We start from the raw sequence: 249345 nt of genomic DNA, 5'->3' as shown, positions 1-249345 counted from the left end.
CTCTCTCTCTCTCTCTCTCTCTCTCTCTCTCTCTCTCTCTCTCTCTCGGCTTCCTAAGTTTCTATGAATATTCGTTCCTCTGGCACTGAACCAGCACCATAGGAATGGAACAAAGACGGAGCCCTCCTTCTCAAAGACCGAGCTGTAAAATTAGCAAAGGAATAAAAAACAGCTGGCGAAACATGATAGCTGTTATTCCGAGCCCATGAACCTGAAAAGATAGTTTATTTTAGAAGACAAACAAAATCTGCCTTCTGTTTGATCTGGGGCAGCATCCGCCGTCAGAAGCAGTCCGTTCACATTTAGTGACTCGGGAGGTTTGGGACAAGCAGTACAGGCGCAGTAAACAAAGCACAGAAAGGATCGGTTTCCATCTTAATTTGACAGTAAACAGTACTAATTTGACTCTGCAGCTGTTTATCAATACCCAGGGAAAAAAAAAAGTTGCAATTCAATAGAGAGAACAGTAGCCAGTGTGTTGAGGCAGAATTGTTCATGAGATGGCAGGAGCCAGGCTGTCTTGAATCTCCTGATGTTAGAAGAACACAATGTAAATTGCCACACGATGTGGTTTGCGTCTGGCAGTGCGGCCGCCAGTTGAGCCCTATAGTTCTCAGCCTTCATAGAGGGCTCTCTGTAGTGGCTTCATCTTGACTTTCCAAAGGATTCTCTGTCAATCATGAAATATATTACAGAAAACGGGTCCAGCCCCAGGCAAAATTCTTTATTTGCTCACTCACTCATTTTATAGCTGTTTATTAAGGGCTTGCTATGTGCCAATGCTGAGCTGAATGTTGGAGATAAAAAGATGAATATCATTCATGCCTGCTTGACCTTTACTTTCTAGCTATGGAGAAATCTGCAAACAAATAATTATGAAGCGAAAAGGTAGGCACAATATAGAAGCATACCTTGGCTAATCAAAGAATCTGGTTAGGTGAGTTCCCGTGTGTATCATCCATGACTTGGTCATACAGAACTTGGCTATAGTATTATAGATTGGATTTGAAAGCTATCACCTACATAGCTCATTCATTCATTCATTCATTCATTCTCATTCATTATATTTTGGGTGATTCTGACAAGCATTAATACGCCAGGCACCTTAGTGAGTACTTTTCATGCATTATCTTAATCAGCCCTCACAACCACATTCTAAGATAGGCATGATGGTCATCATCCTTTAGGTCAAGAAAGAAGCTATGGTACAGAGGTTGAATTGCTTGCCTGGGGCTATACAACTACTCCAGGCACAGGATCCCAGTTTGGTGGACTCCAAATTTCATGCTCTTTATAATAATGCTTCCTTTTAAGGTGCTTCGAGTTTGTGAATCTCAGTGGCTCATCATGGACATCAATGATCATTGCCATATATTTTTGAAAAAGCATGGGTATTCCAATGAACATAACATTTGCTCTAATAATTTATTACAATTTATATCTCAAACCTGTTCATATAATCTTAAGCTGCCACCTTAAGATGATGCTCAGAGTCTTCTGCTTAGAATAAACAGGATATTATGCTTCAGTTCTTTAAAACATATTTGTTGAGCACTTACCAGTTACCAGGACTCAATGCGGGCTTTGTCATTACCGAGAGCTATAATTCCCATCAAGACATTGTCTCTGACATTATCCTGATTCTTTACCAGGAACGGTTGCCTGCCTGCCCAACACAAAATTTAAAACAAATACAATTCCACAGCATTTTAGACAATTTTGAAGACATTTGCCATTTGTCATCAAACGAGAGAGAATAGTCAGAATGAACAGCTATTAGAAGAAAAAAAAATCCTGTCACATGTTCAGTTTAGTAAGAATATGCAATTTTACTACTTATATTTTAATTTATCTTCCTTTCAGATGCAATTAAATCTCTGTCATTAGGTCATATCTGGCCTGGCCAAATAAAGCATTCTATTTAGAAAATGGAACACTGGTGCTGCCAGCATCTCTCCATTTCACTTAAAATAAAATAGAAGCGTGGACTTGTGACTTGCAGACTATTTGCCCCAGTTGGTTTGCCTGTGTTCTGATGTGCAGTGGATGTAAGCTTTGGAAATGTGGATGACAAAGGAAAGTCCACAAGGATTTGGTGAAGGGGCACGATTTGCTCCATTATTACATGTTATTTTCTTTAGGACGCTTATCATTTGTTGAACAGGAGAAACATGGGTGAGGCACGGTTCTGAGCATCATTCAAGGGGAATAAAGTGTGAAACTCAGTTAGACTCAGTTTTGCACTGAGATTCTATTTCTTGTCACTGACCTAGGCCTTGTCATCCGAGTGCGACAACCCACTGGGGCTTTTCTGGGAACTTTGTTATTATTCTCCTACTTACGCAGAGAATTTGGAGCTTTCACTACAAGTAATGGTTCTATAGATGCATCAAACTGTGCTTTATGGCGCTCCGCCACCTGGGGAATATTAGGGGCCCTCAGGGGCAAGCGGCGCAGTACCCCGATCCTACTGCCTTAAGCAAATAATACGTTTGTTATTTCACATGCAATTTCAGAGACCGAGCATCTTCGGATTGGTTAATTAAGAGGCTCAGTGACATTATCAAAGACCCAGATGCTTCTATCCCATTCCTCTGCCATCCTCAGAGAGCTGGTCTCACACTCAGTCGTGTCCCGTTGTGGTAGCAAGACACCGGCAGCAGGATCGTCATATCCAGATGTGGCCACATTCGGGGGGAGGAGGTACCACTTCTTCCTTATGTCTCTTTTTAAAATCAGGGAATCCTTTCCCCCCACACTCCCAGAGGACCTTGCCTCACTTCTCTTTGGTCAGAATTGCTTTACAAGCCCTGACTTCCATCAGTCACCACGGGAATGGAGCCACCTGGCGAGCTTAGGCCAATCAGAGCACCTGCCCTCAACTGCACTGCGGACTGGAAGAGGTAGACTCCCGTACGAAGTTGAGGCTGTGTTATCCAGAAGTTGGGTGAGTGACGTTTCAGCAGGCAGCCCACAGTGTCCGCACAAGTGGTCGGGCCCGGCCTGTCTAACCTTCAAACAACCTTGTGTGGAAAGCAAGTCAGGTCTTACAACCTCCTCCAAACAGAAGACAAAACCAAGCATTTTCATTTTTGCTCAAGGCCACCTGGAATTAAATGGCAGAGTGAAGATGCCAACCACAGTCTTCAGTCTTGAGTGCATTGTGTTTGGCGTTATTTCTGTCCTTGGTCTTGGCATAATTGGTGACTTTCCATCCCTCTGGTGCCTCCTGTCTGACTTCAGCTGAGATCTGTCTTCTTACAATGATCGAAGTGTAGCCAATACTCACAGAACGCTTACTATGCCAGGCACTATGCGCTACCATTTCGTCCCGCAAAACCCCAAATCGCATACGGAGTGTGAGAAGTTGGGGTTCAATCTCAAACAATTGATTTTAGCATCATGTTCTTAACCATTACACTCCTCCTGTCTGGTGTCAGGGCTACCATGGGCTGGCCTGAGGTTAATTCAACATTACACAAACCAGTGGGGGCTTTTGGACGGAAATTGATTTAGAAGAGCAGACTATGTGCCCTTGGAGTCCACTCTCATGTGGGATGGTAGAAGAGCCCTAGTATCTAATCCAGTTACTCCTAGTTATAGGCTATTAGATCCTGGAAAAAAAAAAAAATCCCGACTGAGCCTCAGTTTTCTTATCTGTACAATGGAGATTAAAGTAATTCCTACTTCACAGCTTTGTTGTTGCCAAGATTAAGGAAGAATCTACACAGAAATGCTCTGTAAGTTGCAGAACATTCTAACGATTATTAGTTAGTAATCATTATTGACATCACCCGCTTTCAGAGATGAGGGTGTTCCATGCACATAACTCGATTTCTCTGCCCTCTGAGATAGTCAGGGAGTCAAGAAATGAGAAGCTATGAAGTGATATCGACAGTCTTGCAGATGGCTGGGGACCGTCATCAGCTTCCTCCTGCCTGGGGCTCCTAGTCTCTGTAGGAGCTTCACTCTGCACCGCTCCGCCCCTCCTCCCAGGCCGCCTTCCTCACCTCTCGGGCTGGCCTCCCCTCTTGCCCTCAAAGCTGCTTAATGCTCTCTGTGTCTTGTGATTTTTTTCTCTACGTGGCAGAGAAGGGTAAGGTGGTACATGACGCTAACACAAGCAGTGAATGCACATCAATCCTAATACAGACAAACGTTAGTACAGGGCACAGCCCTGTGTAGGCTGAGCCTTTGCTCCTTGGAACTGACTTTATATGGGCTGCAGGAGACACGGGCCAGAGAGGACAGAGCCAGCCTCCCAGGGGCAGCACGAGATGGGCCCAAGGGATATTACAGGTTGGAAGAGATCCCAGTGACCACCTAAACCCTCCCTGTTCCAGGTGTTAGTGGATGTGACCCAGAAGGAGAATCCATACTCAAATATGTTTCCCAAGCAGAGTTAAACACAGTTAAATAGGCTTCTTGATCCATGGTTGAATTTTGGTCTTTGATAGGCTAATATATGTCATAGTTACCTAAGAAGGGATTTCCCAGAATGATCTGGCCTTAAGATATCTTTTCACAGAGAATTGGATTAAACCAGTTTTCCATAGGACACTAATTAATCCCATATTATTTTATATTTGGGGAAACTGAGGTTCACAGAAGTTAAATGACTTGCTCCAGGTTTCAAGCTGGCAGGAGGAAAGGGGAGGCTCCGAGCTCACCATGCTCTCTATAAGGTAGCTCTCAATCTTGAGGTACATCAGCATTGCCTGGAGGGCTCGTTGGGTCCCACTCCTTGAGTTTCTGCATCAGTCGGTCTAGGGAGGGGCCCAAGAATTTGCATTTCTTGTGCGCTCCCAGGTGAGACTCATGCGGCTGCCCCAGGGCTCACACTTTGAGAACCCCTGCCTTGCATCACTTGACTCTCCTGTTAGGTGCTCTGGCAGAAAGCAGATGTGTCAGGTTTCTAATCTAAGGAGAGGGGTGACTTCCTAGACACGGAAGCAGCTTTAGCCCTAGATAGAATAAGCAGTTGCCCCCATGACGTGATTCACGGGGCACTGGGAGACCAGCTCGTCCTTCCATGAAGGCTCTCACCCTCACTGAAATTCCTCCCTCCCCTTTGCCCCCCTACCTGGAACCCTACCAATTAGAGATTCATTTGTTGTTTGTTTGTCTTTGTCTTAGGTTGGTCTTTTACAATATAAATGCTCCTGGAAGAGTCGAGAAAGATTGTCAGTCACTTACACGTGAGTAAGATTTAGTCAAATCAGATCCCCCTTTGTACTCAGCTGAGAATACTCTCATGGGAGAAGGGGAGTTTTGACAGGGTTGGAGAAACTTCAGGGGGAGCCCCTATTTTGGGAGGTTGGAGGGGAACTTTAAAATGGGTTGCACGATGCCCGGTGAGTGAGTGTACCCAGGAGCTGACATGCCACTTGAGGTTACTGCTCCTTCTTGCTGTGTCGCATTATCCTAAATCTCACTAGCTACTGAACCAGGGTGGGGCGGAGGAGGGGAAAGAGAATGCAGATTTTCCTTTTGGATCACAAAGGCTTGTCCTCATTCAAATATGGGAATCTAAGGCGGTGGCATAGACCCGAATGACTCCCAGGGCCCCTGTTGACTCAGAGGGCTCCCTCTGGTGACAAAACGCCAGATCTGGTAAAGGAGTCTGCGCGCTGGGTGGTCTGTGCCCTGCTGTGCCCTGCTGTGCCCTGTGTTCGTGGGAACATCTGCTGGCTTCTTTGCCGAGTTCGATTTACCAAAGAGCTTTGGTTTATTCTCTTGCACTGTAACAAAGACCCTGCAGCCTGTCTCCAGCTTCCTCATTGTGTCTCCCCCTGGATTGTTCTCTCTTCTTCCTCTGGCCAGCTTCTCCGTCTCCATCTCTCTTTCCGTGGAAGGAGATGTGAAGAAACCTTTCTGGAGAGATTTAAATGGCCAGCACCTGGACTACAGCTTTGCCCATTTTCAGGGGACACCATTTGCAGAGAATTCCACCAAAATGTCACCTCTCAAAGTCACGACTCTTGGGTGACTCTGGCTGGTGCCTTCCATAGTTCCTGCTCCTGACTAGTAAGGAAGAATCAGGGTGGGGAAGAGTAGAGCCCCCTTCAGCTGGCCCAATACTGGGGAAAATTATAATTCCCTTCCAACTTCTCCTCTGCCACTCCAGCAAGCAGGCAGCAGCTCGTAGGGTCAACCCTAAGTAGCAGATGGATGGGGATTTCAGACCCCAGAACGCTGGTTGGGGTAATTGTCTAGGTCAGAGATTTGTGGCTGCCCGTCTTTTTCAGAGTACCTGTCTCACACTTTGTCTCGGACAGAGATCTCTGGAGACCAACTGACCTGCTACCCTAGTCACTGAGCCTTCTGGATCCCCTCAAGGACCGTCTCAAAGCCATCTTCTCCCTGAATTCCTGATTTTTGTTCCCGAGTCTCAGGGCTGTGCACAGTAAGGACCAACAGCCATGGAGAAGTGTGGAAATCATTTACTACAAGTCCCCCAGAGGAATGCAGAATTTCGGATCAAAGTTAGAATGGACCCGTCAGGCAGTATTTATCCCGCCCCTTTCTGAGTTCTGATGACTGACATTGTTCTGTTTTTATTACTGGCCCTTGGAAGCAATTGTTTTAGAAAAATATTGTCTAGACCTGAAATTGAGTGAATATGACATGAATTACAGAGGCTTTCCTCTGAGTGTCTCTTTGCCAGCTGTGTTCTCTGCGCGGGAGCTGCTGGGGGCCCGCAGGGGATGCGGATGGTGAAGGGCAGGAACCACCAGCATGGAAGGCCTGCTGGAGGCCAGGTTCTGGACTTTGCCTTTAACCCAAGGTCCTTCATTTCGCCCTCTCAACAACCCAGTGAAGTTGGTACCATTTACCCTATTTGACAGATATAGAAACTGAGGCACGGGAAAGTCAAATATTATGTTCAGGGACACACCAGGCAAAAAAAGGTGCTGTCAGGAATCATATCCAGGTCACCTGAGCTCTGAAATGTATGCTCTTTCCATCCCATCCTGTTCATTGTAGCTAGGTAGCTTGGAAGGTAACATGCTCCATGCAGTAATAGAGTCACTTAAAATAATAATCCCTTTGTATGGAACTCAACTGGGGCTAGAACTCACGACTGTGAGATCAAGACCTGAGCCAAGACCAAGAGTTGGACACTTAACCAATTGAGCCACCCAGGCACCCTGCCTTTGTGTGGATTTTTAAGGGAGGGGTCTTCACCTGCAAATCTTACTCCGTTAGTAGGCTATAGCATCGATGTAGTGGGTTATGATGGCCAGCATTAAAAAAGAAAAGAAAATTTGTTTTTTAATAATATACGAGTGCGTGCAAGTATGTCAGTAGGCCAGGTGTTGCAGGCCTAAAGCTTATATGATTTGGGGGGCCCTGATTATGAAAAAGGATACAGCATGTTTTTAAAATAAAAATAAAACCACAAGACATTGCTACTTTTAAACAGCTGACCCCAAACATCACAAAATCCAGAAAACAACATGATATTTGTACTAATTAATAGCTTGACACGCTGGTTTCCCATCTTTGCTGGCTGCATACTTTTTGATCTTCTTAAATAATTGCAATGTCGTTATATAATTGTCCATCAAAAGAAATAGATCATTTGACCCCTTTTTTAGTGTGATTGATGGAAAACAAATTTTATTATTGATAGAAAAGTTTTCTTCAGCATCACTCCTTGTGACCGATAGTGTCATTCAACATGTTAAGACTGTTACCAGGTTTGGGAAGATCTGTCAAGTTTCTGTCATATACAAACTGTAAGACAGGGTAGGATTTTCTGTAGACTAGTTTCTGGCTTCACACGTTTCAAAGCTTTTTCTCCCCCACAACTACGCACTCTCAGAGATGGGTGCCATCGGACACGCTCACATAGCGCTAGGACGGCTCTGCCTGACCTTTGTGTCATGGCACTAGTGGGTGGTAGGACGATTCCTGCATGTCATTCCCATCCTGGGAGGACTGGCAATCACTTGACCACGAAGAGGAGTGGCCATGGTAGCTTCTGTCTATCTCTACCTATGTCCCACTAAACTCAAACTAGATACATCCCCAACTCCCCAACTCAACTTGTGTTTAATTGGATTCACAAAATTCCCACATCCCTTCTAGCACCATCCAACACATGCAAAACAATGATGGAGGGAAAGCTGGAATGGAAAGAGACAACGGTCTCTACATCTTCTTTGTGCAAACATTGCAAAATCATACAACCATGTGACCACATGACTGGGGCTCCTTCCAAGGCCTTGTGCAGGTGAGAGATCTTGAAGTTTAAATTTCACTAGCTTCATGGAAAATCTTTTTCTCACGTGTGTGTGTACCAGAAGCATCTCCACTACAAGAATTAGGATGGGATTACTGATGGGAATATGTCTTTTCCCCTCTCTGTGCTGGGGTTATGGGAGGGTTGAGAACCAGAACTTGGGAGTTGATGAAATGCCAACCTTGGTGCTCTGTGGCTGGTGCTCTTTCTAGTACAAGTGTCGGTAAACTTTTTCTACGAAGGATGAGAAAGTAAACATTTTACCCTTTGTGGGCCCTGTGGTCTCCATTGTAGCTAGAAAACTGCCTTGTAGGGTCATAGCAGGCCTGGACATTGCATAAATAAAGAGCATGGCCATGTTCCCATATAATTGTATTTAGAAAACAGGGATGGTTTGCTGATCCCTGTTCTAGCCCATCTCGCTTGAGCTGGTCATTTGCTGTATTGAAGACGGGGATGCCCTCAAGGAGGGGGTGTGGCTTACATGACTGCTCGGTGGGGCAGAGTCACTTCCAGTGGCCACCATCTTTTGGTGACTTTGGGGCAGGAGGGATTTGAAGGAAGAAAGAGAGATGGCTTGTGAGAGGGACAAGATCAAGAACTTTTTAGGTATGCAGATTTTATTTGCTGCTTTCTCCTCCCATTTTTAAGTCAAACATACCCTAACATGTAGAAGCAGACACTTGGCTCTTTTAATCTAACTTGGGTCACCTCACTGGATATAATTGAAACACTAGGTCCGTCGAATCTATTTTGTTTATAAGTTTTTGGGAGCTCCAGTAATCCTTCTGGTGCTGACCCTTGTCATTCAGATCCGCCACCGTGGGTCCGTGTCTATTTTGACAGCCTACGTGCTGACATTACCAACATCTTAATTTTTCCTGGGTTGGAATATTAGGATGATTAAGGTAAGGTTTCTGTATTTATCTTTTTGAAGAGAGGCCTTACAGGAAAAACACAGAAACTATTCTTTTTTTTGCTTTGGAAACTTCAAACTATTTCACCAAATCACTATGATTATTGTATACTTCAGAGTTAAAATTAGGAATAAATTTTAGTATTACTTTCCCTCTCTCTCTTCTCGTCCCTCTCATTTTAACTGAGTTATAAGAAAGGACTTGATTAAATAAAGTGGAAGGCATCATGTTGTAATTTAAAGCATTTTGGACTTCAGTTTTCCTCATATATACATGTCTTTATTATATTATATTTCCACTCCCCCAATTAGATGTTTAACATCAGTAACAGATGCATATATTATGTCTAATGCACACTGAAGGGATAATGTCCAATATCTGTCCAGGGAGCTAGCTAATGTTCAACATAAATAGTATAAAAATATTTTATTTAACCCTTCAAGTATGAACAGTTCCATTTACCAACACTACCAAGAAAAATAAATGACACTGCATTTTATTTCAGTTTTGGCACAAAGAGCAAGTCTTGGCCAATGGTGAGTTAGTTCATTAGAGAAAGTGATTATAATTTTTAGAAATGTAAAGTATTTTGGTTTTGGTTTTGATTGTAATCACTTCCCTGGAAATTACTTGAGAAGATATTATATTTCTTCTAGGAACTCTACACGACCTTTGAGAAAGGATAGGTCCAGAGTTGCACTTTTGCTAAGTAGTAAAGTTGGGACAGTCTGACCTTTGGTACATTATCCCAAGGATTTCCCCCCTTGGTGAGTGAGTTGGGATTCAGTGTTGGTTCTCCAATAGCATGGACTAGTGAAGGATAAAGAGCAGAGCTTTTGAGTCAGCCTGAATGAGGTTAGCATCCTGTCCCTGGCAGCAGATGAGAGGCCAGATGCCACTCTGATGATGTGAATTTGGGCAGTAATTAATCTCTAGAATCTCTGTTTTTTTCATGTGAGATTGGGAGCAGTAATACTCAATTCTTTTTTTGAGCTAAATGAGATTATGATGTCAGAGCATTTGATAAGCTGTAACTTACCTAATTAGGTTAGATATGTTTTCCGTACCTCACCTTCTGTAAGAGTGGTTACTGACTTTGGATACACATTTGAATTACCTGGCTAGCTCTTGATGTCCTAACAGAACCCAGATCAATAAAATTTAATAAATAATTGGGAAAATATCAGACTGCTTGTGTCTGAGATCATTTAACTGTTCCCACACCAAAAGTGGGCACAAGTGAGCCAGAGGTCTTAGCTACCCACCCAACACTGTTTCATTTGTGTGTGGAAATTTGGTAGGAGGGAAGGAGGGAGGGTTGTGTAACAATAGATTGTATTTTCACAGCTCTTTCATATTACATTTTATAGAGCTCTTCATATATGTTACTGATTTTATTCTCTTGGCAACTCTGAAAGATTTTTCAGCTTCCAAAAGATTCTCCCACTTGCAAAAGTTCACACAGTTTTGAAGTGGCAGAACCAAGGCTTGCTCCCAGATCTTCAGACTCCAACTCCTTCCCAGTCTCTAAACTTGGTGTTAATCCACTGCCAGAAAATGCTCTGTTACCCGTTCTGTCTGGTGTTGCTTCCCTCTGAGCAGACTGGTGAGGGCACGAGGAGAGGGACTCCCCTGCGTCCGGGAGGAAGTTACCTGCCCCCCACACCGCCGGTCCTGGGTGCCCTGGTGCTGTAGACAACTGAGAGGGGGACGCAAGCACTACGCCGCCTCTCATCTGCTGCCAGAAAACCAGAAGTGGTTCTTGGGGGGCGTGCCTTTCCAGAGAAGAACAATTCTGCCCCCCCCCCCAAACTGGAGGACTGACTAACATGGGATGGCCAATTTCTTGTTTTACTGAATGAGGGCATTAAAAAAAAAAGCAAAAACAAGAACAAAACGTCAGTCATCTACAACCAATAGCATCTCAATGAAAACATTTAATACCACCTCCAAAAAGGCAGAACATTGTCTCAGAAAAAAAGGTCAGCTCTTTCATGGACAATCCCCTCCCCTACCCCATCTGCCTTCCCTTCCTCCTTCCACCCCCTCTCTCCTTTCCTCTCTCTTGCGCTTGTCCTCTTTTTCCTTCCCATCTCAGTGCTGCCCAGTCCACAAGCAGACCCCAGCCCTCCCTGGTCCCTGGGAACACACCCCTCTTCGTTTTGGTAGAGGCCCCTGGATAGGCGTGAACTCAACCAACTGTGTGTTTCTTGGAGTCTCTGAGATCTGTGCATTTCCAAGAAATGTGGAGGATTAAAAATACTAGTGCACCATGATATAAGAGAGCACGCTGCAGAGCAGAGTCAGGCCACCAAAGTATTGAAATGTGCCCACAGAAAACAAAAGGGACCCACCTCTCCTCTTCCCAAAGGAGGTGCAAACAGCCCAACTGCCATAGAAAACACGAAGTCTGAGAACTGCGCATGTGTTTGACAGCCCTGAAGCGTTCCCTGAGGCACAGTCTGGGTGGGTCCTGTCAGGAGAGGGTGGAGGCTGTATTGCTTGGAGAGGGCGCTCTGAGTTGGACGTTCCCCTCTGCAGTGGGGAGATTGGGTTTCTCTCTTGCGATCACAGTTGAGCATGAATCACTTCATTTCCTTTATGTTGCCCCACCCTCCTACCCACACCCCTCGACACACACTTCAACCTCCCCCAAAGTTCCCAGAAATGCCCCACCAAGCCCAGTTCTTTGTAGTCTGGACTATCTCTTGAGGGTGGTTCCTCTGCCCATACGGGGAGCGGGGGACACAAGTTCACAGATTCATTCAGTCTTCTATGAAGACTGTATCCTACAGACTCACTAACATGCTGTCCAGGGACCAGCGTAGTCAGCTTTATCTGAGGGCTCATGAGAAGTGCCCTAACCCAGAACTACTGAATCAGGATATGCATTTTAACAAGATCCCCAGATGATTCACACATATACTAGAGTCTGAGAAGTGCCACTCTAGCACTCTGGGGTTGACATGCTTCTGACGCTGGCCTCTGCCCATAGCTGAGATGTAGCTGATAGATTTCAAAAAATGAGAGTCATAATTCCCATACCACTGTGGAGTGAGCGCGAGTCAAGGATTCATTGAACTCAACCAGGAAAACTGCAAGATGCTAAAATTAGTTTCAAAGAGTCAGTGCAAGAAAGATCGCTGAAAACAGAAACTTTAAATATAACATGAGTTAATGTTCTACGGGACAACAAAACTTTTGAAGTCATGTTTTCTATCAGGCAGACAGTGCTTGCATTTCTATCAGGTAAAAATTACACGTGATATATCAATCTTCTGTAAATTAACATCCAACTTTACAATGGCTGGGCTCTTAATATTAAATAATAAGTCAAAAAGGCTATGTCCTCAAGGACAAAATCAGATGTCTCTTGGGAAGCCTTGTGAGACATGCTTTAGTATAACTCTGAAAGGGAACTGGCTAATCTTTTGTGTCATTTCCAAATTTTGGATACTCTTTCTTAACATGGAGTTTGATCTGAGGGGTGCTGCCAACTTCTCTCTGCAACAGAACATCTCCAATTGCCCAGCACACACATCCCATTCTACCAGGCTTCAATTCCCCCTCATTGGAGATACTTTGGGATCAGAAAATAAGACTGAGGGCTTGCCTCCAGAAACAAGCATGAAGAACATGGGGTCTATCTCGGACAGAAATGGGAGGAATGAGAGGCTTCTGTACTGATCTGCCTTTAGCATGCTGGCATGGAGTTCTTTAATTGGTTGACCACCACCTTAGATGCCAGACAGAGCCCAACCCTAGGAGATAAGATGCAAAATGGGCAAATACAGAAGGTGGATTCAAGGAAAGAACGAGTTCTTGGATACCAGGATAAGGGAGAAGCCACAGTAAGCAGGTCTATGAGAGTCTTCCACACAAGCACCGGGATCAGTAGGTCACTTGAGTTGGTCGCCCAAGGAGGGCAGACTGATGAAAGTCTCTAGGGGCCAAAAAGTAAGGGAGACACGGAATTCATTTTTATACAGTTCACTTGGCCTTTGTTGACCAACTGCTGTGTTCTGGGTATTGGGCAATACTGGGATGAATAAAAATCAGTCTATACCTCAGGGATGGTTCAGTCAAGGTGTTTTAACTTGGGTTTCATGAAGAGGCTTTGGGGGTCCCCTAAAGTTACAAGCATAATTTCATGTTTAGGTCAGTTTTTCTGGGGAGACAGTTCCCAACTTTTGTCAGATTCCCAAAGTGTCTATGTCCCCACACAGAATCCAATGACCAAGTAGAAACAAAATTTTAAGAAGAGGGCTCAGACTCACAAAATCTGCATTATTAGCCCCAGAGGCCAACAAAGTGGGAAAAATAGTCAATATAGAATAAAAGTAGTGCCTATTTAGAAAGCTTCCTTAGGGAGAGTCCCACAGGCCTCCCAGTGTGAAACGGACCCACAGAACAATGGCGGCTTTCCTGACCCATCTTTCCAGTTTATTGCTCCTTCTCCCTGCTCACTTCTCTCTGCTTCTCTGGGGACCCAGGCATCCTTCAGGGCCCAGATCCTCCAGAGAAACTTCTAGAATTCTTTAACTTTCAGAGGGCCCTTTCTCCTCTGAACTTCTGTGGCCCTTGCTCTGTCTTGCCTTATTAATGGCTCATGTCTTACCTTTCTGTGTGTTGTAAGCATTTTTAGCACAGCGAATGGAATGGAGAAGGGGGCTATTCCTTTGTGCCCCAGCAGCATTTGGGGCAGTGATGTGCAGTACTGTCCTTGAATAGTGTTGTGATTTTGTTTTTTGGGTTTGTTGTTTTGTTTTGTTTTGTTAATGTTTTTGGTCTCAGGCTCTCTGTATAGGAAAGGGGGCCCTCTTCCTGGGAGTCTCCTGACAGGCATGGAAAATAGAGAAGGACACAGATACAAACCAAACAGCACGAGGTGGTAACAACTAGAAATCAATCCCACATTGTGTGTACAGCCCCCATTTTACTCCATTTCTAACTTGAACCATTTCCTTTGGAAATTATTTGGCGCAGAAACATTTCAGTGCTGCTCGAGGGAGTGGAAAAGAAGATACGTTCAAGAAAAAATGGAGTTTGGTAGGGCCAAAACTGTAAAAAGAAATACAAACCGTGGATTCCAGAGAAATAAACAAAGACAAGGAGCGACTTCTCCAGACAACACGGGCTCATCACCGCGCATGCATTGCCCACAACTATGTTTGCACAAATATATCAGGGGTATCAAGAATGTTATAATGATACTCCATCACCCATGGTTCTCGTTTTAACCACTGTAATAAGCAAAACATACAGAGCACATTGCTGGCTTTAAAGACTATAATTTTCTCTGAGGAGAAATATTGCAAAAAGGGAAAAAGGAGAGAGAGAGAGAAGAAAACATGATACTTTGTTCTGTTCCTAAAAAAAGCATTTTTTCCCTTTCTCTGCTGCTCTTTCCTTTCATTAAACTGTCTTTAAGTGCTTTTAGAGAAAACTAAGTAGGCCACAATTCTGGGCTGCTGACTACATAATTATAAGTCTGGGAGGCTGTAGGGACAGCCAGAGAGAGGCCCGGTCCCCTTCCTGAAATCCGGAGACCCGTGGGGATGGTGCCAGTTGGGGCTGGACTCCTCACGTTGAAATGATTTCTCATTTTGAAGGAAAATCAGGGACATTCTTATCCTTATTAGTCCTCTGAGAACTTGGGCCACTGCCAGGTTTTATTGGAAAATTGCAACAAAAGAAATTAGAGATAGTGAGTTCTGCAGGGGTCTTACATTTGAAGGGTTACACTAGAGGCATATCGAAACCAGATTATTTCCAGATCAGTTCTGCTCCGTGAACTAAAATATATTTTTTGCCTTTTAAATATTCACATTTCCTTCAATTGAGATTCATATTGTTCATTTCTGTGTGTGTACAATGCGCGCGCGCGCGTGTGTGTGTGTGTGTGTGTAAGAACTGGTTATAAGATTATAAGAGAAAGTTACGATAGAGAAACGGGTGGGTACTCTGCCACCAAGGGGTTCGCTTCAACTGGACAAGCATCTTCTTGTCTGCTGGGGCCCAGGAGACGGCTGGGAGGACCCCCGAAAAAAGACACAACAGGAGTCGGGGCGTACTACCCCCTGGAGGAAAGCACAGAGATTTACAGACTCAAGTAGAAAGTGGTCATGGCAAAGGCCTCAGAGCAAATGTGTCTGATGCTTGAATCTCTCCATGGGGTCAGTTTCGGAGCTTCCCAGGGGCGGCCCAGCATGGGGAAGGAATCTAGGCTTGGAGGCGGACGCACCTGGCATTGTGTTTTAGATGGGTCCCTTGTTTGTTGTCACCTGGACAAATTGCTTATCTGGTTTCCAAGATGAAAGGATTATAGCAGAGGATCTCCTAATCACTTCTTATTCTGAAACCCAGAGATTTCTCATTTTCTAGGAACATCCAGATAGCAGGGAGGACTTAAAGTAGATGTGTGTCCTCTCTCCATCCTAGTCCTCCCCCCCAACTCCGATTACTCATGTATCACAGCATGCAACCCTGACAGTTCTTAATGGGGTACCCTCATGTTCCAGAAGAAAAATCACTGGGGGGAGGTAAATGTTAGAAATGTGAAATAAAACAAATCATAACCTTGCATAAACTCAACACAGTGATGTCATGTGCTATGTATGTCTTTATCCTCTGACAGTGTAAAGATCACAAGTATTAAAATCAGGAAGAGAAACTAAAAGGAAAAGAAAATCATGCACACAATCTCAGGAAAAGACCCACCACCAAGTTGTGTCTATCTTCCAGCCCCCACCCCCCACCCCATTTTGTCACTCAGCATCTCTGTAAGATGGGAGCATTCATCCCAAGAGAGACCATCTTATTCTTCCCGTCATCGAGAAACATCTTCCCACCTCATTTGGTCCTGAGTTTTGCATTGTGATTAGAGTCTTGAGGTTTCTAAACTCTGTTGGAAGTTTCAAATTCTTCCATCCAGAGCCCTTGGGGTTGGATGCACATTCTATGCAATTCTCATGAGACTCTGAATACCAGAGGTCCAGCCTCTGTCTTGAAGCATTTCCACCATGTTGGCTCCACAGCATGGGCTGAATTTTAAGAGCCTTTGCACCCAAGGACCATGGCCCAGGGCTTGGGAGCCTGATTTAGGTCAAAGACACTGGTTTGGGCACTCTTCTTTTGCATATGGGGTTTCCATGAGCTGTTGGGAATTTGAGGGACCAGTATTAGCGAAGTTAAAAAATGTTCAGATGTGGGCTAGATAAGTCGTAGTGTTAATAAAGAAGTGTAGGTGCTTAAAATAGAGCAAGAATGAGGGAGATCAGGGCAAACATTCTCTCCCCTTTTCCTCCAACTGTGATTTTTAGAGAGCACAAAGCAGTTGATTCTGCTCAGGAGCCTCAGCTAGAGACCTATGCCTTTCATCTCCCTGGTCCAGAGCGAGCCTGGCATCCTGCGGCAGGCCTGGCGCTGGGAAGCAAGCATCATGCCTCCTTTCAAATAGATGGTTTGCTCATCTCTATGTCCCAGTTTCTCCCACACCAATTAGAGTTCGGGGAACACATTAAAATCCTTCAGAAAAGCAGTCCCTTCAGCATTGTTATCAAATGCTTTGTCCAAACCTTGGCCCCTGTCTTCTAGCTCTCTTTCCAAGAAGCGCTTTGCACCTGAGGCTCCCACTTTATAAATGTCAGGCTGGCTTCTCTCATTGTTCTCTCACAGAATGCTCCGTGCAAGGAGGATTGGAGCCATATTTTATTCTGCTTGGCAGCGTTCCCATGTGAGCTGTGGAATGATTCTCCCTGTGGATTACAAGGGGGGTGTGGAGTTATCTTGTTTGTGGTCATTACAAGCTGCACAGAAGCGGAGACAGAGCCTGCATGCTTTGCACAGAGAAAGTATTCAGTAAATACTTATCGGATGCATAAAGTCAATTAATGACCCCCCCTCTTATACTCTTTTGCATTAGCAACATTGAGATGTGGGAGATGTGGCTAAAGGGGTCCATATTTTATCACACACCTTTCTTTGCTAACTTTTTGTTGGCTGGAACTGGAGTCCACCCCCAACAGAATTATTGGTAAAGGATGTCTCTTTGGTATTGCCTGCCTATGCCTTTCTAGCACTTTCTGCCACAGCCTTCTCCCCAGGCATGGAGGGGCCCCTCTGGAACCTTCCAAGGCTGGACAGGGTCACACCACTAGTCTGCCACCATGTCTGACTTTGTGTTTCTACTTAAAACTGTTCTGTGACCATCAGCCAAATCTTGCTGAAATATATCACTTGGGTCCTCCCTCCTGGGATAATATATTTGCATTTAATAGGAGCTCTTAGGAGATCCTGTGCTCTCACTTCTAGAGGTGTTTTCAGAGTGAGGATTTTGGCAGTGGGAATTTAACAGCGGGTATTATAATAATTTCTCTCTCCTTTTGGACTAAAATCCTCTTGAGGGCAGTCCTCTGTTTTATTCATTTAGTATGCCTGGAAACACCTACCCCTAGCCAGTCATCAGTAATATTTCATGAATAAATATTTCATGAATAAATAACATTTCACGCCTACCTAATATAATAACTTGAGAGATGATATATGTGGATTAATATATATTAATATATCTTGCCCATATGACATATTTGCATCTTCTACAGTTCTGTTCAATGGTTTTAATCACTTTGTTGACAGAGAAAATTTTTAATATAGAAGTTCCCAGTGATTCCCACCTCCTAATATTCATGTCCTTGTATAATCCCCTACTCTTGAGTAACTTGCTTCTGGCCAATAGAATATAGCAACATTGATTAGGTTATATGACCAGGCTCTACTTCTGTGAGTATGGGACAAAAGACTGTCACTTCCCTTATGGTAGCCGACACCTTTGCTGGCTTTGATGAAGTAAGTCACCGTGTTGGAGAGGCCCATATGGCTAGGCAGTGAGAGCAGCCTTTGGCTGATAGTCAACAAGGAACTGAGATCCTCAATCCAACAACTCGTAAGGAACTGAATGCTGCCAACAACCAAATAGGCTCAAGGCAGATTCTTCCCTGGTGGAACTTTTAGATTAGACCTCAGTTCCAGAGGACACCTTGATTGTAACCTTGGGAGAGATTCTGAAGCAGAGGATCCAGCTGAGCTCTGCTCTCACTCTTGACCTACAGGAGCTGTGAGATGATAAATGTGTGCTGTTTTTTAGCTGCTAAATTTGTGGTAATCTGTTATGCAGCAACAGAAAACTCATATAGGGATCTTTTATCCCATTTATCCTCCAACTTGTCACACATCTCCAGTGACATTTTAAATGAAATCAGCCCTGGGGAAAACGCCCAAGACTGAGAGTGATAGGTGGGTCTTGGAAAGTTGCCCTTCCCGTTTTGTCTCTTCCTTCAGCAGGAACCCTTCAAGAAAATTTATAGCATTGGCCAAACTTCTCAGTCTCTAAAATCCTATATGGTTCTGATTGACAGTGGCTGAGCTACAGCCAAGAGATCCTTCCCTTGTGCCTCCCTGTCTAAGTCAAACTTCATGTCCCCCTGGAAGGCTGCCTTGGTCCTTAGAGGCATGCTTCTCCCTGTTCTAGGCCTTGTGCCTTATGCCTGAAGGAAATGCCAAGCCCTGCAGCAGTGGGTACCAATCCATTTTCTTTCATAAATCACTTGCGAAGTGGGTGGAAGTGGGAAGCAGATTTGAGGCTTACAGATAGAGAACCTGATTCAAGGAGTCTCAAGTGAGGTCGAGGAATCCTAATTTTTAATATGCTCCCATGGGATTTGATGGTCGTAGTGAAGTCCCTTGAGAAATTCTGATCCAGAGGCTCAGACACATTTCCCAAAGTTTCCCAAAAGATCAACCTTGACATCAAAATGCCCATATTTTAATGACCTGCCAACAGTATTAGATCGTCTTTGTGACCTTGAAAAGGTCAGTTTTAAACTCCCTAGACCTCAGTTTCCATAACGGTCATATGATTGACTGATCTAGATAAATCCCTGTTAGTCCTGTAATCTGGGATCTAGGTAATGAAAGGGATCGTTTAATAATAAAATAAGAGCACACAAATGGCGTTTACTATGCATCAGACACTAAAGTCATTCCACACGAACACTCTTAGCTCTTAAAATAATCCTATGAGGTAGGTACTGCTATTATCTCATTTTACAGATGAGGAGACTGAGGCCCAGAAAGACCAAGTGATGTACCCAAGGTCATAAACCTAGTGGATATTGTGTGCAGGAATCAAATCCTTTCGGTGTGGCTCCAGAGTCCATGCTTTCAGCTGCCATGCTAGACCACCTCTCTTTCACAGTGTAAGTGTTCATGGGTTTACAAAATGGCGATATTAGGGTGGAATGCACTTTTTGGGGATGAGTATGAGTTATGATTATCCTTTATTGTGGAATAGGATTGTCATTGGCAAAAGGTATGGGAGAAAGCAATTGTAAAGAGAGGGAACACCCAGAGAAGAATTGTGGAAGTAGGCCTGAGCATGGTGTACAGGTAAATTTAGGGGACACCTACTGCCCAGAGCAGGGCCCAATGGCAGAAGAGTGAAAGGTAGGGCTGCAGAAGGTAAGCAGGTTAGGGGGTGGGGCCTGAATACTCCGCAGTGGAACTGTGGAGTACAGAGGAGCCTTTGTCCCTTCCCCTTGCTAAGCAGAATTCCAGTTTTCTTCTGGCAGTCCCAGAGGATGGATACGATCGTTCTCATTCAATTGTAGCCCCTCTCTTCCCCTTTGCCAGTGACTGGCCTTGGGATGGGATGTGGCTCAATTCAGCCAATAAAACATGAGTAGAACTCTGCACGAGGCCTCTGAAAAAATTTTTTTCTTTAAGATAAAAAAGGGAGATGCATGAGAATAAGCCTTTCGACCCCTCCTTGTCTTCCTCATTGGGATGCTGTGGTGCAAAGAAATCATGTTTGGGACTCTGGCAGCCATCTTGAAACGATGAGGGGAAAGGCAGAGAACCATGGCAGTGCTGATCCAGCTCCTTGGTGTTCTCACTACTTGGTGTTTCCAAAGTTGCTGAACTGATCCTAGAACCTCCTCCCTCCATTCTTGAGTATATGTCAAATGATGTAATGCTTTTCTCAGCTGGGCCACTGATAGCTGGGGATCCCGTTGCGTGCGGCCAAATGTATCCTAACTGATCGAGATTATACCAAGAAGCCAGGGTCTTTAGTGAAATAATACCAATAGGAGTTATCTACAGCACGGTGCTTCCGCACACATTATTTCATTGCATTAGAAATGAAAAGACACCAGCTTGGGATTTGGAGAAACTATCCTCTCCAGCCTCTGTTTCCCCATCTGTAAAATTTGCAAAATACCATCACCTCCCTCAAGTTGTGAGGATTAAACGAGATCATATTTTCATGCCATCCAGCTCAGCATCCAGCACTGACCACCTCTAGAAGGTAGATAGGCAGACAGCGATCATGATAGCAAGTAATTATTGAGCTCCTACTGCATGCCTGCCTCCGTATCAAGAACTTTCGGTGTATAGGTATTGTTAAAAGCCCCACTTATGATTCTGAGTCAGCAGAGCCCTTGGGGAGCAGGCAGGGCAGGTGGAATCATCATTCTTCCCGGTCTACAATTCAGGAGGTGGTACAGGAAACAGAAGTCGTTTGTTGATGGCAGAACTGGGAAGTTCAGGTTTTCTCAATCTAAAATCCCGAGTCTGGGCCATGGCATGTCAGTGGCCTGTCCCAGTGTCTTGGTGTCTCATTTCCAAGGGTGATCATTTGCCTTCTGCTGGCCTTTCTTGTTAACAAACGCAGTAGCCTCTGTGATTGTTATTAACAATATTCACAGCCACAAACTCTGAAGGAGGAGAAGCTGTAATGCCTTGCATGCCTCGGGAGAGGTCTGTGGCTCCCACCAGATGTGCCCAGAGCACCCATCCAAAGGCCTGGACTGACCTGATTTAATGAGGTTGTTAGCTAGCTCCCCATGGTAGTAAGAAGGAGCCTTGCTGGGAGAAGCTTCGCATCCCCCAGGAGGTCTTTGCAGGTTGATGGACCAAACTGTGGGAAGTGGGAGGTCTGGAGAAAGAGCTGGGAGTCTTCTTATGTGGAAAAATCCTCTGAGCAGGTACACGATCTTTTCCACGTCCCTGTGGGGACCACCCACACGCTGTATACCCTGGAATGGGGAGGGGAAGTGAGCATGTGTTTTTACTTAGGTGTGGGTCGCTCAATCGTGTAAGTGTCACTGCCTACATTGTTTCAGCGGCCCCTGGGTCCTGAACAGTGGCTCTGACTCCTTCGCTCTGGTTTTGATCATGCAAGTTGAAAACGAATCCACAGAAGTTGGAGGAGGACTGAGTCATCAGCGCACCTTCCTTACTCGCCCAAGGGTCGAGCATGTGTCTCAAGCTCACACAGCCAGTTGGTGGCACCGCCAGCCCTAGGACCAGGAGCAGCCTAGGAGTAGCCTCAGGCCAGGGCAGAAAGAGCCAGCAATTGCCAAAGAGCACCCAGCCCGGATTCTGCTTTCTCTAGAAAACGCAGTGGCAGGGTGAGCTCCTACATTCAGGAGTATATTCAGCATCGTTATTTGTGTCATCCCGTGGGTCCCCACATCAGCCTACAGGGTTCATGCTACTTTTCTATCCACTGTACAGATGACTGTGGCCCAAGGTCATAGAGCAAATAGGGGGCAGAGCTGTGGGTGTTTTTTCTTCTCACACTGCTCAAGGCTAGCCTGATGCTTGAACAGATCCTTGCCGCGGCGGGAACCCTCCCTGCTTAGCTTTATTTTCAAAGACCTGAGGGACTCTGGAGCTACATTGCAGGTGTCCCATTATCACTCATTTTTTGCCCGTGCCCCTCTCCTGACACCCGTGTCCATTATTTGGAGACAGCTGTGTGCGGTGGTGTGGTGTGAGCGTTGCTTCCCCGGCTGGAGTCTGCTGTTGATGATAGCTAAAATTTGAAGCCTGGCTCTTGATTCCAGTCCCCTTTAAATGCAGACCTTCTTTACGGAGACGGTGCACCCCATAATTCTTGGTTCAACTTCTGTAATTTGTATCTGGAGCTTTCCCAGCTCCTGGCCTGGAAGACGAACAATAGGAGAACAATCGGGTCGCAGGCGGTGAGGGAGGAACTGAACTGTGGGGAGAACGAGGGATAACCGGGGAAGCCGAAGGGCTGAACTTGGACTTCAACCACAGCCCCACTGGGGGCCATTTCAGCTCAACATGAGTCTGCATTCAGAGCCTCTCGGCATCCAGTGTGGCCGAGGCCAAGGCAGGACCCTCAGCCAGCCACACAGGGAGGAGCGACACGGCAGAGCAGGGGGACCTGGCGTGCGGTGGGTATTGGCACAGGGCACCTGGGAAGGTGTCTGTGGGTGGCACGAGGCCCCGTCTCTGGTATTTCCATTCCTGCCTGATGAGGCCAAGTGAGCCCAGTCCTCCCAGGGCAATTCCAGCACAGCTCATTTGTGCCTGTTCTACAATGGTGTTGATAAAATCCCCACGGAGTCCTGGAGCATGTGTGAGGAGTTCCCACCAGAAATCTAAACAACGCCCTGGCGTTGCTGACAGCTTAATAATGTGACAAAGTTCAACTCGTTCAATGACAGGGACAAGAATGCAGCTGGGCTGGTGTGACCTAGAGCTTTACACATACCCCCCCCACCCCCCAATGCTGACCTAGCATTTGACAAATAACCTTTTCTTAGCCTCCTCGAAGGCACCAGACAGAACCAAGTGCCACGAAGGGGCCACATGCCACCGTTAAAATGTTAAATGGAGTGGCAAGGGCCACCAGAGTCCCCAGGGGCTGACATTTATCTTTATTATTATTATTAATAATAATGCATGTATTGCTTTTTGGTGCATTCCAGGGTTTTTTGCACTCCTAAATCACGCGGCGATACATCAGCAGGCCCGATAAATCACCCAATGAACCCAAATTCAATGCAGCTGTCAGGCCAGATCCGAGGGAAGCGGAGTTAGCTTAATTGAGCTACAGCAGGGAACCAACGGGCGTTGCCCAGAAAATCAGAATAATAGCAGTGTTGCTGGTGACATTTCAAGAGCTAGACATGAACTGCTAGCTTCAGCTTTAATTTTATAAGAGGGAATGGGGGGGACGGGTGCAGGGAGAAATCCAGACTTCAACAAATATTTAAGCTCTTATTTTTTTTTTTTTTTTCTGCCTCAAAGCCAGTACAGACAATGAGTTCCATATTTCGAAATTTCAGTAGAAGGAATTCCACTTTTTCTTCTTTCTCTAGCTTCTCCTCATTTCTTCTGCCTGCTAACCTCCTCCACTCCATGCCCCTTCCCTACAAAAAGAAAGCTGAAAGCAAAGGAACAATGGGATTTGAGTTGGAGCCAACTGAATGGGCCAAGAGGTTACATATGGAGCCAACAAATCATGGAACCATGAAGGATATTACTGATTTAAGGTTATGTATGTTAAAGCCCGAATCTTAACAGCATTCATAAAGGTAAAGGTAAGTAATGGAGAGGCTTAACCGACAGAAAATAAGCTTTTCCCCTGCTGCCCTGCCTCTCCCGTCAGACTTGCAATGTGTCTCAGCCGGAGAAGGACGGCCAGCCACAGCTTCTCCCTGTTAGCTGACAAAAGGAAAGGTCTCGGCCTTACACACTGAGGAAGGACAAGTTCAGCTGGATCCTGCATTTATACGAGGCCTCAGATACCATGGTTTTATTTATTTTTGTGTGCACGAGTGTGTGTATTTCTTCTTCAGATGTTTTGGGGTTACCAGAAAAACCATTCCCTTTCCCCCTTTAGTTTCTAAAACTGTGTGTAATTTCAGGGAAATTTGATCCATGTATTTCAGATTCATTTGCACATAATCATGAAAAATCTTTCTGGAAAGAGCTATTTTCTCTCCCAAGAGACTTTGGTGCCCTTTTTTAATAAGCCCCAGGAGTGCCCTTCTACCCCAGATCACCCTCTCCCAGTGCAGAAGGTTGTGTTTGGCCAAAGGAAAACCAGCCTGACCACCGAGGGCATGGGGTCTGGTTTGAAATGTCGAACACGTGAATTTGGACTGGGTTTTGGCAGAGGGAAAATGACTTCCCCTGGCCCCAGTGTTTACACAGAGAAAAAAGTCTTCCTTACAAAAAAAAAAAAAAAAGAAAGAAAGAAAGAGAAGAAAGGAAGGAAGGAAGGAAGAAAGAAAGAAAAAAAGATGTGAAGATGTACAGATCCACTCTGGAGCCCTCGGCGTATGAGTGTTAGCCTCTGGTTCACAGGTTCAGAAAAGAGCAATTGCTGCTTTACTTTGAGGTTCTTTGAGAAAATGCTGTCGCCCAGAGCCTCCCAATTACCAAAACCACCCCGGAACCCTCTTGGATGGGTTTCCAGGGCCATAGCATGTCCGTGTCCAGGACACGCATTTCCCCACCCTCCATCCACAGCAACCCAACCACTGCATTGAAGCCACAGTGGCATTCCTTCAATCCAAAACAAACATGTCATTACCAATCTCAGATTAATTGATGCCATTTGTGTGCCCTGCCTGTTGGGTTTCAACTGGAACCCGCCCAACAGCAATGGCCACCACCCTTGCAAACCTCAAGGCGCTCACAACTCTGGCCCTTGGCAGAATTCCCTTAGCTGTTCCTCATCACCCCTGAGACTCCAAGCCTTCTCTCCTTCCCACTCCCTTCCCACTCTGAGGCTTTGGGTAATTTTGAAATGAGTTTCTAGTAGAATGAGGTTATCTGTAAAGTGGAGTTTTGCTTTGAGTAAATGTCTCTGCTGTATTTCATGAATTTTAAGATACACATTTGTTTTTGTTTTAACACCCCTGAAATTAGGATTTTCCTTACAATTGATGATGAGAAAGCATTATGGTGAAGTCATGGAAAGCATTTCCCTTTTTAGGCGTACATGTGGTAATGGTGCATCTGGTCTGGGCCTCAAAGAGATATATGATCGCTTTTCAAAACACAGATAAACTTTTACCTCTCTCGCTCGTTCTTTCTCCATTCATTCTTCGGTAAGCGTATACCAACCACACGCCTGACTGCGCAGCAAGGGGATCGGAACAGTGTTGAAATGGCCTCTCCCTTTCAGAAAGTTATAATTTAGTTCTAGACATAAGTGAATACATGACCAACCTCTGCAAAGTGCTAAATTAGTGGTGTGGCCAGAAAGTGGCGGAGAAGAGCACGATGGAGCCACAGGGTGGGATGGAGAGACTGAGCCAGGGGCCAGGCAGCCCCATTGCTGGCTTGGCTCTGTGCTCCCACCTGTCAAATGAAGGACTTGAGGCAGATCAGAGCATCCCAGTGTGTGTCCATAGAACAGAGTCCGTGGGAATGCTTTGGGAGAAGAGGGTTCCACAGTGGGGGGTGGGGCATTGAGAGATGTCGCCATGTTCCTTTTTCAGGGACTCCCAACACACATTAGCCTTATTATGGGCTCTGAGAAGTTGTACCATGAAGGACGTGTTTAAATTTTGTTTAACTCAGTGTTTCCCAAATATATTTGTCCCTGGAATCCTTTCTTTCACTCAATACAGCTAGCGCTGTAATAAACCTTAGGAAAACTGCAAGTCTATTCCAACTCCAACATTCCAGGAATTCATGAGACAATGTGGAGCTGTGGTGCATGGGGAGAAGCAAGTCTGAGAGAAGGGGCGTGAGCTGTGCTCGTAGTGTGATGGGCTCCTGGCACGGTGGCATAGTGTACTTAATAGAGTTTAATAAATATAGTATAATTTAATCATAACAGTATATAGTATAATAAAAACAGCATACAGTGCTGGGTACCAGGAACTCAGAAATAAGTAAAACACTGCCTCTGACCTCAAGTGGCTCCTAATGGGGGAGAAGACTGGATGTTACCAAATGGTCACAAGAAAATGGATACCTGGCTTGTCGGTTGTCATTGGAGGTCGAAAGAAAGGGCCTTGAGGAGACGAAGCATGCCTGGAGGAAAGCAGTGAAGGCTCCCTGCAGGACGAACCATCAGAACTGGATCTCGAAGAAGGGGTTGAATACCCAGGTGCCTGAAACAGGAGCAAAAGGAGAGCATTCTAGGCAGGAAGAGGAACACGAATAGAAAAAAAGGCAGCAGAATGCTTACGTAGCTTGTGGTAGCTGGAGGGCAAGATACATGGTGATGAAGGGTGACTAGTTAGGTTGGGAACAGACCATGAAGTGTCCAACTCAGCAAGTAACAACAACAAAAGAGGAGACTTAATTATCCCCCATAATAAGGAGTCTGGAGGTCCATAATGAGAGGGTCTAGGACTGGCTCAGTAGCACGGTGAGGCCTCCAGGGGCCTGCGCTCCTTCCATCCCTCCCCTTGGCCATTCCTCACCATGTTGGCCTTTCATCCACATGCTTGTTGCCTCATGTCAACAGACGCCGCCACAGAACCAGGCATATTTCTGGTGGATGATACGCCTTATCCTTAAACATGGGCATTCGGAGATATCTTTTAGGCAAGGGAAGCGGGCTTTTTTGCTAAGAGAAGTGATATGATCAGTCAGACAGGTGTTTGATGTGTAAAGTGTAAGATGACTTGGTCACAGTGTAAAGGCAAGAGGGGAAGAAGAGGGACTGGAGGCAGGAGACAGTATAGAATTGAAATTATCCAGGCAGAAAAGTCTTGCATGTCAACACCAAATCCCTAGCAGGACTCGGAAGAAGGAGGCAATAGGAAAAAAATGCTTCTCTTTTGCTGCATAAGGCAGCTCTAGGCAGCCCCGAGGACTCGCCTTCTCTCCCATTGGCTAGAACTTGGTCACATGACCACCCGTAGCACGACGGAGGCCGAGCAGTCCAGTTCAGGCAAAGGCAAACGCAGTCGGCGTGAGACCACTCAGGAGTCAGTCACTGCAGCTGGGCTGTGGCCCGGATTTCATGAAGCGCTAAGATTTGGCAGTTACTGGTTACAGCCGTAAGACTACCTTTTGTAAGTCATGAGAATCCCAATGCTTGGTAACTATGGCTTGATGTACGGGGAAATGAACTATGGCAACTGCGATTTTGGGGAGTGGGGGCATGTTGGGGATGGTACCCTTCACCGTTTCATCTCTTCAGAGGTTGATAATGATTTGTAACTACCCAAAATGTGACAAGCTGTCAAAAATACATGAAAAGTGCTGTGTATCTCATGAAATAAGTTTTCAGTAATTCCAACTATCTCATTAAGGGTTAAAAATAAAAAGACAATTCAGTTGAGAAATCTAATTGAGAGACTCCCCATCCCACCCCTGCCCCACTATCTAACTCAAGTGTAAGCCTCCCCTAAATATTTTAATCATGTCGCACCCATGACGTCAACAGAAAATCACTTTTTTCCCCAAAGAAGCCGGTCTGATGGAGAGGGTGGGATCTGGTCAGTCCCTTAAAGTGGAAGCGTATGGAAAATGCTTCCCCGTTGTGGATACAAATCTGACAGAGGAAAGATGAAAAGATGGGAGGGACCTGCAACTCTCTGGTCGCCTCCTCTGAATCTAATTTCAAACAAAAACAAGGCTGATGAAACGAAGTCATAGAAACCCAGGGAGAAAGGGGTCCTCTCATTCTAGAGCTCTTAAAAGCTAAGGGTGCACTCCGTTTTTAGGATATCTACAGCAGACTTTCCAGAAGATATATTCAATAGGGTCCAAGAAAAATAAATATGATGGCATGTCAAGGAGCTTCAAATGTGATGGCCCAAACAAATGGGAGGCCCTCAAAATTCTGAAAACATGAGCTTTGTGAGGAAGCAGAGCTCCCCATCCAAAGTAACTAATATGGCACAGGAACTCCTTTCACAGATTTCCACGGGATGAAAACAGGGGGACATAAGTGAAGATTGATGCTAAAGAGTGGGATCAGTTGGCCAGAATAGAATCTGGAAGATTAGCTCGCAATGAATTCAGCCTTTTAACCTGACTACCACAGCAGCTTTCCTGGGTCTCTTCAGAGTAGGTCCTGAAATGGGTTGGTCTTCCCCACAGGATGGGGAAGTCAGAGCTTCAACACCCTACCCAGGTGCAGCCCTCAGTCCTGACGCTGCCCATGCTTTCACCTCCGCATCTGGGTCAGTAACGGAAGGTGAACCCCAGGGAAGACACTTGCCTAACCCTCCACACTTGGGTGTGCTCTGAGCCACCCCCACCCCATCCTTGTCCGTGTAAGTCACACCTGCACAGACCCCTTTCATCAGCCCAGCTTCAAGTGGCAATTTAAACCTTTTAAGGCCACCTGTCGAGCACCCACTCACTGGATTTCCTTTTATCACCAGCTCGAGGGGAGTAACTGGATAACATAATTATGAGGCAGGAGAATGGGGTGTTTTGATTTGTGTTCTTTGAGGATTAGCCAAGTGCCCCACTGCCAAATCCGTGATCACCTGAAAGGAAATCTGAAGGGAGAACCTGGCAAATAAGTCTTCCAGGTGCTCTTCAGGCAAAGGGCTTTGAAAATGGCCTTTTCTGCCTTTTTCTCGTCACTGCAGAGCTCAAAGGCATTTGGGGTGGACAAAGCTGGTGGGTGCCTCCTTGCACAATGAGGTGGAGGTAAGCAAAGAAAGACGTTTTCCAAATGCCCGGAGCCAGGGCAAGACAGTGGGAAGCCCTTTGGATGTGGGATTATGTGCAAAGTAATGATATGGAGCCAGACCTCTGATCTCCTGAGCATTCTCGAGACATTACCTGGGCCTCCTTCCGTGTGGAGGCTCTTGAATGCTTACAGGGAATGCCAGGGAGGTGGCAGGAAGAGGCAACTTTGTCTCAGACTTTAGGGTGCGTAATGCGGAAATCCCATCTTTGGTGCAGGAGACAGACTCCCTGAAGATGCTTGAGTGACAGCCCAATTTGGGGTGGGAATATGTGGAAACGTATCAAGAAGGGGCACATGTAAGGACATTTTTAGAAATGAACAAATACACAGTATATTAGTTTCCAGGGCTTCCGTAATAAGGTATACCATATCCTGGGTGGCTTAAAACAATAGAAATCTATCTCTCCTGGTTCTGGAGACCAGAAGTCCACAATCAAAGTGTCGGCATGGCCATGCTTTTCCAATGCCTCTAGAGGAGAATCTTTCCTTGTGTTTTTCAGCTTCCGGTAGCTCCAGCTATGGCAACATAATCTCTAGTCTCTGCTTCTGTCTTCACATGGTCCTGTTCCTTTGGCGTCTATCTGCATCCAAATTTTCATGTTCTTATAATGATGCCCGTCATGTTGGATTTAGGGCCCAACCTAATCAGGTAGGACCTCATCTTAACCTGATTGCATCTGCAAAAACCCTATTTCCAGATAAGGTTACATTCACAGGTACTGTGGGTCAGGACTCCAACATTTCTTTTGGGGGGACATAATTCAACCCATAACACATGAATAGATAAAAAAGCAAAGTTACAATTGATATAACTTACCCCATGAGTAGCTGGAAAGCTGTGGAATCTTGGACCCATTGTCACTTCAACTTTGGGTTCACCCTCTAAAGGAGGCAATGACTTTTTAATATTTTGCTCTAATTCTAAAGAGAGATAATCTGTAATGTGTAATATAATGTATAATAAACTCACATGTAATAAAATTATAATACAAATTTAGAAGGCGGATCTAAGCCTGAGGGGAAGGGAAGCCACTGGGGACCTACTTGTCACAGGAAGACTTTAGGAGAGAGGGGTGAAAAATATTGGGAGGGGGGAGGAAAATGATCCGCTGGTTAATAAATAGAATCCCCCCAGTACCTCCTGCTGATTATAGCATGAGTTGTTGAAGGTTGTGGTCAAAGATGAACTAACAAAGCAGCGCCTGAATATAGTATGTAGTCCTAAAATTCCCAGAAGGTCCAAGGGGTGGGTGGTGATGGGTGAAATTGCTGGGTGTTCCCAGAAGTAGCAGTTCAGAGAAGAGGACTGAAGTGAGAGTAGCTCCAGAGGGTTCACCCTTGGGGGACCCACAGGGCTTGAAGCTCAAGGCAGTGTGTGGCTCCATCTCACCTGTGGGCCCTCACCTGGGCTTGGCAAACCCAGGCTGCTGGGGATTCTCCACAGCTATGCGTTGTCCCTTCACCCAACGCTGGATCTGTGTGTCATATGGGCATTTTCTATCAATTACATTTCTTAATTTAATTCTGTAGGAAGGATCTGTTAACTGGCATTTCTAATATTCCTAGGATTTCGGGAAAATGATGATGCTGGCAATATTAAATTAACCAACTGGGGATGAAAATTCATGAAAAATGATACTGAGGATTGTGCCACAAGCCGGGTGGGACACGGAAGGGATGAGTTCAGAAGAGAAGCATTATGGACATTTATAACTTTATTTCAAGAGCCTATGGATGCCCCGAATGGCCTTTAAAAAAAAAAATCACCCTGTAAGTTCACCAGAACCTGTCATGAACAGATTTTGATACATATTACATACTTTCCAAAATAGGGATGGAATATAGCACTATAGCATCTTTACATGACTTGAATAATAAAACATATAAAAAGGTGTACAGAGAAAAATCTTTTTCCTACCTTGCTCCCTTCCATTCAGTTCCCATCCTTCCTGGCAAGGAACATTATTATTAGTTTTTTGTTTATCCTTTCAAGGACTCGTCAAAAACTTGCTAGCCAGGGGCGCCTGGGGGGCTCAGTCGGTTAAGCGTCTGCCTTCGGCTCAGGTCATGATCTTGGGGTCCTGGGATCAAGCCCCGCATTGGGCTCTCTGCTTATCGGTGAGTCTGTTTCTCCCACTCCCTCTGTGCTCTCTCTTTCTCAAATAAATAAATAAATAATCTTAAAAAAAAAAAAAAACAACTTGCCAGCCAATACAGATATATAATTCTGTCTTCCCTTATTTATGTATTTATGTATTTATGTATTTATTTATCTATTTATTTATAGAGAGAGCACGAGCAGGGGGAGGGGCAGAGGGAGAGGGAGAGAGATAATCTTAAGCAGGCTCCACACCCAGGGCAGAGCCCAATGCGGGACTCAATCTCTCAAACCCTGAAGGTCATGATCTGAGCTGAAATCAAAAGTCCATCACTTAACCAAATGAGCCACTCAGGCATCCCTCCTTTGTTCTTTTTACCCAACTGGTAACACACTTTATGCGTGTTTCTGTGTTTATTCATATGAGTGTAAAATGAGGTATGTGCATATTTATTCATTACAGCATTGTTTGCAGTAGGCAAAATTTAGAAATAATTTCGGTGTCCATCAAAAGGGGATTGATTAAGTTATGGAATATCTACATTACAGAATAGTATGCAGCTGTAAAAAATGAGGATAAGCATTTTGTGCTTATATGGAAAGATCTGGAGGGTATATTAAGTAAGTAAGTAAGTAAGTATATTAAGTAAGATACAGGACAATGTATGCAGTATGTGCTCTTGAGGTAAGAATGGAGGCGATAAGAATATATATTTGCATTTTCTTGCAACTGAATAAAGAACAATCCAGAAGGATGCACAAGAAGCTAATAAAGTCTTTACTTACAGATGATGAAAGAAGTGTAACGATGAGGGATGGAGTGGTGAGATTTTCCAATATTAATTTTGTTATACTACTTAAAGTGTTGAACCACACAAATGCATTTTCTATTTAAAATACAAATGAAAATGAGACTAAATTAATTAAATGCATATTCCTGGGATCTGCTAATCATACCACCAGGAACTTATCCTACAAGTGTTTTCTCATGTATGTTCAAAAATACCACCAAGAATGTTCACGGCAGCATTATTTCAATGGCAAAAGACTGGAAATGACCTTATTGTCTATTAAATGTAGACTGGTTAAATGAATTAAGTTACACTCATACAGTGAAACACTATGCAGATGTTAGGGAAAATGTGAAATATATTAATACAGGAAGCTCTTTAAGAGATATTTAGTTAAAAAAATGCAGGATAAAAAAATCAACCTCCTGTTTTTTGATAAAATAAATCTGATGCATGTACAGGCATGACCATATCCTATACTCTTCCAAAAAAGAACATGATATGCAACGTAATGTGTGTGTGTGTGTGTGTGTGTGTGCGCGTGCATTGAAAATCTCTGGAAGTTAATATAAGAAATTGTTAATACTGTTGTCCTCTGGGACTCAGGCGAGCATATTTGCAATAGGAGGGTCACCTTCTTCTCATTGTAATGCCTTGAAACTGCATGACTTTTCTTTTACTGTGCATGTTTTTTTCCAATTCAAAAATATTTACAAATACATCAATAAATAAACGTGCATCCATACAATGAAAATTGTACACCTCTAAAACAAACAACTGAGGAAGCCCTTTATGCACTTATACACAACAGTCTCCAAGAGGCATTGTTAAGGAATTTGTATTTTTAATTTTAGATGTTCCAAGGATTCCCATACTAAGTGTACTCGGTTCACACTTTGACCTGGTGATCAGGTCACAAAGGTTTTCGTTACTTTGGGTTTGATCGTATTACAGCTCTGCCTTTCAGACTAAGGAAGACTATTTTTTTGTTTCAGTTCATCTTCCTCACCTCTAAGACCAGCTGTTGGTCTTTTGGGTTGAAATCCTAGCTCCTACTGGCTTGTGAACATTAGCCACTTGCTCAATGGCTGTGGGCCTCCGATTCCCTTTCTGTAAATAAAAAAAATGGGATACATTATGGGACTATTATAAGAATTTGAGGTAATTGCAATACACACTATTTAACACGTGAGGTCCCAAGGATAGGCATTCAACATGGTGACTGTTGCCGCCATTAATATTCCTTGGGATACGTCCATTGAGAAACTGCAAACAGGAGTGACCACACCCTGGTTTTGCACTAGGAAGTACAAAGCTTTGTGTGTCATGGCCAGCGCTGTTCTAGAGGAGCCCAGCATTTGGCTGGCCTTTTTGCCCACAGTAGCCTTGGGCTGGTACCCCAGAGAATCAATACTCTGTGGATGCAATTGGGGCTGTATTCTTACCTATATGGGGCATTTCACAGCCCCTGGTAAGGAAGCTTATTCCCACTTTTTAGACATAAATTGTACCCAGTGGCTTCCCCCTCAGGATACCTCTTGTTGTCATCTGCTACCCCCAGTCCTATTTGTGTTCAAGCCCATATTTATGAGAATATCTTTGAAAAGATGAAGTGAAGATGTCCTTGTAGTCTTTCTTTATTTTTAGAGAGTTAAAAACAACTGCCTCTCCATGTTCTCTCTCAGTGCAGCTCTGGGTCAAGTGGTCTCACTGATTATCCAGTTGGCTTTCTGCCTTGATGCAGTTATAGAATCTTTTATTATTGACTTTGGAGCTCCTTGCAAGGTACTCCAAAAAAGCATTTTAAAATAGTCTCTGGTGGGCAATTTACATTTTAACTGCTCCTTTCATTACCCCCCTCAACACCCTCATATAGTTCCCCTTTCTAGAATTAAATAACCACATGATAGCTTTTGGGCCCCATGTCTCTCTTGGTTATTGAACTTGGCCCTGTTGTGGTCTTAACTGTGCAACGGTTCAGTTAGAGTCTCGTGATCTTTTACATTCATCACCTTTCTTCAAGATTTGTTTTCAGGTTCTATGGCATCTTGATAAATCAAGAGCAGGATAATTAGCGCCATCTTGGTTTGGTTTTTTGAGAATCTCTCTGAGAATCCCTGGCGCTGTGACAAGAGATGGTGCTCGAGGAGTTGTGTGAGGCATGAGAATGGGGTGGGGGCAACAGGAAAGAATGAAGACAACCATTTTCCAAAAGTCCTTTGGTTCCAGATAAATGTAAGTTTATTTTTTTTCCCATTAATTAATCCAGGATTTAAGACTGAAGATCTACGTGTCTCTTGGGTATTACTTTAGAGGCAGTAGTACTCTAGAGACCATCACCTTAGAAATACAGACTTGGATTTCAGGTTTTCTGGCTTCACTTTTCTATCACACTTCCATAAATTCCATAGCAGGGCCTGCCAACTCACCATTTATCTCTCTCTTTTCACTTTATCCACACTCATCTTCCTTAAGGACAGGCTTGACCTTACTCTGAAGGCCGAAGTTCAATGAATTTCTGGTAAAAATTTCTGGCAGAAAATAGCTCTTCACAAGCCTACTGCTAATGTTTCCAAAGCTGTAAGTCAGAGAAGACCCATGCCCCTCTCGTGCACACACGTACGCTGCTTGCCATAGTGTTCCTAACACCTTTGAGGCTAAACTGGCCTTGGTCTAGGGTGGCAATCCTTATGTTGCCAAAAGTAAGGACTTTTCTTTTCTTTTTAAATTTTCTCATGTTTTATTTAAAGAAGGAATTCTACATATGCCACGGAGTCCTTGGGGTGCCTGGGTGTTGCAGTCATTTAAGTGTCCGACTCTTGGTTTTGGCTCAGGTCGTGGTTTCACAGTCACGGGATCGAGCCCTGCATCGGGCTCCATGCTCAGCAGGGAGTCTGCTTGAGTTTCTCTCTCTCTCTCTCGCCCTCTGCCCCTACCCCTACATCCTCTCTCTCTCTCTCAAATAAATAAATGAATCTTTAAAAAATATATATATATATATTTCCACCAAGGAGTCCAAAAGAGAGCAACAGCTACCACAAGAACCAGTGTATACTCAACTCATTCAATGATGTGGCAGCTTCATGAAGATGTAGTAGCTAAATTGCAGAGGAGGAAACCAGCCCACTCCCTTCTGAGACAGAAAACCTAAAGACAGTAAAGACGGTGGAATTGTGCACTTAGGAGAGATCCTCAACAAGTGGATAAATAGGTAACCATCAGGAATATTTCACTTCTCAAATTGGGAAGAAATGAAAAATGAAGAAACCCGATACTGGCAATGATGTAAGAAAATAAGTATTCGCATTCTTCTGAGAAGAGAGTGATTTTGGAACAATCTGGAGGCAAATTTAGTAATATATATTAGGTGCCTTAAAATACGCATGCCTTTTAATCTAGCAATTTCACCTCCAGAGGGGGAAAATAGAGGTAATGAAGAATCTAGCTTATTAGAACTTCATTATAATATTAATTATGAGTAAAAACTTAGAAATAGCCTAAAGACCAAATAATAGGCAGCTGGTTTAATGGATTATGATACATAGGAATGATGTAGGAGATGAAAAGGGACATGGAAAGATGTTCATGATCTATGAGTAAAAAAAACAAAATTGAAAAATAGTATGCAGTGTTAGTTGACAATTGCTAAAAAAAAAAAAAAAAAACCCGAGAAAAAAATCACCAGAAAAACTTGGTTTAAAAAAGCTACATTTATTAGTTTGATTTCAATAAAAAAGAACACCTCTTTGATAGAGTCTTAGCAATATTTCAGAAGAAGGGAGTTGGGAGAGGATATTTACACGGTTTTAGAGCCAGAGTCCAGTGATAATAAGGGGGGGCTCTCACCAGGCAGGGAACTGGTTGGAATTGGGCAGTTTTGGACATAAAATTTTGGATTGATGGGCATAGCAAGGTAAGGTCCTGAAGCAAATATTGTTGAGCAAGCTGCTGGTCCTAGTAAGTAAGCAAGTAGCAAGTTTGTTACTATTTGTATCTAGTCCCAGTATTATGTGGCAGAGCAACAGGAAAAAGTGCTTTGGCCATACCTATTTATCACCGAGACAGAAAAGTTTATTGGTTTCGGTTCTCAATGGCAGCTTTCTTTTTGTTAAAGAAATTATTCATGTTGACATTTCTATCTCACTAGAAAAAGTCTGGGAAGATAATTATTTACACATTAAAGGTGCTTATCTCTGCATGGAAGGATTACAGGTGCTCTTTCATTTCTTCTCTTTCACTTCTTCGCATTTTCTAAATTTTCTCTAGTGAACATATATACAGAAAAAAAGATGTATTTGTTTAACTAATATTTAGCCAGATAGTATCCAGAACGATAGTATCCAGAGTCATCCTCACCTCAAAGCTTCTAGACCATTTCTAAAAAGAACACCCCATCTACACAGAATTTTGTGGCCAACTTGGGAACCTGGCTAAATCATGACCTAATCACAACCGTGCAGTCCAGTAAGCATCAGGCAGCTTTTCATCTTTTCAGACAGACGATGAAATGCTGTGTAGACTGTTTAGAAGGACCCATTGTTCAGAAGTCTATTAGAAGCATTTTTAACTGACACAGATGCCTGTTTCTCTCCTTGACTCACTATTATCACTCCATTTCCAGAATTCTGGTGCAGTGGGAGCCTGGGACTGCAGGGACATGAAGAGTGAGATACGAGGTGAACCCAGAAGCCTAGAATACTGTCTCGTGATCTCTCCAGTCAACCACTAATAACTATTTTTCAGCACATAATATTTGCTGAGTGCTAGACAAGGTGAGGTGTGGTACACAAATTGGATAATCTACACTCCATCCCTTAAAGGAGCTTGGTTTTTAATTGGGGAAAGAAAGGGTCATGAGGAGTGACTAACACACAGGCACAATTCTGGACACACAAAATGGCATGCAACCAAGCACAGCTCCATAGGTGGATGCTATGCTGGCCTCCGTTACAGTATTTGTATCCCGGATCTTGTGTGGTCTAGACTCTGAGTCCTATATACGTTTAGAGATAAGAAGTTTCGGGGGCATCGAGATATCCTAGTTAAAGGGAGGTTAAACTCAAACTTTTTTTAATTTCCATACTTCTTATTGACAACTTTTCCAAAATTTGATCTGCTTTATTTTCTGCAGTTTATAACTGCAGCTTAATGAACCTACTTGCAGGCCCCAAGGTCGTTTTCATTGCACATAGATGTTGATTTCATTGAATAGAGACTAAAAAGATAGGAAAAAAGATGTGAATTGATTCCAAGATCAACTAAAGTTTACTTTAAAAGAAGAAAGAAAAAAAAAAGCCCACCAGTTCCTAATACCTATGTATTTTCAGCTTCTTTCCATTAAGGAGGACCACAGTGAGACCTTCCAATAGATTGATGGTTCCAATTGGCTGAAATGTCATTTCCCTTTATAAAACACTTTATTACTTATAAGTGCGCTTTTTTTCTTTAAAGATTTTATTTATTTATTTGACAGAGAGATAGAGAGCACAAGTAGGCAGAGCGGCAGGCAGAGGGAGAGGGAGAAGCAGGCTCTCCACTAAGCAGGTAGCTGGACGTGGGGCTCGATCCCAAGACTCTGGGATCATGACCTGAGCTGAAGGCAGCTGCTTAACCAACTGAGCCACCCAGGCGCCCCATCTATAAGTACTCTTTATCAGGGAACTCATTATCCTAGACAAGGGGCCTTAGTAACCTTGGAGAAATGGCCCAGAAAGGGGCTTTACTCAAGTTCATATAGTAACATAGTGACGGATTTAGGATTAGAAGTCCAATCTCCTGTTTTCAACCCTGAGCTTCCCCACGTCTGATACCCCAGGTGTTTTCCCACGAGGTAAAACTTACTGGGGATTCTGGGGATCGTAGCTACTAGACATAAAAATGAAAGAGACACAGCTCACAACACTTGTAAGTATAATGAGACGCTCTTGTTTCGGAGTTCAATTCTTGGCAGGTTTTCTGGAACAGGACTCCGTTCTCAATGCAAGACGCCAGCACGGCCACCCGCGCGCCCCTTGGTTTCATTACAGCACAGCTGCAGAGAGAGGAGGTCTCCCGTGTCCCCAGCCGTTGGTCAGCCCGCAGAGCCAACCAGGGAAACATGGAACACGTCTTGCCTGAGCAATCTGATGACCAAACGGGCTATTAAAAACAACAGCAATAATGACAACAAACTTGGCTCATCCACCACTTGAATACCTTCGGCTGCTCGTAATAACAAACAAACAAACCCCCTCCAACAACCCAGGATATATTATGGAACAGGAAATGCACCGTTAGAGCCAGGAATACAGTGGGCTGATTCCGCAGCTCGGTGGTCCCATCAGGTGGTGGACTCTCTCCATTCTTGGCGCCTTTTGCAGTGCATTGCCTGACGCTTGCCCCTCCTCGTGGTCTCCAGTGGGGGGCAGTATTTCCAGGCCTCAAACCCACATCCGGAGGCAGGGATTTAAGGAGTCACTTCTTCAGAAGAAGATCTTTCTCAGAAGTTCCTAAACAAATCTCTTCTCCCAATACTGGGTGGAACGTGGTCAAGAACCCACTCTGAAACCAACTACAGCCAGGAGGACAGGCTCAGACCATTCATGCTTCACCCCCTGGAACTGGGTCCTGTGAGGGTGGGGACTAGAAAGGGGTGGAGAGGAAGACCTCTGACCCAATCAGAGCTCTGCCAGGGGAACACAGGTGTGGTCGTGATGGAGGGAAACCATTGACAGCATCTGCCGCACCAGCTCTGAGCTACAGGCCACCTCTCCTGCCAGGACTTGTTCCCTGAATCAGGTGTTTCATCCTTTCTAAGGTGAGGAGAGGCTGTTCCGACAGAGCTGGGAGGACCTAGGGATCTGTGAATGCTCATAGACGGCTTCATCGGGTGTCAATGTTGGCTTCAGGTAAAACTTGTGAAGACTTTGGAGACCTTAATGTAGAGTCAGTGATGTTCTAGGGGTGGGAATTTAGGCCAGGAACACTGATAGGGCCAGGCCACTGTGGGCAAAGAGAGAGCTTTGGGGGCAAGTAGACCAGTATTTTAAAGTACTCCTTAAATCATACCTAGACAGTCACTATTGACTTACCCCCAGGTATAATGATATAGATAGGAAAGTGAGAACCATGAATGAACATCAGTGTATTTTTTTTTTTTTTTTTTTACCCAGCCCATGTTTTATAATAGGATTCACCCCTGCTAAAATAAAATGGATTTTTGGATGACTAGGTCACAAGCTTCTTGCTTTTCCTTTTCTTCTTCCTCTTTTTCTTTTTACTTGCTTTTGATTTTTAAGAACAATGAACATATTCTCTTTTATAATGGGAAAACAGAGTAACTTTTATTTGGAAAAAAAAAAAAAAGGTAGTTCACACTTGTCATTTAAAACAGCATAGGAAATCCCCACCTCAAATAAGCAGTCTGATGATAGCTTTTGTAATAGCTGAAAATAAACCAACTTTATTTGAATCAGTCAATACCAATCAAGACTGGAAAACAAATTTATTACTCGTTCAGATTCATGAAGAAAACAGTCAGCAATATCTTCATTAAAAGGCAATTTAGATTTATTAAGGCTTGAAAGCAAGTCCTGCTATTTTGTCACCACAGTTAAAGGTCTTAAGAAAAACAAGTAACCATCATTTGGAGTGTCTTTATAAAATGTAATGTTTGTTCTTTTATAAAAGCTAGGCATCTTTTGCTAAATTAGTTAACCCCTAGCTTTTAGGATGGGACAAACACGAGGTCAGGAAAGTAAGACAAAGTTCAAACAGCAGCTGGGTATTTTATATTTTAAGTATATGCATAATCATTATTGTGAAACTTCTAACTAGGCATAACATATCTTAGATAACTGGATCCTTTAAACTATGTTCTCTCCCCCACCCAAAAAAAAACCAGATTGCTTTTATAGAAACACATATTAGCCCAAACCCTGTAATGAAGCAATCTTTCATTTTATTTTTTGGTTGGTGAGGGGAGCATTGGATCTAACTCCTCAAGTAACATTAAATAAAATGATGCACACTTTGGATCATAACCTCATGATGAAAGGAAAGCATCCTGCAACTAAACCGGGAGAAGAATATTGGCAAAGGTAGAGGAATACGCATTCATGAAGGGGGCACATGTTACTTGATTTGAATGCTAAAAAGCACTGGATAGAAGACACTGGGTCTTGTTTGCAGAAAGGGCTCCAAGGCCAAAGATGTGACAACATCTGTTCTCCTAACTTTAGAACGAGGATGCTTCACATGCACACCTCTCTCTCGAATGCTTAGGATTCTTTTTAATGGCATGTGAAAAAATAAGGAAGTGATCCCTTAGGAATCATTGAACTTAGTTTTAATAATGAGGTGATACTTCATCTTTCCAAGGAGAGAGAGAACGGCATCTTGCTTCACTCGGCTACATAAATGGCTCCTGGCCACTGGGAAGAGTGGCTGCTCACAGAGGTACCTACTGGATTCCTGCTGCCTCTAGACCAATTTAATTTAGATACAGATTCTTCACTGGTTTTTCAAGATGGAAAACTCTTCCTAGAAGGACCTGTACCTTCCTGACTCTGCCCCTCTTTTAATTCTATTTGTCTAGGCCTTACTGATTCCTGAGATTCTTAGACCTTCAGGATCCATCCTGCAACAGTTCAAAGATGCTTGGTGTTGTCTTTGTGCAGAATGGCCAGTGGGCACAGGTGCTGCGAAGAGCTTCTGTGGTTTCATTCAACAAATGCTGAAAAATGCAGCTTAGGAAACTTCCCTCGTGGTGAAGGCTTTTTCTAATGAAAAGACCAAGATCGTTGCTGGCCCCCCCCAGCAGATGTGAACACCGGAGACTGGCATTTCCTGGGAAGCTGGAACCAGTCTGAGATTGTGTGGTCAAATAACAGTGTGTTTTGCTTTTCGTAGCATGTGATTCTGAGCTGTCAGGCATTTGACTTCCTTTATCAGGAGATAAAGACACACAATAGAGGGAACCATGCCAGTCTAGAACACTCAAGCTTTTATTACCCAGCTCATCATATCAGGTTATTAAAATCTTACCCAATACCTTCTTTCTGGGCCAACCTGAGAGGTGGCCCAATCTGGATAGATGGGTAAATTCAACACTGTTATTCTGAGTTTGATTCTTCTTTCTGACTCCGCCTCCCACTATGCTATCCCACAAAAATAAAATAGGACATGAAAGTCAAAGGGGAAAAATAAATCCGAAATAAAATAGGATCTCAACCCAAACTCTTTCTAATGCCACTGAAATGCTTTTTGAGGGATCAATACTCATTCAAGACCAATGATAGGGTGACCTCCTGTCTTATAACTCTGGAGTTCAAACTGCAAACCTTCAGGACTCCCTGAGTGGGTTCTGGAGACACCTAAGGACCTCATCATACCGATGCTTGAAGATGATTTGCTGTGTATGTGACAGGGTTGTGGCCAAAGCCCAGGGAGGCTGAAGGATCTGGAGAAAAATCTCTCTTGGAAAAAATAATCAGAAGGTAATATTATTGTTATTTTAAAATATTCTGCTAAATCTGGTCGTAAGACATTAAAGCTCTTAGTCAAGACTCAGTTATATTATATAATAATCCACTATTGAAATAAAAAGATATTCCTGAATTACTCAGAAGTGCTTTCCATCTCTAAACTCCATCCTGTTTTCAATGGTTATAACTGATCACGTAATGGCTCCCCCACCCCCCACTGGTGCCTTAATATTATTATTTATGTAAAACTAAGTCAACCACAGAAGGACCATCTAGAAACAACAATATTGATTTGGTTTGGCTTCTTTGTTTTTAAAGACTCGCCAATGGCTGAATTCTGACTCTCAAATCAGTCATTAGGATCAGACAACCCCTAGCCAGGAGCTGTGCCACCTGGGGGCCTGTTTTCTTTGTCCCGCTCCCTTTGCTACATCGACTTGCTTCTAGAACAGCACCACTGTGGGTCTCTGGAAAGTAAACTGCTTCTTAGGTCATCGTGCCTGTGTTGCTAAACTCAGGGAAGGGTTTCTGAGGACAACAGGATTTACACTAATTCTAAGTCTTCTGGGATCATTCAAGACTTCATCTCCCAAGAGGCCAGTTCAGGGCTTACCCCTATAGTCACAAGAACTGTTCCCTCTCCATGCTCCGTTCTAAACATGTCTCGGGACTAAGTTCCCAGGGAGTCCCTGGGAAGGTTCCTTTAGGGGTGGGAATGAATCAATGCCTCCTTGCCCTTGCAAAGCTCTCAGGCTAATAAAACGTCCTACTGAGAAATTTCCTCTTCCTCAGTGGGCTCAAGGGGCTCCTGTTTCCTCCCTTCTGCTCAGATCAGAAGGCCACGTGATTTCTTCAGAGATCCCAGGAGGCAGGCCGGTCTGGGGGTGGCCGGGGTGAGGATATGCGGATGTTTCTATGGAAAGGACCGTGCTGCCCTGAGCTTCCTGAGCAACGAGCCAGGTTCAGGGGCTTTCTGGCACTCGGGACCTCACTCTACCCACAGGCAGCCCGGATGGGAGGACTGCTGAAGGTGACCGTCTATGGCGGTCTCACAGCGCATCACTAGGACAGAGAGCTGATGATTAGCTCATTTTTCTTAGTTTCCTCTGCACAGGTCCCCAGGCTTGAGCCGGGTGAGCTTTGAAGGAGGTGAAACTCAAGGAGAACGACTGAGGAGTGAAATACTGGCTAAAACACGTTCCTTTTTCATCTGGCAGGTGAGTCAGATGGCAGGAAAATTAACCCAGATGGGGCATCTACTTTTCCTCAAGTTCAAACCACATGGTTTCCCAGTCAGAAAGGCCCATGGACTTTCTTCCTAAGGTGTTCCATGATCATGCCATCTCTCACCCGTCAGAGATTGCAGCCAACTCAGCCAGGAGTCACACCCGGCTGGCAGACCCACATTCAGGAACCACTTGAAGAGACTGGGAAGTCAGTTTTGGCCAATTCTTGGTTGGTAGTGACATGACATCAGCAGTTCAAGACTTAGATCATGAGAGAGAAGACCTGTGTGAAGGATTCCCAGGGAACATCAAGCCTCATAAAGAACTTCTCTATCTTCACCCCCACCCCCACAATCTGCTTTCTCACAGACCAAAATTGACTCGTGGATCAGTCAAACCCAGGCATGGCATCTCCAACAAAACTACCCCTAAGCAAGCAAACCCCATGGCTGGTAGACCCCGTGGGCCTTTTGGCATCGACACTGCTCCCCCTCCCCTTTGCAGTCACCTCGGTCTGCGACTGCATGCCAGTGTCCCTTCCTCAAAAGGCCTGGACAGCCGAGAACCAGAGGCTCCTGTCAGCCAGATACACAAAAGCATGGCGACCTTCTCAGCACTGCAGCCGACAGAGACTGTCTGAAGTGGTGCCCCCGTCTGGTCTTCAGTGCCCCGTGTGACCGGAGCGTCAGAAAGCAGACAGGGACTGAAGGTGTATGTGCCAGTGGCCCAATCCACAGCCTGGCGGCTCTCCATTCACTCTGTCTCCCCACAACGCGGTGGCTCTCTTTCTAGCAAGAACTACGATGGCATCTGTCCTCGGCCGCGGAGTTACCAACAAAGAGGAGAGGGGGAGGGGACACGGTGTTGCATGTTCCTAATACAGCCGAGCAGCGATTCTGATATTGGCGGCGGGGCCAGGGACAGTCCCCTAGGTGGGCTCTCCAGCACTGGCCCCAAACGCACCGAAACCCGGACCAGGCCCAAAGGCTGAGCGCTTGAGTGTTTCTACCATTTCTGCTTGCAGATGCCCGCGTGATCAGATGGGGTCGGCTGGGACCTTCCTAAGAGGCAGCAGGCTGGGGTCCCACGAGGCCAGCGAGATGTGGAGGGCAACCAAACGCTGTTTCCCGACGCGGTGCGGAAGGGGAGTCTGCGAGGCCCGAGTTCTTTTGGGAGAAGCCAAGTCCTTCTGCTGCCGGGGGGTGGGGGGGGGGCAAGGCGGCCGAGCTCAGGACCGGCTGAGGCGCTTGGCCACATCGGCGTAGGCCGACTCGATCTCCTGGTCTGCCGCACACGTGTTGGTGAACTCATCCCGCGCGTAGGCGTTCTTCAGGTACCGCCACAGGCCCGTCATCTCAGCCGGGAAATCGTAGTTGCGGTACTTCTTGGCCACAATCTACAACACAGACGGCAGGACAGAAAAGGGCGTGAATGCACGAGACAAACCAGTGGGACGGAGTTAGTGCCGGACCCGGTGTGCGTGTGGTGGTGGGGGGGGGAACCCGGGTGCACGCGCGCATCACTCACCGCGAGCCCGCCCGCAGCAAGAATGTTTGTCATGCAAGGTGGGGGTGCTGCCTTCTTTCCATCTTCTCTAATCTTATTTATTTTGTAAGTCAATATAATTTGCCCTTTGACCTAGGCATTCTGCTTCGGGGAATTCTCCTTAGGAAATGATCACAAAGTTTGAGCTACCTATCTGTGATCACGGGACGAATAGTAAAAAATGCAATAGTGAAAAAATGGCAGAGGAAAGAAATGTCCTGCAATAGGTACGTGGATAAATGCATTATCATAGGTAAATACAATGCCATCCTGGAGAGCCTTTAGAAATGATGCTGCAGAAGAAGTTCCAGGCATCTGGAAAACTCTTTTAGATCATTAAGTGGGTGCCTGGGTGGCTCAGTTGGTTCAAGTGTCTGCCTTCGGCTCAGGTCATGATCCCAGGGTCCTGGGATTGAGCCCCGCATCGGGCTCCCCACTCAGTGGAGAGTCTGTTTCTCCCTCTGCCCCCGGCTCATGCTCTCTCTCGTGCTCTTTCTCTCTATCTCAAATCAATAAGTAAAATCTTTAAAAAAAAAGATTGCTAAGTTTCAAGTGCCGTGCAAAAAAATTAATAAATAAAGAATTTTTTAAAGTGCAGTATAATGCAATTTGGAGAAATATGTGAGGTGACTAGAAGTACATATACCAATATGTTACTAATGGTTATGTCTGACTGATAGAATTATAAATTTTTCCCGTCATCCACTTTTTTTTTACATAAACACCCTTATTTATGGGGAGAACAAAAAGCATAAAAAGTAAGTTAGATGTTGGACTGTACATGCAGGTTCAATGTATGATGTGGGAGTGAACAAATCGTAATTTCTATTCTCTTCTAGTTTGCCACATGTGGGGGCTGCGGATGGGCGTTCTGGGGAGGTGCTGTTTGCGTTGAAACAGTAGCATAGTGGTTAAGAACATGGGCTCTGGATCCCCACTGACTGGATCTGCAATTTTACTCCACTACCTAATAGCTGTGTGACCTTGGACTAGTTACTTAGCCTCCCTGAACCCCAATTTATCTCTAAAATGAAGGTAAATAGGACTTACCTTGGAGTAACAGATTAGTTAATACACATAAAATGCTTAGAGGGGTGGCTGGCTCATACCGAGTGCTCAAGAAACATTATCTCCTATTATAATTCACTGAGACCCATCTTCTGCCCATTTGCATGCAGAGAGGGTGACCTGTGTAGTTACATGGGGCCTCAAACTCAGAAGGGCTTGCTTTTGGTTCAATGCTCTGCTGTCACCATCTGGAAATTCTGAGTACTTTTTAACAGGGGCCACTTATTGTCACTGTACGCTGGGGTCTGCGCATTAGCTGGTCTTGCTTCTAGCCCTCTGGGGTCGGGGTGGGAATAGCAAAGAGTAGCCTTTCTCCTAAGCCACTGACTTCTGCCTCTTTTCCTTGCTTTCTTTTTAGAGAGGTCTTCAGACTGCTGGCCCTGGGATCCTCCCACTCAGAGAACCCCTGAGTTCAGCTACTCTGGGCTTTCATTTTCATTTTGGTGCCAGTGATGTTCAGGGTTCCCTGGAAAGCTACGCTGAGTGAACGCAATGATGACCTATTACATGAAAAGCTCAGCCTCATGGGTTTGACCGCATTCCCAAGGAGCATGCATTTTCCTCCTCCGTCCTCCTGCATCAGTTTGGACATTGTGTTACAATAGTAAGCTCTATTCTATTCTGAATTGCAGTTACTGTTTTAGTATCCTCTCTCTCTTCCCTAGCTTGTGAGCAGTGTAAGCAGAAGGACAGGAACCCCAGCTTCATTCTTATACTGCCTGATAATAACACTAGGATTTTTTTTTATTTTTTTAAGATTTTATTTATTTGAGAGAGAGAGAGAGAAAGTACAAGCGGGGGTGGGTAACAGAGGGAGGGAAGAGCAGGCTTCCTGCTGAGCAGGGAGCCCCAAAGACAATGGGGGGCTCAATTCCAGGACCCTGGGATCATGACCTGAGCCGAAGGCAGATGTTTAACCGACTGAGCCACCCAGGTGCCCCTCAGTAACACTGTTTATAAGCGTAGTGACACTAACAAGCGTTTATTTACTATGTGCTCTGCTCCAGGCTGTTTTAAGCACTGTGCAAGCCTCTTAAACCTCTAAGTAACTCTATAAGGAAGAGTGCATTATATTCCCATTTTACAGATGAGGGAAGTAAGGCAAAGAGAAGTTAAATAAGTAAGGATTCAATAAACAGCTGTATTGCATCTTTACTATCTTCAGGTATCCCAAATCAAAGTGCATCTAGAGTCAAATGGAAGAAACTCACTTAATTTTAGAGACTGCAGATCCTTAGCAATGAGCAGACTGAAGCCACAAGAGCGTAAATAGGTTACACCATGTGACACAGGAAATTAATTCAACCAGTATCTTTTGAGTAATCACTAATGTTTATATTATAGTCCTTGCTTTTCTTTTTTTATTCGGGTATAGTTGACACACAGTGTCGCATTAGTTTCAGGTGCACAACACAGTGATTGGACAAGTCTATATGCTCTGCTGTGTGCACCAGCAGGGAAGCTCCCATCCGTCACCATAGGACGCTATTACAGTATCATTGACTCTATTCCTTCTGCTGGGCCCGGTATTCCCATGACAGTCCTTCCCTTCTCTCCACGTGGCCACCCAGCTGTCTGCAAACGAGAAAGGTAGGGCTGTACTCAGAATCCCTTGTGTGCCAGTTATCCTGCTATTGCTGCTTATCTCCAAACCACCCTGGTGTTTGTTTCTTTGGGACGCTGGGGACGCTAGGACGCATGGGTGGGGACTCTGCAAATCACATCTGTTCTGCCAGGGACTCCCTGTTAGGCTCTTCCAAGAGGGGGCGCTAGAGAGGGTCTGCAAGGCTGGAGGAGGGAGAGGGGCCGCCCCTTTCTGCGGCGGACATCCATATCCCCTGCCCGTCAGACTCTCCTTTGCTCCAGCAGCAGCAGCTGAGTCCAGTTTTCTTGTTTTGCCACCACTGGTGGAACTAGGTCTTCACCCTGGCTGAGAGAGGCCAGCACACAGCAGTGACCCCCTGCAGGGGTTGGGAGCCAGCCCCCTGGGCCATGCCCTGAACTCAGCCCCCAGCGGCAGCTCAGCATGCCCCACCTTGGAGGTCCAAGGTTGGGCTCTGCAGGGGCCCCTCATCTAAGTTGCCAAGTTTTAGATCCTTCTGACCTCTTCCGTTGGCCTCCCCTGCCCTAGGGGGTCGTGGCCGCCCTATTAAGGTAGAACCTCGTGGTACACTTTGCCTTCCTGGTACTTTAGTACTTACTGCTTCTTTCTATTAAATTCTGTTGGTTAAGAGAACTGGTTTGGGGTAGTCACCAAGGAAGCCACATCCCCACAATGCTCTGTCCAGCTTAGGTGCAACTAAGAAGCAAAGGGGATGGCATCTGAGTCCCCTGGCAGAGCACTCGCAACAAGCAAATGCTGGGGCCAACACCCATTGCCAGTTCTCCTTGACCTCCCCCTGTTCACTGCAGGGTGAGGGTCCCCTGGGTTTTCCCAGGAGCCTTTGAGAAGCAGCTGTCCTGGCTAAGGAGCAAGACCAGGCAGGAGGGACGGGTCACAAACTGACAGATGGAGTGGCCTCAAGTCTCTCCATGCTGGGATTTGTTTTCATTTCTAAAGGATGCGCTATGAGATTTAAGACAGCAGAAGGGCGGCTTATGGATATATACTTGAGCTTATGTCTCCTTTGCTGTTTGCTTCAGGGGCTGAAGCAGGTCACTGTGCTAGGCAGGGGTCCCAGGGGCTGCTCTAGAAGGCCCACCATGCCCCTCCCTGCCCGGATCTGCACGCTCGGAGCCTTGGCCACATCGCTGGTTCTTTCCTCACATGTTGGCTTGCCTTGAGGATGAGGACTAGAAGGGAGCCAGACAGCAAGAGTTTAAACCAGGCTCTCAGGGAGAATGAAGATGAACCTGAACGAGAGCCAGGTAAGAGAGGGAGAGAGCGCGAGAGAGCGCGGGCGAGGATGTGCACACGGAGCTCTGACGTTCACAGGAACTTCCATGCTCATGGTCTGAATTTGCTCTTTCATATGAAAACAGTTAGCTCCCACAGCCCAGATTAGGTTTTGGCATCAGGAGCCAAACTGGAGGCCTGACTTGGCTCCCCCTTCACTCTTTCTGCAGGACGGGGCTTTGCCAGGTCTCTGGGATCTGATAAGCTGGATCAGCAGAAATCCAAGGAGACAGAAGGCAAGGCCCAGCCTTTGTCCCCTCGAAGGCCGTCCTCCCTCTGATCCCCAGCTTCTCCAAGTGAACAGCTCACTGAACTCCATCCAAGGACACGGGCGGAGCATCACCCTTTAGGGCTGCGAGGAGCGGGAGGAGTCAGAAGATGAAGCACAGGGCCTTGGGGGATCCATTTGTTTACCTTATTCGACAGGAAATTCTTGAGCAGGTAGTCAATACATGTTTGAGTATGACAGAAGAAGGAAGGAGTAAAGGAAGAGAGAAGAAAGAGGCAAGAAGGAATATACTTCATAATCTCTTCATTTAGGCATGAGAAAAATGAATTCCAGAAAGATTCAGTGACTTTCCCCAGCTCATGCTGTTAGTAGGACTAGGATGTGGGTCTCGTGACTTTCTGAATGGGGGGTCTTTCCATTACATCACGCTGACACACTGGGACTGAACTAGAATCATACCATCCCTAATGGTGCCACTTGTTCCTCAGGAAAAGAGAATAAAAGATGTTTCCGTGGGTGTGGTGGGGCATGCGGTCATTAAGAACTTAAAAGACATGGAGCTTGGCTGGACTTACAAGTAACCATTGGCTTGGCCCCGAACCCAAAGCGTCTTCATATTAATAGATTGCATTTTCCCGGCCCATCAGGAATGGCACACGTGATTCCAGCCCAGTCCCCAGCTTGGACCAAGTCCGATGGGAACACTAGTGCTTGCACAGCTCAGATTTCAGTTCAAGCTGGTTGTGCTCTGACTGGAAGGAAGCCCACATCTCTAGCTCAGGACTTCAGCTGGAAAACGATAGGCAGCTATCCAGCTGATAAATGATTGAATCTGATTCTTCTTAGTGAAGGGCAGAAGGAAAATGGTATGATAAAGACACAAGCGAGGTGATCAAATGGTCAATCAATGAGTATTTATGAAAGGGCCACCATGTACCCACCATCGTGCTTGGAGAAGCCACTCTCCCGATAGAGCCTATTGTCTGACTGAGACATATGATATAAATGTGTATAAAAGTAGAGAACAGTCTAGCGGTATGGTCCCACTGTGTGTTTCGCTCGGCTGTTGAAGGCCGGGAAAGGATGTGAGAAGAAGCATTAGTTTAGAGAACAAACATCGGGGCACACAACTATCGTCTTCAAAGAAGGTGAAACAGAGCAGCCCTGATCCATGCTGCTCCAGAGAACAAAGGGGAGCGGGGAGGCTGTTTGTGCTCAACATAGGGTGTTTTTAGGGGTGTCTGTGTGGCTCAGTCGGTTAAGCGTCCGACTCTTGATTTCGACTCAGGTCATGACCTCCAGGTTGTAAGATGTAAGATGGAGCCCCACATCAGGCTGTGTGCTGGGCGTGGAGCCTGCTTGAGATTCTCTCTCTCCCTCTGCCCACCCCCTTTTTTTTTTAAAAAAAAAAAAAAAGGAAAGATGTTTTAATGATCAGAGTCATCCAAAATGATAGGGCTGACTCGTTAGGCAGGGAGCTCTTCATCATCAGAAGTGTGCGGCGACAGCTGCATGGAAGCCTGTCACAGACACGCGGAAAGTGGTCCAGTGCGGGGGGCGGTGGGAGACAGTTTGGGATGACCTTGGAATTCCCTTCTTTCCAACTCTCGGATCCTGGAATTCTTATAGGACAGGATTACACTGCATTTGATCAGTGTAGGACAACCGTGGCAAGAAAATGCTGTCACTTCTTACAGCCTCCAGCCCTTGAGCTGATAGATGAGGAAGAGGATACACACCTGCCCTAGGGAGTTACTGGAGCGAAGGAGAAGGCCTGCATATGAAGCAGCTTCATAGAGATGTGGGGGTGTGGCCAGTGAAAACCTGGGAGGCAGAGGCAAGGAAGAAGCTCTCTCTCTCTTTATATATATACGTATAAATGTATGCATATACATATATATGTATGTATAACCACACATATTATAACAATAGCAGCTACTATGTATTGAGCCTTTATAATATGCCAGGCACTGTTGCTCCATATTTACTCTCCCAGCCAAGAAGTAAAAATAAGAATAAGAAGTAAGTAATATATGCCTGTTTTACTGAAGCTGAGAGTCTATACAGCCAGCAAGCAGTGGAGGCTGATTTTGGGTTCATATTCCTGTGACTTCAGAGCCCAGGCTCTGGACCAGCAGGTGGCCCTGTCCTTGACTCATCCATGCAGGTGACGCGGGCCTATGATGGAGTTGGATAAGGCAAGCGACCTGCAGGTAGAGCTGTCTTACCTTGACCACATGGAGTTTGGGCAACAGATTGCAGTCGGCCAGGGTCAGCTCGTCCCCATCTAAGAATTTGCGCCGGGACCTCTTGTCTTCATCCCCGCAAGTGTTGGCATCGATCTCCTCTGGGAGAGGGTTGTTCAGGTAGTCATCCAGTTTCTTCAGTGCCCTGGTCAGGCCTCTCTCAAGGGCTGGCATGAAACAGCAGAAGAATCTTCAGTCAACCTTCCTGCCACTGGAAACAACCAGGGGTCTTCAGAGTAAAGGAGCCTATCCTGAATTCTGTGCCCCTCCCATCACACCCTCAGCTCCCACACACTACAGAATACCTGCAAGCCATTAATACAACGCAGCAGGAGAGTGTTAAGTGGTCTGAAAAAGCAAACCTTAACCAAACAATAAACCCTGGTTAATCCTTTAAAAAAAAAACATAAATATACAAATGCAACCATTAGGATATATATCAAAGTTTTTAAAGTGCTCATCTCCAGTAGATAACAGTAATAATAGTCAACTTTCATTTTCTGTTTTGCTTCTCTATATTTTTCCAATATTCCACAATTAACCCGCATAAGAATTTTGTAGAAAGAAAGGGCTATCCACTAAGTAAACAACTGCTTAGAAAGTCTAGGACAGAGATACGCGTCAGACTTTGTGGAAGCATTAACTAAGGAGGCACCAACTGAGCCAACCTGAGAAGGGGGGTGGGGGGGACAAGGCTTCCAGGAAGACACGACATAGGAAAGTAAGCCACCCTGCTTGGTGTTGCCCCTACAGGACCAATGGATACCAGAAGGGCAATACTTCAGTTTAATCTAGAGAAGGTTGTTCTAAAAATCAGAGATGTCCAGAATGGAAGGGCCGGCGCACTAGGCAGAGGGCTCCACCAGACACAGCTGCATGGAAACCTGTCAAGGACACACCTCAGAGAATGAACATCCAAAGGACGACAATGTGGCAGAAGACTTTCAGTCTTGCCCCAATAATTTCCTATCCAGTAATTCATTTAGACACAAGAGTAGAACAAAATATTCAAAAGAGCAACAGCTAGAAGCCACTGTCACTCGGAACCAATCCATCCGAGAGTCTCACAGTCAATTCCAGGCACAGAACACTGGCCACCCGAGCTCCGAGGACAGGGGTGGAGGAGATGGCTGACTGGGCCCCCAGCCACTGCACCTATGTCATCACCCCATCCCCAAGGCTGTTTTTTCCCAGACTCCAGTGTAGAGTGTGATGCCGAGGTAATAGGAATCAGTCCTGATGTTAATTCTGGCAGATGAAAGAGGGATGCTGCCCCTGGGGGAAGAGCCCAGAGGACCGGGACTCTTACTTACTTTTTCCCAAATGTGCCTTCTGTTAGCCACTCCTCCATAACCCAAGTTTGTCTTTTCATAGAAGGCCTTTGTTTGAGACAATGAAACACCACCAGCCCAAGATAAATCAATTGAACACTTACTGGAATGTTTGAAAACAGGCTGGAGGTTGGACGTAGTTTCTCAATACTTCCTTCTCCCTGGTGTGGCATCTGAACTTGTACTTCATCATCTGCTTTGTGTTTCCAGTTTGGGAGAATAGAGTGAGCAGGGCTGGGAAAAAATGCTTGTATTCCCCTTAGTAATTGTCTAGACTAGGATGGGATTGCAAGCCTATTCAAGGACAATAGCAGAGGGTGGGGACCGAACAATAGTCATTATGGGCCCCACCCCCACCCCCGCCGAAGCACTTGTGATCTATATTGGGTTTGTTTGCTTCCTTAAAGCCCTCCACCCCTTTCAGTTATGGCGATTATGACAAAATCTTGATTCTAATGGAGAAAGGAAAAATCAAATAGAGTGTCTGCTGAAATCGGCCCAACGGGTATCAATCCAAGCGACAGAGATGGATGAAAGGAAATGAAATGTTGCAGACTGTAATTCCAAAATGCCCGCTGGAGACCCGAGCAGGCCATTGCATGAGTCTGTGCCCAAGTCCCCCAGTGTGGGAACGATCATGGCATTTGGTAAAAGAGGCCTAGAAGAGCAACTGGAGTTCCTTGGGAGGACAATTCTGGATACATCTCAACTATGTCTCCATGAGCTCTTGAGGTGGAAGGATTAAGTGTGGCAGTGGGCATGGCTGTCACCTTATGCCATAGCTGCGACATCTATGTGACATCCCGAGGGGGCGTGTGCTGAGGATGTCCTCCGCTGGTCAATGTCATTGCTCGAGTCTGTGTATTTTTGATCAGGAATGTGAAGGGCGCAGTTGGTGGTAATCATGGTAGAGAGAAGAGGAGGCGAGGCAGCAGGGGAGGGACTGCGTGGCCTGGAGCTAAGCCTGTGTTTAAATTTCAACCCTGCCCAGGGTGGATTTATTATGACGCTGCTCAAGTTTGAGCTTCGGTTCCCTTCATCCCATGGGCCCCTTCCAAAGCCTTGAACTTGATTTTTTTTAAAATTCCTTATTTGTATTTATTCTATTGGCTTCAGACCCCACAAATCTTGGGAATGTCTCTGATCCTGGAACTCACGACCAAGTGTGACCTTGGGCAAGCTCCTCGATGTCGCTGAGTTTCAGTTTTCTCATCTCAACTGTGAGATGAAGATCCCCAATCTTCCTAAGGCCTGACTCGGATTATGCAGGGAAAAGTGCCTCATACAATGCCTGCCCCGTGCTAGGACATCTCTATGATTTGCTCTTGCTAGTGCAGGACCAAATGTGACAGCTATCTGCTCTCTGTCCCTGACCCCATACTCTCCATCAGTTATATTCCTAAAAACTCCAAGGTGCGGCAGAGAAAGAGAGATTCTCAGAAGCTCCAGTTCCGAGGCCCAGGCCCCAGAGATGACAATCAACAGCCCAGAGCTTTGCATCCCATCCTGATGTAATCATGTACAGCCACAGCCCTGTCCCGGACGCTCCGTCAGGATCCTTCTTGGTGATCCGCTGTGTGAGAGACATGGCCGGGGGGAAGCAGACACAACACGTCTGTGCTGACACACAGCCATTCTTCTCGACTAACAGATACCAGCACTGATACAGCTTCTGCCAGTTCTTTTCCCTCCTACCTGCCAACTTATTCCTCTGACCCTGGCTCGATCTGGCATCCACAGAATTCAATTATCTCTTTTGGCCCACGGCACCCAGGTCAGAAAACCACTGGTGAACTTTCTGCTCAGATAAGAGTGAGGGGGATTATAAAAGAAACCAGAGTGACAAGGAGATGTTAATCCCGTCAGTGTTCCCATTTGAAACCCTCCTCTGAGTAGCAGGATAGGGTAACCCTCAGACCACAGCAAGCCTGAGGCCAGGGGACCCTGAGACCCGAGACCAATAGAGGCCCAGGCACTTGACGGGTCCCCCATCCTTTAACTGCTGTCTGCCCCTCTCCACCCGCCCTTCCCGTAAAGATTTATTCGCTACCACCCGCAAATGCGCTGGGTAAAATATGTGACGAGGAAACAAGGGGAATAGTTCATAAATATTCTCAGCCATATGCAAACAATCTCAAATTTATTTTTCTCCTTTTTAAGGAGGAAAAAAAAATCCACCCATTCCATGATCACTTCCAGATTCATTGAGGTTGATATTACATAAGAACCAATATTGTTTTCTCGTCGTAGAGAAATAATGACTTGGAAACGGCAATTTGAGCTAAGAAAATAATATACTCTTACCAGGGCATGGAGGCTGAATGAGGACCCGGGAGCCAAGACTGTAGCTCAGCCTCCAACCAGCTCTTGCAAGCACGGCTCAACCCTGCTTTGCTGGCATGCTTTGTGCAACAGGGGTATCCGCAAGCACCACACAGACTCTTTGGGGCTCAGAACTCACGTAGAGCAGAACGGATGTCAAAGGTGCTCTTTGAAAGGACAGGAGCAGCTCTGTGGGTCCAGGGTCCTGTACCCTCAGCTCCTCACGTGTGTTTTCTCTCTGGCACGTGAAACTTGCAGAGAGGTAAGAACAGGGGGCCACCTCTGACCACCAGCTGCAGCCTGGACGGGCATCTGTTCAATTCTCCCATGGAGAAGACAATCATGGCTATTGGGAGCTGGCCCCGGGCCAAGGACCCTCCGTCCCGCTGTGCCTCTCACATGGCTCTGATCCAGCACCAGCAAGAATTACAGTAAGTGAATGTCTGAAATAGACTGGGGATGTTTACACAACCTATCATTTAAACACACAGTGAAGCTATTGAGATGGGAATTATTATTCATACCCATTTAAGAGATAAAGAAATTGAGTCTTAGACTTTCCCAAGGCACACACGCATGTGCAAGCCAACTGTTCCCGGGATGCACACTGAAATTGTACCTTGTTTGGTTTTTAACTGCTTTTGTCTTCCTTACGAGCACCAACCCCTGGGTAATGGGAGAATGACAACTTTATTTTAGTCTGTTCTGGATTACAACCTAGTCTGATGTAATAAACAGTCCCTCTAGAGAATTCTCAGTCTCTTTTGCATAAAAATGCTCAGTTTCTCAGAAAGTCTCCATCTCCTCTGCTCTTCTCGCTGGATAAATGGGGGGGGGAGGTTGCTGTGACCTTCTGGCCTTGGGGAGATAGGGGCCCTGGGATGAAGCGGGTGGAAGGCTTTGGGAAGCTTCCACAGGTCCTGTGTCTCTTCTCAGTTCCCTCTTCTCAGCAAAACCTCCACTTCCTTCCAGATGTTGAAACTAGGGTGGTGGTCAGAGGTAGGCTGTCCAGCTCCCTCCAAAGCCCTGGAAGGATACCTAAGCAAAATGCCACATGGCGCTTCCTGGATGCATCTCTGGTTCCCTGACCCTTCTATCTGTCTCTTCTCCTTCATCCCCAAATCCCCTGGGCCAGAAAGGGTATGCTTTCCTTTATATTTTCCTATGTCATATAATCCATCAACCACAGAACAGCAAGTCTCCCTGGCCCACTGCACGGACCTAAGGGCCATTTCTTCTCTATGAGCTGAGTCCTCTAGGCATGGCTCTTAATGTGCTAAAACTGAGAGATAAAGGAATTTAGAACATTTTAAGACAATAGCTTGGCTTGTAAGGCTACTGTCTTGTTGAAAATGCTATTTTGACTCAGCAGCTAAATATTGAATGCTCTTTTTTCTTTCTTAGAATCCCTTCTACAGAATTCTTATCTGTCATGGGGCCGATGGATGCTCAGGACAGGTTAGAATCATGTGTTCAAGAAAGACAAAGAGAAAAGTATTTTCAAATGTTAGCCCTATTCAAGTAAGGAACAAAATCAGGATTTAAAAACAGGATTGTTGGATTCCAAAACTTAAATTTCTTTTACTCTGCAAAGCCATCTCTGGGTGCCAAGGACTGACCATGGCTCTTTGGGAGTCCACTCAGCCTTCCGTCTTCCTTTCATGCTGTAGACCTTTCTCACAAGCCCTTATTTACCTAACAAGAGTGTGGCTATTAGGACACCACTCCTCATGCCTTACCTTCCAGCTAATTTGATAAAATATCTGTGTTCTTCTATTAATGGCTTGATTTTAGCTGGAATTCCTGGTGCTCTCAGTGACCATCATTGGGTCTAGAAGGAGTTATCTCTGAGGAGAAAGCCTACCAGGACCCTTCACACCATTTCTTAGCAACAAATACTAACTTTGCCCCTACTCAAGGCCAATGCTGTCACATTGTCCATGCGACAGCAGAACGTCTCGGTGAAAAGAGAGAAATTCATTTGAGTTTTTCCTATGATGAAAGAAATATCTAGATATTGAGAAATACCTGGAGGACTGGATGAAGTTTTTCCTTTTCATCTCTTTCGATATCATGTCAATATAACAACAACAACAACAACAAAAAGCATAGCTGTGGTTTGAGGGAGGCCACAAAGGAGATTTCTCTGGCCATCACCGTATTCTTGGAGAGAAAATACAAAGATGGCCACACCTTGTTGGCATCTGATCGTTTTAAACATGAATGATAATGTGACAGGAACAACAACAACAAAAAAATCAAATAGTAAGAATGTAATATCATCTCTCCCTCACCTTTCTGGAGGAAGAAGCCTTTCCTCCAAAACAGAGAGGTCATATTGCTTTACACAGATGCCCAAGGGCCAAAGATCCAGGAGAGAGGAAGAGGCTATGCAGACGGAGAGTTATGGGGGTGGGAGAAGAGGGGGTGCAGGTCAGGTGGGCAGGAACATAAATATTGTCATAAAGAGGGCAATTTTAACAGAGACAAAGATGTTCTAAGGCAGGGGGTGGGGGTTGGGACATTTGGCTCTGTGCTGGGCAGTGTAATTCCCTCCCCTGTAAGAAACCTTCCGTAAAGATCGACATTCATCTTTCAAGTTTAGGGAATTGGAGTCATGTGGCTTTTCTCTGTTGCAGAAGTCCTTAAAGAGAGAAAATGTAGCCCAGCTATAGTTGAGTTACATAAGTATGAATGACCACATAAGGGCAAAATTATAAGCAGGTGGGAACTAGGGTTCATACCCTCTGACCCACAGTGACCCTTCTGGAACACACAGCAGGTAAGGGGTAGCTGATCTGCGTGGTCCTTTTGTCTCTCAAAGCATTATCTATGCCCAGTTCTTCAACCACAGAGGCAGAAATGGTAGCAGGGTTGTAGAAGATGGGAATGAAGCTTTGTTTCAGGTGTGGTGAGCCCTACTCTCCTGTGCCTGGGCCCTTTGGGTATGTTAACACATCATGGATATCAGCAGGGAAGGGGACAGAGAGATTCTGGGTTGGGTGTCACGTAGCCCTGCACTAGGCTTCTCCAAGAGGTCTCATGATCTTAGACACAGTCACAGAGCGGCACATCCACTCTGTTTTTGAAGAGATCTGAGTTCGAATCCTGCACTCGTTATGGTTGTTCACGGGTTGCTGTTAAAGCATCTTCTACAGACTCTGGTGCACAGAGGGACTTAACAAAAATGAGCTATGATGATTACAGCTGTCGAACTTCAGTTTATAAGAGGATGTGAGGGAAGGACAGACTGAGTGCCCCTCCAGGCAGAAGCCAGGTGTCTGAAGTGAGGCTTCTCTGAGCATCCAGGAGCCTCCCAGGTGCAAGGGGAAATCCTGGACAGCTCAGAGCATGGAGTGTACTCTTGCATTTCCAACATGTCCGCGATCCCAAGTTGCCTGGAATCATCATCTCTTTTGGGTTTGGCATTGCTCTCTCCAGGCTATGGGACTGTGTCAGACTTTCTTGGTCTGATAGTTTGGAGAATTCATGTCCACCTTAGGCATGAGACCAAGAACATTAGACTTGGCCTCACAGCCAGAGAGGAGGATGTTGTCAAATGGGCTCTAGCTGTGAAAGACCCAGGGGCTCCCATGTGGGAAGCAATCCCCAGGCCTCCGTTTCTAGGCACTGGTGAAAACAGGAGAGGTGGGAAGACAAACAGTGGTTTATGAGAAAGCAAAACGCAATGGCAATTTCAACAGATTCCCTCCCGTTCCCTCTTGCAGCATCAGCTGAGTTTGAGAGGAGTCTGTAGTTCCTGCTGCCATGGGTATTGTTTGTTTGTTCTAGAAAAGATTTCAGCCTTGAATGGGAGGGCGAATTAAATGACAAACTCCCAAGGTCCTTTCCAGTAAGAGGTCAGCAAATGATTCTTTAGTCCCAAGGCAGGATTCAGGTCTTACAACTATGGAGGACTGGAATATAGGACACTGTTGAAAACCCCCTAGCCCCCTTTGGTGGAGAGACTCACCAAGAGAATGGGTCTATATTTCTTTGAGATATTTCTAAGTAGTCAGGGATTTTTCCTTGAAGAAGAGACAGATCCTCTGTATAGCTTCTTCCCCAAGCCGTAGAGGGGATCATTGTGAAGAATCAACACAAATCAACCCGATATTTGCCTCATGTTGAAAAGTATGACTCCCAATAACAAATAAACTATATATATACACGTATATACATATATGTATATGCATTTGGCTATGTTTAGCATACCAGCATGGTAAAGAATTTAGGACAACCTTGGCATGCCTTTCACAAAATATTTTTTTTAAGTATGAAGGGAGGTATGCATAATATAGACACTTCCAGATTCTGATAATTTTCTAAATCTAAAAGCCACAGTGAATTCGAGAAGAAAGATGATCATGTATGTCTTCAAATTTAGGTTTCCTTTTGTAGACACACCCTGTACTCTGTAAGCTCCCCCAGTGATAACTTATCAACTGGAAGAGAGAGAGAGACAGAGAAAGACTGACTCCAACTGGGGCCAGCCAGTGGAAAGAGGAAGCGGCAGAAACCGGCCGGGGAGGGTGTGAGCTGGCTGGGGCTACCCGCAGAGAATGTGTTCCCCGGTTAGGGAGCCCTGCCCAGACTTCAGCCACGGGGTGGTGGCGACCCCTCCTGGCCTGTCCTCACCCAACAAAAACTGCATTTTCCACGGCCAACGTGTAAAACATGTATGTGTGTTTTCTATTAGCCTTTCCAGAAACTCATAAATGGTTGTAAAAACCATTGTGCTAATAGAAAGAACGACATAAATGCTGACTGGAGCTATTAATGCTGGTTGTAGTTTATGTAGCCGACTGAATCAGGCTGAAAACTGAGATTTTTATGGTTACTTTGTAACAGGTTATTTTTAAGTATCAGGCCATAGATTAGGCTCAGTCGTCATATTCAAACACTCGGAATGAACTAGTCAAGGGAGATCCTTTCTCGGTCCTCTGTCCGGCGTTTGGACCCGGAGACCTTCTTTCTCAACACTCCCTCCCTCCAAACACTCAGACTGAAGTGATTTAGCCACATTTTGTCCTGTTCATCCTCAAATGCCCACATCTTTTATATAAGAGCCATTAACAAATTTAGAACCCGGCCACCACAGCTCTAAATTTAAATAATTACCGGTTTCCATTATTCTGTGACTATCCTGTAAACTCTCCCCTGGCTGCCCGTTCTGTCCTTTGTTAACGCATCTCTGCCCAGCACCCATGGTGGGTGGGCCACTTTCGGTGCCCCTTGCCTCCCATGGATGCCGAGTCAGGACTCCCCGGGTGAAGCTGAGATTGTGTGGTATATTTGGGAAACACACATTGTGTAGTATATTTGGGAAATATACAAACTATATGTAGTATATTTGGGAAACACAATACTCCCGACCACACACGGGCAGTTGTTCCATGGTTTATGGACTGATTGGATCACAGTTTCCTAAATGACCTGCCTACTCTTGTTTAAAAACTCAGCACCACATGCCTTTTAAATAATGGATTATTTAAATGTATCATGTATACAGGTCAGGTGCACAGACTATGGGACGAGCTGCCGGTGTGCGGATCCTGGCTCGGCCACCTACTAGCTTGGGCAGGCTGTTTAACCTCTTGTGCCTCAGTTTCCTCCTCTGGCGAAACAGAGATCATAACAATGCACACCTCATAGGGTTGCCATGAGTGACACCCATTGCAGGCTTCGAACTACGTCCACCATGCAGTGAGCAGTTCTTATGTGCAAGGTGGGATGCTGCTTGATGTAGAAAAAGCAGAGCATACAAAAGAGGTAGTAAGTTCTTAGAGTTGCAAGAAAAAAGTCTGCCTGATAAATATTGTGCTTGACTTGTCCTCTACCCTGAGGAAGTCACCCCAGATGAGTTATGCAGTGTTTTCTTGAGTATTCAGCTGGTCCTTTCACTCTGACTCTGCTGTCGTAACCACAGTCCCACCTGAGCGAGCCTTGTTCCTCATAGTCATGCAACAGGGCAACCTTAGAGGGTAAGTTTTGCAGGGGTAGGGGCGAGGGATACTTTTGCAGAATTCCCCAGACACGCCACAATTATATCCTCCACCTCCCTTGCTCAGAGCAGCCCTCTGGGTGCCCGCACTTGCCTCCACATGGATTACGGTCTCGGGGGAGAAGCTATCCGCTGGGTGTCTTAATTGCACAGCTTGCATCTTCTAAAGTTTGTGAGTCTTGCATCTTCTAAAGTTTGAAGTCAGGGGGTTGCAGATTAAGGGTACGATTTTATACTTCTATTTATTTATTTTTTTTAAGATTTATTTATTTGAGAAAGATAGACAAAGAGAGAGCAAGTGGGGGGAGGGGCAGAGGGAGAGAATCTCAAGCAGACTCCCCCGTGAGCGCAAAGCCTTACATGGGGCTCCATCCCAGGACCCTGAGATCATAACTTCAACTGAAACCAAGAGTCGGATGCTCAACCAATTGAGTCACCCAGGCGCCCCTATACTTCTATTTCTTAAAATCTAGGTGGGGTAATGATTCAGAGTTGGTCAACCCCAAAGGAGAATTTGAAATGCTATGTCTTTTTTTGGCATGGCTAGATCAGATATTTTCACTGTAGTTTTTTTTTTTTTTTAATCACCTTAAGCTGAAAGTGAGTTATATGCAAATATTCACTCTCACCTTCTTTGTTACTAAAAGAACCCAGGTTTCCTCAGAGTGGTAATGTGCCCAGTTAAAAATACTTATCTTCCCAAACTTTTACTAGAGAAGGCCAAATGCCCAAATTATGACCAATGAGATATAAGTGGAAATTCATGGATTGGCTTCTGGGAGAGAAAAGACAGATACAGCTGCCCTTGCCTGGAACTCAGACGCAATGTCTGGGAGTAGAGTATCTATCTTGTGACATGAGGATGAAAGTCACACATAAAAGACAGAGGATTCGTGCTCTAAGGATCTAGACCCATGAAAATAAAATCAATATTTGCTTTAGCATCTGTAATCAGGTTTCTATGATATGGAGCCCAACACAACCTTTGCCAATTCACATAGATATTATCAATATTTCTTTATTACATTATTATTCTAGCACCTTGCACAGTGCCTGGTACTGAATAAGTTTTTGTTGAAAGAATGAGCTATTCAGTGGGGTTTGGGGAAAGGTGAGGGCCCCTAAAATGTAACTCTGTATGTCTCCATATGCTTATGCCATGGCTTTATCTCATTAAAGGGTCTATAATGGTTCCCTTTCTTTGTGTAATGATAGCGTTTGGTCTCTCAGGGATGGATGAAGGGAATTCATTAGTTTGTCCTGGCATGCCCTCCTGGGGTTCATCAGAGCCAAACGAGTATAGGTCATCAGCAACCTGCACCTCTCTGCCAGGTGACACAGGTGAGACCAAGGCCAGGGTCAGATGCAGGCAAAGTGTTGAATAAAACCTGACTTTGAGGTCCCCCAAACAGAAGCAAAATGTGGGTGATTGTCATTGCAAACATCAATGGGCACGTGATCATCAGAGTCAGCCCTCAATACAGAGGAATCACGTGGTTCAACCCCCTTCTCTAGAATATTCAGGAATGGAAGGGGTTCTGGACAGAGGCACAGAGAAACATATTTCTTACTATGACCCAGATCATTAAATGAGTCTTCGACCAGGGGTTTCTAGAAAAATAGTCTGACCTCTGACTTCTGGCTGGAAGAACACAAGAATTTAGTCTTCTGTGTTTTCTCCTCTGACTCTTGGTGAAATTGCACCTTTAACACCAAGTACAATGTTCCTTGACTGCATTTTATAAAAATAAGGATGACAAGAAACATACCACTTAAGCAAACACCGCTACCACCACCACACTGACGGTCTTCATGAGGGAACAGCTCAGATTGTTCTTATTGATTGGTTTTAAATGCGGTACTTCCTCTTCCCACCCCCCACCCCCCAATGAGGCTCCATTTAATACAACAGAGGTTAAGAAAGCATTATAGTTCTCAGCTGAGAGACGGTTCCAGTCATAGAACATAATGAAGTGGAGACTGGGAAGTTTCAAAGGTGGTCAAGAGAATGGAGGGCGGGTGATGTGGGACAAGCTTTAAGGTAAGGCTGGAACAGGAAGCAGATGGAGGAAACGGCCCTAACACTGATGAGGCAGGACAGGCCCTTTTACCAACCACCTCTTTGGTAAATGAGCAGACAATTCTGGCTTGTCGCGAAGTGTTTGGGAAATGGTTCATTCATTCAGTTCACAAACGTTTCGTGTACCTGCTCTGGACCAGATGCGGAGCTGGGGTCTTGAGAGTGTCCTCGTGGAGACTGCTGCCCAGAACCCTACTTCCCAAAGCTCCCCGCTTTATCAGCAGCATCATCGAATCATCTGGTTGCCCTCAGGCCCCACCCCGGACCCACTCGCATGGATATCTGCATTTTAACAAAACCCTGGAAGATGCAAATGCGCATTCAAGTTAGAAAACGATCTGAATAACATGGCAAACCAGATGATGTGCTACTTGACACATTTAAGTCTTACACGGCTGCTGGGGCTAATGGGGCTGCTCAGGCTAAACTCATGAGTGGGCTTGAAGTGGCTGCGGGCCCCTCCAGAAAGATAGCTCTAGCACAGATTTTTAAAGAAGGTTAGGAGTTTTAAAGTCAAAGTTCTGTGTAGCAACCTTTTATTCCGCCAACAAATTACCCTAAATAGCCGATACCTTCAGAATACAGACTGGATTTAGTCCACGGTTTCAATGCCCCCGTTTCAGCATTCCTTAGTCTGTAGCAAAAGAGTTTAAAAGCTGAGAAATGCCTGGTTTGTCCTGTGACCATCCTTGGAACAACTGTTCCACACCCTAGCTTTTCCTGTGCGACGTGGAGAGAACGTGGTCCATCCTGCCTGGACGAGACAGTGACGAATTTGACAAGGAGAGTTTATAATTGAGGTGTCTGAAGTTTTCGATAGAAGGTTCAAGACACCACCTGGATTTCGTATCTTGTCAGTCCCCAAGATGGGGAAACCCATTCTACATGCGAATTTGCCCAGAGCCACTCTCCACTGAGAGTCAACAGAGAAGAGAGGATTTTCCCTCGGAGCTATGTGCTAATCACAGATGAGAGGTTCTAAGGGCAGACAAGGCGTCACCAACTACAATACTCCCGACCCACACACGGGCAATGAAGTGTAGACACACTCACGCACACACGACAGCACTTCTGTGGGCTAAACACCATCATGCTTAAGAGGGAAGCTTCGAGACCCATGTCGTGTCTCTTCACTAATACAACTTCGTGTGCAAGTGCATGTTTCAGATGAACTGATACATGCCATTTACTTAAGGAGCTATTTAATGGCTTCTGTGAGTACCTAGAAATATCAGAACACACAAGAGCTGTGTGTGTGTGTGTATGTGTGCGCACACGTGCGTGTGTGCGTGTGTGTGTGTGTGTGTGGAGAGAGAGAAACGTATTTAGCTCCCGCGTGTAGACTGCACAAAGACAAGAGGTGTCGGTTGCACAGGATGAGGTAACGGTAGCCAGAGGTGAAAGAGCATTTAACTAGTGTTCAAATTAGTCATTTAATGTTCCTTTATTCCCCAGGCCTTGATCTGAAGCCAGGCCAGGCCAGGCGGACTCGTTCTGGTCAGACGGCGGGAAATTCCACCACATGGAATGGTGTTGGTGGTCTCCGCTCTACTCCAGCCGGGGAGCCCACACAGCTAACACCGGCTCCTTCCACTAATGAATGCGCCCACCCACGCAGGACCTTCCCCCCATCCCCTCCCCCCTGCCCCCCCTCCCTCCCCACCCCGCCCCCCCATCAAGGTGCCATGCCACCACCAACCGCCCTCCAAAGTTTCGGTTCAGAAGCAAAATTTGTTAAATTAGAACTTGCCAGCATCCGCCTCAATAATGAACCAAATCAAAGGCCCTCTGGAGGAATCCCCTGGGCAACTCCGGGGAGGTGCCAGAAGGAAATGCTCAGCCCTTCCCCTGCCTCTTGCTCCCAGCCTCGAGGACCTGCCGTCTGGGAGGGGGCACACTGATGCAGGACGAGCCAAGCCTCGGGGGTAGGTCCCACCGAGCCCAGGTTATTTGTTTTTCCTTGTAAGAATGCTAATCAAAGCAAAACTTTAACCCAACAAACAAACAAACAAAATATCCTGAGTTGGCTATTTGCACGCAGGGGTGGCCAAGGAAGGCAGCCTGAAGGCTTCCTTTATGACCAGAGGCGTTTTTGAAACAAGACAGCAATGGCTGCTTTATGAGGAAGTGGCAAGACAGTCACCTCGTTATCCTCACCACTGTGGTGGGCCGGGGACCACCCGGGAGCCTCCACCATGATAACAGCCTGGGCTGAGGACTTTGTCCAGGGAACCAGTTGTCCTGAGTTGGGACACAGCGGTCTTTCTCCAAAACAGGTCGGTGTTTCTGACGGGACAGACCTGGAACCCCACTGCCACCTCGCTGGCTTCTGTGTCTCAGCGGAGTCATTATAACTCACATCCCTACCTTTTTCATATGGCTTTAGCTCTCCCCTCAGAACCTGAGGCTGAATGAGAGGCGGGGCGGTGCCCGTCCCCCTGGGAAGGCCACCGTGGCCTCCAGACTGGGCCCACCCCCAGGGCATGGGGCTGAGGGCTGGGAGGGAGGAAGAAGAGGAGGAAATAATCGCCTCCAGACTGGGCCCACCCCCAGGGCATGGGGCTGAGGGCTGGGAGGGAGGAAGAAGAGGAGGAAATAATCACCTCGTGATTGAAGTGGCTGGGAAATAATAAATATACACTCTCTTTTAAACATGCCTCGCCACATCCTGGGGAATCTGGAAAAACACTCCACCTCGCGCCTCCCCACCCTCACCCCCAACAGCAGTTGGCTTTCAGGACGCTTTGGGAGAAAGCACAGGACCTTTGATAGTAAGGGGCTTGTTGGTTCTGGGCTAACAGCCCTCCCAGGCCGCTTTGAATCCTTTCGAACACTTTCCTATTTTAGGTCAAGGAAGTTCATAAAAGTAAAGACTGGGGGTGGTTGGAAGGGGAGGAGGGAAGGCAGAGAGAAGCAACCAGGGCAGTTAGTTAGTTAGCAGGTGGCCAACGGCCACTCTGGAGGATCCATCGGGACTGCTGGACATGCCGCACCCTGGGAGTGGGGAACAGATAATGGAAGACGGCTTCAAGTCCCCAAGAGAGACCTGGCCTCTTCTTGAACCCCCAGCCAAAGCTTGGGTATAACCGTGTTCTCCTATGCAGAGGAGGCTTGAAAATCCACAGGCCTCTCCCTGTTAAACAGCATCAGCCCCTCTAGCGCTGATTCCTCCAGCTGCCAGAAGAGGGCAGCACATGCTGCTAGATTACAGTGAGAACTGGGCCACCCAGTCCCCAGGGCGGACATCAGGGAATGTGGGGGAGGATTTGTGAGATGAGCAGCAGCAAAGCAGCAAAACCTATCCCATATTGGTGCCTACGGTGAGCCAGGAACTGTCCTCAGGGCTTTACTGCATTCATTCATTTCATTAACATGACAAGGCTCCAAGAAAGATCACTGTTACAATCTCCCTGTTACAGAGGAGGAGGCTGAGAGGTATAGAAATTAAGAGAACTTGCTAGTGTAGTCGAAGAGATCAGCAAATTATTGTCCAAGGGCCAAATGCAGCCCACTGTGTCGTTTTGCACTGCCCTCAAGCTAAGAATGGTTTTTACATTTGGGGATGGTTGGAAAATTTCAGAAGAAGAAGACAATTCCATGACCCCTGGAAATGATGAGGAATTCAAATGTCAGGGATCCCTAAGTGAAGCTGTAGAGGAACACAGCCACGCTCCCTTGTTGGCATGTTGTCTGTGGCTGCCACATCTTTCCAACAGCGAGCTGAGCCGCTGGGACAGCTTATGTAGTCTGCAAAGTCTGAAATATTTATCATCTGACCCTTCACAGAAAACATTTGTGGGGGGGTGCCTGGGTGGCTCAATGGATTAAGCATCTGCCTTAGGCTCAGGTCATGATCTCAGGGTCCTGGGATCGAGTCCCACATCAAGCCCTGCATGGAGCCCTCATTGGGCTCTTAGGCTGCTCATGGGGGAGTCTGCTTGTCCCTCTCCCTCTGCCCCTCCCCCACTCATGCTTACACTCTTTCTCAAATAAATTAATAAAATCTTAAAAAAAAGGAAGGAAGGAAGGAAGGAAGAAAGAAAGAGAGAAAAGAAAGAAAGAAAGAAAGAAAGAAAGAAAGAAAGAAAGAAAGAAAGAAAGAAAGAAAGAAAGAAAGAAAAAGAATGTTTGCCAATCCCTAACCTAAGAGGCAGGTGCTACTGTGTTTCCAGGCACCAGAGACAGGGGCACAGCTGGCCTTTCAGTGGATAAGGAGTCAGGACAGACAGCCTAAAGGGATCTGGAAGTAATGCTGACCTCAATTCTCTTTCTTTCCAAAGGCGTCACTCAAGGTCAAGCGTCAGGAGGATCTGATGCACCACAGTAGAGCCTCTAGCAAGTTATAGAATGTTCCATTTGGGAAAGTTTATGGGAATCATCTACCTGTTATGTTTCATCTTTTCACACTTGACATGTCTGGAATCAGACTGTTTCTTACAACCAACATGTTATAGTTGAAATGAAAGGATTTTTGTTTATTTGAAAGCATATTTTGTTTCTTACTGGTAATTAAAATAAGGCGGTCTTACACTAGATGACACCTTAGACCAGGCAGTTCCTACCTCCATAGGTAGGAACCTCTTTCTGTGTCCTTTCTGTGTCCTTTCAGGGATGGGACACTCACATCTTTTGTTGGCAGCCCATTGTACAGATTTAACTAAACTTCTCAATACTGGGATGAAGCCTATGAGCCTCAATTTCCATATATCAAATGTGGATGGCCTTGTTTAATCACAGATTTTACTAGAAGGGAGTGAGGGGTATTGCCAGGAAGCAGGTCCTTGATCACCAGGACAGGGAGGTGCACACAGAGCAGGCTGCCAGAGGAGCCGGTCTGCTGGTGTGGTCAGTCAGGCAGGCAGGCTGGAATGAGCTTGTGTGGACTGAAACCACTGGGGATGAAGCAGGGAAAGAAAGATTGCCAGGGATACAGACAGATTCTTTTCCCATCAGCATCAGCCAGGAGCATGGCCCACTGCAGGGGGTACCTTTTAGAAGAGAGAAGACAGGGCAATGTGAAGATTCAGTCCTGAGAGGAGCAAGGAGCCAGGAAAGCAGGTGCATATGGCTTGGTCATGCTACCATACGTGAGGGCTCTGGGGAAAGATGAAGGGAAGAGAGAGAAGCAGGATGGGAGTAACTGATACTGTGATAATATGTGCAGTGTCATCCTTCAATCACATTTCCATCACGTGGGAATGATCATGCCAATAACAAGATGAGCTCACCGAGGTTTCTAGAACGTTCCAAGAGTCCTCTTCCTGATATGTGGCTGTGATCGCCAATTTTCTCAGAATAAGCCCAGAGAGCCCAGTCCTTGCTTCCGGGTCCCAGGAAGTGAAGCCGCTGATGCGAGTCTCAGGAAGGAGGAAAGCCTGGCCCTTATTCGTAAACACAATCAGGACAGCTCAGAAACCTTCGTGGCTACCAAGCATGTGTTTCAGCAAAGGATCTGGGCCTGGGAGGTCGTAGGAGCCATGATATACTCTCCATCCCTCTGTGGTGGCAGCCAGGTTTGGATTTGGGTTGGGAAGAAGGGGGAACAGAGGGCTAAGCCCCAACCAGGTGCTTTTCATTTGGGGACATGTGTCCTGGATTTTCTGGGACAGTACCAATTTCTTATAACTGGATTATTTTCAATGAAAGCAATTTGTTAAACATCTGATCTTCAGTTCAGAAAATATGGCCAGGATACTTCTAACTAATGAAGGGCAAAAGCTAGAGAGACAACTCAGTGTCTGGTGTGGGACTTTACTCCAAACACATAGCACTGTGTCCAGCACACCACAGGTACCCAAGGAAGGCTTTTAGGACTTTATTTAGGAAGGTAGAAGTATTTTATTAGGACAAATACTTTAGGAAAGGTATGGTAGGAGCACAGTGTCTTCCATACATAGAAAGGGACACATCTTTGCAAACACAGCACACACAGGGGCCTGAGCCTCATGATAAAAACAGACATGCGTGGGCGGGCTGATGCGAGTCTTGGAAATGACAAAAAGCAACAGGAAAGTTGGTGACATAGGCCTGAAGCTGCAGGGGGCTCTCAGGGCCCTTAAGATACATGGGGAGAAAAAAGAAGAACATGCATTTTAGGGGGAAAGAGGGCACAAGTCAAGACCAGCAGGGTGGGGGGAGGGGCAGGGTGAACCGTGGGCGCCTGCGGGGGAAAGAGGACAGAAGTCACAAGAGCATGAAGTCAGTGGCCCGGAGTCTACAGACAAAAGGAAGGGAAATCACACAAGGCAAAGGCCAAAGCAAATGAAAATCGCAGGTCCTCCATGCCAGGACTCGAGCCCCCAGATCAGTAATACTGGTTATTCTTCTGGCAGGATTTTTTTGTCTACGAGGAGAACCAAACTGTAGCTAACCAGGGGGTCCCTTTGGCTTCGTGTGCTAGAAGGTCTAGTGCCAAATTTGTGGTCTGCGTCTGTGTGTGGCATCGGGGCGCTGGGAGCGGCTTTTGCCATTTGAGCGCACCCCGAGTTCTGTTTTAGGGTTCCGCCTTGTTTTCCCTTCGCACCTCGTTCTCGTGTATGCTGCGTTGCCATACATTATGCGTCCCTACGAGCAGTTATCGAGTCTTTCTGGCCCAAGCGGAGTGAGGATACATTTGAAAATAAAAAGGCCCATCAGACAGAAGAACACAGAGGCAAAAATACAGGAGAATGCTACACTTGAAGGAGGAAGAGAGAAGGGGCTTCCAAGGAAGCCTCGAAAGACCAAAATCATCCAAATTGGGAAAAAAAACCATTCAGCTCAGAAATATGGGGTACCAGCAGCCTGACATGTATGTGTGGCTAGGGAAAGCCATAAGGCTTCACATGATGTATGGATGAGATAAAAGAGACTGGGGGTGGGACTTTTTACCCATCTCAGTAGGTAGAGAAAGAGAGTCCCGCGGAGGCGGGCATGCGCACGAGGATGCAGATGGCAGGTGCGGGTGTGAACGGAACAGGAGAAATAGAGGACTTTTGCCTTCGTCTACATGCATATATATGTCCACTCCCTCTCCAAGCAGAAAGAAACTGGGAAAAGTAGATAAGAATACAACGCCAGCCAGCAACGACACGGAAATGATACTGGGCAGGAATATAACTGTATCTGGGGAAACGTGATAGGGCTGAAAGAAATGTAAAAGGGACTTGAAACATAGTGAGTAACAGAGAACTAAAGATGCACATTAGACCTCTTTGTTAATCACCCGGAACATGCAATGTGTTCAAAAACTGAAAGAAACTTGTAGACCTAATAGGACTGAAGCATAAGGAAAAAGAGAGATTGTGAAAGAGGAAGTAAAATATAGTATTTTACAGCCAGACTAGAGTAAGTAGCAAAAATGAATTTCTCGAAAGCCAAGGGGTTTGGCAGAGATTTTTAGAGTCTGTTCAAATGGCATTTTGAGGGTTAGAAATGCACGATGTAACAGGGAGAAAAGCCCGGGTCATCTTCTCGAGGACGGAGTGGGGAAGACGTGTTTCCGGAGGGGTGGAAGCAAGTCCCCAAGCGAAGGGGTAGAGCCAGGAGCAGTGATGTCCCGTCGGGGCCACTGCCCGGGCTCGGGCCCTGGGTGCCTCGATGGCATCTCAGAGGAGGATGAAAGCAGCAGGGCCTGCCGGTGATACTTGCGGAGAGAGACGGAGGATGTGATGTGAGAGCTGGACGCCCAAGCGCTGCTGAGGGTGGAGGCCAGGCCCCCACCATTGGACTCCGCCTCTGGGCCAAGCAGCAGGGCAGACCCGGGGCTGGGGTGGGGACAGAGCTGAGTGCTCCTTGCTGCCCTCTGTGTTACCAGGTGCACCGAAGGCGGGATGGACCAAGCTGGTGCCTTCCCCCGAGCCCTCTGCCGCAAACCTTCACTACTGAACCAGTGGCGCTACTTGGGTCTGCCAGACTGAAAGAGTACCATGCAGGGGCTCAGAGCAGGGACTCCTACAGCCAAATCCACACCCACCCAGCCAAATCTGCTCCCTCCACGCTCAGAGATGTCCTTTCTCGGGGCCACCAGCACTCCCTCCGGGTGGTCTCCTCCTGCGCCTATCCCCCCTGTCCCCGCCAAGGGAGAAGGGCCCTGCTTGTCCGGCCAGCCTGGAGTCCCTCTTGCTGTGTAGGATCTGAGTAATGGGCTGCTGCAGGCGAGGGGGGTGCGGTCAGAGAAGGACGCCCGGGGACTCTTCCAGGGAGCTGTGCGCAACACGAAGATTCCCATGATCCTCTGCACAGCATTTTGTACCACAGATCACTCTTAAAAAAACAAAAAAAAAAAACAACAACTTTCCTTCCTCAGCTTCAGGATCTTCCCTGTCTTCTGCCTTTCCCAGCTTTCTTCTTTACTCCCTGGCCGATCCTTCCTAACCTTCCTCCCAGACTTCTCTCTCGCTGCCTTCCCGTAAGGGTAGGTGATCCTTCATGTTGTCCCTAGTGCTCCCTTCTCCTCACTCATGGACTATATCATATATATAGCCCCTCAAGCTACACTTTTATCGCAGACCTCTCCGCTGAGGTGTACCTGTTTGCCCCTGGATAACAGCCCAGAACAAGGGCTGACATTTGAACCCAGCAGTGGGGCGTTGTTCCCAGCACACCTATGAGGTATGGACAGTTACTGCCCCCACTTTACAGATGAAGAAACTGAGGCACACTGAGAGTTGATGTAACTTGCCCAGTGTCCCAAGGCCAGCAAGAAGAGAGGGAAGCTGGGGTCTGAACCCAGGCAGTGGATTTCAGAGTCTGCAAGTTGAACCACCACCCAGTTGCTGGTCTCTGAGCTTTGGGAATGCAGCCCGTCCAGAAACAAAGTCCTTGTGTCCCCCACAAACCAGGGTGGTGGTAGGGGATCCCAAGTGACAAGAAAGTAAGCCCATGTAACATCTTACTAAATTTGGGATCTTGAGACATTCATTTTATTTATTTATTTATTTATTTATTTATTTATTTATTTATTTGAGAGTGCACAAGCAGGAAGAGGGAGAGAGAGAGAGACTCAAGAGAAAGTCCGTGCTATCTTTAGGTGAAGTGAAGAGCAAGTTTGAGAAGGGGCCTGGTGGGGCCTGGAGGTGGGATCTGCTCTCAAGGGGACCCGGATAGGGTGGTTACAGAGGGAGGAAGCCGTACAGTGATAGACACCAAACCAGAGCACAAAACCCTGACTGCGGGGTCGAATGCAACAACCCTGAAGGTGTGACAGGCAGGGCCAGGGCACGGACGCTCTTCCACGTATCCTTGGAGAGGAGTAGAAGGCACCAAGAAAGTGGGAAACAAAGTTAAACATGTAGAAATGAGATGACATGAGCGGGAGATTGGGAAGTGCTGGCTGGGGGTGGTGGGGATAAGAGCTGAAGCAGTAGTTTCTGATGCCAGTATTCATGTTTGCCTCGTTTTTTTCAGGAGCAACTATAATCAGAGTTAACAGTAAATGAATATTTCCCACGTGTCAGGATTTGTAGGCCCTGACTTATAAAGTCAATGAATCTGCATTACAACCTGGCTATGCTATTAATTGCCTTATTTGGCAGATCCAGAAATTGAGTCTTACTAAGTATATTTTATAGATGCAGAAACAGAGGCTCAGAGAGAAGTCTCTCTAGTAAAGTTGTACAGCTAGAAACAGCAGATGTGGAGTCCCAACCCAGGCCAGTAATCGCCTGTTTATATGTTTTACAGTCCCCCAGTTAGCTCACTGAGAGCAACCACTTGGTCTCATTTGTCTTGACAACTCTAGAACCTAGCACGGTGCCTGGTACACAAGAAATGCCCTTTAAACATTAGCTTGGACTTGTAGCCACTCCATGCAACCTGTGTTTGCTGAGTGAATAAACGAACAGCCGAATGTACAAACTAAAGGACAGTTCTCTTGGGTGCTAGCTGTGGTTGGCTTCCCTGGATAGGGTCTGGGTCTCAGTAGCTGGGGACCTTTGAGGTTTTGTGAAACAGGAACATTTGGAATGGCAGTCCCTGCATCCACCACGGGAGTGGAGAGATGACCCACCGGGCAGGACCATGTCACCGGGTTGGGTTTTCTCACACTTTGATGTCAAGAGGGCAAGAAAGGCACACCGCCATGGCCAGTGTATATATGGGGTCTGGGAGGCCTTGGGTGGCAAGGTGGGAGGGAGGGCTCTTTTCAAGAGAAAAGAAAGTTGAAAACACAAAAGGGACAATCTGAAGAAGGGACACTGAAGAAATAGATGCAGAGCTGAAGATCCAGAGAGAGAAACAGGAAAGTCGTGTAGGGAGGGGTGTCAAAGGAAGCCTGGGGTCTCTTGCTGCAGCCTCAGGAGGGGCTGCCTGCTACCGGGCTGGCACGAAGCAGAGCGGGGTGTGGACCGTCTCCAGGGCAAGCGGCCGAGTGGGGTGGGCCATGGTGCTACTCTCTGTCTTGGCTTCTGGTTCGCTGAGCCTAAGAACTTCTGGACCCAGCAGACCTGAACTGGGGGGGTATGGGTGGAATGAAGGGAAAGTGGAGGAGGGCAGTGGGAGGGTGGGCAGGCTATGGTTAACAGGGAAGGAACAAATGCACGGAGTCCAGTTAAAGGCAGGATGGAAGAACCCCCATGCCAAGGGCTGTGATGGGGATAGGCTCTCTGAGACAGCAGAAAGGCCGGGGCAGATGAGTTCAGGGGAAAAGGAGTCACAAGGGCAGAACCCATCCCAGAGAAAAACAGGGGGAAAGAGAAGAAGAGGAAACAATGGAAATTGGAGAGCGTTGAGTTTATAAGAAACCGATATGGGATGTTCAGTGGAAACTGCTGCTTTGGGGTTGGGGGTAGGAGAACTGTAAATATGGATACTACGTAAATACCACTTGTAACTTGAAAACTCTGGAAGGCTCCCATAAGATAATCCTTCTGAGGGTGCTTCGACAAGTCTGAAGGAAGGTATTTGTGGCTGAGAGGAAAGGGCCTTGGATGTGGAATCTGCAAACCAGAGCTGAATGCCCTGTGCACGCGGCCCAGAGGGGCTGCCTTTGCGTCCCAGCCCCTCCACAACAAAGCACCACAAACTGGGTGGCTCAACACACCAGAAATCTGTTCTCCCGGTTTGAGAGGCCAGAAGTCCAAAATCAAGCTGTCAGCAGGGCCACACTCCCTCCCAAGGCTCTACAGGGGAGTCCTCCCTCACCTTTTTCAGCTTCTGGTGGCCCTCCAATCTGGTTGTCGCACCCCAATCTCCATTCCACCTTCACACGAACCTCTCCTCGGGTCTCTGTGTGCCCACTCCCCTTCTTACAAGGACACCAGTGGTGGGATTTAGGGACCACACTAAATCCAGGACCATCTCATCTCGAGACCCTTAACTAATTACATCTGCAAAGACCCTATTTCCAGATAAGACCTCACTCTCAAGTCCCGGGAGGACATGGCTTTGTTGGGGACACTCTTCCGCCCACCAAGGTCCAAACAGCACGGAAGCTAGAGCACTATCCATGTTTACAACCTCTCCACATCCCTTCTTCTTCTCCTTCTCTTTGTTCCTGAAGGCCAGTCTCCTTCTCGTGCCTCCTCACAGGCCTCTAATGGCTGCGATGGCTCCCAAGATAAAGCCCAGCCTTCCAGGCTGGTGCTGCAGGCTCTGGCCACTCTCCTCAGTCTCTGCCACGGGCATTTTCCCACCTCCCGCCATGACCTCCTCCCTTTATGCGAAGCCAACTGACTCTCCCTTAACCTTCATAAGCCAGTTGAAACCCCCTCAGAGCAGCTTTCTCAAAGGCCCTGAGGTAAATTCTTCCTGCTCTGAACATCTCTGAACACCTTTTGCTTCCCCTTTCACACGGCAGCGCATCAGCTCCTCAGACTCCCTTGACGAAGCCATCATTTATCTCTTTTCTTGCTGTTTGACTTTTTGCCAATTTAAGCCTTTTCTCCTGTACCAGCCAGATCTTCAAGACTGGGGAAGTATCTTTCTCTAGTTATTGTAGAATCTAGTCTGTGCCCCTTATAATCCAGGCCCCCAATAACTGTTACCAAAATATTTACCTTCCACTGCACCAACTCTGTTCCTGCCAAAACATCTTCCCTTTCGCTTCACGATGGCTGCCCTTCCCGGTCACCTTGTCCAAACAGATGCCCTTCTCCTCTGAGCTCCTGGAGCGTCTAACATATCCCACCTTGTGTGGGTCCATTGTGTGTTCATCTGATGGTCATTTGTTCACTCATTTATTCACAAAGATTTGTGAAGTCCTTGCTCTGCTTGGCTCTGTGCTGGGCTCCAGGCTCCTGCCCATAAGGCTGTCTCACTCTCCCACTGGGAGGCAAGCAAACTTGCTCATCCTTCTTCTTTTTCCTCCTAGGGCCTAACACAGTTCTTCAAGTGTTACACATACTCAATTGGATGGTTCTATTCGAATTGCTTTGTCTAATTCTTAAAGGAAAGGCCAAATGAGGTACTTAAAGTGCTAGGAGCTTAAATGAGGCGCTGAGACCCCTCTGAAAAGGCCTCACAGGAGAACTAGTCTTGGGCTCTGTAGCCACGGCCAGAGGGAGGAGGAGACAGGTTTTGAGCCGTGGCTTCCCCAGTGCCCTCTGCACCTGCAGTAGGGGGAGGAAGCAGAGGGCTGGGTTCCACCTGCCGCATTCACCAGCATGGTGACTGTGCCGTCCCCCCATGACCTCTGCACGACTCCTTGAGAAGGCTTGCAGGGACCAGAAGGAAGCTGGAATATGTGGTTCCAGGCAGGGCCTCCCAAGAACCCAGGCAGGGTTGTGAATTTGGGACAAATGGCCAGCGGTATGGCCGAGGCAGGAAACTTCTGGGCAGACCATCACACAGTGCAGTGAGGCAGGCTCAGAACACAAAGTGTCTCCCTCCCTCCAAATTCAGCACAAAGGCCCACTGGCTTCTTCTCTTGCGCTGGACAAAAAGAAGGATCAACACGCCCTCCCTGTGTCACGGGGGACATGGATGTGGGCAAACAGTGAACAGCACTGGCTCCAGACGCTTCTCGGACCCGAGTACCTGAGACGTCCTGGGTAGTGGGCGCAACTGCCAAGAGCTGTGGGTGCAAGTGGGTCACTCACCAGCATTGTTCTGCGGCTTTGTGTTTTTGATGTAGGCCGAGAACTTGGAGAAGATGTCGATGCCGGCGGCGTTGGATTCCCGGTGTTTCGCAGCCAGTTTGGGGTACCTGGAATGGAAGGCGTGGTGTTCTCGAATCAGTGAGAACGTGGAGTTCCTTTAAGGGAGAGACTATGTCCAACACGATGTGCAACATCCCCCTTTCTAGTTTGATCTGCAAATCTTTTGGGGGGGGATCTTACACCCAGCCTATAGGGAGAGTGGGCACTCTCTGTCCCAGTTCACTGACAGAGAAAACAGAGGTCAGGGAGGTGAGGAGAGCTGCCTGTGGGGGACACAATCTGTGGGCGGGGAACCAGAAGGCCCCTCAGAGGGCCCGAGTCTCATCCGAGACCACCATACAGTGCTGCACCAAAGAAAGGGCTAATCAAAATTCTGGAGGAGCTTGCCTCTACATCGAGTGTGGTCCCTGACAGTTCCCCAACCGATATTAAAATAACTATCCACTGCCAGGTCTGTGATGATAATCCTCACTGTATAGAACTAATTCTAGAAGCCAGGAGATAGTAGGCATCTTGCCATTGAGGCTATCAAGCCTTTTCTCAAAAGAAAGGGTACCCTTGGTCCTCTTCTGAAATATCCTTCACACGCTTCTTATTCATGTGCAGTAATAGTGGAATCTACCGGGCTCTAACAGCAGGACGAGTGTTTCTGATTACTTTATTTCCAGGCATGGAGCTAGATTTGCAATGATCCAGCCTCTCACCTTGGCACAGTCTTTCATTTGAAGCCAGAAGAATATAAGAGGCAGACCGGAGTTAGGACTAGTTTCTATTGGCTCTAAAACTGAATGAGATAAGCTTGCTTGTGTGGGAATCCATGGCTTGGACCCCCTTAGCACGATCAAATTTTCTAGAAATGTTATTTCACAAATATTTTATGTGTATGGCCAGGCAGGGTGGAATGAGACAGAGGACAGTTGCTTACTTATCATCATTATCAATTATGTGGACCTTTGTGATCTCTGGGTGAATAGTTGTCTACTGCCCATTGTTTGATTGCTTTATGTTAAAAAGAAAAATACTTTTAAAATTTCCTTTAATGTTGTAAATAATGTGAACCAAAAAGTCTTTAAAAATTATTTGTTTTCTTTCTTCCCTTCCCTTCCTTCCTTCTTTCTTTCCTTCTCTCCTTCTCTCTTTCTCTTGCTGCTCCTTGATTGGCCCATTAGCTAGCTGGTACTGTCCACTCTTGAGCCATGCTAAGTGACTGTTTAATTTCAGATATTGCCATCGGAAGAGTCCTCAGAAAGTCGTGGGGTCCAGCCCTCTGCCATCAGGCAGATACAGAAGGCATTCTGGTCCTCACTCTACAGGGAAGACAGCTAGAGACCAGAAAGGTAGAAGGGTTCTTTAAGGACCCACGGCTAATAAATCGTTGGGGGACTGTGAGAACCCGGCCCTCAGTGTTCTTCCTGTTCCATCACGCCACTTCTCTGATATCTGCAAAAGCTAACTTGCACTGAGTGCCTGCTACGGGCCAGGCACTGTGCTAGCCCCTTTATACGTATCCATCATTTATTCTTCACAGTTCTATTGGTACTCTGATTGGGCATTTCCCACGTGAGAAAAAGGAGGCCCAGAGAAGTTAAGCAATTTGCCTAAGGTCACATGGATAGGGGGCAAAGCCAGGACTCCAACCTAGGCAGCTTCACTCTGGAAGCCCAGCTCTCCAGTTCGGTGTCTTCTGGCCTCTCCTGGACTCTGCTATTTACCCTTAAAGCCCCAAAGCCCTCCCTCCAGCTCAGCTGAACACCATGAATGCACTTTCTCCATCCGCCTGCAGAGGGCGCTCTGCACAGGTTCAGCACACACATCTTCTTGAGTATACTGGGAATTATCAGATTCATCTGCCGTCAGCGGGGCACCAGGCAAGTTCCTGCAGGATGCTAGGTAATCCAAGACCATGGCAATTTAGGATCATCCTTCCTTATTTTGGCCTTTGCACACAGAATCTGGCAGGCTCTCAGAACTGATTGCCTTAAATTATTATTAATAAATACCAAGTGCTCTTTGTTCTTGCTTGATAAGGTAAAAAGAGAGGGCCTAGAAAATGCATTTTCAGTAGACTATTTGTTTGGGTTTGTTGTTTTGTTTTGCTTTATGCCATCATTTGACCAGACTTGCAATAATCTGACCATTTCTTCACCATCAGTGTGGGCCCATCATGAGTAGGTAGAACCAAATCTAAAATGGACAACACAGGGCCATGTGTTCAGGGAAACCAGGCTAGTGCTGGCCTGTTTTCTAAGCACTATGATTTCCTGAGACTTTACTGTACAGCTTAATGTCCCATTTGAAGTTTGTCTTTGTGGGAAATGTGTATCCAAGTATTAATCTCACTGATTTCGGTAACTAGACTTGAGGAGGCTATTATACTGGGATGTTAAGGGCATTCATGTTCACTCCATATTTATACCATATTTTGTATATGCAAATAAGTGGGCTACAGAGTACATTCTGTTTCTCTAGAAGGCTAAGAAATAGTGTCTCATTCATAGAAACATCTTTGAAGTAAGACGGTGATGTGGTCTGATGAGAATCAAAGAGATGGTGAATTTTTCGAACTCAGGAGTTAGTGAACTACAGCCCATGGGCCAAGTTCAGCCCAATATCTGTTTATATACCTCCCATGAACTAAGAATAGTTTTTATAACATTTTTAAATGACTGAAAAAATCAAAAGGAGGGTAGTATTTTGGGATCTGTGAAAATAATATGAAATTCCTATTTCAGTATTCATACATTTAATTAGAACACAGCCATGTCCATTCATGTACATGTTGTATATGGCTGCTTGCACTCTCACGGCAGCAGAGCCGTGGCACAGACTCTACAGCCCCCAAAGCCGAAAAGACTTACTATCTAGCCCCTTGCAGAGAAGTTTGTCGACCCCTGCTCTACCTGATGACAATTTCTCTCCGTTCTATTTTTAAGATATCTTATTTCAAAAGCATTCAGCTTAAACATGCACTTAAGCTTCACTCTGAGATGCAAAACAGTTGGCCTCTCATAAAAAAAATTTTTTGTAAATAGTAGTGAAATTATATATATATATATATGCAGATGGAAGTGCTCTGACTGGCTCAGGGCCCCCACTGACTTCTCACTGATTAGCCACAGGCCACCATGCCACTGAACACAAGGGGCCCATGCAATAAAACCAGCATGCATTAAGCATCCACCATGGCCAGGTCTTGTCCCTGGGGTTGGGGATACACTGGAGAAAGAGACACAATTCTCCTGCCCTGATGGAGGGGCCTTTGCCGATCCTAGGGGCTCCCTGGCAGCTTGAGTGTTGACCCTCCTTTTTCTAATGAGCTGAAAAGTTCTCTCCCTTTTCCTTTATTCCTGCTTCTTCATCTCACCAAACCCTCACTTGAAAAGCAGGTTAATGCTTCTGACTCTTCTGATCCTTGGCTGTGTGCTTGCTTGTCTTGTCTCTGCTAATTAAGCAAATGATCCTTAGAGGTAGACAGGGTCTGGATTAGTCATTAAGAGACATCCCTTGGGATCTGCGGTTTTAAGATGAAGGTCCTTATGATTAAATCTGGAAGACAGTCACAAAAAAGGTAGTGACTTCTCTTTCTAATGCTTCAAGGTGCCACTTCATGAGCTTTTGACTTGATGTTCGGCACTAGGCTAAGTAGTATTATCTTCTATGATAGTCCCACGAGATCAACATTACAATCATTATTTTACAGATGTGAGAATTAAAGATTAAATATCCATGTACTTCTCTGCATTTCCCAGCTTCTGCTTCTCAGTTAGATTGGGGTCATGCGGCTGGATTTTGGCCAATAGGATGAGAGGGGACATGATGTAACCACTCACAGCCCCGGCCCTTAAAAACATTTGGCACGAACCTTCTTACTTTTTCTCTGCTGAAGGAGCCTTGGGGGTCGCATATTCCAAAGGCTACAATACGGAAGAGGGCCATACTGCCCACTTAGACTTTGCCAGAGTGAGGAATAAACTGTATTCTGCTAAGCTACTGAGATTCTGTGGCTAATTTATGTGGCACAACCTCGTGGTGTGGATTAGAATGCAAGCCATTCTGACCCTAAAGTCCATCTTCTCAGCCACCACTCGATCCTGTCCTTGGTACCAAGGCTACTTCTCTACTTCCCGGAGGATGAGAAGAATTCCTGTTTTTCTCTATTGTGAGATATCTATAAACACTTCTCAAAATAATGAATTCAAAGCATCTTCCAATTCTGGCAATGTTCAGGACCCCGTTTGTCCTCAGTACGTACTTGCTAGTTGACTGACTACTTGCTGGGCTGTGATCCATTATCAGTTTGCCCTCCTGACTTCTTCTCACACCATCTATGCACAAGGGGTATTTTAAATAATAACCAGCTCTGGGAAAGGGCTTTGAGACCCTCATGGGATCACAGAGCTTCTGCTGAAAAGCATCTTCGGGACTACACAGTTCTACCCCCTCATGAGGAAATGGGAGAGAGGCTGGCCCAAGGCCATCCTGCAAACACGATAGAAAGGTGGCCAGAGTCTGCTCTCCTGCCTCTCAGTTCTGGATCCTCTGAACTCTGGCCACTCTGTGGAGGTGAAAGGTGAGGCCCGGCGTGCCTCGACAGTAATCACCAGGCTATCCCAGTGCTTCCCTGTTGAGTGTTAACCGGGCCAGTCTCAGGAAAGAAATGGAAGTTAGTCTCATTTAGAAACTACTTTAGACTTCCTGAATTTCTTTTGACACCAAATGCTTTGTGGGACCAAATGTGATTAAAAAAAAAAAAAATGGTTGGAGTGTTTGCATGTGGTTTTTTTTCTTTTAAAAAGTAAAGCTAAGGGGAAAAAGGCTACCACAATTTCTTGGCTCTCTGGCAGCTTTTACAAACAGTGGTGTAATGAGAAACACGTGGCAGAACAGCGTTCGGTGAACAGTTCTGGGGGGTTTGCTGCCCCCTAGAGAACCAGAAGGTCAAGCTGGGCTCCTCCAGGGGCCTCAGCTTTGGGCCACAGAGGCCTCGCTGCTCGAATCAGTGGGCAGCTAGCCGGGGCTGGTGGCTTATTGTGGGCAGAATAGCGGGTCTCCCTTTGTGGGGCCAAGACACTGGCTTGGGGGCATTTACTAGAAGGTAATGATGGCCTCCGCCCCAGTGTGACCCATACAAAGTCATCTAAAGGGCATTCTTGAGGACTCTAGGCTGGCTGCCCGCCTCATCACTAGGGCCGCCATCTTGGTGGCACTCCCGAGACATGCATTTTAACAGTTTTGAGGTTCTGCTACTTGGGTGTGGTGGATCGTTGCATCACTGATACGCTAGGAGTGCATGGAGGAAAACCTCCCCCACACAACTGCAGTCCAGAAAAGGACGCGGACCCGAGGAAGCAGAACTTAGGACAGGTAATGTGCGAGGACAGGGAAGTCCGACACTGGGTAGCTCTATTTGGATCATGGCCATTTTTTGGAATCTGATGAAATGATGATGAATCTGATGATGGTCCTCCTCTGGAAGAATGTACACATGCACTAGGGGCGTGTAACTCTCGGGGTCTCCAGGGCCCCTTTGGTCCCCTGTGGATGTAGGACTGGAGAGTGCTAAGGAAAAGAAAACAGCCTGGGAAAGGCACAGCCGGTCGGGGTGCAGGGAGCCTGGCTAGAGTGAAGAACAGGAGGGGCTCTCGGTCATCCTTTTACACAGGAGGGGACGGAGGCTGAGAGCAGAGAAGGAATATTCGAGGGGTCACAGCACACAGCTGGCAGAACTAGGAGAGAAGGCCTCAGGCCCCGGGGGGCTCAGCCCAGCCCTGCATACCTCCACCTACTGGCCTGGCAAAGGACCGGGTGGGTGTGCTCCCCACCACTCCCGTTTCGTGTTCCCCACTGGCCTAGACAGAAGTGGTCACTCCTGAGCTCGAGTATTGCTTCTCAAAGGAAAACAGCTTTCCCCTGGACAGTCCCTTCTGGGGCTCCCACGCACAGGTCTAAACTCTGTTCAGTTATTGCAAACAGCATTTATTTTCTCGTGTGGGATCTCAACCCAGCACCAGCAATGAGGCTGAGTCCCAGGGTGGGGGGATGGCACCGGAGCCCTCTCAGGACCCTTTCAGCAAAGTGGCTGGCTGGTGTCCTGTTTGGAGATGCTGTGGCTCCTGGTGGTAGCTGAGATGGGGGTTATGGCTGATTTAACCAATACACTCATTTAAAGTCTATACTCAGCTGCTTCTAATGGGCTCGAGGCAGCTTTCCACTCTCAGTGTGAAAATAAACTGTCCTAAGGTGGATGACCAAGAATAGTTTTTAGGAAGAATGTATAGATATTAAGGCTTAATCAGAGCACCAATTGGGAATTTTAACTTAACAGTCACTTGTTAGATGTGTAACCTTGAGCAAGTGACTCAACCTCTCGATACCTCAGTTTCCCCAGCTGCAAAATGAGGCTAGGTAACATCTATCTCCTAGGGCACTTGGTGAAGGCTATAAAATTATTGATAAATAAATACAACTTCAAAGTAAATGCAAGATGGTGGTTTCCAGTGGTCCAATCCCACTTATTTTAGGTGCTGGGTAGATACTAAGTCCTTCTTACCTCTCTGCCCACAGTTCACTGTCATTGCCTTAAATCAGCCACCTTGCCTGTCTTCCATGGACCATCATCAAGTGGCTCCTCCTAATTGATTTCTCCACCTCTGGCTTTTCCATCCTCTGCCCTCCTCATCTTCCCACCCCCCGAAGTAAGCCTGAAAACTGACTCTAAATACTTTTACTTCAAACTTTTCAGTGGCTGTCCTACAGGATGGAGTCCGTGTGAGCCTTACCTATATGAAATCTTTTTCTAGTTAAAACAAAACAGTGTGGTTGTTTTAGTCCCTGATTACAATAGAATATAAGGAACAAGTCTAGTTTCCAGTAACTTTCAGAATTCACCTTCCTTCCCTTTACTCCGGTTTTCCTTCAGGAGCAGCTGGTCTACCCGAGAGCCTACAGCCCTCTAGTCTCTTCCCCATCCCCAACCCCCCCAGGGCCCAATTTAGAAAAGGAGTCAGTCTTCACATCTTTGATTATGGGCTTTGACCAGACGTGGTCAGATTTGTGACTCCTGTTTATACTTGGGTGTGGTTTTAAGTCATGGAGTTACCTCTCTCCTGGCTTACTCTCATTTTGTCAGCCTTCCAGTTCTCGTTCTAAAATGGGGGAGCCTTTGCCCTCGTTTAGGGGTCTTTCAGGCAAAGTGACCTGGGGAGGACTCATGGAGGGGGATGGAGGGGTGGCACACTTCCCGGTGTTCTGTTGAGGAGGCAGATCCTGTTCATAGGGGTGTCCACTCTTGGAGTTGGACTTGGTGGAGTGGTTTTGAGATTGGCAACTCTCTGGGCTTGAGAAGAGGGCCCTACGCTCTGGATTGATGAGGTTCCTTTGGAAATCTGCCTCCTCGAAGCTAACGGCGCTTCTCTAATTCCAACACGGACCCACCCCTGCCATTAGCTTCAGAAATAAGCAGCTCATTACTTTTCAGGAGCCAAAGTCTCCTCCAGGAATTCCTCGATCTTATTGACGTCCGTCTTCACATCCCCGTTGAAGGTCAAGAAGGGCGGATGGGTGCCTGGGGCAAGGTTGTGCAGGTCAGCCGGCTTTCTGTAGAGAGATCGAGATTCAGGAGGTGGCTTACACCAGGACACCTCAACTTCAGGGGAATCTGCAACTTGTGAATTAGACGCCCTGGGCTGTCCAGCACTCCTGTCCATCAAACAGACTTATGGTGGGGGCACCTAGAACAGGGGAGGTTGGAGAAAGTTCTGAAGGGATGTGGTGTGACACAGGAAGTCTGTCCTGTGGAAGTCATGAGAACAAGTCAAGATGAAGGAGTTGAGTCCTAGTGAAAAAGCAGAGTATGGCAGGTGGCTGTCGAAATGAGCACCAAGATTTTAATACCCAGGGCAGAGGTTGGGCTTTGTTTTCAAAAGGTCCTTCGCCACTTAGCTTAACAAAAATGCATTCTACAGGATGCCAACCTTTAAAAAGTCAGAATTCAATCATACATTTATACTAAGAGATACCTTCTGCGTTGTTGAGAGAATGCACAGCAGGAGAGAGAGTGGCCTTGTGCTCGCCACGGCCCCAATCATACCCAAGGGCGTGCTTCCATGTTTCCACCAGCTGGTGGAAATGCAAGAGCACAGTTGGAGCAAAGTGAGAGAAGGAAGGTTGGCGGATGGGGGGCATGAGGGGTGAGGGGCAGTGCCAAAGGAAACAGTAAGGAAGAGGAAGAATAAGAATGCACACGTCCCTGAGCCAGGCTGGAACAGCAGATTCACCCCAAATGCTCTCGCAGAGAATGCAACACTTGTGGGAGTTGGGAGCGGAAAACACTGGATGGAGCAACCGAAGAAAAAGTAAACAAGGGGTAGAGGAGTCTGTAAATGAAACAAATTCCTGGCATAATCAGTTTGGGAGGGGAAGGGAAGAATTTCAATCACGGTGCTCACTCCCATATCGCTCCCCAAACACACATTCTCTCCAGCTACATTGTGTGGTACTTGGAACTCCTGAGACAGCTGGGACCGAGAGTGGTTTTAAGATCTCATCTACTTGGTCCCTTTGTTGACTTGGTGTGCGTTCCCTCCTTTGGACAATTAGAGGACATTCTTTACCTTCTCCTCCTGTTTTTCAGAGCTGACACAAGGCAGAAATACGTGGGTTCTCATCAGGGAGGGGAAATCTATACTCATTGTATTTTTCAGCCATTACCTCTCTGTGGCTTAAAGAAACAGAAATTATTTTTTTTCCCTCCGTGACTCGAGAGAACAATGGCCTTTGGAGTCTGCTGGCATCCCTGGGGGGTACCGCCTACGGCTGGTGCTCCGCTGGACTCGGCCAACGGGACACTGGTCAGCTGTGGGCCTCTCTCTTTATGGACCCTCTTCGGCATTTATGGCTGAAATTACACAATTCGCATTTAATTCCATATTGCCAGGTCTAATTTATGGACTATTTCATCTCTGTCGGTCCTCTTTCCCTGACTGCATCACCAGCTCCGTGAGGGAAGGGATGAAGCTACAAATAGTCAGCATGTTGTGCTGGCTGTGAGCCAGGCACAGTCCTGAACGTAAATGCCTCCCGTGGCCTGCCTCGCGGCATCCTCACAGTTCCTCTGCGAACGAGGCAGTGCTTGTGTCCCCATCGTACAGACGAGGGAACCGAGGCTCGGACAAACGAACGACCTCGTTCAAGGTCACTCGGCCAACAAATGGTGGTGCCAGGATAAGAAATTAATATTCTTAGAAATTGCTAAACTTCATCGTATCATATGTTTGTTTTTTTTAAAGATTTTTACTTACTTATTTGTCAGCGAGAGAGAGAGAGAGAGCACAGGCAGAGGGAATGGTAGGCAGAGGGAGAAGCAGGCTCCCTGCTGAGCAGGGAGCCCGATGCGGGGCTCGATCCCAAGACCCCATGATCATGACCTGAGCTGAAGGCAGACGTTTAACTGACTGAGCCACCCAGGCGTCCCCATATCATATGTTTTAAAAAAGTCCTTAACTCTTTATTATATATATATATGTTTTCTTTCTTTGTTTTTGTTTCTTTCCTTTTCTGTCCTTTTTAAAAATTTATTTATTTATTTATTTATTTATTTATTTATTTATTTATTGCAGTAAGAAAGTTTCCTTATCTATTGAACTGGAGTTGGGATATTGCCCGGCCTGGCTCAACGGGCATCAGTAGGGTCAGATAACAGATATAAAGTAGCAATATAAGCATCTGAGGAATGCTGAGGTGGCTTCCCTTCCCATTCTGACCCCCAGGCAAACGTGCTTGCAGATGATAATCCAGGGGAGGGAGGCTGAAGCTGCTGCGCCTGGGGACTGGGCACAGTCTGTCCATTCAGGAAGGCAGGAGAGCGTCTGTGAGGCAGAGGAAGCATCCTAGCCAGGGGCTGGCAGCTAAAGGGGATGGGGCGAGAGGTAGTCCAGCCAGAGAGAGGCGGCTAGGTCAGGGCGAGAAGCATTGGGAGACAACGTTGGGAAAGCTGAAGATCTGGCAAAGAGCTACAGACGGGTTTATTCCATAGGCAACGGGAAGTATCAGAAAGTTTTTTGAGTGGGGGAGCCACATGATTAAAGAACTATTTTAGGAAGAGTAACCTTAGGATAATATAGAGGATGGATCAGAGAGAGAGAGAGCACCTGGAAGGAAGATGTCCAGTTGGAAGAACAAAGAGACAGTCTGAGGGCAGTGGTGGGACCCAAACCCAGTGTGGGCTTTGGGAACGGAGGAGAGGGCTCGGAGGTGAGCCGTAGCACAGTGGGACAATGCCCTGCCTTTGGCAACTGGTTGACAAGGGGGATGGCAAGAAAAGGGAGCTGGAAATTCTCCAGTGCTTAGAAAATGGAAGAACCCAGGATCCAGGAGGGGAGCCCAACTCAAAGGAGAAATGACAGATATAATTTTTGACATAGAGATTTTAAAGTGATAATAGAAAACGCAAGTGGAAATCTCTCTAGAGATTTCTAGATGGTAGAGTCCCGGGTATAGAATAATTTACATAAAGGCGATGTGAAGAATATGCTAAACTCACCAGGGAAGAAGCTACAGGCAGATGATAGAGGCTCAGGGAGTAAGCCTTGAGCTACTCTGCATTGAAAGGACAGACAGAAGACAGGAGGCAGGATACGAGCCTGAAATGAGTGGCTCTTGATAGTGAATGATGCCTGGTATTTTTAACAACCATTAAAAGTGCACGAGGAACTCTCCATCCCCAGCCTATAATCCAGAACTCTCACACTAAGGAATTCTAAAAATGAGAGCAATGCAAGGGGAAATGGTCAGATGCCAACGCCCTGGAAACTCAGACTTTTACACCTGAAGTCCTGGTAGGGTCCCCCAGGATGGGGCGCTAGTACTGCTAAGTCCTGGTAGAGTCCCCCAGGATGGTACCGCTGGAATGGCTGACTCCTGGATTTTAAGACATGCATGTCCACCTCTGGGCCACTCTCAGTTGCATATCCAATATCCACTCCTTCCCCCTTTCTTGCTACTCAAACCTTGTTAATCTGGGCAGAGAAATGCTCAGTCCCAGGTGCCTCTCTTGTAATCAGGGATGGGCCCTGAGACACCGTCTGGCCAATGTGGTAAGAGCAGGAGGCTGCTGGAAGCCACAGGCAGGCTTCCGCCCTCCCTCCTGGAAAGTTCTCTGTTCGTGCAGCCAAACACATCCCTCCTTAATACAGCATTGTTTACCTTTTCAGATCCACAGTGGTGACATTGAACACAACACCTTTCAGCCAGAGGATCATAAAGAGACGCTGAGAGAAGGGGCAGTTGCCAATGCTTTCCCCATCGATTCCAGCCTAAAAGGAAGAGAAAGAACCAGAGTCCTAAATCAGCATGTGCATATTGCCAAGGAATATACGCCCAATGAAGAACTGACTAAAGCCATGACCCAGCCTAACTCCAAAGGCAGCTGCCCTATCTTATTGTCGTCTTCCTCATGTCTATGCAGGGCAATGCTTGGCACACGGTAAGGACTCAATAAATAGGTGCTGGACTGAATCTGGGTTCCCAGCATGACGATTATGTAGTCATAAGTTTCCGAAACCAGAGGACCCTAGCATCTCAGGGTAAAGGGAGACTTTCAACATCACACAGTCTAACATAAATGATGTTGGACCACCAACTTCTATACCCCCAAGTAATCACCTAGTTTATGCTTAAATATCTTCACGAACCAGTAACTTATATCTCTGGAAGTAGTCCATTCTGAGGGTAGTTCTAACAATTAGAAATGCTTTTCTTTGGCTATACCCAGGCAAACTACATTCCTCTCTAGTTAACTCTGTTCTACCCTTTTGTCTTTGCTCCATGATATATCATGAGTACAAATACCTCAGACTTTGACCCCATCTCTCTATAGCTAGACAGCAGACTCAAGATTTTAATCAACAGTCCCCTTAGTTCTGACCAGTACTTGACCTTCAATGTCAATAAGCCATCATTTGTTAAACTATCCTTTTACTCGATAAATGCAAATTCACTCAATTATGTACAAGGCACTAGAGAAAATCACACAGGGGATTCAAAAGTGCATTTAGTCAAGGAGCTTGTGGCCTGTGGGGTTGGCTGGCAGGTAGGGCAGGGACACATATATAACAATAACAGATAGCCCTATTGAGTGCTTGCATACTTCTGTTCACTAGATTTCCCTTTCTCGGGACCGTTCTCAAAATAGTGTGGCATTTTTGTTTTTGTTTTTGTTTTATCATCTGAAAGGCAAGTCTAGCTTTACTTCTGAGTGGGCTGCAGAGACATGAATTTTATAAGGAATTCATTCTCAGCAAATGCATGAACAAACAAAAATGTTGGGAAACTGATCTCTGTATACTTATTTCCACGGAGTGGTTTGTGGGCCCCTGACATGGTACTTAGAGGGAGAAATCACCCATTCACTCTAGTTCGCTGGTGGCTCCCCTGGAAACCGTGGCCCCATCAGGTGGCTGGAGTGCCTTCCTCCAACGGACAGGGGGGCCAGGGGAGTGAAGGCTCCCGGGCTTCCTGGCAAAGCTGCAAACAACCCAAACAACATCCTGGAATGGGGGCTTATTAAGATTTTTTTTAAAAGAAGGAGAAAAAAAATGCACTCCCAAAATGCAACACAGTATTTTCCCCTTTGAGGTTTGTTTTGCTGTGGCATTTGGATGGGGAGGGGCAGATGCCTCCTTTCATACATGAGAGCCTAATTGTGTGCTTATTTCTACCTTGCAAATTGCTCCCAGCAGAGGCTCAGGTTTATCACGGAAAACTGGCGCCTTTGACGGTGTTGGTTGTAGGTAATTGCTATGAAATTACAGTTATTTTACCTCTCTCCTAACTACGCCAAAAGCCCCATCCTTATTCAGGTCTCGCTTTTCCTCGGTGCTGGAGACAGACGCACTCCTGAGTAGCAGAGACACCATGGGCTCCGTTATACAAAATCTGAAATGTGGAGGCCACGTCGTGGGCGCCACACCTACCCACAGAGCTAGTTACCGATAAAGCCACACTCAGACGGGCAACTATTAATTAAATAATAGCTTGGTGCTCACTGGAGTTCATGATGTTGGCTCCCTAAGAGCTTCCCAAGAAGCACTCACTCCACAGGCACCTGGTTCCTGATCCTTTAAGACATCCTGACAAAGGAACTGTTCCCCAGGGCCCATTATAAGTGACATGGAAAGAATTAAAAAACAACCAAAAGCCACATCCACATACTGTCCCCTATTTTACCTCCGGTAGGGGCGGTGGGAGGGTGATGATAAGGGAATTGAAGGAGGAACCAGTAACATATTGGAATTCTTATTAACTGGATAGAAAATTCATATAATAACAACAACTAAAGTCTACATTGTCAGGCACTGTTTAAAATACTTCACATATATTAACTCATTTATTCCGCATGTAGTGGGATGGTATCACCCTTTTGCAAGATGTGGAAACTGAGGCACAGAGAGAGGAGATAAGCAGCCTAAGGGTCCCTGGCTTGAACACAGGTGATCTGGCTCCAGATCCTGCCGTCATGCCCAGAGTCCACCTGAAGCTCCAAACAGGTAACCTGGGGCCACAGGTCGCAGAGCTGAAGGTGACAGTGCTGGGATTGTATGCACACATCGCACCCGTCTGTCCGTGTGCACAAGGTGCAGAGGATGCTGACTTTCACAGCTCCCCACATTTTCCCTATTGCCATAAATCATGCTAGGCCCAGTAAACTATGCTCTGTCGTAAATCATGATGCTACCCAGTAAAAAAAATTGCCAAAGGAGCCATAGAATTAACATGTAAGGATTCTCAGCTTCCTCTTTCTTTTTCCTTCTTTTTTTTTTTCTCTCTTTTCTCTTTTCTTCTCCTTTCTTGTGGTAAGAACATTTAACATGAGACCTTCCCCCTTAGACATCCTGAGCGGACCCTATGTTGCTATTGACCACAGGCACGGTTGGTACGGCAGAGCTCTAGAGCTGATTCTCCTGGCTTACCTGAAACTCCATTCCCACTGAATAGCAGCTCCTCGTTGCCCCTCCCCCCAGCCCTGGAAACCACTATTCTACTCTTTGATTCTTTGAGGTTGACAATTTTAGTGACCTCATATGAATGAAATCGGGCAATATTTGTCTTTCTGTGATTGACTGAACTCATCTAGCATCATGTCCTCGAGGTTTACCCATGGTGTGGCATTTTCGGAACTTCCTTCCATGTTAAGGCTGAAGAGTATTCCACTGTGTGTATACACCACAGTTAGCTTCTTTATCCATTCACCTGTCCCTGGACACCTCTTGCCTTTCACGAACAGTGCTGCACTGAAGGGGAAAGTGCCAATATCTCTTCAAGATCCTGATTTCAGTTATTTTGGATAAATACTCAGAAGTGAGATTGCTGGATCATAAGGTAGTTCTATTTTTAGGTTTTTGAGGAACCTCCACACTGTTCTCCCCAGCGTCTACTCCAATTGCCTTCCCACCAACAGTGCACACAGGTCCCAATTTCTCTGCATCCCCAGCAATGCTTGTTGACCTTGGGCTTTATGATGATAGCCATCCTGACAGGTGTGAGGTGGTATCTCATTGTGGTTTTGATCTGCATTTCCCTGATGGTGAGTGACATTGAGATTTTTTCATAAACCTGTTGGCTGTTTACGTCTCCTTTGGAGAAATGTCTATTCAAGTCCTTGGCCCATTTTTTAATCAGGGTATTCATTTTTTTTTTTTTTTAACTATTGAGTTGTTCAGCTTCTTTCTTTCCTCCTTCACAACTCACCAGTTATGTGGCCCCAAGAAGCCCTTTGTTAAACTCATGGATTAAATGAAGAGAGCTTGTGGCAACCACTCAAAACCCCAACAGAGGTTGGCCAGGTGAGGCTCGACGGGACCCCAGGTCCTGAAAAGTGTGAGAGAAAATGTGAGGGATGGTGAAGAGGCTGGGAACAGTGAGGATTGAGGGTAAGCACACAAGCAGTGTACTAGGTTAAATAATGCCTCCCACATACACCGAATTCATGTCTTTCCAGAACCTGTAAGGGTGCCCTCATCTGGGTCTCTGCAGAGGTAATCAAGTTAAGATGAGGTCATACTGGATTAAGGTAGGTCCTAAATATGACTGATGTCCTCATAAGTAGGGAGCAATTTGGACACAGACCTCAGGAGAGAAGCTCATGTGAAGACAGAGGTAGAAACTGGAGTCCTCCCTCTACAAGCCCAGGAACACCAATGATCGCCAGAAACACCAGAAGCTAGAAGAGATGAGGAAGAGAAGCCTTCCCTAGAGCCTCTGGAGAGAGCATGGCCTTGCTGACACCTTGATGTCCAACTTCTAACCTCCAGAATAAATTTCTGCGTGTGGGAAAAACCACCCGGTTTAGGGTGATTTGTTATGCCAGCCCTCGGAAACGAATGCGAGCCAGAAAGCGTCCGAAGGAGCACGCTGGCAAACTTCCCAAGTTCACAGTCCTGCTTTGCCACAGCGCCCATGCACAAAATTGCCAGCCAGCTGTGACCCCAAAGTACTTCCCCTTTCCTAGATACAGTAAATGTATTTACTCTAAGTTATACTCTACCATACTATATCATATGCTATCGATATGATACAACTTATATAACATACAATATTGTGTATGATAGTAATAGCATAAGAGAATTATATAGGTTGTATGAATATACCTTACATTACATGCCAGGTAAGTCATATCCTATGCTATGACATACTGTCTTTCATGTAGTCTCTCCTTCTAAATGGTAAGCTTGGGTACCCCCTACACACAGGCCGCTTTTTATTTACTTTGCCCTCAGCATCAACAAGCACAGGTGCCTGAAACCTAGTTGGTACCCGTTCCTGTTTGAGCAGATGCATGTTGAGGGGAGGATGGCTATCGCTCCCTATCTACGGTTTGAGTATCTCAAAACTGTGATGTTGGCACTCTGAAGAGTGTCCTGGGGAAGAAGTTTGGGTTGTATAACACCCTATAGCTGGAGATCATGGATCTAGACCCATCTCTGCCTCTGACTCACTATGTGACCTTGAGTAGTATTGAAGTCACCTTCCTCTTTTGGCCTCTACCACCGCACTTATAAATTCCCACAATTTTGTGAGTTCAAGTGACTAATGGAGATTTAAGACAGCAATCCTCAAACATTCTGGTCTCAGAACTCTTATGTACTTTTAAAGATCGTTGAGAATCCCAAAGAACTTTTTGTATCTACTGTATTATAAATGAAAGCTAAAAAATATTTTAAATCTTTATTTACTTATTCATTTAAATACAATAATAGCAATGATAATAAATATATTGTATGTTAACATAAATAACACTCTAAAATAAAGGAAGTATATTTTTTTAAGAAAAGAAATTGAGTGAGAAGAGTGGCATTGTTTTATATTTTTGCAAAACCTTTAATGTCCGACTTAATAAAAGCTGGCTTCTGCATTCAATCTTTTGCTTTTTGGTTGAAGTATAAAAAGAAAATCTGGCCTCACTCAGATATGTAGTTGGAAAAGGGAGGAGTAATTTAATAGCTTTTTCAGGTAATCGTGGGTATTTTTCTTTAATACCGTACTGAAACTCAAGTGGTAGTTTCTTAAAACCTAGTTGGTAGGTGGAATTTGAAACCCTGTCAGCAAAGTTCTTCTGTTCCCCTAAAACCCATTCATCTATCTCACACTATGAATGGGTAATTCACCCGTGAATGATTTTTTAACATCACAAATTCGTCGTTTGGAAAACAGCATTTCACTGAGTTATGCAGCTCTCCCAAATGCTGATACATGTCATCGTACAATGTCAAAATACTTCATTCAGTAACATCACCACTGAGCTCATCAGAGAAGTTGAAGAGATGCTGTCAAGTGCATAGGGGCGGGTATCTCTTTCCCAATATCCTAATTTTCTCTTGAAAGCTTGTATTTGATCATAGGCAATAAATACTGTCCATGGTTAGCCTTGAGATGACAAGCTCATTTCATGGATTTTCCGGAAAATGTCTGGCAAATACCAAGCCTGAGAAGCCATAGTTGGTCTGCCACCTGCTCTTTCAAGTTAACAACCCTGCTTGGGCTCACCACTCAGACAGCCGTTGTACTTCGGAATGCGGCCCCACAGCTTTACGTGCACTTCCCATTTCATCAGCCAGGATGTTTAAAAGACATGTACCCAAGGGTTGAGGTTTTATTACATTATATACTTTTTTACTGCTTCATCAAGGACATTCAGAAACGAGACTGGCTTCTTTTTTTTTCTGCACGCACGTGACTCCTAGTCCTGTTTGTACACAACACTGCCTTGATTTGTGCTAAAACACCGGCAGCCTTACTCATGAAATTTCAACCCCAGGGAGAAATTACATTCCTTTGAAAAGAGTTGTGACCTCCCAGAATTCCTGAAAGGGTCTCGGGGACCCCAAGAGGTCATGAACGACATTTGAGAACTGCTGATTTAAGACACCCCGCGAAAGGACCAGGTACATAGAGCTTGGCCTCCAGACAAGAAGCAGCTGATTGACTGGCCAAGAGTGGCTTGCAGGCACCAACGTCTGGAAGAGGGAAGAATTTTTCAGAGAGGAACCAAGAAAGAATGGCGGGAAATGGACAGATGACATTTAAGCTTGACAGATCCGTGTCGTTTATCAATTTATTGCCTCTCAGCTCCGAATGCACGCTGTAGGAAATGTTCTGAGAGAATAGGGGGAAGTTCCTTTCAGCATTTCTAAAGTGAGCGTGAAGGTGTCTTTCTCAGGAGAGAGCACTGGAGGGACCCTGCAGGAGGAAGAGTCTCTTCTGCTGTCCCTGGTGTGGGCTGGGGGTCAGCCGTTTGGGTGTGAAGACAGCCAGCAGAGCCTGCCCCAGCCCCAGCCCAGAATGTGACCCCTCTCGCACCTGGCAGCCACAGCCTGGTGAGAACCATTCTGTAGCCCTCTTTTTTTTTTTTTCTTTTAAAGATTTTATTTATTTATTTGACAGAAAGAGAGACACAGCGAGAGAGGGAACACAAGCAGGGGGAGTGGGAGAGGGAGAAGCAGGCTTCCCGCCGAGCAGGGAGCCCGATGCGGGGCTCGATCCCAGGACCCCGGGATCATGACCTGAGCAGAAGGCAGACGCTTAACGACTGAGCCACCCAGGCACCCCTTTTCTGTAGCCCTCTTGACACAGAAGCCAAAGCCCCCATGTAGCCCGCACACAGCATGCCTCTGGTCAGGGTGTCCACACAGATGTGATGCCTACTTTGCAAGCCTCACGCGGCCTGAAGGCCTCCTGCTTCCGCTAACAGCTGGTTCCCTCTTATGCCTATGACACCATTGCTGACCACCTGCTCCACACCTGAGCTCTGGACAGTAGCCTATTGCTTGCCCAAACAACTCCAGACCAGCTCTGGCCTGGCCAAACCAGCGAGCTTCTCTGCTTTTTGCTGGGCTGACCGTAACTTCTCCGGTGAGATCTGAACCCCTCCATTGGCCATTCTCCTACAGCTCCAGAATTCTCATATAGGTTATGGTCACTCTTCTATCATGGTTAATACTTTATGTTAAACTTCCCCTGTTTAAACCACTGTGTGGTTTCTCTCTTGATTGGGCCCCAGAGTACTACAGATGTTTAAAATGTTTAAAATGATATTTCAAAATGCAAGATTTTTAGGCTCTTTGATTCATTTATTTTTTTTTAAAGATTTTATTCATTTATTTGACAGATAGGGAGAGAGAGAGAGACCACAAGCAGGGGGAGTGGCAGGCAGAGGGAGAAGCAGGCTCCCCACTGAGCAGGGAGCCCAACACGGGGTTCGTTCCCAGGACCCTGGGATTATGACCTGAGCCGAAGGCAGACGCCCAACCGACTGAGCCACCCAGGCGCCCCTGTTTGATTCATTTAACAACCTAGCAAGGATAAATTCTAGATGAAGTACTAGAAGACAGAAACTCCAGTTCTCTCCAGAAAGTTAATTTATGGCACATTTCAACTTTTTGTCGCTTTGGTCCATGAAAACTCTCCCCAAAGACTCAAGTGATCAGGCAATTTTTTCAAGTTTAGAAATAAAAATTCTACAATAATGGAGCTAGGACTGAACTCAAGGATGATATGGTCTAGCGCTTTCATTTTACTCGTCAGAAAACAAGCCCGGACAGGTTAAACAACTTGCCTATGTTTGCACAGCCTGGTCCCATGCCAGAATCGGGGATATAGTTCTGATTTCTGATTTGTAGCTTTCTGCCATGCTAGGCTGGTTGTTATCTTATGGGAAAGAGTGTCAAGGTGACAAAGGTCATGGGAAGAGAACTTTCTTTGGATATAAAATGACACATCTATAGAGCACGAAACTGATTCCCATTATATGAAAAAGAAAGAATTTTTCTTTATAATGACAATATTTGGATGGAGCTGCCCATTTTTTCCTTATTAGTGCGTCTTCCTTATTATGACTATTTTTTAAATACCAAATGGTCTGTAATAATTTGGTTGGTAAGCCTTCTGTTAGCATGGATAGGACTTGGTGGTTTGTGGTCCACTTGAGGTCAGGGAGCTCTACGCTTGAAGAAACAACAGCTCTTCTCTCAGCGGCCACATAAGGCTTCACTCACTGGGGTCACTCAGGCATTTTTCATTCAATGAACAGGTAACGAGTATACATTTGAGGCTGGAGACACTGTCAGCATTTATGTAAAGTAGATTATAAAGGCTGAATCAGCACTCTGTGGGTGGCTGCTTGCGCAGTGTAACATGAAGAATTCCAAGTGTAACAGGAAGAATTCCAAGGCAGGGTTCTCTAGAAATAGGACCAACAGGATGTGGGGTGCCTGGGTGGCAGAGTCGTCAGTTAAGCATCTGCCTTCGGCTCAGGTCATGATCCCGGGGTCCTGGGATCGAGACCCACATTGGGCTCCTGGCTCAGCGGGGAGTCTGCTTCCTCCTCTCTCTCTACCTCTCCCCCCACTCAAGCTCTCTCACTCGCTCTCTCTCTCTCTAAAAAGAAAAAAAGAACCAACAGGATGTGTGTATGTGGGAGTGGGTATGTGCAAAGATAGATAAATAGATAGATAGATAGATATAGATAATTATTTTAAGGGATTGGCTCACATGACTGTAGAGGCTTGGTAAGTCCATAGTAGGACATTAGGTTGGAGACTCAGGGAAGAACTGCGGGTCAAGTCCAAAGGAAGTCTGCTGATAGAATTCCCTCTTCCTCACAGGGGGTCAGTCTTTCTATTATGGCATTCATCTAATTGAATGAAGCCCACACACATTATAGAAGGTAATCTGCTTTACTCAAAGTCTACTAATTTAAATGTTAGTCTCACCCAAGAAAAAAAAACCTGTAGCGCGGCAATATCTAGAACAATGTTTGACTAAATATCTGACCACCAGAGCCCAGCCAAGTTAACACAAAAAATTAAACATCACACCAGGTAAACTTAAAAGTATTAGCTGAGACACATAACCCATCAATGCTGTGTCTGTCAACACCTTAGCTCACCAGGTGGTTTTATAAACACCTCAATATAGTTATGTAAATATCCCCTCCCAAAGGCACCTGTGGCGCCATACCCAGAAGTCTACTGTGGTCAGCGTCTGACTAAGAGAGCAGGGTCCAGTGGTGCCTTTGACCCTGAGTACTTAGGGCTCTGGTCTGATAGTGGCTTTGGACCCAAGGACGCCTACAACTTGCTGTGTTGCGTATACGGCTGTGCTTGAGGCCTCTTGGGAGTGTCCTTCAGCCTCCCCTGAGCTCTCTGTCAATCCGCACTGAGCCTGTCTTCACCTCCTGTTCCTCCACACACTCTCTAAGAGCTGCCCTTTCCCACCCAACACCAATGCTCCTTCTCCCAACCCTTCTTTCCACTCCTACGTGGCTTTTTATTTCTATTCTTTCATGTCCACACTGTTTGAATAAATGAATGGGTCTCTTTTAAACCTCTTGCCAGTCCGGCTTCTACCTCATGCTTCTTTTAAAATCATTCTCTTTCAATCACTTTCTGGGCCTAAGCAATTCTTTTTTTTTTTTTTTTTTCCTTTCTTTGTAACTTACTCCTACTTGACTTTTCTCTTGCAGTTAGAACTTTCAATTATCCTTTCTTCTTAAAACTCAGGTTTCTGCAGCCTCCCTGTCACCTGGTCCCTCTCGGCTGCTGGGCTGGCTTCATGGGCCGACTATCTGTGTGGATGCATGAGGCCCGGGGCTCAGAAGGGCCCACACTTGCCTTAATGCTCTGCTGTTGCTGTTGGCCCTGCATTTGACCCTTGTGTTCCTTGGCTGACATCCTCCTCTGCCTGACCTTTACCCCCTCAGCTAGCCGCTCTCCCCCTCCATGCTTGATGCCCTCTGGAGCACTCCTCTACTCCCAAGAACATGATTATCTTCCCTAAGTCAGCAGTAACACTGGCTCTTAGACCTAGAACATGCTATTCAACACCTGAGCTTAAAACAATAAAAGAAGGAAAAGGAAAGAGAAAGAAAGAAGAAAAGAGAACATGTGGAAATGCTAAGGAGTTGCTTGTCTCCATTCTTCCTGGTGAGTTCTGCCTCCCAGCCTCTCTCACGTCCTTCTACATTATTCTAGACTTTGCCTCATTTCAATCGAATAGTTTGCCAGTTATTAGACACCTGAGGTTTCCTTATTAGTAAAAGTCAGATAGTATTCTTTGTTATTAGTATTTTCAATACCAAATGATCTCCCTTTCTAATAAGATAGTTGAGAAGTCTTCCATTAGCATGAGTGCGACTTGGTGATTTGTTTTATTTATTTATGTATTTTATTTTATGAAACCCTGGGAACCCAAGAGGTGTTCAAGAAATATAGAGTTGATGATCCTGGTATGTCTTGCATGTTACTCTACAGTGCTTCGGGAGGCAGAATGACTCTCCTATCACAAACCTGCACCAAGCCCTGGGAGGCCCTAACCTCCAAACCTCTGCCTCTAAGTTAGGCTCTTCCTGATCCACTGGCCCCAGGTATAATAGTTAACAACTAAATTCCATTGCACTAGAAGCAGGCTTGTGTTCTTGACTTCACAGAGTTCTGTAGTACAGTATAAAGGGCAGGGTGTAGAGTCAGGCAGACGTGGGTTCAAATTCCAGCCTTGATATCAAGCAGCTGTATGTGGCAGTTTTTATTTCCCAAAGTGATTACAGCCTTATTTCCAGTTCCATATACGCTCTAGACGTGGAGTCTACATTTGTCTTCTTCTTGAAAATGGGTGGGCCTTTATGGCTGTCTCGATGAGTAGTAGAATGTCGAGTGTATGACTTCTGAGACCAGGTCATAAACAGTGATACAGATTGGGCCTGGCACGCTCTCTCTCCTTTGGGATGCCTGTCATGAGGAATCCACAGCACAAGCAGCGCCATTGTGCAGTGTTGCAATTGACAGTCCCAGATGAGTGCTCGGCTGACAGGTGGCATCATCCACCAGACGCGTGAATGAGTGCAACTTCAGATGATGCCAGCCCCCAGCCGTCGAGCTGTCCCAGATAACACCTAGTGAAGTAAAATGAGTTATCCCCACAAAGCCCTGACCAAAGTGTAAGTTCATGAGCAAAATTAATGTCTTCATCATTTAAAGCCACTAAGTTTTGGGGTGGTATGTTACCCTGCAGGTCACACACACACACACACACACACACACACAGACACACACACTTAACCTTACATTCTTTATCTGCAAATTGGGGGCAGAAATATTCACCTCACAGGGTTGTTACACAACTGAGTGGTAGTAGGTATAAAACACATGATGTTCACTTTATAAACTTACAGCTGTAGTCATTATGACCATAGAAGACAAAAATTTAGGAAGAGCTAATTAAACATCCCTGTTTGTGAAATGCTATGCCTTGGTAAAGAGTCAGTAGACCTCTCTTCGATGGCACAAAAATTCAACAATACCTTGGTGCTCAGGGCTTTGTGTGCGAAGCAATCCATTCAGTAGAGAAAGCAAACACAGGAAGAATGATGGGCGCTGTCCACTGGCTGAAAAACATCCCTAAATGAGGGCAGTGTCACACTGACTATGAGGGAGACAGGGAAAGGGATGCATTTTGGGTGAGCTGTAGGTACAATCAGAGGCGCATGCACGTCTGCTCTCTATAAGGGCACCGAGTCTCTGTGCCGAGCTATATTCTTCAACCACTGTTTTCAAGTGGCTCAGGTGCCAAAGACAAGAACTCAAGGAAGATAGATGGATGAAGGTAAGGGTCAGGTTGTGGCAGATTCCTGGCGATTTTCTACTGAAGCCCAGTAGAAACCTGTTGTGTTCTCTCGTTATCCGGAAACCTTTGCTACAAATATTTATGGGATCATCATGCTGTTCTTTTAGGCATGACTGTGGCTCTCAGTGCTTGAATCAGGAAAGCTAGAAGCTGGAATTCTCCCACATCAGAAATGTACCAAAGCATAGGAAACCAAAGAGCGATACAAATCTACAGCCTCAAATAAACAGAACTCCTTGGGGCGCCTGAGTGGCTCAGTCAGTTAAGCGTCTGCCTTTGGCTCAGGTCATGATCCCGGGGTCCTGGGATGGAGCCCCACGTCAGGCTCCCCACTCAGCAGTGAGTCTGCTTCTCCCTCTGTGCTCTCTGTCTCTCTCATTCTCTCTCTCAAGTAAATAAATAAAATCTTAAAAAAAAAAATAAACAGAACTCCTTCCCACATGGGTTTCATTTGAAGAAGATGTCTTCTCACTTAAGCCTGCCCCAGAGAATACCAGTCCTAATGGAGAAAACATGCTTTCCACTTAATTAGGCAACTGTCAAAAGTGTTGCTTTCCTCCCTTGAACTATTTTATTATTATTATTATTATTTGAGATGCTAGAGAAACTAGTTCCAGCTTTCAATCATGAATCCATTTTCCCTACATTCACAGAATGAACCTGCAAATCCTGTAATCTTCATTATCAGACAAGGGCATCTTGACATTGAACTCTGCTTCTCCCACAAACATTGGTGTTTGGGATCCTGTGATAGCAAAGATCCCTCAATTACTACTCGTCCCACCCTCTGCTTTTGTTGTCTGAATGTGGAGTTTGAGATATAGCATCTTAACATCACAAGCTGGTCTGGAAAGACTTTAGAGAACTGACAAAATCTACCATCTAGCCTCTCACTTGGGCTCAGTCACTCTCATCTACCCCAAACTCCCAAATATGACAAATGAAAAGCTTATGCCACTAACATCAAATCTGAGTCATGAGATTTATTAAATAGGTTCACTTAAACTGGGACCCTCGGGAAAATTTTTTTGCAAAATTAGTATTTTATGATATATCAGTGAAGTAGGTTTATAGAACTTGAGAAGTCTAATATTCATTTAAAAATGCCATGCCCAGGGCCTGCTCTCAGATATTCTGACTTAATTAACCTGGAGTAGGGCTCAGACCTTTTTTTTTTTTTTCCCCTCAAAACTCTCAAAAGGATTCCAATGTTCGACCGGGCCTGGCCACCTCTTGACCTAGTGGTGCTCATGGTTAGGGATATATAACAGAATCACCCAAGGGTTGTGTTAAACAAGAAAATGGACAAAAGAGGTCCCCAGGCCCACTCCAAACACACAGAGTCAGAGTCTCAGGGAGATTTCAGGTGCCCTCCTTACTCGTTTTATTCCCTATTTCCTGGTACTCCTGTCCTGGAGACACCTTCAGATCATGGCCCGCCTTCTCCCACCCCACTTCTACCACTGTTCCCCCCACTGTCAGTCCTTGCATAGGCCCTGAAAGAAGGGCACCATTTTGAGCTGTTCCGGGAATGGAGAGCACATGTTGGGTGGAAGATGTCTGGAGAACCTCAAGTCAGTGCAGAAGCAATGCCAGGAGCCTCACTTGCCAGCTAATGTCTTCAGGGCTGCACCTCTGCAGGCGGGTCCTCCCTGAAGGTGACAGGCAGCACTGTGACCAGGCCCAAGCTCTCACATGGTCATATGGGCTCAACCGTATTTCCTCTTCCCAGGCACAGTCCTCTAGCCAGCAGTGGCTAGACACTCCACAGGTCTTGGGGTAGATTCATGATATGAGTGTAAAGGCAAGAGGATTTATTCAAGCAAAACAGTGGGTGAGGACCTCAGAGCAGAAGTGACTATAGAGGCACATGTCTTGAGGCTTGATTACACAGTGTGGGGTGTTTAGGGGACCATAAGCAGGTGGTCTTGTCCTTTGCGTTGTATCAGGGAAACCCACCCAGGAATTCTCCAGTTCCCTTTCTTCCTCCAGTCTGAGGATGCCAGCTCAATCACAGACAAGGCCACAAAGCAGTCAAAAGCCTATCTTCTGGGAGTCCCTCTGTCCTCTAGGTCTGCTTTTCCTGCCATCACTAGTCCCTGACCCCTTTGGCCCCCCCTTGGCCAACATGGCGTCTTCCCCACTTCCATTTCTCAAAGCCAACTCTGAAAGCATTCGAATTTAAGGATGAATTCTGGATAATTGTTTGGCATTGATTGTGGACCAGATATAAACGGAAGGGATAGACCTCTGGTGGTAGGGGTTCAGGCATCTGCCAGGTGAGTGAGGAACTGGGAGAGAAGGAAGAATGGTAACAGTAGCCTCCCAACTTCCAACAGGAGTCTGGAAACCAGACACATGGGCTTTTCCCTATTAAATCCTATGTGAGATCCAGTCAATTCTTACCTCCGCAACTTACAGGGACGAAGCTTCTATAATGGGTGCCCAGGCCAAAGGGAAGCACTTCTTGTCACAGAGCTGCTTTAATTTCCATTTAAAATACTTTATTTAAGGGGTGCCTTGGTGGCTTAGTCGTTAAGCATCTGCCTTCTGCTCAGGTCATGATCCCAGGGTCCTGGGATCGAGCCCCGCATCGGGCTCCCTGCTCAGCCAGGAGCCTGCTTCTCCCTCTCCCACTCCCCCTGCTTGTGTTCCCTCTCTCGTTGTCTCTCTCTGTCAAATAAACAAATAAATAAATCTTTAAAAAAAAGAAAAACTCTATTTAAAATTACTTCAGGGCAGGTTGGAAAGGCAAGATTTATAAACAAAACACAGTCCTTTTTAATTAATCTGGAGGTGGGAGACTACAGGAATGTTTAACTTTGCCTTTGATATGAACGCCATGAATTTGGGACAGTTGCTTGAGGTAAGACCCTAGCCAGAATGTTTGGAGGATGTGTGGGTGAATTGAGTTCCCTGGGTAGCCCTTTAATCAAAAGAGGGGAGTGTAATAATAAGCAGAGGATTAAAAGTCCTGTGTTCCAGACCTAGTTTGGGCTCAAATAACTGTGTGATCCTGTGTAAGTAATTCTCCCCCTCCCTGAGCCTTAGTTTTGTTATTTATAAAGTGGATAAAGTAAAAAAGATATCTTGAAAGACACTCTAAAATAGAGCCAAAATGTGGCTCGGAAAAGGTAAAGTATCACTGAATCTTGTATCTGCAGCTAAGAATTCTACTGGCTGAATAGAAATCCTGTGAGCCAGCACGGATTCCAGAACCACAGATGCCAGAACCACACTGGCTCCTGGCACAGGCTCTGTGAAGGTTCCTGAGAGGGCGGGCTGGCCCTCCAACCCTGAAAGGCAGGCAGGTTTAGCTCTCCGGCAGTGGCCTTCACAGGCTCCTCCAAGGCGTTGCCTTCCCAAGATTTTCCTTTAACACTCTTCCATAGTATTCTCAGCACGTTACCTCAGAAAGCCATTGAAGAAGCTTTCCTGTTGGAAGGTTGCCCCACCCTCAGCCCAACCCAGATCGCTCAAGCCTCATCCAACTCCTTCATTTCTCAGATGAGGCCAATCAAGGTCCAGAAAATGCAGGGGACTTGTCACCTGTGGGGTAGAGTTAGCAGGAGAGTGGAGACGGTTGAAATCTCAGTCAAAATCATCCATGTAAGTAACTCAGACATAATCACTGGAGCTGTGAGCACTGAATCCTGCCAAAATTCCTCTCTGGAGGGGTTCCTACTAGCCCTGGCTTACCTGTCATTTGACTTTCTTAAAAGAGTAAAATACTGAAGTCGGAGGAGGAAAAATTCTGATTATTGTAGGATACAGAGTCTAACCAAGGTTTATTCCACTTTAATGTGGAGGATTCACTCAGGGTAAAGACAAGAAGCCAGACTCACACCAAAGGTCCTGAGGCCCCAGGGGATGTGTAGGGGGGAAGCTCCATGCTAAATCTCCACCTTCGCATGCCTCTTCTCCCCCCAGGGGATGACTGGGAGGACCCAGGGAGATCACACAGGTGACATGGGAGCACAGAACCTGGTGGAGAGCAAGCCCTCAACACACCAGGTGCCTTCACTGTGACTCTGCCCTCTGGGCCCATCCCTCTTTCCTCCTGCTCACTGCCCCCCACCACTACACTAAAAGACACAGTCTGGAGAAAGTCTTGGTTCCCACCAGCCGGTGCCTCCTATCCCACAAGCCCATCCAACTAATCCCTTTCAAGATCCCACAGAATGTCCCGTGAAGACTGGAGTCCTGGATGATTATATCTTCTGCTTTTTAAAAACAACCTCACAGCTACAGACATAGAAGCTGAGCCAGGTTTGGTGTCAAGGAGACCCTATTTCGTTTTCTCTGCCTTGAAAAAAAACTCACTTTGAGCTCGCTCCTCCCTGAGTTGTATGCTCACGCTCAGCCTGAGCTATCATTGAAAAGGAGTCTGTCTTTTGTAATCCCCGAGACCCACAGGGGAAATGAAAAGCTTTTCCAAATGGCAGACTAAGGCAGGAAATGTTCTATTTATCGTACTTCCATAAAAAAAATAAACTCACCCCAGTAATTACACCACACACGCAACAGTCCAGGCCATCACCCAGGAAGCCATAACCTGAGCTGAAGTCTGTGTTTCTATTCAGGGAGGGAATTTTTCCAAGGCCTACAATATTTTCTTTCACAAGTTCTACCATTACAGAAGACAGATTGCCCACCCTGCTTTCTGTCTGGCCAGTGGCGGTCAGGAGACGTGTGTGCTGGTCCCAGATGTCCTGCAAGATAAATATGCCCTTGAGCAAGTGACTGCCTCAGTGCGGACTTCTGCATCCTTGCCTGGGAAATGAAGGGATGACTGCATGATGTCCAACTCTGCTCCTGCTCGCTCACTCAGCAATATTATTTGGGCTCAAAAAAAGTTGGAAATGGCCTTTGCTTGTGAAGAACGGTCTATAAATTCCCCACTTCATGCCTTGGAGGAAAACCTCAAAGTGGCCATTATAAAGATACAAAACTACCCCCGAGCGACTCCAAAATAAGTGAGGTGCAAGAATTTCTCTCCTCCACGGGATCCTTTCTGTAAGTCTCAGAATTTAGCATGATGCTCTTGGGCTACTCAAATTTACAAGCACCCAAAAACCCTATTTTTGCTCCTGCATTCTAATAGTGGGATCCACAGAAAGGACCCCTCAAATTAGTCACTTGGCATATCACATGCTGTGAAGGCGTGATTCCAGCTCTAACAGAATTGCCCCATCCATAGGTTTGGAGTAGAAGTTTATGTAATGTAAGTTTATGTCATCAGTCACCAAAGCATATCATTTGTATCTCCGTTTAGTTTGAAGGCACCAAATAAAGTAGCTGCTCGTGCTTGTTAAAAATTGTACTATGGTCCTGCCCTCTAGGCCAACCCTCATCCGTGTCTACTGTTTTAAGCCCCCTTAAATAGTCACAATAGCTTCGCTTGTAAGCTCTTCCTAAGGAAGGAAGCTCGCTATTATTGGGCTACGTTTAGAATGGTTGATGCCAAACGTTGGCCTTCAAGAATAGCAGATAGATTTCTGAACTCTGTCAAATATTTAGGATCATTCCCCTTCAAATTATCTTTTGACGGAGGCTCAGGAATGGCAAAGGCGTTTCAACCTGGGCTTCATCTCTCAAGTATTGGAAGAGGATGCCAGAAGCATGACATAGAAAATTCTGAAGCCTCAACTAGGATCAGTGGGACAGAAGATCAGCGTCATTTGGTGATTACATGTATTATTTATAATGCCGACCTTAGATGGGACTCTGCAACCACTTCTCCACAGAGAACAGAGGACTGCTAAAGAGGCAGAAGAAATAGGACACAGCTAAAATGAGAAGTTAATTTCCCCATGTTCTCCCAATTAGCTCTTATCAGATCTTTTTTTTAATGGGATTCTTTCTACTAAGTCATAAAACAGATGCTGTTCTATTGTTCTCTTCCCAGTCTTGTGATAAGTTCAGGGCCAAACAAATTCATTCTAATTGTTCAAAATGTAGTTTGCATGCAAATACCACAGCCTCAGGGAAAGACCTTGGGGTTGAAGAGAAACAAGTCCTTGGAAACAAATTACTAGAAGTGGAGTGTTGAGCATCTGGGATTTTAGAGCGTCTGCAGTTATGTAACTAGCTGTGAGCAAGGCGTTTCTTCTCTCAGTCCAGTCTCCCATGGGGGGATGGTGGAGAGAGAGGTGCTTGCACTGGTCTCAAAGCTCTGTCCCTCATCTGTAACTGGGAATAACAACAGCTGCCCAGGTGCTTCCCAAATTCTCTGTGAGGCTCAAATGGGGGTAATGCACGTGCCCATGCTTTGGAAGCCTGGGGCCCACTAATACCACTGCCTGCCCAGATCCCTTCTTTCTTCATCAGTAGACTGACATTATAGCTAGAATACCACAGCTTAGGAAAATGAACATAAGCCCATTCCTCAATCAAGTCCCACCGAGAGTGTTTTCTCTCTCCAGGGTGCCTGGGTGGCTTAGTCTGTTGAGAGTCCGACTCTTGGTTTCTGCTCAGGTTATGATCTCAGGGTCGTGAGATCAAGCCCCCTGTGGGGCTCCATGCTCAGCGCAGAGTCTGCCTGAGATTCTCTCTCTCTTTCTGCCCCTCCCCCCCAATAAATAAATCTTTAAAAAAAAAAAAAAAAAGAGTGTTTTACCTCTCCCTGAGAATTCCCAGCAATGGCCCTAAGAGAAACAATTTTCTTGTTAACAGCAAATTCTAGGTCGTCTATAGCCTTGCTACTCAAAGCAGGTCCACAGCCCAGCAATATCAGCACTCCTCAGGAATGTAATCCTTGATAGAAATGGAGATTCTCAGGCCCTACCCCAGACCTACTGAATCACAGTCCGCATTTTTAACAAGATCTCTAGGTGATTTATCCCTATTGGTATTTGAGAAGGCTGGTATTCATTCAGCACCCTTGGAAGACAAAGGCCTCGTAGGGCAACAAGGCAAACACACTAGGTCACTGATAACCAGCTTTTGTTTTTTATTTAAAAAAAGTCCATCCTTGCACATCTGGATTTCACATTGCTCTTATTTAGAAAAAAAAAAAAAATCTCTACTCCTGCACACAGTAATCTGGCCCTCCCATGTTCTCAAAATGTCAGTGAATCTCAGCCAAATTTCCATACCTCATGCAGAGGAGGGGCCTGCTTGCAAATAACAATGGCAGCCTGGTGCTGAAAGTGAACACCGAGGCTGAAACCAGAGCCAGGGTTACATTATTTATTGAAATTCCATGATGTGGCTTGTCCGTGAGGAGCCCGCAGAGCCTAGAATCATCGAACGGAGCCATCCTATGCAAGCCCCATCCTCTGCCCCCTGAAGTCATCTGCCTCTTTGCCTGTGGAACCAGTCAGATGTTGGACCCTCGCCTGAGAGGTTAAGTTATGGAAACCTGACATGTTGTGGTCAATGAATGGGGCTTCCTGAAAGTTCCACACTGTGTGCTCCCAGCACCCATCATGGTGCAACGCACTGGCCCGGGCAGGCGACCTGCCTGCAACCCCCAGTGCATAGAAAATTTGCATAGAAAGTGGCAAAAACACGGAGGCCTGGGTGGTGCCATCCGTTAAAGCTTCAGACTCTTGGTTTTGGCTCAGGTCTGATCTATGGGTCATGAGATCGAGCCCTGCATTGGGCTCTGTGCTCAGTGCAGAGTCTGCTTGAGTTTCTCTCTCTCCCTCTGCCCCTTCCCACCCCCCACTCTCTTTCTCTCTCTCTCTCTCAAATAAATAAATTGATCTTTTTTAAAAAAGTTGCAAAAATATAAGAAAGTCAGTCTGTTGTTGCTAACTCTTAAAAAAAAAAAAAACAACAACAAACAGAAACATTATCTGCCTCACGGTTTCTGCCTATATAATGCAAAGAAAAGGTTTCTTTACCAACCACCATGCCAATATATATAAAGTGAACTAAACTCTATAGATAAGTTGTCCTTTCATAATCACTAATATTTGATACTCAAAAGCAAAATACTGTAAACATATGTCCACCAATAGCAGACTGGTTGATTACTGAATAATGTGGCCAGGTTATGGAATGGTATGCAGCTATTTTAAAAGAATGAGTTGTTGGATTCTTATGTATTATTCTGGAAGGAGTGGGTGATCCCTTTTTTACTTAAAAACACTACAACTGTATCCTTCATTGAATCGAATCCAGCGGTTCTCAGTATTAATAATCACTCCAGACTGTTGAAATGGGGGATGGACATTGTAATGGCTCAGACATATGAGTTTTCCTAAAATAATTAGAACAGGTAACAGGCATCTAGTCGGGAAAACAACAATAACAAAGGGGTATTGTTGATTCTCTCTAGGGGCGGATCTCATGTGCGCTGTGTACCTGCAAGGTGCATATTGTTATTGCCATATTTGCCTGACTTTTCACTGTTGAATGGCAGTGTAGTTCGAACAGACCTGCCCACATATCAAAAGAGGAAATTACTACTTTTAGGGCTTTGTCTTTTGCAAAGAAGCCCTGTTGAAGCTCTATGAGGACTTATAATAAATATTTGTGATAAATATTTATTTCAAATAAATAGATTGGGTAATTGCTTTCATTCTGTCCTGGAATAACAGAGATCACAGCAACTTCTCCATTCTTCATTTTTGGCCCTGTGGTCTTTTGGATTTTGCCTCCCTCTTTGCTAGGACAGTATGTCAGGCTTCTTACAGTAAACTATATAACCTCATTTTTATCAAATGCCACCGCAAGCTTTAGTGACAGGCATATTGCAGTTACTGGGACTGCGTGCAACCGGTAAAGAATCAAACCGGGGAAAGTTGATTTTCTTGTTGCCATCCTGTAAACTCCCCCAGATCTACTGTTCAGCCAACTTTCCTCTATCATACGTAAAATTAAAAATAATAAACAGATATGCTAGAACACCCTAAATTATTTCTTTGGCCCTTTGGAGCCCATCCTGAGAACACTCCAACGACCTTTCACTGATAACAGAATAAACTTCAACCTCCATGGGCTGCCCTCAAAGCTCCCACCCACCCTCTCTTCCCTGCTTTATCAATAGCTCCCTGTCAGGACCCCTTCCTTTCCCTCCCCACGCCTCCAAGGCAAAGGCCTGCTCACCACATCTGTTGGAGTTCCATTTGCTGCATTTATACTTTGTACCCTTCCTCTCTTCTGGATCGCCTTTTCCCTACACCTCTGTTTTCCAGTGACAACTCAGATCCTTTCCTGCCCACTCCTGTTAGAATAATTTTGTGGATAGTTCACTTCATTATTTGCTACACCAATATTAGGCATCAACAATGTGCTAAGTTCTGGGGCAAGGGACATCCACTGAGTCTCTAGGGGCAAGGGACATCCACTGAGTCTCCACTCAACATTTTTCCCTGTGGCTTGCTTGATGCTCATGCTCCTTTCTGGAAGATGCAGAGCATGAGAAGCAGAATACAAGAGCAGGTAACCCCTGGGCTTTGGAATCTTACCAGGCTATAGCACTTACTCGCTTTATCATCCTGGGCAATGTTCCTGGCCTTGGTTTTGCTCATCTGTGAAGTAGGCATGCAATGTGATACATACCTTCTCTAGTTGTGATGAGGATTAAATAAGATAGTTTACGTAAAGTACTTAAGGGGTAGCCTGTGGTCCAAAATGAGAGCTCAATTAACATCCCTTACATTATCATCTTATATCTGGGCTACTGTTTCTATCCCTGGTGCCTTCTTTTCTCTCTATGTTTTCCATGTACAGAACACCATATTGGGGCCCCTCGTCACTGTGTGAAAAATACTCCTTTCTGACTGGGGATTGGTTAATATGGAGTGGTTCCTGAGAAGTCACTGGAATGTTTCAAATAAAAATATAAATGGGAGCTCTAGAACATTTAAAATATGTTAATGAAAGTCTGTGGGAATTCTAGGAAATATTCGACAGTATTTATTGAAAACTTCTAGAACGGTGGTTTTCAAACTTTAGCATGCCTCAGAGCCATCTCAAAGACTTGTTCAAACACAACAGGTCTATTAGAACCCAAAAACTTGTATTTCTAACCCAAGAGCTAGCAGGTGATGATTCTGGTCTAGCAGCCACACTTTAAGAACCTCTGTACTGGGTGCCTGGGATAGAGAATAATTATAACAGGGGTGTGGGTTGGCCTTCCAAAAAAGCCAAGCACTGGGGTCTGAAGAAAACACACAGCAGAGTGGGATGAACCCTGGGTCTGGTTAGACTACCCAAATTCTAGCCCTGGTTCCATCCTTCACTGGAATATGAACTTGGATGAGTCATTCACTTCCTCTGAGCCTTGGCTTCCTTATTCATAAAATTAGGATAGAACATTCCCTTCATATCTCACAGTGCTGTGTGGACCAGGGACAAAGGTAAAGTATTATATGTACTGATTGGAAACCAAACTTGAGAGTCAGGGGAAGGGACATACCCTCCCTTTCTCCAGTCCAAAGTGCCCCTTTGAATGGAAGAGAGACCTTCTAAACAAGTTGCATTCTTTCCCAGCTCACTGAAGTACTATTTATTATCCTAAAGACCCAAGTACCTAAATAGATTCCTCAAAACCTTAAAGAAGCTTTGAATCCAGAGCCCATCTCTGGAAAGTGACATGAGGGAGGCTGCACTAAGGGCTACGGGCACTCTCTACCCTTTGGCCTTTTGCTTTGTCTTGAATCATTCTGGGCTGCCAACAGTGAAATACTCCTACCACTTAAGATTAGCATCTGTGAAAATCACCTCACTAAATTACGTTGTAGTGTCCTGGCCTCAGTATGCACCAACGGTCACTAGAACAAATCATCATACAAAGTTTTCTACTGCATTGGCTATTAAAAAAAAAAGTCAAAGACATTGTTCCTTATATTTCTCAGTGTATCCTATACTCTCCACACAAAGCACTATGTGAGAAATGATCTTAGAACGCAGTGACATATGTAAAAGGATTACTTAACCTTAAGAGTAAATACTAGTGAGGGGCACCTGGTTAAGCACTCAGTCGGTTAAGTATCCGACTTCAGCTCGGGTGGTGATCCGGGGGTCGGGCTCCATACTCAGCGGGGAGTCTGCTTCTCCCTCTCCCTCTGCCCCACTCATGCTCTCTCTCTCTCTCTCTCAAATGAAAAAAAAAAAAAAGAAAGAGTAAATTCTAGTGACAACTGTTGTGAACAGAACACACTGCAAAATGCATAGGCTATATGATCCCAATATTAAGAAACAAACAAAAGACTGGAAAGAAAGATACCAAAATGCTACCAGAAGTTATCTTTGGGAAATGGGTTATGGTTGATATTCATTATACTTATCTGTTCCAAATTTTCTACAAACAGCATGAATTCCTTTTATAAATAGAAAACAAATGTCATTTTTCAAAGTAATTCAGTGGTGGGGAATTTTATTTTCTCCCAAAATTAGATGGCTTCTTCCACTCTCAAAAAGAGAATTCTAGAACTAATTGTGTTTTCTCTTTCTCCCCTGGCCTTCCAAGAAGCTCAAAATCCTGTCTGAGGCATACTCACAATAGCTTATGTTGACTCTCATCACAGGTTCCAAGGGCTTACTTTCCTTTTGTATTTTATTGCAATTCCTATTACATGCTTTTACTTATTAGGCAAGTAGACACTCCTTGTGCTATGTAATTTCTGAAATTTCTAAACACTCTGAACTTTCTAGAAACTCGTTAGGGGCCCACACATAAGTTAAACATTTAATTTAACAAATTAAATAATGCAGCTTCTAAACACCTGAAAAATGGACATCATTTCTCAAAGGCTCATGATTTATAAACAGGGAGAAGTTGAAGCAGTGGGCAAATCTGATTCATGGTTTGCCAAAGACCACAATGTACACGGTGTTCCTTTGGTGTGAGCAGTTGAGACTCAGACTAGATCTGTGAGGGCTTCCCCTGGCTGTGGTTTCTGCGGGTGTTGGGCCAGGGTGGGAGCACTACCCTGCCCCTTCCCCATCACTGGTCAGCTTCGGTGGGCATCTGCCAGGCGGACCACTCTGCAGGAAGCCCAGTATCTGATGGAACATGGGGAATAGTCCAGGGTACCTCCGAGGCTATGATCTCAGGACACTGGGAAAGGCAAAGTGGACGTGAGAAAGGAGAAATATGAGGGGATCCGACTTTGAGGGGAAAGTTTTGATGTCAAGGGAGGAGGCTGTGGAACCAGCAGAGGAATAGTGAAGGAACCACTGGACCACAAACCATGCAGGGGCTTTTGGTCTGGCCCCAGCCCCTCCCTATCAGTTGGGGCGACTTGGGGTAAGCCCCTCCTGCCTCTCCCTGAGGCACAGCTTTCTCATGAGTTGAGCTAGTTCATCTGTAAGGCTCTTCCAGTTCTTTTGGTGGATGAGCCTATGACTATATATATATATATATATATATAGTCATACATTCATTCATCATATATATATATATATATATATATATATATATATATATATAGGCTCTGCAACTCACGGGAGATTTTGCACACAGAGATAAACGCGACAGCTCTGTTCGTCTCAGATTGCATGACTGCATAGGTAGTGGTTTTAATAAGAGACATTTAAAAAGTCAATGATTAGCTTTTAGTACTGACTGCCATTTCTCTCTGGACTGGGAGTCTGTCTAAATGACATGCAATTGGAGTGTGTGAGAACCAAAAAGGACAACCATGAATCCAGGAACGGACTAAGCCTTGGTAAAAGGGGGAGAAATGATTCAGGCGCAAGATGAGTGACTGAGGCTGGTTGCCTAATTTTATGGGCTGCTCAGGGAAAAGCATGCATGTTCAGGGAAATGAACAGTCATAAAACAGGAGCTGAGCACCCCCATGGCATATACTCAGAGCTGGTAATGCCCCCATAAATCCGTTAGATCCTCAGACATCCAGCCAGGGGCTGCTTCTTCACAGGCTGATCCCACCAGATTAGGAGGTGAGGCAGCAGTGCAGGAAGAGAAGAGTGGGATGGATGGCTCGGTAGGGCTTTGTTAGTCTTCTTTCTGGGAAGCTATAGAAGTCCATAGTTCTGGGAAGTCATGCACAGAGCTAGCAAAGTGCCATGGAAAGTAATGTCGCTGCACTCCTGAGTGGGGGCTGTGGTTGGGTGAGTGAAGTCAGCACAGGAAGAGGAGTGCCTGACACCACATGCTGTTGTGGGCAGGTGTCATCACACCTGCTGGAATGGTGAAGGTGGCATTCTGCAGAACTCAGCTCGAGCCTACACTCCTCCCCTACGTCAGGCTTACCTCAGGGAGTAGCAGGTGTATCGGGAGGAGGGAGAATGAAGAGTCACATGGAGTTAGGGATGGACCAGCTGGTACAAGGGAGGGACAGGCAGGTCAGGGTAGATTGTGGGGGATGGGGGGGATGTCTGGTTAAAAAAAAGAGTAAAAGTAATCATTCATTCATTCACTCATTCGTTTTAACTTGTGCTCATATACATTCGTTCATCAAATATTTCCTCAGTACCTACTTAGGGGCTAAAATACAGTGCCTTTCTCAGATAGATAGGTCTTTTATTTCCCTCTTCCATGTAAATTAGCCCCTTACTTATTTCCTTAATAACACTCTGTATAATCTGAAATTACATTACTTAGCTCTGTACGTCCTATCTATCTCATCCATTAGAATATAAGCCTCGTGAAGGCAGGGATCATGTCTACTTCTTTCACTGCTATACTCTAGCACCTAGAATAATACCCGGCATATAATAGGCCCTCAAAAAACGGTTTTGTTTTTTTATTGAATAACTTACAGAGATGAACAGAACCTGGGTCCTTGGAGAAGATATTCTAAGAGAGTGTGGAAAAGCACCTACTGGGACAGGAAGGGAAGGGAGAAACCATGCAAAGATTGAATTGCCCACCCCCTAACATTTAACAAGATACTTGGCATCAAAAACCAAAACATCGGAGGAACCATCAATGTACTGGCTCCCTGTGTTCAAGATGAGAGGGTTGAGCAGTATTAATTCTTAAGTATTTTCCAGGCCGCCTGGTCTGTGATCTACTGTCTTCAGCTAGACGATGCCAATGCTCTTTCGTGTTGCTGGTGCTCCTGAGACGCGCTGTGCTAGAGTGGAAAGGTCACCCGGCAGAAGGTCGGAAGGCCCAGCCCCACACTGACTTATATGTGGCTGTGTGACTTTGAGACAAGTCATCTGACTTTGGGACAAGACACGTGACTTTGGGACAAGACACGTGACTTTGGGAGCCACGAGTTTCTTCTGTCAGTAAAATGGGGATAATGACATTTGAGGTAACGGCGCTCATTTCCACAGCTTTGTTTTGAGGTCCAAGCTGAAAATGTAGTGCATGGACTCTGTAAACCGTGAAACCACAGACAGACGTTTGCTATTTGGCTGTCACCAGGAGGCCTCCTTCTGTGACTCACCACAGGGGAGGCCTTCATGGACTTGTTCCCTTCCCCGGAACTGGTTACTCACAAAATGGAGTTCTAAGAATGGACTTTAAAGGAAAAGTAGAAATCATGAGGTGAGTGCCTTTGTTTACAGCTATTGATCAAAATCACTCATGAAGAATTCACTGAGTTTTCCATGATACTTTGTTTTCCAAAGATGAGCAGACTGGTGGGCAGGAAATCCTTCTTTCCCTCAACAAGCATCCCATTGAGCAGCTCCATACCAAAGAGGTAAGGTCAACAATGGCCATCCTTGACCCCATGGCTGCCTCAAGGGCAGGCACAGAGCATTCAGCATGCTCTTAGAAGGCAATGGGATGGGAGCAGTGACAAAACCATGCACACCATGTTGGAGGGACACCCAAGAGGCTTAAACCAGGATGGGCAGGAGGGAGAGGCTGAAAAGGCTTCCAAGGGCTCAGTCCAGGCAAAAAGGATGAAAAGGAACCTCCAAGGTAGAGAGAGAAGCATGTGCAGGGACTGGGAGCCCAGATAGTCGGGCCCCTCTGGGAACCTTGAGTTGTTTGTTCAGTACGGTTGTTGCTTGGGCAGGGCATGGTGAGAGACGGATCCCGAGAGATATACAGGAAGCAGATCCTAAAGCAATCCATTCTACCTAGAGCAGAAACGTGAGGATTTAGTCTTGCATATTAATTTGAAGCAAAGAATCTAAAAGTTATTGTACCATTTTAGTACAGCAGAACAGGAAATATGCATATTTAGCCTCCTCATAAACTTCCTCCCATCATTACCTTTCTGTAAAAAGCAAGCTCATCTCAAAACAATGTTTGACCAGGAAGTGCAACAGTGAAGTGACAACTTCTTCACCAGTTGGAAATCTCTGTTTGTCCCTCCATACCACCTCTTCACCTGTTCCACCTGGCCTGCACCCTGGGAGGCTGAGACGGGGGAAACCATCAAGGGCTTCCTTGCCCTCTGACTGCTGAGAATGTGGTTGACCAGGGAGGAACCAGAGGAAGACAGGAGGTCTGAAGGAACATAAAGTCAGGGTCTTTACTGCCCTGGCTCCACCCTTATTGGGCTGCTTCCAGTTGGCCACATCTCTTTACTGAGGGGCACACACCTTCTACTGACTGTCTCTGTGTTTAGGTAAAGGTTCAGGCCTAAGAGTGGTAAAGGGCCCTTGCTGTTGCTCTCCCAGATATATTTCTCCACTATATCCTTATGGTGCCTCTAAACCCTGGCCATACCCTTGTAAATAGCCTCTTTCCTAAACTCTCTTCCAAGTGCCAATTCCAAGGATTGCCAATAATTTCCATTGAGTTCCTGACTGACATACCATCGTTGTCTTCTGGTATTACTGGGTTCTTTGGTGTATCAAGAATGGAGAGTTGTCACAATCCTTAGTGTAATTGGACAAGGCCACCCAGAGGGTAAGAAGCACTGGCTGGAGTCAGAAAACCCAGGTTCCAGTCCCATCTTGGTCCATGAGTAGCTATGTGACCTCAGGCAAGTAAAAATCCTTCCGGGCATTAATTTGGATGAGAGAACTTTGTTGCCTAAGAATAGGGGTCAGTGGTAAGCATGATCTGAGGTTTGGGGACCATGATCCCTGGAGCTCCAGGGTTCTTCAGAGGTGCCTCAGGGCCACCTTAGGGTAAGGGAGGTGGACCAGAGTAGCCCCTCTTCTATCTTTCTTCATATAGTAAGGTTCTATATATGATTTAGCTTATGACAAAAATTCCTTGGAAATACTTGGAAATTATTGAGCTCGAGGAAGCATGAGGTCTTTTCCTGATTTTTAGAGCTGAGATTTCCCATCTGCCCATTCATGGGGTAGAGAACCTGGTAAGGATGTAATCTCCACTACAATCCACAAGTATGGCGGCCAGGAGCATAAGCATTCATGGCATCATAAATGCTTGGATTACAAAGAGGCAGTAATTGTGGCTTTGCCCACCAGAAAAGGGCTTATTCAGGGGACAGACGACCTGGAGCCATATTTCTTGTGCACATTTCCAGAACAGCATCTACCTGAGTCATCTTCCATGAACTATTCATATGTATCAGTGGCGGTGTGTCTCACTTGAAAGTCGGTGTGGCTCCTGTGCTTCTCATGGAACAGAGACCTGATACCCTTCCATTTGCAGTCAGTGGAAGATGCTGAGAATAGCAACATGAGTGGTACTGTGGACTGAACCCAAGCATCTGACCCCATTAACTTAGCTGGTATGTGGGAAGCTCTGCAAGTGTTTGCTTCCTACAGACATGTATGAACATCATGTCTCACTCTACCAAGCCTTTCTTGATAACTCCCTGGCCAGCAGTCATTGCTCTTTTTCCAAACTCAGCATTCAGCACTATCTTCCGCTGACCTTTGAAGTTAGATACTTGTTGGTGTGGAAGTCCAAGCTTTCTCTCTTCTGCTAAACTGTGGTCTCCACTGGAGAAAGAAACATGTGATATACTCCTAAAGTCACTGGCAGGGCGGCAATGTCCTGGGAAGAAAACTGAAGGCCAGTCTGAGTCTAAGGGATCCTGGTTATGAGTATAGCGGGTCAGTACTGAGGGCCAAGGCTCTCCGCATCCCAGGGAGCAGCATGAATCTCCTGCCCAAGTGTGGGATAGAACTGCTCTGGAGCCTGAAGGGGCTGACATGCGGGACTTGGTCTGCCCTTCCAGGCTGTACTTGATGTCCATTCAAATCCTATTTCACTCCCGTCAAAATGTTGAGGGGAGGAGGGAACACATAGCATGATTTGCTCTAACTGAAGACTCTCATGGTCCCCAGGGATACTTTCCAGGTGTCATTCTATATGAACGATGTCTCCTTTCCTGATTGTGATCACTGGGACCTCAGAGACCGCCCCCCCATTCCCACTTCTCCTACAAGTAGCCCCAGCATTCCATTGAGGTGGTATTGTTCTGTAAATATCCTTATTCCCGCTACTACCTCTGTAAAAAAGAAATCATTTTGGCTGGCAAGAGTCAGGGCTGCTTTGAAACTTTGGAAAAAGCATTGAGGAAAATCCCCAGACTAAAATTAAGATTGATGGAAGTGGTTTTCTAGATCCACCACCTTTCTGTGCAGAATATCACTGTGTAACCGGGATCTTGGGTGCTGCTTTCACAGCCTCAGGTAACATGTAAACACGTAAACCAGGCAGTACAGTGTAGTCTAAATGGGAAAACGGAAAAGGCCCATCTTGCTCTTTACCAGGATTCTCAGCCTGGTTCTGTTTCATAAATATTTAAGGACACCAAAAATGAGCTTGAAAAAGCGAGGCATCCCATTAAAGTTACCAAAATCCCCCAAGGGGCAGAGGGCAGGGCAAGTCACATCGCCCTCCAGGATGGGAGCCGACAGTAAAGTACCAGCCCTGAGCTAGTGGTTTGAGTTTTACCCATAAGCTGTGGCTGGTTAAGTTTGGGGGTCAACTCTGTGGGTCCATAATCGAATTGCTCTCCCAGCCGTAAGCTCGCCTCAGTGACAGCCCCACGCATATATCACCTTTGCTCATGAGAGGGGAGGACAGATGGAGAGCTTCGTGGTAAAACCTGTGCGGTAGACCCAGCTCTTCATCGTATGCACCGTGTGGACCTTGGGCAAGACACCAAGTATCTCTCTGAAACTTTCCGTTGTGTGTAAAGTAGGGACACACGAGCGGAGTTGTTAGGATGATGCGACTATATAATTATACAAATATGCTTTAGGCTGCAGTCTGTTTTACAAAGGAAAGGTATTATAAAGATCAAGCAAAACAAAGTAGACTGTCTGCCCTCCTCTGAAAGCCTCACCCTCTGTCTCCCTGTAGACAGCACCAGCCTGGTGCTATTATTTTTTAAAGTGGTTTCCATTACTAATTTCCATTCCAGCAACAGGCCAGCAGGTTAAAGAGGCAGCAAAACAAGTCCCTGCCTACTAAAGCAAACAAACGAACGAAAAAACCCTCCATCTTGACTTTTATTTTTGTCGTCTTTTTGTTTTAGAAAATGATTTGGGTTGGCCCATGGGTGCCAGATGGAATAGAGCGTGGTAGAAAGATGCTGGGTTTAACATCTGACTCCCGACATCTATAACCACTACAATGTCACATATAACCTCTCTGAGCCTGCAAGTGAGTTGCCTCGTAGTAAAAATTTGGATAATGGCATTCACACTGCAGAATGGTTATAAGGGAATATACGCAAAAACCCGTTACATAGTAGGAGTGTCCTTCCTCCCTCAGAATACCCAATGATGCCAAGTCCAAGGTCATAGATGTGCTCTTGATCTAAGCGTGGGAAGAAATATAAAGTGGGTAAGCATCCAGGAAGGTCGGAGTAAAACTTTAGTTCCCAATATAGTGGTGTCCTCGGAGGACTTAAGACTGTCAACTCACTTACGTGGCACACAGACTTTTGGTTGACTGGTTTGATATCAGACACACCCGAATTCAAGATCAAGTTCTGCCCCTACAAGCTGTGGGAACCTGAGAAAGGGACTGGGTCTCAAACCACAGCTTCCTTTACTGTGAAATGGGCCCATATCAATTCCTTCCCCATGAAGTCTCGGGGATCTGAGAAGCTGGTGTATATGAAGTGCTTGGCTAATGTTATTATGTGTAGAGGAAAGTTAGCTCAACCTACCTATGACAGATAGACCCTAAGGTGACCGCCCCCCACACACTAACAATGACTCCTGTCTGCTGAGGCATTTATGCTCTTGCAAAATCCCCTCCCTTGAGTGTGGATGGGATCTATGACTTGTTTCTAGCCAACAGAATATAGTAAAGGTGCAAGAATTTTGCAGATATAATCGCAGCCCCGAATCAGTTGATCTTAAATTAATCAAAAGGAGACTGTCCTGAGTGGGCCTGACTTAATCAGGAGAAAGCATGGGAAAAACTTCCTGCTGGCCTTAAAGAAGCAAGTTGCTATGGGGCCCCTGGGTGGCTCAGTCAGTTAAGCATCTGCCTTCGGCTCAAGTTATGATCTCAGGTCCTAGGATCGAGTCCCGCATCGGGCTCCCTGCTCAGAGGGGAGCCTGCTTCTCTCTCTGCCCACCACTTCCCCTGCTTGTACTCTCTCTCTCTCTCTCTCTGACAAATAAATAAATAAATAAAATATTTTTAAAAAAGAAGAAGAAGAAGAAGAAGAAGAAGAAGAAGAAGAAGAAGAAGAAGAAGAAGAAGAAGAAACAAGCTGCCATGATGTGAAGTACCCGTGTCGAGGGCCCTGTGGCAGGCCACTGTGAGGGGACTCAGGGACTCAGGGCCCCAGTCCCACTTCTGCCAACAACCACGAGGACTTGGAAAGGACACTCAGCTCTAGAGGAGGTGTTGAGAAGACAGGGATGTCAGACTCCCGACCCATAGAAACTCTGTGATAATAAGTGCATTGGGGTTTTTAATTTATTTATTTATTTTATTATGTTCAGTTAACCACTGTACAGTACCTAATAAAATAAATAAATAAATAAATAAATAAATAAATGCATTGGTTTTAAACCATTACATCGGTAGCAAGTGTTACGCAGCAAAGGGAAGCAAATGAACCACTGCTTTGGGAAGTCCTCTCCTACAGATAGGGCTGGATGGAGGGAAGGCAGGGTCTACATTTACCCCATCTGTTGAACTCTTGGATGTAGGAATGAGGGAAAGAAAAAGAAGCTTCCCTAGACACATCTGGTCCTTGTTCTGATGCAGCACCTGGGAAGACCTTTCATGGAGCATGCTGGACCCTCCCCTGAGCCTCGCCACGCTGGTCACAACCAGGTCTCCATGAGGCTGTGCGAGGGCCACCTGACTCTGGGGCTCTGGCTTGTTGACCCACCCTGTAAAGTTGGGCTAATCTCTTATTTTCATCTCTGTGTGTGTTGGGGGGGGGGGTCTTAGTTTCCATATCTGCAAAAAAGGTATAATTATATGAGTTTTACTCAGCTCAGAAGGATGTTGTGAAGACAACAAAATAATCACAGTGGAAATAGGCTTTTTAAAAGTTAAAATAAAAAAACGTAAGTGGCTCTTCTACTGAAGAGTGGGGTTGGGGGGGACGACCTCTGGCCCCTTAAAGAAAGGCTTCAAATGCCATCTGGAAGCAGCAGCTGCTCTCACACGTAGGAGAGCATCAGGGGCACTAGCTTCTAGGTCTCAGTAGCTCAAAGCTAAATAGAGAGAGCAGCCATACATTTTTTTAAGGAATTTTTTGAAAATTCGTCTTTAAGGTCATGTTATTGATTTCATATACTCCACCAGCTCCCCCTAAAAAGTTTCAAAATCAAAACCAGCTATGATCGTAACAACAATAATTAACAATAAGCATAATTCAACTTACTTAGTTTAATAACTAATTAATAACTCTTGCCCCTCGCTACCACCCCGGCCACCACTCCTGGGTCCTTCTGGATTGCCCCAGCATCCAGCATTAATGGATCGATGGCAGGCACAGTGGGGGCTTCCAGACCTTGCCCCAGCATCATGACGGGTGCCAAACGTCAGATCATGTGATTATCATCTGGACAACCAATGTAATTCTTGGTCCTCCTCTGGGCATGGCCAAAGTAGGTTTGTCACTGGACCCACCCCCACCCCCACCCCACGCCCTAAACTCTCATGCTCTGTCTCACTTTCCACTGCTCCCTCCACTTGGAATGTCTTCTCCACTCCCCGCTGCTCTCTGCCTGACCATATTCCCTCTAGCTCCGAGATACTGAGAGTTGGCGACCACCTTTCTAAGCCTCAGTTTCCCCATCCTTGAAGTGGGAATCCTAAGAGGACCGACTTCATGAGGTAAGGATGAAATGGCAGCACAGGTGATGCCCGAGTATAGGGCTAGGTGCCAAGAGACAAAGGGTGGCCCATTTGCATTACCGGTCCTGCTCTTTTCCAGGCTCCTCCTCAAATGCCAGGCATCTATGAAGCCTTCCTCCGCCCCTTAGCTTAAAATGGCAGCCCCCTCTGAATCCTTGCAGGGGCTCCACGGGCCTTCCTCCTGGCTCCAGCTCTCTCTCAGGGGTAAGCATGCGTCGAAGTGGTACCTCCCCCTCTCCAGCCCGATCAAAGACACCCTGACTCGTTCTTGTCATTTCTGAGCCCAGCCTGGCCACCACATGGGATACTTAACAGCATTCCGTGAACCTTTGTTGATAGAAGATGAAATACCAAGGTAAGTGTTTGTTGAAGGTATAAAGGCCAGAAGCTTTAAATGAGAAATGCCGAGAGAGTAAGTCTTAGAAGTTCTCATCACAAGAAAAAAAGACAAAAGTATAACTATGTATGGTGATGGATGTTTACTAGACTTGTATGCAAACACCGAATCATTATTTCATAACTTGAAACTAACATAATGTTGTATGTCAATTATACCTCAATAAGAAAAAAATTTTCGATGCCATAGAGCATGAGGAGGGCAGCACAGCCATGTGCAAAGCCAAATAATAATAGTCAACATCTGGGGCGCCTGGGGGGCTCAGTCATTAAACGTCTGCCTTCGGCTCAGGTCATGATCCCAGGGTCCTGGGATCGAGCCCCACATCGGGCGCCCTGCTCAGCGGGAAGCCTGCTTCTCCCTCTCCCACTCCCTCCTCTGTGCTCCCCCTGCTTGTGCTCTCTCTTTCTCTGTCAAATAAATAAATAAAGTCTTTAAAAAAAATAATAGTCAACATCTACAGAGCACTTACTACATGGCAGGCACTATTTTAAGCACTTTGCAGACATTAAGTCATGAAATCCTCCCAACAACCCTGTGAAGGAGGTGTAGAAATTGCTGAGCGACTGTACATCTAACAGGGAGCAAGCTCACTGTGGGCTGGGAACGTGTCCCTCATCTCCTGTCCTGCGCCTGACGCAGGGTAGCTGCTCACCAGACAGGGAGGGCTCACGGACGTTCAGTTCTACAATTCTGTATACGCTCCTCACCCCACCTTCACCTGTCCTGTCCCCCTTATCATCCCACCCCATATCTGACCTCGGATGCTTCACTTACGCAAAATGGGAATAACCATTTCAGTCTCCAAGGGGTAGCTGCACTATTTGGGAGTTTTTCTTTGTGTGCCTAAAATCACACCTATTTTTTTAAAGATTTTATTTATTTATTTGACAGAGAGAGAGAACACAGCAGGGGGAGTGTGAGAGGGAGAAGCAGACTCCCCGTGGAGCAGGTAGCCCCACTGGGGGCTCCATCCCAGGATCCTGGGATCGTGACCTGAGCCGAAAGCAGACACTTAACCAACTGAGCCACCCAGGCGCCCCAAATCACACCTATTTTAATCATATGCAAAGCTGGTATTGCAAATCCATATTCTGTGAACTGAGACAGAGGGCACAAGACCCCAGGGGATGCAGGAGAGGGTGCATGTCAATCAGAAAGGGGTTTCTTCAAAATGGCAAAATCCTGAGCTGGTTTCCAAGAAGGGAAAGAGAAAAAGAAAGAGAGAAGAACTTTCCAAGTAAAGAAAATGGTGTGTCTAGAAGCCAGAAGCTGCAACATGAAAGTCTGGCATTAAGGCAACAGAAAAGACAGATTTCTCTTTCCACACCCGAGTCCCCTGGTGGAGTCTAGGGTCTTGTCCTTTTCAGAAGTTCCCTGGAAGGTTCTAACGTGTAGTCATTTGAGGGACCAAATGGATTAAACAAGCAATGCCCAGTTTGGCTGCAATTAGAATCACGAGGGGAGTTTTAAGATATGCAGATATTTGGGTCCCACTCCCAGAGACTCTGATTGAATTGGTCCAGAGTAGGGCCAAGTGTTGGCATTTCTTGAAACTCCCCGGGTGCATTCCTAGGAGGGTCAGGAATATATCACGGAAGTAACCAGAGGAGTAAGTGTGGGCAGAGGGTCAGTATGATGGCAAAGGAGATCACTGAGATGGGGTGCAAGGAATTCAACACTGATTCTTGACAGCCTGGTCGAATACAGTTATTAGCTGTACAAATGTGTAACAAGACTTTTTCTAAAAATTAGACTTCAATTTTATGTTATATATATTTTATATAGACCACCTACTTCCAAAAAGGTTTGCAATCATTCTAAACCAAAACATGGTCTGATCACAGCAAAAATACTTAACAAGAGGAAAGACGAAGATCAGGATAAGGTTGATAAAGGGTAGTGAGAGAAGAGAAAATTGGATCAGGAGTTCCAAAGGACGTGAGGCAAGCCCCCGCCCCTGTCTTGGGCTATTTCGGTCACCTCCCGTCCTTCAATAACATCAGGGGTGCTCATGCTTGTAAGTTCCATCCTTAACCCTGACTCTGCCTTGGGGGTCCCCAGATCCGGGGGCCGAGTGCTCTACCTCTGCATCCCCCATGGGATACCCTGCAACACCCCCGACCAGGGAGGGACTCGACAGATGTCTGGGGGAGTCAACTGGTGATCCAGCTCATTTCTAACAAGCAGCCTTTCCACTGAATGACAGCAAATGTGGATTATCTGTGTTTGAAGACTGCACAATGCTAACCGAAGTGTCTGCAAGTTAAAATGAGAATGGCAGGGGCACCTGGGTGGCGCAGTCGGTTAAGTGTCTGCCTCCGGCTCAGGTCATGATCCTAGGGGTCCTGGGATCGAGTCCCGCATCGGGCTCCCTGCTCAGCAAGGAGTCTGCTTCTCCTTCTCCCTCTCCCTCTGTGTGCTTGTGCTCTCTCTGGTTCATTCTCTCTCAAATAAATAAATAAAATCTTAAAAAAAAAAGAAAGTTTCACAAAGAACACAGAATTCAGTCCTGTCCCTGTCACCAATTCAAATTTGGGGTGAATCTACTGTAGTATACATATGTGTGTGTCTCTATGCCTAATAGACGTATGTGCATGTATGTGTGGTGTACATGCGGGCACACAAATGCGTGGGTATTTTTATATGTCAGAGTATCTGCTCTAAGTCTGTATCAGTGTTTTTCAACTCTTTTCTCATTATCGTCTCCCCTAAGAAGCCTTTTCAGACATTTTTTCTCTCATCACCCCAATGAAAATGTAATACCACAGATACACTGTACATCTGTGGATGTGCTATACATGTATTTGTGCTTTCTCTATAAAAAAGAGTAAGATTTTTCACCCCACACGAGCCAATTTTACTCCCTTGCGGAGATATCGTTCTTCTTGAGAATGCATGCTCTCTACGTGCATCTGTGCACGCACGAGCACGGATGCCCACACACATACACGTACCATCCATGCAAGCCAGCTGGCTCCTGGGAAAGAGACCTACAGAGCATTTTGGGCTCCCGCAGGAGAGGCTCCCCATCCATCACAGCCAACCAGGAGAGCAACTCTGGCCCAGCGATCCTTGTAGGAAATAGATGACAGCAATCAGAAAGCTGGGGAACTCTAGCCAGTCTAAGCTCACCGGGCATGACCTCATTTCCCAATTTTCAGAGTCAGGAGAGATTTTAAAAAGCCATATAAGCAGAAAATATCTAATTGTATATAAAAGGTACTTTCCTGAAATTCTTTTTTTTTTTTTTTTTAAAGATTATTTATTTATTTATCTATTTGAGAGAGAGAGAATGAGAGACAGAGAGCACGAGAGGGAAGAGGATCAGAGGGAGAAGCAGACTCCCCGCTGAGCAGGGAGCCCGATGTGGGACTCGATCCCGGGACTCCAGGATCATGACCTGAGCCGAAGGCAGTCGCTTAACCAACTGAGCCACCCAGGCGCCCGGTACTTTCCTGAAATTCTGATTTTTACATTGCCATTGCAAACTATTAAGTTCCCATATCTAAGTGAGCGAACAGGACACATTTTGGACAAAAGAGAACCATCGGCATATTTAACACTTTCTAGATCTGGTCACCAGGATTGGCAAGATTTTATTAAACAAGCACTCAGTCAGTCTCTGAGAAACTCCCCGAGGACCTGACCAATGTTTCGCTCTTGCGAAGACTCGTGGGGGATGAGGAGGTAAAGGCTGGTGTTGCTGCCTTCAAACGCCTCACAGCCCAGTTTTGTTGTTAAGTTCAACCAGATATAATGCCCGAGCACGTGAACTCCTGTGTGAGCTACAGCAACCCCAGGACACAGGAGAGATAACCCCTCCCTTGCTACTCTGAGTCACTCCAGCACTGCAAAAGCACAGCATCATTTTAACACATTTCTAACCTTAACAAACTTTTCATGTAATAAGTACTGACCCCTTTCACGCTTGCCATGAAATAATCTTTGCACAAGAAGATTAAAAGAACAGGCCACTAGAGTGCAAACAGATTTGCTAACAAGGGCTACCGTCTAATGAACACCTACTATGTGCCCCAGACTACGTGCTAGGTCTAAATACACAGATTCTTTCTACACCTAGCCCTGTGGAAGTCATCCAACGTCTGTTTAAATACATCCTTAAGGGGCGTGTGGGTGGCTAGGTCAGTGAAGTGCCGGCTCTTGGTTTCAGCTCAGGTCATGAGCTCATGGGTGGCGGGATCCATCCCTGCTTCAGGCTCTGCGCTCAGCGGGGAGTCTGCCTGAAGATTCTCTCCCTCTGCCCCTCCCCCCACTCATGCACATGTGTGCGTGCGCTCTCTCTCTCTCTCTCTCAAATAAATAAATACATCTTTAAATAAACCTTAAATAAATACATACATCCTTCATGGGTAGTTCACCACCTCTCTCAAGGTATCATTGTTCTGTTTGACAACTCTCAATGCAAAGAAGTTCTTCCGGTATGTTAAATGACAATCAGCCCCTTTCCTACTTAAAATTTCAAATCAGCCCTCAGCACTCACCCTCGGGATTGACCCAGGAAGTCTGCTTCCTTCTCCATGTGGTTGACTGAAAGCAGGGCACATGCTCAGCAGACGTCCTCACCAGGGTCCCAGCTTCAGGACAGGCTGAGAGGGGAACCAGTAGGCTGAGGGTAAGGCTGTTGGGTGACTGTTTTACTGAGTTCCTCAGTTACTGAGTGGCATTACTCGTATTTCATTGGGCCCATATTATCCAACTCCACGTCTAGTGAGAGGTGAAAGAAGCAGATGAATCTGGGCGAGCGAGAGAAGGTAACCATGTTGGGTGCCATAAGAAGCACCCCACACCTCCCTGAGGGCGCAGCTCATTCCCCTTGACCCTCTGTCATGACCATGTCTGCTCTTGGCATCCATCCACTCACTCACTCACTCAGGAGATGATCACAGGATACTGCCATGTATATCGAGTCCAGCCACTTGCCTTTTTAATTTGTTTGTATGAACTTGGGATATGGATAGTGAACAACATCCAAGTCTGCCATGGTATTGAGGAAGGGGAAGAGGAGGAGGTCGTAGGAAACACTGTCCCTTCACCCCCATACACCACACAGCCTGCCTTGGCCTCTGGTCACTGCTTTGGGGAGGCGGTAGGTTAGGAACACTTAGGAGCTGTGGGACTTCGGATAAGCCACTTAACCCCTGGTGCCTCAGTTTCCTCGTCTACATAATAGGGCTACTAGTCATAGTATTATTACGCAATGTAAAGCAGTTAGGAAGCATGAAGTAAGCACTCAATAAGTGTTAGTTAATATTACTATTACTCTTCACTCTCTAAAGAGGCTCTCGGATTATTGTAACTTGTTTTCACTCGGTGAACAAGCTGCATTTTGGCGACACTAAAGGGGAGGAGGAGGGTGGAGAATGAACTCCGTGTGATTGGCTCTACCCCAGCCTGCCCCAGGCTGGCCCGGTGAGTCAGATAATTCCACATCCCTGGATCTACGTTTGGAACAGCCTTTGTTAAAATCACCCCCAAAGAATTTGCTGGAGTTATAAAATAAATATTCAGTGTTAAATATCCTAATAGGACATTCTAAGGTTTTATCACTGATGTCCTAGGATCTGTAAGACTTCAGAGAAGACTCTATTGTACAATTTTTTCTAAGGGAATACTGATAAGGATTTGTTGTTGCGAACCACAGAACCCACTCTAGCTAATTTAAGCAGGACAGGAATCGGTCCAGAAAGTCAGCTCCTGGCTTCCGCTATGAAGAAGCAGGGTCCACATGGAGCGTGTTCAAACGGTGCGGGGCTGCAGTGGAGAAGGACAAATGTGGGCTCTGCATGTCAGTATTGAAATCAGCTGAAAGTATTCTCCGATACATGCACATATGAATAATGAGTCACAGTGCCCTTTATCGAGACTTGTTGGCATAGGAAAGAACCAATTTTCTGCCAGATCCCAGTATCTGAGGCTGCTGAGAAAGAAGCCCTGAATATGAGGAAACCAGGCACACACACACACTTACACTCATGCACACACCCACACACGCGCACGTGCACACCCACACACACGAAGACGCACACGCACAATGCAACTGGCTAATGTGAAAGTTAGTCAAAATAAGTAAACAATAGCCAGAGACCATAAGTGGATTCCATGAATTTACACAATTTGAGTTGAGGCCAGGATCCAGCGGGCCTAGGAATGCAGTCCCATCTATGTCATGGTTGAAAAATTCCCCAGAGAGGCCAAGTGTCTCAGTCAAGGGCACAGGGGAGTCAAGGGCATAAAGTGCCCGAAGTGTTTACCGTTAGGAGTGTTCGCCTCAGAAGACAACATTGTCCTTTCTCAGGAAATCAGCCTCTGGAGCAGTTGTCTGAGGCCTCGCAGACTGGCTTGCCCATTTGAACCGCTTACCTATGCCCCTCGGTGTGGAAAACTGGCTTGGCGGTGAGGTCATCATTGTATTTTCACACGGTGACACCCGAGGCAGAGACCCTGTTGTACCCCCGCGCTGCCAGGTGGCTGCCTCCCAGCGCACAGGTGTCCGAGCCCTGCCCAGAGACGCCGCACGTGTGAGTTAGCCAGGGAGGGAGCCAGGCCAGGCGTGAACATCGGGGGGATCGTTTGACAGAACCACTCCCCAAGTATGGGGGAAGTGAGAAAAAGCACTCCTTTGCCTATCTTCTACGGCTGCCTTCATGCTACAATAGCGGGGCTGGGTCACTGTGACAGACGCTGCGTGGGCCACAAAGCCAAAATTACTTACTGCATGACCCTTTACAGAAGCAGTTTGCTGGCCCCAACCTAGCTTTGGGAGCTCCAAGAGCCTGCAGCTGTTTGAGAACCAAGTCCTTTTGGAATCTCCCTCGGGGCCTCACACAGTGCTCAGTAAACAGTAAAAGCAAAGAACCCATTTTAAAGCTGACAGGGACCTCAGCTCGCATTTCATCCAATCCCCATGTTTTAGAGATGAAGAAACCCAAACAACCAGTCCAAAATAAGAGGCTGGCAGGAAGCAGAAACAAAAACCAAGTTCCCTGAATTCCACTGTTTTGCTCTGTTACTCAACGAATATTTGGTGAATATGGAATAAATGTAGATATGTATGTATTATTTAGCAATAGCATTATTTGAGCATACGGTGTATGCCAAACACTATATACTTAACATATGTTTATAATATAGAGTACGTATAATACATGTGATCTTTAGACATAGCAATAAGAAGATGGTGGCACACAAACTCCCTTGTAGGAAACAGCCAGCCATGAGGAGAGGATCCATCTCATCTTGACTTCAAGCTAACAATTGTCAGTTGTTTACTGTTCCTATTTGCTTGGACCCAACTAAAGGAAATCAGCACCAAGCCCAGCGAGCAGAGCCATGGCAAGAGTGACATTTATCTTCCATCCCTGGCCTCTTTTTCCAGCTCCTCGTAGACTCTCCTTTCCCTGTGTCACAAACCCTTCATCAACTAAGTGCACCTGACAACCCCTTTTCTCCCCTCCTTGACTGATGTCTGGTTACACACTGGGAGATACTCCTTCACTCCAAAGTGTTAGCCAGCCACGCATTCCCACCAAGGGCCATTTATCTCCCACTCTGGAATGAAAGGTGCCTCTCCCTTGATGGTGTAATTCTTGGCACACAGGTAGAAGAATGTTTTCTGAACAGCATCAGGCTGAGATAAGCTTCAAATAGCCCTTTAAGGTGACCTAAAGTGGGAGAGGGGCCAGAAGAGATCCTCCACGGTTGTTCTCACTGAGTCAAGAGAAGCTCCAGCAGTTCTGATAGGGGTGGAGAACCTGGGGTCCCTTCATCACATGCTCCTTCCAGAATCTTTCCTGGCAGCAGGCCCGTTAGGGGAAGAGGTAGATGGCATCCTCTCCCTTCTCTGTCTCAGCTTAGCTGGGACTCTTCTCTCATGCCTGACCCCTGAATTGAGTGCCAAGTCCTTCCCTGCGTGTGCTGTAAAATGCTGTTTAGTGCCTTCCCGATACCCGGTCCCCTTGCTTGGAGTTGCCATAGTCTTGTGACTTGCCCTTGGGTCACAGTCCTCCTGCATGTGGATTCCATGAATTTACACAATTTGAGTTGAGGCCAGGATCTTGCCCCCTCCATTCCCAGGCTGCAACTTCTGCCAGGGCCCAACTGCGCCTGCCTTGTGCAGCTTATTCCCTAGCGGAGCCACAGCCCGGCATCTGGTTGACCTCGTTATAAAGAGCTGCCACATGGAAAAGGGTATTTCAAGCAACTTTGACTTGAATTTCGTTATTTTTACTTATTAATGTACATTGAAAGATAAGGTTGGAATCCCAGCTCTACCACTTTCCGTGGGACCCCAAGTAAAATGTTAACCTTTCAAGCCCCAGATTTCCCAATATGGGCACTGTGGCAGCAGGGATACTGAATTAAACAGAGTGGCTAGCACCATGTGTAGAGCATAGCAGATGCTCAAAAAATTGTATTTCTCATAACATCTCTTACATTTTGCTCTTTGCCACCTTCGACCATGTCGTGTGTCTCAAAATGATTCAGAAAGACCCTAGCATCAGTGGGGCTGGGCTGTCATGTGGGGAACCGCAGCTAACAGCTCTATTCTCCACCCTGACTTGAGTCTGCTGTGTGGCATTATAAAAGCCTAACCTCTCCGGACCTCAGTGTCCCATAGCATGCTCCTTGGAAGCCTCTGGAATCCCATGAAGACTCCATGGAATTCACTGAATTCCACAAATAACATGGTTCATTTTCTTTCGCTCAATTATTTTTTTATCTTTATAGTGCCCTGGAATGTTGTAATTTTTTTTTTAAATTGTAGAACTCTAGCATCTATCTGTAAATGAGTCTGGTTCTTAGTAGTGGAGTAAGGGCTGACTGGAATACACTCAAGGTTTCTTTCAAGTCAAGGCCTTCAGCCTTGCCAAGATGAGTTTCAAAGCTTACCCTAGAATCCTAAGGCACTTTGGCCAGTGCCCAGCTCTTGGATAAACTGGCAAGGGGACAAAGTCTGCCTCTGGTAGCCAGGCCACATCACACAGCAGGCAGCATTCACTCCTTGCCCTGACAGACACTTAGCATGCAGTGCCCAGGACACGCAGAGAGACTCCTGGTTTCTCTCTAGCCTTTCTCCTGATCCTCTTCTTCCTGCCACCTGACCTGATAAAACAATCCTAGCTAACGTAGCATCTGGCGAACCAGTGTCCACGTGGAGCCCATTCAGGGTAACACCTATATTTGATAAAGGGCCTTTGGGGGCCATGCCTTAAACCAAGGGGTCAACGCTACCATGGCAGAGAAGTTGAGAGGAGCCTTGAGAACAGGTGGGTCTTTAGGTGGCTCTAATGCCCTTACCTGGTAACTGCCTAAGGGTAGAGACCTGCCTTGACCTTGGATTGTTCATGTGACCCACAGAGAATTTAGGAAAAACACAGCCTTACATATCCTACTCTAGGTTTAGTACACTTTGTCTTCACACAGCTGGGAGGTGGTGGGTGAAATGAGGCAACAGAGAGAACATAGATCCTGACGCCCAGGGGTGGGGTTTGCAGCCAGTCCCACCATGTCCTAGTTCTGTGGCCTTGGCCGGGGGACGCATTTTCTCTGAGTTGCAGTTTCCTTATCTGCAAACTGGGAGTAATAAGAGGACGTAGCCAAGGTAAGCAAGGTATCCAGACCAGCACACAGCCATGGCTATTGTCACGCACCTTCTAAACTATCTGATTTCCAAAAATGCAGAGAGACCCAGTGTACCCAAGAGGACTGAAGAGGGAGGGCTTGGTTCTCTACCTCAAAGTCAAGTCCGTTTCCCTCTGACTTCCCCACCCGTTGGCCCGCTGCCATCCTCCCAATCTCTTCCCCAACATCTTCTATTTCAAGCACCTTATGATCTGGGGATGGGGATAAGCAGCTGGGAAAAAAAAACAAAAACAAAAACCAGAAACGCACCCATGACTGTTTTTATAATTGCATAGGGTACGGAGTGGATTCTAAAGGCATGGGCCAATATTTAAGGTGACTGAGATACTATGTTCATTGGGGTGACCTGAGAGCAGCTGGAAGGCCCACTGGCCCCTCAAATTTCTCTCCCACATTTGCATGTCACAGGGCCTTAAATTCCCATGAGTCGACGCACTTCTCTGGGTTCTGGATATTCACATAGGCCCTTGTAATGTTACAGGCAATGTTCCCATAATGGATTGTGCATCAGAATCACGGGGCACTAGTGAATTACAGACATCTGAGACCTCATCCCCTGAAGACTCTGACTCATGAGTTCATGCTGGAGTTTGGAAAGTGTCCCTGGTGGTTCTTAGGACCATGTAGGGCTGAGCAACCCTGTTCTGGTGGGGACAGCCCAGCTCTGGAGTTAGGATCTCCAGGTTTCTCCCTCCACTTGTGCGGAACAACACAGTACGCAGAGCCCAGCAAGCACCTTGTCCGTGATGAAGATGAAATCTCTTTCTTCCTCCAAGGGGCTGGGTGTGAGGATAAAATCTGGGAAGAGACTCACCAGTGCATCACAAACTGTAAGGACACATAAGGAACCATTTTCAGGGAGCAGGGGAAAGAAGGTCAGGAAAGGGAACGCTGGCCTGGTTGGAGTGTCTTCAATGTCAGGCCGAAGCAATTGAACTTGATCTAGCAGATAGAGGAGTGGATGTGATAAAGTACTGGAGGAATATTAAGCTAATGGCATCAAACCTGGTGGACAGGAGGGGAGAGAGGCTGCGGGCAGGATGCCGTGATAGGGGGTGATGAGGTAACGTGGTGGTAAGAAACAAGGAAGTAAATCATTTCTGTGGCAGAGAATGATTCGTTGTTCACCAACCTGCTCCCCCTTTTCCTGGGAACACAGCTAGATGATATTGAGTTCTGGTCTATGGAAAGCAGGAGAAAATGATTTGGCCACTCGCCGTCAGAAACCATGCAGACCTTCCAGATGATCCTCCACCTTCCATCTCCCCCTGTGCTGGCAAACGTAGAGTCCCGCAGAGGAGCTGGCAGCCCTAGGGGGCGGCAGGACTAGAGCGGAAGGAGCCTGAGCAGGGCAAACCATTCACTCAACACGGAGCTGAGCTATTAGGTGAACAAGCTGATGGGCTGTGGTTTCAGCAGTGGACACACACTGACCAATGAAATGCCTCAGTGAAAACTTCGGCTTTCAAAAGAGATTCATGCTTCTTACCTTATTTGTCCCTTATAATATCCTGCCACGCAGATCAGATCTCTGTGATGCTCCTGAAGTACCCAACTGAGGAGAGGCCACATAACTTTGCCCACATGGCTCCCCTCTCCCAGAGTCCTGTGGTCAAGCCCTGCCCAGAACTCTTTATCCCCACAGGAAAAATCTGAGGCAGTTGTGATCAGTGACCACAGACAAATGGCTCCTTTTAGTTTCTAAGGCAAATTACACCGTGGATCCTAGATTTGATGATGTGACTACAGAATGCTTACAGCACCCAAATGAGAAAATGAAGAAGCAGGTGAGAGAGCCTTCCGCCCACATGCTGTGTGTACTCCCGGGGCCTCTGCTCCCTGTCAGCACCGGGTAGCAGAGGAGAGAGGAGCCTTGAGCTGAATCAAGAAAACTCTATCTGTTGCCATGACAACCTCCCCAGTTGGATCTTTAAGAGATAGTAACCGGGGCATGGTTTTCATTTCCTCTTCATTCGAGGTAATGGGTTCCCAGTTGCATTCCATTCACTATACATCCTTCCTTCACCTTTTGTGTCATTTCTCCAGCCTGATACTTGTTGCTTTCCTCCTTGCCATAGAATAACGATAAACAGAAGTGGGAAACACCATCTTAAGGTCCGTAGAGGTTGGTGCAGAGGGTAGAGTAACCAGCACTGAACTTCTACACACACATCCCGTGGGTGGCCCGAGACACACTGTGAAGACCTCCCATTTCAAATCTCCTCAGATGCAACATGGGCAGGCAGACCAGCTTCAGATAACGAAGCACTTTCCTCTCTCTGAAAATATAATTGCCCCACAAGCAGGTGGTATACATACAACCCTCGACATTGTAAATAAGTGTCCAAATCTCTTGACCTGCCCTCGGAAGTGCCTCCTGATCCAACCCTAACTTATATTTCTGTCACTGTCCTGCTTCTCTTCACGCTCTCTCTGTCACAGCCACACAGAACTCAGTCCTTCTGGGACACCCTGACATCTCCTGCCTCTGAGCCATTGTTCCCGTAGTTCCCTTCGTCCAGGACATTACATTTATTTCCCTCAGTCTCTGTGTCTTCATCAGCTTTGCCAGATTCTCTGATGCCTCATTCCTCCCCCTCAAATGGGCATTTCCTGAGCACGGTCCTTATCGCTGACTCCTTCACACACCCTCCGCCTCCGGGAACTTATTCCTTCAACTGCAACTCTGAACAGAACTTCGAACCCACACTCTGTGCCGTGGCCTTCCTGTCATTCTGACTGTGGGTTTGCTAGCACTCTGGTGGACATCTGCACTTGACTGACTTGCCGCCACCTCAAACAAAACACTTGTAACACCAGAAGATTATTCTCATTAACAACCACTCCTGTCCTCCCCGCTCCAGCAGAGATTCATAGGGTTTCAGGGTTAAAAGGAACTGTAAAGCTCAAGCCCAATTAGTTTACCTGCACTCAGTCCATTCACAACATCTTAGACAATCATGGTCAAGCCCAACCTTGGTGTCATCATCCCAAATATGGAAACCAGTCTCTTGGGAGGTGAATTTACCACGAGGCCACTGAATCTCAAGCTTCAGCATCCCTCACATATCTGCACGCTTTTCTCTCAAGGCCTGTGCCCTATTTTGTATTCACATCACTCTTCCACAGCATACCCTCCTTTTAACCCTACTTTGAGCTCATGACGGCCACCTCACAAGGAACACTGGAGAATCCTCCTCATGGCCTCTGCCCCAAGCCTGTCCTTCTGACATGGTCACAGCGGGAGAGCAAGAGCAAACACAGAGCAGCTCACATTTTAACTCACTTCTCTTCCTGAAAGCCATGCAGCATCTACCGTAAAAGTTCGACTGTGAATTTTATTTGCTAAGAGGGGGTCAAACTAAATGACTTCTAAGAGGTTTCTCCAAGGTAGAAATTCTACCATTTTACGACTTTTTTTTAGTCCCATTTTACAGAAGAGGAAATTTGGCCTTAAAGACAGTCACACACCCAATACTGTGGCAGTGCTGGACGTGGAGTCTGGGGCTTCTTACTTCAAGTTCATGAATCTGCCCACCACATCATTTAATACAGCATATGAACCTTTCCAAACAGGGGCCAAATCAAGGTCCTACCCTGTGTAGAAACTTCTGGTTGCTTCCCAGTTACTTACGAGGGAGCAAAAACCATTTACCTGCCATTCACAACCTTTCCCATTATTGTTTCTTTCTTCTAACTTCTTTCCAACTGCCCCCCTCCATACGCCATTCTCTCCAGCCAACCTTATATACGCCCTGGGCCCTGAACAGCCTCATCTCATACTGTTGCTGAACCTGACATGGCTGCCACTCTCTGAATCCTAATCATTTTTCCAAGCACAACTCAGGTCCCACCTCCCCTCGAAGTACGCTTGGAAACTTCCTTCGGGCCATACTGGTCCCTATACTTACACCCCTCATTTCATTTCCTATCACTCGTGAGGCACTGATGCTGGCTTGAAGTTTTACTCCTTAGCTGCAAGCTCGGGGACTGCAGGTACCCTGCCCCCCTTGCTCTCCAGGCCCCCTCATCAGGTTCCACAGAGCCTGGCACAAAGTAGGTAGCCTCACAAACATGGTTGGTAATTGATGGATTGGTTGATTGACTGACTGATTGTTTTCAATCCCTTAACACTCAAGTTCTTTATCTTACTAATACCTCCTTCATGCCTAGCTTCTAAAATTATTTGTCACTCCAATGTCCTAGCGCAATATCACAAAGGAATAAAAGCAAGTTATGAAAGAAAGGTCCAATGCATTCCTTTCCTCCTTTTTCTAGTTTATTTGTGGTCAATTCGGCATGATTCATGCTAAGAAGCTTTCTTGCCTCATCCTCATCCACCCTATGAAATGCATGTTTCAAGGAGGGGCTGGACTTCATGGTGCCCTTTGGATGCCCCACTATTTGTTTAGCTCTATTTACCCAGTCTGGGGCTAGTGGTTCTCAGTCTTTAATGAATCCCAGAATCACCCAGGGGTGGCCTTCATAAGGATACAGATGCCCAGGCCTTACCCAAATCCTCCTAACTATGAATATCTGGAGAAAGGGCCTGAGCAAGCCCATATAAAGAAGTTTTGCAGTGACTTTTTCACACCCCAAAGCTGAGAACCATTGGCCTAGCCACTGTTCCCCATGGGCACTACAACAAATTTAATTCAAAGAATTTTCCCACGCTAGCAGAGCTTTAGAGGGTGCTTCTAGAAGCTAAACCTCCATTTCTTTTTCCTAGGAAGGATTCATTTAATTTCTGACAACAGGCTATCTATCTTATTTATCCTTAAAGAACTTCACATCTCAGAACTAAGATACCCCTTGACTACATATATGTGTTTCCAAAGTAGATTCTCACTCAAGGAGCTGGTAGACAAATTGCCTGGTAGTTGGAGCTGACCCCTCAGAATGCAAGCAGAATCAGATCTAGGATGCCCTGGGTAGAAAGAACCTTCTTATCACTGACCCACATCTTCCGGAAAGCCACACTTACCCACTTTGCTCCTTCACTATTACCAGTCCTCCAGCCCGGATGACAAAGACCAATGAGGATGTCTCCTATATAACAGTTTTTAAAAATACCAGCTACTGAGAGTCTATTATGTTGTTTGCATAGACCAACTAGACAATACATGTAAACACATGTATATATTTTCTATAAGAGCAACTATGGCTATGCAGAGCTAGAAGGTTGTTGGGAGGAATGGGTCCTCCTGGAACCAAAGGATGTAGACTCTGGAGCCTTCTTTCTCATCTACAGGTTAGAGTTATAACCATCTTTCTGGTGAGCCTGCGAAGCCCTGCCCAGAGCCCAGTGACAGAAAAGGGAATGAAGCCCCTGGAATAACATCTCCGTGGGGTGCAAGGTCAGGGCCAGTGCAGGCCCCCAGTGGTTGGACGCATCCTGGCCCAGCCCCCAAAGCTATGAGAGAGCTCCCCGGCATGAAGAACCAACTGACAGGAGGAATCAACCTCCTTGGAGGTCGAGGAGCCCAACCCCTGGTCAGGGATCTGCACACCCCCTGCGGCCAGGCCAACCACATCATTCAGACAGTGACCTCTGGGGGTCTCCAGCTTCCTCCAGCAGCTCTGCACATGCAGTCAGACCCAGTGATATTCACACGCTGCTCCCGCTCCCAAGGGTCTGTGTCCTGCCCCAGCGACAAGGCAGGCACAGACAGGCCTGAGTCTGTGACTTCTTGGACACGTCAAGGTAGGGGAGCTCACTGGCTTGGCTTCTCCCTGATTAGGCTGGGCCTGCAGAAGAAGCTACATTTTTGCCCCCAGTTCATACAGAACTTATTCCAGTGCTCACACCAACTCCACGAAACGTGGCCTACCATCATCAGCACAGCACTGGTAAGAAAACTGTGGCACAGAGAGCCACGGCAGCCTGTTCTAGCCCTCCCAGCTGGAAACCCACAGCCTGCCGCCCAAAGCCGGCACTCTTCCGCTGGGCCTCCTGCCACCACTAACAGGGGTCCAGCACGTGGCAACTGAGAAGGAATCCGGATGAGAAGGTGCTTACCTGACTGTCTAAATGGATGGAGTCTTTGCCCTGGGTGGAGAAAGGCAAGCTGGGGCCACAACAGCAGTGGGCAGGAAGGCAGTGGCTGAGCGCACCAACAGTGGGCTTCAGCATCTGCAGGCCCACCACGCTCACTGCCACCATCTGCCACGGGACCTGACGCATACAGGAAACGTCACACTCACAGACATAGCAGGGCAGGTGAATTGTGTATCAGTTCCTGACCACAGACCCAAACCCGGACTCGTGGAAAAGAAATGTGCTGAAGGGAACAGCAAAACCTAATGCTCCCACGCTTAGGCCAGGTGCCCCAGGGAACCAGGGAGCCAGCAGGCAGCGGGGATCTGAGAGAGAATGCCGCAAGATTTGATCCTGTCTGTTCTGGAAGTCAGATGCCTATACTATGGGTCACCATGACTTGACTTGTGCTCTGCACCACTCTCAGAGCCTTCCAGATCACTCAATAAACAAAACCACTAGTCATTTCCATCTGACAATCAGCAGGACTCATGTTTTATTTCCCCCACGCTGAATTGAGGGTTATTTGACTAGACCGACCCCATGCACAGATTGTTCTGGAGTCCTGTGGAGAGGGCTTTATAGTCTGTCAGCATCTGTTAACTGAGCACAGATTGGGTGCAAGCTCTCTATCCACAACACTCCTGATCATGATGCCCTGAAGCCGTTAGAAATTCTGGACACTAATTGCCCCTAGTAAGGCTACTGATCTCAGCCGTGGCAGTCACTGCCTGCAGTCAGACTTGCCTCTGATCATGATTCAGTGGCTCTCCACCAGAGCTGCTCCCTGGAGTCACCTGGGGGTGGGGGTAAGAAGACTGGTTCTGGGTCTCCCCACCGCCCCCAAGAGATTTCCATGTAATGGACCAGGGAGTAGCCTGGCATGAGGAGTTCTTAAACCTCCCCAAACAATTTGAGTATGTAGCCAAAGTGGAGAACCACAGCTTTCTATTGAAATTCACACCCCTGGCACAGCTTTCTATTGAAATTCACACCCATGACCCAGCATGTCAAAAAAGAGGGGAAAATTGTTACATTTGTAACAATTTGGTCTAACCACTTTGGGGGTGTTCTACTTCTTGGGTCCAAGGATGGGCCTGGGAGACCGAGGAGTCAGTACAGATGGGAGGAATGTCTTGATCTTAACCTACTCAGCACATCCTGTATTTGTTTTTCCAAATCACTTTCTGTTTTGCTTTTACTTCCTTGCTCTTTCTTCTTTCTATAAACCACACTGGCTGTCACTGTCAACTCTCTAACCTGTTGTCTTCCCCTTATGATCAAAGTCCAAGCTATGTATGATCTCATTTATTCTTGAAATAGCCCTGCAAGTGAGGAAGGAGTCAGGCTTTTGTTCCCTAAGGCAAATCGAGGCCTGCAGATCAGGAAAGGTTTTATCTGCCATGGAATTCATATCATCATTTTACTCGTATGTGTTTATACCAATTTTCATTTACAAAATGCTTTCACCTATTTGCTCCTGTGGAATCCTCACTGCAAGTCTGTGGTGAGAGTATTCTCATAATCAGGGTGACCACATATCCTGATTTGCCCCGGAACAATTCTTGGTGACACCTGTTGTCCCAGCCTAATTATTCGTAGCACCCCCTTTCACTCTCAAACCAAATGTTTTGGTCTGAGCCATAAATTATAAGATCACCATCATAAAATTATGGTTATTTATAACCATATAACCAACCTCTTGTTTTCAAGAGGAGGCTATTGAGGCTCATAGACATTAAGTAATTTGTTCAGTCATGAGCTAATTAGAAGCAGGGACAAGACTTGAACTCACGTCCTGTGTCTCCAAACCTCTGCCCCATCCATGGGACATCTATGAAACATTAGATCAGAGCTGATTTACTCAAGCCTTTCTTATTGGTGATGAAGAAACTAAAAACGTGGGGGGGGACAATCTCCTAAAAACCACTACTGGAATGCTCCCTGGAAGGAGTGCAGAGCGGAGTGGGCAGCAGTCTGTGACATTAGGATGGATCAGTGAGGTATCAATGAATTGCCATCTGGGTTGGCACTCGACAGCCTAACTCAGCCAAAAAAGGTCTAAGGCCTGACATAGGGTATTTGGAAAAGAAAGAGTAAGAAATTCAGAGTCCAAACTGCAACATTTGAGGAGTGGATCTGAATACTATGTACAGCGTACTTCTGAGCACAGGTCGTTCAACCATCAAACAGGTGGAATCATCATTCTTACTTCCTTGGGTTGCGACACAGAGAGCAAGCTGTGGCTCACTGAACGTTCTGACAACAGGAACTCGCACAAGCTCCCTGTGACTCACATTTCTTTGTTTCCTTCATTTTTCACATGAGTGAACCGAGGCTCATAAACAGGGATGCGGGGGATCCAACAAGGTAAGGTATTTGAATGGGTTTCAGAATCCCAAAATGTTGCTATTTAGTATTATCATCATCATCATCATCATCATCATCATCATCATCAACAGCAGGAGATGCTGATAATCAGTTGATGTGGGATAGAATCGTGTATCCTTGAAACTCCCTGGGTGACCCAGGCTTTGAAGGACACACCCAGCATACCGACTGGGTGGAGAGAAGGTGCCCTGAAGGATGTGTTGAAATGACACATCGGACTCTGGGTGGGGTTCCACCTGCCCTGGAGGCTTCCTGGAAACCAATCCACCCTGCCCTGCAGAAGGCACCTCAGGCCCCAGACACCTTCAACAGAAGGCCTTTCTCAGGGAAATCACATAGCTGAGAGAAATGTCCAACTTCGGAAGTGCCCGATTCTGTAGATCAGGACCTTGTTTCCCTAAAATAAAACCATTCATACCCTGGGCAGGATCTTTACTTCACAATCATTTTCAGCCTTTGCCGGTCCCTGGAAGTGATAACTATGACCCAGCATGTCAAAAAAGAGGGGAAAAAAATCAAGAGCCTTCCTATCTGATTTTTTGTCCCACCCTCACTCTGGTTTTTGAGCTAATCATGAAGGCCTGCCTGGTTCTCATGGATCGCTTTCCTTGAGGGACAAAACAACAACACAGGCATTTTAGAATTCTTTTGGGGGCCCTGGGGGCTGTGCAGGGAGCTTTTTATATAAATGGAGAAAACCTTCAAAGCTGCCAACATGAGGTTCCGAAGGTGCAGGCAGAATTGGTCTCCATGCCTAGTAGTGGGGCAAAGGGCTCCTTTGGCTCTAAAGAGTCAATTTGTGTTTCAAATAGCTTTCAGGAACTTGACACTATGAAACCACCGGCTCCCAGGAAATCTGAGAAAGTCCTAGAATAGCTTTCTTCAAGGAGAGCAGGGAGACTCATCGCTTTGTTAAAGCTCTCCCTGCTGATTCCCTAGGCCACCGACCTGGACGCCAAGGTTCAAGCACCCATTCCTGGCCCTTGGTCCAACGCTGCCCAACTTTGAAGAGGACATGACCTCTTTCGTTACCTGGGTCTGCCAAAGGACCTGGTAATCCTGCCTAGAGGGGTCCCCAAAACCAAATGAGACAGAGGCCACCTTTGAGGGGAGAGAAATAAGCTTAGCAAAGCAAATGTCACTAAATGACAGGTGTAATTCCTATGGATAATTTTGAAAAATAAACCCAAAGAAGGTAACACCTAGGACAGACCACTTACCAAATGTAAATTAAGTCACAGCCTGATGGATTTATTTTTTTAGGCATCAAAAGATACCAAAGACCAAAAGGTGCTTATCAAGGTTTATGTAGATCTTACACTTTTTTGTGACAATCTCTCTGTTTAATTAGCTTGGAAATCAGGGTAATTTGCCCCAAATAACATCTTTCCCATTGCAGGGAATACATATGCCTTTTAAATGCAGCCGGGAGACCTCTGAAATGTACCAAGGTCTCCCCTTCTCAGTTACCTGCACATTTCAGGGAAACTGCTGTCAAAGAGTATTTTCCCCATTTGTGCAAAGTCCTGGCTCTCAGGCAGCGGGCGGACTCCCCTCCCCCAAGTCCTGGCGAGGCTTTCTGCACCGCCCAGGAGGCGACTCTCCTGCCGCCTCAGGTTTCCCAGCTTCTGCGGTGTGTCAGCCACAGCGAGGACTGATCAAATGTTTCTTTCTTACACCACACCACCAGCCTACCGACCGGGAAACGCCGCTGCCTCCCTGGCCTCCATCCTTTTCCCTCCTACAGGTTGCAAATGGAGTGCAGCAGTTTTGATGGTAGATTGTTTCACCCAGGGAGCAAGGCGCTTAATTTAGTTTGTTCGCTGTGCTCCTCATCCCATTCTGCCCCAGGGGTTGACCTGGGTTTTCCCCATGGCCAAACCCTTAGCATTTCCTGATACTACCCTGTGGAATCACGAGTATGCCAATAATAGTAATGTTGGGCGAAAGGGGTGCTTGTTTTCTGCTTTGCCGGTCACAAAGCAAGAAACACCTTTGTTTCCTTCTGCTTTTCTTTGAAGTAGCTCTGAGCAGAAGAGAGAAAGGACGTTTGAAGAAATGTTATTTTTATTTTGCCAAAGAGAATTGTATCTGTAAGGTTTCCTTTTCTTCCCTCCCCTCTCTTAGCCCCTGCCCCCCAGTTTTAGAAGAAAGGTTCACGGGTCCTGCCATCTCCTTATACCTCAAGATGTCCTTTTGGACTAGCCAAAATCGCACCGGGCAGGGCTCAGGACTAATCCGCCTGGTCTGCAGCTGGTTTAACAAACTGCCGGCCAACTCTCCAAGAAGACGGCCACCTGCCAGATTGCACCTGACTCCGCGACACCCGGGAGCCCCGAAGCGAGGCTGTCTGGAGTGCAGAAAGGCCACCCAAGGGAGCGCTAGGGCCGAGCTGTCCTCCCTGGGGAGGGTCCAGAGTCCCGGCTCTGTCTGCCCAGGCACGTGAGCCCGCGCCGCGGGGAGCCCGAGGGCAGGCGCGACAGGTGCAACCAACGGGCGCCGGGACGCCGACCTACCTTCACGAAGAGTTCGATCTCGGGGTCCCTGTCGTCCCCGTTAGCTGTTGCCGGGTCCATCATGCCGTCGGCGCCCGGGGCCAGCGTCCCGGGCCGGGGAGAGGCCACCTCAGCGGTGCCCGGGGCCAGTGGTTCTGCGCTCCTGCCCTGCGGGGCCCTTCTTGAGAGCGGCGCTTGTTATTATTCTTATTATTTTCACATCTATTTCCCAAGCCGGGAACAGCGGTGTCTGAGAGATCAGTGTCCGGAGAGATCACATGCAAAGGAGGGAAGCCAGAGGCGACAGGGGGCAAGGGGGAAAGGTGGGTTCAGGGATGGCAGCAGGTCCCCCGGAGCAACAAGTGCCGGGCTGCAGGGAGGTGTCACAGGATCCGCGCTTGTCAGCTATCCCCGCGTCGCCGCCAACGAGCCCAAAATAGCCTGAGGCCGCGGGGCGGGGTCAGCCCGGGCGGGGCGGGGCGGGAGGGGCACCCCGCGAGCGAGGCCTCTGCCCTGGCCCCTGCCCCCTGCTCCGCCCCGCCGCAGCAGCCCCGCAGGACCCGAGGCGTGGCCCAGCCGGGCTGACACCGCCACCGGGCCCGGGGAACCTTCTGGGAAAGGTCCAGCGAGGGAGAGGGAGTCCAGGCGAAGAGGAAGAGAGGAGAGGAAAGATAGCTTTAAGTATTAGGTTTCATTAATGATGCTTTAGCTCCTCCAAGTTACTCCACTACCAGTGTTATGCCCACCAGGAAAGCCCCTTCCTCCCTTAGCAGTGTTCAGGGTGGGGAGGAGCTGTGAAGAGGGGGCAGGGAAGGAGAGGACCCCTCTAAATACAAGCCATCCTCATGCTGGGCGAATGAGGTAGAGCACGGGATGGGGATGGGCAGGGCTGGTGTGTAAGGTAGAGGGGTGAGCCAACCTGGTCAGGTGCAGCCAGAGCGAGGACCGGAGTCTTTCTCGTCTTCTGGGCTTGTTTTTTCTTCCCTTTCTTTTCCTTTTCTTTCCTTTCCTTTCCTTTCCTTGCTTTCCTATTCTTATTTCTGTTCTCTGTTTTGCAGTAAAGTATGATACACATGTGGAAAAATGCACATACCGTAAGTGTCCAGTTCAATGAACTGAAGCCCCATATGGAGCACCAGATGAGGAAATAAAATGTTAGTCTGGAAGCTCCTCCTGGTCTCTCTTCTCTTCCTTTCCTCCCCTTCTACTCCCCTCTTCCTCCAGAGTAACCATTATCCTGACTTGTAACAACACAGGTGAGTTTTGCCTGGAATCTTATAGTAGAGGCCGAATATACTCCTTGATGTCTGGCTTCCTTTGCTCACCATGACATTTGTGAGATTCATCCATTGTGTTGTGTGTAGTTGTAAATCATCCATTTTCATGGCCACAATTTATGTATCCATTTTTCAGTTGAAGGACATGGGCATAGTTTCCAGTTAAGGACTACCAAGGATACTGCTGCTATGAACATTCTATCAAGCATCCTTTGGTGATACATGGACACTTTTCTGTTGGGTATATACTTACAAGTGGAATTTATAAGTTATAGAGCATGAGAATGTTCTTCTTGAATAAACACTGCCAGATGGTTTTCCAGAGTGGTTGTACCGATTTGCATTCCCACCTTTCATTTCTTTTAAAAATAGGTACTAAATCTTTCGCATCTGAAATCTGGTCAATTTTTGTTTGTTTTCTCTGCCTTCTCTTTGCTAGTCCTGTTTGTGCTCTGGCTTGCCTTGCTCACAAATATGTGTGTATTTCACTGCTTTGTAAGAAAAAAAAGTAATCACTTAATAATAAAAATAGGTAATAGTACGTATTATGTACCAGACAAAAATGCTCAGCACTCTACATCTTCACTTGTTGAGTCTTTACAAGTAGTGTTATTATCTCAGTGTTCAAGGTGGGGAAATAGAGGTTTAAAGTATTTAAGTAACTTATCCCTAGACATCCAGCTAGAAAATGGTGGATTTGACCACAGAAAGACCGAGCGGGGGCTTTGAACTGCTCTCTCCAACTTAGTGCACACTGGGTAAGTCACTTTGAAGAAACAAAGACACCGTCCTGGTCTGAATGGAGATTAAGATCCATTTCTGGATAGCAGTCACATGGAAGGAAGACAACGCCTGTCACATGAATTGGGCAGACGCAAGAGCTCTATCAATCAGCATGTAGACAGATCATTCACCGCAGTTGGGGTGGTAGAGGGAAAGGCCTCATAAAGCAGAAGGCACTTCGGCTGAACCTTCCTGACTGGTGGGGCATCTGACGGGCAAAGAAGATGGCTAGGTATCCTGACCACCCTTGATGGCAGGCTGGTTCCCCATAAAGTCCAAGTACAAATGCTTCCTTCTCACTGAAGAAACAGTCATCAAGCCCAAGTTTGCAACCCTCACAGAACACTACAGCTCAGTCAAGGTGAGGTTTCATTGCCCTCTCCTCCTCCTTGGCTTCAGGCTTACATCACCAAAGCCTTTAGAGATACAGTCACCTTCACAGCTGTACCTTCTGAGCCAATGACTGCATACTCTGGGAAGGACAAGGCACAGAGGGAGACTGGTACCTTCACTGCGTGCCCTACAGACTCATCACTTCCCTGCTCTGGACTCTGGACAGTATTGACAATAGCAAATGTGGCAGAGGTAAATAAAATTATATGCATAAAATGCCTTTGAGGGTTATTTATTTTTAGATGAAAGATGCTTTACATGTGCGATCACTTTCTTGGCTATGATCTAAACAATGTCCGATATGACCTCCGCTCTTCTTAATTCCAAACCTAGCAGACTTGTCTTCTATTTCATCTTCTCCACATATCTACTGCTTATTGGAAAATGGACCAGCTCTCTTTTAATTTCTAGATAATACCATCCCTTTGGATATCCCTCCAGACAACTGGTAGTTTTGATATTATAAACATTCATGTTGCAAAACAAACAAACAAAAAAAAGGTCAGCTTTGGTGATAAAATATTTTTGTGCATATTTCTAGTTTTCAGTTCCACAGTCTGCTTTGGTTCAGGATAAAAAGTTTTCATTTTGTACCCTTTAATGTCAAATCATAACTGGTTAGAGTCAATTACAGCTTTGTCCAGAGAAAAACACCTTCTTGATCATAGACTGTGCTTTAATAATCATAGTTTCACAAAGTTGGTGCAAGTTTTAGATAAATATTTACCAGCAAAGGACTTCAAAAACATCTTCAGTGCTCACTTCAGCTGCACCTATACTAAAATTGGAACAATACAGAGAAGATAGGCATGGCCCCAGTGAAAGGGTGACATGCAAATCTGTGTAATATCCATACTTTTGTATGGTTGTTGAAAGCAAAAATTATAACATGTCTTATGGGGTTTTCGATATATTCAGATTCAATACGACACAAAGGGTGAAGGTAAAGGGATTTATATAGTGGTAAGCTTTCTATACTTCACTTGAAGTGGCAAACTGTGAACTCTAAGCAGATTAAGAAAAGTGAGGTATGTATGTTGTGACCACTCTGAAAGCAACAACTAGAAAAGTTATACAAAGAGATATAGTAAAAAGCCAATAGATAAATTAAAATGTAATGGGAGGAAATCTTCAAATAATCTAATAGATTTGACAGGGGAAAAAAGAGAGCAAACACAAAACTTACTATAAAATGGTACATTTTCCCCCTTCTGGCCTTCTCTCTGCTCATGCTCTCTCTCTCTTTTTCTCTCTGACTCTCTCAAATAAATAAATAAAATCTTAAAAAAAAAGATATGACAACTCTAAATGTGTACATACCTAATACCAGAGTTTCAAAATACATGAAGCAAAGCTGATAGAACTGAAAGTAGAAAGAGACAAATCACAATTGCAGTTAGATACTACAAAAATTTTCTCTTAGTAATTGACAGAACAAATAGACGACAACAACAACAACAACAACAAATCAGTACGAATATAGAAGACTTAAACAATAACTATCAACCAATTTGGCCTAAATGAATTTTATAGAATATCCCATCTAAATAACAACAGAATACACACTATTTTTAAGTGCATATGGAATATTCACCAAAACAAACCATATTCTGGGTCACAAAGCAAGCACTATATTTGAAAGAATGAAACAGAGATGCCTGGGTGGCTCAGTCGATTAAGCATCTGCCTTCAGCTCAGGTCATGATCCCAGGGTCCTGGGATGGAGTCCTGCATGGGGCTTCCTGCTCAGCGGGGAGTCTGCTTTTCCTTCTGCCTGCCACTCCCCCTGCTTGTGCTTGCTCTCTCTCGCTCTCTCTCTGATAAATAAATAAATAAATAAATAAAATCTTTTTAAAAATTAAAAAAAATAAAAGAATGAAACAATACAAAATATGTTCTCTGACCATAATAGAATCAATTACATCAATAAAAAATGCTTCTGGAAAACCTCCAAATATTTGGAAATTAAGCAATTCACTTTAAGAAATTCATTGGTCAATAAAGAAGTCTCAAAGATAATTAGAAAATATTTTGGCCTGAATGTAAATGAGCATACAATGTATCAGAATTTGTGGGATGCGGCTAAAGTAGTCTTAGAAAGAAATTTATGTTTGAAATGTTGTTTAGAAGGAAATCAAAGTCTCAAATCTAAGATTGTACCTTAGGAAACCTGCAAAACCTAAAGCAAGAAGGAATAAAATAATAAATACAAGAAAAAGAACTAATGCAACTGAAAGAAGACAAAACAATGGAGAAAATCAATGAAACCAAAAGCTAATTCTTGTAAAAGATCAATAAAATTGATAAACTTCTAGCTAGATTTGCGAAGAGAAAAAGAGAGAAGCTATATATTATCAGTATCAGGTATGAAAGATGGGATAGCACTACAAACTTCACAGCCATAAAAGGATAATAAAGGAAGGTTATAGGCAACTCTCTGCATATAAATTGGAGACTTAACAGAACCAAATCTTCAAAGACACAACTAACAAAATTCATTCAAGAAGGAGGAGATAACCTGAACAGTCCCATATGCGCTAAAGATATTGAATTCATAGTTGAAAATCCACTCTCCCCCCAAAAAACCTCCAAGCCCAGATGTCTTCATTAATGAATTCAACCAAACCTTTAAGAAAGAAATAATACCAATTCTATACAATCTCTTCCAGAAATAAGAAGAGGAGGAAATAAATAACTTGTATCCAGAGTTTATAAAGAATTTTTACACCTCAAAAATAAGAAAACAAACAACCCAATTAAAAATTAGCAAAAAAAATCTGAACAGACATTTCACCAAAGGAGACACGCAGTGGCAAATCACATGAAAAGATGATCAACATCGTCACTGAGTAGAGAAATACAAATAACGTGATACCACAATATACCTATTAGAATGGTGAAAATAATACACACATGATAACCCCCTGTGGTAGGAAGAATGCAGAGTAGCGGGAACTCCCATACATTGTCAGGGAGAATGCGGAACTATACATCATTCTGACAAAACAGTTTGGTAATTCCATATAAAGTCAAATATAAGCTAACCATAAGACACACTTGTCATCTCCCAGGTGTTATCCTAGAGCAATGAAAACTTAGGTTCTCACAAAAACCTGTACATGAATGTTCATAGCAGCATAATTCATAATTAACACAAACTAGAAACAACCAAAATGTCCCTCAATAGCTAAACGAATTAAAGAAATATAGTACATCCATGCAACGATAGAGCACTTCTCAATAAAAAAGAATGAGCACATGGGCGCCTGGGTGGCTCAGTTGGTTAAGCGACTGCCTTCGGCTCAGGTCATGATCCTGGAGTCCCGGGATCGAGTTCCGTGTCGGGCTCCCTGCTCAGTGGGGAGTCTGCTTCTCCCTCTCCCGCTCTCCCCCTCTTGTGCTCTCTCTCTCTCTCTCATTCTGTCTCTCAAATAAATAAATAAAATCTTTAAAAAAAAAAAAAAAGAATGAGCACATACAAAACATGGATGAATCTCAGCTGCACTATATAAGTGAAAGGAACCAGTCTCAAAAGATTGCATCTTGAATGGTTCCATTTATATGATATTCTGGGAAGGCAGAATTATAGCGATGGAGAGCTCAGCAGTGACCACCAGGTGTTGGGACTGGTGGGGAGAGGGGGGACTTACAAAGGGGTAGCAGAAGGGAATTTTTTCTGGTGATCAAACTATTCTGTATCCTGTTTGTGGTGGTGGTTATAGAGGTTTCTGCATGCATTAAAACATACAGAACTCTATACCCAAAATGAGAATTTTCTGTATATCAATTTTTCAAACGATCAAGGTTCTTAAACACTCCAAAAAAAAAAGTAAAGCCACTAGATTTTGATTTTTTACATCCCCTTTTCACACATTCTTTGTTTCAAATCCTTAGTATCAGATCCCATCTTACCATTGACTTCAGATATATAAAGCAAGTCTCTGTTCCATGAGACCTAGTGTTCCTAATTATAGTCAATCAATAAAGTAGAACAAGCCTTCTCTGAAATAAAAAAATAAAACAACAAAATAAACATATTTAGACTGAGAGAGTGTGTGTGTGTGTGTGTGTGATAAAAGGACATTTATTATGAAAGAACGATAATCCTTTTGGGGAGGTTTTTTAAGAAATGTTTGTCTTGCCCAGTACCAGAGTATAAGAACACTATTAGGTACAAGCTCCAACTTTTATGTACCTAATGATATTTAGTTGAACCTACTCATTCTGCCCAGGGTAGCGGCTATTTCTAAGAGAATTAGATTGCCCCTCTCTGACATTCTTTACAAAGGATCTCTCGGAAAATCCCAAGGGTTTAAGGTTCAAGCTGAAGGGACCAGCAGGGTTTGATGACAGTTGCAGAAACACCAGGTACACAGTTTCTCTGTGGGAGGACCAGGTGGGTGTAGACGAGGGGAGGTGAGTCCTGGGAGCAATTACACCCGCATGAAGTCACAGGTGGGGCTGTGAGGAGGATTAGGGTGGGTTTCTAGCTCTATCTATTCCTTTATAAACTAATGTGCCCTTGGGCATGCCAAACATGACCAGTAATCTTGGTCCCCACAGCAGTCTGCCTACAGTCTCCCAGGGAGGGGCCTGGGAGCACATTGGACTGAAGCCAAGTGTCCTTGTCAACAACCATCACTCAACCACTGATTCACTCATTACTCATTCTCTCCACCAGTGTTTTCGGGCCGTACTACTCGTGCTCATTCTCGAACCCTCCGAGAACGGCATTGGGCCTATTGCCTCCTGCTGATGAGCAATCTTTGCTCCTGCATTATGCCTTCATGGATTGCCTTATGTCTTTTCCACAAGAGTAAAAGCTCCTTGAGGACAAGAATCCAGTTTCTTGTCTCTTTCGCATGACCCTCAGAGCATAATGGCTCCCTGCTAGAGACTTGTAAACAACAACAACCCAAAAAAACCACTTGTAAACAAACTGTTAATAATCCAAGTACAATGTACATGCTGGAAAAGTAATTGTTGGTGGAATGAATTAATGAGTATCTGGCAGCTCTTTTATTCACAGCGTCGTCCCCGACGAAGGATTCTGCCCTGATTTTACTCCAAGGCTGACATAGGTGAAATGGACATTACAGTGTGGGGTTTTTATAAAGATTCTAATTCTGAAGTAAAACATGGGAAAGAGTTATGTAAGAATAATAAGAGTTAACATTTACTAAGAGCCCACCATGTGCTGGAAACTCTGAATGGCTCCTAAGCTCGCTTCATCTCTATAATAACCCCTACAACAGGTGCTATCAGTCCCATTTCACAAATGAGGAAGCAAAGATTTAAGAAGGTTAAGGAACTTGTCCAAGATCACACAGATCATTATAAACAACACAGCCGGAATTCTGACCCCAGTCTCTCCACCTTGAAAGCCTGTCCTATTAACCCCCGTGCTTTCCAGTGTGTGAAAAGTAGAATGCGTTCAGAGGAGGCTGGGATGATGATAGAGACTTAGCAATTGCTTATTGAATTGGAATCAGTGAATGACTGGTCTTGGATAAGGAATGGCTGGATCTGGGGATTCTGGAATTCTCCTTCACTCCGCTTAACCTCAGAGACACCAAGAGACAGAGCTGAAAAAAGAAGTAGGCACCAAAATGTGGCACATGAAAAATAAACAAATACCGAGCCCCTAGAGAAAGGAAAATCGTGGGAGACAAGAGGCCAGAGAAAAGTGATCTGAGGTCATGTTCTGTTGCAGCACCATGAACTTTTGGCAGGATTTACTGCTCTTGTAATTGTCTCACTTAGTGGCAAAGTTCATACTTTAGTCACAGCAAGATCACATTAAAATACAACTATTACACAAATGTATTTTTAATAGCCTTGGACGGGATCCCAGATAAACACATGTGTAACAGAATTCCAAAAAAAAAAAATTGTTGATCCGTATTACTTTTATGCACACATCTAATTTTCTTTTGGACAACAGGCCCATCTTGCCAATTGATCAGAGATAGCTTTTAATAACTCAAAAAAGGGCATGGTATTAAAGAGGCCCCCAGGCTGGGGGAGAAGCAAGATAAAGAATGTTGGGGAGGGGAGTCACCTTGTCCATGGGTGGGAGCAGAATGAAGAATATGTTGAAGGAAGTGGGCAAATGCCCATGACCAAACAGATTAGAACTCTGAAAGGAAAAGCGAAGGGTTGTTAGGATTGACAACCAGAATCCATTTGCCCTTTTGTTAAAGGACCCCTGAATTTTCCTTGAATCTATACCTGCTCCATTCACAGCCCATTAGGTTCAAGTGGAGCTTCAGGGGTGGGCAGGTGACTCACGTTGGCCAATGGGAGCACCGAATCCCTCTGAGCACAGTGATTGGCTCAAAATGAACACATGATCAACTTGGAGTCAATGTTCCATTTTTTTTTAAATGAGAAAAGTCATGTCTTCTAATAGGCTTGCAAAGCAAGCCGCTTAGTGCTGAGTTCGTGACATTTTCATCTACAGTCTAGTTGGCAAAGAATCATTTTTTAAAAACTGTAATTATCTTCTCCAGGTGGCAAAGTTAGTTAAGGCTGTTTCTTTGTAACTCTTAGAAGATATCATATGACTCCTCTTTATGATGTGATAAAAAGAGATCAGACTTTGCTCACATTTGGGGCTTTTGTCAGAAATGTGCTTAAGAGACAATTTTTCCTTCCGCTGGGCTTGCAGAGAAACTACATTATGGTCCTGGGGCTGCCTGCACTGTTGTCACCGCTAAGACAGAGTATAATCGAAAATAAAGTCAATAGAGAGAAAACAAGAGCTAAGAGATGGCGAAAGGAAGCCCAAGTTCTGATGTATTGTTTGAGTGACTAGATCTCTTGGAACCTAAAAATGGATACCCCTGGAGTTTCCTGTCCTGATGGTCAGTAAAATCCCTTTTTGGCTCAAACCATCTTGAGTTGGGTTTTTTAATGTTTGCAACTGGAGATTTATATCCACAACAGTTAGAACCTGCACAGACTAAAGAGGGCTATGGGCAAGAGGTGGTCCATATGACCAAAAAAGATCTCAGGGCTATTGTAAGGTGGACATGGGTCAACAGCACAGAGATGCACTTTAAAAAGGAGGCCGCATCCTGGGGCGCCTGGGTGGCTCAGTGCTTTAGCCTCTAACTTTTGATTTTGGCTCGGGTCATGATCTCAAGGTTGTGAGATTGAGCCATCAGGCTCCGTGCTGGGTGTGGAGCCTGCTTAAGATTCTCTCTCTGCCCCTCTCCCCCTTACCCCCCCCTCAAAAAAGAACCCGCAAAACGCCAAAAAACAAACAAACAAACAAAACCCCTCTTGTTTCCATAACACCCTGTGCAAACTTCTACTCTTGTGCTATTACATTGAAATTATTTGTTTATGAATCTGTTGATTTCTAGAACTAAGACCTTCAAGGACAGAAGACATCTCAACCCTCCTTTAATTACTTCTTGCATTATAATCATCACTTTACATATCCACAACCCCAACAAATCTAGCTTTCTGAAAGCAGGACTGGTGTTTCTTATGTGTGTTTCCTTGTGCCCACCACACAGCCAGGCCTATGGTATGTGTCTAGATCTATCTGTCCACATTCACTAATTCATTTGGTAAATAACTTATTAAGATTTTGTTTTATTCCCATCACTGTGCTTTGCAGAATATAACATGTTGCTCCAATTCTTAAGGTTTACACATTAAATAATATAAACAGTGTTTTTTAATAAGTTGCTTGTTCTGATACCTTGATTAAGTGAAAAATGATTCCCTCGCCCCTCCCCCTCTCCATGGGATTTGCTCTCTGCAGCCCATGACTATTTGCTGTTTATCAACAGATGCCATAGTGAAAATAAGAAAACACAGTGTGTGAAAACACAAAAGTGAGCCTTGACTCCTAGGTATAAGGTATGAACAGTTCATTCCCAGGATCACAGGGACTAATAAATATATGAAAAAGCACACCAATTAACTACAAAACAAATGGAAGATTTCTCACTTATTTAATTGGTAAAAATGTGTAAAGACTCATGAAGAGGGGTGCCTGGGTGGCTCAGTTGGTTAAGCGACCGCCTTCGGCTCAGGTCATGATCCTGGAGTCCTGGGATCGAGTCCCACATCAGACTCCCTGCTCAGCAGGGAGTCTGCTTCTCCCTCTGACCCTCCCTCCTCTCATGCTCTCTCTCTCTATCTCATTCTCTCTCTCAAATAAATAAATAAAATCTTTAAAAAAAAAAAAAGACTCATGAAGAAAGTTGTGAGTAAATATGCAATACAAGTAGGGAGTGTATATTGGTACAACCTTTCAGAGGTCAGTTATCTATCAAATTTGAAGACATAGTTGGGTCATATGAAGACTCAACAGGCCCGTTGATGGGAAACTCTTAAGGAAACAAAGGGTGTATGTTCAAAGGTGTTTAATGCATCATTGTTTGAAATAAGAAAAAACTAGAAGCAAACTAAATGTCCATTAGAAGATTGATTGGGTACATTTGGTGCATCCATATAACGAAGGATATTACAAAAAGAACATATATGGAGTGACATGGAAAGATGTCAGGATATATTATTAAGTGAAAAAGAAAACAAATTATGGAAAAGTACATGAACTTATTTTGCTTTTTGTAAAATATATGTCATTTTATATTATATATTGTCTGGAAGACTACACACAAAGTGTAGATAATGGTTATTTCAGAATAGTGGGATTAGGAGGAAGAACATTTCAATTTTTACTTTTACAACTTTTATACATTGTCTGAATTTTTTTTTTTTAAACACGAATTAAATTGTAGGGAAAGGCTCAGGCAAGTCAGCTAGACTGTGTGCAGCCCTCTTAGAGCTCCCTGGGCTTCTGTGAAGTCAACCATGTTTGTCTTTGTGAAGCCAACTCCCTCCTCTTCAGACCTGTCCCTGTATTCAGAACCGTCATCCCTTTCCAAAACTCTCATACTAGTAGATCTTACTTTCCCCTTGTCCCTTCAATAAACACATACTGAGACCCTCCTACTGCTGTTGTCCTCACATCTGTCCAGAGAGAGGAACTTGGTGACTCAGGCAGCAGTCATGTCTGCATTTTAAAAGGTCATCATGGAGCACTGGGTGTTATACGAAAACAGTGGATCGTGGATCACCACATCAAAAACTAATGATGTATTGTATGGTGACTAACCATAACATAATACAATTTTAAAAATTAAAAAAAAAAAAGGGGGCATCACAGGAGAAGGCGATTGATAACACAAAGGCCCGCATTCTGAAAGTGTCTGGGGCCAGAGGAGTTTCCTAGGACAGTCTGAACCAGAATCACTGAGGGAGCTTCTAAAAATGCATCTCTCTGGGCCCTTCCCACAAACACTGAATCTGAGGGTGGGGCCAGGAAAGCTACAGTTTTGATAAGCTCCTTCGTGGTCCTCATGCCTCTGGAGCTCCTTTGCCATGGGCACAGAGGGAAAGAAGAGAGGAGAGTCTGGGGGCCAGACACTTTCTTGCGGCTCTCCACAGCGTTTGTACCTTTATTCTGAATACACAGGAAGACCCATCTGGTTGTCCTTGACAATATCAGCTGAGGACACTCTTAAGTTTGGATTCTGTAAGCTCCACAAAGACCCCAAATAGAGAAGGAAGAAGATACACCAAAGGGCAGGAGACTAGCAATTTTATAAAATGAAATTTCTACCCATAGATGGATTTCTCTGTAGATTTATCTCCATCTGGGAAGAGTCTTTCCTACTTTTCCTGTGCTGACCGTCACTGTAACCAGTAGACTGATCACCGTCAATATATCTATTTAATAAGAATGAAGTTAAAAAAAAAATCGTTTGGTCCTCAAATGACATCTGAAGAGCCAGTTTGAAGAATAAGCAGAATACATGGCCACAAAATGCTATGTTAATACAAGGGGTTATGAATTTTTAAGGGTGACGTTGGCATGTTTGAGGAAGACCTAGGGTAGTATCCTAGGACTCCTACTCACCACTTGCTAATAGAACAGAAATCACCCAACCAACCAACCAAAGATACCATTTGAGATAATGCCCGAGTAGCTAGCTTCTCCCCGTTACTGGAAAAGTCTGGATCTTAAAATACTGGAAGCTCAAATTTGCCCTTAAGGAGACCCTTCCTCTGTTCTATGGGATCAATGATTCTCAAATTTGGCTGCATTTGGGGGCTATCAAAATGTCATCACCAAAGATTCTGATGTCGCTAGTCTGGGCTGCAGCCTGGGCACTGGGATTATTTGTAAACTGCTCAGCTGGTTCTAATGTGCAGCCAAAATTGAGAATGTTGCTTGTTAGAGACTCTTCTTAATCCCACACATGGAAGGCAAGACCTACCCTCCAGAAAGCCCTGAGCTGGGAAATAATCCCGACTCGGGTGCTTCTGGCGGAGACATGTGACACATTGTCTAAGTATATAAGGGTGGTGGCAGCCCATGCTTGGGACACTCTGCATCACATCTTCAAAACCCACCCCTGTTTTCTGCCTTCATTAGACAGCACCCCGTGAGCTTGACACAGGCTAATATCCCACCCCAAGGACTGCGCTCTCAGCTTTCTGTCTCAGACTTTCTCAAAGCAAAAGGAGCTTCAAGCTTTTGGAGGACAGAACAGACATTCGGGCCATAGGCTCAGCCTGACATGTGGGCGTTAAAGGAGAGAGGGGCCCCTAAATTTCAGAGCATTGGATCACAATCGTTCTGTGGTATTGAGCAAACTACTAACACTTAATGTGAGCTATTGTCTTCAGTGTTCGATGACATAAAGAATGTGAAATTACTGATTTCAAAATAGGTGCTCAACACGTTAAACATTTTTCCCCATGTCATTTTACTCCAAATAACCCCATAAAGTAATTAAGGTAGATGATATTACCATCACCTTGTGGGGAAAAAATGCAGATCTAGAAAATTTAAGTGACAAGTCTCAAGTTTCAAACAGTATCAATGGCAAAAGCAGGCCAGGAACACAGGTGTCTTGGCTCCTAATAGCCACTTCCTTTTCCCTATTTTACAGTGTGCTATGACCTTTGCCTCAAAAGACAGCAGAAATTTGCAAGTCTTTGACTAATATTGGAAGAAGAAAAAAGAGCTAATGAAGCAGAAAATGTTTCAAGCAAAAGACACTCTGACTAAGGACAAGGAGAGCCATGTGTTTCAGAATGTATTGTTTACACAACTGTGTTATTTAATGGCTACCTGGCAATTGTCCCATGCTTCAGTTCCTTTTCAATGACATAACTGGCTCAGCTCCCCTATCAATGCCTCCAGCTCTCCAGTCCTTTGGATTTGTTTGCCTCTGGATATTGAATCTCTCAGAACTGTGTTTGAAAACTCTAGTATAGACTTGCATCAGGCCTGTGCACCATGTGCATCTACCCCAGCCTCTTGCTTTGGCCATTTGGACAGAAGTCACCGGTCATTTTGCACACTTAGTCAAGTCACTCTGAGAGTCGTTTGTTTGACTGGGGCACCAGCTGACCTGGTGGTCGTGTCAGAGCCAGAGTCGGTCTGCAGTAAAGCTTCCCCACTCATGGCCTCGCCCCTGTCCTCCCTGTGTTCCAACGCTCAGGTCCTTCCTACCTTGCCAGGGAGTCTGTTCCAAGCCTTTCAGCCAACAGCGATTTATTCCTTTTGAAACTCCGGGTCACTTTTATTGTTTCATTTGGCACTTATTTATCTTTTGGCAATTTATTTATTTTTATCCTTGCTGTTTCATCTTAAGCTGTGTTCTATTATTAGCTTTCCTTTCAGTCTGTAAATCTTGTCTCCCCAACCACACTGCCATGTCTTGAGGTTAGGGACAATGTTTTATACTTTTTTTCATTTGCTCCCAGAGCACACGCAGTGCTAGAATCATGTTGAGGAAGCATTTGTTGGATAAATAAATGGGTGTTGAACAAATTCAGTGGCGTTGCAGAATATCAAGTATTTTATTAGTGGATTCCCACGGGTTCAGGGTTTATAAACCTTATGTGTTTGGCAGTATAACAGTTGTGATGGCTTGTTTCGAAAATAACATGGGAGTCTTAGTCTTGGGAATTCCTGCCTTCCAAATTCTCTGTCCATCTCCTTACTCCAAAATTACACATAAGACAATAACTGAGGTCTCCATAGTATATTCTATAAAAGCTGAAAAAACTAATTTTAAGATTCCTCCAGAACAAGCCCCCCAAAAAATTGCCAAAAAAAGAATTATTTTCCATCCTTAGTTTAACAACTCTTATTTAATCTCAGCTCTTAACATTAAAAAAAATTTTTTTGATTGAGCTATAATTGACAGATAACATTATGTTATTTTCAGGTGTATAGTATAATGATTCAATATTTGTATATCTTGCAAAGGTCTTAATATTTTTTGCAGGTGCTACATTTTATCTCTTTTGCTTCCCTCATGAATAGTCAAGTAATTCGTCCTTAAGAAGGTCATGACTGTTCTGGTTGGCAACTATTAATTATTTCCTCCTCTACTCACAACAGTGTTAAGGAGTTCTTTTGCAAATGGATATCGAAAACTTGATTTGGTTCAAAAATCAAAAACACAATCTTTTGGTCACAGTTGATCCACTGAATGACATAGCTGGCAAGCTTGAAAGAACAAATTACTTCAGTTGTGTTATTGCGCAAAAAAGTATGAGTGTAGGCAAAGTAGACTGTGTTCAGTAAGAAATTGACGAAAGCACAAAGGGATGAATAAATAAGTGAATGGATCATCTCTGGACATCAGAGGAAGCCCTTGCTTTGCGGAGCAATTCTTGCCTGTCCAGGGTGCATACTAGGAACATGGTCATCACTGCGCGGCTGAAAGCACAGGGAACATAAAACTGGAGAATCACAGGAAGGACTGGTATTAGGTTACAAATTCACCAAAAGGCAGATCGCTGAGTGGGTAGAAGACAAATTGTACTGAGAAAATTAAGCCGGGCACAATGAGCCTCAGAGTTAGAGGCTAAGACCTGGGCCTTCAGACCAAGCCCAGGACATATTAGACTCATAGGGCTCACTCACTAATACTAGTTTTTTTTTATTTGGCAGAGCTCATTAACCCAGACTCTCAAGTACCCATTCTGTGATAGCAAACATATTAATTCTAGAGCGAAGGGAACCTAGGAATGAACCTGATCCAAAGCCTTTATTTCCCCCCTTTCACGTTCATAGATTAAAGAAAAAATGGAGAACAGATATTTTATCCACAGTTAGTGAATTACATGGCTCGGTAATATTTGTTGAATAAATGAATGAATGTTGGACTCACCTACTTCTGCTGTGACTGCAAAATCTAATCTCCAAACTTAAGGACCCTACCTTTCAGAGAGGTGCTGCTGACCCAGGTGGGTCTTCAAACCCCAGGCTCCCATTCGTGCCTGGGAGCAGTGCTCTATCTCTGGGAGAAAGGGGGCAAACAAGGCCAGCCTTGGGTTGACTTCTCAGAGGCCCTTCTCTGGGATAATTTTTCCAGCTTACACCCCAGTCTTGACTTACTCTCTGCCCAAGTCAGCACATAGGAGCCCCAGACAATGGAAAAGGAGAGAAAAAGGAGAAAAGGAAGTTTAGTAGCATAAAAAATCCCACTTCACATGACAGTTTTTAGAAACTCAGCCCTAGTTGGTTCATCCAAAGTTAGTTTACATTCATAGTATCCGTGGGCCAAGAGACTCTCTCTTCCCAGATTGGCTCGTCTGGGGGCCCTGCCTTTCTGAACCATTTTGGATCTACAGAAACTGTCATTGATTTTACTAATTTGGATGTTGTTTTTCAAGTGACAAAGAAAATTGTTATAATACCTGGACTATTTATCTTAGATTTTGCAGTTACAGCAAAAGCTGATGTGTTGGAAAAGATAAATTCAATAAAATTATTTGTATCCTGATACTTAGGTGATGAATAACTTCATGATGCCATAAAATCTATGTATTCTTGTGATAAAAATACCATTAAGTGCTTAGATAATAGTTTAGATCTAAATAATAAAATAATTTTGAAAGGAAAAAATAATATTATGAATAATGGGAAATTAAATCTTATTCCTGGATGGAAAGCCAAATATTCTTAAAGTAACAAAACTCTTTGTTCATATTATAACAATTAAAGTCTCCATAGTATATTTTAAAAATCTGAAACACTGATCTGAAGATTTCTACAGAAGAATAAGCAGGAAAATATACCAAAAAATTTTTTTCCCAAGAGGATTAATGAGGATTTACTTTCTAAATTTTAAAACAAGTGACAATTAGCAAAACTATATAATATTAAGTTAAAAGCAAGGAAGAAATTATGAGATAGAATACATATTTCAAAAGTAGATTGAAACTATTATAAGAATTTACTACATGAAAAAAATAGAATATACAGGGGCACCTGGGTAGCTCAGTTGGTTAAGCGTCTGACTCTTGATTTCGGCTCAGATCATGATCTCAGCGTTCTGGTATCCAGCCCCGTATTGGCCTCCGCACTAAGCACGGAGTCTGCTTGGGATTCTCTCTCTCCCTCTCCCTGTGCCCCTCCCCCTGCTTGTGCATGCTCTCTCTCTCTAAAATAAATAAATAAAATCTTTTAAAAAAATAGAATATACAAATACAAGAACTAATCATAATTCAATACATGGGCACAATGAAATCACAGTACAGAGAATACACCTCATATCATATACTACAGTAAATTTTGGTCAAAGCAAAATGATGAATGTAGAAAGGAAACTAGAAGAAAATAAGCATATTCTTTCCAGTTAAAAAAGGAAGAAATATTTCTTCCTGATTGTCTAATATAATATTAGACATAAAATAAATATTGGAACATTAAAAAAAACCAAAAGGGCTTAAAAGATGAAATGTAAACAAGAAGAGTATGCATTATAAATGTTCAAGGAAAAGTTTTACATAGAAAATACAGAGTTGATCTAATTATTTAAGGTCAGTGTTCAGCTTTCATTCAAAATGAGGTCACAGGAAATAAATGGAGGGTTTATACACAAGGAAATGTCAACAATAAATTGCCACATGGAAAGATGCTCAGTCTCAATTGCAACTAAAGAGATGTAGACAAAAGAACTCTGAAGGACCACAGTAGATCCATTAAAGTAAGTGCAGGCATTGACAGTACAGAGAATGGGCTTTGGAGTCAGATATGATCTTGGCTTTGCTGTCTTAGCAGTGTCTTTGACCAAAGGCCCTCATTTCTCAATATCATTTTCTAGCCAGTAACAGGAGGCTACTACATATTGTGAGGACAAAATGATTCCTGGAAGTAAATAGTACAGTATTGGGCACACACTGAATGTCTCCAATAATGGTATGTGGCAGTAGTCACAGTGGAATATAGTGGTGATGGTGCTGGTGGTGGTGATGGTGAAAGTGATGATGGTGATGGTGGCGATCAAGATGGCAGTGACTATAGCTGATCATGGTGAGAGTAGTGGTTATAAAAGTAATGGTAGTGATAGGGCTGGTGTTGCTGGTAGATTTGATGATGGTGATGGTAAGGAATGACAGAGATGGGGTGGTGGTTTGGTTGATGAAGGTGATTGTGATCTTGGTGACAGTGTTTTGGCATTTTGAAGGTGATGGTAACAGTGGGGGTGGATGATGATGGTGGTGGTGGTATTGATGGTCAAAGGAGTTGATGATAGTAATGGTGTTGCTTTTGATTGTCTTGGCAAAGGTGGTGATGCTGGGAATGCTCATGATGTCAGGATAGGGGTGATGGTGGTGGTGTGATCAAAACAACTTAAAATGATAAATACATTTCTTGGTGGATAAATCAGAAAAACCGAATGCTAAAAATTCAAAGCTATTGGACTTGTAATTTATTTTTTAGCCTTCCGGGAAAGCAATCTAGCAATATATAGCAAGATCCAATATATTATACACTTCGACACAGAAATTAAACTCTTGGGGATATTATCAGAAAAAAATCCCCCAAATTAAAAATGGTCTGGAAATGGTATAGCAATGGTATTTATAACTGGGAACAATCCAAAGCCTCAACAATAGGGAAATGAGTAAGCAAATCATGATACATCAAGATGATGGAATAATATTATGTAGCTATTTAAAGTGAAACATGAGGAAATATGCATATGAAAAAATTGTGTTAGAACAACACAAAACTGTGTGTTTGGGTAGTCAAGTGTGCATTTGTGTGCTTTTAACAAGAATAGAAGAAAATATAAACACATGTGCATATAGTTCTGTAAAGGTTCAATATGAATTCAGCTTTTTCCTTTTATGTATACTTGTTCAATGGACCCTGAATTTATGAAAGTTTAGGATGGAACCTCAAGCTATACCTCACTCCAAAGAGCTGGCACCTAACCGACCAATTCTGAGGCAAGCTGCTTCCCATCCTTTCCTTGGGGCCCATTTACCACCCATCCTTGAGTGCTCTTCCCAGTTCTCTGTGACTCATTTTGTCCTCACAATGGTCAAGGAAGAGCTTCCAAAACCAGAATAATTTTTGTTCCAAAACTAAACGCAGAGGTCATAAAAAGCCTAGCAGCATCTATCTGAGTATATATCTATGAATTTGAATGTGGGATGGATTTGTGATTGTATATAAAAAGCCCACAAGTATTGATAAGCTGTAAATTTTAGGGTAGTCATTTGAGTCCTAGGTGCTTCCGTTTCTCTGTCTGTAAAAGGGAAAAAACAATAGTAATGAACTCCTTGAGCTATTGCAAGGGTTAAATGAGATGCTCCATGTAAAACATGGCAGGATGTTTGGTACATAGTGAGTTCATGTTTATTGTTATTTGAATATTAGCATTGCTCTTACTATTCTATATACTCTTCCAGAAAGTATCAAGAGCTCCCGATTAAATATAAAAGCATTGGGTTATCAGCTTCTTCATCTATATGATGGAGCATTAGATCACATGATTTGTGCTATTCTGTGACTCTGTTGTCTAGGAGACAATCATGTTCTTATTTATGGATTTTTGCCTGATTTTAGGAGGAATAATAATAAACTCAAAAAATATAAACTTAAATGGGCTTCCCCCCAAAACTTTATTTTTGCAAATTTTAAATATTGCATTAATAAAATAATAATGTTTACCTTGCTGAAATATTCTGAACACTGTCTTAACTCTCTCAATGAAAACATCAAAAGGTTATATTTCTTCATTAAATATGTTAAACTTAGATTTGAAATAAATAACGGCTGATCTCTCTGAGTTGGGCTTCATTTTTCTTCAATAATTCTTTTTTAATTAATTAATTAATTAATTAATCAGATCGAGAGAGAGAGAGAGAGAGAGAGAGCACACATAAGCAGGGGGAGCGGCAGGCAGAGGGAGAAGCAGGCTCCCCGCTGAGCTAGGAACCCCATTCGGGACTTGATCCCAGGACTCTGGGATCATGACCTGAGCTGAAGGCAGACGCTTAACCGACCGAGCCACCCAGGCGTACCTTTTTCGACATGTCTTAGTTGACTTGGGTTTCTGTACCTCCAAGTTTTCTCAAGGGTTTTTATTTTTGTTTTTGCTGGTTTTCTTCCTTTGGGATTTTGTAATTTTTCAAAACCAATTTATTTCAACCCATCAAGATAGAAGCAACATTGTGAGGTCCGCTTAAGAAGTGGGGCAGGTAACTGTAGGCCTTGGGAAATTCAGAGCCCCCAGATGCTCACCCTGGTGTTTTTCTTCCGCTCACATCATCAACCCAGGCACGCCTCTGGGAAACCCTAGAGGGCACTGTTTTCTTGCTTGTTATCACTTTTGCCTTGGCCTCTCAATGGGAAAATGGAAAGAAAATAAGCGGAGTGAAATAAATACATCATAAATGAAACACAAACTGTCCAAGCCTGAGGGGAATGAAGGTATGAAGTCTAAGGTCCTCTTTGCCAGGTGACGATGCAGAATCCTGGTGTATGAGGAACTTATCCAAGGTCACTCCATCGCTCATTGGTGGCAGAGACAAAGCTAGAGTCCAGACCTCAGACCCAGACCTTCTTTGCTCCACCACCTGCTCTTTCATCAGGGAAAACACAGGGAAGGATATATTGAGAAGTGTATAATTCACAGGGATTTTCTATCCTGTGACTCTCTACTAGCCCACCCATAAAATTTTACACCAGATAACTGCCTTATTAGCACCAACGGAGTAGGTTGTTGTTAATGGATGTGACGGTGATGATATTATTGATGATGGCGGCTTACATTTATTGAGTACCTTCTGTATTTGAGGTACTGTGCTAGGTGCTTTATAGACATTGGCTCGTTTACCCGTGACGATAGCCTTATAAGGCATGTACCGGGAGGAAAGTGAGAATTAGGAGTGTTCAGTAGAGAGCCCAGTATCACACCTGTGGCAGGCGGGGAATTAGACCGTGAAAATAGACCAGGGCCTTCATTTGCTTATCTGCCATGTTCTCGAATATCTGTGACTATAGAAAATGAGATCAAGATGAATTAAAAGAGAGAAAAACTTGAGGTAGTGGAGGAATGGCAGTTAGACTTATTTTCTATCTTCTGTGCTGCCAAATCAAATAAGGCAAACTCCTAATGTCTTCGGGTCACATTCTAGTTAGGAAGACAAGATGGGAGAGTTGCTTCAAAGTTAGAGGTAGCCCTTGGAAGAGGTTGAGGTTAGGATCATACCGAGGACAGGTCAGAAGAAAAATGCCTGAACCATGGAGAGGGGGAAGAGAGAAATACCCTTTACCTGTGTTTCATTTACCTCCTGAGGACACTTCCCTCGCCTATTGGCACATGGCACCAAGGTAAGGCAGAGAAACTCTCTGTATATAACTTGTATAGGGCATCATAATTGTCACTGCATGACTGGAGGGAGTGGGAACCCATCCTTCAGTTCCTAGACTCACGGGATGATGGCTCAGCTCCTATGTGCAGTGTCCCCTGCTGGGTGCCGTGGGGTAGGCAAAGCTAAATAAGATGCATTGCCTTCTTTGATCTGCTTGTGCCAAAGCTGAGAGAGTAAAATACTGGGGGCAAATCGTGCTTGATGTCTGTATTGAGTGTTGCCCAAATCCCAAAGCAGGCATAAGGACAGTAAGTTGTCATCCCTGGAATGCCACTTAGGGCTTCTTTCCTTGCAAAATGCCAAAGGAATTCCTTGCTATGGTTGAAGTCTTTTTGACCGATAAAAAAAGCAAATATCCTGATAAAAGTGACCACTACGAGCCATATTTATGCCTTGGCATGACTGCACTTGCCAGGTCCTTTTCCAAGAGTGATGCTCGAGGAAAGTGCAAAGAGAAGGCAAGAGAGGAGAGACAGGGAGTAAGTACAGGGAAACTGTGGCTTCTAGAAGACAGTTTTTACCTGCATTATCACTGTTCAAGAGGAAGCTCCCCCAGAAATTTACATAAATTTGGAAATTACATGCTGTGGTTCTGAATTCTTTTGCTTTCGTTGTCATGATGAACGTTCATGGCACTGGCAAAACGTAAATGGAGCCTTGGTGATCCTTTGCATCACATATGGAGAACAGACCTATTTGTCAGTGTCAGGGGTCTAGGTTTCTTTAGGTGAGCCTGGATGAGAATGTTTTGGGGAACTTGATTCTTTCATTAAACAGTTAACTATTTCTCTCATACGGTTTGTCTATGGGGGGGCCATAAAGTTATTAAAGGTGTAAAAACACATATCCGGTGATTCCTAGGATTACAGTGCAATTAATGAAAGCTACCATCTAAGCGTTATCCTCTTGAAGCCAAAGAAAGTGGGAGATCAGCAGCTTGAATTCAAAATATAACTTGAGGGTCGCCTGGGTGGCTCAGTCGGTTGAGCGTCTGCTTTCAGCTCAGGTTATGATCCGGGGGTCCTGGGATCGAGTCCCACATTGGGCCCCCTGCTCAGCGGGTACCCTGCTTCTCCCTCTGCCTCTGCCTCTCCCCTTGCTTGTGGGCTCGCTCTCTCTCTCTATCTCAAATAAACAAATAATAACTTGAAAAATCACTGACAATGAAAACCGAATTCAAAAACTCTCTTATAAATCATCAGGGTTGGAGAGATTCATCTGTTGGGTTTGAGCACTTCACTCTTGGGCACGCTGCTTCCCCAGAACCCTGCTGACACCTAGCCTACTTTCCATAAATAAATAATTCTTAACTTGCTGACCTGGAGCAGTGACGACGCAGCCCCCTCCGCCCCACTCTCCTCTGAGAGTAAAATGCCCTCTTGCATTTTTAATGCAACTCCCAAGACTCTGTGTCAAGTTTCCACGAAGTTTGCCAGAGGAATTAGCTGCCTCTTTTTAATAGGCAGTTCCAAGAGGTCAGAGAATAACCCCCCCTTTTTTTTGATCAAAAATGACAGTTTTTAAAAAATTAAGAAAACAAAACACTTGATCCAGCATACTGCATTTTACATTTTCACAAGATTGGTTTCTATAATTTTACATCTGGCCTGACACACTGAAATTTACTTTATTTAATACAATAACCACCAAGTTATTATTATTTTTCTTGCTTCCTTCCCTTCCTTCCGCTGCAGATGTGGGAAGCATGACTCACCCTGGACTGACTCACAGCAAGTATGACTTCATGAAACACTCACAGAGTCGGGGACTCAGGGGGCTCAGCCTCCACGACACTGAGCATCAGGAAAACACTGGCCTTCTGGGCAGCAAGATGGTCCACTTTTCCATCTAGAGATCTCTTGTGGAAATTTATTTACTGCCCTTGGGTCTATGGTTCCCTGTTTCTAAAACCAGACACCTGAATCAAAGCACTAAGCCAGATAAACACGTATTTAATTACTATTCAAAGTCAAGGTAATTTTATTTTCTTTAAAAAAAAACTATATCTGATCTTTTTAAATTTAGTAAGTACCTAAAATTGAAACTAGTATAAAAATAGATTTACAAAAGAAAAAAATGACACACACTTGTAAGACGACTACACAAATGTGACCCCTGTTAACAATTTGGTATATCTCCTTCCTATCTGTGTTCTAACACAGGTTTTTTATTTTTCATATCTTCCAAAATTGAAATTATATTCTACTACTGTCTACCACATCTTATTCTTCTCTCCTAATAAATAGTATCCACAAAATTTCCAACATGCCCTAGTCCTTAGAAGCCCTGGGTAAGTGATCCCAATGAATATAAACGTTACCTTACAAATACAAATTTCAACAACCGCTTGAACTATGTTGAGGCAGGCATAGACGCTTTGGGGTAGGAAGGGGGGAGGGGGGAGGGGGCCGAGAAGAAGGTGCCAGAATTACTCCTTGGTTTCCTGAACTATCTTCTCCACTAGGATTTCAAGAAAACCACAGTTTGCGCTGAAGGTAAAGAAACAAAGTAGACTTGACTTCCATAGATGAATCTTGGCCCCCTTACCGGAGTGTACCAATTTCCTTGACTCTGATGTGTCCTTTTGCCTTTGGGGACTTTAGTTCCCTCCACTGTGCAATGAAAATCATCTCTAAGGCTCCTTTCTCCTCTAATATCCTCCGATGCTATCTTGTCTAGCTCACCTGAAGATCTTCCTCGTCAAAGTAAAATTATTGGCCAGACAAGCTCATAAATTCTACCTCAATGGAAACAAAAGAAACCTGGTGAAGGACTAGCACAGTTTCCCCCAAACAACCTGACTGCTGACTAAGAGCACGAAGAGCGCAGAGAAGGTCAAAAGCCTCCTTAATGTCTGGTAACCTGATATTCCTGTTCCAGAAGTAGGCACTTTACTTAGGATTGATTGTACGGTCACCAGTGTGGTCCCCAAAGACCTTACCCCTCACCTAAAAACGGATTTTTACTTCCAGTTGGGTGTATGCCGCATGATGACTTTCGACAAGGGCCATTTAAAACAGAGTCCAGTTAAGAGTAGTTACGGTGTCCATCTGTTAACAGTGGTTTCCTTAAATGGAGGCATGTGGCAGAGAAGTCTGACACACAGGAGGGTTCTGTTCCTGAGAGATATCACAGAGCCTGGCGCAATTCCTTACCACACGCCTGGAGGAAGTGTAGAGTCCAGGGTGGCTCAGCCTTCATGTGTCAGATTGTTGAAAGATCAGGACTGAGCCATCTGTGTCTAAATACCCACATGGGTATAGGAAGATGCTTGGAATCCTCTGAACTACCCCAAGCAGGATTGATTGTGAAATTAATAAAATTCAAAATCCTTGGTCCCCTCCCTTGCATTGGTTCCTTCCAAGGCTCAGAAAAGAACCTATGATAGCGTTCACATAATCATTTGTTTTTGTAAGATTTGCAAGCGCAAGATACTCAAGGAGCAATTGGTTGAGACTAGTGTCTCTTTCCATTGCAACTTGGCCTCGGTTAGATTTTCTTCGGTATTAGATTGGAGTGGCCATGAGCATTTTGGGGACTTCACAAAGTGGGAAGTTAAATTGAAGAATCTATTTAGTTTGTGTTTAGTGGGATATATTTGTGTGGTTCCAAGTCATTTCTGGTAATGGTTATGTTATGTTAGATGTCCTCAAGAAGGACTGGCTTCTGGTAATACTCTCACCATCCATGGTGCTGACTTACCCAGGTCATGACCTAAAGGTGCAAGGTCAGAGGTCATAGTGCAATATAAATATGTGCACCCGATGTATGCACGTAAGGGCGGAGAGTCAAGGTTTGAAATATATAGAGCCAGGAGCTACTCTGCAGAGTTCTCCCAGTTATCAGATATGGAAAATCGCAAGCAGTGGGTTTAGTTCTTACCAAAGCTTAGTCAAAACAGAAGAAGTTCTCTTCTGGCAGGAATATACTCAATAATGCAGCATATATAATAATAAACACACTATACATTTTTTTTTTTTAAAGATTTTATTTATTTATTTGAGAGAGAGAGCATGAGCAGGGGGAAGAGACAGAGGGAGAAACAGACTCCCTGGTGAGCAGGGAGCCCGATGCGGGACTCAATCCCAAGACCCTGAGATCATGACCTGAGCCGAAGGCAGACGCTTAACCGACTGAGCCACCCAGGCGTCCCCACACTATACATTTTTAAGGGGAAGTATCCCAAATCGACCTTGTATATTTGTGGTATATCAACCCATAGTGGTTCTATAAATAATCCCATTTTTGCACCCTATCAACCCTAAAAATCAAATGTTGATCAGTTGTCTTAGTGAGGGAATTATCTTTCTCCTCTCCTAAAAAAGGGGACATTACAAAATTGCCATAAAATGGAGAAGGAGTCAAAGTGTACATAGTCCAAAAAAAAAAAAAAATGCAGGGGGAAAGTATTGGAGATGTGTGGTAAGTACTTAATTAATAAAACAGTAAGTTACTTTTCTGGATTTTTGATGTTTGTGGTACTTGACAGCTTTTTTTAAGTTGGTGATTTGATTCATTTTCTCATTGCAAATGAATATTCACTTCCATGTCTAATTTTATATTCATAATTTGGTAACCGTTTGTTGAGGAGGGCTCCTGATTGCACAAGCTTCCAGCCCCAAGAAGCCTAGGGCTGCCCCTGCTCCTCGCCTAACCCTTGGCATGAGAATGCTTTCATCCTCTGCCTATTCTCCACCCTCCTGAGTTCAAATACCCCCTCTGTGGGCTCCTTGGCCCCTATCCGGCTTACATCTCCTTCCTAGACTCTTTGCCTCCTTATTCCGAATCCCACCCACACTGCTGCCTGCCGTGGCCCACCCAGCATCATCTCAACCCTGTTCTCATCCCCAGCTCGGTTTTTCCCCATCCATCTCCCACAACTCAAGCGCAGGTCAGGGCCCTGGCCTTCCTCCTTGCTTGGGAGACGAGTTCAGGCGGGCAGTGGGGACAGCTCAGGAGAGTTTAGCCAATTCCTTGATCAGGGCTTCTTTGCCTTGTGGGGGAAGAACGGGCAGAGAGCCTGAAATGCTCAATCAGTCCCACCATGGTGGCTTAGCCATCAGAATTCGTGCTCCAGACCACGGCAACAGCGGGGAAAATGAGCTCTTCTCAACGGGCGAAGGGCATACATAATCTGAGAATTCAAATTTGAGAATTTAAAAACCCGAGTGGTCAGAGGCAAGGGAGGGAAACAAAGGAGCTTGCTGTTCAAAAGCACTTTCCTAAAGGCCTCCTGTATTAATAACCCTGCAACCCCTAGGGTAAGGTCGATTCCGCAAAGATAAGCCAGTTACACTCCTGCTAGCTGCTTTGCAAATGCGGGCTGAGAAGAACAGCTCTGAGGCGGCTGCACCAGGAAATCTTTGGGACTAACCCTGGACCGCCGCATTCACGGTCACCTTGCCATCCTTTCCCCAGCCCGAGAAGTTACGTGTTTCTCATCCTTGAAATAATGATGTCCTAAACCTCTGTCCAAGCATAACATCTCCCGGGGAGTTGTGACAGTGATAAGGAAACAAATATTACAAATGCTCAAAAGGATTCCTGTAGCTAAATCTCACTTGTGCTTCTACAAGAACTAACTCCTCCCTTCTTCCTTGCCTCCTTCCTCCCTCCTCTCTCTTTTCCTTTTTCATTTCTAGAAAGGGGATGTGGGGTAGTGTAGGAGACAATGAGAGCCCCCAACTATTGAATTATCTTCAGAGAGGAGTTTATTTTATTTATTTATTTTTAATGATTTTATTTTATTTATTTGAGAGAGAGAGAGTGAGCATGAGCACGGGGGGTGGATTGGGGGGCAGCAGAGGGAGAGGGAGAAGCAGACTCCCTGGTGAGTGGGGAGCCCAATGCGGGGCTGGATCCCAGGACCCTGGGATCATGACCTGAGCTAAAGGCAGATGCTTAACCGACTGAGCCACCCAGGTGCCCCCAAAGAGGACTTTTAAAGCACTCACATGTCAAGCAGACTAACACACAGTTAAAGATCTGGACTTTGGAGGCCAACAGGCACAGGTATGGGTCCTGGTTTCAATATAGCCTTCTGGTCCAGGCAAGAGCCATCAGACTGGTTACAAGAATAGCAGACCTAACTTCAACAAGTAGCAAACATTGGGTAAGCTAAGTCATCTCAGGGACAAAAACTGTAGATTCCACATAGACTAAAGTTGTCTCTTCTTTGTCATCAAATTAGTTTTTGATGTGTTGTGTTAATAGCCTCAGTCAGAAAGCTTAGGCTACATCAATTCCACCGAATGGGAGGTTATCGTTACTATTTCCAAAACGTTGGGCAATGCTAGTTTAAACAAGTTCAGGTTTTCTTGACTGATTTTTCTGCTCCTTTCAGAGGCCAATGTGCACTGCAATTCTGTAAGAGGTGTAGGTAGTAGGTAATGTTTCTCAAATTTCTTTAGCCGTACGATCCAGTTTTTGTGGAGTGTGTCAAGGGACCGGTGTTCTGCGGGATATGGCTTTGGAAATAATCACCAGTCATAGGAGATCACACCATGGCTAGTGCCTATGCATATCCTCAACAGCAAACCATTTCTGAGCCACATGGATGTCAGCAGGCTGGTTACTTAGTTGCCTTTTGATCCCTCTCTATGTTCCTCTGGATCCCCATAAGTCCCTGGGATCACAGCCTTATGCGGAGCTATCAAAGTTAATCTGCTCAGCTGAAAATAACTGTCCTTACATTGTGGACAGAGTCCTACAGAGAGGTCCATCCAGCCTTTACACTGCTGAATGCCCTGTGATCTGGTTCTGGTTAAATTGAATTTTCCAACAGAAATGAAATAGGGGAGACTTTTTAAAAAGATCTTCTGGGGCATCTGGGTGGCTCAGTCGGTTGAGCATCCAACTTTTGATTTCGGCTCAGGTCATGATCTCAGGGTCCTGGGATCGAACTCTACACTGGGCTCTGTGCTGGGCATGGAACCTGCTTAAGATTCTCTCTATCCCTCTGCCCTTCCAGCATCCCCTCCTTCTCTTAAAAAAAAAAAAAAAAAAGATCTCCTAAGAAATAGAAACGAAGACAAAATACCATTTGTCCAAACACAAAATAAACTTGGCATCCTGAGATATTCAACCACATTATTTTGTTACTCCTGCTAATGGGAGACGGTGCCCACTAATTGCCAGGATTGAATCATTCCATCTGAGGGCAGTGTTAGTAACAGATGCCAAACCAATTTACTGCTCTATAAACTTCAGAAATTAAAATACTAATAGATGCATCGGCTTTCCAAACACAGGGATAATATTTCAACAGTAAATAAACATTGTTGCCAGGAAAATGGGTGTTTTCTACTCCCCTGCCATGAAAGGAATATGGGCTCTGAGACACTTTGGCTTTGGTGGCAGCAAATATATTTCAGGTAGAAAGCACTCCGCTAGTAGGTCCCCTTTTCTCCTGTAGTTTTTAAGGTCAAGAAACTGCCCTTGACATGGACAACAGATTCTTCCCCTTGCATCTTACATAGCTCAAAGTATTCCAAAGATAACAAAAAGAAGAAATAAGAGTAACAGCCTCCCCAAATCATATTATATATGTACATAAAAATAAAAAGTATGTATATTTATATATGCATATAAAATAAAAGTGTGTGTATTATCCCTATAATATGTGTGTGTGTATTATATATATCCATAGGTGTGGGTGTATTATATATATAATCTCACCAAGGAATCTCTGAGGTGAAGGGGTAGAATTTCTGACAACACCAACTACCAAAAACGTTTCTATCTCAGCGATCAACAATGGCTCTTCTCTGAACTCCTAGAACACTTAACTGAACAACGTCGCTCTGTAATTATCAACTCTCCACTAGTTAGTGTTTGCTGTTCCTCGCCCCTCCGGAGCACTTGTGAGCTTCTGCAGGGACAGTGGTAAACCCGAGCTGGAGGCTCAGTAAATGTTTGTTAGGTTGAGATATGTTGACCTTGGAGACCTGCTTGCTAGCTCTACCTCTACCATTATATCAGTACGATTGGGGGCGAATTATTTAACCTCTCTGGGTCGTAGTTTCTATGTATCTAAAACAAGCAGGTCGGATCAAATGACATCCATGATCCTCTGCGAACCTAAAGATCTCTGAGTCTCTGTTTCTCTACCTCAGGGTCCTCACTTGCAAAGTAAGGATAAAGTCTTGATTTAGCTCTAAGTACAAGCCATTTAAGCAGTTAGGGTGTCTCTCCTTTTTTTTTCCAAGTCCTCCCCCTGTGACCTGTGGCTGGGGCCATCTATAAATGTAGGACGACAAGGTAACCAGCCATATGATACGTTTAGAGAATGCTCAAACGTCTTTCCCTTTCATGCCCTAACTCCTGTGACATGGTAACTGAAGTTCCCCACAATAATTCCTTGTATTTGTTTAGTGTTTTACATTTTATAAGACATTGTCTCATATATTTTCTTTTGATACTTACGAGTGCCTTACCAAGTAGGGGGAGTAGACATTATTCCTACGTCACAGATTCAGAAATTGGTACTCAGATACATGGATTTGCCTTACAGCACCCAGGGGCTATCAATTCAGCCTGTGTGTTCTCTCCACTGTACTCACTGTCTGAGCCTAGGCATCATGGCTCACTTCGTAGTAAGTAAGCCTGTTCCTCGGGTGGGATGGGGGTGGTATTGAGGACTCACACATCCAGCAAACATTGCTAATGTCTCACGCATTTAAGTCCCAGGACCAGCATGATACCCGTAAATTAGTCCAGTATTGTCCACAATGTACTTCATGAAACACTAGCATAATGAGATTTCCCTGAGAAAAAGAAAATCTTGCAGTCAAATAAGTTATGTTATATTTATATTTAGAACCCTTTGTGCAATGAAGTATTATTGACGGGTTTCTGCCCACAGACCCTCCTGAGATCCTGCTGAAAAGCAATGCAGCAGTGTGAAAAAGAATAATCTCCCAAGAATAAGAAAATGAGACAGGGTCACCAACAAACAAGGGATTTAGACAAACTTCTGGGGGAGAGAAGGCAGCTAGGAGCATACTGACTGATGAGAGAGGACGGAGAAAGCTATAGCCCAGAATAAATCCCAAGGTGACTGCAGAGGAGGTGGGGGCCACGGTCCCTTCCAGGCCCCTGGAGAAGCTGTGGGCTTGGACGTGGCCAGTGGGTGGAAGGCTCAATGTGGGGTTCAAGCGAAGTGACTCACTTGGAAGAGCTATACTAGATGACAGCCACTGCCACCGCCAGCTGAGGTGGCATTTACCTCCAGGCTCTCGATGGAAGGTTCTTCTGCTCAGGAAGCCCTCTGAGGAGCTGGGGAAGAGCTCATGCTTCCAGTGGGCGTGTGGCAGCACCAGGGTAAAGCCTCGCTCACTCCGGCATTTGGAGACCGACTCCTTTCCTGCTTACCCGGAAGTGAGGATGGTTGATTTGACCTCCTCTGTCCCTCTGCCTTCATCAGGTAGCGTGGGAAGCTTTGGAAAAGGAACAGTTAGAAAATAAGCCCAGAGTTACTAGGGATTAAAGAATGTGCCTGCCCAAAGTGAAAAATCTAATCGAAGAGCTGGAGAATTAAGAGTTTATTTCAGAACACAGAGAAAGACAAAGACAGATAGTAGGAGAGAAATAACAAGAGGCAGAGGCCAAACCCAGAAGGAACGCGATCCAGTGAATCGGGGTCACGGAGAGAAAGGTCAGAGGATACAGACGGCAGGGCCATACCCGACACACGGCTCGCTCAGTACCGCACTCCGTGGGCAGCCCCCGCACAGGCGGAGTCCCCGCCCCGAGCTGGCCGCCATGCTAGTGGCCCAGAGGAAAGCAGGCAAGTGCAAGGCCAGGGGTACAGAGGAAACAGGAGGGTGAGGGAAAAGAGCAGTAGGAGGTGCCGCTGTCTTGGCACAGAATCAAGTGAGGAATCGAGCCATGTTCCATCGGTGTGTGTGAGGAGACGGAAGAGTGACGGGGGACTGCGTGGGGGACAACCTCACTGTTCTCACGCACACCGGAGGAGTTCCTCTAATCTCCGAGCCTGGCAGCATTAGCAAGGGGCCTCCGATCGCACCCAGTCAATCCACTTTCATTGCTGAGGTCAGCGTTAGTGATTTCAGGGCACACATCACGTCTGAGGACGTGCTGGGAGACACCAGGCAACGCTGGAGCGCAGTCTCCGTTTCCCTACTCCGCCAACTGTTTCCTCCAACGCTCCTGGGGCTGGGGTTTTATACTGTGGCTATTTTTAGTTGCTCGCCCGCGGTGGCTGCTGGGACCGATTGCCTCAAGAGGCTGACGAGAACTTCCCCCGCGGGGAGAGGCATTCCATTCTGTAATCTTACCCTGAAGGGCTAATTGAGATTTGACAATTTGCAACTCCGAGAACTAGATACCTCCTTCATGAAAGGCGAGATCAGGTGGCTGCCCTGTGCACTCAGCAGTCAGCAAGAAATGGGCCAAGTTATTTTGGTCAGGAGCTCCAGAGTGGCCATTCAAACCCTTTCGCTGAGATCAAGGAGACTGTTTTGCTTTGGGGTTAATTGATGCTTGGAAAGTCTTGGGTGAGGGAGGTCCAGGGAGGATACCCCCCCCCCCCCCGTGCTGATTTTTCCCAAGGGTCACCCAGGGTCTGTGTCCCAAATCACATGTTCCTTCCTTACCAGTCAAACAGGACACTGACTGGCATTCAGGAAAGCCGCTTGAAAGGCCTGGTTGGGAGATTCTGAGCTAGGTATTTAATCTGTGAGCCCTGACACTTCCTTCCCTGCTCCAAGATAATAGGGGCAGGAGTGGCCCTAAAACCCCCCCACTGCCAAAATCATCTTCCCAAAGCACAGTTCTGACCTTGCAACTTCCTAGTTCAAAACCCTCGGAAACTCCCTGCTGCAAACAAAATACACTTTATAAATCTTAACTGCTATTCCAGGCCTTCTTGTGGTCCAACACAATCCCCAGGTGTCATTTTGTTTCTCCATGCTTCTACCTTCAGCCCACCTGATGCTCCATCCAAACTACGTCATTGAATGTGCCCTATAAAGGTAGTTCCTACCTCCAGGCCTGTTATGGACTGAATGTTTGTGTCCTCTCAAAATTCATACGTTGAAGCCCCGAGTCCCAGTGTGGTTGTATTTAGAGATGGGGCCTAGAAGGAAATAGTTAAGGTTAAAGGAGGTCATAAAGGTGGGGCGCTGAACCAATAAGATTAGTGTCCTTATAAGAAAAGACACCAGAGAGCTCACTCTCCTCCCTGTGAGGACACTGAGAAAACCGTGCCATCCATAAGCCACGAAGAAAGCAGTCACCAGACCCACCATGCTGGCACCTGGACCTTAGATTTCTAGGCTCCAGGACTGTGAGAACATAAAAGGCTGTTGTAAAACCTCCCAGTGTGTGGTATTTTGTTACACAGCCTGAACTGACTGATACAATACCCTTACATGTATAGTCCCTCTTCACAGAGTATCCCTTTCACTATTTCCACTTGACCAAATCCTTCAAAGAAATTCTTCCTTTTCTGTGAAGGATTTTTTTTCCACTTTCTGACTGAGTAATAGTTACTTGTAAATATGAAATCTTTCCTCCTGAGCTGAAAGTCCTTGAAGTCCTTGATGTTACTCATCTGTGTGTTGCCCGTAACAATCCAACCAGCATCTTTAACATGTGAAAAATGATAGCTGTCCTCTATTGATTGCCTTCTCTGGGTATGCGTGAAAGGCTTTCTGTGTTTAGTCGGGATCTTCACAATCACCTCACGAGGAAGATATTGTTATTCTCATTTTAAAAAGGGTGAAACTTAGTGTATAATTCTACTTATATGAAGTCTCTAGAATAGCCTAACTCATCGAGACAAGAAGCAGAATGGGCTAGGGGGAAGGGGAATGGGGAGTTAGTATTTAACGGGCACGGAGTTTCTGTTTTGCAAGATGGTAAGAATTCTGTGGGTACACAGAGGTGGTGCCACAGCATGACAGTGTGAATGTATCTAATGCCACTGAACGATACACTTAGAAGATGGTTAAGATGTTAAATTTTACGTCAGGTGCATTTTCCCACAATTTTTTAAAAATGGTGAAACTGAATCTAAAGTAATTTGCCCAAGGCCATCCAGCTAGAAAGGGAAAAGGCTTGGATTTGAGCCTTCTCTGCCCATTCTTTTTGTTTTGTTTCATTTTGGTGCATCTTCTTTCCCCTTTGCATAAATGTTAGTGTTCCTCAACCCTCTATCCTTAGCTTTCTTGGATTCTGGGTTCAGAGTTAGAAAAAGATGGCCTCTCTAGGCCAACAAAGTAGAACAATGCGCCCCCTTCCTGCAGAAGCAGCCCTACAGACAACTGTTTTCTCGGGTAGACTTGGTTGGATGCCAGCCCTACCTCCCTTAGCCAAGCACCCTTGCATGAGGTACAACCTACATGATTAGTGGTGTGTGGAATGGGCTGTCCCAGCTTATGAGAGCAAACGGTGTTATGAGAGCCAACATCTCCTCCCAACTTGCTGTTCAGTGATGCCACACTGGCAGCTTGAAATTGGCTTTGGTGGGAATATTTGTACTATGGAGACCAGCAAATACTAAAAATTAAGACTTTTCTCCCCAGAGAACCTGTTGCTAATCGTTTACCAGCACACCATTGTGAACAATGTGCATACTGACTTTATTGGGGTCTTTACTCTCCTGGTATGAACTTCTTTACACCAATTACTACAGCTGTTATTTCTACATGCCAGTGATACCTCTACAGCTATTCTTGTTCCTCTTTCTACTTTTACACCCATATGTCTGTCTGCCTATTGGGCACATCAACCTATATAGGCCAAGGTGCATTAAAATGTTGAAAACACCTCCCTTTACCCAAACTTTCTCCTCTTTAATCTATAGTGTCACATTCCACATGGTCTTCCACATCCAAATAGGTACTCAGTCTCAGATGTTCTATCCCCTAAATAATTTTCACTGACTGCTTGTTTTTCATTGTTCTTTGTAGTAGTCCAGACTCTCATCACCTCTCACCTGTGATATAATGTTGACTGTTTGTCTTAGCCAGCTAACTGGTCTACCAGCTTTCATCCTCCTTATTGTATCAGAGTTTCGTAGCTGTTCAAGTGTAATCAATCACTATTCTGCTTGATTTTTCATGACTCCCCATTAACCACAAGGTAAAATCCAGCTTTCTTAGTTCAGCACACAAAACTTTCCACAGTAGGGCCCTAAGCTTCATTTTCAGTATCATTTACTCACTGCTTCTTCTAACACAATCTCTGAACCACTAGCTGATTCCAAATACCCTCAGACTATTGCCACTGCTACCAGCCTGCCTTCCTCTCCCCTGCCCAAACTGGGCTCCTACGACCTTTAGAATCCACTTCATGTGCTGAACTGTGAAATCTTCCTGGGCCTCCTCCCTCCTCCTGAATAATCAACCACTCCTTTGCCACACATTGTCACCTTGCATGGTCAAGGAGTGTGAGTATGTGTGTGTGTGTGTGTGTGTGTGTGTGTGTGTATGTTACTCTTCCCACCTATGTTGAGTGTTTGTGAGATTCTTGTTCATTTTTATCATTTTAGTACCTAGTAGAATTCCTGGCCTATAGTAGATGCTAAATATAAATTACCTGGAGACATAAATTTAAGTTAAAGTAAAATGATCTCTGTTCTTAATGATTAGGAAATTTAGAAAGAATTTTCCATCTATTGAGCTCATGCCACATATCTGTGATTCAGTTAAGCACTTCACTCTCTGTAACAAGCCTCTGTGGTGCATATCATACCATATTCTGCAAATAGAGATATTGGTTATCAGGGATGTCAATCAATTTCCTTCAAGGTTAAAGAGTTAGTAAATAATACATCTGATATTTGAACTCCATTCTAACTTTAAATTCCATGCTTTTCCCACTACTCCAAGATTTGGTTTAACAAGGAAAACCTTTGTGGGAGCAAGCAGTGATGACTCAATGTCATGGGGGCAATATCTGGAATATGTGCAAAATGCCACAGCACAATCTGGACAGAGCCACTGGGTCTGAGAGGGAGGGGACCAGGGAAGTCTTTTTACTAAGGAGGTGAACTTGGGCTCTGTGATAGATATTGCAAAGGGGCTCAAATCAAACCTTTCTAAACCCTCCTGGCATTGCTTCCTGTACTATAGAGACACCCACCCCCCGCCCAAAAAAATTGTATTTCTTAGACTCCCTTGCAGCTAGGGTCTAGATGTGCTCATTTCCACTAAACTAGTGCATTATGTGTGAGGACAGATTGGGCAGAAGTGAGTATCATGTAGCACAGTGTGCATGGAATGTGAGATCTTATAGCAAGCACTGTGGCAGAGGTGTTGGGTTCTCTGGGCTGCAGGTCTGGTGGAAGGCTTAGTGCCTCGCCCTAGTGTCACAGATGACAACAGCGGGAACAGCAGCAGTGGGGTTTCCCCTAGAACCATCCCAAGGTATGGTTCAGGGTTTCCCCAGGCTGCTTTGTCTCTGGATGTGTAGCACTTAAGCCTGGCCTGGTCTCTCCCAGAAAAATCTGTGAATTTCCTAACACTCTGTAATAAATCCTTCTCTGCTTAAACTACTAGAGTGGATTCTCTTGTCTGCAACTAAGACCACTTACAAATACAAGCATAGTCATGGACAATTATTAGCTTGTTCCTCCATTTTCCTGGAGAGATTATTACAGAAGTGTGCAGCCTATCTTAGTTATTTCAAGAACAAGGCCACACTGTACATTACTTAGCAATTTGAGCTCAGTGTTAGGGTTTAAAACAGATACACATTTGTGTTATTTGTATTATTTTGGTTTGTTTTTGTGTTTAAATTAATTCAGAAGGTATGATATTGTTCCTATAGGCAGAGTCAGTTCAGGCTGGAGGAAATCTTGCCTCCTTCTTCATGTGAAATTAGCCTGAGAAGTTGAGTAGCAGCTATGTGGCTCCTTCTAGAAAGGGTGATAATAAGTCCAACTTGCCTGGATACTTGAGCGAGCTCCCGCCGCATGCCAGGAATTGAGTCAGATAACCAGTTTAATCTTCCAAGCAAGTCTGTGACATGGGCAGGGATGGAAAACGAGGCTCCAAGAGGTGAAGAGATTTGCCCTAGTTCAACTAGTTTACAAATGGCCTCATTGGGACGAGAACCGGGGTTTGACTCAGAAGTCCACGGCCCTCCCAGGCTGCCGGTCTGCTCGCAGTGGGAGCGAGGAAGCGAAGCAGGATTGTCAGCCCTCTTGCCCTAAAACAAGATGCTCATTGGAAAGAAAAGCCGCAGCAACACTGGGGAGAAGGTAATTGAGGGGGAAGTGGCAGGCACGGTTTGTCGTCTATGCAAGAGTATTACCCTTCAACCTTCCTGAACATATCCCTGCTTTTTCCAGGTGCTGAGGGACCTGCTTGACCTTCTGGAAGGTGGATCCAGCCCGTGTTCTACAGTGTGCCCTCTCCCGTATGACTGAGAAGAAGGGAGGGCTGCTATAGACCTCACCATGGAGTTGGTTGACCTCACCCCAACAGCCAGTCTCCTGGGCTCTCACCACACATGAAAAATAAACCCTACTGTTAAAATCATTGTCATGGTTCCTATAACAAGCAGACAGAGCCCTTCCAGCTCATATGGAGGTTTGCAATTTATAGGAAATCTTATAAGTGTTATGATGGGGTCACAATAAGGCATGAACAGGAGCCCACCCAGAAGGCGAGGCTTGGAAGTTCTGTTCCTTCCTCATCTCAAGCCATGAAACCACTGAAAGCCTGGGGAAACCAGAATCACCTCATCATCACATCCCAGTCAGCAGGCTCTCCAAAATCATTACAGGGCACAGCTCCCTCACATCTGGGAGTGGTGACTCTTCCTGCCAATCATAATTCAGATGGAGTTCAAGGTTGTTTTTGCCAGAGGAGCTGTGTCCTGAGATTGTAAGGACAGGGCAAGGCTCCACAAGGTTCCTCTGCATTTCCTAAGGTCTTGTTCTCTTAGGAGAACCAAAGAAATGATAGACTGGTCTTTTTAACTCTATGGCAGCAGGAACTGTGCCTGTGCTATTCACCACTGGATCCCCAACATCTGGCACTAAGCCAGTCACAGAGGAGACACTGATTCCTACCTGCTACCCCAGTGCCCACATTTCCTTCAAAGTTTAAGACCTGCTTCCTCCATGAAGCCTTCCCAGATAAATCCAAACCTCGTTCATCTCTGAATGCCTTCTGTGCTTACCTGGTACAGTGCATTGTATGTTCTAGAAACTGTTTCTCTAAGTCAATTATCATATGGTTTCACTTATTTGTGGAACATAAGGAATAGCATGGAGGACATTAGGAGAAGGAAGGGAAAAATGAGGGGGGCGGGAATTGGAGGGAGAGATGAACCATGAGAGACTATGGACTCTGAGAAACAAACAGGGTTTTAGAGGGGAGGAGGGAGGGGGGATTGGTTAGCCCGGTGATGGGTATTAAGGAGGGCACGTACTGCATGGAGCACTGGGTGTTATACGCAAACAATGGATCGTGGATCACCACATCAGAAACTAATGATGTAGTGTATGGTGACTAACATAACATAATAAAATTTAAAAAAAAAATGCAAAAAAAAAAAGATTCAAAAAAAAAAAGAAACTGTTTCTTTTGTATTAATTTCGAAATGCTTCACGGTGTTCATCCTTCTCCCTGAGCCAGCTGGTCACAGTCTCACAGAAAGAAGCCCATCTTAGACTGCTTTTCTATCTCTCACTGTATCAACACGTGAGGTACAGAGTGCAGGCTCAATAAAGATTCATTGACCTTTGATTTGAAAGGGCTCAAAGGGTTGCATAGAGAGGTGGAGGCAATTGACAAACTCATTCTCGCAGCTATTAATTTTTTATTATAGAATAAGAACATACCACACTCAAAAGAGAATTATTCAACCTTCACCCTCACATTTGCTCAGTAAACAACCCCTGTCCCCACCCCAGTTAACCTTTCCCTGCTTTAACTTGCCAAGTTGTCTTGAGTAAGGAGAAGGACCCCGATCTGTGTGTCTGGGTTTCAGGATTAATGCTCCATTCGGCCCTAGTGGTTGAACTTTGATCCTCAAAGTTACTGCAGGTTTGATGGATAGTTCTTGCCACAGAGAGACTTTCAGTGAGCCTGGGCTTGGCCGATGGATATTGACAGCTTTACTGAGATTCATAAGAGCTGATTATTAGTTGAAGGACTTTGCCTAAACGGTTACCAGTTTAAACCAATTGATTCCTGTGAACTTGTAGCAAGATACTATTTATTAATGTGAATAATTTTCATTGGTGATTTCTTTACTTTGTGGGCATGACCACTCTTCTGTCTCACTAAAGCCAGTCACCCGCCCTCCTATTTTCAGACAAAGGAATAAAAGTTCAAAGAGGGGCCTGTGACCACACAGCAGATCGATATTCATGCCAGATCTGAACCCAGGTAACCCTAGGATAGCATCGTCCTATAGAACTTTCTGCAATAGTAGCACTATTCCAAATCTGCTCTTTCCAATACAGTAGCCATTAGCCCCATGTGGCTGTTGAGCCCTGGCTCTCATGACCGAGGAACTGAACCTCCAATATTTTTTCATGTAAATGAATTTAAATTTAAAGAACCATATATGGCTGATGACCATTGCTTCAAATAGCACAGTTCTAGGATAACTACATCAGTTTATAGGGGGTTGCTACTGCAAATAGAAGAAGACTATTGACTCTGTGACTTCCGTTCCTGCCACCCCAGAAGCACAGGACTAGAATGTTTCTGTAGAGGGAAACATCATCACCACCCCACATATTTACCATGCAATCATTATCATCGCAACCTCAGAACGTTAGTGGTTTCCTAAACAATGCATTCTCTTATTTATTTTGGCTGTTGCCATGTTACTTCTGTGCACCAAGGCTTGGCAATAATGGGAGGCTGATGGCTTGTGACAGTCCTGGCACTTCTGTTGACCTGCGGACTCATGAAGGGATGTGGAAGGCTCTGCTATCGAGTATAAAAGTGAGGCATGGCTTAAAGCCCAGATTTCTAATCTTTGTCCTCACAAGATCTTTGTCATGCTCAGAACACTGGGTTTCAGTCCCCATTCATGTGGGAGGTCGTCTCATATTTTTGAGGGAGTGTTGTCTGAGGGCTGAGCTGCCAGTTAGCCCATTTCCCCATGTACACAATACGGTTTACACACAAATTCATTCTGGACACTTGGGGCCCGGGTACTGGAAGGTAGCTTGAAAACAGGATTCCCTCTTGGGAATAGTAAAGCCCACTCCTAGGATTTTCCAGAGGATCTCATGGAATCACCAGAATTTGAACGGGAAGAGGTTAAAAGACGGCATTGCCTTCTGGCTTGTGCTGGTGAAGGATTAGCTGGGACATCTGTTTTCCTGTCTCTTCAAAGGTACAAAATAAAGACTTTGCAAGTGACAACATATTCTTTTAAAAGAGAATGGAAAGAAGGAAGGTCAGCAAGCAACCTCTGTCTGAAGGCCAAAATATTTGCTATGGTTGTCTCCCACAAAATCACTTCAGAGTCATCATCATTAGATTTTAGTCCAGTTGGACTTTATGACTACATTCCAAACTGTGATTAAAACCTGAATTCAAGGGGCCAAAGTTTGGAAAGAAAGGAGAAGCAACTCAAAAGGAGTGGAATCTTAAAGTCAATTAGAACAACCTCCACTTCTGGCCAGAATGGAGCAAAAGGACCCAGATTTACACTGAACAACCAGAACATTACTTTAAATGACTAGTAAAGCAGACCAACTCTATGAAGTGATAGTTTTTGGACATTGGGGATAGGCAGCTTAGAACCCAAATAGAGTCGGATGGTCTCTCTCAGTTGAGGAGACAACAGAGTTTGGGGCACGGAAACGTCAGTGCAGCTAGAATTCACAGATCTAAATACCAGAGGGGGTGGAGCTGTAGAGAGAAAGAGAGAGTGAGAGACAGAGGGAGGGAGAAACTACCAAGTGTGGGGAAAGAACTGGAAATGAGTAGGAGAAACAGTCCCAGGATCTCACATAAGACTGGTAGTAGTTTGGTTCCCAGCAGTCGGAGTGGAAAGACCTCGTACACATTAGATGGAGTCCTCAGAAGGACACTGCTTCAGTGGTGGAGAAAAACTAGTTTTAGGGTGGGATTTTCTGGACTCACCCCTACAAAGATTACAAGTAAGCTTCAAAAAGATCAAATTCATTCCAAGTAACTTAACTGCATCTCAGAATGAAGCCCAACACTTTAAAGAAAGACAACAAAATCCAGTATCAAACAACATAAAATTCACTATGTCTGGCAGCAAAAATCTATTACTAGATCATGCAAATAACTAAAAAAACATACCTCATAATTAAAAAAAAACCAATCAATAAAAATAAACTTCATGTCCATATATATGGATATATCGGATATATATGGATAAGATGATAGAATTAGTGTATAAGGACATGAAAATTGTCACTAAAAATAGACTCCATGTGTTTAAGAAGGTAGAAGAAAGCATGAATATGATAAGGAGAGAATTGGCAATAAATTCAACACTTAGATTAAATCAACAAATAACTTGAGGGATGAGAATTACTAAATTCATCCACAAAGAAAGATATCCCTGGATTTCCTTATATCTATTAAATACACTGAATTTTAAGGGAGGGGAAAAATTCCCACCAAGAAACCTCTAGTGAAGATGCCTCCACTGGCAAATTCTATGAAACTATTAAAGAAAAAATTCTACAAAAGCTCTTCCCGGAAACAAAAGAGGAGGAAACACATTCTCAACTCACTCTATAAGGCCTGCATTATCTTGATAACAAAACCAGACAAAGAAATTAAAAGAAAACCACAGACTAATATTCCTCATGAACACAGAGGCAAAACCCTTAACAAAATTGTAGTAAATCAAATCTAGCAATCTATAACAATAATAATAAATCATGACTAAGTAAGGTTGATCCCAGAAATGTAAGGTTGGTTTAACATCTGAAAATCAATGAATTTATTTCACATTAACAGAAAAATCACATGAGGGGTGCCTGGGTGGCTCAGTAGGTTAAGCGACCCACTCTTGATTTTGGCTTGGGTCATGGTCTTCGGGTCATGAGATCTAACCCTGTGACGTATAAGTCTCGTGCTCAGCCGGGAGTCTGCTTGAGATTCTCCCTCTCCCTCTGCCCTTCTCCCTACTCAAAAGCTCTCACTGGCATGCGCTCACTCACTCTCTCTCTAAAATAAATAAAATCTTTTAAAAAAGGAAAAAGAAAAACCACATGATAAACCACATTTGGCAAAATTCAATACACATTCAAAAACTCTCAAAAAGACTAGGAATAGAAAGGAACTTAAGACATCCGTGAGGGGCACCTGGGTGGCTCAGTTGGTTAAGTGTCTGCCTTTGGCTCAGGTCATGATCTCAGGGTCCTGGGATTGAACCCCATGCCGGGCTTCCTTCTCAGCCAGGGAATCTGCTTTTCCCCTCTCCCTTTGACCCTCCCCCCTTCTGCTCTCTCTCTCAAATAAATAAATAAAATCTTTAAAATAAATAAAATCTTAAAAATAAAGACATCTGTGAAAGGCATACAGTTAACATCATCCTTAATGATGAAAGATTGAATGTTTTCCTTCTAAGAATGGGAACAAAGCAAAGAAGGAAGGAGTAAAAGAAAGAATACAGGTTGGAAAGGAAGAAATAAAGATGTCCTTTTTTACAGATGACGTGATAATATAGAAGAAAATCTTTGTGACCTTAGGTTAGACAATCATGTCTTAGAAAGGACACAAAAAGCACAAACCATGGAAGAAAAAAATTGAAAAATGGACCTCTTCAAGATCAAAAGCTTCTGTGTTCAAAAGACACCATTCTGGAAATGAAAGTCAAGCCACAGACTTGTAAACTATTTGCAAAACACTCATCTAATAAAGAAATTGTATTGTGAATATATAAAGAACTCTTAAAATTCAATATAAAAAGACACAATACTAAAATAATAAAAACTCGACATCACTCATCATCAGGGAAATGCAAATCAAAACCACAATGAGCTATCCCCTCACACGTGTCAGAATAGCTAAAATCAAAAACACAAGAAACAACAGGAGTTGGCGAGGATGTGGAGAAAAAGGAATAGTTTGCACCGTTGGTGGGAAGGAACACTGATGCCGTCACTGTGGAAGACAGTAGGGAGGTTCCTCAAAAAGTTAAAAATAGAACTACCTTGCAATCCAGTAATTTTGCTACTGGGTATTTACCCCAAAAATACAAAACCACGAATTCAAAGGGATACCTGCGCTGTTATGTTTAGAGTGGCATTATTTACAATAGCCAAATTGTGGAAGCAGCCCAAGGGTCCATCAATTGATGAGTGGATGAAGAAGAGGTGGTGGATATATACAATGGAATATTATTCAGTTATAAACAAGAAATGAGATCTTGCCATTTGCGACAGCATGGGTGGAGCCTGAGAGTGTAATGCTAAGGGATATAGTTCAATCATATGTGGAAATTAAGAAAAAAACAAATAAACACAAGATTACAAAAAAAGAAAGAGAGACAAACCAAGAAATAGATGGAGAACAAACTGATGGTTACCAAAGGGGTGGTGGGTGAGGGAGGGTGAAATAGGAGATGGGGACTAAGGAAGGCACTTGTCATGATGAGCACTGGGTGATGTATGGAAGTGTTGAACCACTATACTGTACCCTTGAAACTAATATAACCCGTATGTTAACTATACTGGGATTAAAATTTTTAAAAATATCAATTAAAGCTGCAAGGAAACACCATTATACATTTACCAATATGCCTAAAACTTAAATGATTGAAAATACCAAGTGCTGGAAAGAAAGTGACTAGAAGTCTCATACAAATTCTGGCAGTCACTTGGAAAATAATTCAAAAGTTTTTAATAAAGTTAAATACCCACTGACCATATGATCCAATAATTCCACTCGCAAGTATTTGCCCAAGAGAAATGAAAACATAAAAAGCTTATGTGTGCTTGTTTACAGTCGCTTTATTATAACAGCCCAAACTGAGAAAGAACCCAAGTGTCCATCAACTGGTGAACGCATGAACAAATTGTGGTAATATTCATACAATGGAATACTACTTAGTAATAAAAAGGAACAAACTGCTGATATATATACCAACATGGATAAATTCAAAAGCATAATGCTAAGTGAAAGAAACTGCACACAAAAGATTACACAGAGTTTAACTCCATTTATATACTTTCTAAAAGGCAAAACTATAGTGATAGGAAGAGGATCAGTGGTTTCCAGGAGTCAGAGGGTGGCTGGGAGGAGATTCATGACAAATGAACAGGAGGGAACTCTTTGAGGTGATGGAAATGTTTTACACCATGATCGTGGTGGTTGTTACACAATTGTATACATTTGTCAAAACTTATTGCAGTGTACACTCAAAATTGCTAGATGTATGCAAATTATATCTCAATAAAATTTGCCCCAAAGAAGCAAGGTACATAATAGGATATATGGTAATATCATAAGTACTAAATAAAAGGGGAAAAAAGGAGAGAATTTCAAATATTGAACACACGTATCTATTCTGGAATGTGCACAAAATATCTCAGGAAGCATATACATGAAATTTTTAAAATGAATCGCTTCAGAAATGGAAATAGGGAATCTGAGGGGATATGATGGAGGAGAGATTCTATCTTCTGTACCTTGCAAATTTTGAGCCATGCAAATAATAAACCTACTTTTAAAGGAGGAAAAAAGTGAAGTTCCAAAACCTGCTATTATTCAGTATGATTTGAGTCAAAATCCTGTTACTATGTGTAAACATCTCTCTTTGTTACTCATCATTTCCTCCTTCCCCTATTTTAAAAATCACAGGACTGCCTAAGATTATGTTCAATACATACTTCAGAGCATGGTGATAATATAAACTTAAGTTGTGAAAGAGAGAGGGTCCCCATGGGATGGAGAAAATTTTACTGCAGGGTAGAATGAAGTTCCATGCACAGCAGGTTAGAACCAGTGGGGGTTCTCAGGCTCATCTCCTACAACTGTCTTTTGTACAGGTGAGAAATCTAAGGCCCAGAGAGTACATGTGACTTCCCCAACAGTGCACAGCTAGCCAGTGTCAGAATCCAGATGGGAGCCTAGCTCCTAAATCTTACTACAGAAATAATACCAGGAGAGCAGGTGACCTAGCACAGAGCATGGTTCAAAGTAAACATGCAGTAAATATGAATTTCCCCTTTGCTTCTTCCCCCCGTGGCAGCTGGCTTCTCATCAGGACTCACCATCCACCCACCCCCACCTCAAAGTCAAATATCAATGGATGCAGGGACATAAGGGCCTTTGCTTTAAGGCTGACCACATTTCCCAGAATACACGAATAAGTTTTCACTTCAAAAAAAAGAACTTAACTGCTCTTCCCACAACCTGTTCAGTTCCAATCAATTTGACAAATATTTATGAGCCCCGACTATGGGCCAGGCTCAGTGCTAACAGTGGGTGTACCTACATAGGGGAGTAAGATGTGGCCCAGAATGCTTTCCCTGTGGTGCTTTCAGACCAGGGAGGAACAGCCTTACTTGGATGATTGAAATATTAGGTGACACATGCTAAGATGGAGGTAAACACTAAGGGAGTATCACATAGAACAACCCGGAGGTTTAGAAATGGCTTCCCAGGGTATTCGAGTCCAGAAAGATGAGAAGTTGGTCAGATGACAGAAGGGAGGAAATGCTATAGATAAGGAGTCAGCATGGGCAAAGCCAGTCTGTAGGGAGCTCGGCATTCCTGGGGCACAATGAATGAGGCATGATGTGGAGGGAGATGGGACCAGAGAAGCTGTTAGGTTGTTGGGGCAGGGCTAGGATCTTGGTTATGCTCAAGGGTGGACTTGATCACGTTGGCAAGGGGCAGGGCTCAAAGCAGAGAAGTTAAGTATCCGATATGCCATTTTGTTCCAAGGGATGGTCTCTACTCCATTAGGTGGGTGAAGGATACCTGAGAGTTCACTTGACTCTGACAAACACTTATGGAGCCCCTCTGACAAGTCCAACAGCCCATGGAACATTGTGCTGCAGAGATAAGTAAAATGTGGTCCCTTCCTCAAGGATCTAACAGTCTGGTGAACTACTCTTTAGAAAATGCGAGCCCAGGAGTGCCTGAGTGGTTCAGTCGGTTAAGCATCTGCCTTCAGTTCAGGTCATGACCTCAGGGTCCTGGGATCGAGTCCCACATCGGGCTCCCCGCTCAGCAGGAAGTCTGCTTCTCCCTCTGCCTCCTTCTCCATGTTCATGCTCTGTCTCTGTCTTTCTCTCTCTCTCAAATAAATAAATAAATAAAATCTAAGAAAGAAGGAAGGAAGGAAAGGAAGGAAGAAAGGAAGGAAGAAGAAAGAAAAGAAAGAAAGAAAGAAAGAAAGAAAGAAAGAAAGAAAGAAAGAAAGAAAGAAAATGGGAGCCGAGAAAAGGATCTGCCATCCACTAGTCCAACACTGTGCCGCTCCCCCAATCTTCTGATTGGCAGCCCCCTCCCGGTTGGCTGGTGTTCTCTCACCCAGTGTTGATACTACTGGCCTTCTCCTGGTTAATGTGTTTGGTTTGGCTTCTATGTCTATTGACAGACAGTGTTTGGTCAATTATATGGATGCAGAAACATAAAGGCAGGCTGAGGAGCAAGGACACAGTGCATTAGCTATGGTGACATTGTTACCACAGGCTGCTCCTTGTACTGTTTAACACAGACAGCTGTGGGAATCCTCAAGTTCTTTGATTCTAATGTTCCTTCAGAACTCAACAAATCAAATTAAGCACTCTGAATATTGGCTTTCTGCCCAGCTTCAGAAGGATGTTAAGAACGTGCCAGGCGTTCTCATCAATGTCTGGGATCTAATGAGATGAAGTGCAAACAATCCACTGACTTTTCATAGAACCCCTTGCATTTGGAGAAAATATGGATCACAGGAGTGGCTGTCCACATTCCCATGCTTCAACTCAACTAATTCCTACCTGCAGGGGCTGTAGTGATTGAAGAGTGCCTCCCTCTCAAAAGATAGGTCCCACCAGAACCTGTAAATGTGAACTTAATTTGGAAAAAATGGTCTTTGTGGCTGTAATTAAATTAAGGATCCTGAGATGAGATCATCCTGGATTAAGAAGGGTCCTAAATCCATTGACAAGTCTTTACAGGAGAAGAGAGGAGAGGGGCGCCTGGGTGGCTCAGTCGGTTAACCATCTGCCTTTGGCTCAGGTCATGGTCTCAGGGTCCTGGGATCTAGCAGTCCTCCCCCCACCACCACCACTACATGGGCTCCCTGCTCAGCAGGGAGTCTGCTTCCTTCTGCTCCTCCCCATGCTCGTGCTCTCTCTCAAATAAATAAATAAAATCTTTAGAGGCAGAAACAGAGACAGACACAGGAGAGAAGGCCATGTGATGATGGAGTAGAGGCTGGAGTGATGCAGGCCCAAGCCAGGGGATGCCAGGAACCTAGAGCTGGCAGAAAGAGTGTGGCTCTGCCAATACCTTGACTGCAGACTTCTGGCCTCAAGTGTTGTGAGAAAATAAATTCCTATTGTTTTAAGCCCTGTGGTTTATGGTCATTTGTCACAGTGACTCTATGAAACTAATATGGGGGCTTGGAGCACCACTGTTGCAGGCCCCCAGGACCAACCTTCCTCCTGCTGCATTGTCCTGAGCATCCCTGCGGATAGCTCATTCCCTCCTCCCTCCCTCCCTTCCTTCATTCAGTCATCATTTAAGTAGCCATGGATTGGGTATATGAGAAGAGATAAAAGGCAAGAGTTCACAGCTAGAGAGAGAGATACAGACATAAAAGGGTAATTGTAACATTCAGTGTTATGGGCTGAATTGTGTTCTCCTAAAATGTATATGTTTAATCCTAATCCCTAGTACCTCAGAACATGACTGTATTTGGAGATAGGGTTTTTAATGGGGTAATGAAGTTAAAATGAGATCATTAGGTGGGCCCTGGCCCAATATGACTGGTTGTCCGTATAAGAAGAGGAAATTAGGACACAGACACACACAGAGAAACGACCATGTGAAGACACTGGAGGAAAATTACCATCTATAAGCCAGGGAGAGAGGCCTTGGAAGAACCAACTCTGCCTACACCTTGATTGAGAAAATAAATTTCTGTTGTTTAGGCCATGCAGTCTGAGGTACTTTGCTACAGGAACCCTAGAAAACTGATACATTGAAGTAAGAGCAATGAAGAGCAACAGAGGAGACTCCATCCAGCCCTGCCTGGAGGAGCCAGGAGACGCATCTGCAAGAGATGACTTCTAGGACAGTGAGTTGTCTCCAGAAAGGATAGAATTAAAAGGGACAGTTTGAGCAAAAGCCCAGTCTTTAAATGGCATGAAGGGTGCAGTAAAATACAAGTCAACACTTTTCGAGGCAAAGAGTGAGTGGGGAGTAGCAGCTGATGAGGTAGGTCTTGGCTGAAAGCCTGATGGAGCATGAAGACCTTCACATATATTCTCTTCCTTCTGGCCTTTTCCCTGGGGACAGTGGGGAGCACTGCATGGCTAGAAACAGGGCATGGTCAGATGTGCTCTTTATATGGACCATTCTGGTGACTACGTGGGGGCTTCTTGGGAGGGAGGTGAGCCTAGAGGCAGAGTGACCAGTTGAATAACTGTGGCCAAGATGACAGTGGCCAGTGGTGGCCAAGAGAAGAGAACATTCAGTGGGTGAAATTGACTAGACTGTTGGGAAGTGAAAAAGTAGAAATCTATGTTACTCAAAAGTTTTAGTTTGTATAAGTGGCAATACTGCCCACTAAGGTAGCTGTGGCTACATTGACGGGAAGCTTGCAGTCCTTGGAGGAAAATGTCCGAAATTTCCCCTAGAAAACAGGGGGATCCTAGCATGAGTATTTATGTCAGAATATCACATCGCCTTCATTTTCAGAGCTTACATAATCCCCATGATGATTCAGGTACTACTCCTTCATTACTCTTTTGGGAGGGTTTCTTGGCAAGGTTTCTTGAGATACTAAAAGGCTGAGAACAAGCAGCTGGCTTCATAGGAAAGAAAAGGAATTAATTGGGCCATTCACAGCACATTCTACTCCCTCCCACATGGACATACAAGGCATGAATATCCAGGTAGGGCAAGTGGGATGCATCACAATGATAAATAACATTGAGGGTTCATGAACTCTTCTGAGATTATCTTCCACAAAAAATTGCATAGACTTTTAGAATGTTCCAGAACCTCCTGAAGCATATGCATGAAAATCCAGCATCCCAGGCTAGGAATGCCAATATAAAGGAAAGAGCCCTGGATTTAGAGGCCAAAGTCCCAGCCTGCTACTAATTTGCAGGCAGCCATGGGCAAGTTTGTGAACTCCTCTGGTTTTTAATTTTCTTATCATAGCACTAGAGTTCTGTGACCTCTTTGACGAATGGCGTTGGTTCACAAAGCCAACTAATTCATATGGGCACCCAGAAAATGATTTTGAATAAAATTGGGATTTGACTGTGTTCCCAGCACCCTAATTAAGAAGAAATTATGAGAAGAATAGAAATCTTTGTTCAAACCTGCTCTTTCTCCATTTTTATATATGCTTCATTTGTTCCATGAAAGCACAATTGGGCACATGCAACAGGCTCAGACTTGTCTCTTCTCACAGTGTTTCTTTCCAAGGACATATTTGACATACCTTATTAGTGACACCAGGGATCATGGAATAGGAAGACCCTTTCAGGGTTCCAGCCATTTCTAGACATCTACATGCTAGCTACAACTTTTAAGTAGTCCAGCCAAGCTAAGCCAGACCACAGAAACACATTTTTTTTTTAAACTGGAAACTATGCTAAAACAATATCAATAAAAACTTTGTGCTGAATCCATATATTCTCCAGCCCAAATATAACGTAACTAGATACACATATAGCCAAAATATAAATCAGCATCACACTGGCTAGCTTTTTCCAGAAATTTGTCTGTATATAGCCAAGTATCTAAATATTTGGACATAGGCAGATAGTTAGTTGAATGAATAAATTACAAAAAAATATATAGGCAGTCATTTTTCACAATGAATTTACATCTAAATGCTTGAACTGACTTTAGAAATGAAGCTTGCAAAACGAAACAAAAGAAAAACAAACAAAAAGAACCGAAGCTTGCTACATGTCTGTTTGGTCCTGATCCATACAGTATGTGGAAATGCTATTTAATTTGCTTATCCATCACCCTAAACATTGCTTTGCTCCTGATATCACTCTCAGTTGCCTTTAGGATAAAATCCAAGCCCCCCAGTTTGCCGTGCAAACTGCATTGCTAGGTCATCAACCTCATCATCTGCTCTGAAATTGTGCGTACCTTCTCTCCACTCCAGCCAAACTGATGGAGTCATACACATGTTCATATTTGCTGTGCCTTTGCTTATGCTGAACCCACTGCCTGCAATGTCCTCATTGACTCCTCAGCTGAGCCACATACCAATATCCCAATCCAGCTGCATTTCCCTCTTTTCCTCAATGCGCTTTTAGAGTTTCTCACCTGCAATGATGAATTTTTATTTGCCCCCAAACAAACTTCAGCTTTTGAAAACTCCCAGGAAGGATATGGAAGGTGAGGGGACCTGTCCTCACCAGAGCTTGGCCAAGGAAAGAGCCCCAGGCCCCCAGATGGTGGCAGAAGAGAAAGGGATGTCTTATAAGTCCGTAAGATTTTTAAAACTGAACATCCCTATCAATACAAAACTTAAGCATTTACCCACAACATAGGTATATTTATTCATTTACAAATTATACTAATGTACTACTGGAAGAACTCACTGTGCACATTATTACATATCTAAAAATTAACATTTAAGAGGACTAGACAAAATGAAATAGAAATATTGCTCACTATTCTGTATTCTAATTCTAATATCCTAATACCCCATGAATTATGTTGAACCCCCTACTTTGGATACCATGACATCTGAGATAGCATCAGCCTCTAGTGCTATAACAATAATAACAACTACTGACAATTCTGTGACACTTTCCGCGATGCTGAACCAAACTATAGGGAATCACTCCTTTAGAATCAAGTTTCCATGCTACAAGTCTAAGAAACATTAACAAGGGCTATTATGTTGCCTGACTTCAGAGGGTGCCACTTACATTGTGAATGGCGCCTCCTAAATTTGCTCAGTGCGCAACGTGTGCAGCCCTGCATGGGGATCCTGTGAGTTGCTAATCAGAGACAGACTCTGCAGATGCTTTCCAAGGAACAGGCTTCACACGAATTGCATGGCAAAGAGTGTTGGTCTCATGTTGGTCCTTCCAACCATACCCAAATCTGGAGATTAGAATCATTGTCAAGTGGTATCCCAGAGTGGATAATAGGTGATGCCGTATGTACGCACACTGAATAAAGAGCTGGAGCCATATATCCTGAAATCAAATGAGGGAACGTGGATCCAGAAATGTTTGATAGCAAATTATTGACAAAGTTGTATTTGAATATCCTGGCCAGTGTTCTTTCCACAATATTACGCTGTTTGTGTTAGGATCATCTAATGGTGCATTCATTAAAGCACATTAAGGCACAGTGCTTAAAATAAAAATTATTATTTTATGGATGGTTCATATCCATCACAATAAATAATAATTTAAGCTCATAAATATTGAGCACTTATTATACGTCAGATACTATGCCAAGCAATTAAATGGATTATCTTATTTAATCTTCACAACAATCCTATGAGGAGCTTACTATTACATTTTACCAATGAGGAAATTGAGGTTCCGAGAAGCTAACCAATTTAACAGAAATTAATTGGCTAAGCCACGTTTCAAACCATGCAAATTTCCAAAACCTGCTCTACGACATATACTGTCTCCCATAATCAGTGGCATCAATTACGTGCAGGACGGTGGTGTTCATTTGTATCATTTTTCTTTGTAATAACCATCATCAGAATACTTTTTTTCTTTGTATTAAACAAAATGCCAGAAATCTTTCTCTCTCTTTTCCCCCCTTTCTCTTTCCCCCACTTTGTCTCTGTCTCTTTTTCTGCTTTCTTCTCTCTCTGTCTCTTATACACACACACACACACACAAAGGCAATTATGTCTACAGGTCCCTCAGTTTTAGCAGAAAGCATAAAGACAATTCTCACAATCCTATGTGGCAAATTCTGAATGAACCACCCCTCTTGGCTGCCTATAATATGGACTGCAACTCTCACTAGGTACCTTTTTTTTCACTGGATCTCAGTGAATGACCAAGAAGCAATTATTTCTTTCCTTTTATAATCTTCAAGAATTTTGTTTCCCTGTCTTCCCCTATAGGACAGTTGGAGTTAAGATATGGTGTGTTCATCTCTTATCCAGTACCTGGCGTGTAGTTAGTATGTTGTAAATGATGGATGGATGGCAAGAAGGATGGAAGAAAGGAACAAAGGAAGGAGGGAGGGAGGGAGGAGGGAGGGAAGGAGGGAGGGAGGAAAGATGGTGTACGAGTGACTGTATGAGCACATTTTCTTTTTTTTATTTTTTTAATGCATTTCTTTTTTGTTTAAGATTTTATTTATTATTTATTTGACACAGAGAGAGGGAACACAAGCATGGGGTGTGGAAGAGAGAGAAGCAGGCTTCCCGTGGAACAGGGAGCCCGATGTGGGGCTCGATCCCAGGACCCCGGGATCATGACCTGAGCCGAAGGCAGACACTTAACGACTGAGCCACCCAGGCGCCCCGAGCACATTTTCTTATGCATATATTCTTGGAGAAGAGGTCCATAGGTGAAATGGGAATAACATGTCCATTCACTCAGTAGCTCCAGTCAAAACCCCTGGAGTCAACCCTGGCTCTTCTCTTTCTTTATACATCACATCAGCAGAACCTTTGGGCTCACTCTTCAAAGTCATTGCAGTCCTACTCTGCACACCTCCGCCGTGGTCACCATTGGCCAATCCACCATCGTCTCTTGCCTAGTTTTTCAACGGCCTCCAAACTGTGCTCTCTGCTTCTACTCTTTCTCTGCTGCAGTCTGCCATCATAAAGGCAGCCAGGGGCGCCTGGGTGGCTCAGTCAGTTGAGTGGCTTACTCTTGATTTCAGCTCAGGTCATGGTCTCAGGGTCATGGGATCGAGCTCTGAGTCGGGCTCTGTGCTCAGTGCAGAGTCTGCTTAAGATCCTCTCTTTCCCTCTCCCTCTGCCCCCCAACCCCAATGCTCTATCTCTCTCTCTCTAAAACGAATAAATGAATCTTAAAAAAAAAATGGCAGCCAGCTCTGATGTCCCCCATATCACTCCAAGTAAAAGGGAAAGAACTTCCTGCACGTGCTCTGTGCCCACCTCCACCTCTCTGGCCTCACCTGCTGCCACCTTCCCTCCCTCGCTCCCCCCACGCCAGCCACACTGCCTCCTTGCTCCCCCCTCACTGTCACTCTGTCCCACTGTGCGAAGCTGAATAATGGCTCCCAAGTATGTCCGTGTCCTAATTCCCAGGACCCATGAATGTTGGTTTCTGTGGCAATAGGGACTTAGCAGATGTGATTGAATTAAGGATCTTAAAATGGAGATTATCCTGTATTATCCTGGTGGACCCAAACTAATCACAAGTCTTTTTATCAGAGGGACCCAAGAGGAGTCAGATCAGAAGAAGGCAGAGTGAGGAGAGAAGCAAGAAGTGCCACGGTGATAGGATGTGGGCCAGGAGAAAGGAATGAGGACAGCTTTTAAGAAACTGGAAGAGGGAAGGAAACAGATCGTCCCCTGAGTCTCCAGAAAGAACGCAGCCCTGCCTACACCTTGATTTTAGCCCCATAAGACTTAGTTCAGATTTCTGATCCCCAGAACGACAAGAGAATGAATTTGTGTTGTTTCAAGCGAGTAAGTTGTGTGGTCATCTGTTAATGCAGCAATAGGACACATTCACACCTGTTATTCTGTTTCATGTTTCTTTAAGGCACCATCACCACCAGGCATATTTTCTATGTACTTATTTGTCCATCAGTTGTTTTTCCCACTACAGTGCAAAATGCAGGGGAGCCAGGACTTTGTTATAAACCCAGGGCCTGGCACAAGAACGATCTGTTGAATGAATAAATAGCTGATATATTTTAATTAAGCAATCACCCGACACCCTGAAATGGCTGAGCCTCAGTAAAATGTTGGTTGAACACACAGTGACAAACCTGCATGACATTTTCTGTTCTGGCTTGTCTAGAACAGCTAAAAATGCACGCAAGCAAGTATGGGTTACGACACAACCCAAGTGGTCAACACCGAAACAGCTCAGGGGAAGAATAACTCCAGGACTCCATGGCAACAAGCCCTGCTAGGGAGATGGTGAGCCATAAAACACACCTGAGCCCCATCCAATGTGGGGCTTTCAGCATTCTGCCGTCCCCCCACCCCAGGGCTGGGGCGGGGAGGAGCCTGAGCAGGTGACACTCAGACCCTCCAGTCCCATGCAAGCAGAGAAGCCCCCGTACTCCCCGCCTTCACATATAATTTCCTTTCAACACTGAATAAAGAGCTGCAGTGGGGATGGTGGGGGATTGGGAAGCAGGGATTGTGGCTACCACTCTTCTTACCGAGTGCCACTGAATATCTTTAAAAAAGAGTTCACACATAGGAGCTGAGGTCTCTTAGTTAACAATTATATTAAAAAGAATGTAAACCTGAAGAGTTCATTAATGCCAACATTTGCTTTCGGGAACTACAGATCTTAAATAACGTAGGGCCACCCATTCCTTTCAAGCAGTTTTCCCTATTGCTAATACCAGCGGGAGATGTCAACACTGTTTCCTCCTACTTTTGTTTGGCTCAACACCAGTGGCAGGCTAATTTCTGGTGAAATAAACACTTTTCCAAATTTACAAATGTCTTGATCTTGTAAAGATGATGATGATCATAATGACGACGATCCACCTTGTCGGTTGCATAAAGTTGCATGGATGATTCCGTCCTGAGAAAAATACACCTACTAGTCCTCACTGAGTGTGGGGTTTTGTGTTTTTTTTGTTTTGTTTTGTTTTGTTTTTTTAACTAACATAACAGAGATGTGGATTTGGAAGCTGGAAGGCTGCTTGAATGCACCTGTTCGAACGTCCGTCACCTCCTCAGTGGAGCCTCTCCTGATTCCTTCCTGCACACTTGAGCACTCCCTCCCAGAATACCCATAGCACTCAGCTTGAGCCTCTAGTTCACCGAAATTAACCATGTGCAAGTCTGTCTCCTGCACCACACTGCTTCTTTCTTTTTTTTTTTTTAATTCACACTGCTGATTTCTTGACAGTAAGTTCCCTCCCTGTCTCCCATACCCCTTTGCCCCCCAAATAACATAATACTAGGCAAGTTTTGACAGGTACCTAAGTATGAGCCAGACACTCCAGCTAGGTGCTTTTTAAGGACCTTGTGGTAGAATAAAGGAGATGCAATTTACACACAAAACAACTAGGGAAAAATACAAAGTAAAAAATAATAATATATTAAGTGAGCAAATAAAGTATATCTTACTGGAGTTATTAGAAACCACAAAGGGGAGAGATAAGCATGAACTTAGGGTTTTGCGGGTTCATTTTTATTAGCAAGAAATAGCAGTATTTACTAATATGCTGTCTTCATACTAAGAAAAGGGTAAATATGAATATTGTCAGGGAGCAGATGTTGGGGAAAAACATCCTTCTTTCTCGATTCATAAAGGTGATTTGTTTAGCCCTGAAATGCTTTTTTCATGTTTTGATAACATTGTAATAAATAGTCTTTACCACAATATCAGTCTAAAACAAAGAATACCAAAGTTCTGAGTTTGTATATCATCAGCATTAAATATTATGACTGGCTATTAGCATCTTAATACTACTACCACTAAAATCATTTCACTTCATCAGATATCTTAGCTATATTGGTGCCAAAAGGGCAGGCTCAGTGATAGAGGTCACATTTATTGATAGTATATCTGAAGTATCTGTGACCTCAGACATGCTAAGAAAGAAACCCCAGTGCCTGGCTGGCTGTTGACTTCCTCTCGCAAAACTTGTTTTCATTTTTTAAAATCAAGATGACAAAACAAATCTAACCAGACAGGAAAATATACTCAACGTCTGTCACAAAGGGAAGGATTTGAGCCACATTTTCTGCTCACTTGTAAATGAACTCTAAAAAACATGCTTTGCCCATGGTTTATAAAAGTCAATGATTAGACACACAACTTAAATGCACTTTCCAATTCTTATACTTTGAAGCAGTCCTGAGTGAACTCTGGAATTGACTCGTTTAACCAGCCCTACTCTTGAATATGTCTTGAGATCCAAAGACCATGACATCCTGCATCTTTCCCTGGACACTGGGAGCAAAAGAAGACCCCAATTAGGCCATCCACCCATTAAGGGGTGTCTATCAGAGACAGCCCTTACCTTCACAAACAGGCTGATCTCAGGGTCCGTGGAAGTTGGTTCATTTTCTTCCAAACCATCAGCAGCAGCAGAATTGCTGGTGAAGAAGGCCCTGCTCTGTTGGATGGTGAAGTTTTGGGGGGAAAGTGGGTCTTCCCCCATCATGACTCCATCCTTCTGGGGTTCCTCTGAGCCAGGCTCCTGGTCTTGGGGTTCCTCCGGGCCAGGCTCCTTGTCCTGGGTTGGTGAGTGTAACTCTTCCATGGAGATGTCCTGGTCTTCCTGTAACTCACCTGGTTGAAGATCCTGGGACTCAAGACATACCTCATTAGACAAGAGATAGTCTGCTGCTTCTGGTTGGGAAGAGGTCAAGCTGTCCTCCTCACCCCCAGCCACACAAACTGACACATAGTCATATTCATGGGTTTCCAGCTCAGTGGCATATACATTGTTTTCTGTCAGGACTTCATGGATGTTATCATAGAGAGGACCTTCATCCTCTTCTGGCTGGTCTGGAAGCTCATACATCCCTTCCTTTTGGACTGTGTCAGAGATGGTGCTATTTTCTTCGTCATTCATGTTCGTTGATCTGATAGATCTTTTGCAGGCGGACCTGAATGAATCAGAAATGAAGAAAGGGATAGAGGATGCGGCACCACCTTGCAGAGGAATCAACAGGCTTTTGAAACACAGTGACTAGCAACAGTTACCAGTCAGAGGTCTCTAACAATCATTTACCAGAGACTTTCATCAGCAAACCACAAGTCCATTGGACACAAGATAAAGCTTACACACTCAGTTAACTCCTTCACTCCTAAGGATAGTTTCAAGCAGGCTCTGGGGTTTTCCTCACTGCCAGTAACTCTGACATTCTTTGGTTTAGCAAGGGATCGAGTTATCTTCCCAATACACATTGAAATTCTGAATATTTAGCCATTTCTCACTAAAGAGGGCTCCCTCTTCCAATTGCCTCCAAATGTTGACAGCATTCAAGAAGTCTCTCTAATTCGGGGGAGAACAGCTCTCCACAATGGTAACTCATCTATTACTAGCTGAATTCGTTACACAAAACAATTCTGCGAGTGTCCATACCCTATGATACATGAGTTATACATGCTCCAATTAGGTAATGAATTCCATTTGCATTTCTTATCTGGAAACACCACAAGGTGATTAAATGGCAGAAGGAAAAGGAGATATATGCACTGGTCTATAGTCGCATCAGTACAGACCACCCAAAATAAAGAACTCAAAGATTTACGGCTTTGAGTTTTATTTTCCCTCTTAAATCCATGGGATCATTACAGTCAGCAAAACTTCACCGAGATTCTGTTACGAACAGGATACCACACTGAACACTAATCATATGCGTTAGAAGATACATTCTCTGCTGTCAAGAGACTTCTAAACATATTTGAAAGACTAGGAAGAAAAACTAAACCTTAAAGGGCACAGAATAAACTATTCAAGATTTTCTTAGTGCAATTGGCCCACGTCTGGGAGAAGCAGGAAGGAGCTACATACAGACATAAGGCTGCCTATTTGATGTCGCCTACTGATGCCACAAATAGACAGGCTCTTTGTTTTTAATCGGGTACTCTATTCTGCTAATTCCTGTTTCCCTTCTTCACACCATGCACATGGTTCTCTTTGAAGTTAGAACCCAGATAGATTATGAAGGGACTTTAATGTCTAGAAATCATGTGAAAATTTAAGAAGCAACACAACTCTGGACAAAGCATTTGATGAACATCTTATTAACAACACTCCCTCATACCCTTAACTCCAACATTGTGTCCAGGAATCTTGTGGAGCAAACTAGAGCAGAATTTCTAGAATTCTAGCTTTAGGGAGGGTTCAAAGAATAGATAAATGCAAAGATGCTAGAGACAGACTTTAAGGCTCTTGATGTTAGGCCTTTATCTTTTATTGAAAAGTGAGGTTTGATGGGTCCAAATCCTTGAGACGTTACCAGAGGTGTGTATAACTCAGTGGAGCCCCAGCTCAAATCCCCCTCATAATTTTAGCGCTAGAGAAAACCTAGGACGCCATTTAGTCTAACATTCATTTTATATTGGGAAAAAGCCTGAAACCTAGAAAGGGGAGGTGATGGTCCAAGTTCACACAGAGAGTTAATGATAGAACTGATTTCAGTGATGATTTCCTAACCTCCAGCTCAGTGATCTCAACTACTCGCTCCCTCCTGAAGTCAGTATTTTCGAACCTATATTCTTGATCACACAAGCCCCCACCCCAACCCATCCCCAAAGAATCCTTTTCAGATATTTTCTCCCATGAAATGAAAATACTGCTGATATACTACATATCTGTTTGTGTTCTCTATGCATACTTGTGCTTTTTATGTAGGAAAAGAATAAGCTTTTGATTCCCTAAGGCCCAATGTTCACCCCTTTGGGGGTGATCTTGCTCCTTTTGAGAATGCATGCTTTTACTGCTGGAGTATTTCTGGAGTGTAACTCATAATCTGGCACTGGATTACGTGCCATTCTGCATTATTACCAAGGAATACTATTCTACAATGCAGGTGTATATACGCAGCAGGCTACTGGGTCCTCACCACGATGACCCAGCCAGGCAGCGGAAGCTGGTTAAGCTTAGGTTAGTATCACACAGATATTTTATAAATTTCCTCCTCCTATTTCCCACCTCAGGGCACAGCTATCATGTTTTGGTTACAGGTTGTAATATAAAGCCAGTCATCCTGTTAAAATGCCGGTCAGCTCTGCTCAAACTCCTATAATGCCTCCCCATTTCTCTCAATAAAAGTCAAAGTCCTTACAATGACCCACAAGATCCTACAAAATTTGCACCACCTTTCTTATACCTGCTTTCCACCCCCCACCTCGGCTAACTGTGTTTCAGATGATCTGGCTTCATTGCTATGCCAGGAACATTCCAGAATGCTCTCTGTATTAGGATCTTTACATTGGTTGTTTCCTTGACCTGAAATACCTTTCCCCTGGATGTCTACATAGTCAATTTCCCAAACTCTTCTAAGTCTTTGCTTATACATCCCCTTGCCAATGAGGCCACTCTGTCCTGTTTCAAATGTCAACCCATTCTAACTCTGATCTGCACCCCCCCGCCATTACTAAAAACCTTCACCTGACTTTTAAGTTCTTTTTCCATAAGACCTATCACCTAATAAGATGTGATTCATTACTTACTTTTGTCTAGAGTTTATTTTCTGTCTTCTCCCACTGGAATGTAAACCCTGCGTGGTCTCAGATCTCTGTCTGCTTCTTTATCATTACCTCAAGCACCTAGAACAGTGGCTGGTATATATTAGATACTCAATATACATTTGTTGAATAAATTTTGGTGATTGTTTGATATCTTTATCCTCCACTGAACACAGAAGTTCCAGGAGAACAAAGCCCATGACTATTTAGCCGATCAGTATATACCTAAAATTTAGCAGATATCTGACACATCATTGATGCTTATTAAATTTGGGGTTTTTTTTTAAGATTTTATTTTTTATTTGACAGAGGGAAAGAGCACAAGCAGGGGGAGCGGCGGAGGGAGAGGGAGAAGCCGGCTCCCCGCCGAGCAGGGAGCCCGACGCCGGGCTCATGACCTGAGCTGAAGGCAGATGCTTAACCGACTGAGCCACCCAGGTGCCCCTAAATATTTGTTTTATAAACAACTAAAGTGGAGGAGCTGTAGCTAGAATTCATGTCCTTTTACTCCTGGTCCATTTTTCTTTCTGTGTTATGTGTATAAAAATTATGTCCTCACTGTATTTAAACTCCTACAGGAAGAGAACTAATATCTGGGTCTTCCACGGCACTTTGTATAAAGCAAGTTGGCTTGTTTACTTATAAAAGTATTTGATAATACTAGTATTTGATAATATACCTAGGCGCCCCTCCCCCAAATGTTTTATTCTGCAACCAGATAAGCTGCTCTTCCCTGAACGTGCTGTGCTCTTTCCTGCCCCTACACTTTTGCACTTATGTTGCCTCTCCTGGGCACAATTTTACTCATTCTGCTATGTGCAGGATATAAATATACATAAGACATGATCTTATGGGCACATATAACTGAGGAAATTTACACATTAAAATTCAAGAGGAAGGATCCAACTGGGCCTATGACAGGCCTGCCCATCATCTGGAATAATTTGGCGCTGACGTCTGGTCTTCTGCTTTGCATGTGCAGACTCAACTTGGTTGGTTTGCAAAGGGCTTTTCGAACATTGTAGAACTGGGTCACTCTAACTAAACTGAAAAAACATCAGATTAGCAACTAAAATGCCAATGTATTATTTTACTACAAAAAAATTGCCAAATTGACTTGAATACCTCCTTAAGAAAATAAGCATAATCAGGCACCTGAGTGGCTCAGTTGGTTAAGCGTCTGCCTTCGACTCAGGTCATGATCCCAGGGTCCTGGGATCGAGCCCCATGTTGGGCTCCCTGCTCCTCGGGGAACCTGCTTCTCCCTCTCCCACTCCCCCTGCTTGTGTTCCCTCTCTCACTGTCTCTCCCTCTGTCAAATAAAAAAAAAAAAAAAAAGAAGCATAATCTCTTCATACTAGTTAAGTCTACACAAGCAATCAGTTAAGATAATGTCCTCATACTATGTTCATGTGATCTGTGTTTACATGATCTGAGACAATACCCACCCTTTTAAGCCCAGTATCAGTGAATTTGCCTTTTCTTTTTATATTCATCAGTCTCATTAAGAACTTACTAACATTATTTTTTTAGAAAACGTTGGTTTTATTAATAGTCTCTATTGTGCATTTTTTTGCACTTTCATTAATTTCTGCTCCTATCTTTATTTTCTTTCTTTTCCTCTCTTTAGTTTTACTTTGCTGTTTTTACCCCAAGATAATTGTGATGGGTAAATTGGTGTTCAGCTTTTCTTCTTTCCTAATACATGCATTTAAGCCCATTAATTTTCCCTCTTAATACAGCTTTTTCTGCATCCCACAAGATGTCATATGTTTTATTTTTATGATCATCCAGGTCAAAAGGATTTAGTTCTTATTTTCGTTCTCTTGGTTTTTGTTTTATGTTTTGAGGGCTATATTATTAGGTGCACACAGATTCAGAATTGTTATATCGTTTTGGTACATGGACCGTTTCTTCAATAAAAAATGCTACTCTTTATCTCCAGTAATATTTTTTGCCTTTTTCTGATATCAGTTTTCTTTTGGTTAGTGTTTACGAGATATTTTCTCAAGTTTTTACTTTCAACGTCTGTGTGTCTTTATATATAAGCATTAGATAGTTAAATTTTTATTCAGTCTGACAATCTTTGCCTTCGAGTAGTTGGTCTAGAAACACTTAATGCAACTGCAGTGCATTTAGGCTAAATATATTATCTTACAATTTCTATCTTTAAAAATGATCAAAAACTTGAATAGAAATTTCACCAGAAAGTAACATATAAATGTCACATAAGGTCATTAAAGAGAGAGCATCAGTATTAGCTATGAGGGAAATGCACTTCAGTGAGATCACTTAATACCACTAGAACAGCTAAAATTAAAAAGACTAACAAGAGCAAGTGTTGGTGAGGATGTGGAGCAACCAGAATTCTCATACACCAATGGCGAGAGTATAAAATGGTACAACCACTTTGTAAAGTTGTCTGGCAATTTATTATAAAATTAAATATACACGTATACATGTACCCTATGACTCAGAAATTCCAGCCAGTCTTAGAAATGTATCCAAGAAAAAAATTAATGTGAAAATCATCATAACAGGCTTGTATGAGAATGCTTAGAGAAATTGGATTCATCATCCAAAACACTGGAAACTTCTAGAAAGAGGAGAATGGACAAACTGTGGTGTACTTATGTTATGAATATTACTCAGCAATACCAAAAGGTATGAATCACTGATACAGACAACAAAATGGATGAATCTCAGAGACACTATGTTGAGCGAAAAAGGCCAGACATAAAAGAATATACTAAATGAGTCCATATAATTATGTCAACTTAAAAACATACCAAGGGTTACAGGACTTCTCATCATTCTTTTAACGGGTACTTGAGCAAAAAATTTTAAGGCTCACTTCCATAGCTGATGGATAAGAAATGCCCCATGCCAACAATTGTCTTAGATTTCCTCCTATGGGAGTGGAATTTCTCGGGTTACTGTTATTAAGTAATGGGAGTTAAAACCACTCCCCTCCCTGGAATACAACCCTCAGGCTGAACAAGCCAGGCAAAGGAATTTGCATGAAGCTCATGGTGCCAGCAACATCCTGACCACTGGTGCTGCTAGGAAACCATCAACAATACCATTACAAAACTTTCAGGGTATGTTAACCCTGTTTATACAACCCAGGCATCAGCAAACAATGCCCCAATCCTCACACACTTGAGGAAATAGGTCTTAAAATTCCCAGTTTCATAGTTTCCTTCCTCATCCTTTCCTCTGAATCTAGGTCCATCTATTTATTACTCAGACGCAAAATGTCATCTTTTCATCAGTTTCTATAAAAAAAAACAACAACAACAAACTACTCACACCCAAAACTTTCATGGAGATTCTGGGGTCACAGGGAGTAGTCACGTCAGGTGGCACCATTTCACTGGCCAACCCTCTACCCCACCCCCCTCCTCAGTCCCTTCCTTTCTCCCTTCCTCCACTCTCAGAGGAACCATCAGTTCTCCCAGTTTTACCCACAGAGTATTTTTCAGACTAACTCCACTCACATTTAGTTTGGGGGACGGGTCTCTTCTTCACCTTCCTTCTCAAACAGGCTTTTAAAAATGTCTTCAGACCCTCATGTCTTCAGTATCCTCTCTGAAGAGAATCCTCGGGGATATGATACTCTCTACCTTGTTGCGTTTACATTCAGATGTGGAAATTACCTGGTGGCCACTGAAGACCCGGTGGCCATGCCTTTCCGAACAGCAGCAGTATCTCTGAATTGTTTGATCTTTAAAGCATGGAAATGGCTCAACTCCCAGAGAAAATGGGCTTAGCCAGGGCACGTCAGGCTGAGGGAGCAAACCTTGAGTGCTGTCCTGTCTTGCTCTCCCTCCTCACGGTTGTTCTTATCAGTGGTTTGCAGATGGGGAAGGGGAAATGAGGATATGTCAGAAATGGCTGTTTGAAAAGGGCTTGGAATCTGTTCAACATTTCGAGGTGAAAGGGACGAGGACAGTTTATAGGCCTAAATTTGCTGCAGAGCTCAAATATTTGACTTTCACTAGCAGTACTCAGTTTAACATCAGTTTACATCAGTTTGTTCCAGCCAATTCTGAAAGCTATCAAACCATAGACTCCTAAAATAAGAAGTTTAACACCAGTTTGTTCCAGCCAGTTCTGAAAGCTATCAAACCATAGACTCCTAAAATAGGAAAAGATACTGAGGTCAGATCCTACAACAGGTCCTGGAATGATTGATTGGGCCCTGCTACATGTGGTAAACGTGTGACTTAAAACATGATCCTCTAGCCTGAGTTAGCTGAGTGAGCAGGTGGGTTTCAGGAAGGTCAGCACAAATGGCTGGCCTCAGATGAGCAGGGAAAAAAAGAGAGGGAAAAACAAAACAGTTATTTTAGGAAGGGCAAGTTTATCTCCAAGGCCAGTACCTCCACTTGCTTTTCTGCCTTCCTCTCTTCGCCGTACCCATCCCCTCATCACTGCTTTTGCCCTCCGAGGAGCCACATACTCTCAACAAGCCACTGGCTTAGCCTCTCAGTAACTTTTTCATGTCAAAAAAAAAGCAAAGTCTAAGCCAAAGGAATGGCTAATGGTAAATATTCAACTCTAACTCTTTAGGGAAGATCTATTTCTCACTTCTTGTCTTCTCTACTAATTCTCAGTTGTCCCATATATAAAATGAGAATAATAGTATGTGTTATTGAAGGATTTACTTAAATAATGTCAGTAAGAAGCTTATTGAAGTGCCTGAGAGGCTCTTAATTGGCACTATTACTACTACTACTGTTACCACTGCTAACGCTTATTCCTTAGATAACAGTATGAATTCTGTTGTCTTTTTTAGAGAAATAAGCAAACATTGGGGCTCCATCTAAAGACAGGAAATCTGAGACTACAAAGGGTTGTTAAATATAGTCTATGGCTTTAAGAGTTTAAAATCTAATTGAGTATAGGATGTAATGAATCATCAAAAGTGTTAATTGGCAACAGGAGGTGTTATGTGTAGTGACAAGTAAGTGAGACTGATCTTTGGGACTGTAGGGTTTCAGAAGAGGATGAGGTCACCCTGGGCTGGGAGTGAGGGTTCCAGGAAAGTGAGTATCTTGGGTGGTAGATGAGACTTAGATACGTGGAGTGGAGAAGGGAGGGAAAGGTATGAGGTGCTGCCGCAGAGTTGAGAATTCACAATGATAGAGAGTAAACCAGATTGGATAGAGCATGTGGACTATAGAAAAACTTGAGATGATGGGCAGCGCTGGATTCGACTGTGGACACCCTGAAACGGCAGGCTCAGAAATCTGAATTTTATGCCCTAGGATGATATTGAGGATGAGCAGACACCTAACACAGAAAGAAGCTCAATTCCAGAACCATTTAAACTCCAGCTAGGTTCAAGATGGAGACAGGTGCTCAGCGAAAACTATTTTCAGCAGCTGGTATTGCTTATTGGAACAACTCGGTCTACTGGCACATCACAGCATGACATCCGCATTGCAATATGGCCACAGGGAGGAAATCGTGTATAAGCCACCTGAGAACTTCCGGTGGTTCTGCTGAGTCATTCCCGTCACTGAAATATGCTCTCTCCTGGCACTCTCTCCTCCTTGGTGCTCCACCAAACACTGCTCCCAGCCAGTCAACGCATAGCCTTCATCTAGCGGTTCCAGCCTGCTGAATTTCATGCCTCGTGGTTCTGATCCTGGCATAGACCCCACCAGAAGTTGCTCTTCACAAATGCTTTCTTGCATATGAACCCTCAACTGTCTTACTTTCCAAATTGTAAACAGTCATCCAGACCGTGACTCTTCACTACATTTTGGTCCACCTCGGTGCTGTCTATTGTAGAGTATACAATCTGGAAGAGCTCAGTAGACATCATTTATGATGTTTCATTACTTAGAGGATATGAGTAAAGAAAATAGGAAAAAAGGGACTATTAAATATTGGGGGCGTGAGACAGATGGGATCCTCTTCACTCAAATAATCTAACATGAATGGGAAGGGACAAGAAGTGATTTAAATAATTTAATAAAGAAATTGAGTACCAAAACAACATCATTTTTTTAAACCGGATGACCTATATGCCCTCAAACTGTATGCCTCAGGCAGGGCAATCCTTGCTTCGTGCTCTCCCTGCCCCTGGCGCTGCCATCTTACCCAGACTGGGACTAACACCCAAGCCCAAAGCCCCACTCTCAGGGATGCCCTCCAGCCATCCCTTTGTCCTTCCTCCTTATTCAGAGTGTGTCTAGTTTCCTCCCTCTGCTGTTTCCAACATGACCAAAGCTTCCTTGTCTGACCCTTTAGTAACTCTCTGTCACTTCTCTAGAACCTCCAATATGGGGAAAATGCAACTCACTGCAGGTTAACTCACAGATGCCCAAAGAATGAGGTGCCTAGATAGCCGGGTTCAAAGAGGGGAAAGAGAGAGGGGCATCCTCTTTGCCAGGTTTCTGCAGACAAGGGTAAAGTCACACTGCATGAGTGTGAAGGAGCTTGCAGAAATACTAAGCTTACTTAGTAGCGGGAGTGTCTCTGGGCTGACTATTTTTCATCTCCATCATTCTGCCCAAAGGGAATGTGCTTTCCTTCTGCCATGGACAGCTTGACCCCATTGAGCCCTCTCACTCCGTTCCTTACTCCAGTATGTATTTCCATCTTTGAGGATTTTATTTTGTGATTTGAAATTTTTCAGGGTGTTAGTGTTTAGGGATTTTCTTTTTCTCCGAAGACATCTGGGAAGTTTGGTTCTGTATTATAAAACCCAAAGCGATCTATCTCAGGAATCTTCTGAGCAAACACTCTGCATATTATATACTTCCTTATATAACAAACATAATGCAAATTGTAATTGAACCATCCAAGAAAGATGCAGAAAGGGCTGTGGGGTGTTTTTTTTTTTAAAGATTTTATTTATTTATTTGACAGTGAGAGAGGGAACACAAGCAGGGGGAGTGGGAGAGGGAGAAGCAGGCTCCTGGGTGAGCAAGGACCCCGACGTGGGGCTCAATCCCAGGACCCTGGGATCATGACCCGAGCCAAAGGCAGACGCTCAATGACCGAGCCACCCAGGGGGTTTTGAAAATGCAACTTGACTCCTATAATTCCACTGGGTGGGGGACACACACCCCAAGTAAGCTGTGCTTTCATATTTGAGTTCTACATTTTCTAAATAGTATTGCCCAAGGCCATTGCCCTCAAGTTATTCCACAAGAAACATACTAACCTTGAAATATGTACACACCTGTGATTTTGAGCTCCTTGGGTCCCTGCTATGGCATCAAAGATATATGTATTTTTATATTAAGAAGATTTCTTTGGGGGCAGCCCCTGGGTGGCTCAGTCAGTTAAGGGTCTGCCTTCAGCTCAGGTCATGATGTCAGGGTCCTGGGATTGAGCCTCACATCGCCTCCCTGCTCAGCCCCTCCCCTCTACTTGTGCTTGCTCGCTTGCTCTCTCTGTGTCAAATAAATAAATAAAATCTTAAAAAAAAAGAAGGTTTCTTTCGGATTACAAATGTAGTTCATGTTCATTGTCGAAAAAGATAATAAAAATCATCTGTAATTGCACTACCCAAAGATAATCATGTTAACATTCTGTTACTCCTTTTCTACCCATATGTATACAGTTTTAATTGGAATCATGTTTATCTTTGTATTCTGCTTTGTTAAAATTTGACATTATATAGTGTATATACACAAAGTGGAGGCATATTTATATATGACCTGCAAAGTATTTTTCAAACGGTAAACTCAAATATTAGCTCATATAATTTGTGAATGTAGAAGATTCAAAGATATCTTTGAGCCAAATGGCTTTGTAAAGGCAAAGGGTTTTGTTTAAATAAGTGCTTGGCCCAACCAACCAATAAATGGAAAACTTGCCCTGTTCTTGCCTCTGTGCCCTTCTCAGGCTCTGACCCTGTGTCCCTACAGCCAACAGTAGGTAATGCCCACAGCGGGGCAGGGCTCACTGAATGTTCTGCAAGGTTTTAAGACTGCCTACGCTTCCCCTCAAAGTTTCCCAATCTGCAGATAGTATACTCAATTTATCTACACATATGGAAATTCTGTTTTGGTTTTGGTTTATATTTGGGTGCAGAGTGGGCAGACCTGGAGAGTAGAGAAGAGAACTTAGGGAGTTGTGGGATGAAGACAACCACAATAACACCTTGGAGTTTATTGAGGTGTTTCTTGTGTAACAAAAATCATGCAGATGAAGGGAGAATGCACTGCATATTGTTGCAGCGACATGCAACGTGGGGAACAGGAAACTTCAGTGCCAAACAGACCCGAGTTGAATTGCTGACTCTACCACTTACCTTTTCTGAGCCCTGGTTTCCTTATTTGTGAAGATGGAAACAACACCTTCCTCCATGCATTGGTGGAAAGTTTAAATGAAAATGTGTGAAACCTCAGAGCATGGCAGATAATATAGGTGGGTTCAGTGTTAGTTTTCTTTCTTTTTTTTTTATATGTTTTATTTATTTATTTGACAGAGAGAGACATAGCGAGAGCAGGAACACAAGCAGGGGGAGTGGGAGAGGGAGAAGCAGGCTTCCTGCCGAGCAGGGAGCCTGATGCGGGGCTCGATCCTAGGACCTTGGGATCATGACCTGAGCTGAAGGCAGACGCTTAATAACTGAGCCACCCAGGTGCGCCTCAGTGTTCGTTTTCAATCCTTCTCCCATGACTAAGCAGCATTGGTTTGGGAGCTCAGAACGAAGACATTCTGGAGGGAAAAAAATTATGTACGAGTCACATATGTAATCAAGACATGCTAGTATCTTCATGCAACTTAGTTCTACTCCATGTTGCATTTATCACCCTGAATTTTTGGAATTAATTTCTTTCAGTAACCCTGATTTAAATCGTGATAATTACATTTTGCATTTTGCACTAATTGCAACCTTCAAAAGACATTTACAGATACTGTTTTGCATGATTTGCCCAAGAACACCATCAAACAGGTGATTATCAAATCCATTTTACAGATATGAAATCTGTAGCTCAGGCTGTTTTCCTGGTGAGTGTTTATATCCCTGAGATTAGGGCTCAGAAACTTAAGGTCCCCTAACAGTTGACATTGACCTTCCAGAGCTAAAAATTGCTGCAAGCATTAAACAAAATTGCTGTAATCATTAAACGTTTAAAATGTATGCCCTGTAAAAGTAGGTCTATAAAATCAGGGAAAATATGAGATGCCTATAATTGAACCAGAATGATAGATAATGCAATAAAAACAAACCTATTTTTACTAAGGGCGAACACAGTACGCAAAAAAGGATCGAGTTCAGAAATCACCGGCAGGATTTGGAAGTCTGAGCGGTTTCTGCATTCACGGTCCACCAGGGGGCACTGTTCCCCGCCTTCGGCTCCGACTCCGCGCCGCGTCGGAGCGGTTTCCTTCCAGGCGACAGGGGCAGTTCACAGATTCCCCGGTCTGATGGCCCTTCCCCATTTCCCAGTTATTTTGCTTTGAGAATAAGAGGCCTCCTATTCAACACATCTTTAAAATATTGTATCTATATGTGTCGGATTAGGGCTTAATACTCCCTCCCCCTTTTAAAAATGCCTTACAGTTCATTTAATGGGTCTTAACATTTTTAAATAAAGGGGGGAAGGGGCTTGTGAGGAACAGCTGATCCTCGCGACAACCTTATAGGACAATTTGATTTTTTTTATTTTGCACCCGACGGAACTGAATTTCAGAGAAAGTAATTTGCTGAAGGTCAGGTGGACAGTAAGCGGGGAAGTCAGACCCCAATGCAAGTCTGTTAGAATCCCAGCCCAAATTCTTTTCACTACAATCTACGTTATAGTAACTCCATTTCCCAGGGGGAAACTGTTATTAAATTCCAATGATGTCTTCTTAGACTTGTTAGATGGTAACAAAGGAAACAGCATGTTTTAAGAATGCCAATCACAAAAATCCTTCTCAGTCTTTTACAAGTTTTTCTCTCTTTATTTTTTCCCCAGAGTTAATCTACAAACTAGCTTTAAATGTGTTTTATTCCTGCCCTGGTTTATCTTAATTAAGTACCCATGAAACTTTACTCCAAGTCTTAGCTCCTAGCACTCATAATGTTCAAACCAAACAGAATATATGGAGTGGTTATCTATCTAAATACTAAAATCAGAATTGTTCCATTTTGGGTATGTGTATATACGTGTGAATGTAAACACCTAAAATTATATTCGTGGGGTTTTTTTTAAATTATTTATTTATTGAGGTAATCTCTACACCCAATGTGGGGCTCGAACTCACAATCCCAAGATCAAGAGTCTCATGCTCTTCTGACTGAGGCCAGCCAGGGCCCCATAAAATTTTATTTGTACTCAATTTCCACACCAATATTTTGTGGCACTGTTGGTGTCCTGTGTCTTAACCTTTGCAGTTTCTTTACTATCACTAAAGAAAATCTGCTGTCACTGATAAGCATGGCACACAGTATCTGTCCTATTCATTTTATGTCCCGAGTCTCAAACTAAAATAAGACCTCTCCTTGAATGAATGAACATATCAGTAGATGCCCATATATATTCCCATATATATATATATATATATAATATTATACATGCAAAATTATAAGATAGGGGATCACGAGGGCCCCTGTGGTTTCCATCTTTCTTTCTTCTTTGGACTGTCACTCTAATCCAAAAACTGTTCTCTCTCTCTCCCCTACCACTCCTCTCAATCTAACTCCTGCTTTTTGCCAGGTTAAGCGTCCCACAGTGCAGCTAAGAATACGTAAATCGTCCTCCTCCCTTCCTATTACTCCTGACCCAGATAAGTAATGCCTTCCCCATGAGACCCTCTTCGATCTCTCCAGACTTTGTCTTCATGGTCTGTTGGTGCAAGCATCATGTTCTATCCATTGTGATAGCCTTGCTTCCATGGGGTCCCTCCTTTCCACCTTTTCTCTCCTACCCCATTTCTTGAGGACAAGAACCTTTTCTTATGGATCTTTATATCCCCTAAAACAGTGCCCCTTGAACTTGAATGTGCATAAGAACCATCTGGGATCTTGTTGAAATGTAGATTCTGGGGTAGGCCTGAGGCTCTGCATTTCTAACAAGTTCCCAGAGAACATGGATAGTACTGGTTGATGGACTAGTACTATCTGAGTAGCCAGGCATTAGTACCCCTTGAGTAACATTTTGCACATGGCAGGTGCTAACTCACACCTGGTAGAAAATTAAAAGTCAAAAAGCAAGAGCAAAATGCAAATACAATGAGAGAACACTGTACCAATATGACAACACCAAATGTTGGTAAGGATGTCTGAGTACCTGGATTCTCATCAAATGTGTGTGGGGATGTGAAATAGCATCCCTACTTTGGAAAAAGATCTGGTTGCCTTTTTCTTAACAAAATTAACATAGGCTTACCCCATGATCTAGCAGCTCCTTTCCTAGATATTTACATGTCCACAAAAAGACCTATATGAGAATGTTCAAAAGAGCTTTATTCAGAATAGCCAAACCCAAAAATACCCCATGTATCCATTCACTGGTAACTGGGTGGGTAAACTCTGGTATGTCCACATTGTGCAATGATGACATAGATCTCCGTACCATGGGATATTGGCTCAGGTTCTGTCGTGAGTTTGCAATCATCTGAAGGCTTGCCTGGGGCTGTGGAACCTGCTTTCAGGATGGCGCACTCATATGGTTGTTGGCATGAGGTCTCCATTTCTTGTCATGTGGTCTTCTCATCGAGCTGCTGGAGTGGCCTCATGACGACCACTTACTTCAATCATGTGAATGATCCAAGAAAGAGACCTGCTGTGGCCTCACCTGGCTCCAAGCTGCTGCCAGACCTGCTATGAGGTTTCTTGGTCAATGTTGGGCCAAAGGCTCCTAATGAAAATATGAACTACTGATACACAAAAATATGGGTGAATTTCAAATGCATTATATTGAGTGAAACAACCAGACCCCAAAGACTACTTATCTATGATTTTATTCATTTCATAGGAAGTTGTAGAAGGCAAAACAGATCTATAATTAAAAAAAAAAAAAAAAAAAAAAAGTGGTGGTCCGGGGGAAGGGGGGAAGGGGGGGGGGGGTTTTTGGGGAATTTTGGGGGGGGGGGGGGGGTTGAATGTTGTATATTTTATAGGATTTTGAGTTACACAGGTGTATGTATTTGTCAGAACTCAGGAGGCTTAAGATTTGTACATTTCAGTCTTTGTAAATGGTTTTTAAAAAGAAAAGGAAGCCTAAACAAATTCTGAACTGTAATAATATGCTGAAATGTTTCAAGGTAAGGTGTTCTGATGTGGCAATTAGAGTGGCCAGAACAGGAGAGCTAGTTGGATAGCTGAGCTTCATCCCTCCAGGCTCTACATGATTCATACGAACCCAAATGAAATGTCTCAAAGGTTAAAATTCAACAGATGTTGACATAGTTTACTTAGAAATGCCTGCCATTCTATGCATAAATCTAACACTTTGGCACGTTTTGTTATATTAAATCCATGTTTTTTCCTGCGACGTGAACCCAAAATGGTATATTTGTTCATCGGTTTCAGGTGGAAACTGAGGATGAGTCAGTCATTGTATTAAATAGTGCTGAACCATCTGATGGGATGGAGGTACGTCTGCTTCTGGGTGGAACACTGTTCCCCAAACTGGCTTCCCATTAGAGTCCTCTGAGGAGCTTTTAAAGATTGTAAAGCCCAATGCCGGGCCACTCTAGGACAGTTGAATCAACATAGGAGGGTGGGTAGGAGAGAGGCCTAGGCATCTGTACTTTTTAAATGCTCTCCTGGTTATTTTAATATTTTATGCCATAAGGAGACCTTACAATATTTTAAGCTAAAAAAATCTTCAAAGGGACTGCAAAGAAAATATAACTCTACTTAAAAACATTGCTATTTACAATAAAGGTTCTTAAGGTTTATGGGCATCTTTTTCTTCCAGGTCTTAGAGAGATATGTATCAAAGTGTGATAGGTCGATGAGTTCGGATTAAAATAGAACAAACGGGGCGCCTGGGTGGCTCAGTCGGTTAAGCATCTGCCTTCGGCTCAGGTCATGATCTCGAGGTCCTGGGATCGAGCCCCGCATCGCGCTCCCTGCTCAGCAGGAAGCCTGCTTCTCCCTCTCCCTCTGCTGCTCCCCCTGCTTGTGCTCTCTCTCTGTGTCACATAAATAAATAAATAATCTTAAAAAAATAGAACAAACTTCAGTTTTGGATTCCCAGGAATAATAAGATCTCCTTAGCGGAAATTATTTCAATATTATTGAAACTGATATCTATGAAAATGGTACTAGTTTCCCAAATTCTCATGTGTGTGTGTCCTGTCGGCATTAACTGGATTACCTTATAGGCGAGCTGAGCATGTGTGTAGGGCAGGCAACAAAATGTTTGTTTGGGAAAAAATTAGATGTCCGATATTTTAAAAGTACCGTTGAAGGAGTCATTATAGTTTTTAAGAAGAAATTAGAATGACATCGGCCTCCCTCACACTTATTCTATCTATGGGATGCGGGGAGGGACGATGGCCTTCGTAAGGCTATCTCCAGGAAAGGTGCTCCCAGCCTGGTTGGGGAGCGGAAGGTGCTTCTGCCCAGAAGGCACAACCAGAGCTTCCTGCGCTGCCTTCTCTCCTCGTGCCCCTCTCCCCTGCCAGGTGTGGGCACCAGTCAATTAGAAAGTCAAAGTACCCGAGGAGAGTGGAGGGAGTTTGTGCCTGGCCCAGAGCGTTTTACACTGTGAACTGGATTGAGAACAATGTGTTAATTGTTCTTTGTTTGCTGAGCAGGGCCTGGTGCCAGGACAGAGCTGGCCCTGAGAAGCTTCCAGAGCCTGGCGACCAGGTGTGGGGAGCCGGCACTGACCGCCTGCCCCGGGAGGTGGTAGTGGGGCACAGCAGGTGCATAATAGATGGATTAGAAATTTCGCAGAACTTACAGGTTTCAGAGCTTCTCTTATTCGAGAAAAGGACAGAAAATGGCTTTAAAAAAAAAGCAAAACTCAGGCCAGCAGCAATCATATCAAACAGTAAACTCCAGGAAGGTGGGGAGTGTATCCCACTGGACCGTAAGTGTGCAGAGATGCTCCCAGAGAGGAGTCTTGCCTAAATGTCAGAACTCTTCTTGGCCTTCAGGTTGTATGACCTGCAGCAAACAGGAAGGGCAGAAAAATGACCAGCCCGAGTTGAGTGTCAGGGACACTGTGGAATAATCCTTTCAGCTGCAGGGGCAGCTCCCTTATTCTGTGAATAAGAGAAAGACTCCAGGAAGGCAACCTCGCTGGGAAGCAGGGCTTTCTGGAAAGGGGAACATTATCACTGTCCATTAAGAGGGTAAAAACTCTACAGCTATAGTTTTGCTACTCGTCTTTCTGATGTATCTATATAGGAAAATAGTGTAAATATGTGCAAAAGAAAATAGACTTTTCAAAACTACATACACACGAAACTGTCATGAGCAATTAATTCTGAGCAGTAGGATTGTGGAAGAATATTTCTCTCTTTTTTCTACATTTCTAGACCACCTTACTTATTTTATGTATGTACCTATGTATGCATTTGTACAAAGACCATGCATGTCCAAAACTCGGGAAAAGTATGAAGCTAGCTCTACAGGAAAATCAGCTTAAAATTGCCGATATATGTACGCTCTTGCCCGTGTGTTTAATTTTGGACGGATGTGTGGATACATGGGCCTTTGAGCTGGCATTCTCCGTGCCCTATCTCTATGAGGAGAGGGTGTGGGAAATTTTTACAATGCACATTTCCTCATTAACATGGCTAGCAGAATAGTGATCATTTGGAGAATATTTTTAATGGGGCCTTCTAAAAGGACAGAGGGAGAGTTTTCTATCTTTCCCTCATTGGAGAGATCATTGGAAAAGTCTCCAATGCTTTCTTGTGGTAATTTAAAATTCATAAGACGATCAAAAACAGGGCAAGACCTCTCTTCTGCCACTCTGACAAGATGTCACTAGTTTTCATTTCTTGGAAATGATGGTATTCAGGTCCCGTTTTTGGCTCTCCAGAGATGTCAGCAAAAGGAGGTCATTACAATATGTATCCGTCTATTAACTCATCCCAATTTGGATCCAGTCATTTTGTCTGCCTTCAACCCTTCACTGTGTTTCAATTTCAGTCACTAGGTCACAGCTACAATATGTGGCAATATCAAGTAGCCAGGAAAAAGCAAAACCAAGGAAAAAAACAAAACAAAACCCAAATCCCGTGAGTTAGCTAGGACTGGTGTCACTGTCCCTACTCTCATTTTAGAGATGAAGCAACAAACTTGGCAACATACTGGGATTGTCCCCAAGTAATAAAGCTCCCCAACTTTGCTCCAGCACCACTCGCACCATGGTGGTGACATCGGCATTGGCTCAGGCTACAGGAGCCTCTCTACCCATGCTATGGATTTACACCTGCCCTCTCGTCTGACCGGCCCCTCCTCAGTATTCCGGCCCATGGTGCTAAGTCACATCCATTTATTGGGGCCCAAGTGGACTGGTCCCATTCATGAACTCCATTTTATTCTAATTTTTAAAAGTCATCTTATATACCTTCTATTTTAAATTATGTAAGAAATATACAAATACAGAAACAATATAAGAATTTCAAATAACATAAAAGAATATAAAATAAAAAGTGAAATTTTTTTTTTTTTAAAGATTTTATTTATTTGACAGAGAGAAACACAGCGAAAGAGGGAACACAAGCAGGGGGAGTGGGGGAGGGAGAAGCAGGCTTCCCGCCAAGCAGAGAGCCTGATGCGGGGCTCGATCCCAGGACCCTGGGATCATGACCTGAGCCGAAGGCAGATGCCGAACGACTGAGCCACCCAGGCGCCCCGAAAATTATTTTTTTAAGAGTTGATACTTTATTTTTATTTATTTTTTTAAATTTAAATTCAAGTTAGTTAACATATAGTGTATTATTAGTTTCAGGGTAGAGTTTAGTGATTCATCAGTTGCATATAACACCCAGTGTTCATTCCATCCAGTGGCCTCCTTAATGCCCATCACTCAGTCACCCCATCCCCCAACCCCCTCCCCTTCAGCAACCCTCAGTTTGTTCCCTAGAGTTAAGAGTCTCTTATGGTTTGCCTCCCTCCCTGTTTTTATCTTATTTTATTTTTCCTTCTTTTCCCCCATGTTCATCTGTTTTGTTTCTTAAATTCTACATGAGTGAAATAATATGGTATTTGTCTTTTGCGTAGCATAATACCCTTTAGTTCTGTCCACGTCGTTGCAAATGGCAAGGGTTCATTCTTTTTGATGGCTGAGTAATGTGACAATTCTTCTTAACCATCTCTCTGTGCTCCTCTACCTCCTGCCTCAAGACACATACTCTCAGTCTCACTCACCTTGCTAAGATCACTGGTACGTATTGTCCAGTAAAACAATTGTCAAAATGGTTGCTATGGACTAGTGATTGCTCTATGTCTCCCATTCTCCTACTTCTTTCCAGCTGAATGTTATGTAAATATGAGGGGCAAAGCTAGTCTATCTAGCTCGTAAGGATGACAATTCCAGGCAGTGGGATAGGAATGTGGGTTTGGCTAAGAGTGGTGGTCATAACAATAGGCCAGAGGGCACAAGTGTAAACAGACTTTATTCAAGCACAGGATGTCTACGATCACCTCATTGCCTGCCTAGTCTTCCATCTCTCATCCCTTCCTTTCCCACAGATGGACCTTGAACACCTCCTTTCTCATCTCTAGAACCAAAGCTGGCCTTAAGAAGGAGAGTTTTCATAAGCTCGTCCCTGGCACTCTGTCACTCAGCATCAGATCAACTTTGCTTTTCATCTTGGTCAAACCTTGTTCCTGGTTTTTACAGTGTGCCTCTAGGTAAACCATGCACAGTGAGTGATGTGCTAGGAGCCCTGTGAGCTATCAGCGGGGGTGCAGCTTCAGGGCACTTCCACCCTAAACTCTGCCCTAAGATGAAGAATACAACCCTGATAGTGAATAAAACAAGGAAATCCGCCCCATGCTTTCCTGGGCTGCCTTAACATTGGTGGGGATCTCCCAAGCAACTGTCGTCGGGACCTCAACATTAGCTGTACCAGCACAATTGCCCCAGAGCACCGAGCTATTGCCTAAAGGCAGAGGGAGTGATGAGGAAGTGAAGAGAGAAGGACTCCGGACTTGTGAGGGGAGCCCAGCCCGACGTCCGGGGTCTGACAGTAGACCACAGCTGTGGTCTTGAACGTGCCCCTGAACATGCCCCACTCTGGCCCTCAGCCTCCTCACCAGCCTCCTCAAGTAAGCGGGATGGACTCACATACTTTCTAAGGTACTTTCCGGCTTGGCTTTCACATTTGATGAGTGCGTTTTTCTCCATTACTGAAACACGAGAAACCACTTAGTTTCATTCTTACCCAAGCCACTCCCATCAGGTCTTTAAGACCGGGAAACAGCCTATTTGAATGTTGAATCAAGATGATGCAGTTGACCATCATCATTCAGGCATTGGCTGGGTGATATTCTCCTAGTTGGGGTGATGGATAGCTAGATTACAAGCTCGTTGCAGAAGCAGACTCTTGACTATTCTTTTTTCCTGGGGTAGCACAGAGTTATGCATGCAGGTGACCCTCAATAATGTATTGAATGAAAAGATTTGGATCGAGGCATGCAACCCTTCCCACCTAATCCACCATGGAACAAAGAATGTCCCAAGGAAACTTTGGGGTTGGAAATGCATCTTGTAGAAGAGAAAAATCTCTGTGCTCATCTAATCGAACCTGGCTTGACATGCGTCTGGTACCAACCTGCTAAGTGAACAAATCCAGACACATGAATCTGTTCAGATGGAAATCGTCAGCTCACAAAACAGCTCCACTGTGTGGATAGTTTCTAACATACCCAAAAAGCACGTACAATTGTGCCTCATCAGACTGTTCAAAGGAGCACAGTATAACCAGACAACCTTATAATGTCCTCAGGGAAGGAATGGGTGTTTCAAATTTGTTACTTAGAACTAAACAGGTAATTAAAGCTTCTTCTTACATGTAAAAGGCAGGTTTGAATTCAATAATCTCCGAGGGGTTCTTTTTTTTTTTTGGCTTTCTTTGATCATTCATAAACTTAAATACCATATCATTTCATCCATGATATGCCATTCTTAGGGAAGAAATATTTTTAGGTTCATTGCAGGTGCATTCTGCACATACTGAGAAATCAAAAAGAAAAAGAAATGTGTGTGCAGGGGGTGAGGTAATAGAAGGAGAAACTCATGTCCAAGTTCATTTAAAAATTTTTCTGAGTCCTTATTTGCAAAATGACTGCAGCCATATTCAAATTATAGGTTGAAAAATAATAAAAGACACATCACAGAGCTCAAAGTGTAGTTGAATTTTTAAATGAAATTTGTAAAGCATGAGTCAGGTATACAAAGGATGCGTGCTTTTTAAAAATGTATTTATATGTAACTTCACCTTGTTCCAGAACAGACTTAAGGTGGCATAATATAAACTATAGGTAAAAATCAAAGGAGGGAAAAACAAGGTTGGGTTGGGACAAACTCCAACAAAGAATACCACGTAAAGGATCAGTACTAATGTTCTACACCTCCCCTTGGGGAGAGGCACATATTCATATAGTACAGGAAATATACCAACGAGGGAAAAAAGTTTCTTTCTTCCTTGACTTGCTCAATACTTGCTCAAAGTATTCTCTCATTTGAGCATGTCCCATGTGACTATCACACAGCTTTTTGAGGATGGCAAACAAAAAACGCTCCTTTCTACAAGGGACTTGAAGAGATTAAGTAATGTGCTTGTAGCCACATAACTAGTTTTGACAGAACTCATAATTAAGATCTTTCAACAAAAGCATGGGCTTCTGAAAAACTGTATATAATTCCCTTTCCTGTGGGACTTTGAGGAATAAGATTAAAAAAAAAAAAAAGAAAAACAGCAAAAAACCCTGCCAACCTAGGGGACCTTAAATGTAGTTCTTCCTGAAAAGAACATTAATTAGTACACATTTTATCCCTCTAACTTGAAGTTTTTACAAAACTGCAGTTTTCAAAACATTTGAAACTACTGACAATTGTAGAAACAATATGAAGCAAGAGACTTAATTTAAGCAGAGAGGTAGCAAGTACGGGGAAGGGGACGCGGGAAGCTGGTGTGGAGGGTGATCGGGGGCAGTGGGAATGGGGCCGAAATTCCAAAGCAGGCAGGAGCTCCAAGTTTCTGAGAAGTGGAGAGGCCAGTTTGTCAAGAATGAGGTGTGTGACGCAGGGAGTTAGAGGGAAGTGAGGTCCAGAAACTATTCAGGGGTCAGGTGACATGGGACCAGACCAGCAACAGTAGGGAGCCTGGATTTATTCCGAATGTGATGAGGGATCATTTGTGCTGTGTGAGCAGATGAGCCGCAGGCAGTGATCTTCTAACTGAAAATTTGCATCCGGGTCCTGCGTGAGGACCAGAGAGTAAAGGGCAGGAAAAGAAGCAAGGAGCTCTGAAGGTGGGGGTAGCAGGGTCCAGGGAAGAGGAGGAGGTGACCTGAGGTATTGCTGAAGGGGATAAGAAGCAAGTAGTGGGGCAGCTTTGCAGCAGGGGATGTTGGGAGTCAGGTTGTGGTGTTAGGAGACCGGGGGTTTCTTTAGCACAATGGCTAGTCACCCAGACAGGTAGGTGGTCTGTCAGCAGGAAGGTGGGTGATGTGAGCAAGCAGTTGTGGGACACTGGCCAGCACGCAGGGCACACCTGCAAGCAGGTAAATCATACTGCAAGTGGACATGCCATCTTTAAGTAGGTGGTATTTTGGGCTGAATTGTGCACCCCCCCCACCCCGCCTCCCCATTCCTATGCTGAAGTCCTAATTCCCAGTACCTCAGAATGTGACTGCCTTTGGAGAGAGGGCCTTTAAAGAGGTTACTAAGGTAAAATCCAGTCTGACTGTGTCCTGATAAAAAGAGATTAGGATACAGATATGCATGGGGGAAGATGGCCATCTACAAACCAAAGACGGAGGCCCTCAGGAAAAAAAACAACAACAAAAAAACAGCCTAGCTGACACCTTGATCTTGGACCTCTAGCCTTCAGAACTGTGAGAATATGCATTCCTATTGTTTAAGCCACCCCAGTCGGTGGCACTTTTATGTTATGGTGGCCCTGGCATCCTAATCCAGGTGGACAACTTCTGTAAATCTCTGGGAGGTCCTGCAGGGTCCAAGTGCTACGTTTAAGTAGCTGAGGGAGGCTGCTGAGTCCAGGAGAGACAAGGGGGGTTCATGAGTTTCTGGGGGGTGTCCTGCAAATTACCAGGTGGCCCTGGCCAAAATCTAGATGATAGCTAACCAGTTCATTGGCACAAGAATAACAGGGTGCTGCAGATGAGTTACGTGGAAGGGAAACGAGTCCATAGGGGACTTTGGTGAGCAGCTTGGTGACTCCATTGAATCCCTAGAGGCTGGCCCACAGCAGCTGACCCTGGAGGGCATCTGTGACTGTGGTTGAGAAGCTTGGGAGGGCGGCTGGAAACCATGATGCTGAGTGTCACTTGGGGAGTTCGGCCTGGGTGTTGTGGGTGGGGTCAGTAATGATACCACTATCATCTAAAACAGCAATGAGAAGTCAGGACTCTACCAGGTCCTGGAAGAAGGGCCAGAAATCCACCTCCTCCTTCACTGAGGCAGTACCTGAGTGCAAAAGCTGACTTTCTCTTCTTACCAAATATTCGGCTTTCCTAAATTTTCTGCTACCCAATCCGTTTCTGTGTCTGCAGAATCTGTTAGGACCTGGCCTAGGCTGGGCAGGCAGGCTGGAGGACCCCATCCAAACCTGATGCTTTCATCTAGCCCTATAATTTTGTAACGATCATTTTTTTTTTCTTTTTTAACTTTCAAGTTTTACTATAAAGAGTTACATTTATTAAAAGTTTCCATTCTGTTCAAATGATTTTACCTTCGTGAAGCACTAACACAAATTAATGTTAACCAATTTTGTACTCCTTCTGGAAAAGGGACTTCTAGGAGACAGAAGCAACCTTCTGTTTATCTCTGAAAAATATGCCAGTGACACAAGTATCTCTTTTATTTTTAATGGATCTCAGAAAGCATCACAATACCCAGGGCTCCTGTACCCTGAGCAAAGATATTTACATATGTCTAACAAAACCAGTTACATAACTAGCCCAGATGCCTTAGGTTAAGTAAGCCAGATTGCATTCATGGCAGGTCAGAAATGGAAAAAGGCCCAGCCAGTTTTGCTCATGGCAAAGAAGAGGGGAAAATGTATCTTCAGGAATGGATAGTGGCCTAAAAACAATCCAAGGCAGTTCAAAGCAAATCTAAAATTATCTTGGAAGTCTTGGGTACAATTATAAAAAGTCATGTTATTTTTTTACAACCTCTTCTGTGATATACTTGTATTGTTTTATGAGAGTGTGTGCCTCAGCACTTAAGAGAACTGGTCCCTGACCCTATTGGTCTGAGCTCTAGAGTAGAGCCATTACCAAAACCCCAGAGTGTGCAAGCAGCTGCAGAGACAATTTGGTGTTGATGATTAGTTTGTACCTGCACAGGTTAATTCCAGTGGCAAACCTCAAGGCTGGCCTGTGCACTGGTGAATTGGGCATCTTAGATCTGTGGGTTGTCAGAGTGAGAAGGAGTGGCAGCAGAAGCCATGTAATTCAGTCCCTAGAATCTGCCAGACCTGAGTTGTTTGGATTGTTGTTTTTTAAGATTTTATTTATTCATTTGAGAGAGAGAGAGCGTGCACACACACCACACACAGGAGTGGGGTGGGGGTACAGAGGGAGAGGGAGAAGCAAATTCCCCACGGAGCAGAGACCCCAATGCAGGGCTCCATCCCAGGACCCCGGGATCATGACCTGAGCCAAAGGCAGACACGTAACCGACTGAGCCCCCCAGGTTGCCCCCAGACCTGAGCTTTAATACCCACTCTGCCACTCAGTAAGTAGCTCAGTGATCTGAGGTCAGTGTCTCTTACCTAGTTGAGTCTCCAATTCCTCATCTGCAAAACCAGCCCTCCTACAGTACCAGCCTCTTTGTCAAATAAATGAGACAAAGCAGTACCAGCCTATTGTCAAACAAATGAGACAAAGCAAGTCAAGTACTCAGTGCAATGTCTGACACATGGTAGGTGTTAGCGATTATTATCACTATGACCAGAAAAACATTCCCCAACCTGAACAATGGTCAGCAGAAGTCGGAGTTCTGGGGGAATTTATGTAATGTCCAATGTAGTGGAACTTAAATTTTCTGGCCTTTGGGGCACATGATTATGCATATCCTGTTCGTTCATTCATGAGCTGCACAATTGCTTAAAGAGCAGACAAAATGGACTTCCCCAAAGGTCACATGTGTAGTGGAGACAGCAGCTGGATGGGCACAGGGCAGAAGGGCTCCCTTCATCCACGGCCACTGCCTCCACAGCTGGGTCAGATCAGGGAGTCTTATGCAGTCAAGTCTCCTTCTTGTAGATAATATGGTTGAGAACAGGGGGACAAAATGATTCACGAGGCTCTTTTGGCACCAAGCTTCTGTTATCCTTCAAATATTTACCATTTCAACTTGTTTCAGATGGGCATAAATAATAAGGATATTTATAATCTCATGAAATAGGAAGACCAGAGGTAGGATAGCCTTTGGGACTGGTTGAATTAGCAGCTCAACGATGTCTCCATGTACTGGGTTCTTTCTAACTCTCCACTGGGGCTATTACAGACTTCGATTCCGGTTCCTCTAGTGGTAAACATAACAGTAGCAACAGGAACCGTATGATTTATTGTTCACTTCCACTGAGCAACAGAAGTGACTTCTAGGTTTCTTTTCTCTGTCTCAGAAGTTTCCAGCAATCTTCACTTACTCTGACTAGAACTGTGTCCTATGCCCAAATCTAAACCAGCAAAGAATGTGGAATTACCAGGGGATCAGTTGGGTCCAGATCTTGAGCTGAGATCTTTCCCAAACTCTGCTTCTTTCTCAATGGGAATGAGGGGGAATAAGTGCAGGTAACTCCGCCACAAAGCATGCTCTAGATTCACTGGAGGAACTTAATGATAATAAAATAAAACATAACAGGCTCATAAATTCTTCATTTCCACAGTGATGTTTAGACATGTATATTGTTTCATTTAGTGGGCAAAATGATAACATTCATTTATAAATGTTCTTTCAGCTCAGCTTTTGAAAAAGAAATTTTATATAAATCCTAGAAACAGGGAGAAAGTCTAAACCCATTTTGTGTCACAGATTGAAATGAGCTAGGAGCAATAATCTAAACTCACCATTTACAAATGACTGTTGTGCCTCAGAGAGAATTGACTTGGCTAAATTCACAAAAAGTAATTTCAATTAGAGTCTTTGCCCCCATAGCCAATGTCAGGTTTGGAAGACTACGTTAGAAGCAGTTTTTTCTCCCCCTGCCCCATTTACTACAAGATTCAGCATCAGCATACAATACTTTAAGATTTTTATCCTCTAGACCAAAGACATAGCTCTTTATGTAGCTATTTCTTTTTTAAACTCCTAATTGGGATGCATAACTCATTGCCTGAAGGGATGGGTCAGACGTTAGAAGTTACAGAAAAAAAGTTTCAGAGGAAAAGTCACACCCTGTCCAGAGAAAAACAATTCTAATCCACTGCTCAGTCTGATTAAATAACAAAACCGAAACTAGCGAATAGAATTTCAAATCACTAGAAGGGTATTTTAAGTTTCACTTTTTAATATATATTAGATGTTAATGCAAACACAGTACCAGTTTTATCTTTAATATAAGGGGAGTGGAAAGGACAATGGGGGATCATCGTATTTCAGTGATTTTGAAAGTTTAAAACTCTCCAACCACCCCATTTTCTGCAAGATTACATTTTAATAATCTCAATCAAGTAAGATTGTAAACTATTTTTAAATGCACCTGTTAAATGTGATTCTGTATTATCCATCATGAACTAGTGTTAAACATTCCTCACTCACTCTAAATGAATTTTTTCAAGTATTTCATAAAGTGGTGCAAGAAACAGTATAAGTTCTTTTGAGGCTTTCCTAGGTAGAAAGCAATGTACTCAGTTTTTTAAAAGACACAAAAATGAGTAAGATTCAGTCCCTGCCTTCAAGGTAACTCTAATCTAGAAAGGTGAATGGAGAAGACATCTCTCTGTTGCTTTTGCCCACCCAGCATTCATTTCCTCTTCTCATGGTTCCTCCAAGAAACCACTTCTTTTTCAGTTTTAGTCTGTGGGAGTCATTTGGGGCTGACCACATCTCCCCTCATCTCTAGCATGGAGGCCTAGGGTAACCAACTATCCCAGTTTGCCCTAAACTGAGGGATTTCCCTGGGGCATGGGACTTCTAATGCTGAAACCAGAAGAGGCCCCCGGCAAATTGGGATGAGTTGGTCACTCTTACTCTGACCAAAGCCTGGCCTATCAGAGCCAATTCCACTCCCCTGACCACAGGAATTGGTTCTGTGATGGGGACATGCCCCAGACCAGACCCAAAAGACTCAATCCTGAAACTTTTGTTGAAACAATTGAGAAAGAGTCAGTCTTTCAGCCCCCACTGCTAAATAGGTAGGCTATAAACCTGCCCCAGCTGCTGGTGATCATTGTTTTTACTGCAAATGGAAAGTCTACTTGGGAATAAAGCCAACACAGAGAACGCAGAGCCAAGAGATGGACTGTGATACCTGATGACTTTGGGCACTTGGATCCAAGTTTACCTGAAGCTCTATGGCTGGGCTTTTCCAGTCACATGATTCAATACAGTCTTCCATGCTTAAACTAGTTTTAATTGGGTTTCTATCACTTAGGTCTAAAGAGGGGGATCAGAGAAGCAGATATTTGCTTACATTACCATTGAGTAAAGTAAATGCTATAAGGGAAGCCCAAAGAGGGAGAGGTGAAATCCTGCAGAGCTTACATTCAGCTGCCGGAATCTGGAAATGGTGGAGGATGAGCTGGGTTTTGACCGTTCTCACAGGTTAGACGGTGAAGTAGTTTTCTATGGCTGCTGTAACAAATCACTACAAATGTTTTATCTTATGGTTCTGGAAGTCAGAAGTCTAGAATAGGTTGGCAGGGCTTTGATCCTTCTGGAAACTCTTAGGGAGAATCCATTTAGGGAAACGGATTTTCCAGCTTCTCGAGGCCAAGTACATTCCTTGACTTGTGGCCCCATTCTATCTCTTCACAGCCAGCAGTGTAGCATCTTCTAATCTCTCTGACTCTGACTCTTCTGTCCCATTTTTTTTCCTTGTAAGGAACCTTTCGATTACCATTAAGTTAGGCCCACCCAGGTAATCCAGGACATTATTTCCCCATCTCAAGATCCTTACGTTAATCACACCTGCAAGGTTCCTTTTACTATGTAGGTAACAAAGTCACATATTCTGGGTGTTAGGATGTTGAGATCTTCAGGAAATTGTTACTATCTGGTTTTCACTTTCCAAAATGTCCTGGTTTGGATGATGAAGTATATGGTCACCCTACTTAAGTGCCATCATCCTCAATATCTATTGACTATTTCCAGGTAGGAGCTCTGTGTTAGGCCCTAGGGAAAAACAAGAGACAGAGGCAAATTTTCTGTGTTCATATTGTTTACCACCTAGTTTTAGAGTCCAAAGATGTTTGTAAAGTGATAAGGTAGCACAAAAATTAATTGGTCAAGCAGGCAGCAACATAAATGCTAAGCAAGAGAAACAGAAGAAAATAGGGCTTCCAATAATCAGAGCTATAGGAAGAGAGATATCTCCGCAGCCTGGGTAAGCAGGTGAGATAGACTGGTTGGCTACTGGACCTTCAAGCGTGGTCAGGCTTGTGGAGGTAGACAGGCAAGAGGGTACACTGAACCTAGGTCACTTGTTGTGTATCAGTAGGGATGGAGGAAAATGTCATTGTCTGGTGCTTCATTTCCATATTTCATTGAATACAAAATACTGTGTTAGGAAGCCCTATTATTTGATATGTCACTAAGAGAAATTGTAGCCAATCAGCTGTAAGATCATTCTGATTTCAGAGATGTTAAAATATAGGGGGAAATGTATATATTTTAATCACTGAGATAATACCTTTTCTCAAATGTGAAGACTTTCGCTAAAGTGGCACATCTCTGGACTTACGTAGGTTTAATTACTGTACATCCTTTTATTATTTGGTGTTTCTAATCATTTGATCACTTTACAGCTTTTCTTCCAAGGATATTTGGATCTCAAACTATGGAACTACAAAACAATGTATGTAGAATTTAATAAACATTCCTCTTAACAGTGTGATTTAAAGAATTCTCTTTACTCATACATAAATCCTCTCTAGGGTTCTTCTTGGAATTTCTAGAATTAGTATAACTCCTTTAGGATATTCAAGAAGCTGAATATTTTAATTGGGTTAAGTCCAGATAGAGTAATATATTAGTTAACTAACGCATTTGCATTCATTAGTTTACTGTTTCCCAAACTTGCCAAATCACAAAATCACCTGTGACTTTTGTTAAAAATGTCCTAAGTCCCTCTCCTGTAGACTTGGACCCAGTCAATCTTGTGTGGCATCTGAGAACTCTATTTTTCACAAACACTGGATGTCTCATGATGAGACATGTTTGGAAAATACTGGGTTAGGTGGTAGTTAGTAACCTGCTATCCTGATGTGTTACACAGTGAGTGCAGCTAACAGGACACCAAGGGGACACTTGGATCTAGGAAAAGGTTATTGTGTGAGATGTGGGGGCCTTCTACACTAAATATAGAATAACTTCAAATTGGCAAGGAGCAATTTGAGGTCAATAAATGCTTACAGTGGGGATGGAGGTCTAGGATAATAATTGAACTTGGATGGTTTGGTGCTTTACAGCCTACAAAGTGCTTTTACATAAAGGGTCTCTTTGGCTTTCACATCTAGGTAGTAAGCAAGTGTATCTTTTATACCTGTGTTACTTGTAAATCACAGAGGTTAAGGTGCTTGTCTGAGATCCTACGGGAATATCAAAGCTGAACTCTAATCCCTGATCTGACCCAGCTATGGAGGCAGTGGCCGTGGATGAAGGGAGCCCTTCTGCCCTGTGCCCATCCAGCTGCTGTCTCCACTACACATGTGACCTTTGGGGAAGTCCATTTTGTCTACTCTTTAAGCAATTGTGCAGCTCATGAATGAACGAACAGGATATGCATAATCATGTGCCCCAAAGGCCAGAAAATTTAAGTTCCACTACATTGGACATTACATAAATTCCCCCAGAACTCTGACTTCTCCTTCTCGCTCTGACAACCCACAGATCTAAGATGCCCAATTCACCAGTGCACAGGCCAGCCTTGAGGTTTGCCACTGGAATTAACTTGTGAAGGTACAAACTAATCGTCAACAGAATACAGCAGGCCCAAATTGTCTCTGCAGCTGCTTGCAGACTCTGGAGTCCCAGCTGATGTGGGAAACAAAGGCAAAAGAAAAATTACTAAATTTCCTTACTACCTAGAGCCCACTGACAAGTCCTTGAAACACGCAGAGTGACATTCCTCTAGGGACTCAACTGCCTCAATGTTAATACTTTGCTAAGAACAAAAGGCAATCCTAGCCTGAACCCCCCCCCCCCCCCCAGGATCCTGTAAGTCTACTTTAATTTATAAAAATTCCTTTGGAAACTTCCTTTATCTCTAAACCCACCAAAATACGTTTTGGCAATCATCACCCCAAGCACGTGGCCCACCAATATACATCTGAAGGGTCTCATGACGAAGGTTTTATTAGATGGTAATAAATGACCTTTTCCCAACAATAGCTAGCCCCCTCAAGGTCCTAGAAACCTTGCTTCCAAAATTCCGTAGAGACTTACGCTATCCCTAACCCCCTCCCAACCTGAAAGCATATAATGGGCCCCTCTTCACGACCCCATTGCAGCTCTTTCTGCCCAGGGGTCCTGTCCCCTTGCTTTAATAAAATCACCTTTTTGCACCAAAGAGGTCTCAAGAATTCTTTCTTGGCCATCGGCTTGGAACCCTAACGTTGTCTTTCCTACATCACCAGCCATGCCTATACTTTAAAGCTCACAGCCAAGATGCAGAACTTAGACCTTGATTTCTTTTTTTTTTTAAGATTTAATTTGTAAGTGATCTCTGTACCCAACGTGGGGCTCAAACTCACAACCCTAAGATCAAGAGTCACATGCTCCACTGACTGAGCCAGCCAGGTGCCCCATACAACTTGATTTCTAAGGTCCACTATCGCAGGTTACTAATCCAGGTACCGGGTTTACATGCAGTAAATCCTCAACACCTGAAAATATTAACATGACTAATACTCTTAATTCATTTAATCGCATGTTTTTAAGCAACTGCTGGAGCTACACTATTGAATATGAAAGAAAATATCCCCTTGGAGTTTGCATTTTAAAGTGAGGGGAGGCACGAACCCAGAGCACCTTAAAAGTTCCATTAAATTCAATAAACATTTAATAAGTTCCTTTTCGACTCCAGGTCCTGTATTTGGCACTGCAAATCCAAAGAGAAAAAAGATACCATCCACTTTTTACCAAGTATGCCTGGGTAACGCGTTAACAAATAAATCTACTTCATTTGGTAATTTCTCTTCCTACTAGTAACTTTAAAGATACATTCTTCCGTTCCTTTAAGTTTCCAATTAAAGGCAGGAGCACAATCCCATATGCAGCTGTCAAAAGACGTGCCCATTTCTCAGCTGGTTCCCTACTGCAAGGATTGTTTCTGTGTTTCTTGTGACCTTACCTGTAAACTGCCTACTACTCAACTTTGGGTGTAGAGGTGCTCACTTTTCCAGTGAAACAGGTACTTTGGGTAGAATCACGTCGCATTTACCTCAGTTCACTGGAACTAGCTGAAACCGCTCTAGACTTGTGCTGCGCCCTGGTGCAACTAAAGTCGTTTTTGCCTGAGGCCACCAACGTCGCCAGATGCCTATTAAGTAGGAGCGAACTGCGCTTGGCAATAGCCAGGGGCCTTTCCGGGACTCGCTGGGTTTCAGGTCTCCTGAAGGGCACCCAGCCCTAGGATGATGGGAGAGGGCGTGGTGGAAGATAGCAACGGACCTCCTCGAGGTCCAATGCGACCCCACCAAAACAGCTGTCTCCAGGTGGTACCCGACTCTAACCAATCGCAAAGGGAATGACATTTAACGCGGCTCCGGCAGCCAATCCGAGCACTCGTCTCAGCCTCCGCCGCCGCCGGGTTCCAGCCGGCTGGCAGCAGGTTCCGCAGTCGCGCGCCGGGCGGCTGCGCACACTCGAGAGTGCCCCCAACAAAGCGGTTCTCGGGGAGGTTGGGGCTGTTACCCGCGGCGGGGGCGCCCGCTATTGCGCAGGCGCCTCAGGAAGATCTCTGCCTCGCGCGTGTCCTTTCGGGTCTGCCTCGCCCCCGGGGCCCACGAGCGCGGGGTTCCGCCAGTGCTGAGTTCCGCGCGCCGGCGGCAGCGGGTGAGTGTGAGCCTCGCGCGGCCGGCCTTCCGGAGGGAGATGCCACCCCCTCCTCGGTCGCCTGGGGCTGTGACACTAGAGGTCGTGAGAAACACCCCCCACCCCTCCCCCAGCCCCTGGGGCGCCGGCGGGTCGTCCGCGAAAGGGACCCGGAGGCGCCGGGAGAAGGCTGGGCTGGGAGAGGCGGAGGGCGGTTGTGGGGGGAGGAAAGAGCAGTTGGCAGGTGGTTTGGGGTGGGGGGAGGCCGTGCTGTGAAGGGTGGGGAGGGCAGTGGGCTGACAGCAGCGGAGGAGCGGAGGTGGGCGGGGTGACAGCGAGGGGAGGCGGGCGGCGGGGTGGGCTCTTTGCGTCTGTCTGAATATTAGATCAGAGTTCATGGCAATTACATAATCAAATTTAAGAACTAATTTCCTAGAGAACCAAACAGCAAAGATAACATTTAAGTGCTTTTTATAGGCTGGACGCCGTGTTAAGCCCTTGACAAACAGTGCTTCCTTTCTCGGTATAGCAACCCTGTGAGATCATAGGGTCCCATTATACAGATGAGGAAATTCAGGCTGGGGAAGTGAAGAGGCGTTCCACGTTGTACAGCTGGTGACAGGCAGATTCAGGTTTATACTAGGGCTGACTCCAGAGTGGTTTTGCCCAACCACCAGGTGATCTGCTGGACCTAAGCCTGAAAACTTGCTCAGTGTTAGAGGAAGTCAGGGGCTCGTTTTAATGTCATGGTTTTCTTTTCTTCCTTTTTTCCCCCAGAGGTTGTTCCAGGCTATTTTAAGGAAATTAAGCTCATTTGAAAGCAAAGAGGAGATATTTTATGTATTTTAGCTTAGCTACAAAATATAATTTGGGAGAAATTTTGATGAAAACACAAGAAGTACCTGAGGGGTTATATTTTACTATGTAGAAGGTAAGATAGTTTTGAAGATACTAGAAAATTTTATGTGTGCTTGAAAATGGGAGAATTATTTAGAATCCCAGAATTTTTAGGACTGAGAAAGTCTTCTAGAGAGTAGTTTTTTTTTCCTTAGAACAATAAGAAAATAATAATCTAGAGGAAATCACCAAAGTTTCCCATGTCCACAGACAGTGCTATTTTATTTTAAAGCTGTATAAAAGTTTCATTATAAATATTTGTGAAGTCTTTAGGGCTTTTGTATTACAAAGCAGATGGCGAGCTAATGGTGACAGATATCTTTCACCATTTCCTGTAACTGCTGTACTCTCCCAACTTCACTTGGGCTAAGAATGCCAGTGGGAATTGCCTGACATGCATTCCATCCAGGTAAAAAAAGTCATCCCAGTCACGGTAGAGCATGTTCTGTCCCCTGCATTGAAGATGACTACCTACTACTTCTGGTGGCTGTTGGGATATTTGGGTGTAGTCCAGATGCTTTTTTTTTTGTCTCTTCCCTCCGCTATTTTTTTTTTTTTTTTTGGTTTGAAAAATTACAGAATTTTTCTCAAAGTTTAGTCATATAACAATTAGTGATTTTACTTCCTTGAAAACTACTTGAGAACTTTTCACTGGTATTTTGTTTATCGATTAACACCCCCTGTTAGGGGCTCCTGGGTGGCTCAGTCGTTAAGCATCTGCCTTCGGCTCAGGTCATGATCCCAGGGTCCCTGGATCGAGCCCGCATGGGGCTCCCTGCTCCGCGGGAAGCCTGCTTCTCCCTCTCCTATTCCTCCTGCTTGTGTTCCTGCTCTCGCTCGCTCTCTCTGTGTCAAATAAATAAATTAAATCTTTAAAAAAACACAAAACACCCCCTGTTAGAATGAAACAATGCAGTAGACATAGGTACAGGCATTGCTAATGAACATGTTCTGGTAGGAAAAGTTTCGGTAATCATTCGGAGTTTATTACTAGTCTTGTTAACTGGCTGTTACTAGACTTGTGAACTTGTTGAGGGCATGAATTAGTAAGTGCATAGTAAAGCTACTAAATTGCTTTCTGAGCTTGGCCAATCACTGGACTTCAGCTCTATCATATGTAAAAAGGGGTTGGACTAAATTATTTCTAATTATTTTAAGGTTGCACAGTAATATTATTCTGCCTGTCATAGTTCAGACTTTTTCCTAACATAACAGCTTTGTAACTAGAATGGATAAAAAGAAACTAAATTTGAGGGCCTGTTCTGTAACACTATATGCATCCGCATTTCACAAACACCAGAACTAAGTCTGGGAGAAGTTAGATCTGCTCACAATTGCCCATCGACTAAATGTGAGCTTAAGTTCTGGGATCATTCTGATTTTAGAGCCTATAATCTTTCCACTCTGTGCTGCTCTGTCTAGGGGACAAGGATCCTAATAGTGTGCTAATGCATTCCTGAACCCCAGGATAAATAGCATATGTAATTGAACATCATTTTCACTCAAGATTTAGGGAACAAATATTTTGATTTATATGTATTTTGAGAGAGGGTCAGACACAGGTTTTTGTTTTGCTATTGTTTTTGCATTTGGAAGGTGTTATAAAACATTTTCATGTTAAAACACCCAAGTCCAGGGCACCTGGGTGGCTCAGTTGGTTGGGCGGCTGCCTTCGGCTCAGGTCATGATCCTGGAGTCCCTGGATCGAGTCCCGCATCGGGCTCCCTGCTCGGCAGGGAGTCTGCTTCTCCCTCTGACCCTCCCCCCTCTCATGTGCTTGCTCTCTCTCATTCTCTCTCTCAAATAAATAAATAAAAAATCTGCTGTACTGCTGGACCCAAGTCCATTATGGAAAAAAAAAAACACCCAAGTCCATTATGGAATATAAATTTCACATAATTTTGGGAGTAAAATGAGACATCATAGATGTTTCCTGGTTTTTGACAGGGCATTTCAGATGCTTTTAAGATTACAATTTTATTCCCTCTTTTTGTTGTTGTTAGTATAATAATTTTATTGAGATAATTCACACTCTATCCAGTTCACACACTTAAAGTGTACAGTTTTATGGAATCATGGAACCATCACCACAGTCAATATGAGAACATTTTCATCGCCCCAGAAACAAACCTCATACCATTGGAATTTACTCCCCATTTCTCCCAACCCTTTGCCCAAGCAGTACCAGTGTATTTCCATCTCTAATAGATTTGCCGGTCTTAGGCATTTCATCTAAAGAGTCATAGGGTAAGAGATCTTTTGTGATTGCCTTCTTTCACTTAGCAAAATGCGTCAGGGTTTATCCACTTGTAGTGTCTGTTAACACTTCATTCCTTTTTATGGTCAAATAATATTCCACGGTATGGATAGACCACATTTTATTTGTCCATTTTTCATCACCTGATGGGCGTTTGAGTTGTTTCCATTTCTTGGCCCTTAAAAATAATGCTGCTGTGAACATTTGTGTGTATAAGTTTTATTTAGTGTGAGCATCTGTTTTAATTTCTCTTGGACATATACCTAGTAGTTGAATTTCTGGGTAATATGATGACTCTGTTTAAACTTTTAAAGAACTGCCAGAATGTTTTCAGGTGGCTCTCCCATTTTACATTCTCACCAGCACTGTATAAATGTTCCAGTTTCTTTGCATCCTCGTTAACTCTTGTTGTTATCGGTCTTTTTTATTCTCTCCATCATCCTGGGTCTGAAGTGGTATTTCATTATGGTTTTGATTTGCATTTCCCTGATGTTGAACGTCTTTTCATGTGCTTATTTGCCACCTGTTTATCTTCGGAGAAAGGTCTTTTCAGAGCCTTTGCTCATTTTTTAATTGGATTGTTTGACTTCTTATTTTTAAGTTGCTACAATTTTTTTATATATTCTAATTATAAATCACTTATCAGACAATTTGCAAATATTTTCTCACATTTTATGGGTTGTCTTTTCTCTTTCTTCATGGTATCCTTTAAAACACAAAGGTTTTTAGTCTCAATGAAGTCCAATTTCTTTCTTTCTTTCTTTTTTTTTGGTCACCTGTGCTTTTGGTGTTGTACCTAAGAAGGCTTTGCCTAACTCAAGGTCATGAAGATTTACTTCTATATTTTCTTCTAAGAGTTTTATAGTTTTAGCTCTAAATTTTGGTCCATGAGCCATTTGTAGTTAATTTTGGTGCATAGTATGAGATGAGGGGTCCAAATTCATTTTCTGGCATGTGGTTTACAGCTGTCCAGGCATCATTTTTGAATTGGTTTGGTACCCCTCTGTTCTTAGAGATAACTCTGTTGAAAAACGTTTGGACATCGTGTTAGAAATGACTTTATGGTGTATGGCTCTCAAGCACAGCATTACAAAGAAGTTTTGGTCTTATAGAACAGAGTTCCTTCACCCTTATCTTTGTTCTTTCAGGATGACAGCCTGATTCATTACTTTATTTATGTCCCTATTGTGAGTATGACAGATTTGAAAAGTGTAAAGCCCTCATCCCCTGATACGTGGCACATACATACATTTTTGTGGTATAATCTTAGTTATATTAGATATGTATTGAGTGATTTAAAAAAAAAATAACCTAAAAGAGTGTTTGGGCAAGACTTCATGTGCAGGAGGTAACTTCAGGATGTTTGGGAGCACAAACTATTACAGAAGAGCTGTTAAAGGTCACCTGTAAGTCACTCAGATAAATGCCTATTATCTTTTACACGTCTTTGTAATACATTTGAGGCAGATAGTGATGGTGAAATATGGTAAAGGAAAGCACGGTTGGCAATGATTTCTGTAACTATTTCACAGTAGTGTGCATGTGGGTTCGGCCTGGATACCGCAGGGGTTTGACTGCCGGGCTGAAGTGTTTGTATAGGCAGGGGGACTCTATGAACATTTTTTTCTAGAGGAGTGTTATGAACAGAGCTCCACCCGGGAAGATTAAGTTGGGAGCAGATATTAGGTGAGAAAGGGGAGGGTGAATAAGGTGGGAAGGTCAGTTAAGAGACAGAAGCGCTCCCACAGGAGGTATTATGGCAGCAGCAGTGGTAGAGATGGAAAGAATGGGGAGCTGTTCAAAAGGCAGGTTCCTGGCTTCTCCTCTAGCCTGACTGAGTCAGAATTTCCTAGGTGTAAAGACTGGGCCGCTGCGCTTGTAACCAGCTCCCCTCGGTGATTTTTCTGTCTACTGTGCTGTGGTAGATGATATGCAAATAGAATCGACGAGGCTGGCACGGATGGTTTGCTCAGGGCAGCTCTGGTGTGAGAGAATGGGGAAGCTGTTTTAAAGGCTGGGGAACGAAGGAAAGGAGAAAGATTTGGAGGTGCAGAGAATGCATTCAGTTTGATATACATCAGGCTTACCTTGCCCGCAGAATAGTTTGTGCGGTGGAATTGGTGGGGAATGTAAACTGGTTGCTGAGGAGGGAAAGATCCAGGGCAGTACATAAAGACAGTTTGTGGTGCGTCTGGGTGGCTCAGTCGGTTAAGCGGCTGCCTTCAGCTCAGGTCATGATCCCGGGGTCCTGGGATCGAGCCCCGCATCGGGCTCCCGGCTGCGTGGGGAGCCTGCTTCTCCCTCTCCCTCTGCCTGCCGCTCCCCCTGCTTGTGCTCTGTCTCTATCTCTCTGTCAAATAAATAAAATCTTTAAAAAAAAAAAAGACAGTTTGTACAAAATAGATTTATGGTATCTTTAAGATACGGTACCACCGATCTGCTGTTTCAGTCGACTCTTACTGGAAACAAATACTTGTGTATGGGAAGGTAGCTATACTCAGAGAGAAAAGAGGGAAGCCGCTCAGTCCAAGCTTTCCTGGAGACCAGCGTGGCCTCCACACAAGTTCTCCCGTTGCTGGAGCCCGGGGCAGTAGCCTGCATGCATACTGCTGTCATGGGACTGAACTCACACTGACCCACTGAGGGAAGAGGTGAGTTGTGCATGAACACTAGGTCGGGGGCACCAAATACTGAATGAGAAGAGAAATGCCGCTCTCTGTCTCGATTCTTGAGAGTTGATATTGCGGAGCCATGGCTGGGACCGTGTCTGTACAGCATGTCTCCTCTACCAAACAGCACTGTTACTGTTCTCTTTGGAGAGCTGATTTGGTTTTGTTATTCCGTCCTGTTTTGGGTTTCATGGATGGCATCAGCAACAGATGATGCATGCACCACACTCAGAAGGCAGCCCGTCTCAGGTTAAAATGGTAGACTTTTCAGACCCAAAGACCCTCACAGACAAAATTCTGTGCCGATTTGAGGTTCCTAGTTCTGAGACAGTCTTCCCAATTTGAGGTTCCTAGTTCTGAGACGGTCCCAGCTTCAGTCAGCAGATGTTTGAATGACTGCGCACACACAGGTCATCTTGCTGGTATGTTTGAAGGAAAGAAAGTCTCTGCCTTCAAGTAATTGTGGTTTAGTTGGGAGAAAGAAGAACACACAATAAATGGGTCCTGAACTTAATCATCATGTCAGTTAGCTTGTGGCTGCTTCTGCCTGGGACCTCGAGGTGCAAACCCCCCGCGGCCATACCTTGGGTCTTCTTACTCTGAAGTAGTGAATTCACTCACCTCACTCTGACTACAGCCTCACATCCTTGCAACTTCCCTCAGAACCTCTGTACTTCACGATCTGTATCAGTTTGAGCTTAGATGCTGCAGTTCAGATTTTAGTCACTCCCTAGTCAGGATCTTGAACTGCCTTTGTTATACTTCAGTTTCTCACAGAGTCTCAAGTGCAGGCACGGTCAGCTGCCTATTTTGTTCAGGCCTGTGCCAGGGCCTCTGAATTGCTAGAGAAATCCAGTCAACAGTGTCACTAAAAATTCAGCTTTGACCACCCGTCCTACTGTTGCCCTGTCCTCTCTCCCGTTCTCCATGTTGGCCATTTCAGACATTCTCTGTTGCTCAAACCCTCGAACCTTTTACCATCCTGCTCTCTCTCAATAATTGCCCCTACCTTTTGCAGCACAGAGAATACAGCTCCCTTCATCTCCAACCCTCAGATCTGTTGGCTTACCTAGCTTTAGCTCCTTCTCTCCTATTACAGTGGAAGACATATCCTGTCCAACTAAAGTGAATCATCCTACCTAAATCACCTATCCTGTTTTCTGAAGGACCAAAGATGATAGAGACTGAAGGCAGGGAGATTTATTATGGGAAAGCTGTTTTTATAATCAGTGAAATAATGCAAAATCAGAGCTCTAAACCTGGGGTATTAGGTAAACTAGTTATGTCCTTGATAGTAAAGAGGAAGTTTAAGGGATATGGTGAAGTTCATTTCAACAGCTGTTGGATTTCTTCAGAAGTCACTGTGGCAGCCAAGTCCCTATAGGCTTTGTCTGTTTGTCAACCTCCTGTAAATACTGGGAATGTATAGATTAAGGTGAGATCTTTTTCTTAGGTAATATTTATTTCTTACCCCCCTTTTTCATGCCAGTATCTTCAACAGGAGCTGGTGGTGAGTCAGCATGGTAGAATTTCCACCACCTATTTATGTGGCTTAAAAAGAACATAGGTTACCAGTCGTTAAACTAGAAAAATAATCTCCCTCTCTGGAGCCTCTGAAGGCCTGGAAGGATCATTTTTCTTTCTTCATCTGTTCTTACTAAGTTTTTTTAAAGATTTTCTTTTTAAGGGGCGCCTGGGTGGCTCAGTCGTTAAGCATCTGCCTTCGGCTCAGGTCATGATCCCAGGGTCCTGGGATCGAGCCCCACATCGGGCTCCCTGCTCCACGGGAAGCCTGCTTCTCCCTCTCCCACTCCCCCTGCTTGTGTTCCCTCTCTCGCTGTCTCTCTTTCTCTCTCTCTGTCAAAATAAATAAATAAAATCTTAAAAAAAAAAAAAAGATTTTCTTTTTAAGTAATCTCTACACCCAACATGGGTGCAAACTTACGCCCTGAGATCAAGAGTTGCTTGTGCACTGACAGAACCAGCCTGGCACCCCTGTTCTTATTAAGTCTTTAGAATAACTTCTGCTACTACAGAAAAGCAAGGCAACAAACAGGAGTATTTCTGTGGCGTATAAGAATGGCCCATACCCCCTTCAGAGCATGAAGGATGGGGCAGGACATGTATAAATAGGAAATTGGACAAGTAAAGACAATTTTTGTTTTTTTTTTTTTCAATTTTAGCTTTATTCAGTTATCTTTCAGTAAATGACCTTACTTAATTTTAAGTTGATATAAAGCTGGTATATAAAAAGTTTATAAATTTTGCTTCTCTTCTCCTGATGGCTAAACTTCTGAAACTTAATCCAAATCACAACAGCACTACCACTTATGAACTGTGTTTTTATATTTTAGGAACCCTGATTGCTCTCCTTCAACACATTCATTATGAAGTTATTAGTAATACTTCTATTTTCTGGACTTATAACTGGTTATAGAGGTAACTCTTCCCGTAACCTGCCACCCAAGTTACTACTGGTATCCTTTGATGGTTTCAGAGCTGACTATCTACAGAACTATGAATTTCCTCATCTCCAGAATTTTATCAAAGAAGGAGTCCTGGTAGAGCATGTTAAAAATGTCTTTATCACAAAAACATTTCCAAACCACTACAGTATTGTGACAGGCTTGTATGAAGAAAGCCATGGCATCGTGGCTAATTCCATGTATGATGTAATCACAAAGAAACATTTTTCTGACTTTGATGACAAGGATCCTTTTTGGTGGAATGAGGCAGTACCTATTTGGGTGACCAATCAGCTTCAGGAAAACAGATCAAGTGCCGCTGCTATGTGGCCTGGAACAGACGTACCCATTCACAATACCACACCTTCCTATTTTATGAATTATAGCTCTTCGGTGTCATTTGAGGAGAGACTAAATAATATTACCATGTGGCTGATGAATTCGAACCCACCAGTTACCTTTGCAACACTCTATTGGGAAGAACCAGATGCAGGTGGCCACAAATATGGACCCGAAGATAAAGAAAACATGTACAGAGTGTTGAAAGAAGTAGATGACCTTATTGGTGAGCTAGTCCACAAACTCAAGGTGCTAGGACTGTGGGAGAATCTTAATGTGATCATTACAAGTGATCATGGGATGACCCAGTGCTCTAAGGACAAACTGATAAACTTGGATCTCTGCATTGATCATTCAAGCTACACTCTTGTAGATTTGACTCCAGTTGCTGCTATACTTCCCAAAATAAGTAAGTAACCTTTTAGCTGAGGGATATTTGAAGGGAGCAATTGAATGAGGAGGGAGGGTTTTGTAAAAGAATACAGCTCTGGCTTTTTGTAGTGCAGTACCATATATTCTTACTCGGAATGGGATTAAATGTTTTCCCCCTTAAGTAACAAGTCTTTAAGCAGTTAGCCTAAGGTTCATGTTCAAAGAGATTACTTCCTTGCTTTTTGGTATATTTCTTAATTATTCACACTAATGGAAAAAGGAAATTTTTATCCTTAAAAAACATCTTGGATTTTTGTGTGAGATGTACTGTTTATCTATTGATCTTAGAATTAGTAGTTAGCAGCAATATATAATTAGTTTATATTTACTTAGGAAGCTACACATGAAAATGTCCCCTTTTGTATAAAAGTCCACCAGAGAGAATCACAAAATGAAAAAGAGACATGTGAATGCTTGGAAAGGTAGGGGTGTGTGTGTGTGTGTGTGTGTGTGTGTGTGTATGTGTGTGTCTGTCCAACAGTGTCACATAATTATTGCTCTGTTTTTTTTTTTAAGAAATTAAAAGTGATTTAATAGATGACATTGTTCAGGATTTGTTTCCAGTTATTCTAGTTAGAAATATTTTTTTTCCTTATCAGCCAATCATGACTTTTTTCCTTTACTGTTTCCTTTTTCTTCCAGATACAACAGAGGTTTATCACAAACTGAAAGTCTGTAACCCTCACATGAATGTTTATCTCAAAGAAGACATTCCTGCCAGATTTCATTACCAACATAATGATCGAATTCAGCCTATTATTTTGGTTGCTGATGAAGGCTGGACAATTGTGTTAAATAAATCATTACCAAAATGTAAGTATTTAGGATATTTCTGTTGTATTCTGGGGATAAATCACACATTGTGACATTGTTCTGTTAACAGGGTACTTTGATTTAGAGATATTAACACTGTCTAATCAGTTCAGTTTTTGACTGGATTTATTCTCAGGTTTTCATTCAATAGCAATTTATAAGCACAGTTTACCCTTAGATGAGGAGGGCGGGTGACCTTAAGGACAAAGGTATAGTTTTACTTTCTTACTCACACTGCAGTTACTGTCAGCAACTTTTCAAGGTTGGTTCTCTTGATTTGTAGAAAATGAGAGAGAAGTAAAGAAAATAAAAGGGGAGAGATTTGATAGTTCAAATGCTTTTTAAAATTTTGTTATGTGTTAAAAAGCATTGTCCAAGTAACCCAGCTCTTTCCCCAGTGATGAAATCATTTACCTGAGTGCTAGCTATTTGGAACACTGGGCAAAAACCAGAACAGGTATATCAAAACCTCTCCTAGAGCTGAGGAGATATAGAGGGGGGAGTTACAGATTCCCCCCGAACCGAAGCTTATTTATCCATATGTTAAATTCAATTTGAGTACTTTAAAAAAAAAAACTGATTTTGTAGTCTGTAGCAGGAGTCGGAACACTTATTCTGTAAAAGGCCAGATAGTAAATATGTTAGGCTTTATAGGCCGGCTGGCTTCTGTCTCACTCAGTTCTGCCTTGTAGTGGAAAAGCAGCAGTGGACATTATGTAAACAAACTGTTGTGGGGGTGTTGAAATGAAACTTTGTTTACAAAAACAGGTAGAGGGCTAAATTTGGCCAGGGGCTATAGTGTGCAGATCCCTGATCTATAGCAAATCAGAAGCTTCAGACAAGGATAAGACTAAAGGTTAATGGAATTTATATGTTACTTATATACTCACTGTTGAAAACTTAGAAAACACAGAAAAGTTTAGAAAAGAGAAAAAAATCTATCAATACAGAGGTACGGAGTTCCCCCCTTCTAAACTTTTTTCTATTACATATACATGTATGTTTTTACATTATTGAAATTATAAAGTCTATATAAAGTTATATATTCTGTTAATTATGTTGATCACATTCATTATTTCTATTATGAAATATTTCAGACATGAAATTAAGGGATAATATGGCACAAACTGATAACACTCACCACTCAGTCACTTGCACTTCATATGAAAGCAGGAGCTTATCAATGCAACAGGAGTACTCTAAAAGGGAATATTTGCCAAAATAAAGCTAAAAACTGAGGATCTGGTATTGGGGTTCTGTCTGGGACTGTCATGTTTTTCTGTGAGTTCAATTTGGAGTTAGAGGTTGGTGAAGTGGTCAGACTTCACACTGAATACAAGAACCCCTTCAGTAACATTCTCACTTGGCCCTCCAGAGGTCGAGGGGTTCGTTCACTATCAATAAACCAGGAGTATATAATATAATCCTGTTTCTTATCATAGGAGCAATTGATGTAGGTAAGGCTGCAGATGCGCTTCTTCCCCATTCACTGGTTTTACTCACTTCTGCTCTTCCCAGTTATTCAGGACCCTCAGCCCAGCCACTCGCTTCTAGGCACTAGTGCTCTTTGCATGCACACAGTGCTAGAAATTGATGGGTGAAATGAGTGGGGCTGGCACTGACAGATAGGTGCATCAGGTTGAGAAATAGTTTTAAAGCCTCGGGTCATGACCGCTTGGAAAAGGGGTATATGTGTGAAATAGGGGACATGGCTGAGTTGAACAAAACAGAAAATTTTCTTTCTGGCCCCCATCTGGTCCAGCTAATCAGAATTTTAATGGATGGAAATTACACTGGCAAGAATCAGTATATTTACACTAGAAGAAGTTATTTTGTAATAGAAAGATCAGTCTTTCTTTTAGGAACTAACATAATTTTGTTCTTTTTTTCAGTAGGTGACCATGGTTATGATAATTCTTTGTCTAGTATGCATCCGTTTCTAGCTGCCCACGGTCCAGCATTCCACAAAGGCTACAAACACAGCACAATTAACAGTGTGGATATTTATCCAATGATGTGCCACATCCTGGGATTAAAACCACATCCCAATAATGGAACCTTTGGTCATACTAAGTGTTTGTTAGTTGACCAGTGGTGCATTAATCTCCCGGAAGCCATTGGAATTGTTATCGGTGCGCTCTTGGTCTTAACCACGCTAACATGCCTCATTATAATCATGCAGAATAGACTGTCTGTACCCCGTCCATTTTCCCGACTTCAGCTGCAAGAAGACGATGATGATCCTTTAATTGAGTAACATGTGCTGGAGTTTATAAAGTATCTTTGATTAGTCACAATACCAAGGATACACTCAAGAAATGGTGTTCTAACGATGAAAAATATACCTTGAAAGACAAAGAACTTAGACCAAGTATGCTAGAATTATTATGTTTTTCCTTGTGCTTTGTTTTGGTGCATCAGCTAATACAAAAAACCCTGACCATAGTAAAAATTGCTAGTAAATCATTAGTTAACACCAACTATTTCTCTAACTGGAAACTTTTTTTATGAAAAATATTGCCTCTGCCTTTTTTTTTTTTTTTTTTGCAATGACGATTTGACACATTTTTAAATAAAAATATATCAAAATTTAGTAGGCATGCTTTTCTAATAGATTTTTATATTTGTAACTGAAACAACAGAAATCTTTATGCACTTAGTGGATTTTGTGTATTAGGAAGGAAAAGTTTTCTATATTTTTATATTTAATAACTTTTAATAGAGTTTGTATCCCAAGTAAACCTGTGACATAGGAAGACCTCTGTGATGGTTAATAAAATTGGTTAACCAGGCAAAACAGATCTAGCATATGAAGAAATTATTTTAAGAAAAGCCATTATAAAAAACACAACAAAGACCATGTGATACAAAGCTTGAGTCTTCACCATCGTGTCTTTGTTAAGATTCATAAGCTATTGAAGTCAGGAAAGATATCTTTTGAAGATTGTTGCTAATAAGAAATTAAGAAAATGGAAAGAATTGCTTTTCTCTGTGCTTAATGCCATTGTGGAAGTTATTCGTGTGTGTGTGTGTGTGAGCACGCGCGTGTGCGTGCACGCGCATGCGCATGTGCATAAGTGTGTTTGCATGTATGAACGTGTAGACTTCCTGTGACTGACTGAGGCGGTCAGCGCGGCTGGTCTGGTCAGCGTGGCTGGTCTGTGGGCTGACTTCCACATTCCCACAGAATGTGGCTCTCAGCAAAGGGTATATTTGCACTTCATATTTGTTTACTTTCTTATGACTTGCAAGCTAAAGTCATAACTTAAGAAAGTTCCTTAGTTTTTGTTACCGTGTTTTACTTTCTCATGTTGCTTATTGTAGCCAGAGATATCCAAGTGCTGTAAAAAAAAAAAAAAAAAAGTATGACCTGAATACAAATCTGGCTTCGGTTGGGTCAGAACGAGGAAGAGAGATTTTGATATCTACCTTTGGGACGTCTATGCCTTACTTTTTAGGCAATAAGTACTTAAATTTAAAATGGAATTTGGTATCTTGGCATCTTTGCCACTATTCCTGTGTTAAGCAGCAGAATAAACTCTAAGCGCTATTAACATTCTGTAGCCTGAGTGCTGCCCGTGCTATTTCTCCAGTGTTTGGTTCACAGAAGTAATTACCCTGCTCTGATTTTTTTTAACATACATGTTCAGAGCTAAGAATTTGTTGTGAAGAACTGCCATCCTACCTTTGCTAGGTGGTACTTTCTAATAATCAAAAGTAATATGCAGAAACTGACTTGTGGCAGACAAGATTGTAACTGTTAAAGGAAAAATGGGCTTCAGGAACCGTCCATCAGGACCTGACGCAAGCAATTAATAGTGTGATATTTAAAGTTTTGACAGTATAAAATAAACTAGGTAACTGTTTTCCAGATAAAAAAATTATCTACAATAAATATGCAGCCCAGTTAAGTGTTGATTATCTGTGATGGTAAAGAACAATGGTGCCAATCATCAGACATAGAATTCATCCTATTTGGTCACTGCTCATTTTGTGATCCGAGGATTCGGTACCTATTGTTTTGGGGGTTCTTGAGAAGCATTTCTACAGCCTGTATAAATAGTTCATGCTATTGGTCGTAAGTTGACTGTATTAAGAATAGCATAGTATATAAATCAAATAAAACCAGTAGGGTTAATTTTGCTTTTTGACAAATTTTATTTCATTTTTTTCCTCACATAAAAGTTACCCTAGAGGTTGTTTTTCTGAACAAAATAATAGAAAAATTTCTTTCTGTCTCAATTTCCATTTAAAAAAAAAAAAGGACAGTCACATTTAACACAGTGGACACTTTTTGAAGTATCTAAAATAGTAGCAGGATATTTTATACTAATTCAGTAGAGCTTGGTCCTTGCAGTGCTGTTTTAGTTATTACATTAGTTTGATTGGTGGTTATGAGTTTCAGAAATCTATATGTAGCATCTAGCCTGTGAGTGGATTTCATATGGGATGGAATGGGAGGGATATCCTGTTAATGTCTTAACCCTTTGAACAAGACATTTACCTATTTGTCTTGTCTTTCATTCCATTCTCAAAATATTAACTTTAATTAAAAATTGTAAATTTTTTTGTATATATGCTGATGGGAGAAAATAGTATTTATTTAATCAAAGAGACATTTATATGTTATTATTTTGAACTTTATGTTAATTCATTTGTATCTTTACAAAATTATCACTGTTAGAGCCAGTGAGTACACTGAGAAAATCCTTTAGTGAAGCCAGCTTTTTACACTGAGATTTTGGTTTGTATTTTGTTAAATAATTGGCTAATATCCTGACATGTTTTCTAGGTGTTGGAAAGTATTTGGCTCCAGGAAACATTTAACTGTTTATGACAACGATAGTCAAAGGTAATAGGAAAACTTACTGAGTGGTTTTTGTTAATTCAGTGAGTGAATTCAGAGTAAGTGCATTTACTTATAAAGGACAGTTCTGCTGTTATTAATGTGCAAGTTCTTTTGGTAAACAGCAATAGAATTCTAATATAAATTATTTCAGTGTTGTGTACTATAGGTTTTGTGTTATTGTTTCATTAAGCTTGGTATAAGAATTTAAAGATAAATTTTTGGAACATTAAAAGATTAAAAATGCCTTCGCATTGTTCTTGGGTGTCTCCCTCTCTTGTCCGTATCTGGTAAGCTTTAAGGATGATGGCATTTAATTCCTTTTATTTGGAGAGTTTTACGTCGTTGTGAATACATAAAGTTATAAATGAAGGACAAAGATGGAAAGTATGTATTTTATTGTCACTTCTTAAAATAGTGTGTAAATAAAATGATATGAGTATGCTTTAAAGAAATCTGTATGTATTGCCTTAAGTTGAAGTAAAATATATTTTGACTATAATGTCTGAATTCATAGTTAATGATTTTGCTTATGATTAAAACATTTTATGTGAATAAAATCTACCAAAATACTTTTACTGTAATTATTAAATATAGAACGCAATTTTAATTGATTTTTTGTCACCCTGCAAAATACACTTACTGTGATAGATGTTGACATGACCCAATAATACTTTAAGAATCCATGTAGGCATTCATTACAGATTTTTTAAAAACCAGGATCAAGTATAAAACATTTAACCAAATTTTTAAGACCATGATTAAATATACAATTTAGCATGAGGACATCATTGCAAAGAAAGCCAAGATAAATTTTGCAGAGCTTCCATAACTATAATTTATTGGTGTACAGTAGAAGGGAAGAAGTTTGGAAAAAGCAGGTTACAAAACTCTAGAGGTGAGGGAGGATTATAGCATTTAAACTGTGTTTTATAAATAGCCATACTAACTGAGTATAGATTCAACAAAATAGAGCAGTGTGATAAATTCATTTCCTATATTCATACTCAGTGAACACTGTTAGGAACTGTGGGAGAAAACAGAAAAGGTACTTTCTTTACTCTGAAGAGAGCTCTGCAGCATCTCAGAAGTGGTAAAACTTTATACCAACAAATTATGTCTACTCGTGGTTTGACTCTTGCTGCTGAAATCCTTGGGTACGGAGCCATTTTCCAGGCCGTGTGGTTCTGAAGTTTCCCCAACCTCCTGCTTTCTTGGTACTTGTACTTGGGTATCATTACAATCCTCCTCCCTTCCCCCAACACACACACACACACACACACACACACACACACACACTGCTTCAGAGAACATGTGAGAATCCACATGAACCTGTTGGGTCCTGTTGAGTTAGGTTGCAGAAGACTGGTTCGCTTTTTGGCATAAACCCTTTGGATTTTCATTTTTAATTGTTCTGTAAACATTCTCTTTACTTGAATGGTTTAGTTAACGTTTTTCAAGAAAAATAGATATTAAGGCAAAATATCGCCCACAAACATGCTGATCATAATACGTGTGTGTGTGTATATGTATATTTCTGTATCCTAATGGATGGATGTGTGTGTGTGTGCAGATGGTGGTTGGTGTTGAAGCTACTCAGTTCTGTGACTCATGTCTCATGGCCACATGACCTGGCAAAGGCAGAGTCTTACCCAAAAATCAAGCGAAACTGCCAGGCAGGCCTCCTGTGTTTCCACATATCTTCTACCTCCTTGACTGCAGAAACCTGATTTCCGCCATCAATAAACATCTCGTGAGCTCCTGCACTGACCGCGCTAGAAGGGTGGTTTACAGATGGCTCCAGTTCAGACTGCCCTCCTGTGGTGAAGATCTGAATCAGCGTGCTTTTCTTCTCTACCTTGCTTACTTCACTTTCGTAGGCTGGGGTGGTGGAAAGGATCAATAGAAATTAACCCCAAAGTAAATCCAGACAACCCCACTATACAAACATTCTATAAAATGGTTCCTATTGGTCAGACCCAGACCCAGTAGTACTGACTTACACATTGTTCGAATTTTCCACTGCGGAGATAATTACACAAACTTTTTGTGAAGCCTTTTTTTTTTTAATAGTAAAAATTCTGTTTTCAGTAAAATGGTGGCGTATGAATTCAACCCTCTTGCTGAGGACTAGAAAATCTGGACAAAGTATAAAAGACCTGTGCTGAAGGCATTGAGAAATTACCAAGAAAGGGATCAAAAGGCCACGATTCAGGAGTAAACGTATAAAAGGGAGCCCCCAATGGCATCTGTAAATTCTGGAAGCCAACATAATCAAAAAAGGGGTGGAGATGTGGAAGGAGAGAAAACACAGATGTAAAAAAAAGAGAAGCAGAACATTTAAAAATCTTAATAGCCTACAGTATACTGTTTGGCACAGATAAGTTTGAAAATACAGATGAAATGGATAATTTCCTAGGAAAAAAATGAACAAAATTGAATTCAGTAGAGAAAGGAAACTAACACTAATTTCTGAATTAGAGATTGGGCAAATTATAAACTATTGTACAAAAAAAGTCCAGACCCAAAAGCCAATAATCTTTTTTAGTGCCTCTTCATTAGGTTTGATTATCAATGTTACATTTGCCTCAGAAAACATGTTTTAGAAAAAAAAATGTGGGTTTTTGAGGTGACTACATGGATATCAAACCTGATAAAAGTAGCACCCCAAAAACAAAACTGTAGACCAATATAGAATAAGGGGGGGGGAAGCAAACTGGAAAATCAACCATATCAATAACTAAATGTAAATGGACAACATTTGGATTAAATGGCAGATTGTCAGATTGATTGAAAAAACAAGAGCCAGCTGTTTGTAGTTTATCCTCTTAAGTACAAAAGCAGATTGAAAGTAAAAGGATGGAAAATGATACACCATGCAAACCAGCCGTGAGAAAGCTGGAGTAAAGTCGTCTTCAAGACAAGAATTTTCAGAGATAGAGAAGGACATTGTACAATGATAAAAGGACCAATATATCAAGAAGACAACAGCTCTAAGTGTTCAGACTTAAAAGCAGAGCTTAAAAGTTCATGAATCAAAAAGTGATGGAACTCAAGAAAGGCTCCATAAACAAAATTGACAAGTTCTGCGCTCCTCTCTTAAGTAATTGATACAACAACTAGACCAAGAAAAAAATCAGTAAGCATGTGGAAGACCTGAGTGTGATATCAACCACATTCACTTACTTGACATTTAGAGATTACAGCGCCAACCGCAGAAGACATGTTCTTTTCAAGTGCACACACAATTATCACGAAGATAGATCATATGCAAGACAATGAAGTCTCAGTAAATAATCTCAAAGGATTGCAATCTTATGAAGTATGTTTTCTGACCACAATTGAATTAAAATAGATTCAATAAGATCTAGAGAAGATATAACATGGAGGACATTAAGAGAAGGAAGGGAAAAATGGGCAGGGGGAATTGGAGGGAGAGATGAACCGTGAGAGACTATGGACCTGAGAAACAAACAGGGTTTTAGAGGGGAGGGGGGCGGGGGGATTGGTTAGCCTGGTGATGGGTATTAAGGAGGGCACGTACGGCATGGAGCACTGGGTGTTATACGAAAACAATGGATCGTGGATCACTACATCAAAAACTAATGATGTATGGTGACTAACATAACATAATAAAATTAAAAAAAAAAATCTAGAGAAGCCTTGAATATTTGTCTATTAAACAATACACTTTTAAATGGCGTACCAAATTCTGTAGAATGCAGCTAATGCAGTATTAAGATGGAAATTTATAACCTTGAATGCTTGTCTTTGAGAGAAAAAAAGGTTCACTATCAATGATTTAAGCTTCCACTTTAGAAAGCTAGTAAGATGAAGAAAATAATCCAAAGCGAGTGAAAGAAAGAAAATAATAAAGATAAATCAGAATCAGTGAAATAGAAAAGACAAATAAAATTAATAAAACCAAATTTTGGTATTGTAAGTGTTAATAAAATTGATAAGCCCCTAATAAGATTAAGAAAAACAAAAGGGAGATAGCACAAATTTATCAAGATCAGTAATAAAAGAGGGGCCATCACTTACAGATCCTACCTTTATCAAAAGGATATCAAGAGAATATTATGCCAATAAGTTTGACAATTTAGGTAAAATGAACAAATTCCTTGAAAAATACAACTTAACCAAAACTGATACAAAATCAAATAGAAAATCTTAATAGCCTTATTTATGTCTTTTACAAAAATTAATTTGTTATCAAAAACGTCCCCACAGAGAAAACTTGCAAGTCCAAGTGGTTTCACTGATTAGTTTGTATCACACATTTAAGGAGGAAATTATTTTACCCAAACTCTTACAGAAAATAGAGAAGAAAGGAACATATATCCAAACTGGTTTTATGAAGCCAGTGTAATACTGGTACCAAAATCTGACAAAGATGTTTAAAGAAAACCATAGAACAATATCTAAATGAAAAAAAATTCTTTAACAAAACACGTAATTGAGTTTAGCAGTATTTTAGAAGGATAATACACATAAACAAGTGAGATTTATCCCAGAGGTGCAGCATTAGTTTGATATTTGAAAATCAGTGTTACCCTCTCTATTAATAAGGGAAACAAGATCATGTTAATAGATGTGGAAAAAGCATTGCCAAAATTCAACACCTATTTATTATTTTTAAAAAAACCAACTCACCAAATCTGGAAGAGAACTTCAAGCTGATATATATGCCGTAAGCCTACAGCTAGTATCATACTGAATCAGAATATAACAATATAGTAAACCTACAGCTAATATTCTGAGTGGTGAGATACTCAATGTTTTTCTCCTAAAATCAGAAAGAAGGCAAGGCTGTCCACTGTTATCACTTTTATTTAACATTGCACTGGAGGTAGAGCAACTCAGTAATGCAAGAGAAAGGAATCCTATAAGATTCAAAAAATAATACAACTGTCATATCCACAGATGACATGATTACATACACAGAAAATCCAAAGGAATCAAACTAGAAGCTTGCCAAAATTGCTGGGTATATGGTCCATATAGAAAAATCAAGTGTATTTCTATATATCATCAGAAAATGAAAATTTAAAACTGGTATCATTTATACTGGTATCGACAAGCATTTTCGAAATATCTCAGGATAAGTCTAACAAAATATCTGCAGAATTTTGCACAGGAAATTATAGCATCGAGTGGAATTAAGAAAGACCAACATAGAGGCACCTGGGGGGCTCAGTCGGTTAAGCGTCTTCCTTCGGCTCAGGTCATGATCTCAGGGTTCTGGGATTGAGCCCCACATTGGGCTCCCTGCTCAGTGGGGAGTCTGCTTCTCCCTCTCCCTCTGCCCCCCCTCATGCTCTCTCTCTCTCTCTCTTTCTCACTCTCTCAAATAAATAAATAAAATCTTAAAAAAAAAGATGAAAATAGTAGAAGGCTGTATCATGTTTATAGGTTGAAAGATTCAATATTGTAAAGATGTCAATTCTCCTCAAAGTGGTCATTGCATCCAAGCAATTCCAGCAGAGTTTTATTTATTTTTTATGGAATTGTATAAGCTGACTCAAATTGATACAGAAATAAATAAAAAGGGCCAAGACAATCTTAAAGATAACATGATAGGACTTACTCCATCGGACATCAAGAACTATCATAAAGTTGTAATAATTAAGTCAGTATGGTGTCGACACAAGGATAGAGAAATAGATGAACAGAACTGATGACCTTGGTTAAAATGAAGAATCCATACACATGTGGGTGTATCAGACACCCATCTGATGTCTCAAAGCCACTCAGCCCGCCCCTGACCTCCAGTTTCATCCTGGCGCAGACCAGCTTCCCACGGATGCCACCTGACAACGCTCAGCCTCGTTCTTCCTGGCCCACATACTACAGCACAGCATGCCTAGGAGGTCACATTTTACACTTGCGCAGGCACTACCCACAAGTATGTGGAGTTCTTACCCATGCGGCCACTCTTAACGGGGCAGGGGGTCGGGATTGGGAAGCTGATGGATAAATGCTTTGCTTCCCTCTTCATTCCTCAGGCAGACAGTTCTGAGATTTATTTCATAAGTCTCCTCTGAAGGTGCTGCGGGACTGAGCTCCAATCAATCCTGACGGTGGTCAATCCTTGGACTTACACTTGTATAGGCTTTTCTGCAGCTCTTTCACTCCCTGTTCCTCACTCTTACTTCTGGTGATCAATTCACACAAAAGTTGCCTGTATACAGGCCTGTGTCTCAGACTCTGCTTTTTTTAAAAAAAATTTTATTGTTATGTTAATCACCATACGTTACATCATTAGTTTTTGATGTAGTGTTCCATGATTCATTGTTTGTGCATAACACCCAGTGCTCCATGCAGAACGTGCCCTC

The 249345-nt window shown here is 44.2% G+C and overlaps 2 protein-coding genes and 1 non-coding gene across 4 annotated transcripts; 2 read left to right on the top strand and 1 right to left on the bottom strand.

Moving 5' to 3' along the window:
• Window positions 1–42161: 42161 nt before the first annotated feature.
• On the bottom strand, window positions 42162–196338 carry CLIC5 (chloride intracellular channel 5). 2 transcript variants are annotated; one of them, XM_032410162.1, is made up of 6 exons: window positions 195781–196338; window positions 86242–86351; window positions 82510–82635; window positions 74980–75086; window positions 50209–50393; window positions 42162–43638 (listed from the first exon to the last, which is right to left on the bottom strand). In XM_032410162.1, the coding sequence occupies exons 1-6, from the start codon at window positions 196336–196338 to the stop codon at window positions 43471–43473; spliced, it is 1254 nt and encodes a 417-aa protein (XP_032266053.1). In that variant the 3' UTR covers window positions 42162–43470. The 2 variants fall into 2 exon arrangements, with proteins under 2 accessions (XP_032266053.1, XP_032266054.1); XM_032410163.1 differs by lacking the exon at window positions 195781–196338 and adding an exon at window positions 140319–140610.
• Window positions 143505–143611, top strand: LOC116635966. Its single transcript, XR_004300261.1, has one exon. It is a non-coding gene; the product is annotated as a U6 spliceosomal RNA (small nuclear RNA).
• A 31783-nt stretch (window positions 196339–228121) lies between the features above and the next one.
• On the top strand, window positions 228122–240733 carry ENPP4 (ectonucleotide pyrophosphatase/phosphodiesterase 4). The gene is made up of 4 exons (XM_032409718.1): window positions 228122–228310; window positions 236467–237325; window positions 237991–238161; window positions 240054–240733. Exons 2-4 carry the CDS (start codon window positions 236500–236502, stop codon window positions 240416–240418), a joined length of 1362 nt encoding a protein of 453 aa, XP_032265609.1. The 5' UTR covers window positions 228122–228310; window positions 236467–236499; the 3' UTR covers window positions 240419–240733.
• The last annotated feature ends 8612 nt before the right edge of the window (window positions 240734–249345 follow it).

This window comes from Phoca vitulina, unplaced genomic scaffold, assembly GCF_004348235.1.
Source record: "Phoca vitulina isolate PV1807 unplaced genomic scaffold, GSC_HSeal_1.0 scaffold11, whole genome shotgun sequence".
NCBI lineage: Eukaryota > Metazoa > Chordata > Mammalia > Carnivora > Phocidae > Phoca > Phoca vitulina.
Note: the sequence above shows the minus strand (reverse complement) of the source record. Positions and strands in the feature narration are given on the sequence as shown.

Bases quoted from the DNA above. Each gene is read 5' to 3' on its own strand.
- CLIC5 (XM_032410162.1), bottom strand. From the start codon at position 196,338: ATGAATGACGAAGAAAATAGCACCATCTCTGACACAGTCCAAAAGGAA. The intron at 82,636-86,241 runs GTAAACAATGCT...ATCTCTCTACAG, and splicing joins ACCACTGTGGATCTGAAAAG to AAAGCCGGCTGACCTGCACA. The intron at 43,639-50,208 runs GTAAGACAGCTC...TCTGTGTTGTAG, and splicing joins CCAAACTCCATGTGGTCAAG to ATTGTGGCCAAGAAGTACCG.
- ENPP4 (XM_032409718.1), top strand. From the start codon at position 236,500: ATGAAGTTATTAGTAATACTTCTATTTTCTGGACTTATAACTGGTTAT. The intron at 237,326-237,990 runs GTAAGTAACCTT...TTTTTCTTCCAG, and splicing joins TGCTATACTTCCCAAAATAA to ATACAACAGAGGTTTATCAC. The intron at 238,162-240,053 runs GTAAGTATTTAG...TCTTTTTTTCAG, and splicing joins AAATAAATCATTACCAAAAT to TAGGTGACCATGGTTATGAT.